This window comes from Saimiri boliviensis, chromosome 9 (genome assembly GCF_048565385.1).
Source record: "Saimiri boliviensis isolate mSaiBol1 chromosome 9, mSaiBol1.pri, whole genome shotgun sequence".
NCBI classification, from domain to species: Eukaryota; Metazoa; Chordata; class Mammalia; order Primates; family Cebidae; genus Saimiri; species Saimiri boliviensis.
In genome coordinates this window covers 91,544,053-91,832,410 of record NC_133457.1, presented here as the reverse complement: position 1 = coordinate 91,832,410, position 288,358 = coordinate 91,544,053, and the positions used below count along the sequence as shown (strand labels likewise).

At 41.4% G+C, this 288,358-nt stretch overlaps 1 protein-coding gene, 1 long non-coding RNA gene and 2 pseudogenes across 4 annotated transcripts; 2 read left to right on the top strand and 2 right to left on the bottom strand.

The window, feature by feature from the left end:
• The first annotated feature begins 61,442 nt into the window (after positions 1-61,442).
• LOC141585685 (uncharacterized) lies at positions 61,443-246,555 on the top strand. The gene is made up of 4 exons (XR_012519318.1): positions 61,443-61,693; positions 104,244-104,370; positions 244,405-244,504; positions 244,822-246,555. It is a non-coding gene; the product is annotated as an uncharacterized LOC141585685 (long non-coding RNA).
• Positions 189,192-189,259, bottom strand: LOC120367975 (small nucleolar RNA SNORD36; annotated as a pseudogene).
• Positions 225,017-266,570, bottom strand: LOC101039129 (small ribosomal subunit protein eS4-like; annotated as a pseudogene).
• On the top strand, positions 265,796-282,697 carry PRNP (prion protein (Kanno blood group)). Of its 3 annotated transcripts, none has more exons than XM_039479609.2 (2): positions 265,796-265,880; positions 280,317-282,697. In XM_039479609.2, exon 2 carries the CDS (start codon positions 280,327-280,329, stop codon positions 281,107-281,109), a length of 783 nt encoding a protein of 260 aa, XP_039335543.1. In that variant the 5' UTR covers positions 265,796-265,880; positions 280,317-280,326; the 3' UTR covers positions 281,110-282,697. The 3 variants fall into 3 exon arrangements, with proteins under 3 accessions (XP_039335543.1, XP_074262390.1, XP_074262391.1); XM_074406289.1 differs by lacking the exon at positions 265,796-265,880 and adding an exon at positions 265,937-266,000; XM_074406290.1 differs by lacking the exon at positions 265,796-265,880 and adding an exon at positions 276,030-276,053.
• The last annotated feature ends 5,661 nt before the right edge of the window (positions 282,698-288,358 follow it).

Genomic DNA, 288,358 nt, shown 5'->3' with positions numbered 1-288,358 from the left:
GCGCTGTTGTGAGATGCTCCAGCCATTTTGGGGTTACCACGTTTCACGTGATACCATATGGATGTTAACAACTCCTCTCCTCTACATTGTCAGTGGGTATCATGCAGAAAGCCACCTATACCTGTCAATAGCAAAGCATCTCTGTCCCTCCCCACTGATATAGTATAAGAGGACACCTTGTAGGAATTCAGGACTTTTACCATTACTTAGCAGTAATGATACTGCCCACTCCTACACTGTCAGTGGAGACCATGTGGAGAGCCTAATACCACCTCAGTGTAATGTTAATGGGGCATGCCTCTCTATCCAGGTGTCATTGGAGGCTGAGTGAAGAGCTTGGCCTTCCAAGCCAGTTTGGGAGTAGGAAGGTGGCACTGTGTTCATCTATCAGTGTGCTGTCAGCAGATCAGCTAAAACACAAGATTTAAGTAAGATCTAGTGCCTCAAAAGGAAGTACCACAAATGTCTAGGATCAATTTAAAAACATTACTCATCGCCAGGCATGGTGGCTAATGCCTATAATCCCAACACTTTGGGAGGCTGAGGCAGGTGGATCACCTGAGGTCAGGAGTTCGAGATGAGCCTGGCCAACATGGTGAAACCCTGTCTCTACTAAAAATACAAAATTTAGCTGGGCATGGTGGTGGGGACCTGTAATTCCAGCTACTTGGGAGGCTGAGGCAGAATTGCTTGAACCCTGGGGGGTGGAGGTTCCCAGCCTGGGAAACAAGAGTGAAACTCTGTTTCAAAAAACAAACAAACAAAACAAAAAATACTCATTGCGTTAAGAACCACAAATATCAGCCGGGCGCGGTGGCTCAAGCCTGTAATCCCAGCACTTTGGGAGGCCGAGGTGGGTGGATCACAAGGTCAAGAGATCAAGACCATCCTGGTCAACATGGTGAAACCCTGTCTCTACTAAAAATACAAAAAATTAGCTGGGCATGGTGGCACATGCCTGTAATCCCAGCTACTCAGGAGGCTGAGGCAGGAGAATTGCCTGAACTCAGGAGGTGGAGGTTGCGGTGAGCCGAGATCGTGCCATTGCACTCCAGCCTGGGTAACAAGAGCGAAACTCCGTCTCAAAAAAAAAAAAAAAGAACCACAAATATCTCAAACTAAATGAGAAAAGTCAATCAACATATCCCAACGCTGAAGTGACACGGATGTTAGAATTATATGGTGTTTGACATCATAAAATACTTCAATGAGAAATTGTGAACAGCCTGAAACAAGTGAAAAAAAAGAAAAGACCCCAAAGTGTCAGCAAAGAAAAAGTACATGTCAGCAAAGAAATAGAAAACATAAAGAAGAATGAAATGAAATTTTCAGCACTAAAATTTTCAAATAACTGAAGTAAAATAAAAACCTCAAGTGATGGGCTCAATAGCAGAATGAAGAGGGCAGTGCAAAGAATTGGTGAAACTCCACATGTTCTCACTCATAAGTGGGTGTTGAACAATGAGAACACAGGGACAGAGAGAGGGGAAAATCACACACCCGGGCCTCAGGGGTGGGGTCTAGAGGAAGAATAGCAGGGGGTGGGGGGATTGGGGAGGGATAGCATTAAAAGAAATACCTAATGTGGATGTGGGGGCAATGGATGCAGCAAACCACCACCATGGCACGTGTATACCTGTGTAACAAACATGCACAATCTGCACATGTACCCCAGAACTTAAATAAATAAATATTTGATGAAGCTGAAGATAGATTCAGAAATTACTCTATGTGAACAGCAGAGAGAAAACAGAAAACCAATGAACAGAGCTTTAGGAATATGCAGGGATATAAAAAAGTTTATAAATTTGTGAAGAAGAGAAATAGAGTAGGACTGGAAAAGTATTCAAAGAAGTAATAGCTGAAAATTTCTAAATTTTGCAAAAGATATAAGCCACTGCTCTTCTGCATAGTACTGAAGTTCTAGAGACTGCAGTAAGGCCAGAAAAAGAAATCAAAGGCATTCAAATGAGAAAGCAAGAAATACAACTATCTTTCTTTGCATGTGACATCAGTCTATGTAGACAATCCCAAGTAATTTACAAAACTTTCTAATAAGTAAATTCAGCAAGATCACAAGGTACAAGATCAACACACAAAAGTCAATTTTATGTTTGTATACTAGCAATTAATATATGGAAGATAAAAATACAGTAATATTTATAATTGCTCAAAAATAAAATAATTAATTGTAAATCAAACAAAACATATATAGGACTTTTATGCTAAAAACTATAAAACACTGATTTTTTTAAATGATCTACTTATTTAGCTCTTTGATTAAAAAAAAAAAATCTAGACCAAAGGTCTAAATAAGTAGCTCTAAATAAGTAGAGAGATAAGTAGAGAGATATTTTGTATTCTTGGATTAGAAGAATCAACATAGGAAAGACATAAATTCTTCTCAAATTGATATACAGGTTTAAAGCAATTTCTATCAAAATTCTAGTAAGTTTTTTGTATATATAGATAAGCTTATTCTAAAATTTATATAGAAAAGCAAAAGAAGAAAATGCCTACTTCTTAAATAGAAAGTAAGTCAGGAGGAATCACTTTACCTGATTTCAATATTTATTATAATATGTAGCCACAGCAAACAAAACTGTTTGGAATTGGCAGAGATAAGCACAAAAGCCAACAAAACTTTATGGAGAACCCAGAAATAACCCCACATAAGTATGGCCAACTGATTTTTGAAGGTGCAAAAACAATTCAATGGTGGGAAGATTGTTTTTTCAACAAATGATGCTGGAGCAACTCTATATCCATAGGTATCTATATCCTACTCTAACCCTCAAACTTTATATAAAAATGAACTCAAAACGGATCATAGATTTAAGTGTAAAGCATAAATCTATAAATTTTTAGAATAAAAATCTTCAGGACCTAGAGCTTGGTGAAGAGTTTTTAAACATTGCACCAAAAGCATAATCTGTAAAAGAAAAAAAAATCTATAAAGTGAACTTCATTAAAATTAAAAACTTTTCTGTGCAAAAAATTGTGTTCAGAGAATGTAATACAAATTATAGACTGAGAGAAAATATTTATGAACCACGTATCTGACAAAGAAGTCTTATCAAGAATAAATAAATAACTTTCAAAATGGGGAAAAAACAATCTCAAAAGGTCACAGACCATATGATTTCATTTATACAACATTGTCAAAATGACAACATTGTAGAGGTGGAGAACTGATTAGTAGTTGCTAGGGATTAGGTATAGCAAGGAGACAAAGAGTGGGTATGGCATGAGTGAGATCTTGTGGTGCTAGAATAGAGGTCTTTGTGATGATGGTTGTATGCACACAAATGTACACAAGTGATAACAACACAGAGCTGTAGCTAGTTGTACCGATGTCAGTTGTCTGGTTTTGATGGTGTACTATAATTATGTAAGATATAACCATTGGAAAAAACTAAATGAAGATTACATAGGGCCTTTCTGTACTATCTTTGTAACTTCCTGTGAATCTATAGTTATTTCAAAATAAGGATTAGAAAAACAATCCAATCTGAGATTTTTCAGTCCCTCACTGAGTTTAATCATTTATATTTATCATGATTCCTGATACATTTGTACTTGTATTTATTGTTATTTTTTTCATTTGCTGTGTCCTTTTTCTTCATCTTTCTGTGATCTTCTTTCTTGCATTCGGTAGTATTGATAGTGTTTGCTGTATGCTTTGGCCTCTCCACTGGTTTGGAAGCCCATTTTTAGTGACATTGTTTTAGTGGTTAAACTAAAAACTTTACTGCCTTTGCTTAACTTTACATGTTTCTCATACAATCTAAAGCCAAGTCAATCTGTCTTCTCCCTTTAAATAAGGCAATTATCTTAGAGTTCTCCTATCCTCTCTACATCCTGTATGTTATTTCCGGGGTATAATTTGGTTCCACTTGGTTTTTAAACATGAAAATTATTATTTATATATATATCAATTTTTTTTAAGATTTATGAACTTAAAAAGCAATATATGCACTCCCTTTTATTTAATATTTCTTGTATCTCATTTCTTCTCTCAGGACTTATGTTCATTCTTGATGAAGTATGTTTTTAGTAACTCTTTCTTTTCAACCTTTGTATATCTGAAAGTATATTTAATTTGCCCTCACTCTTGAATGGAGGGCGTAGCTGGATATACGTTCTTTCCCCTTTGCACCTTAAACACATTGTTCCTTTTTCATCTGGCATCTATAGCTGATAGTGAGAAGTCAGCTTCTTTGAATGTAATCTGTCTTTTTCATTTCTAGGAGTATAAAATTTTTTGATGTTTGAAGCTCTATAGTTACAGCATGAAATGTTCAGGTATAGCATAGGAGAGATACTTCTGGTGATAGAATAGTTCTGAATCTTTTTTTCCCTTAAGACTCTGGGTATCAGAGACAAAAAATAGTTCTGAATCTTGAATGTAGTCGTGCTTTCAGAAATCTACACATGTGATAAAACGGCATAGACCTTCCCCCACACACATAGTACACATCTTGGTGAGTTTTACCTAAATTTCTCAGCTCTCATAGTAGTTATCCATATCTAAAGTTATCTCATGTATTTGTTTATGGATTTATTTTCTTTCTTTTCCAACTACAACATAAACTTCATAGGGGCAAGGACTCTATTTTATTTCCTGGAGTTCCCAAGACAGTGATTGGCAAATAGCAGATCACCAAGCAATAGATTTCATTGCCAATAAACTCCTGAGGACATAAATAAATGAACAAAATGATCTATAAAGCATCCCTAAAATTAACAAATATAATTGACAAGATATGGCATCCATAAGGTAAATATAGCTTGTTATAAGATGGAACAGAGAACAAGAAAGAATTTATTGAAAATTAAATATGTAATTGACAAAATAAAAAATTCACCAGATGACCTAGAAGTTTATGTCAAATACATTTCCCAAAATGGAAGAGGAGAAAGACATATTTTTTTACCCTTTGATAAAGAGAACAGATAATTACAACAGAGAATCAATCTAGGAATTCCAACATCTACTAGATGCATTTCCCTTCAAGCATGTTTTCTGTATACCACAAGTTTTGCTTTCTTTCCTTGTCATTCACTCTTACATATTTTATAATTTTTCATGCTGAAGATTTCACTAAGCAGTGAGTCATTTAGAACTGTGTATTTGAATGAGTAAACATAAAGAATTTGTTTTGCTTTTCTTCCTCTTCTTTTTTTCTGAATTGCTAAGGACATGGGAATCCCAGGCTTATGCCCAAGCTTGGCACAAATTCATGTTCCAATCACTCATAAGTGACGCTATTTCTATTTTCTCATATGGCTTGGAAGGGATGAACAAATAGAGATTTTTAAACCAACATTCATGGACAGAACATTATTTTCTGGTTCCCTGTGATGCACAAGACCTGAGGCCTTATGTCCCAGACCTGTGTGATCACAAGTCCCCATTCCCTAGTACCTGCATTTGGTCTACATTTCTCCCTCTCCATCCTCAATTCACCCAGGGACTGCATGGATCAAACACACTCATTGCTTCAAACATAGGTTTCCTCTTCATTTTTGACACCTGGAATGTTTTTCCATTTTTATCTTTGAGCTCCACAATGTATGTTTAAACATCACATCTTACCTGTGTATGTCTGCTTATTTACAGTTGATTGATTTTTAACAAAGTTGCCAACAACATGCAATTTATCAACAAATGTTGTTGGGAAATATCCACATGCAGAAGAATGAAATTGGACCCTTATCTCACACCATATAAAAAAATAAACTCAAAAGAGATAAAATAGTTAAATGTAGGATGTGAAATTTTAAAATGACTAGAAGAAAACATAGGGGAAAACTCTACAACATTGGTCTGGGCAATCATTTTTTGGATAGAACTCCATAAACATAGGCAACAGAATCAAAAATAGACAAATAGGATAACATCAAACTAAAGAGCTTCTGCACAGCAAAGACAACAGTGAGGAGACAACTCAAAAATTAGGAGAAAGTATTTGTAAACCATACATCTGATAAGGGGCTAATATCCAAAATCTATAAGGAACTCAACAGCAAAAAAAAAAAAAAAAAATAACCTGATTAAAAATTCAGCAAAAGATATGAACAAACATTTCTCAAAAGAAGACATACAAATTTCATCACCTTTTTTATTTTCAAGATTCCTAATTGGCTCTTTTGTCAAAGAGAATGTTCTTATTTGATAGATATTTATGTTTCTCCTTGTCCCAGGTATTGGTTTTTCTTCTTTGTTGAATTGGGGTTCTGTTTGTGAATGGTGTTAAGTTTCCCTCAAGAGTTTGATTAGCCCTATTTGTGTGTGTGTGTGTGTGTGTGTGTGTGTGTGTGTGTGTGTGTGTGTGTGTATTTCTCTATTTGAAGGCTGCATTTGTTACCTGCAACCTGTCTCCTGTGGGGTCAGGGATGGATATGATCCCAATTGTGTAGGAGATTATCTGGGCTTGGTGGCTGCCTGCCCCTTTTGGGAATCACTAGACTTTATGATAAAGTACTGGTGCCCAGTGCTACCATAGGGAGAGAAACAGGGAGGAGACAGAGTTTATTCCTAATTTTTCTGTTGGTGTGTGTCAGATACCACTCATTTCATGTATTCATTGACTTTGAGCTTGGAGCATGTCTAGAGTCTCTCCTATCTTTTGCAGAAAGTTTCTCTGAACATCTTTTGGGCTGTGGTTTCCTCCTTCAATTCCATCTACTTTTCATATTCAGGTATGTCTCATAATTTGTGTTTCACCTAGAACCACCAGTGCACTCCTTGTTTGCTGATATTTCCATGGATTTCTTCTCTTTTTTTTTTTGAGACATGTCTCACTCTTGTCCAGGCTGGATTGCAGTGGCATGTGATCATGGCTTACTGCAACTTCAACCCCTCAGGCTCACGCAGTTCTCCCACCTCAGCCTCCTGAGTAGCTGAGACTACAGGCATGCACCACCATGCTTGGCTAATTGTTTTATTTTTGCAGAGACAGGGTCTCCTTACATTGCCCAGGCTGGACTCAAGTGAACCTCTCACCTTGGCCTCCCAAAGTGCTGAGATTATAGGCATGAGCCACTATGCCCAACCAGATTTGTTTCTTTCAAAATATCTTTTCTGTCATTTCTAAGGATCTTGCAAAGGAAAATGAGGTTAACACAGCTTCTCAATCTGCCATCCCCTGAATATCTCTGCTATTATTTGAACTTTTAAAAACATGTACCACTTTTTCTAGAAAAATGCAAAACACTAGTGAAATGTTATTCTGAAAGAATGTAATTATGGCTACTATATGAGACTATCCAATTTTAAAAAGAAAAGTAATATAAAGAGACTTTTACCACTAGATATTAAAAAGATATTTTAAAGCCAAGTTAATGATAAGAATGTGATGTTGGCATGGAACAAAATGGACAGATCAATGGAATAGATTAGGAAATCCAGATACAGAATGCAGTATATAATAAAGTTGGCGTTTTGAATCAATAGACAAAATATTGTGTTTGTACAAATGGCTGGCCACTTAATAATCTTGGGGTAGAAAAAAATCTTTTCTAAGCAGACACCAAGTCCGGAAACCACAAACTGATAAGACTTTATGAGTTAAAAATAACATTTTCAGTACAGCAACAGCGATCGTAAGCTTAAGAGATAATTAGCAACTAGAAATATTCTTGCAATATGGGTGGTAAACAAAGGGTTAAGATCATTAATATATAACAATTCAGATTCCAAAAAAGAAAAATAACTAGTATACACACCAATATACCACCTTTTATATGGAAAATAATATCTATATACCACTTTTATACACTTGGATTAGCAAGTATTAACCAGAACAACAATACTCAGAGGTGACTTGGGTGTGGTGCCTACTACATACCTGTAGATGGGAATGTCAGGATAACCTATAGGGAGGGAAATTTGACGTGATGTATCAAAATCCTTAAAAATGTGTCCAGCGTATTTGATCCAGATGTTCTATTGCTAAGAATGTATTCTAAGAAAATAATCAGCCAAATGGACAAAGATGTATATATGTACACACACACACACACACACACATATTCGAGGTAGTTTATATCATAGCATTGTTCAGGATAGGGAGAATGTATAACTTATATATCCATCTGTAGGGAAATGATCAAGCAGTGGTTGTCAGATGTGAATGTGTGTGTGATTTTTCCCACCAGGAGGCATTTGGCAGTGTCTGGAGACATTTTTGATTGCCACAACTGGGGGGAAGGGAGTGCTACAGGCATCTTGTGGGTAAAGGTTAGGGATGCTATAAAACATCCTACAATACACAGGACAGCCTCCTACAACACAAAACTATCCAGTCCTAAATGTCAACAGTTCCGAGGTTGAAAAATCCTTGAAATAACTGTTGGTACCTTCATAGAATGGGAAGCTTTTTGTGTATTCAAGATAAGGTATATTTCTATTGATTTAAATATAAATATGGCCATGAAATATCATGAAGAAAGTGATGCTGGTTATACATCAGAAGTAGCAAAGCAAAGCTAGACTAAGCCACGGCTGAAACAGCTAAGGTATCTGATTGTATTCAAATATTAACTGTCTCCAAAATTGCTCTAAATGGTGTATCATTTTTCAAAGTAATTAGTAACTACTAAATATTTATATGTAGTTGTTTTAGTAAGGAGACTTTTAAAAATAGCTTCTATTTCTGAAGTTCTTAGTATATGCCAGATATTGTACTAGATGGTTTATTTCACCTCTCTTTAGAAAAAAAGAAAGCTTTTTATTAGTACCAAAGCAGAACATGTAAATTGTACAAAATTATGAATATGTATAATCAAGCATTTAAGTTATTAAGACATTCCCACTTCCTGGGGGACCCCATTTCACAGTACATTGGTGCATATCCTTCCAGATCTTTGTATATGTATTTTTGTACATTTATGTAGTAAATGAGATCGTGTTGTTTTGTAATGTGGTTTTTTTCAATTCACAATCTGCATCTGTCTGCGACAGTACACTTTTATAACATCCAGCAAACATTCAGACCATATGCAGGCTTTCCCAAATAATCCAACAATGTCACTTGGTTTTTCTTCCAAAAAGAGAGAGACAGAACAAGAGAGAAAAGAGAAAAGAAAAGAGAGAGAGAACAGGAAAAAAATGAACCTAATTTATTACCATTTGAAACAGCTATTTTGAAAGTGGTAATTAAAGGGGAAGAATCAAGCAGCTATGTCTGTCCTTTAGGAACTGAATTTTAGGGTGACTGGAAAGCTCCAGTTGATTACAGATGAATGCTGACCACTTGGCAGCAAGTGGCCAGGAGTAACTCACTTCCTGAGTGATAGACCTAGGAGGCCAGGCCAGCCTGCGGAGAACCAAACTCCCCATGTCCTATTGGCCTACACTTAAGAAACGGTTCATGTTTTAAGCATTAGGTTTGCTTCATTTTCAGACTATTTGAGAGAGTGTATGAGTCAGAACTGTTGGCTGGAAGCAACAAAAACTGCTTCTGACTAACTTAAGTCTGAGTGGGATTTATTAGAAGGGTTTTGAGCAGTTTACAGAAGACACGGCGGACCCAGAGACTGAAAGACTCAGCCACAGGCACAGTCTGACCATGAGGACCCCTCGCCTGACACTGTTTCTTCCACAGCAGGCACCCCACCACAGCCTGCCTGGCATCCTCTATTCCACTCCAGTCACACTGAGAAAACTTCATCAGATCATGGTCCTTTGTGTCATTCCTTTTACATTCAAAATCCTGGATGTGAATGTCCGAGTGGCCATGTTTATGTTACAAACCCATATTTAGTTGCCAGGAGGCATGGAAAAAGAAATATCTCCCCAATTTCTATAGCCAAAGTTGGGCTACCTACCACTCTTCCTTGGATGACCCCATAGGGGAAAAGAAGTTTGGATGAACTCTGTGCAGTGGATATGACAGCTGCCCACTCTAGAGACCAGTGCTCAGAAGTAGTAGATATATGATTAAATGTCCTCAATATTACAATAAGCCCACATTTTCTCCTCTACTCCTGGCCCTGGTTCCATTGTCTTGATTGTACAGATAGGAAGCTGAGCCTCGAAGAGGGTGAGCAAAGATTCCCAGATCCCTCAGCAACTGGTAGTAGAGGTGGGATTTGAACCCAGATGGTTAGAACTTTTTCCATTCCACTGCAAAATGGCAATGGTTGTAGCCAGGAAATCAAAGAGGGAGGAGAATTTGCCAGTGGTCCATTCTAGGGTTCTCTGCAAAACCTGAGAGACAGAAAACCTGTGATCACCATTAGCATCCCTTGACTTGGAAGCTGTCAAGCTTTGAAGCAGATGTTTCTTTTTCAGAAGAGGGGAAAATGTTAGAGAATGTTTATTAACTGCTTCATGTAGACAAGACTTGGCAAGATCTCCTTGAAGCAACCCTAAACAGCCCCCTCCACAGTCCACCCAATCCTCCTACAGCTCTCTCCCCTGTTACTTCACGGAGGCGGGGAAACTCTGCTAGCCCCTTCATGCCAGGACGTCCTACTTCTTCTGACTTAGCTGTAAGCTCAGTGGGTTTGAATGCAAGTCCTTCTCCATCTCCTCTCGTCTCCTCGGTGCAGACAGCAGAGCTTGGCACGTTGAGGGGACCGTTCCCTTGGTTGACTTGAAACTGGATTTTAAAATCAAGGTAAAGGGCAAAGAATAGCAGTAAACCCATTTTTTTCAAGTAATATTTCTAGCTTTTCTTGAACCATTTTGGGCAGAGGGCTTTATCTGTAACGTGCACGAGGTCAGAGTGTTACAGTTTTGAAAGAGAAGAGCTGGTGGTCCTACAGACCTGGGTTTCCATACCTGTGTGACCCTGAGAACTGTGCAGGAGATCCTGGGCAAACTGCTTTCCTACCCGAGCCTTAGTTTTCTCATCAGTAAAATGTGGATAAACATAGACCATCCCCATGGGTTTGTGGTGGGGCACAGTGCTCGGCATTTGTATATGAGTGCTTCATGAAACGTCTGTATTTAATAGAGAGAAAGAAAAAGTTATTTAAAACTAAAACTGGCTTTAGCAACTTCTGCCTTTTAAGGGAAGAGGCAAGGGAAGGCAGAAATACCTGCATTGGTGGACACAGAAATCTCTACACTGCTCTCTTGTACTCATGCAGGGTCCAGGGCTGCGGGTAGAGGAGGAACAGCTGAAATTTTGAGTCTCTGTCTGATCTTCTGAGCTGCTCAGGACCTGCAGTGGATGGTTCTTTGTTTAGAGGACACTTTGAGTATCTGTATGTGAAAACAGATGCTTGGAGCCAAGAAGAAGGTGGGGAGTTGTTACTGAATAATGAAGAATGAGTAAAAGCTGGCAAGAGAGGGAAGAGCCAGTGATGGGGGGATTTCACCTGCAGAGAAAAGCACAGAGAGGAATTTTCAGTGGCAGGGTGACCCAAACACTCAGGAGAACAAGAATGTCTGATACTCCTTTTTCAGTTGTTTGTGTTGCCATAACATAAATAGCCCTGTCCAAACCTTCAGCAAAGTATGCTCTTGACACTGATGTTTTGTGTGGGTAAATTAGGGAAAATAAAGAAAAAGAGGCTGGGTTTCATGCCAGAATGGAGCAGGGAGAAGAAAAAGCCATTGCCAGTGACACACAAATGAGGTCAGGACTTACCGGAGGTTGATCCTGGAAGCAAACCCAGGAACTTGCAGAATGCTCATAGAAGGGCATTGGACTTTCTGCAGGAAGAGAGATGCTGATTCAAGCTAGTTTTACTGAAATCTCAAAGACAGAATGACCTCAGTCAATATCTGAGTTTCATACATGTGGTTGAGAAATCACATCATAGAAGAAATAGATAAAGGTGATTGCAGCTGGAAAGAGGAAACATTTCATTTTCTAATATTAAAAAATATCTAGATGTATAGGGGAGTGTAGTATTCATTGGGGCTGTTTGCAAATGTTTCATGTCTTTCTCTTTCCAAGCACAGGGCACAATTGCATTTCCCTGTGTGTCTGAAGTTCGATGTGGTCATTGATAAGCCTTGGCCTGTGAAAGTGAGTAGAGGGTTCCTTCCAGGCCGGAGTTGAGTCAGTGCATGCCTTGAGCCTCTCTCTTTCCCCTCTGCCTTGGTGACTGCCAATGGCTTAGAAAGTGACTGCTTTGTCACCCTGAGTCCTCATTGATGACAACATCAATAAGCCTTAAATAAAAGCTTTTTGGTTTGGTTTTAAGGCAACTGAAATTTGAGGATGGAGGATTGTTACTGCCGTATAACCTAAGCCCATCTTGAATGAGACAGGAATTTGTGCAAAGCCTTCCTTTATTAGTGAGGAAATTGAGACTTAAAAGCAGTGACTAGCCTTGGCTCATTGAGAGACTTTGCAGAAAATCATCAACTAGGACCCAGCTCTCCTGTTTCCCAGCAAGCAGCCACCTCAACCTTGAATGTTCCACTTGCTGTGAGTGTGATGCAGTGATGCTGAGACATCTACATGCAGGCACCAATAAGAACAAGCTCTGGACAGACAGCTAAAGCCACTCATGGGAACATTCCTTAGAGTTCTCCCTCTGCCTCACCTGCCTCCTACTTGGAGGGTACTCCACTAACTTGTGCTTGATCTCTTGACCCCCAGTCCATTTGTCTTGAGTTGCATGTTGCTTCTCTGATGATGGTATTCGTCAATCCTATTTGACACCATTCTGCCTTTGTCCCCTTTGTGTTTCTGATTAATCTGGGCAATGGCCATCAAATGAGCCGTATAGAGCCACAAAAATATTGCATAACAAAAACCTTAAAACCTCACTGGTATTCCCCAATAACTGCTTAATGTTCAAGCATCTCTTTTATCATCTTCCTGGGACAGTGGCCCAACCCAGGAATCTCATTCTCTTGGTGGTGGCAAATGTACCAGAGAACAAACAGAAACAAGTCTGATATGTCCCCTGGCATGCAAGCTTGTTGGTAGGACCCTTAGAGTCCCAGGTGGAATTATCTAGTGCATATATACAGCCAAAGACAAGCCAGGTAATTATGCTGGATGGCGAAGCCTTTGTAAAAGATTGATTGGCCTCTGCAGAAACAGCCTTTAAATCACCTAAGACCTGTTATTGCATTGGGTGTACAAGTAAATGCATCTGTTCTAGCACCTGTGAGTCCAAGTTCACCCTTTGCCACTTTTTGCTGGCAGAGTATCCATTCCCTTATTTACTGAGTACCTAATAGGGATTACACACTGTACCAGACCCTGGAGACACAAGGAAAATACAAACAACATTCTCTTCTTAACGATCTATGAAGTATACAGGTGGGTAGAAATGCATGATGTGGTTAGTAGTAAGGACACAGAAAGAAGAGAATTTCTAGTACCACAGAGGGCCATAAAGGGGGGGTTGGATAACAAACTAAGCTTTGAAGAGTGCATAGAAATGGATGTGGTAGAGAAAGAGTGAGCATTCAGACAAAGAGAATTTCATGGTGGCTTAGTTTGTGCTGCTATAACAAAAATATCATAGACTGGTGGCTAAACACCGAGTTATTTCTCATAGTTCTGGAGGCTGGGAAGTCCAAGACCAAGACACTGGCAAATCTGGTGTTTGGTGAGTGCCCACTTTCTGATTTGTAGAAGGCTGCCTTCTTCTTGTATCCTCAGATGGTGTGAAAACACAGACAGACACACACAGAATGAGAGAAAGAAAGGGAGAAAGTAAGCTCTCTCCTGTCTCTTTTTTTATAATAGCACTAATCTCATCACAAGGGCGCTACCTTTATGACCTGATTACCTGTCAAAAGTTCCACCTCCAAACACTGTCACACTGGGGATTAGGGTTTCAACATATGAATTTTGGGGAAGGACACAAACATTCAGTCCATTGTACTCAGGAAAAGGCAGGAAGAAAGGAGCATGGGTGTGATGTGTGTTTGGGCATAGGTGGATGAGGAGTGAGTGGGCAGCATGCAATTCTAGCATGGTAGGTTTGGGTCTGGTATTCTAGGACCTGAAATCCCAATGTAAGAACTTAGGACTTTACCTGGTAAACATTTGTCATCACCGAAGAATTTTAATTGGAGGAGAAAGAGCATTCAATGTTTGTTTTTAAAGACACTCTTAGTGTAATACGGAGGATGCATTAAAAGAAAAGGGTATTGGTTTGGAGACAGCTGTAAAGTGTCTAAGGCAGAGGCAGTGAGACTCTGAGGGGTGAGCAATAGTAGAGCATAGAGAGGACACAGCCAGAGGAGACTTAGTTTTCTAAGTTGGGTGCCTTAATGGGAAGCCGTGTCATTAACCAGGGAAGAGAATGTGGAAAGAAAAGGGGCAAGGTTAATATGGGTTTGAGATGCCTGAGGGTCATGTGGGTGACAAGGCTTAAGAGGTTTGGAGCCGTGACTCATGAGTGTGGAAAGAGGTGTTAGAGATTGGGAGCTGATTAATTTTCTCAAGGAGAGTGTGCAAGTTGAGAGAACATGAGAAAGAGTAGTCAACATGATAGCAAGGGAAAAGGGAGAGAGTGGTGTTGAGAAAGCTGAAAAGGAGCTTTGCAAACAGATTAAGGCTGGATGTATCAGCCAACCATGTACAGTTTTGAAAGCTGTATACAGCACGAATTTAGAACATACTATTTCCAATATAGATTATATGAATTAAGCCTTCTGGAATTGTGCAGTATGTGGCCAGTATGGCTGTAAATGTCAGACCTGGACACAAGGCTGGTTGGAAGACACTACTGGATTTGATGCCCAGACTTTACCCTGTGCTAATTAGATCAAGAATTCTAGGAATGGGAACATAAAATGTAGATATCAGGTTTTTTTGTTTTTGTTTTTGTTTTTGTTTTAAAGGAGTCACTTGGTGGGTACTTAACAGCTTCCCAGGTGATTCCATGTTAAGACGGGGTGGAGAACCACAGTGACCTGCTCCCTCTTCACCATCTCTGTCCTGCACCCTAGCAGCCAAGCATTGCTTAACAGGCCAGCTTCAAGTCAATTTCATGTTTACCTACTGCAAGTGAACATTCAGCACTGCTCAGGAGTCCAACCATGTTACTCCAAGAGCTACCTTCCCATGACACAAGATGACCACTTTCTAGCTCCTTCTCAGTCCTCAAAATATACCCCCTAGTTCCCATTCAACTTATGATCTCATCTCAAATATCACCGAGAAAACCCGCATCATTAGAATGAAACTGCCTAATCTTCACACCACCAAATCTACGATCTTACCAGAATCTCTAACCATCTTCTCAGTGTCTACACCATCTCAGTGTCTGCCCCTTCATGTACTCTGGACCCCACACCCTCTCTATTCTGCGTCTTCAACCCTGTTTGTTTTTTTTACTGTGATATTCTCATCAGTACCCAGGTAACCCTAATATCTCATTGTTGAGGGTACAGGCTGTTGTAGCTCTCCATACCTGGGTGGCACACCACTCCAAAATTTAATAACTTAAACAACAACCATTTTATTGATCAAGAATGTTGACAGCTCAGTAGAGGTGGCTTGTGTCTGCTACTCATGATCTTGGCTGGCATTATTCAACTAGGGCTGGAGAGTCCAAGATGATCTCATTCACATGTCTGCCACCTCAGCTGAGGAGGCTCCATCATCTGGGGCTTGGCTGGGGTTGTTGGGCTTCTTTTCTTTTCGTGGGCTCTCTCCTATAACTGGGGCCTTAGTTCTCCTCCACATGTCCTCTGTTCCCATGTGTTGTCTCATCTATCAAGACCTCTCTCCACTTGACCTCTCTTTCTGGCAGTACATTGTAGACTCTGCACATGGTGAATTTTCCTCTGAGCAAAATCAGGAGTTACAAGGCACCTTCAGCATTGGACTTAGAAATCTCAAATGCTCATTTGTGCCAAACGTGTCTTCTGGTCCAAGCAAGTCACAAGAGCAGTCCAGATTCAAAGGGAAAGGTCTACCTCTGGGTAGGAGGAGTAGCATTCGTGTCCATGGGAAAATGGGTGGTGGTCATGCATGCACATTAATACTACCTTGTCCTCTGTATCAGATTTCTGTGTAAGGGGAAAGTACTGCAGGAGTCAGACAAATGAAGATCGAGGTACAGAACAAGTTTGTTGAAAGTAAAGCTAAATTGGTTTAGGCAACAATGGGCTAAACATAAGCTTGTTTTAGGCAACAATGAGCTTCCTTCTGCTTTGACCCCGACTTGGATTCACCCAGTTGTTTAGATGCTCAAACTCAGAACTTCCTACCCTTAGGGGCAGAGCCTTCCTGGGAGAGTTCACTCAACAGAGGAGGAAGGAGTTTGGCAGAAACTAGAGGCAGAGAGTAGGTGCAAGCCACCTGAGTTCACTCAGCCTTCTAGACTCACAACTCACTCAGTCCTTCCTGCTCTCATGGAAGAAATGAGTAGGGATGAAGAGGATGGCAGAAGACTGATTCCCAAGAAGGTGCTGGTCTTTCCACAGTCTTAAGGACCTGACTTGAGGTGAAGGTAGGATAGCAGGGGAAGATGGTGTTCTCGAATACACTGGAGTTTGTCACTTTATGTACCAGGTCTAAACTATGGTCAGCCAAGGGTGTAATTACCTCCTAAGGGGAAGAGATCAGTAATTTCTTAGGGGGCACTCAATGGCATAGTCATGTGGCCTCACCCCAAGAACAATCAACTATTTCATCATTCTGAGATCAAGGGTATAATTCTTTTTATAAAGCTATCTTGGCCCAGTCAGGGCCAGGTACCAGAAAACTAAGGATGGCCTGTATGCCCAGAGCCCACAAAATTGTTCAAATGAGCCAACCCACAGAGAGCCTGCAAACTCTAGCTAACCTCACCCTTACTTATATGCAGGCAGCCCCTACAACTTTAGACTGCTGTTACCTTGCACCCTGGGCACAACCCCCTGTGTGTCGCTCTGCCTGGCACCATTCTCTTATTGGAGCTATGTATTACCAGAGTTTTGCTGTTCATCTATGCAAGTGTTACTGTGTTGTTTCTCGCCAGCAGAAGAATCCTAAAATCTTCTAAAACACAGGGTGGGCCATCTAGCTCTTTCCCTGAAAGCTCTGAAATAGATCAACATTGTACATTAACTAAGTCAACCCTAAGACTTCCATCCTGTGTTGACAATTCACCCTGTTCTGTTCCCATCTCCGATGATGGCCTGTTGCAGAAAACAGCCCAGCTGAGGGCAAGTAATGAGCTCCAATGATAGATTTTAATAACTCTATTATCATAATGGTGGTGACATAAAACTATCTCAAACTTGAAAAATAGCATTTAACCTCCTACTGTCAAATATTCAAATACCTGCTTGTAAATCTAGTCCAAGACAAAGAAAATGAAAATTAAGAACTCTATGAAAATTAAAATCTCCAAATCACCCTTGTCAATGTTAACTCTACTGTCTCAACAAAGAGATGTCATTCACATGCCTAAGAATATAAGGAGAGAGTATACAGCCCTTCAGAACATCCAAGCTGAATTCATCTAACCCAAAGTCTAGTGCCTCATGTTTTATAGAGAAGAGAGTTATTAAGAGTTTCATAAGACTTTCACAGCACTGATGCACACCCATGGGATTCAGAAATACAAGAAAAAGAAAAAGGCTGCAATGCAAGTATTCCAGGAAAAAGTTGTTATTTGCATTAAACCAAAATGTACATGACGATTGCTGAGATGTAGCTTGGTCTGAGAGGAGGTAAATTATTCATAATGGTTTCAGCTTCATTGTGATGCCAGCCTCAAGCTATGCTAGCTGTCCAGTGTCATGATAACTAAACTCAAGTAGGAGAAATTTCCCATCAAGAGGCTAACTAGAGCACTTGTTTTCCAAATGTGCTTGATGCTGTTGGCACCCTCTCTGCATGCTCTCAGCACTTACCCTGCCTGTGACATTAGTGGCTCCCTCCTACAAACATTTCCGACTCTCCAGGTGAAGGCTTTATCTGAGTGTGGAAGAGGTGTAGGACTGGCCAGGAGTGCTCATGAGTTAAGGACCCAGGAGCAGCCCCTTCTATGAAAGGATGGACAGGAGGAGTGCTGGATAAGCTTCCTTGCTGCTTGAATGGCACAAACCCAAGGTACATTGCACCACAGTCTCTCAGAAGGTCTCCAACAGGACTGGGTCTCAGTTGCCCACATAACACCCTTTGTTGACTTTCCTGCCCACTTCCTCACTCTACTGTTAGTGCTTCTTTGGACCATCTCCCAAATAAACTACCTCCACCAAAATCTTTGTTTCAGGTTCAGCTTCTGGAGGATTCTGACTTGAGACCCCGTATCTGTGGGAAAAAAAAAATCCATGCTACATCCTCTTTCCTCTCTCCCATAGAGTGGCTTTTTAGATACTTTGATTTTTTAGCCAGAGTTTTAAATATATAGTATTGACATAGCCAGTCATCAAATGTTGACTCTTTAATACCTTGTGGGTATAAAACTTCATTTCCCAATCCCCTCTCAATTTTATGCTCTTTTTTTTGAGACCTAGTCTCACTCTGTCTGTTGCCCAGTCTGCAGTGCAGTGGCAGGATCTCGGCTCAGTGCAACCTCTGGCACCTGGGTTCAAGCGATTCTTGTGCCTCAGCTTCCCGAGTAGCTGGAACTACGGGCATATGCTGCAACATCTGGCTAATTTTTATAATTTTCGTAGACACAGAGTTTCACCATGTTGGTCAGGCTGGTCTTAAACCCAAACCTCAAGTGATCCACCCACTTGAGGGTGGATCTCACAGTGCTGGGATTGCAGGTGTGAACCACCACGCCTGGTCTGAATTTTATGCTCCCTGAACCCAGGGATAAACTGAATTTAAGCAGAGCCTCCAACACCTCTGGAGATTATTCATGTTGATTATCTCAAGCTCATGAAGCTCATTAAATCCTGAGGTGCCAGGGACCTGGTGAGAACCAACACTCTATCATCTGCTTTTTCCCAGAGCCTGGAATGTATGCCACTTAGATGGCAGCTACAAATCTTTCTGCTGCCACTTGGCTCTCTGTAGCACTCTCTGTGTCATGTGAACCTCCAGTGTTCATTTCCCTCTTTTATCAGACAGTTAGGGATATGTTTTCAGCATTTTGACCTGTTTCTTAAGTGGATCCCTGTCCTATTACTCTACATATAGGGCCTCCAGTGTTTGATGGGCATAAGTACCTTTTTCCTCATATTTTCCTCCCAGCCTGTTTCTTTCAGACCCAGATTTACCTATCTACACCTATGGATTCTGTCTGGCAGAGTCTCCCATCATGAGAGAGGGGAGCAGAGTCATTAATGGGTGTTATGGTTAGGGAATATAGTTGTGTGTCTGTATGTGTAATAATAATTCAATCTTAAATAATGAAGGGAATGAAAGATCCAAAAGGAATTTGAGGAATCAGAGGAGTCCCCAGCCAGCCAATTTGAGAAGCCAAGCACGTCTAGCTTCTGAAGCAGAGCTGTGAAGAGGAAGCTCGTGGGAGGTCTCTGGGAAGCCCCCACCTCTGTGGTACACAAGCATCTGGGGTGGGGTTGAGGGGTCTGTTAGTCAGTAGAACCAGTAATCAGGCCAAATAGCTGGAAGCTGAGTGGGGAGGGTGGGCGCCATCTGGAACCTCTGGCACTTCTATGTCTAGTTGTCACCATGTGACCAGGACCTTCGGAGACCAGTGGTCATTGCTAACTGCCGCCATCTAATTGCATGCACAGTTTTTTTGTTTTTGTTTTTCTGGTATACTCTAAACTAGAACCATAAAGGGAGGGTATTATGGGTGACAAAGCTCCCTCATTAACCAAGTTGACCCAGTACAAACTACCACAGACACAGAAAGTCAATTGTTCAAGTAAGTCTTGTCTGTATTCTCCCCCGTGAATTAGATAAGCCTCCCACTATGTGACCAACGTTTTACTCTTATTGTTCTGCCTGGCTCCCCTGGGCATTTCTTGCCTCTCCTTTGCCTTCCTTTGAGTCCTGATTCCCTAAATTTTCCAGGCATATTTCCAAGGGCAAATGCCCTGAGGCTCACCTAGTGATGTGTTCCACGCATTCTTGCTAGGGACCTTCCATATCTGTCCATGCCATCTCTAAGCCCTTGGGAAACGGCTGCTACCCACCTAGTTTAGTAAAGATTCTCTATCTGCTACTTAAAAACCCCGAGGCTCTTCAATTGTCTGTTGAATCTAGGCCCTCTTTGGGAAAGTTATACCACTCATCTCTCTGAAACTGTGTTTCTTTTCCTTTGTTAGATTTCTTGGGGTCTCAATGTTCCTGATACAGGAAGGAAAAAAAAAAAGATAGTTTCCTCTTCAAGAGACCACAGTGAGCTACGAGCAGGTGTACAACTGGAGCAGGCAGCCACAATGTAGGCTGCTCCTGCGTCTGCCAAAGTCTAAAGGATTGTTAGACTTGGTCTTGGGCTAAGCTCAAAGCCTGTCTATTTGGCCCCCAAAACTTGTCCTTGCACCCATTTCTCAAGGTTTCAGTCCTTTGCATCATTATGTTGGGGATTTAAGGTTAACAATAAATCATGTCTTTTCCCCCCATTTCTTTCCGAGTTTGAAATCAATTGAGAGAAAACCACAGGATTCAGACAAAGAGAACTCAAAATATCAGCTTATTACAGTTATGCTTGAGGTTGATGACTTGATCAATTAGGCTTTTTAATACTTCATCCTCGTGATAGGCAGGGCTGTACGGCTTCCCCTGCTTGGGGCAGAGCTGGCTCTTTAGGCAGACCAGGTGGAAGAGGGAAGGCCTAGAGTAGGGATCCTCATGGGAGAATAACCAGGAGATGCTGGGTCTTACTTGCCCTGCACATGCTCACAAACATATCAACCCCATAAGCCATTTTCCTCTTGGGAATGAAAGGCAGAGAGAGAAGAAACATTCTTCAGGTACATTTCTCTCTTAGGGAGAAGAGTATAAATTGTCTTCCTCTATGGAAATCTGAGGTGTGGAGGCAGAAATGACTCCATCTCCTCCTAAAAGCCAGCTCCTTTCTTAGTGCCCCTGCACTGCTGATGGTAGTGCATAGTCATCAGGGAAGGCGGTTGGTAGTTATGACAGGCTGAGGACACTATGACCCAGCAGTTTCACTCTTGAGGCCACATCGCAAGTAAATTGTCTCAAGGTCCATGAGAGGACACACATGGAGACATCCCCCACAGCAGCTGGAGGCAACTTCAAGTCCCAGAGGAATGGAGAGGAAGTGGAGTGGACCCTCACTACTGAATACTACACAGCTCTCAGAGCAACGAGCCCACGGCATGCATAATCACGAGAACAGAGCTTGTCAAAACAGTATTGAGTGAAGGAAGAGAGAAATAGGACAAGGTCAATTGCACAATGCCGTTTATGTAAACTAAAAGTACAAATACACAAAGAGTAAGCATTTCATTTTTACAAAAGGGCACACATGCACACTCAAGGACACGAGTCAAAACATTAGCATGAGAGCCTGTGGGGTCAGAGATGAAAAGGAAACCACAAGAGACAGGCCTTGCACAAAATGATAATGAAAGTGTGTCGTGAACTGAGGACGTGGACCAGCTCAACCCTTGGCTCCTAAGGCTAAAAAATACCCTTTCCTCGACCCCATCAGCTCCGGCTTTCCTCCTCTTCCCTTGAACATCCTAGGGGTCTTCAGGGTGTGGCACCCCTTTCTTGCCCCTCTCTCACTCATGTGCCTCTTTGGCTGTTTGCATGCCAGTGGTCCCCCAAATTGCTTTTCTAGAAGTTACCAATGACTTTGACATGGCCAGATTCATAGGGCATTTTTAATTTATATTCTTCTTCATTCTAAAAATTAAGGTTAACACTCCTTAATTGTACAGTTCTGTTTTGACAAACACTACCAACACTATAATCAAGACATAAAATGGTTCCACATCCCCCCAAATTGTTCATGGTACCCATTTTCATTATCTCTCCCCACGCACCCCTGGCAATAGTGATCTTACTCCCTGTAGTTTTGACTTTGGAGAATGTCACATAATGGGATCACACAATTTCAAGTGTATGATTTTGATCCAGGTTGTGTATCAGTAGCTTGTTCTCTTTATTACTAAGTAGTATTTTCTTGTATGGATGGACTGCAGTTTGTTTATCCACTCACCTGTTGGAGGGCATTTGTGTTGTCTCCAGGTTTGGGTGATTACAAATACACCTGTTATAAACATTTGCATGCAGGTGATCATAGGTTTTCATTTCTCCCTGTAGAGACCAAGGAATGGGATTGGGGATCATAAGGCAGGTGTGTTCATCTTGTAAGAAACTGTAATGGACACTTTAGAGTTCTCATTTTGCTGGAATTCTCAGCATCTTGAACCATGGCTGACCTCCCCTTTCTGTTACTTTTCCCAATTTCTTTATTGGTTCCCCTTCCCCGTCTCCCAGCTCCCAGCCAGATTGGGATGCTTCCTGGGCTCAGTCCTGTGACAGTGAAAAGGAGGCCCAGTATGGCTACCTCCGTTTTGCTCCTAACCCCCTGCCCCTGGACGTGATATCTTCTAGGTCAACTGCCTTCACTCATCTCTGCACAGAGACCAAGCTAACTATAGGAGGAATTTAGTTTATAGTTTAAAGCAAGGATGAAAGGAGTCCTTTCTGAAAACTAACCCCCAAGGAGATGAGGAGAGTGTACACACAAAAAAATCATGTTCTATTCAAGATTTGTGGGAGCGTGTAGTCTGACCAAGGACAGAGAGGTTTCACAGCCTCCTCAGTCACTGGTGCCCAGATGTCTGTGGTTGTTGGTCACCTCTTGATCCCAACCTCTTTCTCTTCCCCCTGCCCCTAACATAAAAAGAGCCTGAAATTTTTGCTAACTTAAGATAGTTCTTTAGGACATTAGTCCGCCATCTGCTTGGTTTGCTGGCTCTCCAAAATAAATCTGCTTTCCGTGCTCCAGCTGCTTGCCTCTCAACTTACTTGCTGTGCTGCAGCTAGCAGAACAAGTTTGTGACCTTATTGGAAATTGAGTCTTTGCAGATGTAATCAAGTTAAGACAAAGTCAGATGAGGAATAGGTGGGCCCTGAATCCAATCCGACTGGTGTCCTATTAAGAAGAGGAAAAGAGGCTGGGCGCAGTGGCTCACACCTGTAATCCCAGCACTTTGGGAGGCCAAGCCAGGCAGATCACGAGATCAAGAGATCGAGACCATCCTGGCCAACGTGGTGAAACCCCGTCTCTACTAAAAATGCAAAAAAAAATTAGCTGGGTATGGTGGCTGGCACGGGTAGTCCCAGCTATTCAGGAGCTGAGGCAGGAGAATTGCTTGAACCCAAGAAGTGGAGGTTGCAGTGAGCCGAGATCACACCACTGCACTCCAGCCTGGCGCCTGGTGACAGAGCGAGACTCTGTCTCAAAAAAAAAAAAAAAAAGAGGAAAAGAGACAGAAAAACACATAGAGATGCTGTCCTATGAAGACAGATGCACAGGCAGATGGCCACATGATGACAGGGTTAGAGACGCAGGCTATGCAGCTGTAAGTCAAAGAATGCCAAGGACTCCCAGTAACAACCCAGAGCTAGGAGAGAGGACACGGCCCTGCTGACACCTTGATTTCAGATTTTTGGCCTCCAGACCTGTAAGAGAAAACATTTCTGTCTTAGGCCTCTCAGTTTGTGGCACTTTGTTACAGCAGCCCCAGGATACAAACACAAATCCCAATTACATCTGCAAAGTCACATTTGCCATGTAAGGTCACATATGGGTATGGTCACATATAATGCCCATATATAAGGTCACATATGGGCATCAGTCCCAGAGATTATAGTGTAGACTCTTCTTGGGGCCATAATTCTGCCTACCTCCTTTCTCCCTTCCATATAGCTAATCCATTACCAACTCAATTCTTTCTTAAAACATTTTTAAAGTTTTTCAACTATTATCTATATCTCTACTGTAGCCAAGACATCTGCATTTCCTACCTGGATTATTACAATAGTTCACTAAATTGTCCTTGTTTCTCCTCTTGCCTATCTCACAAAATTCTTTCTTACAAAACAATCAGATCATTTTAGAAGATAAATTGCATTACATTATTTGTATCAGTGTAGAATTTCTTCAGGAACAAGTAAGAGAAAATCCAACTTATGACAACTTTAAAAAAAAAGGGAGGCCTATTTTTCTCACATGAAAATGCCCATCACAGGTAGTCCAGAGCTGATGTAGAAGCTGAACAATGTGATTAAGGACCCAGTCACTTTCTACGTTTCTGCTTTGCCATTCTTAAATGTATTTACCTTCTGTCCTCATGGTCGCAATATGACTGCTGTGCATCCAGGCATCACATTTGTACTCACGATGGAAGTTAGGAAATGACAAACCTGCCAAAGTTTACTTCCCTTTTTATTAGGTAGTCCAAAGATTTGTCAGAAACTGTTCTTACTGAAGATAAGCTTATATCTCACTGTCTAAAACTGTATCACGTGACCATCCCCAGCTGTGAGGGAGCCTTAGAAACTGAATATTTCTTAAGAGAAAGGTATGAGAAAGTGATGTTGAGAATGGGTATTCCATGAGCCTACCTGCATCATCTCCCTTACCACTGTCTTGTTTAGAAGCTCTCTGTTTGGCATTATTATTATTATTATTATTATTATACTTTAAGTTCTGGGTTACATGTGCAGAAGATGCAGGTTTGTTACATAGGTATACAAGTGCCATGGTGATTTCTGCACCCCATTAACATTAGGTATTTCTCCTAATGCTATTTCTTTCCTAGACCCCCACCCCCTGACAGCCCCAGTGTGTGATGTTCCCTTCCCTGTGTCCATATGTTCTCATTGTTCAACTCCCACTTATGAGTAAGAACATGTGGTGTTAGGTTTTCTGTTCCTTTGCTAGTTTACTGAGAATGATGGCTTCCTGCTTCATCCATGTCCCTGCAAAGGACATGAATACTATGGCTGCATAGTATTCTATGGTGTATATGTACCACATTTCTTTACTCAGTCTATCATTGATGGGCATTTGGGTTGGTTCCAAGTCTTTGCTATTGTGAATAGTGCTGCAATAAACATACATGTGCATGTGTCTTTATAGCCGAATGATTTATAATCCTTTGGGTACTTTGGGTGTATTCTCAGTAATGGGATTGCTGGGTCAAATGGTATTTCTAGTTCTAGATCCTTGAGGAATCGCCACACTGTCTTACACAATGGTTGAACTTACACTCTTACCAACAGTGTAAAAGCGTTCCTATTTCTCCACATCCTCTCCAGCATCTTTTGTTTTCTTTTTAATGATCGCCATTCTAACTGGCATGAGATGGTATCTTATTGTGGTTTTGATTTGCATTTCTGTAATGACCAGTGATGATGAGCTGTTTTTCATGTTTGTTAGCCACATAAATGTCTTCTTCTTAAACATCTGTTCATATCCTTTGCCTACTTTTTGATGGGTTTATTTTTTTATTTTTAAAATTTTTATTTACTTAATTTTTATTGTGCTTTACGTTCTGGGGTGCATGTGCAGATCATGCAAGATTGCTGCAAAGGTACATACATGGCAAGGTGGTTTGCTGCCTCCATCCCTCCGTCGCCTATGTCTGGCACTTCTCCCCATGTTATCCCTCCCCACCCTCCTTGTCCTCCGCTGTCCCTCCCCTAGGCCCCTCAACAGACCCTGGTGTGTGATGTTCCCCTCCCTGTGTCCACGTGTTCTCATTGTTCAACACCCGCCTATAAGTGAGAAAATGCAGTGTTTGATGGGATAGTTTTTTTTCTGGAAAATTGGTTTAAGTTCCTTACAGATTCTGAATATTAGCCCTTTGTCAGATGAATAGATTGCAAAAATTTTCTCCCATTCTGTAGGTTGCCTGTTCCTTCTGATGATAGCTTCTTTTGCTGTGCAGAAGTTCTTTAGTTTAATTAGATCTCATTTGTCAATTTTGTCGGCTTTGTTGTCATTGCTTTTGGTATTTTAGTCATGAAGTCCTTGCCTATGCCTATATCCTGAATGGTATTGCCTAGGTTTTCTTCTAGGGTTTTTATGGTTTTAGGCAGGCGTCCCCAAACTACGGCCCGCGGGCTGCGGCCCCCTGAGGCCATTTATCCAGCCTCCCGGCCACACTTCAGGAAGGGGCACTTCTTTCATTGGTGGTCAGTGAGAGGAGCACAGTATGTGACGGCCCTCCAACGGTCTGAGGGACAGTGAACTGGCCCCCTGTGTAAAAAGTTTGGGGACGCCTGGTTTTAGGTCTTATGTTTAAGTCTTTAATCCGTCTTGAGTTAATTTTTATAAAAGGTGTAAAGAAGGGGTCCAGTTTCAGTTTTCTGCGTATGGCTAGCCACTTTTCCCAACACCATTTATTAAGTAGGGAATCCTTTCCCCATTGCTTGTTTTTTTTCAGGTTTGCCAAAGATCAGATGGTTGTAGATGTCTGTTGTTATTTCTGAGGCCTCTGTGCTGTTCCATTGGTCTGTATCTCTGTTTTAGTACCAGTACCAGGCTGTCTTGGTTACTGTAGCCTTGTAGCGTAGTTTGAAGTCAGGTAGCATGATACCTCTAGCTTTGTTCTTTTTGCTTAGGATTGTCTTGGCTATCCAGGCTCTTTTTTTTGCTTCCATATGAAATTTAAAGTGTTTTTTTTCTTGTAATTCTGTGAAGAAAGTCAATGGTAGCTTGATGGGATAGCATTGAATCTATAACTTACTTTGGGCAGTGTGGCCAGTTTCACAATATTGATTCTTCCTTATCCATGGGCATGGAATGTTTTTCCATTTGTTTGCGTCCTTTCTTATTTCCTTGATTAGTGGTTTGTAGTTCTCCTTGAAGAGGTTCTTCACATCCCTTGTAAGTTGTATTCCTAGGTACATTGTATTTTCTTTGCAGCAATTGTGAATGGGAGTTCACTCATGATTTGGCTCTCTGTCTATTATTGGTATGTAGGAATGCTTGTGATTTTTGCACATTGATTTTGTATCCTGAGACTTTGCTGAAGTTGCTTATCGGCTTAAGGAGATTTTGGGCTGAGATGATGGGTGGCACATACCTGTAGTTTTTCTAAATACACAACCATGTCATCTGCAAACAGAGACAATTTGGCTTCTCTTCCTATTTGAATATCCTTTATTTCTTTCTCTTGCCTGATTGCCCTGGCCAGAACTTCAAATACTATGTTGAATAGGAGTGGTGAGAGAGGACATCCTTGCCTTGTGCTGGTTTGCAAAGGGAATGCATCTAGCTTTTGCCCATTAGTATATTGGCTGTGGATTTGTCAAAAATAGCTCTTATTATTTTGAGTTTAAGATATGTTCCATCAACACCTAGTTTATTGGCTTTCTTTTTTAGATGGAGTCTTACTCTGTTGCCCAGGCTAGAATGCGGTGGCATGATCTTGGTTCACTGCAACCTCCACTCCCTAGGTTCAAGTGATTCTCCTGCCTCAAGCTCCTTTGTAGCTGGGATTACAGGCATGTGCCACCATCCTGGCTAATTTTTTTTTTTTTTTTTTTTTTGAGACGGAGTTTCGTTCTTGTTACCCAGGCTGGAGTGCAATGGCGCGATCTCGGCTCACCGCAACCTCTGCCTCCTGGGTTCAGGCAATTCTCCTGCCTCAGCCTCCTGAGTAGCTGGGATTACAGGCATGTGCCACCATGCCCAGCTAATTTTTTGTATTTTTAGTAGAGACGGGGTTTCACCATGTTGACCAGGATGGTCTTGATCTCTTGACCTCGTGATCCACCCACCTCGGCTTCCCAAAGTTAATTTTTGTATTTTTAGTAGAGATGGGGTTTTGCCATGTTGGCCAGGCTGGTCTTGAACTCCTGACCTCAGGTGATTCCCCCCAACCTCGGTCTCCCAAAGTGCTGAGATTATAGGAGTGAGCCACCATCCCTGGCCTCTGTTGGCATTTCAATGCAGTATAAATAAAATTTGAATTTCTTTTTTTTTTTTTTTGAGACGGAATTTCCCTCTTGTTACCCAGGCTGGAGTGCAATGGCGTGACCTTGGCTCACCGCAACCTCTACCTCCTGGGTTCAGGCAATTCTCCTGCCTCAGCCTCCTGAGTAGCTGGGATTACAGGCATATGCCACCATGCCCAGCTAATTTTTTGTATTTTTAGTAGAGACAGGGTTTCACCATGTTGACCAAGATGGTCTCGATCTCTTGACCTCGTGATCCACCCACCTCAGCCTCCCAAAGTGCTGGGATTACAGGCTTGAAAAATTTGAATTTCTTTACTGCCTCTCTAATATTATAATATTATCTAATATTATAATTTATGATTCTTCTCCTTCTCTGAGTGTTTTAGTCACTGCCACCTTTTATTTTTTGAGATGGACTTTTCTCTGTCAACCAGGCTGGAGTGCAGTGGCACAATCTCGGCTCACTGCAAACGCTGCCTCTGGGTTCAAGAATTCAAGAGATACTCTTGCCTCAGACTCCCAAGTAGCTGGGACTACAGGTGTGTGCCACCACGCCTGGCTAATTTTTTTTTTTTGTTTTTAGTAGAGAAAGGGTTTCACCATGTTAGCCAGGATGGTCTTGATCTCTTGACCTCATGATCGGCCCACTTTGGCCTCCCAAAGTGCTGGGGTTACAGGCATGAGCCACCATGCCTGGCCTCACTGCAGCCTTTTTCCTAGTTCTTTCCTGACGTGGAGTCTTTGCTCATGCCTTTTTTTTGTTTGTTTGTCAAGGAGGTAGATTGCTTTATTATTCCCGATTCTTCACTCTGTCCCTGTGATACAGTATCTACTCATGCACTTTGCAGAGCTTCTTTGTGGAGGAGGTAAGACATGCTTTCTTGTTCCAGTACCTGAACTGATGCATGTTAATAGATGTGATGCTGACAGAGGCTTTAGTTGTGCTTGGGATGCTTGTCTTGGCCCCTTCCACTTCTACCATCCACTATGAGAGATCATGTTTCTGTAGCTTTTTGGCTGTGAGTGAGACACTGGAGCTAACTCGAAACCAACCTGCAGCCTGGTGCTGAGCCCAACTGAGTCCAGCTGAGATCACCCGGACTCCAGCCAAATCCAAGACTGTGGGTGAGAACAGTAAGTGGTGTTGCAAGCCACTGAAACTTTGCTCATGATTGTGAAGCCACGTTAATGCAGCAAAATCTAACAGTATGAATTATTCTCCCCTCCCCCATGCTTTAGCTTTTACTTATCTTTTGGGTCCCAGATGAAATATGACTTCCTCAGAGAGCCTTTTTCTGTATCCCCAAAGTTAATTATGCTAAGCTTTCTCATAGAATACTATTCTTTCCCATGATTAAATCTAGTATAATTTGTAATGTAGCTTTGTTCTCATGTTCATTTGTTAAAAATACACATCCGACTATAGACTGTGAGCTCCCTGAGTGTAAACTCCAGTTTGTTAATCACTGCATAAATCAAGACCAAACACAAGGCCTGCACATAGTAAGTGCTTAATAAATGTGAGTTATTGTTTATTGAACAAGAACACCCCTAAACTAAATATAATTTAGTTATTCAAAAGTTTGTTCTTGAAGAATTTTTCAATGGCATATAACCTATAGTTATAGAATTATGATCCAACTTGTATGAACAAATGTGAATATATTCATATAAAAATACTCAAAGGGAATATACCAAAGACCTAATAATGCCTATCTCTGTGTGAAGGCCTTATACTTTATCTTTTTTATTTTTTATAATTTTCTCTTTTAGATACATTTCTTCTAATATTGTGGCAATATGTTACCTTTGTAATCAGAAAATATAATAAAAGTTATTAAAGATATACATGTATCTTTTATGTGTGTGTGTGTGTGTGTGTGTGTGTGTACTTAATTGTGCATTTCTTAGTGATGTAATGAGAAGATTCTAAAGAACATTGGAAATCAGAACAAAGCCTGGGTGGGTGAACAGAACATTCTGAATTGGAAATAGCTTGGGTTTCTCTGTTCTCAGGACTCCCCAGGATCTGTTCTCTGCCTTCTAGGCGGGTGTCTGACAAATGCAAGGGACATTAGGGTCAAAAGGAAGTCATGTCCCTTGGGACTAGGCTGACTGGGAGGACGAGTAGCTGAGTGAGACTAGATAGTTAGGTGGGAAATTTGGGCCAACGCCATCTTGAAGGGTGGACCAGGTGAGCAGCCCAGCAGAGACCAGATGGAACCGTGCATGGCAATTTTCCTCTCCAGAGACTGTGATCCTGAAGCAAATGAGTACCTTGAGTGGCTGTTTCGATTTCACAGGCCAGAGGTTTCCAGGTAGGATTTCTCAGATCCCAGGGTTCCTAGGGGACATCTCTTAGGGGACAAGAAAGGGCAAGGCGGAAGCTGGAAGGGCCTCCCATCCCCTGACTTCCACCCAAGCAGGTCCTTTATTACCAGTAAGAGCCCACAAAAAGCAAGGGAACAAAGGGTTCTATTGCTAAAAAAGGAGTTGGGGGTGGGTGCTTAAAATCAGTGACAGTGATAGGAAGCCACTTATTCAACACAAGGCTGCCATGTTCACAGCACCCAGCAGGCCAGCTGCAAGGCCGGGAGTCTTGAAGAAAGACTGGAAGGCAAGAGACTGTTGCAATCAGTGAATAATGTGATGGTGACTGAGTGAGGCATTGTTCTAATTCCTTTACCTGTATTAACTCATTCTTCCCCATAACAACCCTATGAGGAAAGTACTATCATTATCTTCACTTTATCACTGAGAAAACTGAGGCACAAAGATGGGAAATAACTCACGGTAAATCACGCAGCCAGAAAGAAGAGAAGCTGGGATGTGAGCCCAGACAGGCTGAGTCTTGCCTAGAGGGAGGTTGAGGACAAAAGTCCATCTGGCCAAATAGATTGGCCTGACCTTCCTTCGTCATACACGCTATTGCACTATCTCTTGACCTTTTAATTGTGTCTAGTGGATTTAGGTTATTAGCCAGACAAACAAGCTGCCATGGCATGAGGACAGATGGGATGGGGGTGGGAACAGCAGAGGATCAAAGCCATACTGAAATGTCGAGTCTAAAATCCTGGGAGGTGCCAACATTGAAGGAATCACATAAACCAGGAGAAGGTGATGCTGAGTGGAATGTGTCCAGTTTGGGATGGTAAAGGCACCCAAGGGACATGCAGGTGGAATCAGTGACTGTTACAGCAGGAACCATTATACACTTGCATGTTTAGCAGGTGCCAAAATCACCTGGAGGGTGTTAAACCAAAGATTCCTAAGCTTCATCCCTAGAGTGTCTGACTCAGTAGAGTTTTTCTTCCTAACAAGCTCCCAGGTAGTGCTGATGTTGCTGGGTCCATGAACTATACTCAGCAGTACTGTTTGCATCTCCCAGCCTGCAAAGCCATTATGCATGTACAATGTGATGAATTCTTCTGAAATGCTTCCCCAATTATATTTTGGTGACATTAGGGTTTTGAGAAATAAACACGTAAATTCATTTCCTCTTGTTTCTGACACCCTTTTCTTTAGTTATCAAAACCCTTGGGTAGCTGTCGTACATCTGTGCCTTTACATAAATTGTTTCTATGGTCAGTTATGCCCTCCCTACCCTGCCCCCAAATTTAGCTAATTTATTTTATTGCTTAAAAGTTTATCTTCCCTAGGAAGTCTCCTCTGACCTCCTAATCTTGGTTGGTTGCCCCTGCTGTCTACTCCCACGGCACTTTATATCTACTTCCGCCATGCACTCAGCACATGGCACTATATCTTTAAGTGTTCGTCTTTCTCCTCCACTGACATCATAGACTTTGTATCTCACAGTGCTTAGGGCAGTGCTTGTCATATGGTAAATGCTCAATAAATATGTGATGAATTGAATTAGGTGAATGAATAAACACTTTCGTCCTTATCAGCCCTATCATCCCCTAAATCTCTTTAAAGGTGCATTTTTTTTTAAAATTAAGGAAAAAGTTTTATTGAGATGAATGAAACTATGAATTCATAACATAAAATTAATCATTTTAAAGTGAACAACTCAGTAGCATTTAGTACATTCACAATGTTGTGCAACCTTCATCTATATCTAGCTCTGAAACAGTTTAATTCCCAAAAGGAAAGCCATACTCATTAAGCAGTTATTCCCTATTCCTTCAACCTCTGGCAACCACCAATTTGCTTTCTGCCTCTATGGAATTAACTATTCTGGATATTTCATATAAATAGAATCATACAATGTATAACCCTTTGTGTCTGGCTTCTTTCACTTAGATACTTTTTGAGGCTCATTCACAGTGTAGCATGCATTAGTACTTTCTTTTTTATGATTGAGTAATAGTTCATGGTGCATTCTTAACAGCACATTCTGATCTCTGGAACAGGTATGGAAAATGTGCTTTTTCTTAGATTCCATTTCCTATCAATTAATGTACAGGCGATTTTTAGGCCATACCTGGGCACAGCAGAAAATAACAAGTGATTGATCACTGTTATGGGCAAGACTGGAGGGAGTAAGGATCATAATGCCATATATATGTCACTCCTACTCTAGAATCTGAATTGATTCTCCTCTCCTCCTGTCTGTGCTAGGGATGGGGAGTTTGGATAACAGTTGGGGCCTACAACTGGACCCAGTGCATTTTTCAGGAGTATTGAGAAGGCAACATTGTGAGTCTGGGTAGTCAAGGAGGGCTCACTGGATGCGGTGACCTCAGTAAATGGAATTCTCAGCCTCTGGGCTGGCTGCTCAGACAGACACAACTGATTCTCCTCAGATGGAGACAGGTTGGCTGAGGGAACTTAGGGTGTATGACCCTAATGCAAAGTGACCACCATCTAACACAAGTTTCTTTCTTGTTGCTTGAATTTCCCAGGGTAGAAAGCCCCAGATTGGATATTCTGGCCCTAGGGAGAGTTCACAGATGTTGGCACATTTTTGGACCAGGGCAGTTTCCAAATAAAGACCTGCATATCCCGACTGGTTGTCACATGGAATTAGTGACTTTGAGTTCAGCCTGTTTTTCAATAGAGTTACCACATATAGGGAATGTTCTGGCAGCAGAGGGAATACTGAAGGGCCAGGGCAGGACCAAGGGAGTGGAGTGGTGGGTAACACAGATGCTTCTCAACTCATGAGGGGACCACGTCCTGACAAACCCATCCAATGTTGAAGATATGCCAAGTTGAAAATGTATTTAATCCACCTAACCCGCTGGACATCATAGTTTGGCCTATCCTGCCTCATGCTCAGAACACTCACATTAGCCTGTGGTTAGGAAAAATCATCCGGCAACATAGTAGACTATAGGGTGTCAGTGGTTCACCCTCCTGGCTGTGTGGCTGACCGGGAGCTGTAGCTTACTGCCACTGCCCAGGATCTCAGAGCAGCAGACCTCACATTGTTAGCCCAAGAAAATAACAGAATTCAAAATTTGAAGTACAGTTTCTACTAAATATGCGTTTCTGTAGCACCATTGGAAAGGTGAAGAATTGTAAGTCAAGCCACTACACATCAGGGACCGTCTGTACAAGCAAGGCTGCTAGGGTGAAGAGATGGTGCCTCCAGGGAGCTTAATTACCTCTGAGGGTGTTCCTAATTAAATGGCTTTGCTTTTTCTTATTTTAGGCCCCAATTAAAATTCTAAGTGGATCAGTTATTCTTGCTAGGTAAAAGATTTTCCACCTCTTCTCTGCCTGGAGTCTCAGTTGCACTCTCTTTAAAATCCAGTGGTGGAGACATTCAAGGCTCCAGAACAAATTTGGGAAAGCCATTCTCCTTACAGCCTCTAGACCATGTGGTATAGGAAATGCCTTCTTCAGCTCAGCCTTGAGGTTTCTCCAACCTAGATTTCCCTCAAAAGATGTTCTACCCAGTCCCCCAAACATTGCCACTATGAGTCCTTTGGCAAGGGATTTTCCCGTTTTTCCTGGTCTACTTTGTGCACCAGCCTAGATTATTCTGTCTAGTATGTAAGGCATATGTCTCAGCACTTAAGGCATCTGAGATATGTCTTTGTTTTATGTCTTTACATCAGTGTTTAATGTTAAAGGACATAGACCAGTAGGATACTATCATCCAAATCCACACCATCTAAGTAAGAGTCATTGTCAGCATTTGCGGTAGTACTGCAAGGAGGTTCTATTGTAATCATTCCTAGGGGAAGTATTAATAAGAATAGTTCATGAATATAAACAGATGTTCAGCCTATGGAATTTATAAAAGAGGATAGCCATTTTTCACTCAGGGATGTGGAGGGAGGATCCTGAAACATAGTGATGCAAGTAATAGCATTCTATCAGATTAGTTCTATGGTCAAGTAACTTTTGGAAATTCCACATGCCATGACCCCCTTTGAGAGTCACAAGACAGGTCTGTCAAAGGCTGTAAGATTTCCTGTAGTAAGGGGCATATTGTCATTTGGCAATTTGGCTTGCTTTGTTTTTATCCTAATTAAGTAGACCAAAAGGGTCTTGAAGGCAAGAATTACGACTTTGAACCAATACATAACAGCACCCAGCCCACATTCAGAAATGTATGAAGTTAGGGCTGGGCACAGTGGCTTACGCCTGCAATCCCAGCAGTTTGGGAGGCCAAGGCAGGCAGATCACTTGAGGCCAGGAGTTCCAGACCAGCCTGGCCAACATGGTGAAACCCCATCTCTATTAAAAATATAAAATTAGCCAGATGTGATGGTGCATGCCTGTAATCCCCGCCCCTCTGGAGGCTGAGGCAGGAAAATCCCTTGAACCTGGGAGGTAGAGCCAAGATCGTACCACTGCACTGCCTGAGTGACAGAGTAAGATTCTAAAAAAAAAGAGAGAGAGAAAATTATGAAGTTATGCCCTGCTGTCTACAGCCCCTTTAGAGTATCCAGACAGGTCCCCTGTGGGTGAAGTCCTATGACAAGGGGTGACCCTTGTCCTGTTGTGCCCTGCTCTCCTCCTGTGGACATCAGAATGAGCAGCCAGGCCCTGATTTTCAGGCCTGGGAAATTTAAAAGAAAAGCTATTTCAAGAAAGAGGCCAGTCGGGATGCCTGAAGAAGATGAGTTACCATGGTGACAGGATAAGACTTTGTCACTTTGAAAATGAATGACTTTTTTTTTTCCTATAGGAAAGCCATTCAGTGGGGCAAGGAAGGTGGCTCTGACTGAGGCTTTTGTCAGCTACGGTTCTTTTTTTTTTTTTTTAGCTACGGTTCTTTATCACCATGGGTGTTGGTGCGCTGTCAGAGAATGCTGAGTGTTTCTTGTGTAAGGTGCTACCCTGGACCCAGGAAACAGGGCTGGAAGTTGGACTCCTGGAGCCCCTTCTGCCCCGACATAACTCGTGGGCTTAGGCAAGTCACATCATTTCCTCTAGGTCCAGTTTCACTATTTACTCAATGCATAGCTGAAAATTTGGAGCAGGAGTTTTAGTGAGCTCCAAATGCTGCATCATTCAGTTAAAATCCAAGCAGAGTCTATTTTTCTTTTATTTCCCCAGAGATTCCAGAAATTGTTAAGCTGATTCTAAAATGTATAGAAATGCAGAGGGTCTAGAATAGCCAAAGTAATCTTAGAATAATGAAGGGCCGGGCAATGTGGCTCATGCTTGTAATCCCAGCACATTTGGGAGGCTGAAGCAGGTGAATGGCTTGAACCCAGGAGTTTAAGACCAGCCTGAACAACAAAGTGAGACCTAGTCTCTATAAAAAATACAAAATTAGTTGGGTGTGGTGGTGCACACCCATAGCCCCAGCTACTTGGGAGGCTGAGGAGGGAGGATTGGCTGAGCCTGGGGAGGTTGAGAATAAACCTTGATCCTTGATCACACTATTGTACTCCAGCCTGGGCAAGAGTGAGACTCTGTCCCAAAAAATAAAAATAAAAATGACAAAGTGGAAAACTTACAAACTTACATTTCATAATTTCAAGACTAACTATGAAGCTATGATAGTTAAGACCATGCAATACTAGAACAAGAAGAGACAAATCTATAAAACACATGAAAGAGCCTAGAAATAGACCCTCACTTAAATTGTCACTTAATTTTCAACAAAGGCAATCCAGTGGAGAATAAACAGTTTTTTCACTAAATAGTCCTGAGACAAATGGATATGTATATGGAAAAGAAAAATACCTCAACTTGTACCTCATACCGTATACAAAAGTTAATTCAATTATATAAAAAAGATACCTGCACCCCTATGTTTATTGCAGAACCATTAACAATTGCAAAGTCACGGAACCAACCTAAGTATCCATCAATAGTAGACTGAACAAAGAAAATGCGGTACATATACTCCATACAATACCACACAGCCATAAAAGGAATGGAATCATGCCCTCTGCAACATGGATGGAGCTGGAGGCCGTGGTCTTACATGAACTAACTCAGAAACAGAAAATCAAACATCACATGTTCTCATTTATAAGTGGTACCTAAACAATAGGTACACATGGACAGAAAGTTGGAAATACTAGACACTGGGGTCTCCAAAAAAAGGAGAGTGAGAGGGAGAGAAGGGGTGAAGAATGACCCAATGGATATAATGTTCAATATTCAGGTGACATGTATATTAGAAGTCCAATCTCTACTGTTGAACAATATATCCATGTAACAAACATGCATGTGTACCCCCTGAATCTAGAATAAAAATTAAATAATTTGAGATGAATGGTAGACCTAAAGTGTAAAAGCTAAAGCTTCTTAAAGAAAATGTTCTGTCAAAATGTGAAACTGTCCTGTGCGTCTTCACCACGTGTTCTCCACAGACTTCCCTGGTCTTGTCCCGTGGCTCCTCCTGTCCTTAATGTGTTACAGAAGTTCATTCAAGCATCTGTGGTGGTTGGTATTATTTGGCAAATTGTCTTAAGATGAGAGTTTAATAGTTCCTCTTAAAAGTGCACCAAAATGCAGTGGCCTTATCCAGTGTTGAAAGTGGCCTTATCCAAATGTCCATTACTCATAGAATGAGGGAGCTGGTCCACAATGTGAACTTTTAGGATCGTTCTGGTTGTAAATGATGGAGGAAGTGATGAATCCTGGGCAAAATGCTCAAGATCCACAAGGAAATGGCTCAAACTCTAGTCAGAGATCATGGGTTTTAAGGATAACAGGTCTAATCCAGATTTCCTGGCCAACCTGGGCTGGGCTGGGCACAGTGGGGTGGAGGAGAAGAGAAACAAAAGGAGAAGGCACAACTCAGCCTCTGATGAGTCCTGGGGTGGAGAGTTGGAGTCACCCAGTGTACACTCCAAAAACAGCCAGAAAAATAACCCCTGCTCCTCCCCAGGGTTTTAGGGGAGTGCTAGATGGCAGCTAACAGACTCCAGTTCCTTTTTTTTTTCTTTCTTTTTCCTGGGCTGCAGTACAGTGGCACAATCTCGGTTCACTGCAACCTGTCCCTTCCAGGTTCAAGTGATTCTCCTGCCTCAGCCTTCCAAGTAGCTGGGCTTATAGGTGCGCACAATCAGGCTCAGCTAATTTTTGTACTTTTAGTAAAGATGGGGTTTCACCATGTTGGCCAGGCTGGTCTCGAACTCCTGGCCTCCAGTGATCTGCCCACCTCAGCCTCCCAGAGTGTTGGGATTACAGGTGTGAACCACTGCGCCTGGCTCAGACCCCAGTTCTTACCCAGGATGTCACTGTTGACTTCGGGAACCTGCTGGGCCTTAGCTTTGCTTCCTCATTTGTAAAATGAGGGGCTTAGGCTTAAGAATTAGGTTTTTCTTTTGTCTTTAACCGGACATCTTGTTTCATTAATTAAATACTTTTTAATAACTCTCCCTTATCGCTTTGTGACTGTGTGGTATTGTACGGTGTGTGTGTACCACATTTTCTTTACTCAGTAACTCCCCCTTTTGTGTCTCCCCCTCAGCCCCTTCTCCTCTTCACCACAGGCATCCTTTCTGCTGTGTTGGGCGTGTATTTTTTGTTTAGATTTCTTCTTGCAGAATGTGTATTTCTGTGCTGTGGCCACTGTAGTTCAGGTAAATGTTAACTATCTTATATTATCTCAGTCTGCCCTATTTCACTTAGTACTATGTTTTTGAGATCTATGCTAGTTGCTATAGGTACACCCAGCCTGATGAGTCTAGCTCCAATCAGGGGTTTACAAACTGTGCCTTGTGAAACCCTAAAGGTTCCCCTTGTCACCTTAAAGAGCACTGGAGGGAAGAGGGGGAGATGTCAATTTCAGAGTTGCCCACCACCCCTGCTTTAATTCTCCCACCTCCACTTTTATCTGTTTTCTGCACTGAGCCTACGTTCGCCTGGGATTTTGTTATGTTGCTAAAGTCCCTGGCCTAGGAAACAACTGGAGTTCTTCCCAGCTTGGCAGCTGGAGCTATGCACCTAGAAGGAGTTGAGCAGGTATAGAAACCACAGACTTGGCTCAACAGTAGCAGGTCCAGTGAAGGAGGCTCAGTGGAGGCCACAGAGTCACAACGGGGCTTGTATGGTAATAACTATGACATGTAAGGAGCCAGAACTACCCTTCTCTGCACTCTGGTCTGGCTGGCTCCCAGGTTTGTGATGATAGAAGAATTTTACATAGACCTTTCTATCCCGTGGATACAGAAAGGTTTTCCAGGTGTCAAAGTGTTGGGCAGGCTTCCGAGCCTGCAAGAGGCTATGAAGTACACATTAGGTCAACATTCCTTTGGTCAGAGGTAGACACCGATGGTGTACCTATTTGACTTAACTCAGACCCAGCCCCAGTTTATTCTAGGCTGATTGTCCACAGGGTAAGTCAAGGTGTCCTAGGTAAACACAGCTGTATACATCACAGAAGATCTTGGCTTCCCAGATGGAGTCAGGCTTCATCCTACATTGTCACCCAGAAAAGGTTTAGGTGCAGGTTTGGGACATGAAGGATGACTCCAGATGGTTGCCTCAGACAGATTGGCAGCGTTGTGACATTCTAACCACAGGTGGGGGTTCTGCTCCTCAGCTCTTCATGTTAGAAGTATGTCCTTATTGTTGCCTTGGGAGCAATTAGATCCAGGTTCTTCTTTCCTTCTCCTCCTCCTCCTCCTCCCCCTCCTCCTCCTCTTCCTCCTCTTCTTCCTCTTCCATCTCCTCCTCCTCCTCCTCCTCTTCTTCTTCTTTCCCTTCCCTGCTTCCTCTGAGACATGTCTGCTCTGTGGCCAGGCTACAGTGTGTGGCATGATCTTGGCTCCTCCAGCCTCAGGCTCCTGAGTAGCTGGGATTGCAGGTGTGTACCACCCACACCTTGCTAATTTTTATATTTTTAGTAGAGATGTGATTTCATCGTGTTGACCAGGCTGGTCTCAAACTCCTGGCCTCAGGTGATCTGCCCACCTCAGCCTCCCTAAATACTAGGATTACAGGCATGAACCACTGCATTTGGCCTAAATCCATCTTCTTGTACACAAAATGCTAGAATGTCAACTTGCCATTAACCGTGCCAGAGACAGGAAGTATTTTTCAGTCATTTAGGACATTGTCTACTCACAAGAAAGTACACAGGAACTGAGAGTATTAGCAGAGAGTGACCGCATGGGCATGGGACCAGGAGAAGTAGGTAGTCTTAGGGGAGAATAAGTTCATCTGTAAGATACATACCCAAGGACGGCAAGGACAGGGTCTGGGGCATTTGGAGAACAGTGTTAGTGCAGCTAGAAAAAAAATTTCTAGAGCCAAGGTTTATGGACTAAGAGAATGGGAACAGAGAGCAAGTTGCCTTGTAAATCCCACCTTTACCCCTTAATCTCCCTCCCGTGTTTCCTGTGACATGGATCATTTAAAACTTCCATATTAGCCCTTGTCACATGCTGCATTATATTCATTTTATAATATAACAGCACATCCTTTCATTAGAAAAGTTAAAGTTGGCCAGGCACAATGGCTCACACTTGTAATCCCAGCACTTTAGGAGGCCGAGGTGGATCTGATGGCAGATCACCTGAGGTCAGGAGTTCATGACAGCCCAGCCAACATGGTGAAACCCTGTCTTTACTAAAAATACAAAAATTAGCCGGACGTGGTGGTGCACTCCTGTAATCCCAGCTACTTGGGAGGCTGAGGCAGGAGAATCGCTTGAACCCAGGAGGTAGAGGTTGCAGTGAGCTGAGATTGCACCATTGCACGCCAGCCTGGGTGACAAAAGAGAAACTCCATCTCAAAAAAAAAAAAAAAAAAGAAAAGGAGTTACGGTTAGATTTTTACAAAGAAAATAAATTGTTGTTGATATCATATGATTTAAAATCCAGAATTCTGAGAGTCACCCCATTTCTACCACCAAATAGCTCTGCAGCTTGGGCCAAGCCACACAAAGACATAGAGCCGCCAAGTGGTAGGAGCCTGCTGGTCTGTGCCTCCAGCCCCCAAATCATGAGTGGTGCATACATATCCAGGTCCACTCTGCTCCACAGAGCCTAACTCTAAGCAGAGCTGGCCTCCTCCTGCCCAAGGCAAACTCTTTTATCCATGCTCAAGGTCCCTCCTCACCGACATCCGTACTGCCTACTGCCCATCAGTCACTATCCATGTTTCCTTTTTTACTCCTCAGCCCGTGAGTCTTCCTAGTTCCTAAGACCCGTCATGCCTTCTTGCTCCCTCCCTTCACAGCAAACTCTGTGTAGTGGTGGACATTGCTTTCTGACCTCAGTCTCTCTCATGATTAAAGAAATTGAAATTTAAAAATGAAACACTGTTTTTCACATATCAGACTGGGGGGAAATTAACATTGATAATACTTCGTGTCAATGAAGGAATAAGAAACAGATATTGTTTCCCTACTGTTTTTGTGGAAACATAAACCACTGCATCCTTTTTTGGAGGACATTGGATAATATATGTCAAAATTCAAATTAGTTGACTCAACAAACTTACTGCTAAGAATTTATCGAGAGTGCAGCTATATAATGTTATTAGGCAGGTTTTAAAAAAATAGATTTATATATAATAAGACAAAATATTCAAGGTACAGAACAGTGTGTATGGTATAATCTCTTTTGTGTCAAAAAGAAGAAGAAAGATAAGTGAGTCGACACATATTTTTGTTGCGTATGCGTATTTTTTCCCTGGAGGGAACCATAAGCAATTGCTAATGTTGATTAATTACCAATAGGAAAGGGAATATGGGGTAGAAAGCTTTCACCTTTCATTTTGCAACTTCATATATGGTTTGAGATTTCTTAATTTACACATAATTTTTTTATTTATTATTTTTGCATATCAGGAGTTACCTGAACAGAGACATTAGAGGTCTACTTTTATTTTCTCCTTTGTATTTCTGTCTGCTAAGAAATACTAAAGAAAACAATAAGGGAGAATGATAAGAAATAGTTATAGAGAATATAAACTATGTTAAAAGAGTTTTGCTTTTCAAGTACAGCAAATTCTGGTCCTGCCTATTCTAGCCTCTAGCCCCATGAGGTTGGTCTAACTATAAAGGTATCAAGCCCAACTTCTTCCTTTGCCACATTCCAAGCCTGTCTCAGTCTTGCAATTCCCAATCCTCAAGGGGGAAGACCCCAGCAAAGCAAAGTCCTGGGGTGCCAATGGTATCTCCTTGCAGCAAAAGGATCTGAGTGTGTCCTTGCAGTCGGCCTCGCTGGCTCAGGCATTGGTTAATCTGCTGCAGACACAGAGCTCACCCCCTGTCTCGGAAGCCCTCGCTGTTGTAGTAATCAGATTTAGCTCACAGGCAGGATAGGAGCATCATTCTCTCAACTATAATCACAATGAGCCTGGGGATACACAATTTCTGTGCTGAATACAAAGGGAGAGAAAGGGCAAAGGGGAGATGAACAGGAAAACAAAAAGTGATAAATATCTCTAGGAGCTGAAGACGGGACCAAGAGAAGATGGAGTGGGAAGAGGGAAAATCCCAGAAAAAAAGATAATGAGAAAGAGAGAGAAAAATCATGAAGAGAAGAGAAGGAGGTGAAAAAAAGAGACACATAAGAAAGGAAGGGTGAGAGAAAGAAAGAGAAAGGGGGAAAGGAGAGAGTTTTACCTAAGATGCTATAAAACTTTCATAGACAGTAAGTCTCTCCCATAAACAAGATGAGGATGAGTTAAATTAATAGGAATTCAAACATGCGGATTATATTTCCCTTCAAAGCCACATGCGTTTCTGAAAGAAACAGGCTAGGGGTTGAGGGCAAAATGCAAGCAATGTTTTTCCAATCTCATCATTTGACCAAAAAAAAAAAAAAAAAAAAAAAAGATTTGCAGTTAGAGGAGCTTGACATGCTTTTGAGTTCGGTGAATTCTGTGTAATCACTTCTCTCTAACTCCCACTTTTGATTATGGGAAGAGATGCAGCTTCTGAGAAAATGAAATCTGTCATTTTGGAAACAAAAAGGAAATGAACACACAATCATTGCTTCATCCGAGGGAGACCTTGCAAATCATCTGGGTATGTGTAGTGATATTGGTCCTGCAGGGATGGTAAGGAGGGTGTGGGTTTTATTTGTGGGGACCAGGCCATCTCTCATGCATAGAATAGCCTTGCATAGAAGCTGAAGGGACACTTCTGCCTTCAGCCCTCAGATGCCCTGTTTCCCATGATCTAACGAGAATCTTCTCCCTGAATCAGAAGTCCCAGTGCCCGAAAGAGAAGCATGGGCTGATAGGTGCTCACTTCCTATCCCCGCTGACGTTTCCAGCCCAGCTATTTCAGGCTACCTTCTAACTGGCTCTGAGCTGGCTGAAATCATGCCCACAGCTTGCATAGGTGCCTGGCTGATAGAGCAAGAGTGACTTCACATGTCACCTACCAGTGGCATAGATCAGAGCTTACAGTAACTGATAGAAGAGCACAGAGAACTTGCCATTTACTGTTATAAACTAGAAGGTGATTTCACCTGACTGGTACCTTCTCTTACTGATATTCAACACTCTGTGGCCTCAGGACGCAGATATTGTCTACAAAATGCCAAACCATCAGAGAAAGCTAAGAGTATATTAACCACCTGGGAACTTCCCAAAGAAGTCAGTCAGTGATGTAGCATGGGGCAGATGCACGTATGTAACATATCCTGCAGTGACAGATGCTGTCCTTGTCCTAATCAAACCCCCTCAGTGGCTCTCTTTACAGTTTCTACACTGCCTCCAGCTCACGTGTGCTTTGCTCCTAGTGGTGAACCTATGACTTTCTTCAAAGAACGGAACCAGCCCCTGGAGCCGCTCTGCATAGGCTCAGAGACCTTGAAGTGCCTGGCAGTTTATATCTCCCAATAGCCACAGACTGCCGGGGCAGGAGTCTGAAGGCTTCTTGACTTAAGGACTCACTTGCAGACTGGGTCAGGCCGAGGCTGGGACTCTCCCTGAGATCACATCCTTGCTTGGCTTCTTCCTTTCCCTTTTCTGTTTAACCTACTCTCTTACTGGTCTCCCCTGGAAGCACTTCCTTCATAAATCATTTGCTCTTGTACTGCTGCCTCAGAGAAACAGTTTGGAGAACCTGACCCAGGACATCTACTCCATCCTAGGCACAATGAGGAGAAAAATAAAACTCTTGCTTTCAATGTGACTGTGCCACAACAAAGCAGTTAAGAAAAATATATATGTTTTTGAGACGAGGTCTTACTCTGCCACCCAGGCTGCAAGGAGTGGCACGATCTTGGCTCACTGCAACCTCCGCCTCCTGAGTTCAAACGATTCTGTGCCTCAGCGTCCAAGTAGCTGGGATTATAGGCACATGCCATCACACCTGGCTACTTTTTGTATTTTTAGCAAAGACAGGGTTTCATCATGCTGGCCAGGCTGGTCTTGAACCCCTGGCCTCAAGTGATCCACCCACCTCTACCCCCCTAAGTGCTGGGATTACGGGTGTGAGCCACTGCACCTGATCAAGAAAAAGATTTCTTAAACAGTAACAAGGGGTCAAAGATGTTGGGGTCCAACTACACTCCATCTCTATCATTGAATGCTTGTCATGGTGCCAGCACAGAGTAACGTTCATGTTAATTGACAGGGACAGTGACTAGAGCCAGAGGAGAGATAGGGGCCACCACCTTCCAAAGAGGTGGACTTTGAGACAGGGATAGAGCTCACAGCACTTGGTATGATGTTGGCACTAACATTGCTTATGAACTCCATGCCTCCCTCTTTTGATGTAGAACTCTGCTTAGAAGCAGGTTCAGGAGCTGAGAGAGAGAAACTTCCCCCGGGGATCTGCCTGCCCTTTTCACCGCTGCCTTATTCAGGAGCAGAGTTGGCTGCCAGAGTTGTTCCTTGTGAATTATTTGTGTCCAGACCAGAGTCCACACGCTTTGATGGTCAGCTTTTCCCCAAAGTCTTGTGATTTGAATTCTCTTTAGGGGATAAGGGCATGACTAGATGTGTTACCCGGGGAGGTGTGAAAAATGCCCAGGTTCAATTTCTGAAGAAATAGACCCCATCTTGCTTTCAGTTTTGTTTTCTACTTTACTTCCTTGTCGATTCACTCAGCTTCATTACTGAGCACCTACTGTGTGCCAGGCATTGAACTAACCTCCACTCACTCACTGTCTAATACGGGAGCAGACACATAATAACTTAGTTCAGCGTGATGAGGGCAATGGTAGAGATCTGTGTGGGGCTCACAGGAGTGGAGAAGGGACTGAGCAAGCCCACCACTGCCTACCATGCTTAATCAAGGCCAACTGCTCTTGAGTAAAGCCATGTGCAAGTTAGTAGTCAAGGTCATTCTTTGGGTGACTACGACCTTTTTTTTTTTTTTAACCACATACTTGTCTACATCACAGTTCTCAAAGTCATCATTTTTCATATGAAAAATCTCTTTGCTCCTAGCCTGGGTTTCCAAGGGTAAAGAAAATGAAACATTATTTAAGCCATTTATCTCATATAAATATGAGGAGCTTTCAAGTGTTCGATTTATATCTGTGTGTACATGGTTAGATCCCAACAGAAAAACAAAATGTCAGCTAATACATACGCAGGTAGGAGAAATTCATATTTTACCTGATATCCCAAAGTGATGCCCATAGTGACACCTGGTAAACCGTCATTCTACTTCCTTTCTGAGTATCATCTCTGTGACTATCTTTGCAACTGGTTTTATGAGCTTGTTGGCAATCATGTGACCTTTCAGTGTCAAGAACACAACTTTAAATATTGCGTCTGTAGGTTTGATCGCTTCTCTATAGTTAGACAGAAACCCCAGTAATTCCCTCCCGAAAAATATTACTTTACACTCTTTCTGATTGGGAGTGTGGGGCTCATTTAGTTTACTAAGGAAGTGATTGCATTGTATTTGAAAATCCTGTAAATGCTTAAATGGCTTTATGCTGCTGTTTAGCTCTGGCTTTGAGGGAGTCGAAGGGATCGGCTGAGTTCAGTGAGTAGATGTAGAGAGTAAGGAAGACTAAGGGTTCGGGGGTGACCCTCGAGTTTCTAATTTGTTGGCTGGTGTGTGGTGAAGCCCCCAGTTGAGAGACAGAATCCAAAATGAGGAGGGATTTGGAGGTGGGAAAGGTAACGAATGCCATTTTAGATGTGTTGAGTTCAAGGTACCCATGGTGCATCCAAGAATGGTCAGTGTCTGTGAGTCTTCCGTAAGTGCGTGAGATCCAGGATAGAGGGGTGGATCTGGACGTTATCCACGTATGGTGGCAATTAAAACTGAAAGCTAATAAGGTCACTGTAGAAGTTAGAGAGCAGTGGGGATAGACTGATTTTCCAGGGGCAGGCAGAGGAAGAGGGGCTCCAAAAAGGAGAGAAGGCAGGGCTACAGAGACTCCAGGAGAGTGCAGTCATGTGGAAGGGAAGGGAATAGAATGTTTTAAAGAGGAGGGGATGTGCTGTGGACAGAAGGTGTCCTCCCGGAGTTCATATGTTGAAGCCCTAGCCCCTAAAGTGTTAGTATTTGGCAATGGGATTTAAATTTATTTAGGTGAGGCTTTTGGCCTTTAGATTCAGATGAGGTCATGAGGGTAAGGTTCTTGTGGTGAAATTAGCGCCCCTATAAGAAGAGAGCAGAGAGGTTTCTCCCTCTCTCTATTCCACCATGTGAAAACATGGCCATCAGCAAGCCAGGAAGAGAGCTCCCATCAGGAACCATATAGACCTCTTAGCCTCCAGAACCATGAAAAATAAATTTTTGTTGTTTAAGCCACCAAGTTAATGGCTGTTTTTTTGAAATACAGTCTCACCCTGTCACCCAGGCTGGAGTGCAATGATGCAATCTCGGTTCACTACAACCTCTGCCTCCCGGGTTCAAGCAATTCTCCTGCCTCAGCCTCCCAAGTAGCTGGGATTACAGACACACACCACCACGCCTGGCTAATTTTTTGTATCTTTATTAGAGATGGGGTTTCCACCATGTAGGCCAGGCTGGTCTCAAACTCCTGACCACCCGCCTCAGCCTCGCAAAGTGCTGGGATTACAGGTGTCAGCCACTGTGCCTGGCGTTTTTTTTTTTTTTTTTTTTTGAGATGGCCTCTTGCTCTGTCATCAGGCTGGAGTACACTGGCGCTATCTTGGCTCACTGCAATCTCCGCCTCCCAAGTTCAAGTGAGTCTCCTGCCTCAGCCTCCCCAGTGGCTGGGATTACAGGCACGTGCCACCACACCCAGCTAATTTTTGTAATTTTAGTAGAGATGGGGTTTCACCATGTTGGCCAAGATGGTCTTGATCTCTTGACCTTGTGATCTGCCTTGGCCTCCCAAAGTGCTGGGATTACAGGCTTGAGCCACTGCACCCAGCCATTGATGGCATTTTAAAAAATAGCAGCTTTAATAGACTGACACAGAATGCCAAAGATAAAAAGAAATCCAGCAAGATTAGGACTGAACATGATACAGAAGTAATGTGTGACTATGGTGGGAGAGTAGTTGGAGTAATTGGCAGAGGCAAGGTCTGATTTCATAAGTAAAACAGTGCCAAGTCTTCTGAAGGGAAGGTGTGGACAAATAGGAAAGGGGAGCGATTTCAGAGCAGACAGAGGGCAACAAATAAACATGATTGTTTCAGATCCAGGCTTGTTTTCGAGTCTGAGAGGAAGCTTCCAGTAGAGAAGGACAAATGGGAAGTTCTAAGGAAAGAGGAAGACTGGATTGAGGGGCTTGCCTTGTACAGGGGAAGGTGGGGGATGGCTGTGAGTGTAGACAGGCATATGAGGGTGTAGGGGTAGGAAGTTGGCGTTCATGTCTGATGACCTGGTTTTTCTCCATGAAGCAGAAGGCAGAGTCATCACTGAGAGCGAGAAGCAGGGAAGGCTTGAGTAGAGGCTCTATGAGGGCAAAGAAGTTTAGAATAATTGAGACGGTGGAGGGAGGTGAACACTCCTCCCCCTCCCTCTGGTATATTCCTTGCTGGGTATATACCAAAAGGAAAATAAATAGTTCTACCAAAAAGACACTTGCAGCTGTATGTTCATCGCAGCACTATTCATAATAGCAAAGATGTGAAATCAACCTAAGTGCCTATCAATGGTGAATTAGATAAAGAAAATGTGGTACACATACATGATGGAATCTCGATGGAATATTATGCAACCATAAAAAAGAATAAAATCATATCCTTTGCAGCAACATGGATGCAGCTGGAGGTCATTATCCTAAGTGAATTAATTCAGGAAGAGAAAATGAAATGTCACATGCTCTCACTTATAAGTGGGAGCTAAATCTTGGGTACATACAGACATAAAGATGGAACCATAGACACTGGGGACTCCAAAAGGAGAGGGAAGGAGAGAGCAAGGGCTGGAAAACTTCCTATTGGGTACTATGTTTACTATCTGGCTCATAGAATCAATGGAAGCCTAAATCTCAGCATCACACAACATATCTTTTTTTTTTTTTTTTTTTTTTTTTTTTTTTTTTTTTTTGGAGAAGAAGTCTTGCCTTGTCACCCAGGCTGGAGTGCAATGGTGTGATCTCTGTCTCCCAGGTTCAAATAATTCTCCTGACTCAGCTTCCCAAGTAGCTGGGATAACAGGTTCCTGCCACCATGCCCAGCTAATTTTTGTATTTTTAGTAGAGACAGGGTTTTACCATGTTGGCCAGGCTGGTCTCGAACTCCTAACCTCATAATCCACCCACCTCAGCCTCCCAAAGTGCTAGGATTACAGGCATAAGCCACCATGCCCGGCCGCAATATACCCTTGTGACAAACCTGCACAAATACCTCCTGAATCTAAAATAAAAATGGAAATTGGCCAGGCATGATGGCTCGTGCCTGTAATCTCAGCATTTTGGAAGGCCTAAGTGGGTGGATCACCTGAGGTGGGGAGTTCGAGACCAGCCTGGCCAACATGGCAAAACTCCATCTCTACTAAAAATACAAAAATAGCCAGGTGTGGTGGCTGGTGCCTGTAGTCCCAGCTACTTGGGAGGCTGAGGTGAGAGAATTGCTTGAACCTGGGAGGCAGAGGTTGTAGTGATCCGAGATCATGCCACTGAACTCTAGCCTGGGTGATAGAGCAAGACTTCATCTCAAAAAAAAAAAAAAAAAAAAAAGGAAATTAAAGAAAAATTTCTTTTCCTTTGCTATCCAGGTACAACTTATCTATAAGGCCCTGAGCAGCTGCCTAAATTTTACACTGGATTATTCACAAAAGGTCTCAGTTCCATCTCTGCCTACCTATAAGGTAGCTTAGGAGGAAGTATCTGCAGCTAATGCCTTCTAAACAAACATTCTCTGCCTTTTGTGTTTCCTGCTCATTGGCCTCACCCAAGGCATGGGGAGATCTATGTGGGGTTTAATGAATGATTACACTTTATAGGATTTAGCTCACACTATAAATAGGACCTACATTTTAGTGGTGGGATTTATAAAATACAGGTGGTAGGCTGCAGGAGAATTGGCCTGACTACAGGATTTGACTAAAACCCCAAGTGAGTGAGTGAGTAAAAATAGCCACTAAGGAACCTATCTGGTCCAGGACACATTAATCAGTTTGCTGGAGCCTTGTCCGGCATTGGCCCAGGAGCTGGGCAGTAACGGATTTGAGTGGAGCCTTTTAGGATCTGGAAGTGACCTGGTGCAGCAATCAGCTGTCCTGGTCCTGGGTAGGCAAGGAAGTAAGGTGTTTTTCTCCCTGTAGGCTATTGGCCCAATACCATCTCCAAAGCTGAAAGCTCAACATGATCAAATGTGGCTGGATGTGGAGTGAAGTTCTAAACAAACAAACAAAATCTTATGAGAAGAAAATAAAGCTCATTAATTACATCCCAGAGGTTAGAAACAGGCTCTTGGAGGTAGGTGGGGGCTCTGGGAGGCCAAACCCCAGATCTTATTCTTTCCCCAGTGTGGAGGGACTTTGGGGAGTTGTCATGCCCCCAGGGAAGTCCCAGTTTGGACATGGAAACAGGAGGTGTCTTAGTCCTTTCCTGCGGCTATAACAAAATACTTTAGATGGGATAATTTGTAAAGAATAGAAATATGTTTTTCATAGTTCTGGAGGCTGGGAAGTCCAAGATCAAGGTGCCATCAGGCTTAGTGTCTGGTAAGGGAGGGCCGCTCTCTTTGCTTCCAAGATATGCCTTGTCACTGTGTCGTCACATGGCAGAAGGTGGAAACTGGAGGCAACTCTCTCAAGCCTCTTTTGTAAGGGCATTAATCCCATTCATGAGGCTGGAGTCCTTATAATCTAGTCACCTGCCAGAAGCTCCTCCTAACACCATCACCTTGGTGATTAGGTTTTAACCTATGAATTTTGGAGGGACGCATACATTCAAATCATTACAGGAGGTTTGGAGAAAGGCAATATGGGGCCCATCCCTGCCCATACAATGTTAACAGCCACTCCAACCACACTTAGGGCTGTTTATCGAGCCAAAGTTGAAAGGAGATGATGGTTTAGACCCTGAGAGCCCAACTTCTGCTTTGTCCACAGCAGGCAGGAAAAGAGAGACTATTACCAAATCATGGAAAACAGGATCTTGGACAAGAATCCCCAGAGGGATGGGCTGAAACGGGCCACTCAGCTCTTCCTTGCTAAGACTTACAGATAGCCATGTACAGGTGGCTGTTCCAGATACTTTCTCTCTTACTCAGCCCATTCAGGGCTCTACCACCTTGAGAAAGTCATTCCTTTGGAGCCAGGCAGAGTGAGGCCAAAAGGAGTGGTAACCCTACCAGGACAACTTTGCATGCATAAGGTGACTAGTAGTCTCCTTGCACAGGAAGTGGAACCCAGAATGTCATGGTTTTGAATGGTGTGGTGTGATGAGGGATATTAGGAGATGCAGAAATATCTGGAACACAATGCCTGACTCATCATTGGCACTCCACAAATGTTGGTTGAATATGCATTGCAATTTGTGTAATGAAGGGTTTTCTATCTTTCTTTATTTCTCATTTTCTATTCTTGGTCTGTTCACATGAAATATTTAAGCTGGATCTCTAGTCTAAAATTAAAAGTTCAGGTTAGAACAAGTTTGCAGAAATGAATCACATGCACTCAAGCAGTTCTTGCTTAGAACAGTTGACCGCAGGAAGAAATCACCACTCATAAACGTGATTCAAGGTCACAATAAATTGTTTCTCTTTATTTCTGTCCCATTGATGATGGCCCTTGTTTCTAGTGAAAAGACTACCCTGGGATTTCCCAACTGTGGCTTTTTATTCCTCCCTAGTCACTCATATTTATGAACCTCAAATTCCAGGCATCACCAAAGAATTGTTTGTCACTTCATATTGCACGCTGTGGTTCGACTATTTGTCTCTTCCAGAATTCATGTTGAAACACAATTGCCATTATAACAATATTAAGAGGTATTAATAAACCTTAGAGAGGTGATCAGTCTGCGTTCATGGGTGGAATTCATGCCATTATAAAAGGGGGAGTTTGGTCCTCTTTTTTCTCTTCCCCCTTCTGCCTTCCCCCACGTGATGATGCAGCAAGAAGGCCCTTGCCAGATGCCTGTGCCTCCAGAACCATGAGATAACAGATTTCTGTTCCCTACAAATTACCTAGTCTTCAGTGTTCTGTCACAGCAGCACAACAGGGACTGAGATGCAGCACATGGCTTTATAACCTAATAATTTTTTCTGAAATCAAGTGTTTCCAAGAAGTCTTGAAGAGGGAGAAATGGATTGTGGGGAGGAGAGAATGAGGCAGTGGCTCACAGACCCATGTCATACTCAATAGATCATCTCTATTTTTCTTGGTTGTAGGAGCGGGGTCACTGTGAGGGTCTGTTGCAAACTGCACTGGACAGCTGGGATGGGTTATTTTTAATGGTGAGAGCAGAACTTCCAAAGATAGAGTTCACGCCCACATTCTGCTGTGCAAGTTTAGACTTGGGGGTGGCTGGCAAAGTGGGCTGGCGGTACCAAGCCAGAACAAACAAGTCTCCAGGGCCAACCCAGGTGGGGGCTTCGGGTGGCAGCAGGTCCCATAATGCACATGGAACAAGCTCTATAGGGTTCTGCGTTCAGTCCCTTCATTTTCAATGGGATTTATAGCAGGAAGGATCCATTCCTTTCTTATTTTGTACTTTTTCTCCCCAACTCCTGACCTTTCCCTCCCTCCAGTGACTCTGATAACTTTTCTCATCCCTTCACTGCTAATGGCAACCGCTGGCTCCACAGTGCAGGGTGGGCTGGATGAGTGGAATTCATGTTTGGAACCAGTTACACATAAACAGAGTAGGCAGCCCTTATGGAGTGTGGTTTTAAAATCTAAAAAGGCTGTGCATTCCTCAAACTTGGCCCCCCGCACAGGCTGGCATACTGCCTGCAATTCCCCCATAAGACTGAAGCATTTCCATGGAAAGCCCGTGTGAACATGCAGACCTGAGACCCGAAAAGGCAGTGCCTTCTCTGGGAGCAGTGGTGAGCTGAGACCTGGGATCAGCCTTGGTTAGTCAAAGGTTTCCTGTGCTGGGTGCTGTGTGCTCTGGGTCTGAAGCCTCCTCTTCAGGTGTTTTTGTCCCTCTTCAGCCTGCTTCCCTCCTTCAGGAGAGGCTCCAACAAACTTATTCACACAGAGACGAAATGACTCTGAGACCCCCTCCTAGGGCCCTTTGCCTCTCAGCAGATGTTCAGGGTACAGGAGATGCTCTCATGTGGGATTTGCAGGACCATCAAAGAGGTGGAAGAAGAATTTTTGGTGCTATTGTTTTGGGAGATCCAGCTAGAGGGACTCTGACTTCTTTGCTTAGGTTTAAAGGCTATCTCTTTTGTTGTCTCAGGCACGATGCAACCCTGGAAGGCAAAGCTTAGCATAATTCAATCTTGAGTGAGTGAGTGAGTATGTTTAATAGTCAGAATTTAATTTTTGGAGCAGATTTAGTCTCACAGAAGAATTAAGAGGAAGAAGCAGAGATTGCCTGTATATTCCCCACTCCAACATAGTCACAGTCTCCTCCACTATCAAAGTCCCACACGAGAATGGTGTATTTGTTAGAATTGATGAACCTACATTGACATAGCACTATCACTCAAAGTCCTTAGTTTACGTTAGTGTTCACTTTTGGTGTTGTACATTTTATGGGTTTGGACAAATGTGTAATGATACATACCCATCATTACAGTATCATACACAGTGGTTTTACTGCTACCTTGAAAACCTTTTGCGTTTAACCTATTCATTTCTCCTCTCATTCCATCCCAGGCAGCCACTGATCCTTTTTACTATCTCCATAGTTTTGCCTTTCCCAGACTGTCATATAGTTCAGTTTGGCCTTTTTCACTTAGTAATGTGTGTTTAAGGTTCCTCCATGTCTTATTTATTTATTTTTGAGACAGAGTTTCACTCTGTCACTTGGCCAGGCTGGAGTGCAGTGCCATGATCTCAGCTCACTGCAACATCTGCTTCCCAGGTTCGAGCGATTCTCCTGTCTCAGCCTCTCGAGTAGCTAGGACTATAGGTGCATGCTACCATGCCTGGCTAATTTTTGTATTTTTAGTAGAGATGAGGTTTTGCCATGTTGTCCTGGCTGGTCTCAAACTCCTGACCTCAGGTGATCCACCTACCTTGGCCTTCCAAAGTGCTAGGATTACAGGCATGAGCCGCCACACCCGGCCTCCTCCACATCTTTTCATGGTTTGATAGCTCATTGCTTTTTAGCAAATAATCTAAATATGCCAATTAAAAGACAGAGATGGTCAAAATGAATTAAAAAAAATACCCAATAATATGTTATATGTAAGAAACCTATTTTAAGTATAAAGATTTATGTAGTTTGAAAGTAAAGGGGTAGAGAAATATATACCATGCTGACACTAATGAAAAGATAGTAGGAGTAGCTATGTTAATTTCAGACAGAGAAAACTTCAGAGCAAGGAAATTTAAAAGGGAAAAGAGGAATTTTACATAATGATAGCGGGGTCAATTCTCTGAGAAGACATAATAATCCTAAATGTGTATGAACCTAACAGCAGAGCATCAAGATACATGAGGCATTGATGTTAAAGTGATTATTGATGTAATTGGGTTAGTATCTACTACATTTGTTACTGTTTTCTATTACTTGCTCTTGTTCTATTTTTGTCTTCCACTCTTTTTATTTGTTTTATGGTTCTAATTGAATATTTTGCATTATTCAATTTTCTCTCCTTTCTTAGGGTATCAGTTACACATTTATTTAAAGCTTTTTTAAGTGATTGCCCTAGAGTTTCAGTATACATTTATGACTAATCCAAGTTCACTTCCAAATAACAATATACCACTTCATGGGTAGCATAAGTACTTTATAATAACAAAATAATGCTTTTTCTCAGTCCCTTTTATCATTACTGCCATCCATTTCATTTATACATAAGCATACATATGTAAGCATACACAATCGAGTACAATGTTACTATTATTTTGAACTATTATCTGTTAGATCAATTAAGAAAAATAAACCCTTTTATTTCACCTTTACCTATTCCTTCTCTGATGCTTTTCATTTCTTTATACAGACCCATGTTTCTGAGCTATATCATTTTTCTCCTCTGTAAAGCACTTCTTTTAACATTTCCTATAAGGCAGTTATTAATACTTACAGGAAATTCCTCAATTTTTGTTTGTCTGAGAAAATCTTTATGTTTCCTTCACTTTTAAAGGGTAATTTTATAGGGCACAAAATTCTAGGTTGATGTTTTTTTTTTTCTCGACATTCAAATATTTCATTCTACTCTTTTTCCCTGCATGGTTGATGAGAAGTCAGATGTAATTCTTATCTTTGCTCCCCTGTAAGTCAGGCAGCTTTTTCCCTCTGTTTTTTTTTTTTTTTTTTTTTTCCTAAGATTTTTTCTATCTTGGATTTTCTGCAGTTTGAATATGATGTACCTAGGTATAGTTTTGGGGATGTTTATTCTGCTTGGTGTCCTCTGAGTTTCCTGGATCTGCAGTGACTGACCTTAATTTGGGGGAAATTCTCAGTAATTATCATTTCAAATATTTCTTCTGTTTCTTTCTCTCTTTCTACTTCTTCTGATAATCCTATTACATGTATGTTACACCTTTTGTAGTTGTCTCAGTCCTCATATATTTTATTTTTTTTAATCTTTTTTTTTTTTTTTCAGTTTACTTTTTCCATTTTGGAAGTTTCTGTTGACATACCTTCAAGCTCAGGTTTTCTTTCCTCAGCTCTGTCCAGTCTGCTAGTAAGTCCATCAAAGTCATTCTTCCTTTCTGTTACAGTGCTTTTGATCTCAAACATCTCTTTTTGATTCTTAGAATAATCATTTCTTTGCTTACATTGCCCATCTGTTCTTGCCTGTTGTCTACTTTATCTGTTAGAAACTTAAATATATTAATCAAAATTGTTTTAAATTCCTAGTCTGATAATTTAAAAATCCCTGCCATGTGTAAATCTGGTTCTGATGCTTGCTCTCTCTCTCTTCAGACTGTTTTTTTTTTTTTTTTTTTTTTTTTTTTGCCTTTTAGTATGCCTTGTACTTTTTTTTCTTGAAAGCTGGGAATGACATACTGGGTAAAAAGAACTCTAATAAATAGGCCTGTAGTAATGTGGTGGTAAGGGACCAGGGAGAGGAAGTGTTCTTTATTCTAGAATTAGGTCTCAGTCATTTAGTGAGCTTGTGCCCCTAAATGCTTCTCAGTCTTCCCCAATCCCACTGTTAGGTGGAACAAAATGGCTAGAGTAGAATGGAGTTGGATATTTCCCTTCCTCCATGTGGAAGGCTACATGATGCTGAATTGAGCATTTCCCTTCCCTCAGTTCAGCCAGGCTCTGATAAAATCCCAGTACTTCAAGCTCTAATAAAATAGTTTGTCTTAAGGACAGGCCTTGTTAATAACAGAATTCTGGACAAAAAGTAAGTGGTTACTTCTTGTCCCCTCTGGATTTTCTCTGATACTTACTTTGAAAACCTGGTAGAGCTCCTGGAGCCAAAACGCACAGGGGCTCCCCTATGACTGGGTGCTCCCTGGGGTTTTTAGCTCTCAAACTTGTTCACACGGAATGCCCAGCAATTTTTGAATTACAGATTTTTCTACCCCAGGGCTGCTTTCTGCAGAGGTTTCTGGTCATGGGTTTTTGCACTGGTTATTTGTGATTCTGTGTATCCTCCTGTGTGACTGCAAATTTGAGGCAACAGTTTGCCCTCTGACCTCACTTATCTTGTAGATTAAAGAACAAACTGATCCTTGAGTTTGTTTAGCTTTTTACTTGTTGTTAGAATGGAGTGATGACTTCCAAATTCCTTGTAAGCCAGACTGCAAACTAGAAGTGCAGTGAAATTTTTATTTAGGGGAAGAGGAGAGAGCAGAAAGAACCTGAAACCTTAGCCATGGGCTTTTTATTATAAAGCAATCATTGCTGAAAGGAAAAATTGGCAGCTTCATGGTGATTTGCTTCAGAGCCCACCTTGAACTTCTGCACATTTGTGATACCAACTTTCCACTTTGGAGAGGAGTGTCTGCATCTTCCATTAATTCTGTAGAACAAAGGTTCTGATGGATGTTGTTGTGTGCAGGCATTTGGAAGTTTTTCCTAGCAGTGTAGGAGTAGCAACTAAAAGAGTCTTGGCTTTGCAAGAAATCTCTTGTGTTTTTGCTTTAACTAGACAGAGGATAGAGATGGTTCTTTTTACAGAAAGGATTGAGCAATTAGGCCACAGTCCAATCAGACTATAAATTTCCTGTGGGTAAAGAATGTCAATGCTGTACATGAAGCTCGGGGTGTGGTGTGAGGTGGGAACACAGTCTGATGTGTTCCCATACATGGTGACTGTTTAAAATAATAAATGGTACCCACAGGGCCTGCACCTCTTTAGCTTCACCCCCAAATTTTAAGTGATGTTTTTTGTTTGTTGCCATAGTTCAGTTTGTCTTCCAATTCCTGTTATGATTTCTTCTTTGACATATGAATTATTTCAAAGCATACTTTCTAAAATATGCAAACACAAGAGAATCAAAAGAGGAAGCATACTCAAAACCCCCAGCTGTGAAGCCCATTCCTTTTGTCAGACCAATAGACACAGGGCATGATGTTCAATAAATGTTTACAGAATGAATACACTCATGAAAGAATGGCATAGCCCTCCACGTGAAAATTATTAAGAGGATGGAAAATGGATATTTATCAAGTGCCTGATTAGGGCAAGCTCTGGACCAGGCATATAACACAGATCTTCATTTAATATTTGCATTATCCCCATGAGCGAACATTAAAACGCAGAAGTTAAGAGCATGTTCCTCAAAATCAGATGGAATCCCAATTTCACTGCTTTTAGCCTAAATCATTGGGAAAGTTGGCCAAAAATATGACTAGAGAGAACACAGTCCACAAGACCCCCCTCACTTGTGACACCAACTGCAAGGTCAGGATGTTACCAAGACAGAGCTCAGTTTTTATGTAATTTGTTAGAAGGACTCACATAACTCGTGGAAAGCTGTTATACTCACAGTCACAGTTTGTCACAGCTAAAGGATCGAGATTAAAATCAGGCAAAAGAAAAAGAGCATAGAGCACACTCTGGGTAAATACCACAAGTGGATCTTCCACTGTCCTCTCTCTGTGAAGGCAGGAGCATTATTTTCTCAGCATCTATGTGTGAAAATATGCACAGATTATTGCCAACCAGGAAGCTCGCTTGAGCTTTGATGTGTAGAGTCTTTATTGGAGTTCCATGACTTAGGCCTGATGGATTGTCTACATGGCTGATGTCAGTTTCCAGTCCCTCAGGAAGTCAGTCTTATACTGGGTGACCTAAAACTCCACCCTAAATCACATTGTTTGTTATCTGGCTGGCCTAAGTCTCCCTACTCCCACCCCAGCAAACAAAGACACTCCTATCACATATGACATTCTAAGGGGTTGGAGATTACCTCTCAGAGCCTAGGGCAGTGGTCACACCTCCCTTTAGGCAAGATTAAATTCTTTACTACACAATAATAGTCATATAATGTCTTTAAGCTACAGTTTTTATTTACCTGAAAAAAGAGAAAACATTCTCAGTCTTCAGAGACATCATTGTAATTAAAGAATACATATATATACTTAGCAGCTGATATTATAAAACTTATAAAACTTAGCAGCTGATATTGTTTTCCCTTATAAATAAGGGAATGAGTCTCAGCTATTAATTGGCAGAATTGGCACCAAACTTAATCATCATATTTTAAACCTCAATCTCTGTTTCCATCCCTCCTCCCTCTCAGTGTCACTGTGTCTCTATCTTGCTGGCACTTGCTGGCAGCTGCATGCCCTGTGTCTGTTGTTTTGACAAAGGAAACAGGTTTCACTGTTTGGGACTCAATATGTGCCTCCCCTGTGTTTGCATATTTAAAATTACTCTTCTAAATGAGTTATTTAAACAACTCATTTAGCAAAAAAAAAAAACAAAAAACAACAAAACAAAACAAAACAAAAACATAATAACTCAAGAGAGTTTTTTTTAAAACTTGAACTATGACCAAAAAAATCAAATATCAACACTTGTAGATGCAGCTAAAGAAGTAAAGAGTTAATATTTTAAATGCTTATATTAAGAAAGAAGAAAGGCTAGAACTTAAGAAACTTAGGATCCAACTTAAGAAGTTATTTAAAAAAGAAAAAAAAAACTGGAGATAGAGAAAATGTTCTTTATTTTCCTATGATCTGAAATAGTTTGCATATGATTGAAATTATCCATTACCTAATGCTTGATAGAACTTGACTTTAAGGCCATCATTTTTGAAGAAAATTTTTAATGAATTTTCCAATGTTAAACTTTCTTGTATTCCTGAGATCAAACCAACTTGGGCATGATGATATTTCCTTGAGTTGAATATTTTCCAATTAATTTTATGACATGGGTGTGACTTTGATACCCGTACTAGGCAAGACATAATGAAAGAAAAAATATTGACTAAGGGATATAAAAGAAAAGTTTAATAAATGAGGGGATATAAAATATTCTAGTATGGGAGAATAATATTGTAACCATTCAAATTCTACCCGAATTAATCTCTTAAAAAAATTTTTTTTTAAGAAAGTGATTTATTTAGAGAAAGAGAGAGAAACAGGAGAAGGAGAGAGAAACAGCTAACTCTCACACTGAGTGAGAGAACCCAGAAAGACGGAATCCAGAAGAGGAAAGCAGCTTCCACACTGAGTGGAAGGGAATAAAGAGAGATGGAGTTTAGGAGGGGAAGACAGGCTTCCACGAGAGAGTGTGGAAGGGGACTCCAGAGGGGAAATCCAGGGGAGAGAAAGATGGCTTCCACAAAGGGAGTGTTCATGGAAGGGGACCCACACATGGAGTCCCTAACAATTTTTTAAATCATTTTTTTCTTTAGACTTCCATAGAATTACCTAAAGATCTTTTAGAAGAATATCAAGAAAAAATAGCCAAGAAAAAAAAAATTAAGAATTCTGAAGATTTCATTTATCCTGCAAATTAAGAAAAATTATGAAAACCTTGTCATTTAAATACTTTGCTGCTGGAATAATAGACAGAGATAGCAAGGTAGCCAAGTAAATGATCAAATGAGCTAGTGAAATGCATAAAAGAAGATATTCACAGTTGTGAAGGAGAACACATAATCTGAGGACCTGGGCTTATTTGGAAATGATACTAAAGTTTTACCTCATTAAATATGTTAAGTGAAAAGAGTTATAAAATAATTTGTAGAGTATAATCTTGTTTTTATAAAAATAGTTAAAATTAAATTTGTGCACAAACACACAGTCTCTAAGAATAAAAGCAAATAGGGTGGAGCATGGTGGCTCACACCTGTAATACCAGCAATTTGAGAGGCCTAGGTAGGTGGATCATTTGAGGCCAGGAGTTTGAGATCAACCTGGCCAACACGGTGAAACCTTGTTTCTACGAAAAATACAAAAATTAGACAGCCATGGTGGCAGGCACCTATAGTCCTAGCTCTTCTGAAGGCTGAGACAGGAGAATTGCTTGCACCCGGGAAGTGGAGGTTGCAGTGAGCCGAGATTGCACCCCTGCACTCCAGCCTGGGCAGCAGAGCGAGACTCCATCTCCAAAAAAACAAAGCAAAGAGTTAATGCTGTTCTCTCTGAATAGTGACCCTAGAGGCCATAGGTGATTTTTATTTTCTACTAGAGCAAGACTCTGTCTCCAAAAACAAAACAAAACAAAACAAAACAAAAAAGCAAATAGTTAAAGCTATTATCTCCTGAATAGTGGCCATAGGTGATTTTTATTTTCTACTATTTGTTTACCAGTATTTTCTAATTTTTTAAGAAAAACTTGATTTTTAAAAAATTTACCAAAAATATTGTTTTGAGGTCTGGCCTTGTCTCTCTCATATTTTAGGCATGGTTGACACAGAGTTGCCTTGTCTGATTATTGGCTGATTTAAAAACTTGCCTTCCCGGTTAGTTATTTCAAGAAGTAGAAAGCAAATGTAAGTACTTCTAGCATATGCATTGAGAGATTTTTAAAAACATTCCAAATCTCTGAAATGCACTTTTCCATTTGTATGATAAAGACATTAAATATGAAATTGTGGTCCCCAAATTTATTTAAATACTCTTCTAAAAATACTTGCACTATATTACTTTAAACAGTTATCAACAAAATCAGTGAATTTCCATGGAAAACAGTAATCAGTTATGCTTCAGTTATATAGAAAAGAATCTATTCATAATAGCCTATTTCCCAACCATGTCAGACCAACCAGTATTACCACCTGTGGTTACACACACGCCTTCTTTCCACCACTCTTTCGAAATTGCTGCACGGCTTTATGAAGTTATTCTTTCCAGCTGAAATTTTCCATTTCTTGGTCCTCTACCAAAGGTGATTTCACTTGGGAAAGATTGAAAAAAATGTATAGCCCAAAGTGTTCAGTCATTTTTGCAGTTATGTAAGGATGAAGAAAAACACTCTCTCTATTTGAAAACCAATTTAAAAGGCTTTTCTTCTCACCCAAAAGTAACTCTAAGTGGCTTGTTTGGGGAGGTTTGATAGTTGCATCTCACCAGTCCCCAAACAGCAGTTTTATCTTTAGAAATAGCCTGTTGTTGATCTCAATGCTCTGCTTTCTTTATTCCTTCCTTTTTGCAGTTTTTATAAAAGAGAGTATAGTGTAGTATGCAGTGCTAGAAGCTGGAGTTAGAAGCTGGTTCTGAGTTGGAGTGTTAAAATGCACTATCTGACCTTGCACATACCATGCAAAGTCTGGTGTGTGTTTTGCAGAAGGAAAATGGTTCTCACCCCTGCTGGTCATGGCGAGCATAATAGGAGATACATATAAAAAAGCTTGCTGGAGCTGGCCAAGTTCTGTGAAATGCAAGATAGCCACACTGTGAGGCCAACCATCTGAAAGGTCTTCCAGTATCCATATGATAGCTGGTTTATGCTGAAAACCCTGTGTGAGCAGTATTTGCCTTGATTATGAAAAACAATAAAGATAAACCGGTAAAATAAACTCCTCAGGAACAGAGTACAGTCAACATTCCATTAGAGGTTGGTCTTAATGGGTGGTTCGACTTTGTTTGATCGAACCTCACTTAGACAGCATGACAGTCCCTAGGCTGTTGTATACAGTCACACAGGTTGTGCACTGCAAAATCCTAGGAGGTCTGCACTTCCTGATCCTGCTTGCCAGTGGAGAAGAGAACTGACTGAGAATTGGAGAGGGAAGGAAATGAAGTTGCAATATGAATGTATACAAAATTTTACATTATGAAATGATGCTCTAGACACTTATAAATAACCCAATAATTTTATTAGACATATCTTGGGATGTAGTTGCAAGTTATTCTAATAAGACGAGTTCAAGGGATGCATAGCTAACAAAGCGATACTAAGAAAGTAAATTCAGAGGGAGTTACATAGGCATCTGCTTTAGCAATAAGAAAATGCATATCTTATGACTCCAAATGCATATGTATCTTAAGTCCTGATAGTTGACAACAGTGGGCCCAAACCACTTGTGATGAAAATATGTATGTGTCACTACCTACTATAAGTTAAACAAGCAACCCATAAAGACAGACAATCAAATAAAACCAAGAAAAATGTGAAACTATAAGGCAAGAAGTGCCTTAATTTGAAACTAAAACCAACTCAAGACAATAATAATAAGCAAACATTAATATATTGCCTACTGGGTGCTGGGCACTCATCTCTACACTTTACAAATATCAGCATATTAGGCCCTACAAAACTCTATGAGGTAGGCATTATTTTCTCTTGTTTGCAGGTGAAGACACTAAGACACAGAGAGGTTAAATAGCATTGCTGGGTTTCTTCAGTGGCATCCGGTGGTATTAATATCATGCCCTTTGCCCTGTAACTTTGTAGTCCCTACCCATTCTGAATATTGGGCTGGTCTCATGACTTGATTTGTTTACTAGAATACAGCAGAAGTGAGAACAAGCCTGGGCGAGTCTCCTGAAAGACAAGGGAAGGGAAGGAGAGCCAAGAGGCAGCCGAGCCCACTGAAGCAGAGCCACTCAGTTCTTCATCACCCCCAGCACTGGGGATGCACAGAGAACAAAGAGTGTCCTTGATGCCTGGGTGGGAAGAACTCTGCAGCTACAAAGTGTGAGCCATATTTCAGAGAACACCAAATTCAAATTCTCAGAACAACCTCGTCACACATCAGAGTACCAGGAGGCCAAGTACTGGTAATTATCCCTTATTCATACATGAAACTGTTTGGAATTGTGCGTCAGTTGCTTGTAAGAACTGAAGAAGTGTCTTGTTTCATGATGTTGAAGCCCAACAGCCAAGACCACCAGGAAATGCAGTTGTGTTCAAAGTTAGGCCTATTTAGCTTGTTGCTGTTAGGGAGCACACGCACAACGGAACCTATGGGACGTTTTGTTGGGAGGCCTTTGTTATAGGTCTTAGGCTTGTGCTTGTGTTGAGTGATTCTTAGGAAGGTTGAAGGAAGCTGGGAGTTAGGTTTGGATTGGGCGTGTCGGGAAATGGAGACCAGCTTTGGGGCCAGTTCTGCAGAAAGTGCTGGAAACTTGGTGATTGGGTGTCTTGGTAACTTTTATCCAGTAGGTAAAAGGATTGAAGCAGTTTCAGAGAGTAGTCATTGGTAAAGAAGCAACGGTTACTTTTATCAGTGAGAAAAGCAAAAAGAAAAGCAAAAGGAAGCCTTTATTTTTGTGGTTGACGTGCACAAAACTCTGTCGTGTTTTAGCCATGGTCACAGAGTAGCCTTGTCTGATTATTACTTTTGATTCTGGGAAAGTTGTTTATGTTCGATTGTGAACATTTTGCGTCAGCCTAGTTGTTAGCTGTTGGCTGCCAGCTGTTGTAACCATTTTTACTTTCTCAGAATCACTTTGTGACCCATAGGGAGGTCTCTGGTAAAACCAGGAAGTGCTCTGAGAGCAGTGCATTCTGGGGCATGTGCGTTGATTGCATGTAGATATTGCCTCAGTGGTCCAGAGAACCAGGTAGGAAGATGAGCAAGTGTGAGAAGAAAAATGGACAGGTTCCTGGGAATGGGGAATTTGATCAGAAGCCTACACAGCAAACTTAGCCTTGGCTCTGGTTCTGAGAGGTGGCCTTAAATGCCGAAGAAGTGAGTGGTACCAAGTGAGTGCAAAGAACATGCAGACTACCTGTGGAGAGAAAGGGAGTCAAGCTAGCCAGGGAAGAGGGAAACGGGACCCATGGGAAACGTGGAGTAAAACTCCAAGAGGAAGTGTTAGGTCCACAAGATGCAGAGGACAGGCCTGCTCTGAATGTGGTCACCCGCAGTATCCTGAGGCGAGTTTTCAGAAATGCTGTGGCATTCCCAGTAACATGCGTAAAGGCAGGGCTTGCACTACCTCAGTGCAAAAGTAACTGCGGTTTTTGCTATTATGTACCAACCTAATACACATTGGGAACAAAAATCACGAGATTATAGGTAATTATTCAAAGACACCTGGATAAGAAAAGTAGACATGTATAAGATTGGAAAGGACGTAAAGAAAAGAAATAACTCCACAAATGCTGAACTTGAAATCACATTTGAAGATAGTAAAGCACTCACTTGTTGATGTGGGAACATGTCTAAATGACACACTTGCAAATCTGAGGATGCAGGGAAAAGATAGTGAGGTGAAAATGAGAGAGAACGTGATAGAAACGGAGGATGGAGACTAGAAAACCCAAACACCAGAAATTCTCAAGGGAAGATCAAAACAAACGCAGGTGAAGTCAATGCCTCACATTTTCTGTTGCATTATTCCCCCTTTTTGATCTTTCTGAAATGAAGATGCATCTTATGTTTTAAAATTTGCCTATCATTTCCTCCTGTCCCAAAGTAGTCAGTGGTGTACTTTTTCAATTAATTTTATGTTAGAACCAAGAAAATATGTTAACAGAAAAAAATCCCCTGAGAGAAAGATTCAAGTTACAGAGACTGAAAGGCTCACTTAGGTTCTAAGGCATGTTAATGGAAAATACCCAAAACTAAGGACTTCTTGGCAAAAACTTTTAACTCTTGGAGAAAAAAAATTCTGCAAGTTGCCAGACCTAAATATCAGATTGCACAAAAAAGAATAAATGCTGGGCTGCCTTTTGACTGCTCTCCAACACCAAGGGTTGAAAGTTCGCAGAGGTTAAAAGTTGTGGCCCAGGAATTTTTCACTCAGCCAAATTGTTCATATTTAACAGCTATAAAAAGACATTGCCAGAACATGCAAGGTGTATCAGTCAGGGTTCTCCAGAGAAACAGAACCAGTAGAATATATATAAACAGGAATAATAGACTATATACATGTCTATTATATAACTATAGTCTATTAGAAACAATAGAATATATATACACTATTATATGTAATAGAAACTATGATATATATATATTATATATAATAAAAATTTCTCTATATCTCTCAGAATAGATATATTCTATTGTATATAATAGAAACTAGTATATAAAAGATGTAATATATATTTTATATATAATAGAAATCTCTATATATTTATATTTACATATTTATGTTACAAAATATATTTCTATATATAATAGAAATATCTCTCTATCTCTCTCTATATTATAATTTATAAAAGTTTCTTTGTGGCCAAATATATATGCCTATGTATATGTGTGTGTGTGTGTGTGTGTGTGTGTGTGTGTATGTATATATGTGTGTGTGTGTGTATATATATATATATACATATATATATATATATATAGAGAGAGAGAGAGAGAGAGAGAGAGAGAGATTTATTTTAAGGAATTAACAATTTAGAATGAAAAACAGACAAGTTAACAACATAAAATGGAATGAAACTAGGGCTACATGAAAGAACATGTAGCCTCCTAAATTCCTCCTAGATTGTTTTAAGGAATGGGCTCACGTGATCATGAGGCTGGCAAGTCTGAAATCAGCCTGCAAGCTAGAAACTCAGACAGGATTCCTGTTGCCAATGGAGGCAGGCTTCTTTTTTCTCAGGGAAACCTCACTTTTTGCTCTTAATGGCTTCAACTGATTGGATGAGGCCCACCCACATTATGGAAGGCAATCTGCTTTACTTAACATCAATCGATTATAAATACATCTACAAGATGCCTTCACAGCTAGACTAATGTTTGATGAAACAATGGGGCACCGTAGCCTAGCCAAATTGACACGTAAATGTGGCCATCACAGAGGGATTCACAAAATATGCTGGCATTTTAAAAAGCAAATTTTTTGACTGAGCACAGTGGCTCATGCCTGTAATCCCAGCACTTTGGGAGGCCGAGGCAGGCAGATCACCTGAGGTCAGGAAATTGAGACCAGCTTGGCCAACATAGTGAAACCTCATCTCTACGAAAAATACAAAAAAAGTAGCCAGGCCTGATGGCCCATGCCTGTAATCCCAGCTACTTGGGAGGCTGAGGCAGGAGAACTGCTTGAACCTGGGCGGCAGAGGTTGCAGTGAGCTGAGACCGTGTCACTGCACTCCAGCCTGGGTGACAAGAGTGAAATTCCGTCACAAACAAACAAACAAACACTTCTTGAAGACATTTCCTGAATACAAAATATAAAGCTAGGAAAACTATGGTTTAAAAAAATGACTAGTGGTGATACAGAAACCAATTAAAGTAAAAATATGGAGACTGTACATGTGTTTTTAAAATTAAATGAAAAAGCCAAAAATATTCTTGAAATGTTAGTGCTCTGTTAAAAATAGTATAGTAACTATAATTTATATATAGAACCCCAGATTATATTAACAAAGAAAATAGAGGAAAAAGAAACGAAGGTTTTATCTAAAGATGTAGGAATAAAAAAGTACTAATTTATATGCTTGACTCTGAGAGTTGTTGGGAAAACCCAATTTAAATAATCATTTCCAAATAGAAAATTAACAGCTAGTAGAATTTTAAAAATTATAGATGATCTTCCAAAACACAGAAGAAAGTAGAATCTTGCTCTAGTAGCTTGTGGATATGCAGCCAGGTAACTATCATTTGAGTCCTTTGTCCTTGCATCAGTAATTGATATCTGGTAATAGGTAGCACTTGGTTCTCAGCCCCTGGCTGTGCATTAGAATTACCTAGGGTGCTTGTGAACATCCTGATTCCCAGGTGATGTCTCAGACCAGTTGCATCAGAATCTCTTGGGATGTGGCCCAGTCACCAGTTGTTTCTAGAGCTCCTCTGATGATTCCAAATTTGTGCAGCCAAGTTTGAGAACCACTGGCCTGAGGTTTTTGCCCTTCCTCATGTATCTTTGGGAAGGGCTTGCTACTTTAAGCATAAAATGTACATAGCTACCTGCCCCCCCCCCACCTTTTGTCTGAGTCACCTTTCCAGTGATCCTCAGTTATCTTGGTTACAATCTACAGCTCCCTACTCACAGCATTGCCCAAGGACTCAGCAGCCTCAGAATCTCTTGCCAGCTTCTTGGGAATGCACCTGTTCCATAGTTATCCTCCTCAGTGACCTTCTTGCCTCCTAATCTTCCCTCTCCAAACTTCTAATAGAATGCTCTTTGCAGAACACAAACCCAATCATGACGTAACTCTCTCAATGAATAATCAGAAACTCCATGTGAAACCACTTTTGCAAACATTATAACTGATGAAATTATGACAGTGAAAGAGATCAGACCTAACCGACTCCATCTTGCTTCTAACCTTTAAGCTGTCCTTATTCATTCCTGGGCATAGGCCGAACTAACTTTGGGAAGGAATTTAGTTTATGGTTTGACTGAAACAGAGCTGATAATAACCCTTTACCAAAAAGACCCCCTTCTTGCCTGGGGACCAATCTGCTTTTGTAGGAATAACAAAATAGCTACAAGATTAGAAATTACAGTTTAGGGGTCATGAAGCCTCTGGCTGCAAGAGTCTGAATCTCCCCAAATAGCTCCTGGGATAACATTACTATTGTAAAACATAAGATAAGTGATTGAGAATTTTGCAGACCCTGCACTTGATGGATTAGCTGACACCACCAAGACCAGCAATCTGGTTCAACCAGTTCTGCGATCCCACCCAGGAACAGAAGGCAGCAAGAAAACCTCACAGTGACCCCCTATGATTCCATCTCCACCCACTTCCCAAGCCCCTATCTGTCAAATTATCTTTAAAAACTCTGATTCCCAAATGCTCAGGGAGACTGATTTGAGTAATAATAAAACTCCAGTCTCCCACACAGCTGGCTCTGTGTAAATTACTCTTTCTCCATTGCAATTCCCCTGTCTTGATGAATCAGCTCTGTCTAGGCAGCAGACAAGGCGAACCCATTGGGCTGTTACACATGTGTCCTCTATTATAAAACTCTAAGGTCCCGAAAATTAAATTCAGGATTCTCTAAGGATTTAGCTTCTTTATCTTGTCCCAAATTTTCTTCTCAGCTGTATTTCCCACTCTCCTAACTCTAGCTACATCAGGCCATTAGCCACTCACCCAATGGGATAGGCCTTTTTACGCTTTAATTCTTGGGCTGTTTTCTTCAGCTGGGAATGCCTCTTCCTCCATTTCCCAATATCTCAATCTTTTCTTGGAGTTCAACGCAAATGCCACCTCTGTGGGGAAGCCTTCCCCAATATCCCAGACAAAAGCAATTTCACATGCAAATCAAAACCACAATGTGATACCGTCGCACACCAGTCAGAATGGCTATTATTAAAAGTAAAAAAATAACAGATGCTGGAGATGATGTGGCGAAAGGAAATGCTTATACACTGTTGCTGGGAGTGTAAATTAGTTCAATCATTGTGTAAGACAGTATGATGGTGATTCCTCAAAGCTCTGAAGACAGCAGTCCTATTATAATCCCATTACTGGGCATATACCCCTAAGAATAGAAATCGTTCTGTTACAAAGACACATGCATGGGTATATTCATTGCAGCACTATTTAAGATAGCAAAGGCATTCAATCAACCCAAATGCCCAATGGTAGACTGGATAAAGAAAATGTGGTACATACCAGCTATGGATACTATGCAGCCATAAAAAAGAATAAGATCATGTTCTTTGCAGGACACGGATGGAGCTGGAGGCCATTATCCTTAGCAAACTAACAGAGGAAGAAAACCAAATACTGCATGTTCTCACTTGTAAGTGGAAGCTAAATGATGAGAACACATGGACACATGGAGGGGAACAACATACACTAGGGCCTATCAGAAGGTGGAGGGTGAGAGGAGGGCGAGGATCAGGAAAAATAATGAGTATCCAGCTTAATACCTGGTGATGCAATAATCTGTACAACAAATTCTCACAACACAAATTAACCTATGTAACAAACCCTGCACATGTACACTTGAACTTAAAAGTTAAAAAAAAAAATTAAAAAGGGATTTCACTTTGTTTTTTCATGTAGCCCTGTTTTCATTCAGTTTTATGTTGTTAACTTGTCTGTTTTTCCTCCTCAGTTGTTAATTCTTTGAGGAGAGGAACTATGCTCTTTCGTTCCCCAATCAGCCAGTGAATGCTTGTAGTACAAATGCCATGGGTCATACTCCCAATGTCTGTAGGTAAATTCTTTTAGCAGGATCAACTCTCCCCACATTCCATGGGTACTGCAGCAGAAAGGCCCAGCCCACACTTTTTAGCATAAGTGAGTGTTTATTGCAAAGACTCTCTAACCTTGACCTATTAAGCAACTCCTTGATACTTTAGGGAATTTCTGTCTTCTCCCATCATCTTCATCTTTCATTTTGCACTGGTGGAGTGCCTGCCCTCTCCTAACACTTTCTTCATTTCACCTTCATTGACACTTCCTTTTTGGGGCACTGGTTTGTTCCAGTTGAACTCAAAGAATGAATCAAGTTTACTAGTGACTCACCTTCTTTTAAATCTAGGGACAATATTGGAAGCTCAAATGAAATGTCTAAACAATTTCCTAGGAGCATTTGCTTGGGGAAGGGGGGTGTGGAATTTCAGCATCAACTGAAGAAAACATCCAAGCCTTTTGGCAGCTTCTAAAGAGAATAAGCCCAGGTCCCTGACAGGCCAGCACATAACCCAAGCAGTCCAATTGTGACTGCCAGGTGCCAAGTACCTGTACTAAACACACTGAAAAATAATAAACAGAGGTGACACTGGAGATGGCAGAGCCCTGGATGAAAGCAATCTATGAGGACAATATATTTTCCCAAATGTTTTTGCCTTTCTGCAGAATCCAATCCAAATATTCTACTCCTGTCATGTTCTTGCCTCCCTGAAGGTATGTTGTTTACTGTTGTGGTTTAGTAATGCTGTTTTATTTGTCTAGAGACCCCCAGGCCAATTTCCCAAGCACTAGAAGCCAGATTCTACATTTACCTTCTTGATTAAGTCCCTTCTCTGTGCTCTACTGTGGGAATAGACCAAGAGGGAATAAGAGATGAGATACCAGAATAAAGAATACAACCCAGAAGAAAGGCAAAGGAAATTTGAATATAATAATAAAAAGAAATCTTAGGGTTACAGCTGTTCATCAGGCCTAATATGCCACCAACTCAGAGGAGAGTAGAATGGAGGTTCCCAGAAAGCATGTCTGCAAGAAAAAAGCAGAAACTACAGATTATGTGATGTGATTGGCCTTCTAGAAAATCACACTGAGAGGAAGCTGTGGGGAGAGTCAGCAAGAGTAAAAAGAAGTCTAAACAAATCAAAAGCAAGGCAATTATTAACTTTAGGAAAAACAAAAAGTAAGAGTAGAAACATTATTGTAGTTTGTTACAATACTCAGCTGTGAATTATATTTGTATAAGTACAACACTGTAAACACAGAATAAAATTTAACCCAAATAGTGATTTGGATGGGAAGCAGAATGAGGATGGGAAGCAGAGGAAATAGCATTGAAATTATTGCAGTGTAATTTTAATTTGGATTTCTTGTATTACAAGTAAAGTGATTCCAAAGTAAACCTCCTAGTTCAGACCATGATGGGAAGAGGAGGTTGGACATGCCTCGTTACACTCACCTCCCTTTGGAATTCAGGCACAACTGACCAGCATTAACATTAAAAATAGAGATCCTAAGACTGATAAAAACACACTCTCTGTGGCAATGAGATACCAAATGCCAACTAGCATAACATCACATGACAGATAGCAGCCCTTAAAAGAAATCGAAGTATTTTACCCCAAAATATATTTCAAAATGGCCCCGTAAAGCTATCTCTTATGGGGAAAGTCTACATTTTGTAGAGAATCCTTTTCCCTTTCCAGGTATTTTTCTGATTTAGGAGAGACTTAAGAGTCTGGCACTTTTTAAGGTCTCATAAGAGACATGTACCATCTATTCTTTCTGACACCTGCTACTTGGAGGCTTATCTATATAACAAAAATCCTTGGCTTCCCCAACCCCTGCTAGTTAACCCCAAGCATTTCTTCCTACTGATTTCAACTCTTCAGACAAAACTTGACTCTCTCAACCAGTTGCCAATCAGAAAATCTTTGAATTCACCTATGACTTAGGAACCCCCCAAAGCTTTGATATGTTTCATCTTTCCAGGCTGAACCAATGTAAATCTTACATGTATTGATTTATAGTTTTGCCTGTAACTTCTGTCTCTCTAAAATGCATAAAATCAGGTTGCAACCAAACTGCCACAGCCAAATGTTCTCGGGATGTCCTGAGATGAGGTCACAGATTGTGGCCCTCACAATTGGCTTGGAATAAACCTTTTTAAATGTTTTACAGCATTTGATTCTTTTTGTAGACATTGAGCATCTTTTCATGTTTTAATGAGCCACCTTTTATTTCTTAATCTGTGAATTGTCTTCATTCTTTCATAAAATTTTTATTGGCTGGTTGCATTATTCTTTCTTAATTTCCAATAGTTTTTTTTTTTTTTCACATTAAGACGAAGCATGTATCTATGAGTTGCAATATGAGGAGCATTTTTTCATTTGTCTTTTGACTTTTTATGTGGTATTTGGGTCATGTAATAGCTTTATATTATTAATTTAACACAATTTATCAAAGCTTCATTTTATAACTTTGAACTTAGGCATATTTTTAGATGGTCTTTCCTACTCTAATGTAAAATAACTCATCTTTTTGTCTTAATTATTTTATTTTTAATGTTTATATTATTTTGGGGCATGTAGTAGAGCTATGGATCCAGTTTTATCTTTCATCATATGGTTCCTCCATTGTTCCAATACATTTTTGGAAAAAAAAATTTGTATGTTTGAGATGCTGCCTTTATCATAAACTAAATTCCCACGTGTATCTGGATGTATTTCAAGGCTTATATTTCTATTCCACTAATCCATCTTTCCATCCATGAACTAGTAGCCTATCACTTTAGTGATTGAAGCTTGACCATACTTTTAATTACTGGTAAATTTTCAGAATTTTCTTGGCTCCTTTTGCTTATATTTCCAAATCAACTTTAGAATAGTTTGTCTAGTTCTAGGAAAAAATTATCCAGTAAGCTGTTAGCATTTTTATGGGAATATATTCATTTAATATTAAATTAATTAAATATTAAATCAATACTAAATTGAATAAATCATTAAATTAACATGATTAATATAAATTTAATATGATTGCAATAAGTTAATGAGGGGAAATGACTCATTAGATGTTAAATATTCCTATGCAAAGACATAGTATGTCATTCCAAAGAGCTGACAATAATCAAAAAGACATAATGCTTTGAATTTCTATGTACCTAAGTACCAAATGATACAGTTTGATAAAGCAAAAGTACAGGAGCTACAAAGTGAGAGAAACAGGAACACACTAACAATAGGAGATTTTAATTTAACATTCTTCATCCAAGACAGATCAAGTGGACAAAAATTAACTAAGGAAAATAACCAGCAAGGTAGGTATAGATGGAACTCTGCATCCTAATCACAGTAAGTGCATCATCTTGACAAAAGCACATGGTCATTGATGATAAACGACCCCATGTTAGCCACCAGAAAAGGCTCAATAAATTCAAAGAAGCAGATATAATATAGACAACGATCTCCAATCACATTATCACATTGCAATGAAACTAGAAATTAATAACGTCAGAAAAAACTGGGAATTAAAATAAAACCCTTATTTTTGCCATTCAAATTGCAGTCTGTAAACAGCAGCATCTGCATCTCTTGTCTGCTTGTTAGTAATGCAGAATCTTGAGTGCCTCAGATCTTAGTTGGCATCTGCATTTTATAAGATACCCAGGTAATTTGCAAGTACATTTATGTTTACTCATTGTTTCTGGAAACAATGATAATTAAAATACACATCGGAACTGTGAGACATAAACAGAGCAAAGCTCAGAAAAATTTTAGTATTAAATACTTATATCAACAAAATTAAAACTAAGTAAATCGATGCATTAAGTATCCAACTTCAAAAAATAGGGAGAAAACACAAAATAAAATATAAGAGGAAGAAGGAAGAATTTTATAGTGTAGAAGCAAAAATTAATACATTAGAAAAATTATAGAATCAACAAATTAGGATCTATTCTCTTAAAAATGAATAAAATAGATTGACAAACAGTAAATTCAATCAAGCAAAAGTAAGAAAGCACAGACAATAAGAAAAAGTGAAAGAAAATAACCTCAACATAATAATTTTTTTAAAAAGACTATTTGTATAATTCTACACAAATAGGTTTTCAATATGCAAACGTGAATGAAATTCTAAAATCTGAATATAGTAAATAATTTTCTTGGAAGATATAATCCACTAAAACTAATCCCAGAGGAAGCACAGTGATCATATGAACCAAAACTATATGGACCAATTTTCATTAGAGAAATAAAGTAATTAAAGAAATAAGTCTCCATCAACTCTTAGAACATACTTGTCAGCCCAGATAATTTCACATAAGAATTATTACTAAGCTTCCATAGGATAGGTTATTATAATGCTATTTGAACTTTTCCAGGACATATAAAAAGTTTCAATTTTTAAAAATATAATGTGGATAACATTGACACCAAAATGTAACAAAAATTATACAAAACCCCTACATATTAATCTAACTTGCAAATATACACGTTTAAGTTGTAAATATAGCAACAGCAATTAGATTCAAACAGCTCATTAAAAGACTAGTTGCAGAACCATGAAGTTTCCATTTCAGAAATGCCAGGATGGTTTAATATTAGGAAAGGTAGTAATACAAGTCAGCATATCATATGTTTGGCTTTGTGTTGACACCCAAATCTCATCTTAAATTGTAATCCTCAGAGGTTGAGGGAGGGACCTGGTCGGAGGTGATTGAATCATGGTAGTGGTTCCCGCCATGCTGTTTTCTTGGATAGTGAGGAAGTTCTCTTGAGAGCTGATGTTTTAAGCATGTTTGGAAGTTCTCCCCTTGCCCTTGTCTCTCTTGCTGCCTTATACAATGTGTCTTGCTTCTCCTTCTGTTATGATTGTAAGTTTTCTAAGGACTCTTTAGCCATGCAGAACTGTGAGTCAATTAAGCCTTTTTCCTTTATAAACTACCCAGTCTTGGGATATGTTTAATGGCAGTGTGAAAACAGACTATGCTATAACATACCAATAGATTTTAGGAGAAAAATTTTAAAATATTGATGCTGAAAAAGCATATGACCCATTCTTAAAACACTTTTTAAAGAGGAATTAGTAAAAGTAAGATTAGGAACACAATAAAAATGCTTATTATTGCCTTTTTCATTTAGCCTTGTGCTGGAGGTATTAGTTATTCCTATTGGACAAAAGCATTATACTTCAGGTATGAACACTGGGAAAAAAAAGAAGGTTAAATTCTCCCTATTTGTGGATAATATGACCTGGAAAATCTGAAAGAATAAACTGAACATCTTTACAGACAAAAAGAGACTTTAGCAAATAAATGGGCTATAAAAATTAATATGTAGCAATCTATAGCTTTTATATATAACGAGTTAGAAAATGTAGTTGCAGAAATGCTTTTGTTTATACTAGCAACAGAAAATATAAATATCTAAATATAAATTTAACAAGAAGAATGTAAACTTATATGAGGAAAAGTTTAAAACACTCCTGAAACACGCCAAGAGTAGACATGGAGTCTTCATTTTAACAATCTGTGTATTGGTTTGAATAATTGAATATCTAGTGTCTATAATTATCTAACTATGGTTAAGGCACTCGATTGCCAGTGATTTTAGGGATAGATGTGTGACATATTCTGGCCATTGAGATGTGAGACAATATCTGTTGGTATCTGCTGGTATGGGGCAAAAGTTTCTCACCCTTAAATGGGGCCCCAAGGAAGATGCAGTCTCTTCCTGCAGATCTTATCATGTCTGGATAGGATGCCCGAAACTGCTGCAGTTACTTTGCAACCATGCCTATGGTCAGGCTATGTGCAAAGCCAACACAGTCAGGATGCTAAGTGGAGACCTGGTAGGAACTGGGCCTCTTGGTGACATCCTTGAGGCATTGATTATGTGCTGCTTGGAGCTACCCACCTGTGGACTTTCTAGTAACATAGGTAATACATTTCCTTAATGTTTCAATTAATTTCAAGCATATTTTTCTGTTTCTTGCTGCCAAAGCATTCTAGCTGGTCTGTTCTATCCCCAGAAACAGTATTAATTGCCATTGCTTTGTAATGTTTCAGTATGCAATCATTTTCTCTGGGGTGAGGAAATAATACTTTAATTTTCTTAATTTCTTCCTTAAGTGATTTAAGCAGGTGATTTCAATTGAGTCAATTCTAGTCATCTAAATTTCTTAGTAGAATTTCCGTTTTAAATTGTTTTCAAAATATAAGCACTTTATTATAATTTTAAAAAACTTCTATATAAGTTCTAGCCATTTTTTTCCTTTTTCTTTTCATTTTGATTAAGGCATTTTAAAATTAGATTTTGCAGCAGCTGGACCATTTTACTGATTCTTTTCAAAGACACTCTTTGAGATTCATTATCTATTCATGCCACTGTTCATTTTTCTGCTGCTGATTTTATTTTTATGTTTTTTATTTTAATATATTTCTATCTGCTTTCTTTGTTCCTTTTTCCTTCACTTTTTAGTTGAAATTATTTTCTCTTGCTTTCACTTTTTAAATGTAGTATGTATTTAGCACTACAAGTTATTGAGAACAACTTTATGCATATTCCATCATCTTGAATATGAATTATCCTGATTCTCATTATTTTTCAATTAGCTGTTTTCAAATCCCTTTATTTCCTCATTAATCAAAAATTTATTCAAAATAGTATACATAAAATTTGTTTAATCTTTTGTTGTTGTTTCCAGTTACGTTATACTCTCCTTTGAGAACATGCATTGCATATATTCATCTTTCTGACTTACGATTTTTGTTATTAATTTTCTCATAGCTGACTACATTTTTCAATATTTTTTAATATCCTGTGGTTAATTAGCAAGAAGATGCATTTTGCAATGAAAATATAATATGCTTTATAAGATAAATCACACTTTTATAAGACAAAGTTTGAAAAAGTTATTAATTATACTTTACTAATTATACTGTTTCAATCATTCATGTCACCATTTTTATGTATTTTCTGATGGCAAATATGAAAGTTTGAGGAATTGGTGTTGGGAAATTCCAAGGGTAAAACACATAGTTAGGCTTAGGTATAAGAGTAGTGGAGTGGCTGTGCATGACCACAGATTTGTTGTGATGGGAATTTGCAGGAGGGAGGAAGCTGCTTGTGAATGGCAAAAAAACACAAAGTACTATAACTACTGTGTTTAACGACCCTATTGGGAAAACAGAGGAGCTGCTCAATAACTGTTTGCTCCATGAAATAATGAATTTTTTCCCTCTCAATCTGTTTGGTTGAAAAATGGGCTATGCCAAAGGCAGTGAAGTTAATTATCTCCTGGGGAGGCAAGCTAGGTAAGAAAAATGGTCCTGGGGACCATGTTGGATTGCGCCGAGTTGCTGGGTGTTCCAGGAGGAGGGAAGAGATTATTTAGTTTGAGCTCTTCAAACATGTTTTGTTTGTTTGCTTATTTTACTTCAAGGACCCAAAAAGTAGGATTTTTCTTTTAATCCCAGAAGTTATTTTATGAGGATTGGTGTGCATTGGACAAACAACATGAAGAACCAGGAGCAGACACTGACCCTGTCCATAGCACTTGGGCCTAAGTACTTCAGAGAGCCCCTACCCATTCCTGACTGCCAGTATCTCTATTCTGTGTGGGGATTATCTCTAAATTCCTTGAAAGCCACTCTACCACACTCATCATAGGCCAGCTGCAAGGGCTGCTATCAACTCATCTGGGAGGAGCCCTCAACCATGATCTGCCCAGAACTACTGTACAGCTATCCTAAATCTTCTCCCTTTTGGGTGAGATAACTCTAAGGCTCTACACTTGCTGTCAGAGGTCTCCACTGGAGATGAAGCTCCGGTTGCCCTTTGTAGTTGCTGTCCTGAGAATGCACCCTTTACTGGCTCTCTTTCCGTCCCTGTCTCACTGCCTCACTTCAATGCTGGTGTTCTCTGCACCTTCCAAATTCACAACTTGTGCTTGAAACCTTGTCTCAAGGTCTTCTGGGAAAAACCGAATTAAGACAAATAACAATTTTTATTATTTGTTTCAGCCTCATCAATCTTTGTAAACAAGCATTGCTGGCGAAGGAAGGTGAAAAATGTGCAAGCTAAGATGTCATGTTTATCTGCCTCCAAGAGTATTTGAAAATGTCATACAAGTCATTTATCACGCTGTGCTCGAAGAGGCCATAGAATTTCCCAACTTTGGAATTTCTCAGCACCAATTCCTCAAAAGCCCTAAGTCTCTGGTCAATGGCTGTACTGAGACCAGTGAGCAATCTTCCAGGTGTTAATGACCATGAATAATATTAAATTACAATTCCTCCTGCAGGTGTAACTTTCTCCCAGACTTACTGGTGGAGAAGATAAATAGGCTTTCTCAGGCCAACTAGGAGGAAGTCCCAGCCATGGTCACAAAGATATGTTTATTACAATTATGATTATGGCTGTTTTCAGAGAGGCAGAGGCTAGATTTAAAGTCATAATAATACTGTCCAGAAATTATGGCAGTGTAGAAGGTCCTAGATGTTCTTCAGGAGGCCTTACCTGAGATTCTCATCTGGACTTTGTGTTCTTCTGTGATCCCATGCTGCCCTATCTTTCCCATATTATGGTCCTTAACCTATTAAATTTTAATGAGTATTTTATTTATTGAACCCCCAAGTATACACGAAAGCAGTGATTATATCTTTCATTGTTATATCCTTGGCACAGAGCTTAGCTTGGTACTCAAAGGCATAAACAAACAAATAAATAGAGTACTGTAACAGGTAAAACCAATGAGAAGAGACCCTCTAGACAAAAACTGGAAAATATTTGAATTCCAGTTTAAAAAATACTCCTTTAAGTCTCATTATTTAAAACAAAATGATATTCTCAGTAAGGGTTAAAGTTTGTGAATGCTATGTTTTATATTCAGAAAAGTTGTCATTGATGTGGGAATGCAAGAGAAGGCCAATTTTAGACATTTAGAGGCTTGAGAAATCCTTGGAAAAATTACTTTAAATTGTATGATAAATAACAGAAAGATAAAGCAAAATGTAAGCCCCCATGAAAGGATGTGTTGTCATAACAGATGAATAATAACAATAAAGAAACAGAGAAGTGTAAATAATTTTAAAGGCCTATTTTATAAAATAAAATACAGAGGGTATAAATAAAGTGTTCTAAAGATCTTGAATTATATAAACAGTGGTGAAATATTAATGTATATTTATTCTAAATCAAGAATAAATGCTGTGATTTTGAGAGTAACATTTAAAAATAGTAAAAAATCATATAACTAACAAATCAATAGAGGGAGAAAACAGATTAATAAAATTACTTGATTGGTCAAATAAAAGGCAAGAAAGGGATAAAACGGAACATATAGAGGTGGGCTAATAATAGAAAATAAATTGTAGAATAACAGATTTAAACTCAAATATATCATTAAATATGAATATGTAGACTTATTCCATTTAAAAGGCAAAGATTGTGAAATTAGGCTTAAAAACTATTGCTTATAGGAAACACACTTTAAGTATAAAGGTACAGAAAGACTAAAAGTAAGGGAATTGTAAAATATAATTCAACATGTATACTTGAAATAAAAGACCAAGGAGGTAGGTATATGGTTATTCCATAAAGTAGATGAGATAAAGAGAAATATTTTATAATAATAAAAGAGTCAATCCAACAGGACCATAAAACAAATTCTAAATTTCTATGTACCCAATAACATAGCTCAAAATATCTAAAGCAAATACTGACAGAACTGAAAGGAGAAATGTACAAATCCACAGGTAGAGTGAGGGATTTTTAGCACAGCACGGCATTCAGCAGCTGCAGAATGCACATTCTTTTTAAGTGCACATGGAACATTTATCAAAATTGATTATACGCTGCTGGGATGTAAAGCAATTTTCAACAAAATTCAAAACATCTTTAAAAGTATGATCTCTAAGCACAGGAGAACAAAGCTGGAAAACAAGAGTATTTGGCCAGTTGCTGGCATTTGGAGTAAATGACGGAGAAGGGTGGTGGGAGCAACTGGCTGGAGTGAATCATAGAAGAGGCCCATCAGAGTAAAGAGCAACTTTTGACAGGTATCCAAGGACAGTGCCCTGCAGACTGCAATGCAGAGCTTCGGGAAGTAAGGAATGGAGCAGAGGATGGGTCTGCAGGTCCCAAGGGCAAACTTAATCAGTGTATAAGTTTGTAGAGAGCCAGTCTCTATGAAGAAATACCAGATATGCCTCCCCATTGCTGAAATTGCTTATCAGATAAATTTTCCTTCCACCATATAGCAAATCTTTCTTCTATTCAGTGTCTGATTGCCTAACAGAAAGCATCACACTATTACATTCCTCCACTCTCTAAGGTGGTCTCTACTGAATATTTCTGAAGGTCACCAGTATGCAGCCTAACGGGCCACTTGATTTTAGACTACTGAAAAAGTATTAAATGCATCTTCCAAATGTGGTGACAGTTCATAAGAAGCTTAGGTACCAAGAAAAGCTAGGTTGGAGTGTAATTTGTTCCATCTGGGCAGCTGCATGTTAGAAAGTGAGGACTCCAGAGAATGCCATGGCAGGTTTCAACATGTTTTCATTTTTTTAACTGTCAAATTCCAGCTTCTCCTTGATTTGTCAGGCTTAAAAGGAAACACCAGAAATGGAAAACTATCAGCCCTATATTCAGGCTCTCTCTGCCTTTCATCCCCCACTACAGAATTTTCCTGAAATTCTTTTCACAGACTGCCATGCTCTGTACAAAGTAGAGAGTTAAGAAATATTTCCTGGGTTGACTTAAAGAATGCTGAATATACTTGCTCATTTCATTAATGCGTTAGTAGCATAATATACTCAAAGAGGCATCAGTTTAGCCACTGTAGGTTGTATCCTGGTTTGATATATTGCTTGCTATTTGAGTCCATGAGAAATTTCAAACTAGGTCTTCTAGTGTGATAAAGAAATAAGCCAACTCATACTTGCATAGACAGATTTCCTCCCATCCCAAAGGCTCCTGAAAGCTCACCCCCCAAAAAGAAATCTTGTGAGTTTTCCTACTTAAATCAGAAAGGCTTTGGATAGTCAGATCACAATTAATGACTCCATTGGTCTGCCCAGAGGTAATGGGGCTTGTTAATCAGAACACAGAGATCCTGGAGGGTGGCCCTATTACCACATGGCTGCTAGAAATATTGTGAATGGCAATAACCAGGCTATTTTAGCCTGGCTTCATTCTGATGTGATTCCTATGGCAAATTCCAGGAAAAAGGATGTGTCCCCCTGGCACAGAGCTGCCTTGCTTCTCCCCAGGCTCCAGGCCCAGGATCCCATAGCCAGGGTTCTAGCCTGTGCTACTCCCTTCTTGCACAGGGCTGGTGCCTTCTCAGGTGAGCCCTTTTCTTTACAGTATCACTCCCCAGGCCACACCCAAAATGGAGATCTTTCAAATAAGAAACACTTCTGGGGGTAACCAGGTCTCCATATTCTTCACCCCACAACTAACTTCCCTGCACCATATGTGGCACCCTTCAGCACATATGAAAACACTTGTTTGCCAACTGGGCTAACTCTGGCTGGTCCACAAGGTTATTTGGCACTAATCATCCATAGAATGAATACACCACCCCAACGACCTACCTCACTTTCATCTCTTACTTGACTTTATACCAGGGAGACTTGGCACCTGTAGAAGGTGACGAAACAGGCAAAGGCTGTTTGCCAATAATTGCAAAGAGGAAGAGACTTTGTTATGTCCATCCATCCAGAGGCTCCATGGTGCTGTGTACATTTCAGAGTTGGACTTGTCAACATTAGGAATTATTTCTCTTCCTCCTTCTGGGCCAGTGCTGGGCTATGCACACAGCTCTTAATACACATTCCAGACCATCCAAAGCTTTGGCTGGTGTCCTAGGTTTGGTTCTGCTGTGCCTAGAGTAGAAAAGAGAAGAGTATGCAGAGGTGCAAAGATCCTGCTCCTGAATACTAAATAAAGGAAATGCAGCATTTTTTGCCTAATAAGATCAGTGCAAAAATCCAAGTTTCCACTCCATGAAATATTAACCCTCCAGCAGAACAGATAAACAAAAGGAAAAGAAAAGAATATTAACAGTGTTGGGAACAGGAGATGATTAGTAACTACAACGTGCAGGGGTAAAAGCTCACTCTATCTGCCTAATAAAATAGAATCATTTGTTTGAAACTCACATGTGGTTATGCTTGATTTATCTTTGGCCAATCCAATTAAAAGCCCAGTTCCAGCGCTTTCCTCCAGAGTGACTTAAGTGGTCAAACCTTAACACATTCAGTTTGTAAGTGGCATAATTAAAACAAGATGCCAGTTAAGGGCCTTGGAGTGGCTTAAAATAAAATCTGACTCCTCGTCAAAAAATGTACACAAGGTATAGTGTGGCAGGAAGCAAGAAGGGAAATTCAGACCTTCGTTCTATTTCTGGCTGTGTCTTTAACTTACTCCAGACCGCATGCCAGTCACTTAACTCCTTAGGCTCTACTCTGTTGTCTTATCTCTGAAAATAATGAGGAGTGCCTTTCCTGCCTTCCTCCAGCAATAGTGCAAGGCCCAAAGGAAACACATCTAGAAATACATAGAAACAAAACAGCCCATTTAACAAACATAGGGTATGAAAGTTTTAATTACAAATGTTGGTTATTCATGGTAATGGGGATGGTGATGTTTGTAAAAACGTTTCTGGGATATCACCACAGGGAGTGCAGAAGAAAGCCAGGTCTAGTGTCTATTAAATGTCAGGATAGCATAAAATACAAATATTTTATGGATAGAACAAATAATTGAAGTGACATATAAATGGGAATAGTCTAAAGTGCTAGAAAAGGTTGGTTTGGTCCTTACGAGTGTAGCTTTGTAACCGTGGCCATGCTGGTGAACCAAGGGGGAAACCAGGTCTGGGAGCTTTTGAGAGAGACTAAAGAGGGAGGGAGAAAATGAGGAAAGGGTGTGATAGGCAATCCTTAGCCAGCTCAGGGGATCAGATCTGGATCCCTTTACGGAGGGCATGGATGAAGCAACTGAGTGGCTCATTTTTATATGGGTCAAGCAGTGACATAACCAAAGACTGAACTATTTATGTCCAGGTTCTGTACCAAACCAGTGCTCCTTAACTGTCTAAGATCACGGACCCTCTGAAGGATCTTATGAAAGCCAGAGAACCCTCATCTTGGGAGGCTGGGGCAGGAGAAATGTGGACATGCACAAGTCCATACAATTCTGCTCCTGGAAGACTGGATGTGGAATGTCAGTTTGGAAATCCCAGACTAGGCCTTCAGCTCCAAGAATGTAACATCCATTTTTATTTGTCTTTCTAGCATTGCTTAAGCAGGGTTCCTGGGCTGCTCATGGAGTTGACAGAGTTTTGATGACAGAAGTGATCTAAAGTGTTACCTACTTTGGCTGACAGCTCTAATTGCATTCACCAAAGTAAGGCTAGCCTTATTGATCCTTCATAAAGAGGGCAAGGATGTTTATGTGCTAGAAAGTTTATGGGCTACAAGGTTGCAGGTTGCCCAGCACGCCCTTACCTAGCCCCAGGTTTGGCTCAAATGGAAACCTCACCTTTTCTAGAGCATTCCTACTTTAATGGAACCATCTTCTAACTCAGACCGTATGGAAGTCTTCATGGCCCTGCTGGGCTGCTCCACAATCCTGGTCTCAATCAAAGGTCCAAGGGGAACCAAGTCCCTCAGGAGTTCCCTTGTCCTGACAGGCTCATTTCCACCTCCAGGCCTTTTGCACGGGCTGTCCCTCCCACCCAAAATGCTGTCTCCCCTTCTCCATGTAAGCAAAAGTGGGAATGAATGGGTACAAACCCAAACATTAAGTGCGCTGAGCATGTAATATAATGGCCCAAGAGGTAATTCAATACAAATATCACTAAATCAAAAAATCTTAAAATCTTAGGGTTGGTCTACTCCTTGGAGGTCTTTCACTCCATCTAACCCTAATTCTAATATTTATGGCAATAAATAGTGATAATAACATTAATACTAATATCACCAGTAATATTATTACACAAGCAATCCATCTCCTTGAGTACTGATCTGGCCCATCAGTTATTTTTCTTTTGCCAGGACAATTAATTCTTACACACACACACACACACACACACACACACACACACTCACTGCATATATTTAGACAAAGAAACATAGCATAAGATTAAAGTTGCATGACCTTAAAAAAATAAGGAATTGAAAATAGTCACTATTTTTGTGTACCCCTGGATGACCCTGAGAAAAAAACAGACAAGAATCTGATAATTTAGAATCATGACTGCACACATACACCCCTCATTTTGTTCTGGGAAGGTAGCCCAAACCTTTCCGTTTTTGTGCTAATATGGCCCAAGAAGAAGGGGGCAGGGGTCTTGATGAAAGCTTTGTTTTGTAAACAAAAGAATGAAGTAAGATCCATCATTTACAATGACTTTGCTTGTCACAAAAGTCTCTTCCTATCCTTCAAATCCAGAGACTTGATCAAATACTCAGTCAAATGCTCATCCACCTGCCATTTAAAGAGTCAGATTTTCTCCCCAGAAATTCCTCTCCACCACCACTAGATCTTGTTAACTCAGGTGTTTCCTAAGACAAGGGTTGCCTCCTTTTCTCATCCCAGAAAACTGGCAAAAGACATCCCTCCATCTCTGCACCCCCTGGGTCCTTCCAGAGATCAAAGAGCACGGAGATGCAAAACTTCCCATCATTCACCCTGAAAGCACCTCCCTACAGGATTGGATTCCACCACCAACCCTTTAGTAAGAGACATGGCCTAAGTTGGCATAGATGTGAGGCATGTGTCACAGCCATGCAGAAAAAGCAGCAGCTCATTTTTCTAGCTCACATTTTTTACTCTAGACAGAGTATCTGGAAATGGCTCAGGCATCACATTATTGTGAAAACTCTCACACTAAAGGCTATAAGCTCTCAATGTCAATTCATGAAAGACAGCAAAAAAATTATTTGCTAGGTGCGAGATGTGCATGGATGTGTATAAACATGTCTGGAGGTTATTTCTCATGATGGAGAGGTATGTTTTTCCATAAAGGAATAATCTAAATTAAGGGAAAAAGTGACTAACGTAGCCCATGTGGAGACAGTTTCTCCACTCAATTACATTTGACCTGATGTTTTGCTATGCTCCCCACAACGTGCTTCACCCGTGCTAAGCATTTCAGGGTGCTGTCCCACAGCACTGTCCCACCTTCTCCTTCTCGTAGACTTGTGAGGTCCGCTCCCCTTCACATGTTGGAGGCACCAGCAGAGTCAGTGTCTGTGAGAGCCCACTGTCTGGTTTATAGACAGTGCCTTCTCACTGTGTCCTCACAAGGTGGAAGGGGTGGGGTGACTCTGTGGGGTTGCTTTTTATTAGGGCACTAATCCCATTCAGGAAGACTCCACCCTCATGACCTAATCACTTACCAAAGGCTCCACCTCCTAATACCGTCATATTGGGGATTCGGTTTCATATGAATTTGTGGAGGGATCGAGAACAGTCTGTAACAGTATTCTAATTCCCAGTTTACCAGTGAAGAAACTGGACCCAGAGAGGTTATAAACGTGATTGTAGTTTTGGCCACATCATACCCAATTATCTAGTCAGTTCAATTATAGGGGACTAAAAATTGTCATTTCAACTAGCAACATTGGCATTCTACACCAAAAGATTCTCTCAATTCAGGCAGTAATCCAGTAAAACCCTCAACAATGATGCCAAAACATCCAGATGGCTGGCTCGCTGGATTTTGGACAAAATTTACCGCATTAATTTGGATAGTCTTGGAATCATAGTTGAAGACGCAGGTTCTATCCAGAACCCCCAAGCCAATGACCAATTTGCTCAGTTCATTTCCCAAATCAATCAATCTGGTGGGAGTAAACGTTACTGAAATTAAATTTCACCTCCAACTCTGGCTTGTGCCCCGGGGAAATTATGGCTCTCTTCCCTTCTCATCCTCCCCGAGCGGCCGCTTCAAATGCATGAGGCTGGGCAGTTCTAGTCTGAGGGAGAGTGTGGAGTTGGTGAGACATACGCCCTGTGCTTTTCCACGTGTCCTTTTGCATGTAAGGAGAGATACTGCTCCTGTCTTTGCATCCCTATGGCAGCCTTATTAAGAGAGTCAAGTAAATAATATGACTTTGGGGGACTGATTTCATTCTCATAATTACCTTTTGGAATTATGAGAATGAAACATATTTTTTTTTTAGCTGAGAAACTGGTCCAAACAATAATTAAAGATGACATCAAGCACTTGATTAGAAATAGGGCCTAATAAAAGAGCCAAAAATCCTTCAGAGAAGCTTAATGGAAGGCTGAATTCAGTGGGCTTACGTATGAAGTGGCAGTGATGTGTTAGATTGAGGAGGGTGGCAGAGTGCAGTGGCTCACGCCTGTAATCCTAGCATTTTAGGAGGTCTAGGCAGGTGGATCACTTGAGGTCAGGAGTTCAAGACTGGCCTGGCCAATATGGTGAAACCTCATCTCTACTAAAAATACAAAAATTAGCGAGGCATGGTAACACTTCATACCATACCTGTAATCCACGCTACTTGGGAGGCTAAGGCAGGAGAATCACTTGAAACCAGTAAGCAGAGTTTGCAGTGAACCCAGATTGCACCACTGCACTCCAGCCTGGGCAACAGATCAAGACTCTGTCTCAAAAAAAAAAAAAAAAAAGATTGAGGAGAACGACACATAACTGCACTATGAGACACATGACTGGGCTAGAGGACATGCATGTCCTTCTTAGAGTCTGGACCATACACCATAGTAAATAGTGAGTTTAATAAAGGTGCATTTGTCTGAATAATCTTTGGGAGAGCCTCTTAGATGACGCTCCATTGTAACATTGAAAGGTCATACAGTCATTCTTTTGCCTGATTTCCCAAGTTTCGTATAATTTTTCATAACTTTTAACCAAATCCTTATCTCTTATTTATAAGAAATATCATTATTGTAAGATGAAATCTGTAGTTATAATATGGATTATACTAAGTGACAATTATTTTCTAAGCCCAGATTCTAAAGGACTGGGCTTTTGTTCAATCTGAAAAACCACATCCTGGTGGGGCCAGGCTTTCCGGGAATGTGTGCATGCCACAAACATTCAGTGTTAGCCTCCCCAGGGGTAGGGACGTGAGGCCTCCGCTTGGCAGAGCCAAGAGGGGTCTCTCTCATGATCCCTGAACCTTGAGCTGCTTGGGGCTGCCTGGAGCAGAGCCCAATTGATGCTCTGTGGGAGGTCTTCTGACTTCTGTCTCAGAAGACGAGCAAGGCCTCCATGGTCTCCCTCCACCCAGAATCCCAGTCTGGAGTTAGCTCTGGGGGTACAGTTGTGCCCTATAAGGCTGTCCTTGCAGGCTGCAGCTCTCTCAACGCTAAACCTCCCAACCTCCTTCCATGTCACAGAAGGCTTGTGATGACAACACCCAATGCTTCATACTTCTCAGTCTTTTTTCTCATTTCCTTTCCTATCATAGGCCTCTCTCTCCTTTTTCTCCCTCCCATTTTCCTTATCTCCCTTATCTTCGTCTTTCTCGCTCTTTTCCCCCAAAACTGTTACATTTGATCATGTCCCTCTCTTGGTTAGGATAAAACACAAACCCCTCCCCATGGTTTCGGTACTTCCTGTTCCCTCTGCTTGAGACACCATTCCTTTTAATCTTTCCTGGGCTAGTTCCTACTCTCTGCCAGGTTTCTGCATAAACCTCATTTTTCTCAGAAAGAATCTCCCCTAACACCATCACACCCCACATTAAGTCCTTTCCTTTTATTCTTTTTCATATTGCCCCGTTCCTATAGCTATAGCAATTATCTCCATTTTAAATTAAATACGTATTTGTATGTTTATGTGTTTAATGTCTGCAGAGGCATTTGGCAGAAACTCCACCTGTGTTTTCTGCCCCCTCTGTGGTATGTACCCACCACTGTGCCCAATTCACAGTAGATGCTCAGTCATTAGTAAACCTGCTGCCTCACCCATTCCTTCTTCACTGTCACCTTCTCTAAGCTTACATCTTACTTCTAGAATGTGATAGGATCTCTGGCAGTAAGGAATACCCAACTTAAAGAAGGCAACTGTGAAGGAGATTTTAAACACTCAGACCTCCAGTGCCTGACACCATCCCCGTTTCCCTGTTAGCATTACCACTTCCTGGTATTTGTTGAATGAATGAATTATTAATATTATTCTACCTAATTTCAAAGCACTATTTAACCATAAAATACTAGGAACAAAACCATTTGACACAGAGAGGAAGATGATGCCTCTACAGAAAAGACTGCTCTGGGCATCGCTAGACCCAGGGTTTGCGGTAGGATGAACAGTCAGTCATTCAGGCATTCGTGGTAACACGAATGGAGCACACTCTGGAGCCACAGCAAGGCCAACAAGGGCAGGTGGCTTGTAGGAAGAGCATGGCCGGGAGGCAGTTCCAGCTCCTCCATCCCTCCTAATGACCTTGGGCAGCTCACTTCACCTCCTGTATCACTGTCTTTCCAGCTGGACTCCTCAAAAGACCATTCTGAAGAACAAGCTAAATCTGTGTTTAGGGTATAACAAAGCCGCCATCACTCAGTAGATGGTGAGATTGAGAGCAGGTTGACTTCAGACCTGTGGATCAAGAAGAAACATGAGATGACCACAGGTGAACCATAAGTCACACCTAAGTAGCTACTGATGAAAAGAGTCAAACTCTGTAAAATATTTGAAGAGATTTATTCTGAGCCAAATATGAGTGACCATCGCCCATGACACAGCCCTTAGGAGGTCCTGAGAACGTGTGCCCAAGGTGGTCAGGGTACAGCTTGGTTTTACATATTTTAAGAAGGCATGAGACATCAATCAAATACATTTAAGAGATACGTTGGTTTGATTCAGAAAGGTGGGACATCTCAAAGCGGAGGCTTCCGGGCTACAAGTAAATTTAAACAGTTTCTGATTGACAATTGGTTGAGTTTGCCTAAAGACCTTGATAGAAAGGAATGCTCAGGTTAAAGAAAGGATTGTGGAGACCAAGTTTTACTGTGTAGAGAAAGCTCTCAGCAGACTTCAGAGAGAGAGGGTTGTAAATTGTTTCTTATCGGACTTAAAAAGGGGTGCCTGGCTCTTAATTGATTATCTCCTGGATCTGGAAAGAAAGGAAGGAAAACTCAGGGGGAAGAGGATTCTCTATAGAATGTGGATTTTTCCCCATAAGAGACTTCGCAGGGCAATTTCAAGGTATGGCAAGGAAATATACTTTGGGACTAAATATTTTTTCCTTGGTCCATAATGTTAAGCTAGTCAGACTGAAAGTAGGTCACAATATATAGGGTCAAATAAAACCCATCTGGTGAGAATTTACGGTTTATAGGGCATGACTCCATAGACCCCTTAGGTAGGAATCTGGTAAGATAAAAAAATCAGAGCTTAGTCCTCATAGCCAAGGGAAGAGGTAAAAGTTCACTTACACCAAGAGGTTCCTGTGAAGACCTGGCAAGATGGCTCCTCACAGCTGTTGTTTTTTGTTGAGACGGGGTCTCTCTGTGTCACCCAGGCTGCAGAGCAGTGGTACAATCATAGCTCACTGCAGCCTCCAATTCCTGGGCTCAAGCGATTCTCCTACCTCAGCCTCCTGAGTAGCTACGACTAGAGGCATGAGCCATCACATCTGGCTAACTTTATTATTTTGGGACAAATGGAATCTTACTACGTGTCAGGCTGGTCTCTAACTCCTGGCTTCAGGCAGTCCTCTGACCTTGGCCTCCCAAAGCCCTGTGATTACAGGCATGAGCCACTGCACCTGGCCTCCTTTGAGTTTTCAACCAAATTGACTGCTTGCTTAGCATGAGTCCCCGTCAAGCCAGCCCTAGACGCCCATAAATAATACCAAGAGCTTTTTCCTTCTTGGTGTCTGTGGTCTGCCAAGTTTCTCCTTTGCCAGTGAGCCCTGTGAATTGGCCACCACTTGCCAATACCTCAGCTGTGATGTTCCATTCCATCACCCTTTGCCTCAGAAGAAGCAGGGGGAGCCAAGTCCCCAAGCTGGCTCTGAGGGAGCTCATAACCAATGTGTCTGGATTGGTTAGAATCAGCTCAAATTAAGAGTCTGTGTGTTTGCCTTTGGGTTCAATTTTGTTTTTTGTTTTTTGTTTTTTTTTTAAAGAAGAATCTGGGAAAGTAACCAAGAATTCTGTAAAAAAAACAAAAACTTTTCCTAAAGGGGCACCTCAAACCTGGTTCTCCCAGCACAGAAAAATGAAACAGAAGGTAGCATTTGTTTCCCCAGTGATTTCATCCTCCAATGAGCAAGGTATGAAAATGCCATCTTCTCATCCGTTTTTATGTTTGTGGAGTTCCATGGAGAGGAATTTGCCCCGCCTTTCTTTGCTTCTCTGAATGTAATGATAACAGCAGTTGCTTTTCTCTCCTGTCTTTGAATCATCATCTACGTTGATGCAATGCAGATGTGTTGGTTTTGCAAATAAAAAAAGGGTGTGTGGATGTCAGAGCGTAGACCCACGGAGATATAACCTGAAATTCTGAGTCTGTCTCCTCCTGAGGAAGGAGAGGCCGGCAGGACCCTCTGAGTAAAAGTTCTCAGAGCCACAGGACACCTGACCAGGAGATGGCCAGGGCCAGGGCCCTGATGCCAAACCTCAAGCCCAGAAAGCAATGTGGAGGCAAAAAAAAAAAAAAGAAAGAAAGAAAAAAGAAAAAACAAAACAAAACATTGGAGCAGGGTCAGAAACACAGCCTCCAAGGCTGGAAGAGGGAAAGAATGGCAAATACCCTACAAGGCCAAAGTGGGCCTGATTTTAACTCAGGAGTAAAAGACAGGAGCCTGAGGTGGGAGCTCCAAGTCAGGAGGACCTCAAAGCCAGACCAGAAAGAGAAGTCTAGTGCCTGAGAAATTCCACAGTTCTCTGCCAACATGGTGGGGGACTGGGACAAGCCGTTATTCAAGTTCAGTCTCTGCCAAGTGACTGCTTTTAGACCGCAGGGCAGAGTGCCACCTTGTGCCCCAGAGGGAAGTAGGTGATGCTCTGAGGCTGGGCCTCTGAAGAGCCTCAGTAGTCCCTTCAGAGTCAGCTGAAGTAGGCTAGCCTGTCACTTTAAAGTATGCCAGAAGCATCCAACTGAAGCCTTCACCCACCCCCACTCAGTGCTGTGGCCAGGGGGATGCAGACCTGAAAGCAGCTTCCCTGTAGCCATGCCAGCACGGTCATCTTCATGTCCCTACTCCCCAATGCCTGTTTTTCCTGGAGTTGGCAGGATTAGGGCAAACAAAAGATCCCATCTTCTTGGATGGGAAGAATTAATATTGTTAAAATGTTCACACTACTCAAAGCGATATATAGATTCAATGGAATACCTACTGAAATTCCAATGGCAGTTTTCACAGACATAAAAAAAAAAAGCCCTTAAATTCATATGGAAGCAGAAAAGACTCCAAATATCCAGAGAAATCTTGAGAAAGAATAAAGCTGGAGGAATCACAATTTCTGATTTCAAACTATGTTATAAAGTATACTAATCAAAACAGTATGATACTAGATTAAAAACAGACACAGACTGATGGAACAGAATAGGGACCTCAGAAGTAGACCCACACATATACAGCTAACTAATATTTGACAAAGGTGCCAAGAATACACAATAGGGAAAAGATAGTCTGTTCAATAAATGTTGTTGGGAAAACTAGATAGCCACAAGCAAAAACGTAAAATTGAAACCCTATCTTACACCACTCACAAAAATTAACTCAAAAGAGATTAAAGACGAATATAAGACCTGAAGCTATAAAGGTCTTAGAAGAAAATATGGAAAAGCCTCCTTGACATTAGTCTTACCAATGATATTTTTGGATATTGACTCTAAAGGACAGGCAACAAAAGCAAAAAAATAAAAGTGGAACTACATGAAACTAAAAAGCTTCTGCACAGAAAAGGAAACAATCAATTAAATGGAAAGGCAACCTATGGATTTGGAGAAAATGTTTACAGCCCATATATTGGCTATTATCCCAAACTATATAAGAACCCAAACAACCTAATATCAAAAAATTAATAATAATAAGTAATCTGATTTAAAAATGGACAAAGGACCTGAATAGATATTTCTCCAAAGATAAACAAATGGCCAACACGTACACAAAAAAGTGCTCAACATCACTAATCATCAAGGAAATGCAAAATTAAAACCACAGTGAGATATCAGCTCACACCTATTAGGATGACTATTATAAAAAAGACAAAAGCTGAGTGTGAGTGAGGGTATGGAGAAAGGGAACCTTCACAGACTCTCCGGGGGAATGTAAATTGGTACAACTACTCTGGAAAACAGTATAGCGACACCTCAAAAAATTAAAAGTAGGGATATCACATGATCCAGGAATCCTACTCTGGGTATATATCCAAAAGAATGGAAATCAGTGTCTTGAAAAGATACTTGCACTCTCATGTGCATTGCAGCACCATTTGCCATAGCCCAGACATGGAAACAACCCAAGTGCTTGTCAACTGCTTCATAGATAAAGATGATATCATGATATGTATTCTGGAATATTATTTAGCAAAAGAAAAACATCCTGCCACAAAAGAAATCCTTGCAATAACGTAATGAACCTTGAGGGCATTGTGCTAAGTAAAATAAGTCAGACAAAGAAAGACAAATACTGTATGATCTCACTTTTATGTGGGATCTAAAGAAGTCAAGCTCACAGAAACAAGGAGTAGAATCAGAATGATGTTTGCAAGGGCTCGGGGAGAGGGTAATAAGGAGATGTTGATGAAATGATACAAACTTTCACGCATAAGACGAATGAACTCTGGGATTCAATGTACAGCATGATAACTCTAGTTAGCAATAATGTATTGTATACTTAAAATCTGTTAAGAGAATAGATCTTAAATATTCTCACAACACACACACAAAGATATTTAAGGTGACAGGTTAATTACCTGGCTTATGGTAATCATTTCACAATGTATACATATATCAAAACAATATGTTGTACATGGTAAATATATTGAGCTTTTGTTTATTATACCTCAAAAAAGGTGAGAAAAAGATGGTTATAAATTCTAGTTAAATGAAGGTAAATGGACTTTTTTTAGCTGTATAAATTTACCTTGCTCTAGCGAATTTTATAGAAGAAATAATGATATTTCAGCATCAAGATTTTAATAAAAAGTCTTTAAATATATTTAATATATTTATATCATATTTTATAATTATATATTAAAAATTATTAAAATATATATTATTTAAAAATTATATATTATAAAAATATATATTATGTAGTAGATACAATGATATATTATAAAAAGTCTTTAAATATATTTAAAGACTTTAAAATATTTTTTAGTGAGAGTTAAGAAACTGTTCTACGATAATAAAGATTAATATTAATATGAGTTACCTGTGATTGCTTCTCCTAGAAGGGGCCATTTCAACCATCCCTGGGTCTTAGAAGCACGGTACACTGCCTTCTACAAGCCTGGCATTGGAGAAGCCATTTCATGTGACATATGAATTGTGTGCATGTGAGGGGTGTGTGTCTGTGTGTGCATGGAGGCACGTGTTCGTAATAGCAATATATGGTCGCTAGTTTTGTCTCTCAGGTTTGAAGTGATTTTCATGTTAGTTAAATGAAAATCATTGTTTCTTCACAGTCTTAATTTCTTTGCAATGTGTTATTTTCAAAATCATAAAAAAAGCTATTTTCATTTTGAAAAAATAATAGATGGTAACTTCTTGGCCAACAAAATTATTTTTGGAGAGCCAAAATTTAAATGTAATTGGGCAGAGTGACAACAGAAATGCCCAAGATAAGCAGCTACAGTCAGTTTCCTGAACGCCTCCCTGTTCCAGGGTCTGCCCTCAGTTTTCTGGCCAGGGTCAGGTACTCTGTGTCCCCTCTGCCCCCATCCCTACAACTCTTCTGCCCCCATTTCATAAGATATCACGGGCATTTAAAAATGTTTAATAACATGCCTCTCCTTGGGTTTGGGATGTCACAAAGGAAAAAAGCCACCCTGAAGCCGTGGAGCCCAGCTTCTAAACAAAGGAATGGTGGGGACTATTATTCAGCTCATTCCAATTTTGTGTCTACCAGATGTGACAACTCTCAAAGGTCTCCAGTTTTCTTTATTCTGTTTCAAATGAACAGATCCTGCTCATAATTTTATCAGGAAAAAATTATTTCTCTGTGCTCAACTTTAAATTGCCTTTGTTTTTCCTTTGAGGAAAAAAATTAAAAAAAAAACACTTTTTTTTTTTTGCTTTATTTTTTATTTTTTTCCTGTGTATAGTTAGCTGGTTCTTTTGCTATTTTGCATCCTGTCTTTTCTTCTGGTTTGTATCCCCAAGCTCAGTGCTTCTCAGATTTTAATGTGCACAAGAATTATCTATGGAATTTGTTAAAGTGCTGTTTCTGATTCAGTAGGCCTGAGGTGGGGCCCAAAACTCTGTATTTTTTTTTTTTTTTTTTTTTTTTTTTTTTTTGAGACGGAGTTTCACTCTTGTTACCCAGGCTGGAGTGCAATGGCGCGATCTCGGCTCTCCGCAACCTCCGCCTCCTGGGCTCAGGCAATTCTCCTGCCTCAGCCTCCTGAGTAGCTGGGATTACAGGCACACGCCACCATGCCCAGCTAATTTTTTGTATTTTTAGTAGAGACGGAGTTTCACCATGTTGACCAGGATGGTCTCGATCTCTTGACCTCGTGATCCACCCGCCTCGGCCTCCCAAAGTGCTGGGATTACAGGCTTGAGCCACCGAGCCCGGCCAAAACTCTGTATTTTTAAAGCATACCCAGGTGAGGCCAAAGCTGCTGGCCCAGATACCACACTGAGTAGTGAGGCTATAATAGTTCACCCAGAGGCATAGGTAGGTAAAAGTAGGTACCGTATTCTACTCAGATGGCCGATTTCTTTCATAGCCTAGAATTAAACCAGCTGTAAGTGGAGCACTTAACTAATGCATACTGTTCTTTTAATAATATTAAGTAAATAAAAATGCAAAACATAAGCGGCGGGGTGATTAACATCTCATCACTCCCAGTTGTCCAATCTCCAGGCGTTCTATGAATACTCATACTTGTGTTTAACTCTCCCGATATCTACTCCGAGGCCTCATGCCTGCCACCTCTAAGCGGTCTAGTGTTTCTGTTTAGAGCTTTCATCGGAGCCTGTCATCACTGAGTCAAATTCAAGTGCTACCACTTACATACTGCGTGTGCTGCACGACCCTAAGCATGCTGCTCCGCTGTCTGAGCCTCAGTTTGCACATGAGTCAAGGAAAACTAAAATCTACCCTGTACAGTGGCTGTGATATTTCAGGAGATCCTGGCCTCTAGCGGGTTGATGCATGAATGACACTTAGGAGTACTAATAATTTGTCTTGTGTTCCTGCCTTCTCTCTGAAGTGTTAGGACATAGTTTCTGACCCCACAACCTCTTCTAGGCCAACCCCAGGGCCCGAAACTCCTTCTGTCTCATGTTCTTGTTGTATGATCTACACCAGTCTTGACTTTGATATTAAACGTGTGTCCGTGGGACAGCCGCGGATCCAAGCTTGTTGTCCCACTTAGAGCAGGTGGGAAGAACACTCAGACTCTCTTGAATCTCGGTTAATTTTTACCTAATTAGCCATCACAACTGCTTAATGACTTAAAAAGAAAACTATAGCTGTTCCTAAGAATTGCATATTGATGTGAATATTCAGTAACTTGGGACACTGTTGTGCCAGATTCCTTATTTGCTTACAAAGATCATTATTTATTCATGGACAATTTAGTTATTACCATTTTAATTGGATGATCTGAATACCTCGAGACAAGGGATTTCAGTTAGCTTTTGCCTGGCATACCAACTCTGCTCAACAAATTGGTAATTGGTAATGTGCCTCTGGAGTATGGGGCTAAGAAAGATTCTGAGGCTGCCTCCATCTGGACATGAAGAAACACCTGATCATTTAGCAACAGCCCTGGTGGGAAGGCCAGTCCTTCTTTAAACCACAGGAATTTTTCTGCGGGGGAAGGAAGGGTTAGGGGAGGGTTATTCCCTTCTTGCCTTATCTTCCCAATTTAATCGTATTATAAAATATTAGTAGAAATTTCTACTTCTTGGGTCAATTTTGTAAACTTTGTGTCCCTGATTTAGTTTGATTCTAAATTCAGTGGGAAATCCCAGGAGATCTGCAAGACAGGAGATTTGCAATCCCAGGAGAACAAGAACTAATTTTCACATTCACATTCAGAATCAATGATTACTTATTCTTTGAGCACCTACTCAGTGCCACACAGCCCCTGTGCTAGGCACCCTCTAGAGTCATCCTGAGAGCATGGACTCCACCAGCTGTTATTTCTTTCACATCTTCAAAGCACATGTAAAGATAGACAGGTCTTGTTATTCTCCCTAGTTGGAGATTCTCTGATTTCAAACCTCAAAACAAATATATTTTTTCTAAGTATATTTAATAAATCTGATCTCTTTTAAATTAAAAAATAGTTTCCCAGTGTTTAAAGTTGTCTAATGAGTTTCCAGAATTTTCTGTGGCAGTGAAGAAAATGCAATTGCCTTTCTGAAAGCAATTGTTGTAATTTCAACATCTCACCACGACAAGCACGTTCGTTTCTCAAGACTGAAGCAGGACAAGGGGAACTAACTTCCCACAAGAAGACCTACTTAGGGTAGCTGCTGTCAGACGCATGGGGGTTGAAATTGCCACCGAGGGGAGGAAAGGGCTTTGAGAATAGCTGCACATGCAATCCAACAGGTTCATTGTTTTATCTACTTTTCTTTTTTTTTTTTTTTTGAGACAGAGTTTCACTCTTGTTACCCAGGCTATAGTGCAATGGCGCGATCTCGGCTCACTGCAACCTCCGCCTCCTGGGTTCAAGCAATTCTCCTGCCTCAGCCTCCTGAGTAGCTGGGATTACAGGCACGTGCCACCATGCCCAGCTAATTTTTTGTATTTTTAGTAGAGACGGGGTTTCACCATGTTGACCAGGATGGTCTCGATCTCTTGACCTCGTGATCCACCTGCCTCAGCCTCCCAAAGTGCTGGGATTACAGGCTTGAGCCACTGCACCCAGCTACTTTTCTTTTTTTTAAAAACATACGCACTCTTTATCTTCCAAAGAACCAACTGGAAGAAGTACTAAAGACAGGATAATCTCTAACCACCTTGGCAGTCTTAACTCAGGGTTTCTTCTTTCCTGTCAGCACTGTCGTCTTTGGGGTCTATAGACATCAACTGCTCCATTCCCTTCTTCCCTAGCTCTCTGGTCCTTATCATTTCCTGAAATCTCCCTGAATACACCCTAGGTGTATTCAGGTCTGTGGGGCTCTTAGGCCAAGACTTCTACCTCTGAGTAGCTCGTCCATTGCCTCATGATCTAGTGGTCTAGGAAACCCTCCCTAACAGCTGCCTACTTTACTTTCTTCATTCCTTAAAATAGCCAGAAACCTTTCCCATCAACGCTTTAAATCACTCCCAGTAGGATGCCCCATGCACCACACTCCTCGTCTGCTGGTTGCATTCCTCCCTCCCTGAGATATTTCTCTCACTCAGGACATTGCAAGGATTTTTGAAACTGTGCCAGGAACTAGGGATAAGAACCAGATATATCAGCAGGGTGCAGTGGCTCACACCTGTAATCCCAGCACTTTGGGAGGCCGAGGTGGGTGGATCGCAAGGTCAGGAGTTCAAGACAAGCCTGACCAACATGGTGAAAGCCTGTCTCCACTAAAAACACAAAAATTAGCTGGGCATGGTGGTGGGTGCCTGTAATCCCAGCTACTCAGGAGGCTGAGGCAGGAGAATTGCATGAACCAGGGAGGCGGAAGTTGCAGTGAGCTGAGATCACGCCACTGCACTTCCAGCCTGGGTGACAGAGTGAGACTCTATCTCAAAAAAAAAAAAGCAAGCCAACCGGATATATCATTTATTATTCCCCAATCCATAAAATTTCAGCAAAACAATGCTGTTTTGTTTCATTAAAACTGGGGGAATTTGGGACACTTCAGTGATGGTGGGTGTGGGGAGAGGGAAGCCCTCTAGCACTGCTGGTGGGATGTAAGTTGATCAAAGCCTCTATTATGGAAGCAACCTGGAAATATGTACTGAGTCTTAACATGTTTATACCCTTCCCCAGTAAGCCGTAATTTGGAGTCTATGATAGAGAAGCATCTAGAAATATATAGGGAGATTTATCTGCAAGTTTGTTTGTCACAGTGTTATTTTATTCTATGAAAAAAAATGAAAATATCAAATTCCAGTGATAATAAAATGTTAAAGTTCCAAGTGTTAGGAAAAAATGCTAGAATGAATAAATTATGGCAGATTCACATGATGAAATAATATTTGTCTATTAAAAACATCCCATAGATGACTAGTGACAGAGGAACATGTTTCAGCATATTATTAAGTAAAAAAAAAAACCAAGATTTTAAAATCTGTATAATATATACTATAATAGTAATAGTGGCTAATTCTTGGAGATAACATTGTGGGTGATTATTATTTTTTAATATATTTCTGTCATTTCTATAATGATTGTACTATTTTTATAAACAGAAAAAAATGTCATTGTAAAGAAAGCCCTCTTTAAACCACTCAGGGCCTAATTGAATACAACTATGAATTATAATCACAAATTATTCTTTCTCATTCATTAAAGTACATCTGGCGAGACCTTTACTTGGCACCAGTTTCTCTGACATTAATTTAAAAGACCAGTTTATAGCTGAGAACAATAAAGCTTCCAACATTTCCAAATTTCATGTGAGTTTTCACAAGCTGTTCCTCTCCATAATTTGTTCAGAATTATGAAATTTTTGCCTGCTCTCATCTCTGGCAAGCTCACAGGAATACTTGACAGTCAGTGCTTGGCAGAACATGTCTTCTGCACCTGGGGCCCCTCAACCCACTTAGCTCTGGAAGGCAATTAAAGGGTGGTTATGATAAACCTCTATCTTTTATCGCCTGCCTGTGGTCCCTAAGGAGGGAGCCCTTAGAGCTGCATCCTGGAATCACTTTCAGGGAGCTCCTGTCTACCTACTCTAAAAGGCACATTCCTATTGATGGCACTATTCCTTTCTTGTGGCTCTGTTTCAGAGCGGGTGCTCTTCCAAACCAGACTCAGGTTTTCAAGAACAATCTTGTTCTTCCGACCTCAGCCCTCTCGTAGAGGAGAGCCATGTCTCCCTGACATGACTGAGAACTCCCTGCAAAGAACCATTTTTTAATTAAAGTATGAATTTCCTAAAGCATCTCAATAGTGTAGACATTCCCTAAGGGAAGCAAGTGGCCCCCAAACCAGATTGGAGTCCCTCCAAAGCAGTGGGATACTAAGAATGGGTGGTGGGCGGTGGGAGTGATCTACCCAGATAAAGGCAGTAAAGGGGTGCATTGTCTGTAGAGAACACTAAGTCAGTGCTAAAAAGGTACTTTTTATTGTCATGTGTACCAGCAATTCTAAACAACGCCTGTGATAAACTTCTTCTCCTCCAAAAAATTATTTGTTATAACGCTTTCTAGACAATGGCAATGGCTGTTATTGAGTTTTAATGATGCATATTAAGCCTCTTAGTACATTTTTATTATCCTTCATAAGCATTGTATTCTACACAGGAGTTAATTGGAAACATTCCCAGTTATAGAGTCAGCCTCGACACATACGTGGGCTCAGCCTCACCCATTCATTTCCAAAGTCGGGTCTTAATGGTTCCAGACAGTTTGAACTCACTTCCAGTGTTGTTCTCGTCTCTAGCACCAGTGGCTCTCCATGGTCCTATATTTCAGCAGTAGATTCAAAGTAACCACAACAGCACAGTGACTCTAAAGGGGACAAAACCAAGTGAATTATTTCAGTTGTCATTTTATGAAACCACTAGGAGTTGTATTTGTGTTTGAATTTTAAAATAGTAAATCAATATACAAACATCAAGATATGTTTTTGTTTGATAAATGCAAATTCTAGTTTACACATGAAATATTTTACCATATTTGAATAATATTTTAAAGTGGAAATGTAGTATTCTTTTTATTGTTTTTTAAAACTAAAGAATAAATCAAGAAAATAGTGATTATTACTGGTTAGTACATGACTGCTACTGAAAAAAAAATTGTTGCTAGAGGAGGAGTTTTTAAAATGATCTGTTTGAGGTGTCCAATATACATGTATGCCACTGTCACAAGACCTAGAGTCATGTCCTCTTGTTACTTTCTATTAGACTAGAAGCCACGACCATTTCCCAAATTCAAAGAATCAAGGAAAAGACAGGTTCTGATTCCTTATATTTCCAAAATTTGGAAATGCTGACTGAATATTCAATGATAGGTTGTCCTAGGCATGTTCATTTATTTGGCGTGTTCAGGTTAATACTAGCATGGAGCTTGGAGAAAGATAGACCTGGTGTTAAACCTATTTACTGGTTTTCTGATTTTAGACAAGTCATGTATCCTACCTAAACCTCAGTTTTCTCATCTGTAAAATGGGAACTTAATAATGCTTAGCATGGTGTTCATGAATATTAGCAAAACAATACAGCACATTTACAAATAAGAAGAAGAAAGAGGAAGAGCACACAAAAGTTTTTTAAATAACCAATGTATATGAAATTAGTCTTGCCTTTCTTCCACTTGAAGAAATTTTCTGTTTTCTAATCCTAGACAGATGCCACATCTCTACCCCAGTTTATTTTAAAACTGTCATCATATGATCATGCTTTACAGAAAGTAATCATTCTATGGAAAAAATTTACAAATTGTAATACCTCTTAGTTCCTAATACTACATGGTAGAAAAATAGGAGGTATTTTAACAAAACTAAAACATCGTAGAGCGCAAAGCAAACTCTTACGCCTCCTGGGCATCCCTAGTCCTTTTTGGCAAAGAGCCGTTAGCATATTGAACTACAGAAGCCAGAACCTACCTGCCTTACGAAGAGCAGGACATTTTATCAGCCTCAGAATAGGCTATGCTACAACTTGAGCCTAATTCAAAGACATAAGCTTTCTCCAAAATTTACAGAAGCAGAACTCTTTCTCTGCATTTTAACATTATCTCCAATGTTCTCCCAAGTCGACCTTTCCTTAACTGTAACAATCTACCTTCCCTTAATAACCTGTACTTATCCACTTTTTTTTTTTTTTTTTTTTTTTTTTTAGGATTTCTGTCCCTCTGTGCCATTAATCCATCTATTCTCCCTGGCCCCTCATTACTACAGCCTCATCAAAGTCTGACATCTGTTATTAAAACTCTCATGTCCCACAGATCTGTATATACCTATGGACAAGGTGACTGCACATTGCAGTTTGCTGGGCCAGTCCTGGCTCCAGTGTGTTGTTTCAGACAGTTATTCACAGTGCCCCCTTTTTCTCAAAAGCATTTCAGTATGAGTTGTAAGTTACATGTTGCCCTATCTATAGAGGAGAATAAGTCTATGTCCTCAATTTTCATATAGAACTGTAAATATCCCCTAAGTATCCACTAAGCTTGTTTAAAAAAGAAAAAAGAATTAGAGGCTGGGTATGGTGACTCACACCTGTAATCCCAGCACTTTCAGAAAACGAGGAGTTTGAGACCGGCCTGGCCAAGATCAGAAGTTTGAGACTAGCCTGGCCAACATGGTGAAACTCCATCTCTGCAAAAATTAGCTAGGCATAATGGCAGATGCCTGTAATCCCAGCTACTCAGGAGGCTGTGGTAGGAGAATCGCTTGAAACTGGGAGGCAGAGGTTGCAGTGAGCCAAGGTTGCACCACTGCACTCCAGGCTGGGTGACAGAGTGAGACTCCATCTCAAAAAAAAAAAAAAAAAAGAGAGAGAGAGAGAGACACTTCTTCATCATAAAAGTTTTTTTTTTTGTTTTTTGTTTTTTGTTTTTTTGTTTTTTTGTTTTTGAGACGGAGTTTCGCTCTTGTTACCCAGGCTGGAGTGCAATGGCGCGATCTCGGCTCACCGCAACCTCCGCCTCCTGGGCTCAGGCAATTCTCCTGCCTCAGCCTCCTGAGTAGCTGGGATTACAGGCACGAGCCACCATGCCCAGCTAGTTTTTTGTATTTTTAGTAGAGACGGGGTTTCACCATGTTGACCAGGATGGTCTCGATCTCTTGACCTCGTGATCCACCTGCCTCAGCCTCCCAAAGTGCTGGGATTACAGGCTTGAGCCACCGCGCCCGGCCTTTTTTTTTTTTTTTTTTAAATTAAAATAGATCTAAGAATGCATAAAGACTAGTGGATATGATTGACAATCAGATGCAAAATGAGCAAATAAGCATATAAATCAGAGAAACAGAGTGGACATCAATGGACTGATTCAAAGATATTTATGGCAGAGGCTAAGTGATGGTGGTTTTAGAAATGAAATAGATGAACATTTTATTTATGGTCCTGCCTTAGGTATACAGAACAAAATGTATACTCTGGAGGACAGAGACACAATTCAGTCTGATTCTCCACCTCTTACACAATTCCAAGACCTAAATTATGTCACAGACTCAGTCACTCAATGGAAGGTTGGGATTTGCCCTCTGAAGAGAAATCTCTAATATAGTCACAGATACCTTATGTATCTTTCTGAAGGCTTCCTCAGACATATCTGAGGCTATTTACCAGAATGACTGTTTACTGGTGAAAGAAAGATATTGAGACCTTTTAGGAGTTACTGAATACTGCTTCTCAAAGTATACTTAGGTTTGAAATGCCACTGATCCACTAGTACAAATCCAAGATTATTGAGGTCAGTTCAGATGAGACCACAAATACATCTTCTCTTTTTTTCTCACCTACTGTCTTGAATATACAGTGTAGTTGTATTTATTAACAGACACAATTTTGAAGCAACTTTTTTTTTTTAATAAGAAAAAGAATGAAGAGGAAGAAAGAGAAAGAGGAAGAGGGAGAGAGGATGGGGGTTTGCTTTATTGCCCGGGCTAGAATGCAATCTAAATATGGGTATGCCTATAATTGTCCTTTAATGGAGATATAAAAGAAAATGAGGGAAGAGAATAACAAACAAGGAGCCAACCAACATTTCGTTTAAACTTCTAAGTTGATATGATGTGGTACTGATAAGACTGTATATTTTGTATATTTAAAGTGGAGAGTTCTATAAATGTTAATTACATTTACTTGTTCCAGATCTGAGTTCAAGTCCTGGATATCGTTGTTAATTTTCTGTCTCATTGATCTGTCTAATATTAATGTTGAAGTCTCCCACTATTATTATGTGGGAGTCTAACTCTCTTTATAAGTCTTGTATGTCTGCGTATTCCTGTATTGGGTGCGTACATATTTAGGATCTTTAGCTCTTCTTGTTGTTGCATTGATCCTTTTAATATATATAATGTCCTTCTTTGCTTCTTTTGATCTTTGTTGCTTAATTGTAACTTCTGCTTTTTATTTATTTATTTTAGGTCTCTGTTTGGTTGGTAAATCCTTATCCATCCCTTGTTTTGAGTCTTTGTGTATCCTTGAATGTGAGATGGGTCTGCATGCAGCATACTGATGGGTTTTAGTTTTTTATTCAAATTGCCTGTCTGTCTTTGGATTGGGGAATTTAGTCAATTTAAATTTAGAATTAATAATAATATATGTGAGTTTAATACTGCCATTTAATATTAGCTGGCTATTTTGCCCATTAGTTGATGTAAATTCTTCATTATATTTATGCTCTTTTTGGTATTTTTTTAGAAAGGCTGATACTGTTTGTTCCTTTCTATGTGTAGTGGTTCTTTCAGAAGCTCTTGTAAAGCAGGCCTGGTGGTGATGAAATCTCTGAGTGCTTGTTTATTCACAAAAAAACTTTATTTTTCCTTCACTTGTGAAGCTTAGTTTGGCTGGATGTGAAATTCTGGGTTGAAAGTTCTTTTCTTTAAGGATGTTGAATATTGGTCCCCACTCTCTTCTGGCTTGTAGGGTTTCCACTGAGAGATCTGATAGGCTTCCCTTTGTGGGTAACCTGACCTTTCTCTCTGGCTGCCCTTAGTATTTTCTCCTTCATTTCAACCCTGGTGAATCTGACGATTATGTGCCTTGGAGTTGCTCTTCTTGAGGAATATCTCTGTGGTGTTCTCTGTATTACCTGGAGTTGAATATTACCCTGCCTTACTAGGTTGGGAAAATTTTCCTGAATAATTTCCTGAAGCGTATTTTCCAGCTTGGATTCATTCTCTTCGTCACATTCAGGTACACCTATCAAGCATAGATTAGGTCTTTTCACATAGTCCCATATTTCTTGGAGACTTTGCTCATTCCTTTTTATCCTTTTTTCTCTAATCTTGTCTTCTTGTTTTATTTCATTGAGTTGGTCTTCGACCTCTGATATCCTTTCTTCTGCTTGATCAATTCGGCTGTTAAAACTTGTGCATACTTCACATAGTTCTCGTATTGTGTTTTTCAGCTCCATCAATTCACTTATATTCCTCTCTAAATTGTGTATTCTTGTTAACATTTCGTCAAATCTTTTTTCAAAGTTCTTAGTTTCTTTGGACTGGGTTAAAACAAGTTCTTTTAATTCACAGAAGTTTCTCATTATCCACATTTTGAAGCCTGCTTCTGATAATGGAACACACTCGTTCTCCATCAAGCCTTGTTCCGTTGCTGATGAAGAACTGTTATCCCCCGCTGAGGGAGAGGCATTCTGATCTTGGGTATTCTCAGCCGTTTTTGGCTGTTTTCTTCCCTTCGTTATAAATTTATCTATCTGTGGCCTTTGTATTTACCGTCTTTGTAATTGGGTTTCTGAGTGGACGTCCAACTTATTGATTCTCAGCGCCGAAATCTGAGCAACCCACTGCGCTGACTAAATCAGCGGCGTTAAGATTGATGGTGCTTTTCTGACTCTGCACCAAGAACCGACGCTCCGAGGCGCCGGCAAAACCGCCTCGCTGGTCACAAGAATCGCGCTGGCCACCCGTGGAGCTCCTCCGCTGGGAATCTCCTGGTGCGTGAGCAACAAGAATTCATGTGAAGGTGTGGCGTCCTCTCTGTTCTTTGTGCTTTCACTGGGAGCTACGATCCCGAGCTGTTAGTGATCAGCCATCTTGGATCTCTCTCCTCCATCATAAAAGTTCTAAGCCGAGAAGACAAAAAGATCAAAGGAAGACATTTAAGACTTGGTGGAGGCTGTAACTCCCAAGCACTTGTAGGATACAGATTTCTGATTCTGTCTTTTAGCAGATAACAACAACCAGCTTGGTTTTTGAGGCTTTCTGGAAGTGGTAGGAGGTGGTGAGTTACAGCCTGTTTTGTCGTTCAGCCTTTCTGGGATGTCTCCTGATGCTATGCAGATGCTCCCTCTTTTGGTTCAAGAGAGATTAGAGTTGAATCCACTCCCCAGGCAAGTGAAAGCCTCAGCCTTTCTAGAACCATTGTCTGGTTTTGACTAGATCTCCAGGGCACAAAGATGCTGCCAGTCCTGGCTATAGGAAGATGTCCTGCCTCTCCCAAGTGTCCCAGGCTGTGCTGCATGCTGGCTCTGCTCCATCCAATCCCTGGCACCTCCAGAGCCTGAGTTCCTTCCTGGGGTCCAGGCTGCTCTGTGCAGACCCTTTGGGCCCTTGCTGGGATGTCGGGTCTCAAACCTCTTCTCTACATCAGTGTGCCACAGCGTCCTTTGAGAGGCTCTGTGATAAAGTCCCTGGAAAAAATGCACTTTCAAAACCTGCCTTTTGGAGACTGACAATGCATAATCACTTCTAAAATGTTCCAGGAAGAACTACAACAAAGAAGCATGTTTGACTGTTTAGCCCAGTGTTCCCTGTAGTTTTGACTATAGAATCCCTCACTTTCTCTGCACACATAATATCCCCCAATATTATGCTTGGGGAAATTCTACTCTCATTTTTCTCTCCTGTTAAGTTTGGTTAAATTAGAATCACTCTCCAGCTGCAAAGGTGGTTTCTAGGCTCTGATGAGATCAGAGGTCTCTCAACCTTTTATTCTAAGCCAGTATTTATTGCAAAAGGCCACTGGCCTGATGCTGGACACCATCTTTCCCTAGCATTTACCAGTGCCACAGCAGCTGTCCCCAACAGCCAGATTCCCTGTATCTTCCTTTTTCTGGCACATCTGAGTTGGTGGTAGGCTAAGACCTAAGACAGAAAAATCACTCCTCCGGAGTAGAGCGAGCACAGGGGGCATAGTGATGAAAGAAGTCAGTTGTGAAAGTAGAAAGGGACTCATACAGTGACAAGTAGAGACTTTTGATTGTTTTTTGCTTGTTTGTTTTGGGGTTTGTTTTTATTACTTACACCCTAGTCATGTAGCTGTATGGTGCTTTTATTCCAGACTTAAAGCAAAGGGCTCCAGTAACCTAAAGGAGCGGAGAGAATGTGTACCTTGAGAATGGAAATGGCCACAGCTGATTAAGCACAGCAAAGCAAGACTCAGTCACTAGAGGCACGACGAGAATCAGGTAAGAGAATAGAACAGACCTTGCGGCCAAGTAGCCTTGATGCTGACCTCTGAATCACTGAACTAGTGCTGTAGAGCTTCCTGAATCCTACGAAAATGGGCTAAGGACTGACCCAGTTCTGAGGCAAGGATGGGCCTAAAGTCACTAGCCTCATCTTTGAGAATTAAAAACTTGCAATGGCATAGACTGTGATGTTAAAGCCTGTACTTCTTTCTAGAAAAGCTAACAAAATCTTATTTATCCTCTGAGATACAGACTCTCAGTTCATCCTCAATACTAAGAAGGGGTCACCCTTCATTCTATAAGGGGATATCAGTTATCTGTTGCCACAGTAATGCTGCGTAATAGACAGCCACTGAACCTCAGTAACATTCTGCAACAAGCATCTATTTTGCTCATGTGTGTGGGGTCAGCTGGGGTCAGCTAGGCAGCTCTGCTGATCTTGGCAGGGCTCGCTGTGGGGCTGGGGCTGGCTGGCTGTCAGCTGGTAAAGGCTGGCCTTGACTGGGACACCTGGGACAATGAGATCTGTTTTGTTCAGAGCTCCTTGGGGTCTAGGCTCAAAACTGCCACACTATCTCTTCTGCAACAGTCTGTTGACTAATGCAAGTCACACAGTGGAAGCCAGATCACCAATTAAACAGGTGAAAAAGACTCTACCTATTTAACAAAACAAACTGAAAATTTATGTGGTGAAAAGTGTAGCTATGGAGAGAGGTGAAGAATCAGGGCTGTTAGTGAATCGCATGATCACAGGGATAACATGCCCAGTACCCTTTTGCTAATTCTGACTCCTATTTTTACCAGCTTAATCAGAACCTTCGTTCACAGCTACAGGTAAAGTGAATGAGTGACCACTTGGGCAACTGCCTTTACTTATGTATCCATAAAGATTGCAGAGCTAGGTTTAACCAGGGTGACTGTGAAATAGTTTGAGAGAAACATTCTGCCAGGTGGGTGTTCTTGCTAGTCTTTCAGACCCATCTGGGGGAATCAGAGGGAAAAGGCTGGTGCTTCTCCAGCACATACCCAATAAATGTCATCTACAATCTGAGAAGCATAATTTTGTACTTCATTTTAGCATCACAATTCTGTGAGGTTGCCGGAGCTCTGAGAGAGATCTCCATTTCCTCCTGAGGCTGTGACAGCTAAGGCATCTCCCAGGTTCACTCTGTAGAAAAGGCGGTGCCCAGACAGGACCTGCTCCCCTGCCCTTCACCCCGGCTCCATATGCCCTCCCAGCTGCCTCTGGCAGCCTGCAGATACTGGTCCCTGAAGCATCCTTGGCCACCCCATTCTAAGGGCGGCATGTGGACACTGGCGAACCCAGCCAAGCCATTTTCAGGAGGTGATGCCTCCTTTTTTCTCTGGCAGTTTGGACAGCAGATTCCAGCAAGGCCACAGCTGGAATGCCACTGGCTGAGGTAACAGCTGTAGGAGTTGGGCAAGTGTGCGATGGAAGACCCTGCTTGTCTTCAGGAGGCACTTACTTTGTTCATACTTGTTTTTCTGCCAACTCCTTGGGCAATTGCTATGACTACTTTGGTGCATTTCCAAGAGATGCTAGTAACACTCCAAAGGCAAGAAGCCAAGAAGGAAGTGAAATGCAATAATGCAGCAGTTGCTGTGATAGAGGACACAGGAAGATGCCATCTAGCACCCCTGCTCCAGAGGCAGAAACTGTGACACATCACCACTTACACCCCAGGAAAAGAAAGCCTAAGAATGAGAAAATCTGGGAACCTCTGGGCAGCAAATAAAAATGTCACTGCACTGTCTCAATGGCCTAGAAGGAGGGGCAGACTGAGGAAGTCAAGCTGAGAGAATCACTGGGGAAGGCTCACAATAGTGACAGCCTGTTCTTGCCACCCACAGATGTTTCTCTCCAAACTGTTTGAGGCATAACGACATACACAGGGCCCCTTGCTAATAAACAGATTGAGCACTAGAACATTGATTTCCTAAACCTCCTCTCTAACTTACTAACTAGGAAAACAAACATGTTCCTTGAAGAATATCTGGACTTTTCCATCACACGTTTATATATGTCTTCATTTAAATCTACTGGGTTTTCGATGCTTGTGATGGATAGCATTCCTTCTCATTTCAGCAGGTCTATTGAGAATCCAATGTAAATTCCCAGTGGGAATTTGAAAATAAAGTCATCTGTCAAAATATGTGGCTTGTGATACATCAATGAAAGCAATACTCACAGCCACAGAGAAGACAAAAAAGCCATAGTTATAGTAATAGTTATAAAGAGAGCCAGTGCTACCCCCAGACAACACAGTAGAGCTGGAATCCAGGTCTCCAAACAAACTGGGAAAGGCTTCTTGTAGGAGTGCTGTTCCATAGAACTTTCTGTGATCACGGAAAAGTTCAATATCTGTGCTGCCCAGTATGGTAGCCACTAGCCACATGTGGCCATTGAGTACCTGAAATGCAGCCAGGACAGCTGAGGACCTGAATTGTTAACTTTTTGAAATGTTCAATTAATTAAAATTTTAATAGCTGCATGCAGCTAGTGGCTGCCACATTGGACTGAACCACTCTTGTGTCTTGCTTTTTCCACTAAATTGCATTTTGTTCTGTTGTGTTCACCAGTATTTCTGGTATCAACTTCAGCAGCTTGGAGTGTTTGGCGGTGTTCCCATCCCCTGTGGCAGGGGCTCAGGAATGCAAGGTTGATGGCATGGTCCTCACTTTGCAGGCAGCCAGCCTGTGGGGACAAACCTCAACATGGGAAAATGTGGGACCAAGTATGTGGGTGCCTGAAGGTCAAGGTATTTGGATTCCTGGTACAGAAGGAAGAGAAAAGCTGAAAGGGAAGACTTTTAGATTTTGGGAGTCTGCCCTGTTTGGAATGTGTCCTTTACAGACAGAAAAATAAGCTGGCCTTTTGAGGAAAGAGGAAGGAGGCGTTTATAAATGTGTTATCCTTACAGCCAGATGAGAGGAAAGAGAAATGAAGAGTGACTAGCAATTAGAGATGCTAGGCAAGGCATTTCAGAACTGAAGCAGGAGGGTCAGAAAAGCTGTTCTCTCCCATGACTTTCTCCTCGGAGAGAAGTGACCCCCTAGCTTCAAGATGATTCTTGTACAAATATGCACAGTGTGTTTTTGATTAAGTATCAAAACAAAACAGAATCGCGGGAAAAACTTGGCCACTGCCTGAGGGGAATTCTAGGGTTCGTGGGTCTATGTATTCAAGGGGGCCAGAAGCACCACGTGAAGACCCTGTTGGATGGGAGGTCTGCAAAGACAATTCCTATCACTCAATAAATACTTGATGAAGGAGGCATATGTAGGAATGGTAGAGTGCGGAAAGAAAGCTGATGCATGACAGAAAAACAAGGACTCTAAGATGCATCACCCACGTTGTGATGTCATCCAGAGGACTCAAATCAGTATCCCGTTTGAGAATGCATTTGTGTGACAGCTGGTGGCCTGGGGTGGGGGGCATAAACCCTATGATGATGACTAGGGAACAGGGCTTGAGGGAGAAACGGGGGTAAAACCAGTGTCTCTCGGATCCTTATTCTTTCTTTCAGAGCATTGTTAATTTCAACATGACCCCAAGAAACACCCCTAAACATGCCCTGTCCATCTCAACCCGGTCACAAACTTCATTAAGCAGTTTAGTTTTGTGTCTAGACAGACCAGTATTTTAATTCTCAACAACTCCCTGAGTTTAGCCTATGACTGAGCTCTCCTTCCAAGTCAGCAAAGAAAGGAGTTGACAATACTGGCTCTCCATCTGGGAAAAGAGACGATGCGCCGCGCTTCTACCTTTTCTCACTGTGAGAGTTCAGCCAACTGCAAAGTTAGAGGAACAGTCCACACTAGACCACCCTCACTTCTGACGGCAACTGTAAGTGTGGGTGGGTTCAATAATTATTCTGTTTCAATAATTCGCTAGAAGGATGCGTAAAACTCTGTTATACTCATGATTATGGTTTGTTATAGGGGGAGGAAAGAGATTAAAATTAGCCAAGGGCAGAAGCTCACTGGGTGGAATCCAGGGAAGTACTGTATGTGGAGCGTCCATTGTCCTCTCCCTGTGGAGCCAGGGCACATTACTGTTCCAGTACTGGTGGGTGACAGTATGCACAGTGTATCATCAGCCAGGGATGGTTGCTCAAGCCTTGAGTTCAGAGTTTTTACTGGGGCTCCATTACATAGTCATGGTTGACTGATTGCTTGCCCCTGTGTTTGAGTTCAGTCTCCAGGTCAATTGATACCTCACGATCCTAGGCTGCTATCCTAAATCACATGGCTGGTCTTTCTGGCACAGCCAGTCCCTACTTTAAGATATGGCCAGCTTGACCATAAATCACACTATTAGACTACTCGTTGTGACCCAAGGCTTCCAGGTAAACCAAGACACTTCTTTCAGGAATATCATGTCAAGGCCTGAGGGAGTAACCCCCAGAGGCTAACCTCAAAGGCCAGATGTCTTTTGGGACAAGGTTAAATTCTTTACTACATACGCATAACAATAAACTCAAGATGGCTGGAAGACCTAACCATGAAAAAAACGTAAAGACCCAGAATAAAATATGATGAAAGTTTTACAGTTCTGGGTGTAGAAGTTGTCTAAACATATAATTAAGCCTATAAACCATATAGGAGAAGATTAAATTAAAAAATATAAAACTTTTAAACTAAAAAGACACCATAAAAAAAAGATAATCAAAATTAGAGAATATACTCACATCATACTGATGTCAACAAATGGATATGAAAAGACAAATAGTGCATTAGAAAAATGAACATAATCTATAAGGAACAGAAAAATTAACAAAATAAATAGACACTGTTGATGAACATGCAGGTCAGTATAACCTTCTGGGTCATTAATTTGGGTCATTTAGAGTCATGAAAATGTAAAATTAAAAATGATGTTCTATCTCTCGGAATATGGCTTATAGAAATTGTGTACAAGCTCAGAAACGCACGATGTGTGTCTGTCCAGCATTGTTTGCAATAGAGGCTGGAAACACTCTAAACCCCCAGCCCGTATTAAAAATGCTATGCTATACACAAATCATGAGGGAGAGCTCTACTAACTGATGTGGGAAGAAATCCATAAGCATTCACTGAATACATGAGTTGCAAAAGAATATTTATGGACTGATTTTGGTTTTGTATATAAAAAGTATGTAAATGTATATAATCTGTTCATGTGTAATGACGAACACACACACATGTGCTACATCTACACTCAGGAAAAATAAAGACTTTTAAGGTGCTATGCCAAGATAGAAATGGAAGGATTACCTTTCCTGTTTTATGCTCTATGATTTCATTTGAATTTGTTTCAGCAAGTACATGTGCATGTGTGAATTTTGCAATCGCTCACACACACATGTGGATGAACACTGGTTATGCAGTGTGTTGCCTTGGCTCTACTGGAGCTGCTTCTTACAATCCCCTTCTCTTTAGGATTCTGAGGTAGAGTTGCTGAGAAAGAAGTTTGCAGGAGACATGGAGGGCAGAAGTAAATCAATGACCTTTGTTCTCTGAAAGCCCCTGTGGCCAGATACAGTGACAAAGACAGACAAAAAGGTGCTGCTGGCCAGATACGGTGACAAAGACAGACAAAAAGAAACTACCTCATCCTAGTTTCTCCCCTACTCAGCAGTCAGGTCTTTTCAATTCTGGCCCTGCTGACCAACCGTTGCCTTCCCCCTAACGCGGGGATGCGATCTCACAGCAGCGGTGGCTCTGAGCAGCCCTCCACGGCCTCCCCTTTCCCCTTTGCAACCTCATGCTGGCAGCTGGCGCATCTGGCTGCCTCCCCACCTCCCTCACAGACTCCAACGTGTCCTCTCACACCAGTGCTTCAGGAGGGCTGGAGAGAGAATCTCCTCTGACCTCCCAACTCCCCTCTTTGGACCTTTATTTTCCAAGCTCCTGCCACATTTGTGTAGGTTTAATGTCCATGTGAGTCTCTTATTTTATCATAGTCATAGCAGTTCTGCTTTCCGAATGGATCTTGACGGATTCCACATGTCCATATACTATATATATATATGTATATACATATGTATATATGTATATACATATATATATACGTGTATATATATATGTATATACATATATATATATGAAATGCATGACATATACACGTACATATATGTGTGTGTGTGTGTGTGTGTGTGTGTGTGTGTGTGTATTTATGTCATGTATGATGTGAGGAAAGTTTGATGGGAAAGCTGAGTTTCAGTTTTTTCCTTTGAGACTCTCATGCCATCAGCCCTGGGGCCTAGGATGCACCCCTGTCACACTCTGGCCCGCTTGGGAGCAAAACTCCCCTTCATCTTCGTCGTCTCAGCATAGCTTAGACAGCCAGAGACATGAAAAAATGCTAAACCCTAAGGGAAATCAGCAGAGTCCTCACAGTATCAAAACAGGACAATTTCCAGAGCAGGCTGCAATTCCTCCAGGGCTAACTTGATTTGGGAGATTCTTAGATTCCATCACACATCTTAGATTTGGTGGATGTCACCTTTAAACTCCTTCCCTAAAAATCCCTTCTTTAGACTTTTAGATGCAGTGAATTCCAATGGCAATGGGAATAAAAGTGAGGAAGAAGGAACAAGTATTTCAGCTTTGGCTGTCATGTATTTGGTACTTAACCTGTAAACATCTCACTTAATCCTCACAACATCCTGCGAGGTAGAGCTTATCCCTGTTCTAAGAAGAGAAAATGGAAGCTGAGAGGTGTTATGCAAATCTCCCAAAGTCCCACACAGCTGACCAGTGAGTGGCAAAACCAGGAGTCGAAGTAGTTCAGTTTGAGTATGAGATACATGCTTTGACACATGATCTGCTCTTTGAGCTGGATCCACTTCAGCTGCCTCCTGAATTAGTCAGCCACGCTTGCACAAAGCAACAACCTCAAGAGTTTCATGGCTCACAGCAACAAGCACTTATTTCTTGCTCATAGGGGTGTTGGTTGGCTGTAGATTGGCTGTGGGTTGCTGGGGCCCAATTGCCTAGGTGGTGTCAGGCTGGAGGTCTGGTCAAGGTCTATTGTATGTCTTTATTCTGGGACCGGGACTGAAGGAGCAGTGACGACTCAGCCATGTTCTTCTCACGGTGGATGGTACGTGCTTAAGAGAGCGAGTGGGAGCATGCCATGTTCTTAAAGCCCACTCTCAGAACTGGCACACTGCCCCTTCTACTTGTGTCTCTTTGGCCCATAGCCAGCTTGCCCATAGTCAAGGAAAGGCAGAGAAGTACCCTCTTTCCACAGTGGGAAAGAAAGGGAATGAATATTTGTTCAACATTCTTCCCGTAAGTCCTGACAGCAAATTTCAATTTATCTTCTGAGACCACATCCTTGCATCCGAGGAATGAGGGCTTCCCTTCTAGCAGATTCCTGTTCAACCAGCCACAGTGTAGCTTGGTCTTAGACAACCAAATATCAGTATAACAAAATGGCTATTGTCTTCATTATCTGTTGTTAGGTAACAAACTGTCCCAAAACTCGGTGTCTTCAAATGTCAACAAGCATTTGTTTTTCTCATGAATCTGTAATTTGGACAGGGCGCAGTGGGCATAGCATACTGGGAGAGACTAGTATCAGTTGGAGAGGCAAGGGTGACTCACCCTCTGGGGCTGTAATCTCCTAAAGACTCACTGCGCTCACTCACATGTTTGGTAGTCGATTCTGGCTGTCAGCTGAAACCTCACCTGTCAATAAGAACACAACATGCATTCTCTCCATGGGGCCTCCCGGGCTTCCTCAGTCTGGTGGCTAGGTTTCAAGTATAAGAGTCCTTACAGAACAATGCAGAAGTGCGTGTAATTTTTGTTATCTATCTTTGAGAGTCACACAACTTCACTTCTGCCATTCTGTGCTGCACAGATGGTCACAAAAGTCCACCCAGTTTCAAGGGAAGGGTATATGGACTCCCACTGCTTCATGGACGGAGTATCAGTGTCACATTGTAAGAAGTGGGTGTGGGATGGGATGTGTTACGGTAGCCATCTTTAGAAAATATATATGCTATACCTATATAATGGCAACTCATGCCATCTGATGGGGGAGGGCATTCTTCTTCAAAGGACAAAAGTTACTGTAATTATGTCAATCTTTCACCTCCTTTAATGGGAACTGAAAATCCCTCCTTCACATTTTGTAGCCGTACTCTCACTGTGTAGCACTACTCATCACAACTGACTTGGATCAAGCCAGTCCTAGGTAAGCGGGGGTTAAGTTAGAGCAGAAGGGCAAGGTTTGCATCCATGGACTGAGGGATTTGTGTGGCATTGAACACTGGCAAGACCTAGCAAGTCACAGGCATTTCTTTTGGGAATTTTTGGAGAATTCTATTCAAAACTCCCAATAATTGTCTTGACAATTATTCTTTCTTGAAGAAAGAAAATTAATATTTGTGATGCCCATGTGCCAGGCACTCTGCAACATGCTTTCCATTCAACCCTTTGTTTAACCCTTTCTGGTGGATATGACTCCAGGTAGATCTCATTATTCCCATTTGTGGATGAGAGAATCAAAGACAGAGGGGTTCAGTCACCTTCTCAAGACCACACATCTAATAAGTGACAGAGCTAGGACTTATCTCAAAGAAGGTATAATTGGCACAAACTCTTTAATAGTCTCTAATTTTAAAAAGCCACTGTCACAACACAGAGGAGAAAAACATGTCAATCTCACACGTAAGCAGATGGTGGGGATGCAAGTTAATGACAGAGAGCGGGGAACTTGTCACCTGCAGATGGAGCTTTTGAAGCAGTCTGCTCCAATCTAACAGCTTGTCAAGGGACTAGTGACCTAGGACAGTTGGTCACCACAAAACCAGGTGTCATAGCAGGGCTACATCAAGCTGCCTGCAAAGCCTTCTAAGACTCCGCTCATATTTGGAGGTGAGAAGAGGGAAACCCCAAGAGAACTCCCCACATCGATGATGAGCTAAATCCACCTCCTCATCTCAATTACAAGATCTTTCAGAAGATGACAGAGGAAGGTTTTAAGAAATGCTCATACCCAAGTGACACCCCAACTCAATTAAACCAGAATCCCTGGGGTGAGACTGAGGAATCAGTGATTGTAGGTGATTCTAATTGCAGCCAAGTTTAAGTACTATTGCTCTACTTAGAGTTAATGCTTATGGAGCCCAGAGAAGCCTGTGTGTAGCATACAATGCAAGAAAACAACATCATTTCCTAATTCTTAGTCCTGCATGCTTTCCCCCTTCTCTGGGTTTTTAGCACGCCCAATAAACAGGAAGACCCTCCCTCTACCTTCCTTTCCCTGCTGTCTTTTTTTCATAGCAGGTACAGCCCTTGCTAGGATACTCTATACTTATCTGTCTACCTGTTTATTACCTGTCATCTCCACTAGAATGTTAGCTCCATGGGCCAGCAGACCACATTGCACAGCTCTGGGAGGTGCCATTTTTATATGATACAAGATAAATGGTGCCTCCTGGCATTGTGTGATGTATTAGCTCTTCCTAGGGGTGGACATTTTGTCTTGTTCACTGTTGTTTCCCAAAGGCCTAGAACAGTACCTAAAAGATGAGAAATGTTCAACAATTTTTTTTAATGAATGAACAAAAGATTGAATATAGAAAAGTAATAAGGATTCTCCTATAGAAAGACCTGGTCTTCCTCCAGCCTAAATCTTGGCTCTGATGCTCATCATCTTCATCCTCATCCCCATCATTGTTATCATCATCAACCTTATCATCTGTTATTAAGTCAGCACATAAAATTTCCTTTGAAGACAGGTTTCCATGACTAAAAATGAAAGCTTAAAAACTAATGCCCCATCAAGATGAACTGATGTTCACCAGGCTTCAGACTCTGCCCATCCCCCACCCCAAATAGCTTTCGAGCCGGATGGACTTGAGTTTAGAATCTGCCTTCATCACTTACTAGCAATAGGCCCCAGGGCAAATATTTATCCTTAAATGGTTATAACAACTGATTTAGTAGACTATCATAGATTAAGAGGTCATATTTAAAGTGCCAGTGACAAATTAATATATGAAAACAGGCCCAAGTTCACTAGCATCCAGGGAAATGCAAATTAAAATAATTTTTACTCATTAGATTGGCAAAAGTGAAATAATATGTTAGTAAGAGAATGCCAGCTGCTATTAACAGATAAACCTAAAAAATTCCAGCAACTTAATAAAATAGACTTAATTTTCTCTTCAGCTAAAGACCAATCAGCAGTGACAGGGAAACCTGCTCAGTTCCATGATGACATTCATAGGCTGAGGCTGACTCCCTCCAGTGTTTCTGTTTCCCCCATGGGCCCTGGAACTTTCCACTTGATCCTCTGCCCCCCTACAAGAAAGGAATTGCACCAGAGGTTTTTACAGGCCAGCTCATTCTTTCAGCCTCATTTTCTCTGGGCAGACCAGTGACCTGACCTTCCCTAAAGGCAAGAGAGGCTGGGAAATGCAGTCCACTGGGTGGCTACCTCTTAGCAACAACTCTAGACTACAGAACAAAAGCAGGCCTCTTTAGTGGACAGCTGGCTATGTCTGCCACATATAACACCAGTGTCATGAGGATGGGGGTAAGTGGGTTCTCTTTCATGCCACTGACAGGAAAGTGAACTGGTTACAAGCTCTGTGGAGGACCCGCGGCTCTGTGGAGAACACAACACGGTGGTTGTGTGTTCCAGCAACTCAGCTTCTTGGTAGCAATCCAAGAAGCCCTAGCAAATGGGCTGAAAAAGGCATACTAGAATGTTTATTACAACACTGTTGCAATCATGAATACAAACTAAATGTCTCTCAACAGGGGAAAGTCCAAATGAACCATGTCTATCCCTACTATGGAATCCTCTGCACCGGTTTGTATAAGGTAGATCTACACCTATAGGCATAGAAAGTATCCAAAGTCACTTTGTTGAGTGATACAACAATTTTCAAAATAATACCTACAGTATGATAGTGTTTATATAAAAATAGCTATACAATACTATATATGTTCGATATGGTTTTTAATTTAGTAATGAATAGAAAAAAATGTCTGGAGATTAATGAACCAAAAAGAAATAACAATTCTAGAGAAAGATAGGGAGGAGGAGAGGGATGGAGAGAGGAAGAAGAGCTTGGCAGTCACAGAAGGTCTTATGGCTGAGCAAGTGCAGACCCACACTCTTATAAAAATATGATGCATTAATTCCACTTCTAGGTATATACCCGAAGGACTTGAAAATAGATAAACAAGCATTCGTATGTGCAAGTTTGAGGCAGCATCGTTCACAATAGCCAAAAAGTGGAAACAACCCAAGTGTCTTCAACAGATAAGTGTATAAACAAAATGTGGTACACACATACAATGGAATACTATTCAACCATAAAAAGGAGTGAAGTTCTTAGAACTACTACAAAATGAGTGGAGGAACCTTGAAAACATTTATGCTAAATAAAATAAGCCAGACAGACACAAAAGAAAATATTGTATTATTCTACTTATTTGCAGTATCTAGAATGGATTTATAAAGTTAGAAATTTATAAAGAAGTTACCAGAGTCTGGGAGCAGGAGAATAGGAAATTACTGCTTTATGGGTACAGAGTTTCTGTTTAGGGTGATGAAAAATTTTGGAAATAGTGGTGGTCATATCTATATATAACGTTGTAGGTAATGATTAAAGCCACTAAATTGCATGCTTAAAAATGATTAAAATGGCAAATTTTATGTTATAAATATCTTACCAAAATAATAAAATGAAGAAAAATAGTCAACTCATCTACAATTGAACTTCAAAAAATATATATGATTCAATATGCTCTCAACTTGCTTTCAGAGGGAATCAAATAGGCTCTTCCTGAGTCAAGAGGAGAATGAGGAGTCCTTGCTAGAAACCAGATTTTCCTTTCTTCTGCCCCAGGACATGGCTTCCAACATTTAGGTGTCTGATGTTGCTGTAGACTATTTTAAAATGACAGACTGGTGTAAGAAAATCAAAGAATGCAATTAAATTGGTTGAGGAGTGTGCTATTTAAATCTCCTTAATAGGAAACCTGCTGAATTTAGTCATGTACTATGAGAACCTGATAATAGAAATAGAAAATGCAAGGTACACTGTAGGAAGTTTGCCTTTGAATCAGATGGAGGGAGACCAGCTCTTCCTCCTTGGACTAATTACTGTATTGATGCAGTTCTCCATAGTGCCCTGTGTGTTTTGAGGGGGTGGAGGGTGGGCACTTGAATGATTTATGTGTTTAATTTCCCTCAATGCTTGCAAGGCTGCTGCCCTGCACTCTGAACAGGGAAATTGATTAAAATAACAATTGTAGAGAGCACAACCCCTAGCAATCAGTAACAGGGAGCTGTTTTTCTCTCCTGGAATTAGAATCCTGATCTCTCCCAGATGCCTGGGGTCATCTCCTTGGCCCTTGGGGACCAATGTGGAATTTTCAGAGCTAACAGGATTTCACCTTAACTAACAAGTTCAGTGGAAATAGTAACAAATTTGACAGGGTCCAAAAAGCAGGGCAGAGTTCGTCTCTTAATGGTCTCTGCTTTGCTCCTGCTCTTGAGGGACTCTAGTTCTCAGATAAATCCATTTGTGATCAAATAAAAATTAACACATATTTGAAATTGTGTTGGGGTGAGAGGATATGGTTTCTGTGTGGAGTTAAGGGGGCAAAAGTCATAAGGACTGACAGAAGAGAAAGAGAATTTTGGGTTTGGAGGTGAAGTTGAGCAGTGGAAGGCCACAGGTGTGGAACCAGCAGGCTTTGTCGCTTACCAACTTCTGTGACTTGAGCAGCAACTTTTCCTCTCTGGGCCACAGCTTCTTTGTCTGCACAATAGGGATGATAATAATGTCTACTGCATGGTATTGCTTGCATAGAAGGGAGAGAGGGGTAAAGGCCTGGTGCAGAGTGAAAGCTTAGTGATTGGCATTACTGGTGTTGCTGGTTCTGGATCACTAAAGTGGAGACCTGAGGCCTGAACTCTCAGGGCACTTAGGATGAGATGAGTGAAGGTGGCATTGGGATGGGCACCAAGTCAACTGACAAGCCAGAAATTGGATGGGAAAAGGGATTTGTTTCATTTCTACCCCAACTGAACTGACCCCACCTGGATGCTCCCCAATTCAACTCAAACATTAAGTACCCAGAGTCATCACAGACCCCACAGGTGGAGAGCAAAGTCCTCCACAAGCCTGTCCTCACTTTAGAAGCCAGCTGCATTTCAAGGGCCCCAGGCCACTTCCAACCAACTGACTGTAAATTTGCGAGTTCTTGTGACCGTCTCAGTTTCCATAATTCACTAGAATGGCTCACAGAGCTCACAGAAACACTGTACTTTCATTATTAAGGATACTTATAGGGGAAGATCCGGAGGTGGCTTGGATGCAGAGTTTCCGTGCTCCTTCTCCGTGGAGTCAGGATGTATGACTTTCCCTGCACATCCATGTGGTCATCAACCAGGAAGCTCCAACATGCCTCGATGACCAGAGTTTTCACTGGGGTTTCATTACAGAGACATAATTGATTAAATCATTGGCCATGGGATTAAAGTCAATCTCCAGTTCTCCTCTCCTCTCCTCTCCTCTCCTCTCTAGGAGGACTGAAAATCCCAACCCTCTAATCACATTTAGTGTTTCTAGTGACCTGTCCCCATCCCCATACTAGCAAGGGACCTACCATGAGTCACCTCATTAACATAACAAAGATACTCCAATCACTCAGGAAATTCCAAAGGTTTCTGAAGCTCTGTGCCAGGAACCAGGGATAATTCTTTATTATATATAATTACATACCAAAATATAAATTTTTACATACCAGATATGTTCTTTATAGTACCACAAGGTTGGAGCTTGAAGAACTAGCCTTGAGTCAGTCCCATCTGCTCTGTACAGGACCAACCTTGATTTATTTGTCCACCTGGGTTTCAGTGTCTTCCTCTGTAAATGAAAGCTTTGCACTATTACTTTTAAAAGTCTGATTCAGCAAAGAAAAGAATGTCTGTATAGAATGCCCTGAACGGGCATAAATTAAAATAGCTAATGGAAGATTTTTTGTTCTTTATAATTTCTGTAATATAATGTCCGTATTTTTTATACTTTTTAAACATGTAAAATGTCTTTTGTTTCTGTAATTCTAAGAAACCCCACAACTTCTTAGATTAAAGCATATAATTTACATATTTATAATATACAGATTTTAAATATACACCAAGTTGGATGAGCTTTAAATATACAGAGCTGGATGAGTTTTGACAAATGTATACTCCCATGCAACCAAACGCCTAAATCAAGAGGTAGAACACTGCACTTTTCCAGATGATCTATCCCACCTCACTGCAGCACCAGTTCTACTCTGATTTTTAATACCCAACGTTAGTTTTGTCTATTCTTGAATTTCACATAAATGGAATCATATAGTATATACTCTGTCTCACTTTCTCTCTCTCAGCATATTGTTTTAAGATACATTCATGTTGAATCAGAAGTTCATTATTTTTTATGACTGTATAATATTCCATTATGTGACTATGCCACTATTTTGTTATCATCTCCTGTTGTTAGACTTTTGGGTTGTTTCCAGTATGAAGCTATTACAAAAAAATCTACTATAAACATTCTTGTACAATTATTTTTTTGTGTGGAAGTAGGCCTTTATTTCTATGGTATATATACCTAAGAGTTGGATTGGTAGGTCATAAGTTTATGTTTAATTTGTTTTTTTTGACTACCAGTTTCCGGAGTGCCTGTGTCAGCTAATGTTCTCACCAGCAATGTATGAGATTTCTAGTTGCTCTGTCTTTTCATCAACACTTGGTATTACCAACCTTTAATTTTAGTCACTCTAGTGAGTGTGAAGGGATATTTGTGGCATTAATTTGCATTTTCTTGATAACTTATATATTGAGTATCTTTCCATTTGCTCTCTGGACACTCATGTATTTTCTTTTGTAAAAGTTTTGTTCAAGTCATCTGTTGTTTTTACTTTTAATTGGGAAAATGCTTAACTTTTCACAGGCATTTTTATATCCGCTTCCTCATTTTATCCTCCTAAAGAGCCTGAGATGTGGGTGGCTCAGCAGTGACCCATTATTATAGATGAGGGCACCGAGGTTCAAAGAATGTTCAGCAAGTGCTTCGCAGCAGGGCGATGGAATGATGGAAACCGGAATTGGGGCCTTCCCATCCTATTCTCTCTTAGATACTGTTTTTCTTCTCTAAGGAAGGTTGTGATGCTGGGGAGACAATAAGCAAATGGGCCCAAGTGATATGCTTGAAGTTCCGACTTGTGAGCAAGCATGGGATGGACACCCTGGCTCTTCCTATCAGACTTTGGTGCCTGCCTCATGCAACCAACTTGACAAATGTCCTGAGACCAAGTGGAGAGTGGTCTTTAGCAGCTGCTTGGCTGCCCCTCTCATGAAATGGTGGTTAGCATCTGCTTCTAAGTTCCTCAAACATTGGTTTCAGCATAACCCTGGGACCACATGGCCCCAGTGTGTGAGACTGGGACATCTGGGCCAAAGTAGGGAGAGGCAGTCTGGCATTCTCCAGAACAGGTACTCTGTCATACTCCTCACATGGAAGGGGAACACATCTCACACCTCTCTGTGCAGTGCTCACACCTTCAGTCTCAGGAAAATGTTCAGTTCATTCAAACAAGAGAGCAAGTCCCTAGATGACCCATCATTTCCCCAGCCTCTCACTTTTCCCTGCCCATCCCACCACTTCACCCTCTGCCTGCCTTGACATTCATTGCTGCCTGGACTCTGAAGGTGGGTCATTTACTTTAATTAACTTTTATTGAACACCTACTATAAGCTCAGAATAGTCATGGTTTCTTCCACTTGCATTATTTCATCATCTTGTTCTTTAAAAAATTCATCTGCCTACCATTTCATGCCTTTAGAGCAGGCGTCCCCAGACTTTTTACACAGGGGGCCAGTTCACTGTCCCTCAGACCGTTGGAGGGCCGCCACATACTGTGCTCCTCTCACTGACCACCAATGAAAGAGGTGTCCCTTCCTGAAGTGCGGCGGGGGGCCGGATAAATGGCCTCAGGGGGCCGCATGCGGCCAACGGGCCGTAGTTTGGGGACGCCTGCTTTAGAGAATCTCTATCTTAAAAGTCCGTAGCTTTTTAAACCTGTGTGGCCCATCACCCAGATCAAGATGTAGAACATTTGCAGCACCTCAACAGGCCTTCCGGCCAATATTCTGTGAAGATAATCACTATTCTACCATTATCAATTAGTTTTGCCTGTACTGGAACTTCATATACATGGTGCTATGCAGCGTGTATTGTTTTGTGTGTGGCTTCTTTTGCTAAACATTCATCCAGGTGGCATGAAGCAGGAGTGTGTTATTCTTCATTTCTGAGAAGTAGTATGTAGTAATATGAATAGATCCCAATCTGTTAATCTAGTCTACTATTGATGGAATTTGGTTTGTTTCCAGTTTGAGATACTATGTAGATACCTTTTGGTGAAAATAGGCACTCATTTCTGTTGGCCATATAGCCAAGAATCATAATGTAGTATGTTTAGCTTCATAAGAAACTGTAATATAATTTTTTGAAGTGTTTGTACCAAGTCTTAATCTCAACAGAAATATATGATAATTCTAATTTTTCCACATTCTTGCCAAACTTTGGTATTTTCAAGCTTTTTTTTTCTCTTGGAAGTACATTGTATTATAGTTTTAATTTGTATATCCTTTTATGGTTTTAAAAAATGTTTGCTAAATTATTCAGAATTCATATTAAAAATGGAATGACTGAATTAATTTTGTTGTTTTTAAAATTTCACTCTCCTGGATTTGTAAAGCAGTGCTTGATGGATTGAATGAGATCATCTATTACTCAGGTTTGCAAAAACATAGCAATTAAAGTAATGAACTCCAGTAGTCATTAGCATTTCCATTACTAAAGGGCCATTTCAAAACTTCAGTCTCTTCTTGGTAGGCCTTTGGAAACCTCATGGGGTTTGTTTTCCCACCATCTATACAATGGACAAAGGACTTCTCTGGAAGTCCACTTTAAAAAAATAGATTCTTAAAAGGCTCAATAAGGCAAAAAGATTGTAAGTAAATGGCCCAGTTAATTCCTGCTAAAGATTTCTTATAGAAAATCTTTGTTCAATTTTGAAAAATCATTTATTGGACTTTGGAGTAATCATTTAATATATATATATTTCCTGTGTTGAAGGCAAAGAATAATCTTTAATAATTTTGAACGGTTACTTGTTTCATGAGTTTGTGCCTTATTATTTAAATGATTTGAATTCTTCCTGAGAAGAGACTGTGTCTGCTTATACCCTTGTATACCGACCAATATTAACAACTGGGTCAGTGTCTGGCACATAGTACGAGCTCAATAAAACTGTTAAATGAACCAGTTAAAACTGTTAACTTATCATGTGTATACAGCACCTAACACAAAGCTCTGCAAATGACTGCTGACCTGGAAATGTTTGTGAAAGGAAAGTAGAAAAGCTGAAAAGACAGACTGGATGAATAAAAGGGAAGAAGGGAGAATTAATCATGGCAAAGTTCTCTTTATTATCAGCAAGGTCTTTTTTATTTTCATAATACACACTCTTCACAACAAACATCCAGGTGTCTACTTGAATGTCCTGCAAACCCCTCAACTCAACGTGTTCATAACTGAACGTACCGTAACACTGATTTTTTTTTTGGCTCTTTTTTTAAATTGCATTTTAGGTTTTAGGGTACATGTGAAGAACATGCAAGATTGTTGCATAGGTACACATGTGGCAGTGTGATTTGCTGCCTTCTTCCCCATCAACTCTATCTGGCATTTCTCCCCATGCTATCTCTCCCCAACTCCCCACTCCACACTGTCCCTCCCCTATTTCCCTCCAACAGACCCCAGTGTGTAGTGCTCCCCTCCCTGTGTCCATGTGTTCTCATTGTTCAACACCCGCCTATGAGTGAGAACATTTAGTGTTTGGTTTTCTGCTCTTGTGTCAGTTTGCTGAGAATGATGGTTTCCAGGTTCATCCATGTCCCTACAAAGGACACAAACTCATCGTTTTCGATGGCTGCATACTATTCCATGGTGCATATGTGCCACATTTTCCCTGTCTAGTCTATCATCGATGGGCATTGCGGTTGGTTCCAGGTCTTTGCTATTATAAACAGTGCTGCAATGAACATTCGTGTGCACGTGTCCTTATAGTAGAACGATTTATAATCCTTTGGATATATACCCAGTAATGGGATTGCTGGGTCAAATGGAATTTCTATTTCTAGGTCCTTGAGGAATTGCCACACTGTCTTCCACAATGGTTGAACTAATTTACACTCCCACCAACAGTGTAAAAGTGTTCCTATTTCTCCACATCCTCTCCAGTATCTGTTGTCTCCAGATTTTTAAATGATCGCCATTCTAACTGGCGTGAGATAGTATCTCAATGTAGTTTTGATTTGCATTTCTCTGATTACCAGTGATGCTGAGCATTTTTTCATAGGTTTGTTGGCCTCATGTATGTCTTCTTTTGTAAAGTATCTGTTCATATCCTTTGCCCACTTTTGAATGGGCTTGTTTGTTTTTTTCTTGTAAACCTGTTTTAGTTCTTTGTAAATTCTGGATATCAGCCCTTTACTGTAACACTGATTTTTAACCCAACCTTCAAGACCTCCTTTTACTGTATATCCTCTTAGTTAATATTACCATAAGCCAACACTGCTCCCCAAGTCAGAAACTCAGAGTAACCCTCAGCTCTTCTCACTTCCTCACCATTCATCAATAAATTATTTCACTCAATAAATATTTATTAAGAGCCTTTTATACATCTGACTTTGTTCTTCAAGTTGAGGACATGCATTTTGGACAATCTCATCCTGAGAAGAACTTTTCTTATTTAAGAACTCAACTATTATAATCTTGATTCCCTAGGTAACATCCTATCATGTGAGGCATGTTCCAGACTTGAGAACAAAGGCTGAAAACTTCATCGCATGGCTTAATTTTCCATTCATAAAGGATGAGTCAAGGATGACTCATCTGATAACTATTTCTATTAAGTTGCCATATCTAGCTAAGAGAAATATCTCCATTCACAAAATCTTCCCTCTTCTTACCACTGCAGTAGAGAGATAACAGGTATTTAATCAGGTTTCTCAATAGTGTGAGAACTCAAAAACTCCAAACTCAAGTAGAGATGGAGTTTGGCATGCATCAAGAAGATCTGTGATGCCTGGGGACAGGTCATTTGCATATATGCATGAAGTCATAGAACACACTGACCCAGCTGAAGGATGGGAGAATGTACCTTAGACCCAGAAATTTTACTTTCTGGCAATGTCAATGTCAAATTCTAGACAATGGAAATGGTAACAGAATGAGATATCACAAAGCACTTAATTTTATAATCATTTTATGAGAGGTTGTTATTGTCAAGTCAAATACAGACACTCCTTAGGTTAGAAATGTCTAACTCTCCAAAGACTTATTCATGTAAAATTTAATTTTGATTCGTTCCCCTACTTCCTCTGACCACTCTGAAATCCGCCTCCCCCGCCCCCCACCCCACCCACTGACACAAACACACTCTCATGCCTCTCCAGCTTCAGGCAGCAACCAAGAAGGAGGCTGATACAAATACCTGTCCAACCTGATATTTGTTTCTAAATATTCCCTTTTCCATTGTCTTTCCCCATTCATGATAAGTAAATTTCACATCAAGCCATTTCTCAATTTGTAAATCCATCTTTAGACATATGCTCTTCCTCCTTTTTCTCCTATTTTTTCTTCTTCCCTTTCCCTCTCTTACTCTCTCTCCCAGTTTCTGTGGTCTGAATGTGAGCCAAAGCTTAATCAAGGTTAAGATGAGTAATGCTTGGGCTACACTTCAAGAAAAATATAAGTGTTTAATTCTACTAATGTCCAGAGACTGTAAAATTCTTTATCAACTTCCTTTTCCTTCTCTAATACGTTTTCTTGTTATCAACCGTGAATATTCAAGATCCCCAAGAAAGCCTTGATCATATTCAATACTAGCATTTGATGTACTATTTATGAATATTGAAACTTTATATTTTTATTGCGAATATACATTTCAGCCACATTGAGTAATATAGGCTTTTGTGGGGACACAAACACCATTAAGAATATTATTACTAAGAAAAATGTAAATGACAGTGTCCAACCATCAAACCTGAAACATCCTTTGGAAACCCAGTCTGCAAATTGGGACTTCCAGATTTGGAAGTATAACTGTTTCCTAGGTCTACGGGTTTCTGTAGTTTTCCTATACAAGTCATTAACCAGGTGTTGGGAGAACAAGCACTGATACCTTCATAGATGGCAAGTCTCTATAGGTATTGTGCCTGTGAGTGTGTGCGCATGTAGGAAGGGGTGATGGTGCTGGAGAGGTGGTTACGTTCTGTCCCCCAAACCCATCTCCTTGGCCACATAGGAATGGGTATGTTGGAGATATTCTTAAAGCTGGTCCAACAGATCCCCAAAGGCAGAAGGAGACCAGTTGTTGGGAAAGGAAGCCCTCCTGTCCAGAGCCTCCCAACAGCCTGGAATGCCAATATGACAGCCAAGGAGGGGTGCCTTCAGGGGAAAGCTGGGTAACAGATTGGGCTCCACCAGATTTTCAGTTCCCCAGATTCCCACAACCAGGGTTATGCATTTCCGGTCCCTGGGCTGAGGCATGTTGGAAATCAAAGCCTGTGTGCGTCTCATAACCTTCTGGTCCAAAGGTTCTTCTGATTGTACCAACTCTTTTGTAATTGCTCATTTACCTTAACCTCTTCTTAGTTTACAACCAAATCACACCATTTACTTGTAAGAAACATCTTTCTGTAATCATATATAGCTCTCCCTATTTTTTTCTTCCTTTTCTACTTCCAGCAGGAACGTTAGGCACCAGGTAGACACCATATTGGCACTATATCCCTATTTATAGATGAAGCAATTGAAGAGTATAGAATTTAAATAACTGGTTTCCCAGTTTTGAATGAGTGAGATTTCAATGTAAGTCCTCTGACTCCAGAACTGAGCTCTTAACTTTCATGTTATATAACCTCTCCCACAGGAAAGAGAATAGTGCTATAAGTCTAACATGTACCTTACAGTGTCATTGAGGGGATTAATTAAATAATTTAGGCTCAGTGTCTGGGACATAGCAAAATGTAAGAAATGTTGGAGATAGTGTGATAATGAACACAATAATGACAATGATGAAAAAGGAGAATGAGGAGGAAGAGGAGGACAAGGATAATGAGGAAGAGAAACATAAGTTTCACCTGTCTGCCGCCATTCATAATGATCTCAATGTGCTTTTTATGGAAGGTAGGTAGTTTTCATGGGTGGAACAAGCAGAGTTAGGAGGTGACTGGAGAATGTATTATCACTTGGAGAAAAGCTTGGCCTATATAGAATTTGAAGAAGGGTTTACTTTTTTAGCTTGTGGCTGTCACACTGCTCACCTCCTTGCTTCTAATAGGCATGTTAATGGTTTATTTGTTCCCCTAAGACTGCAGGTGGACTGGTGTTGGGTTCATTTCCTTACCCTGGGAGGCAGGCAAGTGATTACACATGAAATGTGAACGTGAAGGAGGCTGGGAAGAGCTGGGGACAGGGTTCTGGATGAGGGTCTTCTCATCCAGAGCTTAATCTTAGACAGTCCTGAGGCTAATTGGCCATATTCTAAATTCCATTCTGTTGATCCCAAACATTAGGGTGTACAAGGAGTCTGTCCCCACTGTTGGAGGCCTCTTCATGGGAAGGATAGGGCTGGAGTTTAGGGGAAGCCAATGTAGCCATCAGAAGACAACTAATCAAATGTGCTGAGCTCTGTGCTGGAGAGGAGTTATTGGACATTTATTACTAGAGGCCTCTTAACGCTGTGTTGGAGAATGGAAATCTAAGCCAAAAGCAAATGTCAGCATGTTCACAGGTGTCTGTGATGGCTGGAGAGAGAGGTCCACCATGTGAACGGAAGAGAGGCCTAGAGAAGGAGACCCATGCAGGGGCAAGATCTTTAATACAGGGATTCTGGCCCACGAGTAGATATGGCCTTATCATATCTACAAGCTGAGCAGTCAGGTTAAGCAACTCTATCTTTATTTATTTATTTATTGAGACAGGGTGTTGCTCTGTCCCACAGGCTAGAACGGAGGGCAGTAGCGTGATCACAGCTCACTACAGCCTCTGCTTCCTGGGTTCAGGCGATCTTCCCGAGTCAGTCTCCTGAATAACTGGGACCACAGGGGCATGCCACCATGCCTGGCTAATTTTTGTATTTTTTGTAGAGATGGGGTTTCACCATGTTGCCCAGGCTTGTCTCAAACTCATAGACTCAAGTTGTTGTACTACCTCAGCCTCCCAAAGTGCTGGGATTATAGGCGTGAGCCACCGGACCTGGCCATCTCTGCCTTTGATAATGGACAGACACTAGTAAGGAGTGGGCAAAACCCAGCCAGAATAAAGATAGAGCAAAAGGAGTATTTCCCTCCTCACAGGACACATTTCTTGGTACCTCTAATTCTTCATCTATATAATGAAGGTTTTATTTTATAAACACATATATAATACTAGGCACTGTTCTGCACAGTTTAGTCCTCATTCGCCCTATGAGGTAGGGGCTATTTTCTCAATTTTGCTGATGAGGAGTCTAATGAGGGAAGATAAAGTAGCTTGTCCAAGGCCCCAGTCACCAATTTTTAAATATACATATATATATAATATAACAAATATATATTATGATATTTATATATCATATATAATGAAGGAAGATTCTTGAACCTTTAAAATATGCTTATGCCAAGCTTGGCACGGTGGCTCATGCTTGTAATCCCAGCACTTTGGGAGGCCAAGATGGGCAGATCATGAGGTCAAGAGTTCAAGACCAGCCTGACCAACATGGTGAAACCCCATCCCCACTAAAAATACAAAAATTAGCCAGGCATGGTGCACATCTATAATCCCAGCTACTAGGGAGGCTGGGGCAGGAGAATCACTTGAATCCAGAAGGCGGAGGTTGCAGTGAGCCAAGATCGTACCATTGTACTCCAGCTTGGGCAACAAAGCAAGACTCCATCTCAAAAAAACCAAAAACAAACAAACAAAAAAGATGCTTATGCCAAACACACACATAACCACGGAACTTTCCTGGTACAATGTTTTCACTTTTACTAACACTACTTCCTTCTACCTTTTCAGCAACCCACATGCCCAACACACACGTGACTTACTGCAATGCTACATGAACACAACACACATTAATCAAATGACCATTTTATTCTGGGCACTGTGTGAATCTTTATGTGCCTGGACAAATAAAGATTTATTATCTTTATATAATTATTATCTTTATTTAATTTATAAATTTATATATTTATTATCTTTATATAAATCAAATAAAGATTTATCTTAACACTTAGCACAGTTTGACATTGCTTAGCAATGTGTTCCCCCCACTATCCTGGCTGTCATAGTTCTGACCCCAGCTAGAAGGGGTAGACATTCCACCACCTGCCCCCACCTCCTGTCCAGTCGTCTGCTTATGCCACCAGGCCCTGGCCAGATGGCAGCTCAGGAAAAGAAGAGATTTGTGTGGGATGGACAGGTCTTCTTGATCTCCTTTGAGGAGGCTGGGCTTTGGCTGGATTTTGAAATATGGGTAGGATTAAGGCAAGTACAAATTCTATGAGAGGTTATTCCTAATTTTGGAAATAGTAAGAGAGGACATACTGGAAACAAGTCTAGGGAGACCAAGGATTCTTCTACAGATCTAGGGGGGAAGGTGTGGCTGGACCAGAAATCAAGGGGCCAAGGTGAGGATGGGAGGGAAGCTAAAACCTTGAACGTACTCGTCCCTAATCACAGCAGGAGACGGGGGAGAAGAGCATTCACCCATGTCCCAGGGCTGAAATGAGAGATAAGCTTGCTCCACTGTGAGACAAAGAGCAGGACCAAGGGGCCCCAGATCCCCTACACAGGCATTCCTAACTTCTTTTTATGCTGTGGACTCCTCTGGAAGTCTGGTGAAATGAACTGACTCTATTTCAGAAAGATATTTTCAATAAGACAGTACAGAAATAGAAAGGAAAACAATTAGGTTGAAATACAGGTATCAAAACATTTTTAAAAATATGTTTGCTTCCTTTTTAACCCATTAAATCATTGTTTTTCAAACAGTCAAAAGGGACTAATTTATTTTTCCAATCCATTTTGGACTGACAACTTTTATAAAATGAAAACATGAAGTTAAAAATAATATGAAATACAAATCCCATTTTTAATTCTCAGATCTGAAGTATATTATACATTATTCCATTAAATCGTTGTAAAAGTTTCTAAATGCTTCCTCTCAATGCCTCTTCTTACCTTGTCATGAATCTAAGAGTTCAGGGGCGGGCACCAGTTCGTGAACCATTCTCTGAGCAGCTCTGTATTAAATATAAGACCTAGCGGTAGGTCTAATAATGACTCTAATTTTCAAGTCATGATTAACCTAAATAATCACTGGCACGATATAAAAATAACTGTGAATTCTATTGATGACGAAGTCACAGTTACTGCTAATTACATTAGACTGTGTTAGCACTTGCACAATAGAAAGAAATACTAAATTTCAACCGTAAATCCTTAGAAACAAAGATGTAATTCTTTCCTGTCCAAGCCACAGGGCCCCTAAAATTTCATTTCTAGACCCACCTGGAGCTTTAGATTAGGGGCCCCTGCCTTAGACAATGGCTGGGGCAGTGAAGACTAGAAAAGGAGGAACATGACCCATACCATGGTGGGGGGAGGGCTCTCCCCAAAACTGCAGCCTTCTTGCATCTGGGGTCACAAGCTTATAGGATTAGCACAATGGTTCTGACCAGGGGAGGAAAAGCCCTGCATATGAAGTAGCTTAGGCCCTGGCTTGAGGTAAGGGGGAGCTCTGGACATTTGAGTTTGATTCTATTGTAAACAGTAGCCCAGGCAGGAAAGGTAAGATAAATGGCAGCCACCGGGACAGGCGGGGAAGCCAACGGCCTGAACAACAAGGCTTGTCAGCTGCCTTGGCCCCTGCAGCTCAGAGAGACATGGTGGCCTGAGCTGCCTGTGGGGGGTGTAATGTAGACCCCTTTTATTTTCAGAATTGTTTCTTTCACCATTGTACTCAACCAGGCTCAAAGCCATCTCTCCTCATTCATGGACCCTATCACTGAAGGATACCTTGTACCAAACTTGGAGGTAAACATGCCTCTTCTAAGTTCCATCGTAAAGCCACCATGTAGAATATGTGTTCTCATTATCCCCACTCGTAAAGTGGGGAAGCAGGTTGAAGAAAACCCCACTAAGTGGACGGTAAGCAGCATTGCTGGGACTTCCGCTGGGACCCTCTGAAGGCAGAGAGCATGAGAGGACTGAGTGCCCCTTATGTGCCACATCCTCTGTTCACTCGGGGAACTGCAGGCAAATTCTGCTAAGCACATTCAGCGGCATTAGTTCTCCTGGTTGGGAAGTGCAAGAAAAAAAATCCTTTCCTTGTGACATTTCTTCTATAGTCTGCATTTTACAATAGCGCACGTTTTACTTTATTTAAGTAAGAAATATCTACATGAGGGCGACAACATGAGACGGCTGGCTGCAGGGTAGCTGGTGTTGGCATCCTGGTCCCCACTAGGCACTGGAATGTTTCCAAGGGCACCTAAGGACTTGGCGTAGTTCACGATTCTGCAATTGGGGCCAACAGCGCCCCCTAGAGGGCTCGGGGCTGCACTGCTTTTCCCAGGGTCAGGCTTTGGTGGCAGATGGGGTAGGCAGGGTTTTGTTTCGCAGGAAATGGGGCAGCATCTGGAAGCAGCCATCAAACCAGAGAATACCAGAGGCAACCAAGACTTAATTCATCCAGCAGGTTGGCAGGTAGCTCATGGGCTACCTTGACTAGCCACCATAAATAAAGGGAAGAAACAAATGCCCCATGGCTGTCCCAGAGCCATATTGGAAAGTGCTTTAGGAACTTGTCCCTCAAGCTTTTCTTGGCCTAAGGACCAAGGGACAAGGTTAAGGCTAAATTTCCTCAGTCATCAAAACTGAGACAGTCATTGCCTGTGTGATGCTCACACTGTGTGATGCTCCAGATTTGCAGATGGGGACTGTTGAGAGGATCAAAGTGAAAGCATTTTGTCTTCATGGTTAGGTCTGATTATTATTGTCAATATATCAAGCACAGCCTGTTTTCTAGGCTCTGTCCCTTTCTTTTCTCACTGACTATCGGGAATAGGAATAGGCATGGTTGGTCCCTAAAAAGGCTTACAGGTTCCTTATTTTAAGATACAGCAGTGGGAGTCCACATGGCTACAGAGGCTCAATTTCAAAGGAAGCTGCTGTCCTCTCTCTGGGAAACCAGGGATTCTGTGGCAAAAGATTCTTAAAATAAAAGCTGAGAGGTGACATTATGGACAAAGAACAAGAACAAGATAAGGAAGCCTGTTTTCATCACTGCTATTTAATGTTGTACCGAAAGTCCTAGCCAGAGCAAGTATTGAAGAAAAAGAAAAAAAAAATGAAGCGTAGGCATATTGGAAGAGGATAAATAAAACTATTTTTATTCACAGATGACATGATCTTATTATGGAAAACTCCAAATATTCTACAAAAAAACAAGCTACTGGAGGTAATAAGCAAATTCTGAAAAGTTGCAGGGTACAACTTGTAACATCCCAAAATAATTTATGTTTCAATACATCAACAATGAACAATCTGGGAAGGAAATTAAGAAAGTAATAGTACCCCAAAGAATAAAACACCTAAGAATAAATGTAATCAGGAAGGTGAATGACTGTACAATGAAAACAATAAAATATTGCTGAAAGAAATCAAAGAAGACCTACATATATGAAAAGATATCTTGTGTTCATGTATTAGAAAAGTTAATATTGTTAAGGTGTCAATACTACCCAAAGATATGTACAGATTCAATGCAATTCCAACCAAAATCTCCATGGCCACTTTTTAAGAAATGAAAAAGTTACCCATCAAATTCACATAGAATTGCAATAGGCTCTAAATAGCCAAAACAATCTTGAAATGGAAGAACAAAGTTGGAGGACTTACACTTCTCAATTTTGAAACCTACTAAAAAATCTACAGTGATTAAAAAAATAAAAAATGTGGTACTGATAGCAGTGGTAGCCTATCTGTAGCAGCTGCTGGGAAGATGCTGGTTGCAGCAGGAGAGGCATGGCCAGGACTGCAGGCTCTGCAGATATGGTGGGGCAGGCCAGAGCCCTGCCCACTTCCAAGTTGGTGGGGTAGGAGCCCTGCCCTTCTGGGTGCAGCTGCAGCTGCCCAGCCATGGCTGTGGACCTGGGCATCCCTGCACCCTTGGGGACCCAGGAAGTCCCCTTCTGCCCCTACAGGCTCAGGAGTGCCTCCTCCTGCTGCTTGGCCTCTCCCTACTGCTGGCACCCACTCTGATTTTAAAGCAAAGTTGAAGCTGAGCCCGGGCACTGTCATGACCTGGCCAGGTGTGCATGCACTTGGGGAAGCACTGACATGCCAGCTCCTTGCTGCCCCAGCCCCCTCTGAACTTTGGGTGCCCACAGCACAAGAGGGAAGCCAAAGAGGGGGAGCAAGAGTGGCTTGATGCAGGCCTGCAGGTACTCTTCAGAATGAATACCTTGGGCACCGTGGATGGCATGATCAATGGTGGCAGGAGGCAGACAGACTCCTGGGTGGAAAGGGGCGGGTCCCCGTGAAGCCCCCTCTCAAGCCAGGGATGGCCTGAAGTTTGAGGGCTGGGCTGTCAGTTCTGGGTGGAGTCCCAGCCTGGAGTGAGAACTTACGGTGCTTCTTCTGGGCCCACCCATGGCTGCCCATGGACCAATCAGCACACAGTTCCCCCCTTCAGAAACCCATAAACACAGCAGGATTCAGCCAGATTCACAGAAATGTCAGGGATAACCAGCTGTAGGAAGGAGCTACCCAGTTCAGGTCTCCTAAGAGCTGTTCTGTTGCTCAGTGAAGCTCCTCTCTGCCTTGCTCACCTCTAGTTGTCCTACTTCATTCTTCCCGGACATTGGACAATAACTCTGTACCTGCCAAATGGTGGGACTGGAGAGCTGTAACACAAACAGGGCAGAAACACATCCCCCACTCACCACATTGTGGACATTGAGAGGGAGAGAAGAGCTATAGCCCTTCTCAAAGCCCAGACCTAGGGGCTCTCTGAGCCAGGGCTGTGATAACCTCTTTGGGGCTCTGCAGTTTCTGGCATCTCCAAGCTTCTGGGAGCCACCACGCTCCCCTCATCTAGATGAGGGTGCCCACAGTGGAAGCCATGTGCAGTACATCTGGCCCAGCTGCAGCCTTGTACATAGCTCATACCTGTAACTGCCTGCCCCACTGCAGCAGCCGGCATGACTGGCTGTGTGCAGTGGTCAGACCTGCACTTGCTCCCTCACACATCCCTCACCACTCCATGCCTAGCTTCCCTTGGCAGGTGTGGGATCTGGGCTGGTTGAGCAAGCCAAGCACAACCTGCTGGGCCAAGTGGGCAGAACAAACCCAGTGGGCATGAGCAGTACTCAGGCAGAAGGTGCCATTGGCCCAAGCAAGACAGAGTAAGTGTACTCCAATGTGTCTCTATCACTAAGTTCAACTGTGCAAAACCTAGACAGAATTCATGGAGCAACTATTTGAGGACTCTGAAAAGCAAATAGCACCCAGTTTCATCACGGACCCTAGCACCAGGCCCATTCCAGTGAATCACAGCACTAGGCTTTTCTCTGCAAGACAAGATTCCAGGCCTACCCCAATACCAAGCCACCTCCTGAAACTCCGGGTTCCAGACCTGCCCTTGCAAATTCAGGCACCAAGCCAGCTACTGTGGACCCAAGCACCAGGCCAACCCACCAGAGGATTCCAGCAGCAAGCTTACCAAAACGTCACCAGACAGGCTTCCTAGAATCTCTGGACAGGCTTACTGGTGAAGGAATTTCCCTGCCAAATCCAGTCTGTAAGAATGGAAGGGATACCCACTTCTTCAAATACGTAGACACCAATGTCAGGCCACAAGGATGAAGAATAATTGGAGAAACATGGTACTATTAAGGAACTAAATAAGGTACCAGTAATAGACCCTAAAGAAATGCAGATCCACAACTGTCTGACAAATAATTTAAAATAACTATCTTAAAGAAGGTCAGTGAACTATAAGAAAACACAGATAGACAACTAGATAAAAAGAAATCAGGAAAACAGTATATGAACAAAATTGGAAATTTTACAAAGTATAAAAACCACAAAAAAGAGCAAAACAGAAATATTGGAATCGAACAGCACAGTGATTAATCTAAAAAATTCAATAAAGGAGTTCAATAGAAGATTCGATCAAGTGGAAAAAAAAATCAGTGAATCTGAAGACAGGCAATTTGAACTTCTCTAGTTAGAGAAATGAAAAAAAAGGTGAAGAAAATCTACAGGTCTTATGGGACACCAGGAAGCAAACCAATATGAAAACTCACATGATGAGAGTATCACAAGGAGCAGAGAAAGAGAAAAGGGCAGAAAGTTTATTTGAAGAAACAGCAGAAGGAAACAACTAATAATCAAATTGGAAATAAATGAAACATAGACTAGAAAAACAATAGAAAAAAATCAATAAAACCAAAATAGCTTTTTAAAAAATAAAATTGACAAATTTTAGCTAGATTAACTTAGAGAGAAGACTTAAATAAAATCAGAAATGAAAGCATAAATATTACAACTGATATTACAGAAATATGAAAGATCATAAGAGACTGCAAAGAACAATTATACCCCAACAAATTGGATAACCAAGAAGAAATAAAGAAATTTCTAGTAACATACAAGCTACCAAGACTAAATCATAAAAAAAATAGAAAATATGAACAGACCAATAATGAGTAAAGAAATTGAAATAAAAAACCTCCCACAACAACAAATCCAGAAATATGTGGTTTCACTGGTAAATTCTACCAGATCTTTAAAGAAGAATTAACTCCAGTTCTTCGCAAAATATTTTCAAGAATTGAAGAGGAGGAAACACTTCTGAACTTACTTTATGAGGCCAGTATTACTCTAATATTAAAGTCAGACAAAAACACTGTGAGGAAAGAAAACTGCAAGTTAATACCCTTGAGGAGCAGTAATGCAAAAATCCTCAACAAATACTAGCAAACTAAATTCAATAGTACAGTAAAAAGGTCATACACTATGATGAAATGATACCCCTAAGATTCAAGGATGGTTCAATATACACAAATCAATGTGTTATACCATATTAACAGAAAGAAAGATAAAAATCACATGATTATTTCCACAGATGCGGAAAAAGCATTGGATAAAATGCAATAAGCTTTCAGTATAAACATGCTCGACAAACTAGGTATAGGAAGAATGTACTTCAACATAGTAAAGGCCATTTATGACAAACCAACAGCTGACATCAATCTCAGTGGTGAATAGTTGAAAGCATGTCCTCTAACCTCAGAAACAAGACAAGGATATCCACTCACCTCACTTCTATTCACTACAGTACTGGAAGTCCTAGACAGAGCAATTAGGCAAGAAAAAGAAATAAAAGGCAGCCAAATTGGAAAGAAAGAAGTAATATGATCTCTGAAAATAATATGATCTTGTATATGGAAAACCCTGAAGACTCCACAGAGAAACTGTTAAAACTAATTTTAAAAATTCAGTAATGTTGTATGATACAAATCAACATACAAAAATCAGTGGCATTTCTATACATTAACAACAAACTTAAAAAAAAAACGAAGAAAACAATTTATTTCTAAGTATTGTTAATTCTGTTATTAACAATACTTAGAAATAAATTTAACTGAGATAAAAGATGATTACACTGAAAACAATAAAACATTGAAGAAATAACAGAAAGATAGCCCATATTCATAAATTGGAAGACTTAATAGTGTTAAAATGTGCATATTACCCAAAGCATTCTGAAGATTTATTGCAATCTCTATCAAAGTTTCAATGGTATTTTTAATGAAAATAGAAAAAACAATTCTACAATTTTATGGAACCATAAAAACACTTGAATAGCTGAAACAATCTTGAGCAAGAACAAAGCTGGAGGCATCACACAAAATACGCTACAAAGATATGGTAACCAAAACAGTGTAGTACTGTCATAAAAGCAGACATACAGATCTGGAACAGAATAGAGAGCCCAGAAATATAGCAATCCATTTACAATCAATTAATCTTTGACAAAAGTGCCAGGAATATACAGTGGGGGGAAAGAAAATCTCTTTAACAAATGGTATTGGGGAAACTGGATATCATAATCATAAAAATAAATTTGGACCCTGTCTTACACCCTATACAAAAATCACTCAATATAAATTAAATACCTTGAACTCTAACATTCCTAGAAGAAAACAAAAGAAAATCTTCTTGACACTGGTCTGGATGGTGGCTTTTTGAGCACAGGCAACAAAAGTAAAAATAAACAAATGAAATGACATCAAACTGAAAAGCTTTTGTGCAGCAAAGAAAACAATCCATAAAGAGACAACCTGTGGAATGGAAGAAAATATTTGTAAATCATGTATCTGATAAGGGGGTAATAGTAAAAATGCATAAGGAACTCAACTTAATAGCAAGAAAACAAATAAACAGACATTTCTCTAAAGAAGACATTCAAATAACCAACAGGTATATAAAAAATGCTAAATTATTAATCACAAGGGAAAAACAAATCAAGACCACAAAGATAAGACTTCACACCTGTTAAAAGAGCTATTGTAAAAAAGACAAAAGATAAATGTTGGTGAGGATGTGGAGAAAAAGGAACCCTCATGTGCTTTTGGAGAAAATGTACACTGGTACAGCCACTATGGAGAACTCTGTGGTGGCTCCTCAATAAATTGAAAACAGAACTACTGTAGGACCCACTAATCCCACTTCTGTGTGTATATCCAAAGGAAATGAAATCAGTAGCTCAAAGAGACATCTGCAATGTTCCTTGCAACATTATTTATAACAGCCAAGACCTAAGTATCCATTGATGGAAAAATGAATTTTAAAAGCTGTGGGGTATATAAATATAGATATATCTCTATACCTCTCTTTCTCTCTCTCTTCTTTCTCTCTCACACACTTTCTCTCTCTCTCTCACACACACACACACGCGCACACACACACACTCAGACACACACACACTCAGACACACATACACACACACACACACACACACACACACAGACACATACTGGAATATTATCCAACCTTTAAGCAGAGAAAAAACCTACTATTTGTGACAACAAATGTTAAATTGGAGAGCATTATGCTAAGTACAGTCAGACACAGAAAGACAAGTTTTGGATGATGTCACTTAGATGTAGAATCTTATAAAGTTAAAGTTATAAAAGCAGAGAATAGAAAATTGGTTACCAGGAGCTGGAGAGTTGGGGGATGAGGAGATGTTGCTCAAAGGATTCAAAGTTCAGTTAGGTAGGATGAACGAGGAATAGAGATCTGTTGCATGGTATGCAAACTATAGTTAATATATTAAAGGCTTGAAATGTATTAAGATAACAGATCTAAATGTTCTTACCATAAGAAATAAAATTGGTAACTCTGGGAGATGATGGACTGTGGTAATCACTTCACGATGTATATGTATATCAACACATCACATTGTACATCATAAATACATACAATTTTTATTTGTCAATTTTACCTCAGTAAAATATGGGAAGAACAAAGTTTTTAAATTTACCTTTCAAAATTCACAAAATAAGTACAACAGAAGTTTAAATAGTTTAAATTTCTATTTTTAAGTTGATAGCATTTATACTTCTCAAGTTTATTAAAGATTAAAACATTTTTAATGGCTGGATGTGGTGGCTCACGCCTTTAATCCCAACACTTTGGGAGACCAAGGCAGGTAGATCACCTGAGGTTGGGAATTCGAGACCAGCCTGGCCAACATGGTGAAACCTCATCTCTACTAAAAATACAAAAAATAGCTGGATATGGTGGTGTATGCCTGTAATCCCAGCTACTCAAGAGGCCGAGGCAGGAGAATCTCTTGAACCCAGGAGGCAGAGATTGCAGTGAGCCAAGATTGCACCATTGCACTCCAGCCTGGGCAACAGAGTGAGACTGCACTCAAAACAAACAACTCCACGAAAACTTTTGGGGCACCCTGTATATACCTGACCTGCCTTTCCATCCATAATGCTCTTCTGTGCTCCCCAGCCCCACTTCAACTGCATTCTGGACAAAGTCATGACTGCCAAGTAGAGAACCCCAGGATCGCCAGGATCTGGCATCTAACTGCATCTCCAACCCCACCTCACAGCACCCCTTGCCTCTACTCTCCCTCCTGCTATTGGTGCTCCACAGATTCTGAGTTGCTTATTGAAACTGCGTTTTTGTCAGTGCTATGCTTTTCAACTAAAATGCATGCTTCCTCTTCATTCCATCCTGTTCTTTGCTTTTTAACTAAAATGCACACTCCTCGTTCATTCCATCCTCTTCTTTGCAAGTTTTAACTCAGATATCTCTTTCTTCAAATGAGCCTTCCCTAAAAACCAATGCTCCCTACCCTTCTAGCTATGCTCCCTCAGAACCCTGTGCACGTGTCTGTCCTGGGCTTAAATCACAATGTCACTGCCCTGTGATTCTCTCTTTATGAGAAAGTTTCTCCTCCACAGTGAGATTTCAAGAAAAGGGCTCAGAAATGAGAAAATAAGTGAACAAGGCAGTAAAAAAGGCTCATGAATTCAAGAAGCAAACATCAAGGGTCTTAGTAATTGCTATTGATTATTTGTGTTTTATAATTGGTTTGACCAACTGAGTAGCTGGTCACTGTTCTTCCATTTACTAGCTGTGACCTTGGGAAAATCCTTTCGCTTCTCAGTGTGTTTCATGTCTCTCAAATAACAAAATATTCAGCTCCTGATGGCATGGTAAATTTGGAGCTGCAATCAAATGAAATTAAGGATATGAATATGCTTTCATATCTAAGATCAACACTTGCAAGATGTTTTTATTGTAAGCTTCTGAATCACAGTATAAAAACATTAAAGTTGGAAACAGAAAAGGCTAGGAGATAACAAAGTTGAAATCCTTCGTTTTCAATAGCATGTACATGGGATCATTCCAAGTGCCCATCAGTGTTAGACTGGATAAAGAAAATGTGGTGCACATACACCATGCAATACTATGCAGCCATAAAACAAGAACGAGATCATGTCCTTTGCAGGAACATAGATGGAGCTGGAGGTCACTTTCCTTAGCAAATTCACGCAGGAACAGAAAACCAAATACCACATTCTTACTTATAAGTGGGAGGTAAATGATGAGAACACGTGGACACATAGAAGGGAACAACACACACTCGGGCCTACCTGAGGGTGGAGGGTTGGGGGAGGGAGAGGATCAGGAAAAACAAGTAATGGGTACTAAGCTTAACACCTGGGTGACAAAATAATCTGTGCAACAAACTCCCATGACACAACTTTACCTATGTAACAAACCTGCACATGTAGCCCTGAACTTAAAATTAAAAACAAAAAGAAATCTTTCATTTTATTAATAAGGAAATGAGATCTGAGTGAAAAGAGACTTATCCAAGATGATGCAATGAGGCAGATTGAGAGCTTTCTCAAACCTGGGGCTCCTGGCTCTTTCCAAAACCTCATTCTTATTTCCTTTCTTAGTTTTCTTTCTTCTTTTTCTTCTTTATTATTCTTCCTTTAGCAGAGCCCTTCAGGTCCTTCTTTCCCCCAAATAGAAGAATAGCTCTTTCCCCCGCCAAACAGAATAGTCATCGTTAAGTGCCGTTGATCTTTGTTGATGAAAATCGTACTTTGTGCATGCCTGCACCACATCCCAGACTGCCGTGTACTTGTTAGCATGGATACTTAACGGGCCAAGAGGCACACAGGAAGCCCCTTAAAGTATTTGGGTTGTCTTTTAGGGATATTGTCTTCCAGGGACTAAGTTACCACGGCAAGCAGAGATCTACTGCTGTGGCTTACACACTGTTCCCCTGTGAGGTCTTCCACAGGCCAATTGCTCCATAAAACTGTGGTGTTTAATTTTGAGTAAAGGGGTAGAAAGATTCCTTAGAACAAAATGCCAGGGAAAGAAAAACCCAAAACTGAGTGTTCCAAAAGACTAGATTTAAATCTCCTTAGAACGTTATGTTACTTCTTCGTTGCTCAAAGAGTGTCTTTATAAGTCAGGTCAGTGGCGGCTGTCGCACGCTGTGGGGGAAGGTGTGTGGCATCTCATCAGAGGGGCAACTCAAATGGCAGACTTGGATCAGGAAATTAGAAATGTTTCCCTCCCTGCCCAAAAAAGGCTAGATTCATAGTTTTGGTTCCGATGTATCCCAGAATTTTAGCCAACCATGGAAGTCCTTGGAGCTGAAAATCAAGCTGTCAAAATGTCTTCTCTAAGCATCTGCTATGCCTAGTCCTGTGTCAGATGATGACAGCAATGGTTTCATCTCCACTCACACACTTTCCTATGCCAGTCATCCCACTGGGCACTTTGCATATATTTGCTAATATTATAATGACCCTTTGAGATAAGTATTATTATTCTCATTTTTCAGATAAAGTTAGCATCCTCAAACCAAAAACTTGCAATCATTCAATATATGGTCTTTTGTAACTGGCTTCTTTCAGTTAGAATGTTTTCAGTGTTGTAGTGTGTATCAGTAGTTCATTCCTTATTATTGCCAAATAATATTCACTTGTATACCCTAATTTTTAAAATCCATTCATCAGTTGGGGAACGCTTGAGTCGTTTCTCCTTTTTGGCTTTCAAGGATAATTCTGCTATGAGTATTCATTTACAGTTTTCGTATGGACATATGTTTTTAAGCATATGACTAGGAGTAGAATCACTGGGCCACATGGAAACTCTATGTTTGACATTTGCAGAAACTTTCAAACGTTTTTCCAAAGTGGTTGCACCATTTTACAATCTCACCAGCAATATATTAGCATTTCGAATTTTTCACATCTTTGCTAATATTAGTTATTGTCTGATTCTTTGATAATAGCCGTCCTAGAGGATACAAAGTGATATCTCATTGTAATTGTGTTTGTTTAGAGACAGTGTCTCACTCTGTTTTCCAGGCTGGAGTATAGTGGAGCAATCATAGCTCACTGTAACCTCAAACTCCTAGGCCCAAGCAATCCTCTCACCTCAGCCTCTCAAGTAGCTAGGACTACAGGCATATGCCACCAAGCCTAGCTGATTTTTTAATTTTTTGTAGAGATGGGGTCTCACTATGTGCCCCAGGTAGTCTCAAACTCTATCCACCTCAACCTCCCAATGTGCTAGGATTACAGGTGTAAGTCACCGTGCCTGGACAATATTGAACATTTTAAAATGTTATTGATCAGTTAAATTTCTTCTTTGGGGAATGTCTATTCAAATCCTTTGCCCATTTTAAAATTGGGTATTTTAATTTTCATTAAGATAACTTTTAAATTTTATTTGTTTTTTGAGATGAAGTCTCACTCTGTTGCTCAGGCTGGAGTGCAGTGACACAATCTCAGCTCACTGCAACCTCCGCCTCCTAGGTTCAAGCAATTCTCCTGCCTCAGCCTACCAAGTAGCTGGGATTACAGGTGTGTGCTACACCACCTGGCCAATTTTTGTATTTTTAGTAGAGACAGAGTTTCACCATGTGTTGGCCAGGCTGGTCTCAAACTCCTGACCTCAAGTGATTGGCCCTCCTCAGCCTCCTAAAGTGCTGGGATTACAGGCATGAGCCACCATACCCCACCTGTTAAGATAACTCTTAAGAAGTCTTACATATTTTGAATACAGATCCTTTATTATATGTATAATTTGCAAAAATTCTTTTCTCCATTCTGTAGGTAAATCCACAGAGACAGGAAGTAGTGGTGAGTTTCAGGAGGTAGGAGGGAGTATCTGCTAATGAGTATAGGGCTTCTTGTAGTACTGATAAAAAAATTTCTAAAATTAGTTGTGAAGTTTGCACAACTGTAAATATAATTTAAAAACATTGAATTGTGCACTTTAAGATGGTAAATTTTGTGGTATGTGAGTTATATCTGCATAAAGTTGTTACTTTTTTTAATAGAACAGCTTGGAAGTGGTAGGACTTGGATTGGAATTCAAGTCTACCAAACTCTACAGTATATGTTACACAGCCATGGGGAGAGGGAACAATGTTGGACAGAAAAAGTACAGACAAGAAGAGGTGGAATCAAGCTGCTCGCAAAACTTATTGTGGAGATGGATCAATATGGCACACTACACTTACATAAATACCCACCTTCCTGAATGACAGGAAGACATTATTTTTAATAAAAATAAATTTAAAGTTATTTAAGTAATGTCAGAAAGGTAGGAAGCATTCAGCAAAGTAAAGCCCAGGACCAGAAACCTTCATGGATGAATTTCGCCATACACTTAAAGAAGAATTAACATCAGCATTTATTAAATGCTTCATAAAAATAGAAGAAGAAGAAACACACCTAACTTCATTTTATAAGGCCAGCATCACCCAGATACTAAAGCCAGAAAAAGGCAACACAAGAAAAGAGACTACAAGTCAATATCCTTGATGAACATAACTGCAAAAATCTTCAATAAAATACTAGAAAACTGAATTCAACAGCACATTAAAAGGATCATACACCAATATGGGGTGGAGTTTATCCTTGAGATTCAAGCATGATTTGACATAAAAAATCAATCATGTGATACAACAGATATTACATTAACAGAATGAAAGACAAAACCCACATTATTTCAACAGATCCTGGAAAAGTATTTTGACAAATTCAATATCCTTTCATGATAAAGGAAACTCTAAACAGAGTAGGTATAGAAATAACTTATATCATCACAATGAAGGCATATATGAAAAACCTACCTCTAGCATTATAATCAGTGAAGAAAACTAAAAGCTTTTCCACTAAGATCCAGAACAAGGCAAGGATGTCCAGTCTTGCCACTGCTATTCAGTATAGTGCTGGAAATCCTAGACAGAGCAATCAGACAAGAAAAGAAATTAAAAGTATCCAAATTGGAAAGGAAGAAGTAAACTTATCTCTGTTTCCAGATGATATGATCATATATGTAGAAAATCCTAAAGATTCACCATAAGTTGTTAGAACTAATAAACGAATTCAATAAAGGATTTGCAGGATACAAAATCAGTGGTATTTTTATACACCAACAACAACTATACAAAAGGAAATTAAGTAATCCCAGCACTTTGGGAAGCTGAGGTGGGCGGATCACAAAGTCAGGAGTTTAAGATCAGTCTGGTCAACATGGTGAAACTCTGTCTCTACTAAAAATGCAAAAATTAGCTGGTTGTGGTAGCAGGTGCCTGTAATCTCAGCTGCTCAGGAGGCAGAGACAGGAGAATCACTTGAAACTGGGAGGCAGAGGTTGCGGTGAGCCGAGATTGTGCCACTACACTCCAGCCTGGGCAACAAGAGCAAAACTCCATCTCAAAAAAAAAAAAAAAAAGTAAAAGAAAATGATTCCATTTATTAATACATTAGCAATGGCATCAGCAACAAATAAAATATTTAGGAATTAACCTAAGCAAAGAGATGAAAGAGCTAAACACTAAAAATTATAAAATGTTGAAGGAAATCTAAAAAGACACAAATAAAGGAATAGATATCTCATGTTCATGGATTGGAAGAATTAATATTGTCAAAATGTTCTTACTACCCAAAGTGATATGCAGATTTAAGAAAATCCCTATCAGAATCCCAAGGGTATGTTTTACAGAAATAAAAAAAAAATCCTAAAATTAATATGACACCACAAAATTCTTAGTCAAAACAATCTTAAACAAGATTAATAAAATTGAAGGCATCACACCACCTAATTTCAAAATATATTACAGAACCGTAGTAATCAAAATAGTTTAGTACTTGCATAAAAACACATAGAACAATGGAACAGAATAGAGAAATCAGAAATAAACCCACATATATGTAGTTAACTGGTCTTTCTCAGGAGTGTCAATAAAAGAATACAGAAAAGAATAGTCTCTTCAACAAATGGTGATTTTTAAAAATCTAGATATCCACATGCAAAAAAATTTAATTAGACCCCTATTCCACAACATATATAAAAATTAACTCAAAATGGATTAAAGACTTAAAGGTAGAACTTGAAACTGTAAACGCCCTAGAAGAAAACATAGGAAAAACACTTCTTGACATTGGTCTTGGCAATAATTTTTGGATATGACCCCAAAAGTTCAGGTAACAAAAGCAAAAGTAGACAAGTGGATTAACATCAAACCAAAAAACTTCTGCATAGACTATCAACAAAATGAAAAGGCAACCTATGAAATAAGAAAATTATCTGCAGGCTGAGCGTGGTGGCTCAAGCCTGTAATCCCAGCACTTTGGGAGGCCGAGGTGGGTGGATCACGAGGTCAAGAGATCGAGACCATCCTGGTCAACATGGTGAAACCCCGTCTCTACTAAAAATACAAAAAATTAGCTGGGCGTGGTGGCGCGTGCCTGTAATCCCAGCTACTCAGGAGGCTGAGGCAGGAGAATTGCCTGAACCCAGGAGGCAGAGGTTGCGGTGAGCCAAGATGGCGCCATTGCACTCCAGCCTGGGTAACAAGAGCAAAACTCCATCTCAAAAAAAAAAAAAGAAAAGAAAAGTATCTGCAAACCTATAACCAATAAGGGGTTAATATTCAAAATATAGGAGGAACCACTATAGCTCAATAGCAAAAATAAGCAAAAAGCATAAGGGCAAAGATTCTCAATAGACACTCCTTGAAGGAACAAATTTAAATGGCCAGGAGGCATATGAAAATGTGCTCAACATCAATTATCAGAGAAATGGAAATCAAAATCAAAGTGAAATCCTGCCTCACAGCTGTTAAGATGGTTATGATCAAAGAGGCAAAAGATAGTTGGTCAGGATGTGGAGAAAAAGGAAACCTTATGCATTGTTAGTGGGGATGTAAATTAATATAGCCATTATGAAAAACAGTATGGATTTTCCTCAAAAAAATTAAAAATGGAACTAGTGTATGGCCCATCAATCCCAGTTCTGGGTATATATCCAAAGGAAATGAAAACAGATTCTCAGGCCAGGTGCTGTGGTTCACGACTGTGATGTTAGCACTTTGGGAGGCAGAAGTAGGCAGATCACTTGAGGTCAAGAGTTTGAGACTAGCCTGGCCAACATGATGAAACCCTGTCTCTACTAAAAATACAAAAAGTAGTCAGGCATGGTGGTGTGCTCCTGTAATCCCAGCTACTAGGGAGGCTGAGGCAGGAGAACCGCTTGAACCCAGGAGGTGGAGGTGGCAATACACCAAGATTGTGCCACTGCACTCCAGCCTGGGTGGCAGATCCAGACTCCATCTCAAAAAACAAACAAAAACCAAAAACAAAAAAAACCCATGTTTGCAAAGAGATATCTGAACTCCTGTGTTCATTACCGCATTATCCCTAATAGCCAAGATACGGGAACAACTTAAATGTCCTTTGATGGATGAATGCATAAAGAAAATGTGGTCTATCTGTGCAATAGAATATTATTCAGCCTTTAAAAAGAAGGAAACTCTGCAATTGTAACAGTAAGAATGAAGCTGGAAGGTATTATGCTAAGCGAAATAAGCAAGATACAGAAACAGAAATACTACATGATCTCTCTTATAGATGGAATCTGAAACAAACTTACAGAAGAGGAGAGTAGAATGGTGGTTGCCAAGGAATGTGGGGGAAGGGGAATGAAGTGATGTTGGTCAAAGGGTACAAAGTGACTTTTGCACAAAATGAATAAGTTCTAGAGATCTTAGGCTCGGCTTCTGGGGGAACCCCAACTAGGACAGGTATAAATACAAATTTAAAAGCTTTATCTTTAAAATCTTGCAATTGAATTGGAAGATATTTACAATTTTATACAATATTAGGAACTCTTAAATCAGCCCTATCTTAAAACGTTTAATCAAGTTTTACCCTCTCATTAGCCATTGCCATAAATCAGTGTAGACTGGTACATCATGGGCCATTTAACATTCCTTGGCATTTATTTGCAACAGCTCATTATTATCCAAAAGTCAGCTGCTGCCAAATTTCCTCTCCAATAAGCAAAGAAATTCCCAGTTGTGAGGCGTGCTGACTACCAGCTCAGCCTGCCTGCTTATCGGGTTTCATGCGTCTTTCTCCTCCCGCCCTTTCTCAACTGGGCAACCTACAGGTCCTTCAAAGTGCCTTCTCCTTAAGGAAGGATTTGTATTTCTCTTAAGGGTGGTTCAGAAAGATTAATGCTAAAGAAACTTGCCCAGTTTCTCCCTCTTTATCAATTTCCATCTTCTAAAGAATTCAGCACTTTGAAGCTTAATCAATTTGTATCACAGTTCCATGCCTACATTTTGGTCTTTTCGTTCTTTAATGAATTCCTCTCCTTTTGAACATGAAAGAGGCAAGTACTTAGCTTTAAGTTTCTGTCTGCCTTCCAATCCCATTTTATTCAGAGAAAGTAATATGATCTGGGGAAAATAAACCTAGAATTATTTGGAAATAGGGTCCATGTAATTTCTTATACAGGCAATTTTTGCTTTGACACCCACGGAACTTTGAATGTTTGCATGAGTTCAGCTCATTTGAAGGGAAGGTATCTAAACTGACCCTAATTTAAGAAAAAAGAGATGTTTATTGAAAAGATGCTTGGTAGTGTATAAACTAAAGAGTTTAATAAACCAGTCTCTGGAAGTATGCAGTCAGGAAAGATCCAGGGATCTCATAGACAGAAATTCCCAGACTTAATCATTGCAGCATTACCTTCATACAACTCAGAGCCAATCATCTTGCCTCCCTGTATATTTCCACTCAGATGCTCCCAAGAGAGGGAATTTGGCCTAGCTCGGGCATGTGCTCAGTGCCTGTGGTCAGTAGTGCAGCAGTGTGGGTTATCCTCTGATGAGTTTCTCTACCACAAGAGAATGTTGGTGGCAGGGCATGAGGGCAAGGGAGGGGAGCCTGCAGTTCTCCCAAAGAGGTACTGAGCAGATGGAAGCCATAGATATCCACTACATTAATTCCTCAGGCTATCCATTTGTCCATATCCTCATTCACAGAATTTTACAAATGCTGTCATCTAACATTATAAAATCATACCACGTAAACCTTCAACTGCACCCCTTCCTGAAAGTCCCAGCCAGCTCCTGTTCTCCCAGGATAGAATCTCTAAGTGTGTCTCTTATCTCTTCACCATGTGCTATTTCAGTACATGCTGGCCCTGACTTCCAACTGCCAGCACCTATAATGTTTTGCCTGTAAGCTCTCTCTGGCCACTGGAGACTTGTTCGATCATTTTAGGGGTAGGAAAGAAAATGCCAAAAAGTTATCACCACTTTGGGAGCAGACTTCGATCAATGACTAAAGGAACTAATAGACAAATATACACTTTGTCTTACCCTTCCTGGAGCTATTGGAAGAACTCCTAGGTGTTTATTTTACAGTCTTGCAGTGTGCTTAATCCTTTGGGATTAAGCTCCAGTTGCTCACGCTGGTAATATGCATAGTAGTGTGTCCTTTATTGCCTATACTTTCTCTTCCTCAATCTCACATTCCCACTGTCCTACTGGTACTTCCTAGAATCATCTCCCAAATAAGTGGCATGAACCCAAACTCTTAGTTTGCTTCTATGTTATTGGGTATTTTTTATTCATCCTCTAGGTCTGCCACAATACCATCTCACAGTTTTGTAACCTATGGACTAAAAGATAGATTTCACCATGACTAACTGGTCTTTGTGCAGCTGGTCACTATGCCATAGCTATTATGCATGAGTCCTGCCCATTTGATGTTTATTTGTTCTTATATAGTCCTTCAGTCAGCAGGATTCCTTCCAAGTGGAGTAACCAATGTTTCACTCCTGAAAGCCTCTAATTCCTTATATGTCCTTTTGCTTTTTCTGCATCTTTAACAGGAGACTTCACCATTTTATGAGGTTGGCTGCTTCTGGGTTATAGGGAACATAATGTGATAAGACTGGTGTCTCTCATCAGCTCATTGTCTCTCATTTTGCACACTGAAGTGAGTCCCTACTTAGGAGACATGTAGTATGGAATAGATGCCATAATGATGAACAAGATACCACAATGGTCAACATGTCCATGTATAAGAACAGAAACCCCAGCTCCCAGAAATGTTTATTAATAGTTTGATAAGAAAAATAATGACAGGATGTTCTGTGATGAAAGGGGTCCACTGGAATTACTAGCTACCAGGTATTCAATATGGCTGTATATGAGGGTCTTGAGGATGATTGTTTTGCTGCCATGCTAGGGTAGGTAGGGAAATGCCAAATTCATATTGAAAGTGAGACTATATCTTACTTATTGATGAGTAAACATGATCAGCAGTGGTGGCGAGGGAAAGTTTATTTCACTATAGCTTCCCTGGTCATGTGCAATTCAGTCAACACTACAGGTGACTGGGGCAGGTGGGTGACTGACATCCAGAAGACATAAGCCCTTCCTTGTCTGATTATTAAAGAACTCTTCTGAGGTGAGGGACTTCTGGTGCTATGCATATGGGATAGAAATATGCTCATATTTCAAACCCACATAAATTTCCTGAACTTTCTTATAATTCATGTTTGAATCTTTCTCTGGGTTCCTAACCTTCACCCAAAAAATTAGCTGTTGCATGACTGTCTGTGTAATCCTTACAATTGTCTGTCTCTCTGTCCAGACAAGTGGGAAATAACATACACTCTAATTATCAAAGTTCTGCCCACAGAAAAAATTCCCATTTTTTATTATGCTTCAAACCTACATCTGAGTAGGGCTCTAATATCACTGTAATCCATGACATATTATGCATAGTCACCTGTAAACAAAGCTCTATTTTTTTCTTCATTAGTTAACCAATCAAAAGGAGCTCCTCATATGTCCAGGTGCAGATTAATGGAGGGCAGCAGAGAGGCGGGAATAGGGGTTCTGAGAGGGTTTACAAGCCACAACTTCTGAAACTAACCTGCACATTCAGGACCTATTGAGGTTTGATCTTGCACGTATCCCTTCCTCTTGATGACAGAACATGCTGAAGATGCCTCCCTTTATGATGGATTGAATAAAATGGCACCCAGATATAATGGACTGCTCAGAACTCATGGCTACATGATCTCTCAGATGTTTAATCTCAAACACAGCCCAATATCAGGCCCAAAGCTGTTACTTAAAGGAAAATTGTCACTTTCTGGAAGTCTAATTGCCTTCATCCAAAATCCTATGGGTATACTGTAGTTTTCATATTGGAACTTACCAAAGTCTCTATATGACCTCTGTAACTGTTACAAACATTTTGAAGACTGTAGGATCCACCAAATAATATAGGTCAGGTGAATCCAGCCTACATTACCTGGAGCCACTGAAGGTACATCCTCATGGGTGTATCACCAGAACTGGCATCTATGTTCACAGGAGAGATTGTTTTCTTTTCTTTCTCTCCATAATGTCTTTGTCTTCTTTGGTATCAAAACCATTTTTTTCATCATATTTTCTTATTCATATTGAAATTGAGGCTATGTTTTACTTATTGAAGAGTAAACAATTTATCTAAATCTGTGAAAAAATCTTATCCACTTACTTGAATTATGTATCTAAATATACACTTATTTGAATTTATGTATATAAATATACCCATCACCTTCTGAAGTTCCTTGTGTGTGTGTGTGTGTGTGTGTGTGTGTATGTGTGTGATCATGTATCATGAGATCTACCCTCCTCAATATTTAAGTGAAAACACTGTATTATTAGCCACAGGTTCAATGTTGTACAGCAGATCTCTAGAATTTATTCATCTTGTGTAATGGTAACTTTATACCCACTGAGAAACAGCTCTCCATTTCCCCCTTCTCTCATTCCCTGGCAATCGCCATTCCATTTTCTGCTTGTAAAAGTTTGACTATTTTAGATTCCTCATATAAATAAAATTATGCAATATTTGTTCTTTTTTGACTAATTTATTTTATTTTGCATAATGTCTTCCAGGTCCACCCATGTTGTTACAGATTTCCTTCATGTTTAAGGCTGAATAATATTCCATTATATACACAATGCTACATTTTCTTCATCCATTTATCTGTCAGTAGACAACTGGGTAGTTTCCCAACCCAAATACCTTGGCATTGTAAATAATGCTACAATGAACATGAGAATGCAGATATGCCTTTGAGATTCTGACTCCAATGCTTTTGGATGTATACCCGAGTATGGGATCGCTGGATAACATGGTAGTTCTGTTTTTAACTTTCTGTGGAGGCTCCATACTGTTTTCCATAGTTACTGCATTTCACATTTCTAACCACAGTATACAAGAGTTCCAGTTTCTCCATATCCTTGCCAACATGTGCTTTTTTAAAAATTTAAATAAGAGCCATTCGAACATTGATTAAGATGTTACTTGTGGGATTATCATAAGTGACCTTTATTATATGTTGAAATACATTTCTGCTAAACCTAGTTTGTTGAGAGTTTTTTATCATGAAGGATGTGGAATTTTATTAAATACTTTCTCTGCATCTATTGAGATGATCATGTGACTTTTATCTTTCATTCTGTTAATATGGTGTATCACATGTATTGATCTGCATATGTTAAAACACTCCTGCATCTCAGGGACAAATCCCACTTGATCATGGCATATGATCTTTTCACTATGGCGTTGCATTTAATTTGCTAATATTTTGTTGAGAATTTTTGTATCTATGCTCATTGGAAATATTGACCTGTAGTTTTCTTTTCTTGTAGTGTCTTTTTCTGGCCTTGGTATCTGGGTAATACTGGTCTCATAAAATGAAGTTGGAAGTGTTTGCTCCTCTTCAATTGTTTGGAAGAGTTTGAGAAAAGTTGACATTACTTCTTAAGTGTTTGATAGAATGCACCAGTGACATTATCTAGTTTTGGGCTTTTCTTTGTTGGGAAGTTTTTGATTGCTGATTCAATCTCCTTACTCATTATTGGTCTGTTTATATTTTCTATTTCTTCATGATTCAGTCTTGGTAGGTTGTATGCTTATAGGAATTTCTCCACTTCTTCTAGGTTATGCAATTTGTTGATGTATGATTGTCCACAGTCATCACTTACAATCCTTTTTATTCCTGTGGTGTCAGCTGTAGTCTTTCCATTTTCATTCCTAATTTTATTCATCTGAGTCTTCTTTCCTTTTTTGTTAAGTCAGCCCAAGGTTTGCCAATTCTATTTACCAGTTCAGAAAACTAATTCTTAGTTTTGTTGATTTTTTCTATGGTTTTTCTAATTTCCATTTTATTTATATCTGCTCTAATCTTTACTAACTTTTGCTAACTTTGGATTTAGTTTGTTTTTGTTTTCTCTAATTCCCTGAGGTGTAAAGTTGGGTTGTTTATTTGAGATGTTTCTTCTTTTTTAATGCAGGCATTTATCACTATGAACTTCCCTGTCATTACTGATTTTGTAATTACAAAATTACATTACAACTTGTACTCCGCAAGTTGTAGTATGTTGTATTTTCATTTTGTTTCTCTCAAGATATGTCTTGATTTCTCTTCCAACTCATTGAATGTTCAGGAGTGTGTTGTTAAATTTCTACATTTTTGTGAATTTTATAATTTGTCTTCTGTTGTTAATTTCTGATTTCTTACTATTGTGGTCAGAGAAGATGTTTGATATGATTTAAATATTAAATATCTGAAGACTTGCTTTGTGGTCTCATATGTGATCTATCCTGAAGAATGTTCTGTGTGTGCTTGAGAAGAATGTGATTCCTCTGCTGTTTGGTAGAATGGCTCTACATCAGGGGTGTCCGATCTTTTGGCTTCCCTGTGCCACATTCAAGAAGAATTGTCTTGGGCCACACATAAAATACACTAGCAAAACAATAGCTGATGAGCTAAGAAAAAAAAATCACAACAAATCTCATAATGTTTTAGGAGAGTTTACAAATTTGTGTTGGGCTGCATTCAATCCTGGGCTGCATGTGGCCCATGGGCCATAGATTGGACAAGCTTGCTTTACGTATATCCATTAGGTCCATTTGGTGTATAGTGTGGTCAAGTCTGCTGTTTCTTCATTGATTTTCTGTCTGGATGTTCTATCCATTGTTGATTTGATATGTCAGAAAATGTCCATAGGATTTGTTTTAATCATGTGTGATAAAATACACAGGCACAGAAATGACTATCATGAGGAAGACTTTTGTATTAATATTTACAGTTCTGTAGAAGTGAAGGCACAGCATGCCACAGAGAAATACACAGGGAAGGAGCAGGGCCAGTCAGGAGCAGAGGGAGTGAGGGAGAAACACGGGCAAAAGTATCTATTGTGTTGGTTTTGTGCGCACACACACGTGTGTGTGTGTGTGTGTGTGTGTGTGTGTGTAAAGTAGGTTTATGATTGTCTAATTGGAATAATTTCAGCAGGCTCCAGGGTGCAGGGTCTGCCCTTGGTTGTCGGAAACCCGGACCTGGGGTGATTAGAGCATGGAATTAACAGCTAGGCACGTGAGAGCTCAACAAAGGGGGTTGCTGGGGGTATGGGCTTTGAACTGGTTTATTTGCATATGAAAGGAACCTTGCAGGCAAGTTCTTCACTATCACTAGGAATTGAGTAGCCCTAAGAAGAAAAGTATCTCCAGGATTAGCAGTAAGAGAGGGAAGTCTCTGAGATGGGAAGGCTCTCTAGGATCAGCAAGGCCCCAGAAGCCAAAATGTCAGAAAATAAAAAGGCATGATTAATACATGTCTGAAAGCATCAGATTTTTTTAACTCCTAATATTGGTATTTGTGCCATCTCTCTTGTTTTCTTGCTTATGATTGCTAAGGGTTTATCAATTTTATTACTCTTTTAAAAGAACAAACATTTTTCTGTGTACTAATACATTCCCAACTTTTTATGGCATAAATTAATGGGTACTTGAATTCCATCTGGTAGGGTATGAACTCTAACACCGGTGAGTAATAATGAGTCACTTTTATTGGATACCACTGAATGCAGGACTTTACCGTGATCACTGTGTGGGCAGTGATGATACAACTCAGAAGTAACATGCAGAGATAAAAACCTCATCCTCCTTTCTTCTCATAGACACACAGAACCATAGAAATTCATCACTGGGGCAATGTCTTCATAGAGTGGTCCTTGGAGAACCTGCTTAAGAATCACCTGACGACCTTGTTTAAAACTCAGATTCTATATCTTCACTTCAGACCTACCAAATCAAACATACAGCCAGTAATATGCATTTCTGGAAAAATACCCTAGTGAAGCTTTTATAAGTAAATGTTTTAGAATCATAAAAAGTTTCAGAATAAGAAGTCTGAGGGAAAAGACATAGACCCCACAGTCTGAGTTTGCCTCATTTAAACAAGAAGGATACAACATGGCCACATAGGAAAATGCACACATGTGTTTGCAGAAATTCCATTGCTAGAAACTACATCGTGGTTCTGAATCTCTTGCCAATCCTCTGACCTTGGCCACCTTGCTGGCCTCCGCATCCCGGGGGTGCTTGGTACAAATCTTATCTGTCGAGTTCAAATGACTGAATCTTTCAAAACTATAATCAGAAAGTTGAGGTTGCTGGATCTGCTTCAAGTTCCCCAATCAGGAGTCTCAATTTTAATCCTGGAAGCAACTGATTACAAAGAAGCCTAACGAGATCTGAGTTTTAGTGGCCGTCCATTAATTACCTAAATGGAGGGTGAGACTTCACTTGGACAAGGGCTGGCACCAAATACTGATTCAGCCTTTTAGTTGCCTCATAAATCAGAGAATAAGGCCAAAAAGAATTTTTAAAATTGGACAGAATCTTGATCCCGTCCAAGAGCCATTTTTATGTAATCCCATCCCTGCTTGGTAATTACTAGGCTGTGACAATTACTTGCTTTGGATTAAACCCATTCAGTGCTAAATGGATCATATTTTAGTCTGATAAGATAAATTGTACTTCATTTTACCTGTGCAGAGGTATCAGCAGATGGAGAATGATAAGCTGAACAAAAACAGTTTATTAAAAGTAGTCCAAGGACAATTAGTACCTAAACAGCCTGCAGATTCTTTTTTTAAAGGGTTTTTTTAATTGACTCAGAGAGAGCTGGAGTTCCTAAAAGCTTTACAAAAGAACAGCTTCATTCAGCTTCTATATTGAGAACACAGAAATAGTAGTTAGTGCAGGCAAGTCCAGTTTTCAGAAAACTTGAAATATAGAAACCTAGATTTGCAAATCTTATAAATAAGGGGATAGTTACTCATTACAAAACTGAGCTGGCTTCCTACCCAGACCCTGCTCCCTGTAAACACATTCACTAGGCCACTTTCCTGCTGAATCTTGGAATAATGCATTTGGGGGGATTTCAAGAGCCCTCTTGTGTCTACAAACCATATCCTGTAACCACCCTCATGCATCAATCTAGTAATAATAATAACAACATTTATTAAGCCCTTAGTAGTTACCAAATAATACTTTCAATAATTTCAGGCTTTACTTCATTACTTTCTCACAATAACTCAATAACTCTATGAAGTAGGCACTATTACCATCTACATTTCATCCAGGAGAAACTGAGACTCAAAATAGCTAGTTAACCTTCCCAGGATCACTGTTTCAGTTATCTATTGCTATGTAGCAAACTACCCCAAACCTAGTAGATTAAAACAATAATCATGTATCTGGCTTATAATTCGGTGGATCAGCAATTTTGGCTGGGCTCAGCTGGGTGGTTGTACTCTTGTACGAGCTCTCTGTAGCATGTAGTCAGATGCACATCAGATGTGCTCATCTTGACTGGGCTCTTTCACAAGTCCAGAGCCTTAGGTGGAACAGCTAGGCTGACTTGTCTCTGTTCCTGTAGGCTAGTGCAAGCAAGTTCACATGGCAGCTAGACAGGATTCCAAGAGAGGAAGCTGAGCAAAGCCTCCTGGGCTGTAGATTAGAACTGGTACTGCATCACAATTCTGCCCCTTTATTTTACCCAATGTCACAGGCTAGCCCAGATTCAAAAGGTAGAAAAATAGATTCTTCCTCTTGATAGAGCTGCAAAGTTACATTGCAGAGGATAAGAATATAGGGAAGATAGATAGATAGATATAGCTATATAGAGAGAATATATAGAGATATAGATATATATAGAGAATATATATATAAATATATAACTATAGATAAATAGGTAGATAGATAGTTATATATTGATACCTCTGCACAGGTAAAATGAAGTACCATATATTACAAAGAAACAAAAAATTGTTTCTCTGTTCAATACCTCAGTTTCCATATATATATATATATATATATATATATATATAATATAATATATATTATATATATTATATACATATATAATTTCAGGGTCTTACTCTGTCACCCAGGCAACTCCAGTGCACACCACTGGAGTGCAGCAGTGTGAATTCACTGCAGCCTCTGCCTTCCCAGTTCAAGCCATCCTCCCACCTCACCCTAACCAGTAACTGGGACTACAGGCATGCACCACCACACCCAGCTAATTTCGGTTTGTTTGTTTGGTAGAGACAGAGTTTCACCACGCTGTCCAGGCTGGTCTTGAACTCCTGGGCTCAAGTGATCCACCTGCTTCCGCCTCCCAAAGTGCTGAGATTACAGGAGTGAGCCACCATGCCCAGCAGTTTTTAACATTTTCTGATTTGAAGTATTTGTTCAGTACCCACTATATACATGGACAGATCAGAGTCAGCAGCAGAGGAGCTATTTGAGTACAACACAGGATATCAGGTCACCCTAGCAGGATCAGTAGAATGTTCATAAAGCCATTAGCCTGCAGCATGTCTGAGGCCATGCTATGTGCCCCCTCCTTGCTCATATCCTAATTAATCATCCACATCCTGTGATAATGCCCCAGGTAATGTTTCTGAATACTTCCCATTGCAAATTTCAGTTGCAAATAACAGAATCCCCTCTGTCTCAGCACTTTTAAGCCAGGGTATGTCTACCACTCTTTCCAAGATGTAGTAGTTTTCAGGGAATCAATTGCTATATTCTCATTTTCCATATGTACTTTCATAAAACTGTTCTACTTGAAGTTGGGGTGTTTTGTTGGTTTTCTATTTCTACCTTCTCAATCAAAACTAACTGTTAATTACTTTTCAAAAAAATCATAGCGATTTATTAATTTTATTTGAGCATAAAATACATAACATTAATTAATTAGTTAAATGTTATTCACCAAGCCTATGGTGCATTGACTTGGGATTTAGAACTTTCTAAGATATCAATCAAAGTTACACTTTCTAATATTTGTGTCAAGGAGTCTTCTTGATCCAAGGCATATCAAGACTGATATGTCTTATTAAGGATTGACTATGGCATTAGAAACAAGCTTTTGGCCTGTGTTGAGGTGGCCTCCTATATGGTAGGCTGGGGAGAAATTTTACAATGACCTTACCAATTGTAACTCTTGACTCTTGGTAAATAATGTATCAATCGTTATGGAAAGCGCATATATTGTAGAGTAGGGAGACTACTTTGTTTTAGGGTCTCACTATGTTGCCCAGTCTGGAGTGCAGTGGTGTGATCACAGTACACTGCAGCTTTGACCTCCCAGGCTCATATGATCCTCCCACCTCAGCCTCTTGAGTAGCCGGACTACAGGCATGCACCACCACACCAGCTAATGTTTTATTTGTTGTAGAGATGGGATCTCACTATGTTGCCCAGGCTGGTCTTGAACTCCTGGGCTCAAGGGATCCTCCCACCTCTGCTTACGGAGTAACTGGGACCACAGGTGTCTTATAATGGCCTGATCACTTGTATTTCTTGACTCTTAGTAAAGGATGTATTCATTTTTATGGAAAGCAATATAAGGATAAAATAAAAAGCCTATACATAAGAGTTGTAGAAGCTGGAGGCATCTGATTTCACCCATGTGGCAAGGATGCATGCTTCATCCTATCTGTCCTTCTATCTTGGACATAGAATTCAGAAGTTAAATGGCTGTCATAGGAATGCATAATAACATGCTTATTTGGATTGAAAAATGGAGTCAGAGTATTTCTGACAGAAATTAAGTCTGACTTGGCTCATTAATTTGACCGTGAACACTGGCTTTGTCGATTAGGATATATGGCAGGCATTTTTCATAAATTGAATGAGCTTAATATGCAGCTCTAAATTTTTAAATAAAAATGTTATTTAAATTACATCATAAGATAAAAGCATTTTACCACAAAAAATGTATTGGTAAAAGAGTATTGAAATTAAGAATTTTTAAATTCCTCCAAACCTTTCTGAATTACAGGTTAAATACAGTTTCTTTAAGTGCAAGAGAAACAGCTATAATTAACAGTCATTTGTAAGTCTGGAAATGATTTCCCAGCAATTGAGAAAGTGGACGAATCTGATGACTCAGCAACAATTTTCTTTTTTATTCCTCTTTATAGATCAGGAGGTTTTTACTTTTTTGTTTTAAAAAAACTGAAGGAGAACCATTAGAATTTTTCCATAGTCATTAAAATAATTTTAAGAGCCACTTTATTTTGGGAAGGCATTCAAAAATTTGAATGACACTGCTATGACAAAATTCCTTCCATTCCCATCTACTCATTTATGTAAATAAAGCTTTTAATGATTACATATATGATTGATGTTGAAACTGTCTCATTCTAGCAGAAGTATCATTCATTCATGTGAACATATCTAAATGGAAAAAACTAGCTTCATCCATCTCATTGAGAGAAATGTTTCCAATAGCATCTAACTTTCACATTTAATAATTATTTAATGTGTAATGTATTTATACTATTTTGATTAATTATATATACTACTACTAATAATAATATACAATAAATTCTAGAACTTGAAGATTTTATGATCACAGAAAATATCAAACAAAATTTCATTTTGTAAACTTTTTTGGCAATGAAGTATATTAGGGTTAACAATAAAGGATATTTGAGCCCCAAAATACATGTATACTATGAGGATGTAATTTATGGTAGATGTAAAGTGGAAATACACATTCAAAGAGGAAATATAAACATGATAAAATTTCTAACTATTGAGGAGGACTTTGTGTACTTTTAAAAGTGAATAAACGGCCGGGTGCGGTGGCTCAAGCCTGTAATCCCAGCACTTTGGGAGGCCGAGGCGGGTGGATCACGATGTCAAGAGATCGAGATCATCCTGATCAACATGGTGAAACCCCGTCTCTACTAAAAATACAAAAAATTAGCTGGGCATGGTGGTGCGTGCCTGTAATCCCAGCTACTCAGGAGGCTGAGGCAGGGGAATTGCCTGAACCCAGGAGGCGGAGATTGCGGTGAGCCGAGATCGTGCCATTGCACTCCAGCCTGGGCAACAAGAGAGAAACTCCATCTCAAAAAGAAAAAAAAAAAAGTGAATAAATGAGGGTAACAAATCACCATGGTAGCTGGATTCCATGGGATACATTTGTAAAGAATGATGTGCCTATCATATTTTGAAATCTCAATACAGTATTTACAATATGCTAGAAATCATATCCTTTATATTTTATTTATCCTATTAAAATTTATAATTAAAAATGTAGTTGTCCACTTAAAAATGTGCAACTGGGTCCATGTTGTCTTCAAATCCAACCAGGTCAGATCGCCAAATCCAGATTCCCATTGCCTTGAAAATCTGTTGTCTGCAGCCATTTTTGGTGCCCAAACCAGAACCCATCCAGGTTTGGGTGCATATAAGAGATACACTTTAGGTAGTGTCACCAGTAAGGGACTTGAAACAGGGGATTTGGTGCTCCCAAAACTTGTTCGACAGGTCAAGGGAAAAGACTCTAGACTTAGCATCCAGTTGTTCCTGCAGAGCCACTGTAGCCTGCTGCAGTAACTGATGGATCAGAAAACTAACACTGTCACTTACTGAATGAGCATCTAACCTGACATGACCAGGGAAGCTATTACCACTGCTGCAAGAGCTACTTTAAAATGATGTTACCTCTACCACAATCCCTACCAGCAAAAGAGACTTCCTACACCCTTCCTTTTCTTTCCATGCCACTCGGTTGCACAAATTCATCTAATTGGTGGAACCTAAACATAGCTGGAACTCTAACTCTAAGGTGGTACAGAAATTATTTTCTGGCTTTTCAGCATTTATGTAATGGGGTTGGTGGGGGGGAAGTTGTAAAGGAGGCCAAGCAAGCCACCATACATTCTTCCATAAGTAAGGTCTTTCTTATGCATAAAAGAAAAGGGGACTCCCTATATGTTATTCAGGGGATTCCAGATGGGATCAGGGAATTCCCAAATCTGTCTGCTGCCTCTCGGCCCATATTAGAGTACTATTACTGATGCTTTCCATGAGCCTCTTATTAACGTGTAAACATTGCTCTAAGATTGAACAGATAGAGCTGTAATCCACTGGTAATACCTACACAAATGCCAGTTAACAGTTGACTGAGAGAGAGGTATGTAGTGGGCAGCAGGAAAGAGCCCTAGAAGACGGTAGGATGTCTAAGTAGGAGGCAAAAGACTATTCAAGGCAAATTGCTCACCTATGCAAATGAACTCCAAGACATTTCTGTCTGCTTTTCAAACGGAAAGGCCAGTTGTGCTGTGACAAGGATGTGTCTAACAAAGAGACAAGGTAGCAAGCACAACGAAAGTTTCTCCTGTCTCCCAGCAAGCCCTGGCTCTCGAGCTCTCCCAGCAACAAATGCAAGGCAGAATTCAGAATACAAATGTCTTCCGATGTATCCTTCTCCAAGGGCAGGAAGACTGTAGAGATTCACATATTGATTGGGAGAATAATAATGCAATAAAAAAATTCAAAGACAAGCCAATTTCTCAGTGTTTGCAAGGACTGGCAAGTCTATCAAGGTTATTGATGAAGAAATTAAGCAGAATGCAATGCAGCCTGCTCCAGCCTCAGCTCTCATAAAAAAGTCTAGATCAGAAGCACTTCTCACATTATATCAGCATGCTCCAGTAAAGGTGTGCACTTCTGGTAGTTTTTGCTAGATGGATCCTAATTGCATTCCAAGGGATGCTGTAGTGACAAGGAATCAGGAAATCTAGATTCTAGTCTAAAATCTGACACTACATTGCTGTGTTACCTGAAACAAGTCACTTGACAACCCTGGATTTCCATTTCTTCACTGGTAAGGCAGAAATAGTAATATTCATCTTGCCTACCTCCTGAAGAAAATGGCCTTAACTCGAGGTCCATTGATAAGTTTCAGGCATTCTTAGAGGCCCCTGAAATTATAGACAAACTGTTACATTTAGGTGGATATAATAAAGATAATTTCTTACATAATTCTCAATTGGATAATCATATACAGAGGAAAAGGAGCCCTTGGCTTTTTTAAAAAGTTAACAGCTAATGGCCAAGAGAATCCATGGAGATAAGTTCATCAGTGAGAACTGCTCTACAAACTCATGATGGAAAATAAGAATATTTCATTCAAGTTTACAAATAATAGCTAAGACCCATTTGCCTTATTAGTACAATATCTACCATCTCCCTTTTGGGTTTTCTGTCCTATTTGTGTCCCAAATTTGCAGTTTTTACTTGTGTTGGTTTTTCAGTTCATCTATACAACCACCTCTGAGATCACCAAATGATTTTAAGAATCCAGACTGGGTTACCCCACTTCATGAGCTTCTCACAGTTCCAAGGATCCACACGATTGGTCAGGCAAATTTCATTCTAGGCCTTGTAGTCTATTTTCACTTCCTTTTCTTGGTCATTCCAACTAATCACCCGCAATGCTAAGGGAGGCTACTCTTGTGACACTAGAGAACTCTAAGCTGGTCTTTGGAGGAAGCTTACTCTTGATGATCCAATGGTAATTTCTCTTTGCTGTTAGAGCTGACATAATTAAAGCTGCCTCTCCATTCTAAAGCAGACCTATTATGATTCCTTTATTTGCAGTGAGATGGCAATTTAGGTCATCAAGAAAGGGAATTATCTAAGAATCTCATTTTCACTTTACCCTCAGTTAGATGCAATGTTCATGCAGCCTCTACATGCAGCTCATGATTCTTTTGGCCCTGTCTTAGTGTGGATGGCTTCACTCGATCACTGAGCTCGCCTTTCTTCTCTGGTGATTATAAATAGGAAATGATAGCAGAATTACTCACAAGCTTTAGCCAAAGCTCTGTTGGGCTTCAACTGTTGTCTCATCAAATTCAACATATGTCTTGACCCTTTTGTAGAACTATTTCTGGGATAAAACTTTTTGGCTCATGGCAAAATTTGCTCAACATCTACTCCTTGACCAAGTCAATATATGCCTCTATCCAGGATCATTCCCATTAAAATAGATACTTCATTTATTTGGAACACAGAGACAAGTCTCTACCTAAATGAATTTTGGATATACACCTCTCAACAAGAGACCTAGGAGGGCTCTTGAGCAAAGGCTATGTTCTTAAGTATATTGAAATTTATACAGCTGTGTAAACATGCTGATGTCAGCAAACTTGGCTATCTTCTAAAGAGCCAAAACCACAATTAGCCAATAACAGTAGAGAAAATAAATACATGTCAACTTCCAGGAAGTTTAGGATCCATGTGAAGGTTCTTCCAGTGACCCCTCTTTTAATCCCCATCTTGGTATCTGTCTTTCTGGTTTGGAGCCTGCTTTACTGATTTTTAAGGTGAGTTCATGTCACATCTCTGATTTTACGTGTATATACACACACATATTATATATACATGTAAAATATATAAAGACTTTATGTGTGTATATGTTTGTGTGTGTATCCTTGAAAATAAATATTCATCGACCCATAGAATATTTGTAAAATGACTCTATATTAGACCAATTGATTCAAATCAAGCACAATTAGAGCTGTAATCAAATACTATTCTCTGATACTCATTTAGTTTATCTAAAATGATTCTCATTTTAGATGAAATACATCTAAAATGTGTAACAAAAAAAACAATTTTTGTAATTTAAATAATTCTTAACGAAAGAAAATTTCAGAACTGGCAAGTGTCTAGAATATGAAGACATATGATAACATATGAGACATAGCTAAAGCAGTGTTCAGAGGAAACTTTTAGCCTTTAATGTATTAATAATTGAGATCAAATGAAAGTAAATGAATTAAGGACCCAAGTCATGAGTATTGAAAAATATCAAAATAAACCTAAAGATTACATATTGAAAGAAAAAATTAATATAAAATGGAAACATAAATTAACAATAGAAAAACAACAAATAATAAAATTAATAAATTATTTTATTAACTAATTGTTTGAAAAAATATGAAATTAAATAAACTGTCAACTATCTTAGTCCAAAAAAGTGGGGGTAAGCACAAACATGGAAGCCAAACAGTATGAAATTGTCACTGCAAAGAGGCCACTCGATGTGCTATATTTCCTAGCAGTACCATCTTTGTATCTCGGGGTAACCACATGACCAATTCTAGCCAGTGACAAATGAACTGATGCAATGTGTGTGTGCAAGAGGATTTGCACCAACAATTCACAAAAAGGAAGTGCAAATGGTTTTAAAACAATTGAGACAATGCCTAACCTCACTTAAAATAAGTTGAATGTTAATTAAAATTACTACAACAAACTGTGCTACTTTTTACCAACCACATTGTCAGATATCAAAACATTTGACAATTGTAAGTATAATTACTAGTAATTATACAACATGTACTATGTGCCTGGCACTGTTGCATCTTAACTTTAGTCCTCACAGTAACTCCATGAGGTGAATCTCATGATTATCCCCATTTTACAGACGAAGGAACTGAAGCACAGATAATTTAGTATGCCTATGGGCTCATATCACGTTGGCAAGTGTGTGGAAAATAGTCATTTTTATGCATGGCAGTGGAAATGCACATTGCAAAGGGCAATTTGGCTATAGCTACTGAAATTACAAATGTGTACTTTTGACCCAGCAATTTCATTATGGGGACCATATCTTAAAGCTCTAGTTACTGACTGAGAAATGATCAGTGTACAAGATATTAACTGCAATGTGGTTTTTAGAAGAAAAGTCTTCAAATAAGAAGGTTGAGAAAAGTTGGAATGGCTGCTCAGGGCTGCAACTGGTATAAAACTGTCTCTACTCTATGGCTGGAGGACACAGAGGAGAGCACAAAGCAACACCTGCATTGCAGGACCTCCTCCTTACGTCATACTTCATAATGAGAAACCACATGCTTTCTCCTTAAGATGGGAAACAAGGAAAACTAACATGTGGTGTTAGTTTAAAGTTGGCGAAATCAGCAAGAAGTCACATTAAGTCAAAAGGACACAGGAGCCAACCGAAGAGCTCCCAATGGCTGGAATATTTTTAGTGTTTTTTTTTTTGTCTTTTAATTAAACTTTTTGTTTTGAGATAATGGTGGGTTCAGATGCAGTTCTTTGAAATAAGGGAGAGTGATCCCATGGGCCCTTTGTCTTTTCCCCCAGTGGTAACATCTTACAAAACTATAGTACAGTAGCACAATCAGCATATTGACATTGACACAGTCAAGATACAGAACATTTTTTATCACAAATATCTTTCATGTTGCCCTTTATAGCCACATCTGTTTCCTTCCTAATTCTATTCTGTACTTAATTCCATCCCTTTTCATCACTGAGTAGTATTCCATGGTATGGATACACTGCAGCTTGTTTAATCCTCACCCATTGAAGGACATCTGAGTTGTTTTCGGTTTGGAGTTGCTATAAGCATTTATGTACAGATTTTCATGTAAACCGAAGTCTTCATTTCTCCAGGATAAATATCTAGAAGTGCAATTGCTGGGTTATAGGACAGCTGCATGTTTAGTTTTTAAATAAATTGCCAAGTTATTTTCCACAGCAGCTATATTATTTTATATTCCCACCAGCAATATATGAGTCATCCAGTCTGCATCCTCAAGCGAGAACAATTTGAGCAACAAATCCACCCCAAACTGCAACCACTGCAACCAGAGAGTCAAAGAGCTGATTGTGGTAGTCGATACTGGTGGGCCTCCCAGGGCAAAGAGCGAGGTGGTTCAAGTAGCAAACAAAAAATATCCAGTAGAGAGGTTGTGAAAATCACCTGAGGTGTTCACCAACAATCCACTGCATCGCTGAACATCAGATATGGCTTCTAACCTCAGGAAGTTTACGGTTTCAGAATAGGGACAAGATACATGCATGAATATAACCATCACCAAGGCAGGAGGTAATCAGAACCACAAGAGAACCCCATGAATCCAAATGTAGGAGATCAGAGGAGACATAATGAGGAACATATCAGATGAATCAAACCTTGAAGAATCCCCAGACTCTACCTTACCCATCAGGAAGGGAACTCATCCACATACTTATGGTTAGCTTACAAGAATAATTCCCTAAATCTGCTTTGCATTTATGATTTATATACGCTTTCCATATTCATATTTTATTTGATCACCATTTTATGTAGACAGTTTGTATCAGTCAGGTATTGATGTATAACAAATCACCACCTAAATGCAGTTCTTATGCTAATGACCCAGAGTTCCATCAAATTTCACAGATTAAGAGCATAGTCTTCCAAAAGACTACTTCACTTCAGACACCATCAGCAAACTCCAGAGTACCCATACCAGTCACACTTCTGACCAATTGGCTACAAATTCAGGTATTCCCCCTACCCTCTCAAGTTCAAGGATTTGCTAGAATAACTCATAAAACTCAGGAAAGCACTATACTTATAGCTATAGTTTTATGATAAACAACACAATTTTGGGACCAGCCAAAGGAAGACACTGATAGGGTAAGGTCTGGAAGGGCTTCAACCATGTAACTTCTGTGTCCTCAGGATGTTACTGTCCTGTCACATTGATGTGTATCACCGGCCAGGGAAGCTCACAGGCCTTTGGTGTCCAGAGTTTTCCTTGGAATTTCATTATGTAGGCATAATTAATTGAATCATTGGCCACATGATTCAACTTGACTTCCAGATGCTCTCTTTTATCAGAAGGTCAGGCAGATATCGCCAAAGCTCCAACCCTTTAATTACATGGTTGATCTTTCTGGTATGACAAGAGCTCATCCCAAGTCATCTCATTAACATAAACTTACCTGTGATCCAAGAGACCCACCATGAATAACAAAGACACTCCTACCACTCAGGAAATTCCAAAAATTTAGAGGTGCTCTCCAGAAATGGGAAACAAAAACTAGCCAAATTTTCAACTATAAAACGTCACTTCAAAACTCAGTGTTTTAAAACAGAAGTTATATATTCTCACACACCTATAAGTTAGCTGATCTAGGATGAGCCTGACTGGGCCCAGCTTCAAGCTATGGTAGGGTCTAGGTCAACTCTATGTGTCTCTCATCTTTGAACCAGGAGATGAGATAGGGCATATTTGTAGAAGATGCTCAAGAGGACAGGCCCAAGGCTTCAAGCACAGTACAAACCTCGTCTTGCATCATGTTCGCTAACATCCCATTGGTCCATCAAGTTAACTAGCTTAACTCAACATCAAAGAAGGTAGGAAAGTATGTTCCATCCATAATTGCAGGTGCAAAGGGACAAGTATTTCCTGAAAAATAATCTGAACTATCATATAAGAAAAATATATTATGTACTCCTGTATGATCTTCTAGCCCCGTTGTGGCAGAAGCTGCCTACTAAAGATGATTTCTAAATATTCAGGATCACAATATTATGCCTCTAACCACTGGCTGTTTATATCTTAACTGTCCTCCATAGACTATTATCCCGTGGGCTTGAGGTTCTGATCAAACCAAAATGGATCATATGTTAGTCTGTTACCAAGCCTTCACAAGTAAATGTTTACCAAACTAATCAAACTCTCAGCTTACCAGCAAATAAAAAACCAGCCATCATTGGAAAAAAGGACCCCACTGATCTTCAACTCATGTTCTCTGACTTTCTCCCTTCCTTTTCTCACTCTCCTTTTCATAGTTTGCCCTTAAAAGCCTTCTGCTGTCTTGATCTCCAGACATGAATCATGCTATGTAATTTGAATAATAATGAGTAATGGTAATAATTGAAAAGATGAAATATCTGGATTTGTTCCTTATCTAGAAAGATACTAAAACAGCTGCCAGAGAGTGTTCAGAGACTTTACAGCCCATTCCATAATTTATGCATGTGTGAATGCTTCCCATGAATAGCCTGGATGAGTCAGATGTTTTAATTGGGCTGCCTTAAATTTAGAACCAAAGGAGCTTGATTCCTACTCCACTGGGTAGTCTCATGAAGGGTGTTCCAGCCAGAGAGGAGCCAGAGTTGACACTTATATACACAAGTGGGTAGAATAAAGTACAAATGTTGTTAATGTTTGTAAGACACTACATTCTGGTTTTGTTCTTTGATTTTAAGGTTGAAGAATTTTGAGAGAAGCCTTATTAGGGAAGACTTCTATTTTATGTGAAATTTACCTCATCATTGTGTCCTCTCCTAGGCAACAATAACTTGAGTGTGAAAATCAGCTGGGGTCCCACATTGCTAAGCATTTCTGAAAAGCGATTTTTAATGTGGCACTTCATAAAAGAATTAAATGATTTATTTTAAAATGACCACATCCATGCTCTGTGAAAAATAAATATAGACAATTTATGCATTTATATTAGTGACATAATGTATAACAGGTTTATTCACATTGATTCATTAAATAAGCGTGGAGTGAGGCATGTGTCTGGAACTGTCCTTGGTGCTGATGCTAGTGACATGAGCAAGAAGAGGGAACTACAGTCTAGTGGAGGAGACAGACATTACTCAAGTGTAACTGAATATTAAAATTGAAGTTTAAAACAAGGTACCATAATACATTCCAAAATGATTTGCCAGATCAACATTTGAGTTTTAAAAGTTTCTGACAAGCCCCTTCCCTGAAGGAGACAAATAAATGGGCATTGAATAGTTGGAGAAAAGGAGAGAATTCGAAAGGAGTATTTCTTACAAATGAACATTGTTATAAGCTTCCCCACAAAGAGGAAAGATAAGGGTGCTTCTTTCTTTGTCCAAGTCCAATAATGGGATCTTCAATGTGACCACTTGGAGATCTGGTGTGTATTCCTGCAATTACAGGGAACAGTCATGTATTTCACAAGTCTGAAGACTCTAAAGATAGCCTAAGCTGGAAGAGGGAAGGAAAAGAGAGAATTGTGCTATTTTTAAAACTAATTGCTCTCCTTTCAAAAATATGTCAAAGGTGCAAGAATTTAAGTGATACAAATTTCATGTGTATCAGCTATCTATTGCACAATAATAATGCATAACAAAAAGCCACAAAACAAAACCTCAGTGGTGTAGAAAAAAAGTATTTATTTTGATCAAAAGTTTATTGGCCACTTAGGATGTCCTTCTGATCTTTACTGGGATTGACTGCTCTTGGCTGGGTTTGCTCCTGCATCTACAGTCAGCTGGTGGGTTTACTGTGGGCTGGAGAGTCTAGAATGGCCCCAGTTAAACAACTCATTTCTCTGCCATATGGTCTCATTCTTTAGCAGATTAGCATGGGCTTTTTCATGGGAGTTAGATCCAGTTTCCAAGAGAAACTGTGAAGAAAATGCAAGCATCATGAACAAACTACTGGTAGAAATCTTGGCTTTAAGAATGCTGATGGTAAGTGCTGAAAAGAAAGTGAGAAACATGTTACTGAAAATGGGAGAAAGGGAGACCCCTATTATGTATTGGCAAATGCTTATCAAAGTTGTATTCTGCAGTCATGTAGAAAATATAACACATAAGTTATAAATTTGGATGTGTAGCTAAGGAAATTCTGAAGCAAGGTGTTGAAGGTGCCACCTGGCTTCTTTGTGTTGCTTACAGCAAAATACAAGATCAGATAGATAAATAGAGGGAAGAACTATTAAACAAAAATGAATTGGGAAGATTTTGGGAATTCTCAGCCTCTCTAGATGTCAAAAGATGCTAAAAGTCTAAAATGGTTGCCGAAAGTATGAAGTAGAGAAAAGTCTGAGTTTGTGACTGTACAACCCTTTCCTGAAACCTCAGATCTCATCTAAATTTTTCTAGTTGAGAAGGATAATATCAAAAGGTCAAAATACTCAACCACACAATAACCTTCCAAGAGATAAAGAGTGTTTCTCATAGATATTCTCAATCAAACCAAAGGGCCTCAAGGAAATTTAAAATTCTGTCCTTCATCCATCTCAGCAGAAGCCAAAATTAGATTATCTTGAAAATATTTGTGAATATGGCTCAAGTGTAATGGAATAAACCCTTATGACATACACAAGAGATTCACAAAGTTCCTGAGAACATTGTATCAGCAGAAACACTACCAACATGATTGAAGTGGACAGAGACAATATGAAACAAAGGGAGGCTTACAAACATCCAAAATTCCATTGGTAAGAAGCAGGGTGATAAAACTCCTGTGCTTCAAACACTTACTACCTTTTATGAAAAATGAGTGATAACTTACAGGGCAGAACCAAGAACCAGAATGCAGAGCCAAGAGCCATGAAGGATTATTCTCAGGGCTTGAAACCTAAACAAGGAACTTTGGCTAAAGTTTTCCTGGCTAAATTTCAAAGCTGATTTGTACCAGTGACTTCACTTTTACCTTCCATTCCCCACTCTACCAATCCTTTGAACTAGAATGTCCATTACTATTACTCTGTGCATGGTCTTGCCATCATATATTGAAATGATTAGGAGCAGATAACTTGTCCCTTTAGTTTCACAGGTTCACAAATGGAGAATTGTGACCCATTAATTTGCATACTCCATGAAATGTCACAAGTCATCACCATTTGATTTAAATTATGAGAATTTAGACTTTGATAGTTCTGTCTCACTGGCATTCCAGGTGCCACTGGGATATGAAAAAAATTTCCTGCAATTAGCTCTGTATCTGCCCAAGCAGCTGCCCAGTTTTGTACTTGAAACCCAAGGCCCTGGTGACATAAGCACCCAAGGGAATCTCCTGGTCTGTGGGTCGCAAAGACCTTGGGAAAAGTGTATCTGGGCCAGAGTGCATGTATCTGGGTCAGAGTGCACTGTTCCCCATGGCACAGTCCCTCAAGGCTTCCCTTGGCTAGGGGAGAGAGTTCCTTGACCCTTTGTGCTTCCCAGGTGAGGTGACACCCCAACATGCTTTGGCTCACCCTCCATGGGCTGCATACACTGTCTAACCAGTGCCAATGAGATGAGCTGGGTACCTCAGCTGGAAATGCAGAAATCACTTGCCTTCTGTGTTAATCTCACTGGAAGCTGCAGACCGGAGCTGCTCCTATTTGGCCATCTTGCCTGCAATATTGGGGTATATCTTTTTAAACAACCAGATCTCACAAAAACTCCCTCACTCCCTCACCAAGCCATAAGGGATCTGCTCCCATGACCTAAATACTTACCACCAAGCCCCATCTTCAACAATGGGGATTGCATCAACATAGGATTTGGGAGGGACATCCAAACTATATCACTGCCACATGCTGCTCCTCCATCCAGTGCTACTTCTCAGCTATAGAAGCAACTGCAGCCATCAGTGATAAGCTCAGCAACAGGTGCACTTTACTGAGACTTCCAAGTGACTGCTACCATTTTCCATCCCTCACAGACACCCAGAGAGCATTCTCCAGAACTTTGCCATCTCAGAGGTGATGGCTATACTAGAGTGCATTAGACATTTGTCTATCAAAGAATCTACTTCCAAGTCTTGATTTCAGCCCCACGCACATACACTTGTAGGTTAGGCTATTTTATTTTCTAACTCTCCAGATTCAAAGGTTAATTCCCCTTCTCAGTCAACTCAGTAAGATTCCTTGCCGTGATAAGCCAAGAACAGGGTCTTAAACTTGAATATAAAAATGTTTGAACCTCTTTTAAAAGAAAAAAAAATTCTCCCAGATTTCCAGGATTCAATTATGGAATCTATACAAAAGACATGCTATAAACTTTCAGCTATTTGGCTGACATGGTACTATTGCTCCTACTACGTTTGTAATGAAGACTGCCACAGGATCTTTTTAAATTCAGCATAACCTTGCTTTGCAATCAGATTCTTCTACCACCTTGCTCTATAATTGAACAGTGCAACAGAATACTCACCAGGTTACCCTACTGTGAAGGATCACTTGTAAATTAAGTCTACCTCATTCTTTAGTTGGCCTGATACCAGCAGGATCATAAACACAAACATGAATAAGGACATTAAAAAATTACAAGGCAGGACTCAGTCATCTTAATAATTCATAAAATGCTTGCATTAATATATTTAGCTATTGTCTAAATGCAAACCTCCAAATTTTTAATTTCCATATAATTTTATGTGTCACAGAAATTATCATAGTTAAAACTTTAGCCAGTACCTCCATTCTATATTTTATCATTTTCTAATAATATCAAGGAAGGGGAGTACACTATATTTTATGATGTATTAGTTCTTACTGTGCAACAACCACCCAACTTCAGTGACATACAATGATAAGCATTTATTTTACTCACACATCTGCAGGGTGGCTGAGTTTTACCTGATCTAGGTCGGACTCAGCTGGGTGTCTCTAAGCAGCAGGTTGGATCCAGTTCTTCCCCACGTCTATTTTATTCTCTTTGGACCAGTGGACAAGCCATGGCCTCATGAAAATGGCAGAAGCAAAAAGGAACAAGAAGAGACATATTAGGCTTCTTAAAGCCTAAGCTGGGAACCAGTATCCTGCCGCTTCCACTGGCCAAAAGCAAGCCACATAGTCAAATCCAGAGTTAATGGGCCAGGATGTACATTTCCCTTAAAGGGAAGAACTGTGAAGTCACATGGTGTGTTAGTCCATTTGCATTGCTATAAAGGAGTACCTAAGACTGGGTAATTTACAATAGAAAGAGGTTTATTGGGCTCATGGTTCTGTAGGCTGTACAGGAAGTGTGGCACGTGCATCTGCTCAGCTTCTGGGGAGGGTCTCAGAAAGTTTACCATCATGATGGAAGGCAAAAGGAGAGCTTGTGTATCACATGGCCAGAGACAGCAAGAGAGAGAGGAGGAGAAGCCAAGATCCTTTAAACAACCAGCTCTTGCATGAACTCACAGAGAAAGAATTCACTCATTACCATGAGGAGGGCATCAAGCTATTCATGAAAGTTCCATCTCCATAACCCAAACACCTCCCACCAGGCCCCACCTCCAATACTGGGAATCACATTTCAGTGTAAGATGTGGAGGGGACCAACATCCAAACCACATCACATGGCAAAGGGTCAGGATACAGGGAGGGGTGAAGAACTGAGATAGACAATTCCATCTGCCACCTATGACCAGGGAACTTCATCTATTCTGGGGTGGCAGGAAAGCCTTTCCTGAGTAAGCAATATTTTGGCTGAAAAGTGGAAAGGAGGCAGGAAGCAAGAATTACCATGTAAAGTGGAAGGAATAGCATTCTTCCATAGAGGAACAGCATCTGCCACAGTCTTGAGGCAAGAGGATCATGGCACATTTAGAAAAGGTGGCAAGGATGATAAGAAACTAGGCACCGGAGAGGAAGTGGGAGAGCAGTCCCCAGGAGCCCGAGGGAGTGGGGCCTCACAGGTCATGCTAATGGATTTTGATCTTTATGAGCACAGAGAAATCATTGAGAAGTTGTAACCAGAGGGGTGAAATTTTGCATTTGAAAACTATTTTCAGTTTTATATTGCAGAAACATCAACTCAGAATGGCTTGTACTATGTGACTAACACAAAAGCAGAGCCCCTCCAAGTTGGTAATTCAGTAACTCTGAAACAATGCAAAGGACGAAGCATTCCCCAGTTGCATATCACCATCTACAATAGATCAATTCTGTCTTCTCCTTGATTCTTTTGAGTCCCAGGATACAGAGGTTCTTGGATACAGAGGTTCCAGATGTCACATGCAGAAATTATGGTGTTCAGGGGAAGAAATGACCCTCTTGTCTCCTTCCTTTTTAGGATTGACAAAAAACTTTCCCAGAAACCCCCAGGGGAAGTGACATCTCATTGGTCAAAACCACATCACAAACCCACCCTTGAACCCATCCCAGGCAAGAAGAATGAGATTGCCATGATTGACTTGGACCCATCAGGACATATCAGCTAGAGTCATTATGTAACAAAGATAAAACCAGGAGGAGGAACAACTTCTCTCAGCAAAACTGTGATGTCCACTAGGAAGGATGAAAATGAATGCCAGAGGTTAAGCAAGGCACATGGCCAAGTCCAGAATTAAGGGTAGAAAAATACACCCCACCTTCAGTGGGAGGGAATGCAGAGTGACATTGCAAAGAGTGTGAATACAGGGAGGGATAAACATTTGGAACCATTAATTCAATATGCCATCACACTTCTAACATTCCCATTGACAGGACATTCGTGCACATGCACGCACACACACACACACACACACACACACACACACGGCAAAATTATCCCATTCTGTGGCATCGAACACATAGCAAATTGTGTACATTTCTCACTTGAAACATGATTGCATACCACCTTGTCTTAGTGCATTAGTTTTCTATTGCTACTATAAAAAATTATCACAAACCAAGATTCTTAAAAAACATGTATTTATTATCTGACACTTCTGCAGGTCAGAAGTCTGACATGGGTCTCACTAAGCTAAAATCAAATCGCCAGCAGGACTGTGTTCCTTTGTGGGGTCTCTAGAGCAGAATCCATTTCCTTGCTTATTCTGGTTGTTGGCATAACTGAGCTCCCTGCTGTTGTAGCCTGAGTCCCCAATTATCTTGCTGCCTATTGGCTGTGGACCATTCTGAGCATCTGAAGTTTCCCACATGCCTTGGCTTGTAGCCTCCTTCCTCCACCTTCAAAGCCTGGTTGAGCTCCTATCACACTTTGCATCTCTCCTTCCTCTTCTCTGGTCCTCATATCTCTCCAATCTTGTGTGCCTTCCTCTTCCACCTTTTTTTCCCTTTTTTTCCTTTTTTTTTTTTTTTTTTTTTTTTTTTTGAGATGGAGTCTCTCTCTGTTGCCCAGGCTGGAGTGCATGGTGTGATCTCGGCTCACTGCAACCTCCACCTCCTGGGTTCAAGCAATTCTCCCTGCCTCAGCCCCCTGAGTAGCTGGGATTACAAGTGTGTGCCACCATACCCAGCTAATTTTTGTTTCTGTTTTAGTAGAGACAGGGGTTTGCCATGTTGGCCAGGCTGGTTTTGAACTCCTGACCTTAGGTGATCTACCTACCTCAGCCTCCCAAAGTACTGGGATTACAGCCACCTCTTCCACTTTTAAGAACCTGTATGATGACATCAGGCCCACCTAAGTAATCCAGGATAATCTCCCCATTTCAGAGTCTCTTTCCTTAATTCCTTTTGTTTTGTAACCCAACATTTCAAAGGTTTCAGGGATTAGGGTGTGCACATCTTTGGGGGCCATTATTGTACTGACCTCAAATTTAGTAAGCAACTATTAAATGACTTTTCAGCTTTGAGTGTGTCTCTCTGAGTCTTTTGAGAGCACTGCGAGTTTAGAGAATGAATGTAAATATTCCTGTGCTCTCCACCTAAGCACTCAATAACAGCACAGAAAAAAAAAAACAAACTTGGTATAGAGGAGAGCTTTAATATCATTTAAAAGAGAGAGTTACACCTAAGTGGTCTATCCCCAACACAAGAGATAAATCCTGCTGTCTAACATGTGACTTGGTTCTGTTCCTTGCCTGGATAACTATATCAGCAATAGCCCAAAAGGCATCTGTGGTAGAAGACGCTACACCAAGGAGGAACACAAAAACGTGAGCATTTTATTTGCTGTCCCCGGTAAGTCCTTACAAAACATGGCAGAGACCAAGGGGAACTATAACATCTTAATGAAAAAGACTCAGTGGGAACCCCAGAAATCTATTAATGCTACCTAGGGGGATTTGTAACAGGACGAAAAAGGCTCTAGACCAGTTTCCGGGATGCTAGCACATAGTTGCTTCGTAGTGAATGAGCTAATGCATTTCAAGGGTTCCAAACAGATGACACATACACTCTGAGCTTACTTTGCATGTCCTCAGGGGACTTTGTCCAAGAATTTTCCAAGTCTCCTTCACCTAGACGTCTAAATCTGCCGGGAAAGAGGGGAGAACCAAGTGGCAGATGGAGAGAAACTCCAGGATAGCACAAAGCGAAAGATGCAGAGTCAGAAATACACCCACAAAGAGAGGGAGCAGAGGACAAAAACGTCAAGGAGATGCTGAGACCTTGAGAGGTGGGAGGGGAAGGGAAAACCTCTTCAACACAGGAAACAGAAATAAGTGACCCCTAATCCGCTCAGTCACGGTTGCTGATAAAACCCCTTTAAATGTTGAGAATCATTTTAAAGAAAGGTGAAAGCTGCTACGGTTCAGGAAGTACTTAGTCATCCCACTTGATATACCACGACTTCTACCATATGCTATTGGCCACATGTACCAGCCCAGGTATAACACGAGAGGGGACTATACAAGGGTGGTGATATGGTTTGGCTGCGTCCCCATGCAGATCTCATCTTGAATTCTCATGTGTTGTGGGAGGGACCCAGTGACAGGTTATTGAATCATGGGGGCAGGTCTCTCCCAGGCTGTTCTAGTGATAGTGAATAAGTCTCATGAGATCTGATGGTATTATAAGAGGGAGTTTCCCTTCTCAATCTCTCTCTTTGCCTGCTGCTATCCACGTAAGACGTGACTTGCTCCTCCTTACCTTCCTCCATGACTGGGAGGCCTCCCCAGCTTTGTGTAACTGTAAGTCATTAAACCTCTTTCTTTGGTAAATTGCCCAGTCTTGGGTATGTCTTTATCAGCAGCATGAAAACAAGACTAATATGGGTGTGAAAATGAGGACGTGAGGATCACTGGAAGCCATCTTGGAGGCCGATTGCCACAAATCCTTTCCTTGCACCTACATTCTTCTCCACATTTCTCTGCTCCCTTTAGAGCAAACTCCTTAAAAAGTTGTCTATGTCACTGTCTGTAAGTTTCCTTCCTCCATTCTCACTTGAATCCCTTCCATTCAGACATTTGTCTCTCATGTTCTACTCTTGTCTAGGCCACTCAGGACTTCCACGTGGGCAAATCCATTGGTCAGTTCTCAGTTCTCCTTTCATTTGACCCATTACTAGCATGTAACACAACTGATCACTCCCTCTTCCTTGAAATACCTTCAGCATTTGACCTCTAGGACATGACATTCTTTGGGTTTTACTCCTGCCTCACCATTGCTTACTAGACATTTCACAGATATGTTAAAGCATGGAGGGGAAAATACTTATCAGTCACATCAAAAACTAAGCAAACTTTAAAATCAGCCCAACAATTATCAATTTCAGAAAAAATTGAAATTTGCAAAAGAGAGAAAACATTAAAGTGTATTATTTGGTCAAACAATGAACAATGTCTGAACAGGTGGAATACTCTCTAAACACTTCAATCAATTTTTTGCATAACTATATTGAGAAGATTGAATAAGGAAAATTGGAGGGAAAAGTTGTGCAAGAAAGACAGGATATAATTTTTTAAAATGTTAAACGTGATATACACGTATTCAGAAACAGAAGTTCTTGCCAGAAGAAACAGCTAAAAAGTTGAAAGTGGTTACCTCAGCTGTATGCTAGGTAAATTGGACAAACTATCACACTGAAAGTTACTAGAAAATCTGGAAAAGAATTAACTGATGGAAGGCATCAGCAAGCTAACAAACTAGCAAAGAATTGTGGAGTCAAAATACAAGAGAAGAAAAAACTCAGAGGTTTTCTCTGGAGAGGAGTGCCAATTCTGGAAAAGGTGACTGAGAGACGTCTAAACAGTGTTTTCAACTCCAACATGTTGAAAAGAACAATTAAAGTTCAAATCCCAATAAGGGATAAAACCCTAACTTTTGGTTAGAACCGTGAAAGGCTATACCTTAGGAGAAAAAGCCAACTGGAAGTAAACCCACCTTCCCTCTTACAGACTAAGCTTAGCTGTAAATAATCTCAATCCCTAAAATTAAACTAAGGTGATCTCAGATTGCTGGGGTCCTCATTCTTCTGACAGAAAATAATATAAATCCCTAAGAATGAAGGTAACATTATCCTAGTCCTCAAATTATTTCTATAATTTTTCATAAACAAGGACAGGCTGTCAATCAAAAAAATAACCATCTAAATGAGAGAACATAACTATGTAAATGAAAAACCACAGACAGTAGAAAGAGACCCAAAGAAGTTCTAGATAACAAAGATTTCAGGTATACATTTTTAAATAACTACATTTGGAATATGCAAGGAGAGAAAAATGGCATAAATTTTGGCAGAGAGGCAAAAACTGAAGAAATGGAAATTTTAGAATTGAGAAGCAAAGTAACTGGTATTCGGAGTTCAATGCATAGGTTTAACTGCAGATTAGACTCAAACAAATAAATAATGAGGGAACTATACAAACACCATAATGAAAAAAATTCAGAATAAATCATAGAGAGACAAAAAGATGAAACAGAGGAGTGAGTGTAGACTGGGTGCGGTGGCTCACGCCTGTAATCTCAACACTTTGGGAGGCCAAGACCAGCAGATCACGAGGTCAGGAGTTTGAGACCAGCCTGACCAACACGGTGAAACCCTGTCTCTACTAAAAATAAAAAAGTTAGCTGGGCGTGGTGGCAAACACCTGTAATCCCAGCTCCTTGAGATGCTAAGGCAGGAGAATCACGTGAACCCAGGAGGCGGAGGTTGCAATAAGCCAAGATCATACCATTGCACTACAGTCTGTGTGAAAGAGTGAGACTCCATCTCAAAAAAAAAAAAAAAAAAACAACAAGAGGAGCAAGTGTAAAAGATGCAAGATCCACAACGAGAAGGGTTAACAACATGTATTGGGAGAGAAGGGAGAGGACACAGAAATAGCTGAAGAGATGATAGCTGACAATTTTCAAAACTGATAAAAGACATTAAGTCTCAGATTCAAGAATATCTACAAAACCCAAGCCTAATAAACAAAAATGAGCCCACACATATTAAAGCACATTGTAGTAAAATTGATACAAACCAAAGAAAATAACAGATTATCTTGAAAGGAGCAACAATTAGACTGATATCTGACTGTTGAACAGGAACAATGGAAAGAAAAACAAAGTTGCATCTTTAAGTACCAAAGGAAAATAACTTCCAATATAGAATACTGTATCTACAGAAAATATTCAAAGATGAAGATGAAGTGAAGATGTTTACAGACACAAAAAAATTGATAAATTTGTCATCCACTAAAATGATGAAAGAAAATGCTTCAAATTACTATATCCTAACACAGAAGGAAATTATCTCAGATGAAAGGAAGTAACAAATGGGCAAAAATTAATTTTAAACTCATCTCTTTTCACTTAATACCCATGCTACTAGTTCTTATTTTTTCATGTTAATGTTACTTCTGCCTTCTTTTGTTGTAATTTGTTTGGCATATTTTTCTCATTCTCATGTTTAAATGTGGGAAGTTTTTGTGGATTTCTTCTGATAAGCATTATTATTGGATTTCTAATGCATTCTGCATTCTGAGAGTTTTTATGTTTAAGTATGGGATTTTATCTTAATTTATTTAACACAGATATTTATGATTTGTCTCCTTTCATTTTTTTTCTATACCTTTTCATTAAAACCACACACTAGGCAGTCTCCTCATCTCTATGAGCCATGAAATTTGATACCTTCAGTGGTCTGACACTTGCCACAGCCTTAACTCAATCTGCAATAGATTGAACTACCCAACTCCCAATTGAGTCTCCAACCTGAGGTGACACTGAAGGAATAAGATGGTAAAACAGAGTTACTCTGCTAACAGATTATCCAAAATGTGTGCAAATTAGTGTATGGTTTAGGTTAAGTGTATGAAAATGCTCTGTGACCCACATCATCAAGATGCCAAATGTTTACTCTCCTTTATCTCTTAAAGTTGCCAATTTTATGTGTATTTTGAATTCTGTTTTATGGTGCAATCATAGTCTCCTTTTTTGGTGCAAATATTTATGATCAATTTTACCCTTCATGATTTTGTCTCTCAGTATTTTTATTCCCCTATTAGTCATCTAAACAATTTCAAAAGCACTCTTTAATGTCTATGCCTCTAATTGTCAAAGTCAAAAAGGAAATTTATGATTTGAGTGTTACTTTTTGAAACCACCAATTTAGTCACACTTTTACTTATCTTCCTCCCATCTTTATTAGTATAATCTGAGTTTTAAAAGCAAATGACTGTTATGACATGGTTATTTTTATGTTATATACCTTACTTTTAGAAAATGGTTTTTTATATTTGCATTTAGCATTATAATCAAACATACCACAATTGTTTGACATCTCTATTGTAACTACTTTTACCACTTTCAGTCTTTTTCTTTGCTATGATTACCTCAACTTTTAGCTCTTTATTTTGTGCTTTTCTGCCAATAGAAACACATTTTTTGATAGACATACTGATTGTGTGTCTTTGAATCTCTAAGATTTAGGAATTATTTTGTGTTATTTTAATGCACAAAATACATATGACCTTCCTGCCTGCCTGCCTGCCTGCCTGCCTTCCTTCCTTCCTTCCTTCCTTCCTTCCTTCCTTCCTTCCTTCCTTCCTTCCTTCCTCTCTTTTCTTTACTTTTTGAGACAGAGTCTGGCCCTTTTTCCCAGGCTGGAGTGTAGTGGCACAATCTCAGCTCACTGTAATCTTTACCTTTTGGTTTCTTTCCTGAGTAGTAGCTGGCATTACAAGTGTATGCCCCATGCACAGCTAATTTTTGTATTTTTAGTAGATATGAGGTTTCACCATGTTGGTCAGGCTGGTCTTGAACTCCTGGCCTCAAGAGTTCTGCCTTCTTTGGCTTCCGAAAGTACTGGGATTGCAGGCATGAGCCACCACACCAGGCCCAAATTGTATCATTTTTCTGACATTTGGAGTTGACAGTGAAAATTTAGATCAGCTTGATGTTTTTCTTCCTTTAAAGACTACTTTTTAAATTTGGGAGTGAGTGGCCTATTTGGGTATTTATTTTTCCTTTATCCTAAAAATTCAAAATTGTTTACAGTCTCCATTTAGTTGTAGGCCCCTTATTGAACTCTTCCAATCTGCGTGAAATATGTCTTTCTTCAAATCAGGAAAAATGAATCATCTCCTTAACATAACAAATCTGAATGCATAGCAATGCTCTTCCCATTGCCACGTCTCCATTTCTGCATTTATCTTGCTCTTTCATCATTGCCCCTTTGCTTGTCATTCTCCACATTCTCAAGCTCGTCGTCCATACCACTAACTTGACTTTAAGCTGCATTATTTAGGCTTCATGCTGCCTCTAAAGCAGTTGTGTTATCAGTTTCCTAATAATTCTTCCTAATCTCACTTTGAACTTTATCTTTTTATCTGTTAATCACAGTCTATTTCTTCGATGTGGTTCTCATTGCATAGAACCAGGTACTCGCCCTGAAGAGTTCACGGTCCTTGTTTCTCCATGGAACTCTAAGACATTTGTACTAACTGCTTAGCAAGGCCACCAGCTGCTGTAACAATCCCTGACACCCTAGACACAGACTCTACCTAAAAACAGGAGCCTGAGTTAAGTGGCACTTGGAAGGCTTTAGCACTACTTATTTCATAGTTTGCTGTGAATGTACCAGGACCTAATCAATACATCATTCATTAACAAATGTTTCTGGAACACCTACTGTGCACTTGGTATTGAAGATGGTGATTAAAAAAAAAAAGCCTAGTCCCTCCCTCAAGAAGCTTTCCTCTTTATACATTATTCAATACTCACAAAAATAAATACACCTCTGAAAACCTGCTCTGTCACATCCTCTCTGCCAATTCATTTCATCAGCTATTGCTGCAGCAACTAAATGCACACAGGTGAGATGACATCACCTTGCCTCAGCTATTAATATATCAAACATCACTTGTCTTCCTCTTTAGGATTTCTCTGATAGTACAATGAAAGAGCAGGAGTCCATTCAGCCATTCTGTTGCATATGTCAACCTCAAGAGTGTGGAGGTTAGTATCCTATAGGACAAGTCTTCACTGATGGGTAAGGGAGCCATTGCGAATGCTCCTTTCTTTCGACCTGCAGGTGAGCATTTCTGAGGTTCATTCTACGTGGCTCTTTGGAGAGTCCTTAGCAGGACAAGCCTGCTGCAGTGACCAGCTCATTAACACACTTTGGATCGACTTTCCCTCCTGCCATGTCTCAGCCTTTGCAGTCTCCAGCTCCTGTTCCCTGCGATCACTCCCGCAAACTATCTAAGCTCTGCTTTCTAGGGGACCACAGTCTCAAATTTAGTTACAAATAACAGGTGCTTTTAAGGGAAAAATATGAGGTGTTAATATAGCTTTTGCAATGGATTTGATCTTGTCTGGGGTATCAGTGAAGGATTCTCCAAGAAAATAACATTGAGGCTGGGTGCAGTGGCTCATGCCTGTAATCTCAGCACTTTGGGAGGCTGAGGCCGGCAGATCACCTGAGGTCAGGAGTTCAAGATGAGCCTGGCCAACATGGTGAAACCCCATCTCTACTAAAAAAGCAAAAATTAGCCAGGTGTGGTGGTGGGTGCCACACCTGTAATCCCAGCTACTCAGGAGGCTGAGACATGAGAATTGCTTGAACTCAGGAGGTGGAGGTTGCAGTGAGCCAAGATCATGCCACTGGACTCCAGCCTGGGGGAGACTCTGTCTCCAAACAAAAAGAAGAAAAAAAAATAAAATAACATTGAAACAGAGATTTGGATAATAAGTAAGATGAAATGCACTGCAGGTGGAGGGATGAGGACATTCCAGACAGGGAAAACAGCATTTTTGAAACCTTTGGGTTAGAAAGAATGCTGGAACATTTGAGAGACTGTAAGAAAGTCAATGTCACATGCATCCACTCATAAAAGGGAAGGTAGGTGGGAAGGGAGGTGGGAAAAGGTCAATCCATGTAGACACTGGCACAGGAACATGACTATAGCTTTGTTCTAAGAGCAATGAAAAACCTCTGAGGCATTTAGACAAGTGAATTGATGTGATTAGGGCTGGTTTTCTTTTCTTTTCTTTTCTTTTCCTTCCTCCCTCCCTCCCTCCCCCGCTTCCTCTCTCTTTCTCTCTCTCTCTCTCCCTCTTTCTTTCTTTCTCTCTTTTGAAATGGAGTTTTGCTCTTGTTGCCCAGGTTGGAGTGCAACGGCACAATCTCAACTCACTACAACCTCCACCTCCCCAGTCCAAGCGATTCTCCTGCCTCAGCCTCCCAAGTAACTGAGATGATAGGCATGCACCACCATGCCCAGCTAACTTTGTATTTTTAGTAGAGATGGCATTTCTCTATGTTGGTCAGGCTGGTCTCAAACTGTCAATCTCAGGTGATCCGCCCACCTCAGCCTCCAACTTTGTATTTTTAGTAGAGATGGCATTTCTCTATGTTGGTCAGGCTGCTCTCAAACTGTCAATCTCAGGTGATCTGCCCACCTCAGCCTCCAAAAGTGCTGGGATTACAGGCATGAGCCACTGCGCCTGGCCAGGATTGATTTTCAAGGGTCACTTCTGCTGCTTTGTGGAGAACCTATTGGGAAGAAGTGATGCTGGACACAGGGATGATGATTATGGAGCTGGCAAGAGATGACGGAGCTGAGCTGGGTGGATGCTTAGAGATGGGGAAAAGTAGACAGATTTGAGAGATGGAAGAGATTGATGGAACTTGGCAATGGCTTGGCTGTGAATCGTGTGGGAAGGGATGGTAATTAATTGAACACCTCAACCAAAAATTATGAATTTCCCTTAAAGCTCCAATCCTTGGCTTGGCAGGGTGGAAAAACAAGAAGTAAAAGACACAATTTCAACATTCAGAGAGGTAATGATTCAGCTGTAAAGGTAGGATGCATGAAATATCTGAAAACCTGTTGCTGGCTTCAGGGAAGATTGTTCTGGATAGATAGAACATGAAATAGGAGATCCTCCAAGTCAGACATATGAGTGTTCCAGCTAATGCCCTATGATGATGACATGATGGTGATGACAATGATGACATTAACAATGACGACAATAATACAAAAGCTAATATTCACCAAATAGTTTCAATATGACAGGTGTGGTGCTACAGAATTTGGACTTTATCCTTAGGGAAACAGGGAACTTCTGTCGTGTGTTAAGAAATTAGTGGCCATTATCCTTAGCAAACTAATACAGGAACAGAAAATCAAATATCGCATGTTCTCCCTTATAAGTTTCGGAAGTAAATGACGAGAACACATGGAGACAGAGAGGGGAGCAACACACCCTGGAGTCTATTGGAGGGTGGAGGGTGGGAGGAGGAAGAGGATCAAGAACAATAACTAATGGGCACTAGGCTTAATACCTGGGAAATGAAATAACCTGTACAAAAAAACCCATGACACAACTTTACCTTAAGGTAAAGCCCAAGAGATCATGTGTGTGAGGCCCTCCATGGCAAGAATGGAATCTTCCTAATTCAGAAGAAAATGAGCGTAATGGAAAGTTGCAGGGAAGTTAACAAAATCAAAGAGAAAGATTCTTCTCTTTTTCTCTCTTCTTATCTGTTTTTTCAATAGTGAATTTATATTCCTGTTACAAGAAAAAACAATAAAAGCGTTTTTAAAGAAGGACTCTGAAATTGTTAGGTTAAAATAGAACCTCTAATTATATGGTGCTTTCAAGAGACAAACCTAAAACAAAACTAAGTTTTAACTTTGAAAAGTTTAAAATAAATATTTAAAAAAAGAAAAGTCAAGATTTATCAGACAAACGCAAAACGGGCAAGGATAACAACATTAGTTTTAGACTACACAGAAATCAAGGCATTAAAGTAGAACAAAGAGAGTCATTTTATATTGAAGCAAAGTAGAAGTGAAGATAGAAGAGATACAGCAGTTGGCCCCATGGTCATTAAACATGTTTTGTCTTTACTCTAGTGAGAGGTATCAGAGAATCCCTGGGGCTCCTTTAAAAGTATTATTCCTATTGAGTTATAAAAAGTGAAGGGGTAAAATAAAATTATAAGTTGACTTTATAGTCTTTTAGTAAAATGCAGACTTGAGTTAAAAAGGTACATAAGAAAAACGGGCCTCTGAAAAGTGGGGACAAAACAGGACAGCGAAGAAAAAGCATGGGATCGGCAGTTGGCTGTCTGCAAAGGGCACCGCCCACTCCCATGTCACAATGGCCTGGGAATGAAAGGAACCAGAAGTGCCATCCCAGCAGTCCTAGAGTGGCAAGAGATGACGGAGCTGAGCTGGGTGGTTGCTTAGAGATGGGGAAAAGTAGACAGATTTGAGAGATGGAAGAGGTTGATGGAACTTGGCAATGGCTTGGCTGTGAATCATGTGGGAAGGGATGGTAATTAATTGAACACCTCAACCAAAAATTATGAATTTCCCTTAAAAAAGAAATTATGAATTTCCCTAGGCCTGCTGCTCGGAGGGAGCTTCTGACTGTGTACTAAATACACAATAATAGGGTAATAAGGAATTGAGGTTTTGGACAAATGTGTCAATCCAGGTCTGTGTCTGAGAACTTCCTGTGTTCCACAGCATCCTGTAGGATTCCTGTCAGCCCAGGGAAGGCCAAGGAAGTCATGAACCACAGCATAGCAATTCCACATTATGTGGCTGTTTTTTTTCTCCAGGCGTCCGGGACACAACTTGCTGTGTGACTTCCTAAAGCGGAGAAAGGCTCAGTCTCCTAGAGCCCTGGAGAAGCTAGAATAGGACACTGGAATTCTGGGGTCACAACAGTTAGATATGTTTAATCTGGGACCCCGGGGTAGAAGGATAAACTTGGATGGAAAAACTGTTTTCACTTTTCTTTAACTGAAATGGGGCATTTCCTCCATTTAATGATGCAAACAGCAAGCCACAAGAGTGATAGCAGAATTCGTGACTGTAACTAAAATAAGTCCCAGAGTTTCCAGTCACATGATAGCTGGTGCACATACCTCAAAATGCCACCTACATTCAGGTGGTACTTAAAAATCACAGTCACCTGACTGCTATATCTAGTTATTTATTTGTTTATTTAGAGACAGAGTCTCGTTCTGTTGCCAGGCTGGAGTATAGTGGCGTGATCTCAGCTCACTGTAACCTCCGCCTCCTGAGTTCAAGGAATTCTTGTGCCTCAGCCTCCTGAGTAGCTGGGATTACTGGCATGTGTCACCACACACAGCTAATTTTTGTATTTTCAGTAGAGACGGGTTTCACCATGTTGGCCAGAGTGGTCTCAATCTCCTGACCTCATGATCCACCCACCTCGACCTCCCAAAGTGCTGGGTTTACAGGCGTGAGCCACTGCGCTGGCCTAGATCTGGTTATTTAGTACTTTAATAAAGATGAATATTTATTATTATGTCATCAATTTTTTTTTCTGTTCTTTCTTTATTTTTCTTTCTTTCTTTTTTTTTTTTTTTTTTTTTTTTTTTTTGAGACAGGGTCTTCCTCTGTCACCCAGGCTGGAGTGCAATGGTGCAAGCTTGGCTCACTGCAGCCTCCACCTCCCAGGTTCAGGTGATCCTCCCACCCACTTCAGCCTCCTGAGTAACTGGGATTACAGGTGTGAGCCACCAGTGCTGGCTCATTTTTGTATTTTTAGCAGAGGCAGCATTTTACCATGTTGGCCAGGTTGGTCCTGAACTCCTGGCCTCAAGTGATCTGCCCACCTTGGCCTCCAAAAGTGCTGGGATTACAGGAGTGAGCCACCATGACCTGCCCGTCAATTTGGTTTTTGTAAAAGTATTTTTATAACTGTTTTTTCAGTGTAATTGATTTCCTTTGCAGTTCTAAGTGTTTTATTTTTTATAGGTAAAATTCTGAAAAGGTTCCATAAGCTTCGCCAGATTCTCAAAGGGGTCTGTGGTCCAAAGGAGGCTGAGACCACCGATGCTTAGATGCCTTGCCCTCTCCCCGCTGTCCCTCAAGCCCCTTAAAGAGAGAGTAGGGCCAGAGAGCACCGGAACATCTCACCCCACCCCTCCCCACCCCCAGGAGGAGTGACGGAACTGTGGAGTATGTAGTTTTGTGGAATTTGCTAATTCGGTCTTTCTTCCACGTTTTCTCCCTCTCCTTTCCTATTACGGCTCCCCTCATATCACAGCCCCTCCAAAGTGACCCATGGTGAGACAACCTAATATGTAATCATCCACATTTGGATTTGTGCTTTTAATTTAATATGCAAATGTGAATTTATATGTGTATATACTTATGTCTTTACATATATCTATATGTACATAGGTATTTTCCAGCCTTTTCCCATGCATAAAAGAAGCATCATAAATAAATGAAGAAGAAATGGGTTTTCTGAGATAATATATATTCAATAATTTTATATGTAATATATTGCTGAAAACTGGGATCACAAGACATATGTCATTCAAAATGCTGTTTTCTTCTCATTAATATCATATTGTATCTTTTCTATAGTATTGAATTCTATTTAAAAACTGTTTCTAATGACTATATATGTGTCACATAAAAATGCAACAAAACATATTTAATCAACTTCCCATTGAACATTAATATTTTCCAATTTTTTTCTTCAAAATGCTATGATGGGCCAGGTTCAGTAGCTCACACCTGTAATCCCGGCACTTTGGAAGGCTGAGGTGGGCGGGTCACTTGAGGTCGGGAGTTCGAGACTAGCCTGGCCAACATGGTGAAACCTCATCTCTACTAAAAATACAAAGATTAGCCGGCTATGGCGATGCGTGTCTGTAATTCCAGCTACTCAGGGGAATGAGACAAGAGAATCACCTGAACCCAGGAGGCAGAAGTTGCAGTGACTGAGATCACACCACTGCACTCGAGCCTGGGCAGCAGAGTGAGACACCATCTCAAAAAAAAAAAAAGTACCTATTATGAACTACATGAGATAACCCTTGCATTGTATATTAGATTGAACTCTATAAAGCTGACGTTTTTATAAGTCAAAACTAATTGAATATTATCAATTTCACATGAGTCAATTAATATTAACATTATTCCTGGAGTTACGTTTTCTCTCTACCACTTTTCCATCAGCTCCTAGTCCAGATTCATATTGTTCTATTTAGTATAGCGTTGTAATATGTTTTAATCTGGTTTGATAAGTTTGTTCTCATTTTAAATAAAATGTTCTTACTTATATTTTTCTTCCAGGGTAACACAAAAGAAATTTAGAATTATTTGATTAATTTCCCAGAAAAGTCCCATTAAGACTTTTCATTAAAACTATTTTAAAATTACAAATGATATATAAAAGAATTTATATTGTTTTTTTTTTGAAGTTTCCTAACCGGGACCATGATTTGATGTTTTACTTATTAATGTTGCTTTTTTTAAAAAAAGCTAGTTTCTCAGTGAAACTTTTTCTTTTTCTTTTTTACATTTTTTCTTTTTTTATATATATTTTATTTTGTTTTAGGTTTTGGGGTACATGTGAAGAACATGCAGGATTGTTGCATAGGTACATACATGGCAATGTGGTTTGCTGCCTTCCTCCGCATCACCTATATCTGGCATTTCTCCCCATGTTATCCCTCTCCAACTCCACACCCCCCATTGTCCCTCCCCTAGTTCCCCCTCATAGACCTCAGTGTGTGATGCTCCCCTCCCTGTGTCCATGCCTTCTCATTGTTCAACATCCTCCTGTGAGTGAAAACATGTGGTGTTTGATTTTCTGTTCTTGTGTCAGTTTGCTGAAAATGATGGTTTCCAGGTTCATCCATGTCCCTACAAAGGACACAAACTCATCTTTTTTTATGGTTGCATAGTATTCCATGGTGTATATGTGCCACATTTTCCCTGTCCAGTCTATCATCGATGGACATTTGGGTTGGTTCCAAGTCTTTCCTATTGTAAACAATGCTGCAGTGAACATTCATGTGCATGTGTCCTTATAATAGAATGATTTATAATCCTTTAGATATATACCCACTAATGGGATTGCTGGGTCAAATAGAATTTCTATGTCTAGGTCCTTGAGGAATCGCCACACTGTCTTCCACAATGGTTGAACTAATTTACATTCCCACCAACATGTAAAAGTGTTCCTATTTCTCCACATCTTCCCCAGCATCTGTTGTCTCCAGATTTTTTAATGATTGCCATTCTAACTGGCATGAGATGGTATCTCAATGTGGTTTTGATTTGCATTTCTCTAATAACCAGTGAAGATGAGCATTTTTTCATATGTTTTTTGGCCTCATATATGTCTTCTTTTGAAAAGTGTCTGTTCATATACTTCACCCACTTTTGAATGGGCTTGTTTGTTTTTTTCTTGTAAATCTGTTTTAGTTCTTTGTAGGTTCTGGATATTGCCCTTTGTCAGATGGGTAGATTGCAAAATTTTTTCCTATTCTGTTGGTTGCTGATTCACTCTAATGAGTGTTTCTTTTGCTGTGCAGAAGCTCTGGAATTTAATTAGATCCCATTTGTCTATTTTGGCTTTTGTTGCCAGTGCTATTGGTGTTTTAGTCATGAAGTCCTTGCCTATGCCTATGTCCTGAATGGTTTTGCCTAGATTTTCTTCTAGGGTTTTTATGGTGTTAGGACTTATGTTTAAGTCTTTAATCCATCTGGAGTTAATTTTAGTGTAAGGTGTCAGGAAGGGGTCCAGTTTCTGCTTTCTGCACATGGCTAGCCAGTTTTCCCAACGCCATTTATTAAACAGGGAATCCTTTCCCCATTGCTTGTTTTTGTGAAGTTTGTCAAAGATCAGATGGTTGTAGATGTGTAGCATTGCCTCCGAGGCCTCTGTTCTGTTCCATTCGTCTATATCTCTGTTTTGGTACCAGTACCATGCTGTTTTGATTACTGTAGCCTTGTAGTATAGTTTGAAGTCAGGTAGTTCGATGCCTCCAGCTTTGTTCTTTTTGCTTAGAATTGACTTGGCTATGCAGGCTCTTTTTTGGTTCATATGAAGTTTAAGGTGGTTTTTTCCAGATCTGTGAAGAAGGTCATTGGTAGCTTGATGGGGATAGCATTGAATCTATAAGTTAGTTTGGGCAATATGGCCATTTTCACGATATTGATTCTTCCTAACCATGAGCATGGAATGTTTCTCCATCTGTTTGTGTCCTCTCTTATTTCGTTGAGCAGTGGTTTGTAGTTCTCCTTGAAGAAGTCCTTCACATTCTTTGTTAGTTCTATTCCTAGATGTTTTATTCTCTTTGTAGCAGTTGTGAATGGCAGTCCGTTCTTGATCTGGCTCTCTTTAAGTTTGTTATTGGTGCATTGGAATGTTTGTGATTTTTGCACATTGATTTTGTATCCTGAGACTTTGCTGAAGTTGCTTATCAGTTTCAGGAGATTTGGGGCTGAGATGATGGGGTCTTCTAAATATACAATCCTGTTGTCTGCAAATAGAGACAATTTGACTCCCTCCTTTCTTAATTGCATACCCTTTCTTTATTTTTCTTGCCTGATTGCTCTGGCTGGAACTTCCAATAGCATACTGAATAGGAGTGGTGAGAGAGGGCATCCTTACCTAGTGCCAGATTTCAAAGGTAATGCTTTCAGTTTTTGTCCATTCAGTATGGTATTGGCTGTGGGTTTGTCATAAACAGCTTTTATTATTTTGAGATGCTTTCTGTCAATACCTAGTTTATTGAGAGTTTTTAGCATACAGGGCTCTCTGTGAAACTTTTCATTAAAAAAGAATTGGAGTTCCCAGTCATTCTTTATGACATTTTTGCTTAGGCATTTCATATTTTGTTATTGTTACAAATGAAGATTTTCCTTTCTACTTTCCAGCTTGTAATTGTTGGCACATAGAAAAACATTTTTCTAAGATACTACTTTTGTATCCAACCATCTAATTTACAATCTTATTTTTAACACAGAATTTGCTATTGATTTTTTTAGTTTCTTAAATTATAACATCTTCAAATAATGACAGCGTTTTTTTTTTTTTTAAAAAATCCTTCTTCTTTTCCAAGTGTTAAAAAATCTTATGCTTAATTTATTTCTTATTAAAATGATGAGAACTTCCAAATTTTCAAATTAAAAAAGTATTCTGCATTATGTTTTTTCTGTGTTTTAGTGAGAATTCCTGCTGTGATCTAAATGTTGAAATCCTAACCCCCAAGGTGATAGTATTAGGAGATGGGGACTTTGGGAGATACTTAGGTCATGAGGAGCCCTCATGATTGGGATAAATGTACTTATAAAAGAGATCGCAGAGAGCTGGCTAGCCCCTTCCACATGTGAGGACACAGCAAGAAGATGCCATCATGAAGAAAGAGGAGGATCCTTCCTTGCCAGACACTGAATCTGCCAGTACCTTGATCTTGGACTTTGCAGCCTCCAGAACTGAAAGAACTCAATTTCTCTTGTTTACAAGGTAGTTTCTGTATAGCAGTCTGAAGGGACTAAAGCAATGCTTTGATTGTTTAAATGTCAAGAATGGCATTCACTATTATTAGAGTAGAATGCTGTTTTAATACTCAGTATATTGACAGTCCTGGACAGTGGTTCTCTGCTCCTGGTTTTCCACAAGCTTCCTCTCAATAATGATGACTGAGTTGTAATTGATTATCCTCAGAATTTATTGGGATGACCATATATTTTCTCTTTTTTTTAAGGAAGATTTGTATTTTTAAAATTGTTTTTATGTACAGAAAACTCAACAATGTACATTTAATCCAGTTTAGTGGCAAGTTCATTAGCCTTTGCCTTTTTGAGCTTTGCAATGAGAGCCACAGACTTGGGACCTGGGACATTGCCTCCCCACTGACAGCAGATCTGATTGTATCTGTCATTGTGTTGGTCCTGATGGCTTTCACCAGCTTAGCCAAAGCTCCTTTGTCTTCCAGGTCACCCTGTGTGAAGGCGAGAGTGGTGAGGTCTTCCTGTGGGCTAGACGTCCCAGTCTTGCCTTCCTCTTGATAATGCAGTAAGGGACCCTGTTTTACGACACAGGTCAGGCAGGAAGAAGAAAGAACTAGCTGAAGAACATATTTTGACCCACAGCAGTAAATTTCAAAGCTAGCTTGGTAGCAACTGCTCAGGGTTAAAAAGCTCGTGTATTTGCACTTCAAGGTTGATGACCATATATTTTCCAATGCCTCCTATGGGTTCGATGTGTGATGTTTCTATTTCTCCATAGCAAGCAGTTCTCCCATTCTTGGGATAAATGCTGTCTGGGGAAGGGAATGGTTTGGGCCCCTTCCTTAGGGGGACTTGCTGGGCCCGAGTGTTCTGCTGGCAGAGGCAGGTGTGCACACCTGGGTTGTTGCTTTTTGCACACACACCCCTGCCCCATTTTACGCTGCATACCACATCACCTCACCATTTCACACATCCAGAAATGAAGGCCTCTGTGGTGTAAACAAGTTGCCCATCGTGACACAGCCTTCCAGGACTGAAACCTTTGGACTGTTGGTCCAATGGATTCGACCGTATCTGAATTACCTTTGATTGCTTATGTGATCCTGGCAGCCTGGAGTGGCCGAGGAATATTCTTCTTTCTGGACTTCCGTTTCCCCATACGACCTTATACTCTTCTGTAGACATTCATTCTGCAGCCCAGGAGAGTGCCTGGAAGGGACATTCATTTCTCTCTCCCTTTTCTCCGTGGCCTATGCATTCTCGTTTCAAGCCCACCTACCCTATGGCCGGTCTACTCGCAACCAACTGTCCTCAAGGCCTGGCCAAAGGGGCGCTAGGAATTTCAGGTCAGTGATTGGCCTTCTTCTCTTACTCCATGTAGACTCCAGCCTACCTTTCTTCGTAGGGAAAGAATAACCATCTCTAATCTGCAAGGGCACAGGGTCTGGGGTACAGATGGGAACTGGCCCCTGCCATGGGCATTCCCAAGGCATTGGTCCTGGGACGGACAGAGGGACCACTGGGCAAGCCAGTAATGCCAACATTCAGAGGGTCCTTCTGCCAGGGGGGCTTCCTGGAGGAGGTGGCCCTCAAGAGGGGTTTGTTTTGGATGGTGGGGGTGATGTTGTATTCCGTGCTGAGGGACCTTCCCAGGGTGTGGTTGAACTGCACAGTGCCTTTAATGCGGTGTGTCTGCAATCACTTCATCTTGACACCAAGCCCCACCCCAGAGGTTCTCAAGCCAAAGCGAACAGAAGCAAGGCCCAGGTTTAAACTCCAGAGGCTGCCTTCAGTCTGTTCACTTGTCCAGATCTGCGTCCTTTCAGGACCCACCGATGTCAGGTTCTTTTTCGGACTTTGCAGTGGGATATGAGGGCAGGGGGTGGCGGGGAGGGCAACGTCCCATACCAACCAAATCTCGCCCCTACGCTGCCCCCCTGGGAAAGGGGGACAGAAAGGGGTGGGGTGCTCTAAAGTGAGGCGGAGCTGGAGGGCTGTGAAACGCCCCGGTGCGCCCCCTCCCCAGGCAGCCCGGAACGGGTGCGCGGCTGCCCGACTTCCCGCGGAGGACGCGACCCCGGCGGTGCCCAAGGCTGGCGCGCCCTCTCGCGGCCACGCCGCCCGCTGAGCCCCTCGCATCCTTGGGGAGCCTGCGGTTCGCTCCAGCCTAGGCCGGGTGGGCAGCAGCCCACGCTGCGTGTTTGAGGGCAGTGAGGAAGATGACCTGTCCGCAGAGATCGTCTCTACTGCAATCCTTCTGCAGTCCACGCCGGGGAATGCCCGGGTCAGCGCTGCCGACTCCTCTGCACTCCCCCGCATGCCCTCTCCAAGCGTTTCTCCTCTGTCCCTTGCTCTCAGCCACCCCTTCCCCTGCCTCTTTTGCTCGACTCCTGCCCACCCTTGAATTAACTCAGCCTCGTAGGGATGTCGGTGACTGATCATTCCTCCCTGTTCTAGCCTGGCCGGGTATTTCACAACTTCCCTCCAAAGCAGTGGCCAGGGCCTGAGTTAGCTCCGCGGCTTGCTTACTCCTCATGCCTCGAGTTCCTCGTCTGTCAAGTGGGGATAACAGTAGTATCCGTGTCCTATCTGGTGTAAGGTTCATGAGTTACCACGTGTGTAGCAGACCCGTGCCTCCACACGTTCCCTCGGTGCCCCTCCTTCTTCCTGTGCCCCTGTCCTCCACGCGCCTTCCCTGCGGGGACACAGCCAGCCTCTGCTTCTGTGTTCAGGGCTGGCCCAGGCTACTGGCACCTCCTGGGATGACATACAGCAGCCTGGAAGTGCCAGCGATCAGGGGATGTATTTACCCCTATATTAGAGTTCCCCAGAGAAACAGAACTTATGAGATTACATATACATATACGCATGTGTACATATATGTGTGTGTATGCGTATGTGTGTATAGATATATATACACATATCATATACATATATATACATATTATAAGTAATCGCCTCATGATCATGAAGGCTGACAAGTCCCAAGACCAAATCAGGACGCAGATACGACAGTTATCCCCATTTCACAGATGAGGAACTCGAGGCAAGAGGAAAGTAAGCAATATACATATATATGTGTACCTATAAATATATATGTATCCACACACACATATATGTGTATATATATATATACACACACACATACACACACATGTGTGAGAGAGACAGAGAGATCAATTTATTATAAGGAATTGGCTCATGATCATGAAGGCTGACAAGTCCCAAAATCTGCATTGGCAAGCCAGTGACCCAGGGGAACCCATGGTCAGTTCCAGTCCCAAAGCTGCCAGGCTCAAGGGCTAATGTTTCAGTCCAAATCCAAACACAAGGAAAACACCAATGTCCCAACTTGAACGTAGTAGAGAAGGAAAAATTCCCTCTTAACTGGAGGAGGTTCCACGTTATTGTTTTATTCAGGGCTTCAACTGATTGGACAAGGCCCACCCACATTGCAAAGGTCAATCAGCCTTACTAATTTAAATGTTAATCTCATCCAAAAACACCCTATCACAGAAACACTCAGAATAATGTTTGACTAAACATCCAGGCACCCTGTGACCCAGTCAAGTTGGCACATAAAAGTAACCAGCACAGCCCCAGAGGGCAGATCTTCATTGTGACAGGCGGTTGGGGGAGCAGGGGCCATACCATAGCCCCACTCTGCACTCTCACCTGGCCTCCCTCCCTTCCCAGTCCGTTTGTCACTCCCTGGGTTTTTCTGAGGCTTGCCCCTTCATAAATTACTTTCAAGTGAATCTTCCTTTGAGGGTAGGAGTCTGCTCCATGATTTTCCTATTTCACCATCCTTCTGCCTGGGCTGGACCCGCTCCTGGTGCTGGAACAGTCTGTTCCTTCCCCAGGATGCTCAGAATGTAAACCATCATTGCAAAGACTGAGGCTTCACAGGGAAAATTCCTTCAAACTCATGGTAATACAAACTGAAAACATGAGAAATTGTATATTTTTCTGCTCATCTCCTGGGCACACAGAAAGACACAAAGAGCTTAGTTCCTTACATGGCCCTCATGGGCACTTTATTGTGGATAACATTAGAACAAGTCTGGCTGATAAGAGGATTGCGTGATTGTAATTAGATGGATAATTATTTGCACGTGGAAGTGTTTGATGACTGGGTCTTAGAGAATAGGAGCTATAAATACACATATTAGAAAAGGATTCCATTAAAAATGAACCTAAAGCAATTGAAAAGCTTCTGATGGATCATTAGCCATTTAAAGAGATTTTTGTTGCTAATGTGTCGCTCTTTCCACCTTTTACTAAAAGGCTTAGAAAAGGAAATCAAAGCATCTGAAATTATAATGTAAATTAATGGGGAGAAGGCATTAAATTTACAAAAGTTCTGTTTTTATGCAGCTTCTCCTAAACTCAGCTGTGATACAACTTGAGGTCTATTTTGTGTACACTGACATACAATCAAGTCTATTATAAATCCATATTTTAGTAAATTCAATGTGATGTAGATGCAGGTTGAATACAGCAGCCAGTTACTTTACTGTTGAGAAATTCAATGAGTTGAATTTCTCAGAAGAAAATCTGAAATGAACGTGAAATGCTGTTACTCTGCTTCAACTAACCAGATACTCTTTAGATGAAAGTGTGCCAGGTGGAATATCATTTCATATCGTGTTTTCAGATATGTGACTGATCTTCCACATTTGCCCAGCCCTGCCCTGGTAAGCAATATACAGAAATGAAACATCCACTGTTTGCTTATTAATTTATGCCATGGACAGCTATCAGTTGCATTAAATAGGCTTCCAGTCCAGGAATCAGCCAAGAACAAGACTCTTGAGCATGAAAGGATACATTTAAAACATAGACTTTTTTTTCAGAAGGCAGATTTGTGATGGCGCACACATATATATGTGATGTCTGTGTATTTTACACCATAAAGACATACCTCAAATGTAGTAGTGATATCTGTGGTATAGTTGTTAAAATTACAGACTAGCATAAATAATCATTTTATGTACACTCACACATCCACCATCAAGCTTAAGAATGTAACACCTTAAACCAATGCAGTTGAAACCCCCTGTGAATGCCTCCAGGACCATGTCTGCCTGCCCATGTTCCCTAGAGCTGATCATTATCTTGAATCTGCTATTCACCATCCTCATGCATTCATTTAAACATTCACCACAAATGTATGCATCCTCAAACACTGTCTAGTACGTTTAAACTTTAATAAATGAACCCCTCATAACATATGAAATCCTCTGCAAGTTGGCTTTCTGCTTATGTTATGTTTGTGATATTCTCTGTTTTTGGTTTTGGTTTTGTTTTCTTCTTCGAGACCGAGTCTCCCTTCCTTCCCTCCCTTCCTCCCTTCATTCTTTCCTCCCTTCCTCCCTTTCTCCCTTTCTCTCTTTCTTTCTTTGACAGAGTCTCACTCTGTTGCCCAGGCCAGAGTGCAGTGGTGCAACCTGAGCTCACAACCTCCGCCTCCCAGGTTCGAGCAATTCTCTGCCTCAGCCTCCCGAGTATCTGGGATTACAGGCATGCACCACCTCACCCAGCTCATTTTTGTATTTTTAGTAGAGACAGGTTTCACCATGTTGGCCAGGCTGGTCTCCAGCTCCTGACCTCAGGTGATGTACCAGCCCCTGCCTCCTGAAGTGCTGGGATTACAGACATGAGCCACCACACCTGGCCATATCTGTTTTTCAATGTTTTAATCTATTCTGAGAGACATGGCCCCAAACCTCTAATTCTGATTCCATGTCTCTCTTTTCATGACTGTAATTTATTTATTGTCCCGAGACCATCCTTCTAGGAGCATAAAAGTTCCTGTGTTGTATCTTCTTGGTGGGCTGTTCAGTATGACACAACCCTCTTTGTCTTTTTTACTACTTTTCTCCCTAAAAATTTATTTTGTCTGATAACAGCATTGCTACACTATCTTTTTCATTATTGTTAGCATTTGCCTGGTGGTTACCCCTTTCATTTTAACTTTGTGGTGCCTTCTGATTTGCGTTTCTCAGAAGCAGCAGAGAACTAGACTTCACATAACTGTGGCTTTTGCTCTAATCCGAAAATATCTGGATATCTAGATTAGGTGACTATGAAGTGACTATCACCCGTTTATTTTTTACTGTGATTACCATTACATTGGACTTATTTCTGCCACTTTGTGCTGTGTTTACTACTTAACCTGCTTCTCCTTTGCTTTTTTCTCCTTCTCTGACTTCTGGTAGATTGCACATGCTTTCTTTTTTTATTTTACTTTAAGTTCTGAAATATATGTGCAGAATGTGCAGGTTTGTTACATAGGTATACATGTGCCATGGGGTTTGCTGCACCTATCAACCTGTCATCTAGGTTTCAAGCCCCGCATGCATTAGCTATTTGTCCTAATGTTCTCCTACCCCTTGCCCCTCACCCTTCACCCCTCGGCAGGCCATGGTATGTGATGTTCCCTTCCCAGTGTCCATGTGTTCTCATTGTTCGGCTCCCATTCATGAGTGAGAACATGCGGCATTTGGTTCTCTGTTCCTGTGTCAGTTTGCTGAGAATTATGGCTTCCAGTTTTATCCATTTCCCTACAAAGGACATGAACTTATTCTTTTTTATGGCTGCATAGTATTCCATGGTGTATATGTGCCACATTTTCTTTATCTAGTCTATCATTGATGGGCATTTGGGTTGGCTCCATGTCTTTGCTATTGTGAATACTGCTGCAATAAACATAGGTGTGCATGTGTCTTTATAGCAGAATTATTTCTAATCCTTTGGGTATATACCCAGTAATGGAGTTGCTGGATCAAATTTCTGGTTCTAGATCCTTGAGGAATCACCACACTGTCTTCCACAATGGTTGAACTAATTCACACTCCCACCAACAGTGCCAAGAGCTTCTGTTTCTCTGCAGCCTCGCCAGCATCAGTTGTTTCCTGACTTTTGAATGAATGATCACCGTTCCGACTGGCATTGCACCTGCTTTCTTTATTCCCTTTGCTCTCCCTGCCTGCTTGGAATTTAAATATTTTTGTCTTCTTCATCTAGTAGTTATTTTTATATTTGTCATAGGCATCTTAATTTCATATATTCCTCACAAATAAAGTGTATCCTTTTTTTTCTTTTTCTTTTTTTGAGAAAGAGTTTCGCTTTTTGTTGCCCACGCTGGAGCGCAGTGGCACTATCTCGACTCACTGCAACCTCTGCCTCCCGGGTTCAAGCAATTCTCCTGTCTCAGGCTCCTGAGTAGCTAGAATTACAGGCACCCACCACCATGCCCAGCTAATTTTTTTGTTTGTTTGTTTGTTTCAGTAGAAACAGGGTTTCACCATGTTGGCCAGGCTGGTCTCAAACTCCTGACTTCAGGTGATCCACCCACCTCGACCTCCCAAAGTGCTGGGATTACAGGCATAAGCCACTGCGCCTGGCCAGTGTATCCTCTTTTAAACAAGATTTTGATTTTTCAATTCTTTCACTTTCCTCATAACTTAGCTCCCACCAGCAATGCCATTCTTGTTCACAGCTTTAGTTCTGACTTTTTTAAAAACGTAAATTGTTCTTTTGTTTATATAAATTATTATCATTATGGCTATGTCTTTTATGATACCATATTACATCATAAAAGACATAGCCATAATGATAATAATTTATAGTTATTATTTAGAGTAAATACTTACCATATTTATCAATTCTATAGGAGATACAGATTTTTTCACTATTTAACTTCCTTATGATTGTAAGGTTAAATTCTGTCTTCAATTCTGTGTTTAATTATAATTGGTGATTTTTCTTTCTTAGAAGTTCATAAAGTAGCAATATGTCATGTAACAGTGTATCTTATAATTGGTAACATCTTAGATGGGATGAAATCAAGTTTATAGCATCACCAATGTATTTTCTTATCAGTTTCTTTGCTCACTGTGGCTTCTCTCATCCCACTCCTTCCAGAGTTCATTTTTCTTCTTGCTGACATATATCCTCTAAATCTCACGGTGATGATCCATGAGTTCCTTATTTTCTGACTACTTGAATGTCTGAAAATGTCTTTATTTTACATTCATGATTGAATGATGCTTTGGCTAGGAATAGAACTCTGTGATCACAATTTTCCCTTACCATTTTACAGATAGTTCTTCACTTCCTCTGACATCTGCGGCTGCTGATTAGAAGCCTGCTGTCACCTGTCTATGATTTATTTGTCCATTATCTGTCTCTCCTCTCTGTCTTTTTCATGTTTTCCCTTCATGTTTTGCAGCTGCGCTGTAAGTCTAGGCGTGCAATTGTCAAGGTTCCCAGCTTGAAATTCAGTGAGCCATGCCTTGATTTCTGGAAAACTCTCTTTAGACATTACCTCTCCGCTGAACTCTTGTCTCCTTTCCTTAAAACTTTGCTTCTCCATATCATTACTAAATCCTGGGATGTTCCCCCTCTCCTGTCTTTTACTTACCCAGATATGTTTTCAACTGAAAGCAATCTATACTCTACTAAGGGTTTTTTTAATGACTGCATTTCATACCCCAGATTTGTTTTATTTTTGATTTTTTGAGATTGAGTCTCTGTCTGTCAGGCTGGAGTGCAGTGATGCAATCTCAGCTCACTGCAGCCTTCACCTCCCAGGTTCAAGCGACTCTCCTACCTCAACCTCTCAAGTAGCTGGGATTATAGGTGTGTGCCACCATGCCTGGCTAATTTTTGCATTTTTAGAAGAGACAGAGTTTCGCCATGCTGGCCCGGCTGGTCTCAAACTCCTGACCACAGGTGATCCACCCACCTAGGCCTCCCACAGTTCTGGGATTACAGGTGTGAGCCACTGCACCCAGCCCATACCCCAGATTTCTAACCAAGATTTTTTTCTCCCGTAGCTACCTCTTCTGTTTCAAAATGGCCTGCTCTTATCCCATAACGTCATATTATTTCATGGATACTATGCTGTCCTTTATTTATGTGAGAGTTTTGAACTTTCAAAATTTATTATTTTACTTAATTTTATTTTTGTTTTTATCTATTTTAATTTTTTATTCTTTCTTCATGTATTTATCTAAATCTAAAAGTCTTAATGTCATTTTCAGATGGCTTTATTATGTCTATTTTTCTCTTTTCCTTCAAACTTTGCTTCTCCATATTACTAAATCCTGGGGTTTTCCCCCTCTCCTGTCTTTTACTTACCCAGATATGTCTGGGTAAATCCTGGGATATTCCCCCTCTCCTGTCTTTTACTCACCCAGGCATAAGTTCCTCTATTTTTGTGGATCTGTCATTCTTGGTGCTAGATTTTCTCATGTGTTTAGAATCACGTGTTTAAAAATTCACGTTTGAGAGCCCCATTTCCACTGAAGGGCTTTCCCATAGGTACACCTCTCATCAGGGCAGTTTTAAGGCTTTTTTCTTTTCTTTTCTTTTTTTTTTTTTTTTTTTTTTTTTTTTTTTTTTTTTAGGATCTACAGGATGCCTAGCTCCCAAGCAGGTCTTAGGGTAGTGGCTTAGCTTAGGCTCCACATTCCAGTGGGTGGAGCGGTTTTAGGACCTGGCACAGGCCTGAGCACTTGTCTCATCTGTGGCCTCTGCCTAGCTCCTAGCAAGCAGCCTAGAATCTGGCTACACCCCCTGGTGTGTGGGCAGCATTCTCTCAGCCCCTTCCATGAACAGGCAGCTGGTCCTGGCCCTGAGCCGGTGCAGGGTGGCCGGCAGTTCCTGCCGTGCAGCCTTGCTGTCCCAGCCCCTCTCAGGCCCACTTGTCTTCTTAGCTTTCCGCAAGTGTGAGCTCCTGCTTTCAGCTGTGACCTTCTCCCATTTCTTATCTGGAGGCGTGGGTTTCTTGTTTTGAATCACAGTGACATTCTATTTCTCATTTTTATCTACCCACCTGGTAGCCCGTGTGGTTGGAGCAGTCTCTCCTATGGACCTGGCACCGTGGTTGAAGTTCATGTTATAAGGCATCATGAGATCGGCAGAGGCACTGCCAGCTGAGGGTGGGGACAGTGACGTGTGATATGACAGTGGGGATAGTGGGGCACTCTGTACACACCTCCAGCTGCTACCAGGGAGGTCTACTTGCAGGGGGTTGTATAGAAGTTTATATATATAAAATTTCTATTGCTAATAAACCAAATATTTGAAACCCATTAATCTAGCCCAAGCATCTCATTTTCCAGATGGAGATGAGGTTGTTAGTGCCAGAGCCAGGCTGGAAATCAGATCTGCTCAGGTCCTGCCTGACACTCTCAGAACTGCACCAGATGCAGATCTGCTACATGCCCTGTGATGCCCATTTCATCCCACATGATGGAGTCACCTCCCTCATCTCATCCCCAAGATGAAACATTTGGGAACTCAGCCCAAGAGGAAAATTACTTCCAAACTCATCTGGAACACCGGTTCACGTAAGAAAAGCCACCTGGCTGCTAGCCTGGAGAAGGTTCTGGATTGTGGCTGTGGGCCTCTATTTATACACATTCCAAGGAGAGTGGACCCTTCTCAGGGCTGCTGCAGCAGCGTCTCAGGGACCAGTGTCCAGGGGTTCCGCCAGATCCCCTGGCAGTGAGATTTAGCTCTGGCCAGATGCAGTGACTCATGCTCCCACCTTGGCCTTCCAAAGTGCTGGGATTACAAGCATGAGACCAGGAGCCCAAGAACTTAAGCAATATAGCAAGACCCCATCTCTACAACAACATCAACAACAAATTGTTTTTAATTAGCCAGTTGTATTGGTGTGTGCCTGTTATCCCAGCTTACTTGGAAGGCTGAGGCCAGAGGATTGCTGAGCTCAGTTCAAGGTGCAGTGAGCTCTGATCTCTCCACTGCACTCCAGCCTGGGTTAATGAGCAAGACTCCATCTCTAAGAAAAAAAAAAAATGTAGCTGTAACATTGACTCACTTGTAAGGTAGGCAACTCAAAGTGTACTCCCAGCTCCTTCTCTGGCACAGCCATGAGCATCCAACCGATTACTCGAAAGATTCTTGACGTCCAAAATATGTGTGGTTTTGGTAACGTCTGGAGAGGATGAGGATGTTTTCATTTGAGCAACTATTTCCACTCCACAAAGGGAAATCTCCAGATCCTGTTCCTTCGGGTGCATGGGTTTTCTAAAGATGGATGCTGCCAGATTCTGGGGTCCCTGGCAGGTGCCTCTGGAGCCATCTCAGCAACACACATGTCTCCTTCCTTAGAAGCAACCACCTGTGCTGTGCCATGGTGAAAAGGCACTGAATTGAGACAGAAATGTGTCTTCCTGGGTGACCTCAAGCCTCTAGCCTACATCAAACATGATATAGTAACACATGATGTGTTCCACATGGTGGCCAAGTTACTAATTAGGATTTTTCAGCCTCAAAGGACAGATAATCAGTTAGAAGATACTTAGGTGGAGAAAGAATTGTCTGCTGGTGTAACAAATTTCAAGAAGCGCAGGAGTCCAAACACCACCATGTTTGCTCTCTCCATCCCCACGACTATCCATGTCACCGCCCTCATCATTTTTCAAGCTGCTTTTCTCAAAACACAGGACCCATAACCATGGCCTAGATCCCACCTCTCCAGATCAGCCCCAGCAAGTCAAGGCCTTGTTGTCTCCCTCCAGTTTAGAAAGGCCCAGACACAGAGTGTAATGAAAGCCCAGCTCTGGGGTTCGCGCTGGTTTCTGACATTCTCCTGGTTGTTTACGTTTACAGTTTATGTTACTAATAACTCAGAGAGTTCTCTGTACTCTCATCTGCTTTATTGCCATTCTTAATGCGAGGGTGTTGATGTAAGCGCTCTGCCAGATCTTTCTGTTCTTTGTAATCACCCGTCTGTATAAAATCCCTGCCCTTCATACACATTGTGTGCTCTGGACAACGGCTCTTCTTCATATCAGGTTTTCAGTAACAATTTAGTTCATTTCTCTCTGTTGGCTGTTTTCTTTTATTGTAAGACAGAGAATGCAAGACATTCCTTATTAAACACCTACTGACATTTTCCAATTAGAAGGATGCTCTTGTTGGTCCCAAGCCTATCTCCCCAAACCAAAACTACTTATGTATTTATTTTTAGAGAAGGGGTCTCTCTCTGTGACCCAGGCTGGAGTGCAGTGGCATGATTATAACTCACAGGAGCCTTGAACTCCTGGGTTCAAGCAACCCTCCTTCCTCAGCCCCTTGATTAGCTAGGATTGCAGGTACACACCCCCATGCCCAGCTAATTTTCTATTATTTTTTTAGAGATTGGGCGGTAGTGGGTGTCACTATGTTTTCCGACTGGTCTCAAACACCTGGCCGGAAGTGATTCTCCTGCCTCAGCATTCTGAGTAGCTAAGATTACAGACAAGCCACTGAGGCTGGCAAGCCGAAAATATTTAGATAAACCCTATGTCAATTTCCTTCTACGAATTTCTACCCATATTTCAGGGTGTCCTCACATGCTCCCAGCCAGGCGTGACATGAGATTGACTTTGTTACTGAAAATCACGTTAACGGGGTCATCTTCTTCTTTTGCACATATTTTTATTTGTCCTTTTTGCTTCTCACTTATCTCTGGTGCTTGGAACTGATCCATCATTTTTGATGACTTCTGGGTTTTGTATTATACTTTGAAAGGCCTTTGTCCCTCTGAGGTTATGAAAGAATTCTCTCTTGCTTCTATGACTCCTTATTCGGTTAAGTCTGAACCCATCCAGGATTAATTTTAGTGTAACATAAAAGGTATAGCTCTAATTTCACATTTTTTCCAAATGGCCTCTCAATTCTCCAAATCCTCTTATTTCAATTATCCTTATTTTTCCCCTACTGATTTGAAACTCCACCTCCATAATGTAATAAATTTCCATGTGTATTGGGCCTGATTCCTTAACTTTCTTTTGCAAATACCTTTCATCGATCTGTCCTATCTGTTTAAATCATTATAATTTTGTAACATATTCCAATGTTTGGTGGTGCTGTTCTCTCCTTCATTATTCTCCCTAGAGATTTCCTAATTATTCTGTTTTTAATGACAAATAATAATTGTACATATTCATGAGGTACAATGTGATGCTTTGATATATGTATACCCTGTGAAATGATTACATTAAACTAATCAACATACTCATTGCTTCACATATTTCTCATCTTTGTGGTGATAACATTTGAAGCTTACTCTTAGCAATTTTTAAATATACAAGACATTAATTCTAGTCACCACGAAGCTATTCCTGAATGTTTATTTTTTCCACATGAACTTTATATGCAAGGAATCTAGCTCCTCAAAATCAAATTTCGTTTGTTTGTTTGTTTGTTTGCTAGTCACTCTAAGTTTTTTAATTAACTTGGGGAGATTTTGGTGGTGTTGAGTTTTCCCATCTAAGAACAGGGTCTACCTTTTCCTTCATCCAAGTCTCTGACCTCTCAGAAGCATTTTGAAGTCTTAGGCAAATCACTTTTCACATTAAATTCAGCCTATATCTTCCATCTTTTTTACTGGTATGGTAGATGGGGCCTCTTCTTCCGCTATATCTTCTAACTAGTTGCTATTTGGAAGCTATTTGTTCCATATGTTAATTTTGTACCTGCCACTTTACTGATTACCTTGGTATCTGTAATATTTTTTCATTTTATTTTCTTGGATTTTCTGGGTACATAGTGGTAAGACCATCTCAAATGTTGATGATTTTCCTCCTCCTCTTTTCTAATTTTTAAACTCCTAAAGTCATTCTTTTTTTGGTTAATTGTGTTGACTTTCAGAATATTAAATAATATAGTGCTAGTGGATGGCTTGTCTCATCCCAAACTTACATGAAGACCCTTCCAGTGTTTTCCCATTGAACACGATGCTCATGCCTGGGTGAAGATGAGTTTATTTTATGCCACTAAAGATGTGTCCAGCTCTCCCTTTCTGCTCCACGTTGGGTAGCAGGTTGATTTATTGGTTTAAAATGCATACTTTCTATCTGGTTAGGACAGAATCCATCAGACCTATTTGTTTTTCTTGTTCTTTTTTGAGAGACCGTCTTGTTCTGTTGCACAGGCTGGAGTGCAGTGGTGCGTGGCCTCGAGTGATCCTCCCCATTCAGTCTCTCAAAGAGCTGGGACAACAGGGACACGCTACCTTGCCAGGCTAGTGTTTCTAAATTTTTGTAAATATGGGGTCTTGCTATGTTGCACAGGCTCATCACAACTGTTTTACCAAAACTTTAGGTTAGGGACTAGATAACAGTTAATTACAGCTTCGGTACCCATCTATCGACCATAGGATCTTCATAATCTCTTTTTTTTTTTTTTTTTTTTTTTTTTTTTTTTTTTGAGACAGAGGCTTACTCTGTCACCAGGCTAGAGTGCAGTGGCATGATCTCAGCTCACTGCAACCTCTGCCTTGTGGGTTCAAGCAATTCTCCTCTACCTCAGCCTCCTGAGAAGCTGGGACTACTGGTGTGTGCAACCATGCCCAGCTATTTTTTTCTGTTTTTAGTAGAGACGGAGTTTCACTGTGTTGGCCAGGGTGGTCTGGATCTCCTGACCTCATGATCTGCCCTCCTCAGCTTCCCAAAGTGCTGGGATTACAAGCGTGAGCCACTATGCCCGGCCTTCATAGTCTCTTTGAGCTTCAGATAAAATGTGATAATGCATCCCTCATAGAACACTGTAAAGTTTAATTGAGAAGGAAGGAATGGAAGGCACCAACACAGTACCTGACACACAGCAAATGCACAGTAAGTGATAATTCCTCCAATTCTCATTAATACGGAAGTTCTTTTTTTTTTTTTAGACAAAATTTTCTTTTTGTCTCCCAGGCTGGAGTGCAAGGCAATGGCGCGATCTCAGCTCACTGCAACCTCCACCTCCTGGGTTCAAGCAATGCTCCCGTCTCAGTGTCCTGAGTAGCTGGGATTACAGGCACGCGCCACCACATCCAATTAATTCTTGTATTTTTAGTAGAGACGGGGTTTCACCATGTTGGCCAGACTGGTCTCAAACTTCTGGCCTCAAGTGATCTGCCCACCTTGGCCTCCCAAAGTGCTGGGACTACAGGGATAAGCTACTGCACCTAGCCTATGGTGCAGTTCTTTTGGTTTTCTTTCTTTTTGCTTTTTTACGTGAAAACAAGTTTATTGGAAAATAAAAGAATAAAAGAATGACTACTCCATCGGCAGAGCAGCCCTTTCTGGGTTTTCTTAATATGACCATGATGATAATTTTCCCTTGCATCCAAAGTATAAACTCTATTTGGTTAAAATGTATTACATAAACATCACTAACCCACATAAAAATTATTAGTATAGGCCGGGCGCGGTGTCTCACGCCTGTAATCCCAGCACTTTGGGAGGCCGAGGCGAGTGGATCACGAGGTCAAGAGATCGAGACCATCCTGGTCAACATGGTGAAACCCTGTCTCTACTAAAAATACAAAAAATAATTAGCTGGGCATGGTGGCGCATGCCTGTAGTCCCAGCTACTAGGGAGGCGGCTGAGGCAGGAGAATTGCTTGAACCCAGGAGGCGGAGGTTGCGGTGAGCCGAGATCGTGCCATGGCACTCCAGCCTGGGTAACAAGAGCGAAACTCCGTCTCAAAAAAAAAAAATTATTAGTATAATTAATAAAATATACTTTTATATTTTTGCCAATTGCGAGATTCTTGGATTGGTCCCGTACCTTTTACTTTTGGCCTTGGCTGGTTTTTTAGCTTAAAACATGTTTGTGTCATGATATATTTTTCTATATTTTGGAACATTTACTGTGCTATTTTCTGGGAGTGGGTGGGTAATTCTCACCCATGGTGGGATCTTGAATTCCTGATCACTTTGGAATGTGTTAACCCTGCACTGTTTTTACTCAACACGAGGGGGCAGCATTGTAAAAGAAACCTGGTGACGCTTCTCCGTAGCACCATGAAATGTTAAACTGATTAGAGCCCGAGTTATAACGCTATTGAGGGAGTTTAGTCTTTGCCATTTCAGTTTTTTTCCAGAGGCCGCTTCATAAAACTGGGTGTATAGCCGGGTGCGGTGGCTTGTGCGTGTAATCCCAGCACTTTGGCAGGCAGAGGTGGGCAGATCATTTGATATCAGGAGTTCAAGGCCAGCCTGGCCAACATGGTCTGCTGGGATGTGCAGATTGGGGTTTCTGGTGTCTGGTGCCCTTCAGAGATTGGATGAAGGAAGGAGACAGCTGGGGGCTTCTCCCCAGGCTGCTGTGTCCTAGTGTGGAATTCTGAGAGTCCAGCAGCTCTGCAGGGCTTCATGAGGGTGTATTTGTTAGTGGTGGAGGATGGACATGTTTTATTTAACAGTCAGATAGCTGAGTTTATCACTGTAAATATCTAGATGTGTGGTAGCCACTCACTGATCTGCACAAAACCCCATCTCTACTAAAAGTACAAAAATTAGCTGGACATAATGCAGGCTTGTAATCCCAGCTACTCGGGAGGCTGAGGCACAAAAATCGCTTGAACCCGGGAGGTAGAGTTTGCAGCCTGGGTAACTGAGTGAAAAAAAAAAAAAAAAAACAAGTGTGTGAACAGCACTCAGTAAATGATATGAATTAGCACCACCAAATTTCTCACTTCCTTTACGTTTTGATTCAAATGTCCCTGATCAACCTGTGTGAAACTGTAGCCTGCCCGCTGGCCTCACCCTCCCCATCCTTCTTAGTGTTCTCTACTTCTTTCCATAGCATTTATCAAGTTCTAACATTTTAATTTCCTTATTTATTATGGCTGATTGGGTCTCTCCACTTTCCCCCTAAAATGTAAGCTGTATAGGGGAACTGTCTGTTTTATTCAATGATGTACCCTAAGTGCCTAGAACAGTGTCTGGCACAAAGTAGATGCCCAAATAGGTCTTTGTTAATGGGCAATTTGTAATGACGGTGGCGAGGGTGGTGGCAATGTCTGAGGTGGGGCAGTGGAGGTGGGGAGGCTGGTGATGGGGTAGAGATGATGCTTACGGTACTGTCATGTTGCTCACAGTACTGTGGTTGGTCAGGGTCCTCTGGGAAGTTGGAATCTAAGCCTGAGGCTGGATAGGCCAGAGGGTTTATCAACATGTGAGCACATGCAATGGGTTCCTAGGAGGACGTGGGGGGAACTGTTCACACTCACACATGCATGCACACACACAAATGCATGCGCACACACACACTACACACACACACGCAGACACAAGTCTGTATTCCTGTCTGTACAGTAAAGGTGCTGTACAAGGGAGGGATGGAGAAGGAGTAGGAAGGTCGACCAAGCTGTCACTTACTGAGTTCATCATGCAGGTTTGTTGCTTCTAAGAAAGGATTCCCTGCCACCATACTGCAGGCTCTAAAGTGAAGAAATGCATTCAAAGTCACTCCTGGACCCAGCACAGTCCAGCCTGGTGAGAAGGCTGCAGGCAGGGCTCCTCCTGACATGGGCAGAGCACAGGGCAAGAGGATCAGTGAGTGGCTACCACACATCTAGATATTTACAATGATAAACTCAGCTATCAGACTGTTAAATAAAACATGTCCATCACCCTCATGAAGCCCTACAGGACGGCTGGACTCTCAGAATTCCACACCAGGACATGGCAGCCTGTGGAGAAGCCCCCAGCTGCCCGCTTCCTTCATCCAACCTCTGAAGGGCACCAGACACCAGAAACTCCAATCTGCACATCCCAGCTCTATCCACACCCTCCCAAAAACACTGACCCTTGGGCCCCCCTCAGGCGAGGGCTGTGCACAAGAACAATGCTGTCCCCTGGGAGGACAGGCTCTGGGAGGCAGCCATGGCAGTCCTGGAAAGCATGCTTGGGGCTTTGAGGCTGGGAATGCTAGCACCCCTGGCACCCAGAGCAGGGTCAGAAGGAAGAGGGCAGGCTCTGGCCAGATGTGCCCCGGGCCAATGGGCCCCTCGCTACCTGGGGGGGGAATGCCAGCAAGGAGCCTCAAAGTCTGAGGCCCGGGGCAGGTGCAGGTCTCATCGGACTGCAGGAACAACCGGGCCCACTGTTGTTCTGCGGGGCTCACAAAGTGCATCTCTGTTCAAAGGAAGTTTGAAGAATGAAGTCAGTGGTGGGGTCCTCTATAGCTAAGGAAATGAAGAAGAAAGGACTCTGGTAGGAAGTAGCTGAGCCAGCCCTAGCAGCTGAGAAAGTCCCTCCACGCGTCGGCGCCCTCCTCCCCCAACGCTTCTCAGACCAGCACAGAGGGAAGGAAGGCTGGTCTCACAGCAGACCTGCTTGGGCCTGTGCAGAAGGCTGGCAGCCTCTGGCCCCCGCCTGTTTCCTCCTCCCATCGATGTAAGGGGCTCTTGGCTTTCGTGGGGGGCCTTCTACTTGCCTTGGTTGCTCTCTCTCTCAGCAACCTCTCCGCACTCAAGGCTGTGACTCTGACCTCCCCCGACATCTGCATTCCTCTCCCCAGCCACATCTACCACATCCTCCGAGGCCTGCCTCTCACTCCCCATGCAGACAACCTCAGTCCCTTCCCTCAGCACCTGCTCTGGCCATGCTAGGGAGCCTTGAAACCTTTACAGATGGAGGTGGTGATTGCACAACCTTGTGGATGTACTAAATGCCATGGGATTGTACACTTTAAAATGGTTGGTTTTATGTTATGTGAATTTCACCTCAATCAAAAAATGAAATTAGGCTGGGTATGGTGGCTCACACCTGTAATCCAGCACTTTGGGAGGCAGAGGTGGGTGGATCACCTGAGCTCAGGAGTTTGAGACCAGCCTGACCAATATGGTGAAATCCATCTCTACTAAAAATATACAAAAATTAGGCATGGTGGAGTGTGCTTGTAGTCCCAGCTACTTGGGAGGCTGAGGCAGGAGAATTGTTTGAACCCGGGAGACGGAGGTTGCAGTGAGCCAAGATCACACCACTGCACTCCAGCCTGGATGATAGAGCAATACTCAGTCTCGAGAGAAGAGAAGAGGAGGGAAGGGAAGGGGAGGGGAGGGGAGGGGAGGGGGAGGGGAGAGGAGGGGGGAGGGAGGGGGAGGGGAGAGAAGGGGAGAGGAGGGGAAGGGAAGGAAAGGGAGGGGAGGGGAGAGGAGGGGGGAGGGAGGGGGAGGGGAGAGAAGGGGAGAGGAGGGGAAGGGAAGGAAAGGGAGGGGAGGGGAGAGGAGAGAAATGTGAAATGTCTTCTGAGGCCTCCCATGACCACCCTCAGCCAATGATGCCTCAGGAATCCCTGCACCCACTCTACTCCCCCAGCCAGTCTTTCTCATTTGCCACAGGCCCTCCCCGAGGAGGTGAATGCTTTGACCCTGTCACGGGGCTTGAGGGGCAGGGGCCATGGCTGGGAATGGACTCTGCTTGTGGATACGCAATGACAGCAAGCTCTTCTGACCACAGGCATTTATGCTAGAGAAGGTGGGTCCTTTGCAAAATGCACCCTGAGATCTCCCCCAGAAATCTCACCAGCACTACGAGTCCTAGCTGGGCACTCATCCTTCTGCCAGGGACTGTAGATCTGCCCCTGAACCTCTATGCAGGGACTCTGCACCACTCACTCTAAATGAACAGGGCTTGTGTAGTCTATAGCCTTCTCTCTTATCCTGGGTATGCTCCCTCCAACTTTCTCAACATCTCAGCCCCCAGAGACGCAGCAGCTGAGATACAGTCAGTCTGGAGGCCTGGAGGCGTGCACCCAATGTCTTTGTTATTGGGCCCTCTCGTTCTTCCAGGTAAACATCTCTGAGCAAGGAAGGTCTGAGGACCAGGTGCTCCTTGGGCACCCCTTTAAAAAGCAACATACATTCTGGTTACTTCACCCTGCAAGGCCAAATTCCCCAGGGCCACCGCCAGTGTTCATTGTTGCCATGTTGCTCTTTCTTCCACGCCAATGATACAAGGAGACCATATCTCAACTCTCACTCCCTGAGATCAATGTGAAATGGACACCTTATCTCAGTCTCCCTCCCTCCCTTACCACCCCTTCTGGGAACAGGTCCCCCACTGGGGACAATCAATTCACTTGATTGCTTGGCAAATTGCAAGAACCCCTCTGCCTATGCCACTGACGCACGATGTCTAGGACCAGCACAATGCAAACTCCTCCAAGTGACAGTTCTCTCCCTGTGATGGACAGATCACATAGACGCTATCCATCACAGAGCTGGCGGCCTGGAGAATTGTGATAAAACTAGGTTTTACCTTGGGGGCTGAAAAGTTTGCTGTTTGCCAAGTTCTGATCTCTAAAATTTAGTCTCATTTACAAGCTATTGCTAAGCCTGGACTCTTAATTTTTCTTTAGTCCTGAGTAATGGTTGCCATAACATCTGTGCTACCAGCTTAAGGCTTCTCAGACTTTGACTAGGACGAGAGAATCACCTGGTGGATTTGTGAAAACACGGACTCCTGGGCCCCACCCTTAGAGATTCTGATGCAGTTGGTCTGGGCCAGGACTACAAATCCCCACTTCCAACAAGCTCCCAGTGGACGTCCAGGCAGCTGGTCCCCCAGCCACACTTTGAGCAACATGGCACCAGGATATGCTGGGATGGCAAGAGCTACCACTTACTAAAGCCCTTACTGGGTGCCAGGCATTAAACAAAGCCCTGATTGTGATGAGGACGCCTAGCACAGGAAGGTGCAGAAAGGTTAAATGACTCACCCAAGGTTCCAATGTAGAAAGTGGTGGAATTGGATTCAAGCCCCTACTTCTCTCCCCCACCATCTATAACCACTGTCCCTGGTCAGCAGGCATGGCCTGGTCCCTCCATAACCACCTTGAGATGTTTGCAGTGACCACCCCACCAAGGTGGCCTCTCTTCCCCTGGACTCCCCGACTTCAGTACAACTTGCTGCCAAGATAACATTCTGTCTCTTTTTCTTATTGTGGTAAAAATACATATAATGTAAAAGTCAACCATTTCTTTTTAAGAGATGGGGTCTCGTTATGTTGCCCAAGCTGGTCTTGGACTCCTGGGCTCAAGCAATTCTTTTCCCAAGTAGTTGAGATTACAGGCATGCAGTAGCTGAGATTACAGGCATGCAGTTTTTTTTTTTTTTTTTTTGAGATGGAGTCTTACTCTGTCACCCAGTCTGGAGTGCAGTGGCACGATACTGGCTTACCACAACCCCTACCTCCTGGGTTCAAGCAATTCTTCTGCCTCAGCCTTCAGAGTAGCTGGGATTACAGGTGCCTGCTACCATGCCTGGCTAATTTTTGTATTTTTAGTAGAGATGTGGTTTCACCGTGTTAGCCAGGATAGTCTTGATCTCCTGACCTCGTGATACATTCGCCTCGCCCTCCCAGAGTGCTGGGATTACAGGCGTGAGCCATCACACCCAACCCCGGCTACCATTTTTAAGTACACTGTTCAGTGGCCTTAAGTCAATTCACACGGTTATGTGACCATCACCACCATTCACCTCAGAACGTTTTCATCTTCCCAAATGAAAACTCTGTACCTGTTAAATACTAACTTCCTATTCTGGCCTCCCCTAACTAACTAGCTGTATGACCTTGGATAGATTGCTGAATCTTTCTGAGACTTAATTCCTTAGTCTGTAAATTGGGCATAGTGATAGAAACTCCTATACAGAGCAATGATGAGAATTAAATAAGATTGTGTTTGTTAAGCCCTGATTTCAATGCCTGGCACCAGGGCAGAGCCCAAGGAATGGTAGCTGGGATCACTAGGATTCTTATGAAATCTGAGTTAAGTGAACAGGATAAGGAAGAGGGGCTAGAGAAAAGGCAGATGGAGTGGAGAGCATAGTGGAGTGGAAGGAGAGCAGGGGGCTGTTTAGGAAAGCAGGAGTGGTCAGCAGCTGCCTGGCGCCAATCAATACAGAGGCTAGAACTTGGGCCGTGCTTTGGGATCTGGCAACTAACATGTCTCTAGTAACTTTTGAAAAAGGAGTGTGGTTTTTAAAATAAAAAGTAAGTGGGGCTGGGTACAGTAGTTCATGCCTATAATCCCAGCACTTTGGGAGGCTGAGGCAGGTGGATCACTTGAGGTCAGAAATTCAGGAGTTTGAAACTAGCCTGACCAACATGGAGAAAGCTTGTCTCTCTAAAAGTACAAAATGTAGCTGGGCATGGTGGTGGGCACCTGCAGTCCCAGCTACTGAGAGGCTGAGGTAGGTGAATCACTTGAACCCAGGAGGTAGAGGTTGCAGTGAACCAAGATCACGCCACTGTACTCCAGCCTGGTGACAGAGCAAGACTCCAGCTCTAAATGAATGAATGAATGAATAAATGAATGAATAAATGGGAAAGACCATTGGAAGCTACGTTAGGGTCTTTTCTGGGGAAGGGCTGGGAGTAAGCAAGTTTGAATGCCAGGCTAGAGAGTCTGGATTTTCTATTTAGACAATTATGCCACTTCAGAGGTATTTGAGTGGGTGACAGCCTGGTGCTGGTTTGGGATGATGTATCTGGGTGGGGCAGAAGGAGAGGAGGACCCATACGTCACATCTGCCCAGGTCAAAATTAGAATGTGATTGTGGGGCGTGGTGGCTCACTCCTGTAATCCCAGCACTTTGGGAGGCTGAGGCGGGTGGATCACGAGGTCAAGAGATCGAGATCATCCTGGTCAACATGGTGAAAACCCCGTCTCTACTAAAAATACAGAAAATTAGCTGGGCATGTGGCGCGTGCCTGTAATCCCAGTTACTCAGGAGGCTGAGGCAGGAGAATTGCCTGAACCCAGGAGGCGGAGGTTGCGGTGAGCCGAGATCGCACCATTGCTCTCCAGCCTGGGTAACAAGAGCGAAACTCCATCTAAAAAAAAAAAAAAAATTAGAATGTAATTGCCAAGGGCCTTAAACTCCCATGTTGAGATTTTAACCATTCAGTTGCTCCAGAAATTCCTCAACTCTGGCCCAGAGAGAGATAGGGGGCAGACAAAGGAGAGAGGAGAGGGGGATATTGCAGGAAGGAGCCAGGCCCAGGCAAGGTGCAAGTTGCAGCTGCTCAGATTTTTTGCGATTGCTCATACCGTTCACCCGCAGCTCCCAAATCTGGAAGACTCTTCAGGGACATATAAATAGTAACTGTTATTTGAGAACCCGCAGAGCCTCACCTGCTCTAGCAACTGCCGGAGGCTTATTTCACTTAGCATGATGTCCTCTAGCCACAGTGCAACCTGTAAATATACACAGCTATTATTTGTCCATTAAAAACCACCACCACCTCGCACACTGGTTAAGTGGAAAAAAAAGAAACAAAAAATCACCCCCCCCACCACCACTAGAGGGTACTTGCTGGGTGTTTTATCTCAGAAGATGACCTCGCTCTCCCCAGGGCTTGTCATGATACTTTAATCACACAGTGGCAATGAGAACCAACTAGTCACAGAGCGACAATGAGAGCCAAAAAAGGATGACACGCAGGACACACACATGACCAGTCCAGTTCCTTGAAAGTGATCTGGTCACCTGGACAGAGAACACAACGGTCAGGGGCTTGTTAAGAAATGATTGTGGTTTTGCTTAATGATGACTGAGGAACTAAAGTCAGTCCCCATTTATGATTGGCAAGGTAGTCTTAATGCATCTGTCCTGCTTAAGAAAGTAACCCCCGCTTCCAAATCTTTCCAACTTCTTCAAATTCAAAAGTCTGACAGAGGCTCAGACTGTGTGGCGGGTGGGTGTTGTTCAAGACACAGCTTGTGGGATTAATTTTTGGCAGGAAGATCGCAGTGTTGAATACAATGAAACTCTGTCCTGAGAACAAGCCTCCCAGGGAGCCGTTGCTGCTCTCTGACTGGAAGGGCCTGAGGAATTCATTACAGGGGATGAAAGATCTACCGAGAGCCAGGATTTATTCCTGCTTGGGAGTCTCCTGGGGTCACTGCATTTCCCAAAAAAAGGTGGGGGAGGCTCATTTCATAAGACTCCAACAAAGTAGACTTGGGGCTTCTAAGAGAAGGAACTATCATGTTCTTTTAAAATTTTTGTTTGTGTCACTGAAGCCTAACTAGATGTTTTCTATTTGAAATGACCCCTTTTGTATATGTGGCCACAGGACCACAGTGTAACAGATGTGATTTCCGTGAAACGCACCTACCATGGGTCCTAGAACACAGTAGGTGCTCATTAAATGCTTTCTTCCATCTGCCCCGGGTAGTTCTAAATTTTTCCGAGTCAGATCCAAGCAAGTTCTGTGTAAATGCTTACATCAAAGTAGGTCTGTGGTCTTGAATTCCTCCCTCCAAGTTAGAACCCAAAAAGTGCCCTGATTCTGTAGCAACTTTAAGAATCTCTGTGATTTATTTGAGTGAATCTTTTAACTGAGAAAGTAATAAATTGTAACAGATCTTCACCTGTTAGCAGAAAGTGCCCCTGAAAGGTCACCTAGCTTTCAGGAGAATTGGTTTCTAAAGTGAGGGTTCAAAGCAAAAATACTTGTGGAAAAAAATGTAAAGGGTGAAATAAATGCGCATGCTCCTGTTTTTGATGGTGGTTAGGGGACGTATTTTTCCTGCCCTACTTCTTCATTTGAAGTTACTTTCCAAGTAACTTTCGTATCTTATTTCCATCTTCCATGACCCTGTTTCCAAATAAGGTCACATTTGAAGGTACTACAGCTAGGACTTCACTATTTCTTTCTGGAGGCCAAACTCAGTCCACGTAACTCAGCTTTAATAAATAAGATAGCCGCCTTATGCTACAGCCCCACACTGAGCAACGTCATTTGGGTAAATATTTCATCCTAACCATTTGTAATCTAAGGGGATTACAGTTTGCCCAGCCAACAAAGGGGTGTGTGGCCTCAGTCCATCACTGTTATTGGCAGATGCTTGTTGCCATGTGGCCCACTCAAGGACAGGCAGTTGAAACCAGGCATCCAGGTGCTTCCAGTCCAGCCTCCACACCTGCTAGACTTTGCTCTCAGTTCTCTGTCCCATTATGGGAATATGTGCCTAGAAAATGGATCGCCTTCACTTTGAGTTTGTGATGCGTGGTGTCCCCATGTTTGTCTCTCTGATGTTTAATTATACCAGATCACTAGTTCCCAATTCCACCTATTTCCTAATGCTACTGTAACAAAGTACCACAAACTATGTTGTTGCTTCAAACCACACAGAGTTATTCCCTTACAGCTCTGGAGGCTAGAAGTCGGAAACCAAGGTGCTGGTTTGCAGAACCAAGGATTGGTCCACAAACTCCAAGGATTGCTGATTGTTACCGGAAGTGTGGAGAATTGCTCCACAGAAGCAGCAATCCTTGGAGTTCCTTGGCTCGCAGAGGCCTTGGGAGAACATCCCCTTCACCTTCTGAAGGTTCAGTGGAAATCAAAAGGGTGATTCATTAGGAGAAAAGGCATCCAAACTTATTTGGTCATAGTATTGTATCACCCAGGAGCCTTCAAAATGAAGACCCAAAGATATAGGGGACACTGCCCATTTAACAAACTGTAGGCAGCTACATAGAAATCTAAGTGGGCAAAGAGGATAAGATCAAATGTTAATAGGCTGAGTGGGGAAACTCAGCAAGGCCTGTCTGTTTAGATTCCTCTTGAACTCTCTGCAGAGCATTCCTTCTGTATTAGTCTGCTCTCACAGTAATAAAGACATAGCCAAGGCTGGGTAAATTTATAAAGCAAACAGGCTTCATGGACTCACAGTTCAACAGGGCTGGGAAGACCTCAGGAAACTTACAATCATGGTGAAAGAGGAAGCAAACTCGTCCTTCTTCACATGGCAGAAGCAAAGAGAAGTGCAGAGTGGAAGAAGGCAAAGTCCCTTATAAAACTATCAGATCTCGTGATAACTCACTCACTATCACCAGAACAGCATGGAGGTCACTGCCCCCATGATTAAATTACCTCCCACCAGGTCCCTCCCATGATATATGGGAAATATGGAAAGTACAATTCAAGATGAGATTTGGGTGGGGGGTAATTTACACAGCCAAGCCATATCACCTTCCTCTGGGTGTGGGGCAGGACTGTCTCTGGAATGGGGACCTTGTAAGCTCTTATCAGATGAGATAGGTCAAAAAATGTCCTTATGGCCAGTTTTTATACCAAAAGCCAGAGGGGGAGATGGAAAGTTAGACTATTTTTAGGTTTTATGGCTGGCTTAGAGGAAAAGGGACTCTGGTTTCTACAGCCCATGCTGAAGAAGAGGCTGTTTCTAAGACTTTCATTTTGGGGTGTCCAGTTTTCATTTCTACCAGCAATCTTGCGACATGGCCATCTTCCCTCTGTGTCTGTGTCCAAATGTCCTCTTTTTACAAGAACACTGATCACATTGAATTAGGGGCCCACCTATCCTACTTCCCTGTGAACTCATCATAACTTAATTACATCTCCAGTGACCCTATTTACAAACACCACCACCTTCTGAGGTACTAGATTTAGGACTTCAACACATCTTATGCGGAGGATGCAATTCAAGCGATAAAACCAACCAGAAATTTTCTTACTGTTTTCCTCTATTGGGTTCTACATTTTGAAACATTTTGCTTAACAAATGAAATACATTAGTGAATATTTGTTCTTCTGGTTTATTTTTTTAAATAATCAGTCATCCAAATGGGCTTTCCATTCCAGAAGAAGGTGGCATAGAATCATTTTTCCCTGTTGCTCCCCTCTAAACAACTAAAACTTTGCTAATTAGTCAGTGGACCATGATACAAGGACTTTGAAAGCCGCAAGAAGGAGGGCAGACTGGCTGGGAGCTTCAAGACTTGAGAGGTCTGGTGAGTCCCCTAGATTTCCTTTTTATCTCCCATGTACTTTCAGACTGGGTGCCCCAGGGGCCTGCAACCTGGAACCACCAACAGGAATAGACAAAATAATCCAGGAGAAGCCTGCCCTCTCTGTCCAAAAGAAAAGGAGAGCCCAGCAGAGCATGAGTTAGGAACCTGAATCCTCCTTCCACAACCTGAGTCCCTGCAGCCCATCTGATCCACCAGCTGGGTTGGCATCGGCTGAGCTCTGGGTCTCCCTGTTCTCCGTTGAGATTCTACGGTGTGTTTCCACCCCCAGACAGCACCAGCAAAGGCTGAGTGTGAATCCCAGCAACACCAGAAGAACAAAGCAGGAAAAAACAACAAAACAACAAAACAGAACAGATTTGGAGGCCTCAGAAAAACTAAACTGTCATTGATACAAATGCCCACAAAAGTCAACCAGATCCTATGCATCAAACCTAAACAAGACGAAACCTCACTGAAACAGAAGAGTTAGCATGAAGGTGATGGATGCAGCAAACCACCACGGCACATGTGTACGTATGTAACAAAACTGCACATGTATCCCAGAACTTAAAGTATAATAAATTTAAAAAGAAAAGAAAAGAAAAAAAGAGTCTCTCAGCCAGGCACAGTGGCCCACACCTATAATCCCTGCACTTTGTGCAGCCGAGGTTGGGTGGATCATCTGAGGTCAGGAGTTCGAGACCAGCCTGGGTAACATAGTGAAACCTCATCTCTACTAAAAATACAAAATAACCCAGGCATGGTGGCACCTGCCTGTAGTCCCAGCTATTTGGGAGGTTGAGGCAGAAGAATTACTTGAACATGGGAGGCAGAGGTTGCAGTGAGCTGTCAGTTCTGACACTCTTTACCTGGAGATAGCATTAGACTCTACAGGTTGGTAATTGTACCAGGTTAATTGCTAGAGAAAGAGGTTTAATCATAAGGCAGCCAAATGAGGAGATGGAAGGAAAACTCAAATCCACCTTCAAGACGAGTTTGGGGCCAGAGGTTTTTAGGGATCTGGAGTGGGCTGAGGTCTGGGGAATCATTGATTGGTTGAAGGGTGCAGGGTAAAGCCATGGGACAGGGAGAGGAAGAAACTGTTTTCTCAAGCAGATCTGGTTCTTTGTTGCGGGAGTCTTCAAACTGGTGGGTGTCAGCCATGCCTGCTGGAATTCAGGATGTGAAGAACATCTTAAGCAATTCTTAAACAAAAGCCTCATGATTCTAACATCAGAAGTCCCATCTATAGAAACAATGGGGATGCAAACGGTCTAGTGCGTGACTTTCAGTTAGCAAGCAGCCCCAGAGAAGTGGGCCAGAGTGCAGCCTGACCAATGCCTACTTAGAATGACATTTCTTATTTTAATTTTTAAATTATACTTTAAGTTCTGGGATACATGTGCAGGACTTGCAGGTTTGTTATATAGGTATACACATGCCATGGTGGTTTGTTGCACCCATCAACCCATCATCCATGTTAGGTATTTCTCCTAATGCTATTTTTCCCCTGGCTCCCCACCCCCTGACAGGCTCCAGTGTGTGATGTTCCCCTCTCTGTCTCCATGTGTTCTCACTGTTCAACTCCCACTTATGAGTGAGAACATGTGGTGTTTAGTTTTCTGTTCCTGTATTAGTTTGCTGAGAATGATGGTTTCCAGCTTCATTCATGTCCCTGCAAAGGACATGAACTCATCTTTTTATGGCTGCATAGTATTCTGTGGTGTGTATGTGCCACAATTTCTTTATCCAGTCTAACATTTATGGGCATTTGGGTTGGTACCAAGTCTTTGCAATTGTAAACAGTACTGCAATAAAATATATGTGCATGTGTCCTTATAGTATAATGATTTATAATCCTTTGGGTATATACGCAGTAATGAGATTGCTGGGTCAAATGGTATTTCTGGTTCTAGATCCTTGAGAAATCTCCACGCTGTCTTCCATAATGGTTGAACTAATTTACACTCCCACCAACAGTGTAAAAGCGTTCCAATTTCTCCACATCCTCTGCAGTGTCAGTTGTTTCTTGACATTTAACGATTGCCATTCTAACTGACGTGAGGTGGTATCTCATTGTGGTCTTGATTTGCATTTCTCTAATGTCCAATGATGATGAGCTTTTTTCATATTTGTTGACTGCATAAATGTCTTCTTTTGAGAAGTGTCTGTTCATATCCTTCACCCACATTTTGATGGGGTCGTTTTTTTCTAGTAAATTAGTTTAAGTTCTTTGTAAATTCTGGATATTAACCCTTTGTCAGATGGATAGATTGCAAAATTTTTCTCCCATTCTGTAAGTTGCCTGTTCACTCTGATGATAGGTTTTTTGGTTTGTTTTTCCTGTGTGGAAGCTCTTTAGTTTAATTAGATCCCATATGTCAATTTTGGCTTTTGTTGCCATTGCTTTTGGTGTTTTAATCATGAAGTCTTTGCCCATGCCTGTGTTCTGAGTGATATTGCCTAGGTTTTCTTCTAGGGTTTTTATGGTTTTAGGTCTTACATTTACATCTTTAATCCATCTTGAATTAATTTTTGTATAAGGTGTAAGGAAGGGGTCTAGTTTCAGTTTTCTGCATATGGCTAGCCAGTTGTCCCAACACAATTGATTAAGTAGGGAATCCTTTCCACATTGCTTGTTTTTGTCAGGTTTGTCAAAGATCAGATGGTTGTAGATGTGTGGTGTTATTTCTGAGGCTTCTGTTCTGTTCCATTGGTCTATATATCTGTTTTGGTATCAGTACCATGCTGTTTTTGTTACTGTAGCCTTGTAGTATAGTTTGAAGTCAGGTAGCATGATGCCTCTAGCTTTGTTCTTTTTGCTTAGGATTGTCTTGGCTATATGGGCTCTTTTTTGGTTCCATATGAAATTTAAAGTAGTTTTTTCTAATTCTGTGAAGAAAGTCAATGGTAGCTTGATGGAGATCACATTGAATCTATAAATCACTTTGGGCAGTATGGTCCTTTTCATGATATTGATTCTTCCTACCCATGAGCATGGAATGTTTTTCCATTTGTTTGTGTCCTCTCTCATTTCCTTGAGCAGCGGTTTGTAGTTCTCTTTGAAGAGGTCCTTCACATCCCTTGTAAGTTGTATTCCTGGGTACTTTAATCTCTTTGTACCAATTGTGAATGGGAGTACACTCATGATTTGGCTCTTTGTTGGTCTGTTATTGCTGTATATGAATGTTTGTGATTTCTGCACATTGATTTTGTATCCTGAGACTTTGCTGAAGTTGCTGATCACCTTAAGGAGATTTTGGGCTGAGATGATGGGATTTTCTAAATATACAATCATATTATCTGCAAACAGAGACAATTTGAGTTCCTCTCTTCCTATTTGAATATGCTTTATTTCTTTCTGTTGCCTGATTGCCCTGGCCAGAACTTCCAATACTATCTTGAATAGGAGTGGTGAGACAGGGCATCCTTGTCTAGTACTGGTTTTCAAAGGGAATGCTTCCAGCTTTTGTCCATTCAGTATGATATTGGCTGTGGGTTTGACATAAATAGCTATTATTATTTTGAGATATGTTTCATCAATACCAAGTTTATTGAGAGTTTGTAGCATGAAGGGGTGTTAAATTTTATCAAAGGCCAATTTTCATTGGTTTTGTTTATGTGATGGATTATGTTTATTCATCTGCATATGAGGATTTTCACATTTATTTCATCAAGGATATTGGCCTGAAATTTTTTGTTGTTGTGTCTCTGCCAGGTTTTGGTATCAGGATGATGCTGGCCTCATAAAATGAGTTAGGGAGGAGTCCCTCTTATTCTATTATTTGGAATAGTTTCAGAAGGAATAGTACCAGCTCCTCTTTGTACCTCTGGTAGACTTTGGCTGTGAATCCATCTAGTCTTGGGCTTTTTTTGGTTGGTAGGCTATTAATTACTGCCTCAATTTCAGAACTTGTTATTGGTCTGTTCAGGGATTCGACTTCTTCTTGGTTTCATCTTGGGGGGTATGTATGTCCAGGAATTTATCCATTTTTTCTAGATTTTCTAGTTTATTTGCATAGAGTTGTTTATAGTATTCTCTGATGGTAGTTTGTATTTCTGTGGGATCAGTGGTGATATCCCCTTTATCATTTTTTTTTATTGTGTCTCTTTGATTCTTCTCTCTTCTTTTTCATTATTCTGGCGAGCAGTCTCTATTTTGTTAATCTTTTCAAAAATCAGCTCCTGGATTCATTGATTTTTTTTAAAAGAGGTTTTTGTGTCTCTATCTCCTTCAGTTATGCTCTGATATTGGTTATTTCTTGTCTTCTGCTAGCTTTGGAATTTGTTTTCTCTGGCTTCCTTAGTTCTTTTCACTCTGATTTTAGATCTTTCCTGCTTTTTCCTGTGGGCATTTAGTGCTATAAATTTTTCTCTAAACACTGCTTTCTTTGTGTTTCAGAGATTCTGGTACATTGTGTCTCTGTTCTCATTGGTTTCAAAGAACTTATTTCTACCTTAATTTCATTATTCAAAAATTTTCAGGAGAATAGTAGTCTTTGAGGAGAAAGTTGTTCAGTTTCCATGTAGATGTGCAGTTTTGAGTGAGTTTATTAATCCTGAGTTCTAATTTGATTGCACTGTGGTCTGAGAGACTGTTATGATTTCTATTCTTTTGCATTTGCTGAAGAGTGTTTTAAATCCAATTATGTGGTCAATTTTAGAATAAGTGCAATGCGGTGCTGAGAAGAATGTATATTCTGTTGTTTTGAGGTGAAGAGCTCTGTAGATGTCCATTAGGTCCTCTTGGTCCAGAGCTGAATTCAAGTCCTGAATATCCTTGTTAATTTTCTATCTCACTGATCTGTCTAAAATTGACAGTGGGGTGTTAATGTCTCCCACTATTATTGTATGGGAGTCTAAGTTTCTTTGTAGGTCTCTAAGAACTTGCTTTATGAATCTGGGTGCTCCTGTGTTGGGTGCATATACATTTAGGATAGTTAGCTCTTCTTCTTGTATTGATCTCTTTACCATTATGTAACGCCCTTCTTTATCTTTTTTGAACTTTGCTGGCTTAAAATCTGTTTTATCAGAGGCTAGGATTGAAATCCCTGCTATTTTTGCTTTCCATTTGCTTGGTAAATATTCCTCCATCCCTTTATTTTGAGTGTCTGTGTCTTTGCATATGAGATGGGTCTCCTGAATGCAGCACACTGGTGCGTCTTGACTCTTTATCTGATTTACCAGTCCATGTCTTTTAATTGGGGCATCTAGCCCATTTACATTTAAGGTTAATATTGTTATATGTGAATTTGGTCCTGTCGTTATGATGCTAGCTGGTTATTTTGCCTGTTAGTTGATGCAGTTTCTTCATAGTGTCGATGATCTTTACAATTTGGTATGTTTTTGCAGTGGCTTGTACTGGTGGATTTTTTTTTTTTTTTTTGGTTGGTTGGTTTTGATTTTTTTCCTCATATTTAGTGCTTCCTTCAGGAGCTCTTGTAAGGTATGCCTGGTGGTGACAAAAATCTCTTAGCATTTGCTTGTCTGTAAAGGATTTATTTCTCCTTCACTTCTGAATATTAGTTTGGCCAGATATGAAATTCTGGGTTGAAAATTCTTTTCTTTAAGTATGTTGAATATTGCTCCCCACTCTCTTTTGGCTTGTAGGGTTTCTGCTGAGAGATCCTCTGTTAGTCTCATGAGCTTCCCTTTGTGGGCAACCCAACCTTTTTCTCTGGCTGTCCTTAACATTTTTTTCTTCATTTCAACCTTGGTAACTCTGACAATTATGTGTCTTGGGGTTGCTCTTCTCAATGAGTATCTTTGTGATGTTCTCTGTATTTCCTGAATTTGAATGTTGACCTGTCTTGCTAGGTTGGGGAAATTCTCCTGGATTATATCCTGAAAAGTGTTTTCCAACTTGGTTCCTTTCTCCCCATCACTTTCAGATACACCAATCAAATGTACATTTGGTCTTTTCACATAGCCCCATATTTCTTGGAGGCTTTGTTTGTTCCTTTTCATTCTTTTTACTCTAATCTTGTCTTCATACTTTATTTCATTAAGTTGATCTTAAATCTCTGATATCCTTTCTTTTGTTTGATCAATTCAGCCATTAATACTTGTGTATGCTTCACAAAGTTCTCGTGCTGTGTTTTTCAGCTTCATCAGGTCATTTATGTTCCTCTCTAAACTGGTTGTTCTAATTAGCAATTCCTCTAGCCTTTTTTCAAGGTTCTTAGCTTCCTTGCATTGGGTTAGAACATGGTCCTTTAGCTCGGAAGAGTTTGTTATTACTCACCTTCTGCAATCTACTTCTGTCAAATCATAGAATTCATTCTCTGTCCAGTTTTGTTCCCTTGCTGGCAAGGAGTTGTGATCCTTTGGAGGAGAAGAGGCATTCTGGTTTTTGGAATTTTTAGCCTTTTGCAGTGGTTTTTCCTCTTCTTTGTGGATTTATCTACCTTTAGTCTTTGATGTTGGTGACCTTCAAATGGGGCTTCTGTGTGGATGTCCTTTGGTTGATGTTGATGGTATTCCTTTCTGTTTATTAGTTTTCATTCTAGCAGTCAGGTCCCTCTGCTGAGGTCTGCTGGAGTTTGCTGGAGGTCCACTCCAGACTTGTTTGCCTGTATCACCAGTGGAGGCTGTAGAAAAATAAAGATTGCTCCCTGTTCCTTCCTCTGGAAGCTTCGTCCCAGAAGGGCACCTGCCAGATGCCAGCCATAACTCTCCTGTATGAGGTGTCTGTTGACCCATGCTGAGAGGTCTCTCCCAGTCAGGAGGCACAGAGGTCAGGGAACCACTTGAGGAGGCAGTCTGTCCCTTAGCAGAGCTCAAGTGCTGCACTGGGAGATCCACTGCTCCACTGCTCTCTTCAGAGTTGGCAGGCAGGAACATTTAAGTCTGATGAAGCTATGCCCACAACTGCCCCTTCCCTCAGGTGCTCTGTCCCAGGGAGATGGGAGTTTTATCTATAAACCCCTGACTGGGGCTGCTGCCTTTTTTTCAGAGATGCCCTATCTAGAGAGGAGGAATCTAGAGAGGCAGTCTGGCTACAGCAGCTTTGCCAAGCTGTGGTGAGCTCCACCTGGTTCAAACTTCCTGGTGGCTTTGTTTACACCGTGAGGGGTAAACTGCCTACTCAAGCCTCAGTTAGGGTGGATGTGTCCACCAAACTGGAGTGTCCCAGGTTGACTTCAGATTGCTGTGCTGGCAGCAAGAATTTCTAGCCAGTGGATCTTAGCTTGCTGGGCTCCATGGGGGTGAGATCCGCTGAGCTAGACCACTTGGCTCCCTGGCTTCAGTTCCCTTTCCAGAGGAGCAAATGGTTCTGTCTTGCTGGCATTCCAGGTGCCACTGGGGTATGAAAAAAATCTCCTGCTCAGTGACTGCCCAAATGGCTGCCCAGTTTTGTGCTTGAAACCTAGGGCCCTGGTGGCATAGGCACTCGAGGGAATCTCCTGATATGCAAGTTGTGAAGACCATGGGAAAAGTGTAGTATCTGGGCCAGAATGTACTGTTCTTCATGGCACAGTCCCTCACAGCTTCCCTTGGCTAGGGTACGGAGTTCCCCAACCCCTTTCACTTCCTGGGTTAGGCAACACCCCACCCTGTTTCAGCTTGCCCTTCGTAGGCTGCAACCACTGTCTAAACAGTTTCAATGAGATAAGCCAGGTACCTCAGTTGGAAATGCAGAAATCAACCACCTTCTGCATTGATCTTGCTGGGAGCTGCAGACCGGAGATGTTCCTATTTGGTCATCTTGCCCATGACCCCAGAAACATTTTAATTATAACTATATTTCTATCTAGAACCAAGCATGTAATTCTTGTTAACCCTGTAGGGATGGTTTCAGACTGAGGGCTCAATCCACAGGACCGCCCCCCACATTTCACATGCCAGTCACAAGTATTAATAGTATTCATTGTACCTTACACTTCTGACCAATTGGCTCTAAGTCACAGATTCCCATGATCTCCATCTGGAGTTTGATTAATTTGCTAGAGTGGCTCACAGAACTCGGGTAAATACTTATATTTCCCCACTTAATATAGAGGATTTTACAAAGGATCCAGATGGACAGCCAGTTGGAAGGGGTGTATAGCTTCCATGTCCTCTCCTGGTATGCCACTCTCCAGGAACTTCCGTGTCCAGCTTCTGCAAGCTCTCCAAACCCTGTCCTTCTGAGTTTTATGGAGGTTTCATAATGTAGGCATGATTAAATCATTGGCCACTGGGATCAATTCAAACTTCAGGCCCTCTCCTGTCCCCCAAGGTGGAGGATAGGGCTGTGAGTTCCTACTCATTAATCACATGGTTGGGTCTCCTGGCAACCAGCCACCCATCTGGGGGTTATCTAGGGACTCTCCAAAAACCACCTCATTAACAAAGTCAAGTGTGGTCAAAACGGGATTGCTATAAATAACAAAAGACACGTTCACCTTACAACTTCGGAGGTATTCTAAAACTGTTTCAGATCCAAGGATAAAAGGTCAAATGTTTTAACAAAAAATTCTTCTATTGCTCTAGCCACTTAGGAAATTACAAGAGTTATGAGCCAGAAATTGTGGACAAAAATCAAAATATATATTCCATAATATTACACCTTGAAACAAATGAAAACATAGAAAATCTCAGCAAAAAATAAAATCAAATAGCAATTCTAGAACTTAGAAATACTAGAATCAAAATTAAAAACTCACTGAATGGGTTCAATAGTAGAGTGGAGATGACAGGAATAGAATCTGTGAACTTGAGGATAAGTCAGTAGTATATACGCAATCTGAACCATGAAGACAAAATAGGCTAAAAAGAAAACAACGGAGCCTCAGATATCCCTGAGACAATCACAAAAGATCCAATGTTCATATCATTAAAGTCCAGAAAAAAAGGGAGAAAGAGCATGGATAGAAAAAGTATGCAAAGAAATAATGCTGAAAATTTCCCATAGGCCAAGCACAATGACTCACGCCTATAATCCCAGCATGATGGGAGGTCAAGGCTGTCCAATCACTTGAGGCCAGGAGTTCAAGACCAGACTGGGCAATATGGCAAAACCCCATCTCTACAGAAAAATTCACCTGGCATTGAGGTGTGCACATGTAATCCCAGCTACTTGGGGGGCTGAGACAGGAGGATTGCTTGAAACTAGTAGGTCAAGGCTGCAGTGAGCCAAGATCACACCACTGCACTCCAGCCTGGGTGGCAAAGTGAGACCCTGTCTCGGAAAACAAAACAAAAGAAAAAGATAATTTTCGGTCAGCCACAGTGGCTCACACCTGTAATCCCAGCACTTTGGGAGGTTGAGGCAGGTGGATCACCTGAGTTCAGCAGTCCAAGACCAGCCTGGACAACATAGTGAACCCCCACCTCTACTAAAAATACGAATATTAGCCAGGCACGGTCCCAGCTGGGTCCCCTGGCAACCAGCCACCCATCCAGTGCACCTGCAGTCCCAGCTACCTGGGACTGAGGCAGGGCAATCACTTGAACCAGGGAGGCAGAGGTTGAAGTGAGCCAAGATCACACCACTGAGCCACTGCACTCCAGCCTGGGCAACAGAGTAAGACTCCATCTTAATGGGGAAAAAAATGTAATTTGGCAAAAGATATAAAATTGCAGATCCAAGGAGTTCAGCAGACTCCAAATAAAATAATCTATCCAGCATAACCTACACCAAGACATATCATAATTAAATTTCTGAAAACTGAAGACAAAGGTCACAGCTAGACAGAAACAACAGATGGCCTGTAAAGGAACATCAATGTGAAGAACAGCTTTCTCATCAGAAACCACGGAGTCCAGAAGGAAGTGGCACATCTTCCAAGTGCTGAGAGAAAGGCCTGCCAATCACAAATCTTACATAGATGGTGAAACTATTCTTCAGGAATGTAAGGGGAAAAGAGTCTCAGGTATAGAGAAACCAAGAATGTATTGATAGCAGATCTACCCTTAAAGAATGACTAAATTAATCCCTCAAAACAGAAAGACAATGATAATAAAATGCTGGGATTTTCAGCCTTTTATTATTCCATTTCAGTAAAAATAGAAGTAAACATAACATCCTATCCTTCATTTCATTCATTTCTTTGATCATATTTATGGTTAAAGCAAAAATTATACATTTTCTGATAGGTATGTAGAGGTTATACTTAGGACAATTATATTTTTGTAGGTGTAGAGGATAAAGGAATTAAAAGGAAGTAAGCTTTCTGCCCTTCAATAGAAATGGTAACACACTGATAGCAATAGGCTGTGATAACTTACATATGAATAGAATCGTAGCTAAAACAACCCCTACAAAAACTATACAAAGTGGTATACTAAAAAAAATTATAAATAAATTAAAGTGGAACTCTAAAAAGTATTTAAGTAACCCACAAGAAGGCAGAAGAAACATAACCAGGTAACAAGAAACAGGGAACCAACAGTAACCAAATTAAACTCTAACATATCAATAATTCCTTTAAGTGTAAATGGACTAAATACATTAATTAAAAGACAGAATTGCAATGGGTACAAAGTTACAATTAGAAAGGAAGAATAAGTTCTGGTGTCCTACTACACAGTAGAGTGTCTCAAAATAGCTAGAAAAGAGGATTTTGTATGTGCCTGTGACAAAAAAAAATTAATGTTTTGAGGTGATTAGATATGCTAATTACCCTGATTTGATCATTACACAATGTATTTGTGTATCAGAACATCACATTTTACTCCATAAATACATATAATTATTATGTGTAGAAAATTTTATTAAAAATAAGATAATACTGGCTGAGTAGATTTAAAAACATTACCCAATGATAGACTGTCTATAAAAAACTCAATTTAAACATAATGATATAGCTAAGTAAAAAGTAAAAGCATTGAAAAAGATATATCATGTAAGTATTATATTTCAAAAAGGAAGAATGGCTATATGAATATCAAAGTAGACTTCAGAGCAAGGAAATTATCAGTCACAGAGAGGAACTTTACATGATAATAGATCAAGATCAATCTACCAATAAGAGAGAGCAAACCTAAGTGTGTATGCACCAAAAACAGATCTTCCAAAACCGTGAGGCAAAAACTAATAAAGCCAAAGGAAGAAACTGACAAATCTATTATTATAGTTGGAGACTTTAACACTCTTCTCTCATTAATTGATAGAACTACTAGACAGAAAATCCACAAGGAGCCAGCTCATGCCTATAATCCCAGCACTGTGGGAGGCCAATGCAGGAGAGCCACTTGAGTTTGAGAACAGCCTGGGAAACTTAGTAAGACACTGTCTCTACCAAAAAAAATTGTTTTATTTTCTTTTTGGCTATCAATCATGCCACGTTATTTTTAATTATGTACAAAGATCTAACATGTCACCCAGGGACCATTTCACCCACTGCTCTGTTTGGCTGCCAATCTCTTGTCTCTCTCTTTAGCAATGGTAAGGCAGATACCCTTTCCTCGAGGAATAGAAAACCATGGTTTATTGTCCTTGCAAATAACAAAAATGTTGGAAAGTCGAGTGGCAAAGCTGTTACCATTGGCATCTTTGACGTGAATCACGTCAAAAGATCCAGGGTGCCTCTCTCTGTTGGTAATCACACCAATTCTTCCCAGGTTAGCACCCCCAGTCACCATACACAGGTTACCAGTGTCGAATTTGATGAAATCAGTAATCTTGCCAGTCTCCAAATTGATCTGAATGGTGTCATTCACCCTGATGAGAGGATCAGGGTAGCAGATGGTGTAAGCATCATGAGTCACCAGATGAGGGATTCCTTTTGTGTCCACAAAGATTTTTCTCACTTTGCACAACTCGTACTTGGTCTCCTCAAGTGTAATATGATGTACAGCAAAGCGACCCTTGTTGTTATAGATCAGACAGAAATTCTCTCCCATCTCATCAATGCTGATGACATCCATGAATCCAGCAGGGTAGGTTATATCAATTCAGACCTTGCCATTGATCTTAATGAAATGCCGCATGCAAATCTTCTTGACTTCCTCTCCTGTCAAGGCGTACTTAAGTCTGTTCCTTAGGAAAATGATGAGAGGGACATAGTCTCTCAACTTGTGGGGACTGGTGGATGGATGAGGAACAGTCAGTTTATCCAGCATCCAATGCTTTGGACCTGCTACCTGCTTCAGATGCCTCTTGGGACCACAAGACATGGCTGCATTAGGCACAGAAAGAGAAAAAAGTAATAATATTAAAAATTAGCCAGGCATGGTAGCACAAGCCTGTACTCCTAGCTACTCAGGAGGTTAAGGCAGGAGGATTACTTGAGCCCAGGAGTTTGAGGTTGCAGTAAGCTATGACTGCACCAGTGCACTCCAGTCTGGACAACTGAGATAGACCCTGTCTCTAGAATTAAAAAAAAGAAAGAAAATCATAAGGATATAGAAGAATTGAACAACACCTTCAACCAACAGGATTTAGTAGAAAAAATAACCCAAGAATACCTGTGCTTTTCAAGTGCCTATGGAGCATTTACTAAGATTAACCATGTCCTGGATTGTAAACCAACCTCAACAAACGTTAAAAATAATAATAATAAAATTAGAAATCCCTAATCACTGCCTTCTTTTCCAAGCTGTGACTCTTACCCAGATGTTCTCCATACATAAGCTTTCAACAGGGGAGAATGATAGAAATTACTCGAGAACCACCATTCCAGGTCACTGAGGCACATGAGCTTCTACTAAAGAAATAATTTCCAGTAAAAGGATACAATAAATAGAATACATGTTCCCACTAGGCCGGGCTTAATGAGTACTCTAACTTGGAGAAAAGTTATTATTTCTAGAGCTTCCTCCAGCCTTCTTCCTCCACCCAGAAGTGATGCTGTGAGAAGTGAAATTACTTATAAATCAGCAGTGCCTCAAGCACTTTACAAAAGAGGCCCCACAGGTAAGCTCCACTAAGTGTAAATAATAACACTAATAACACCTCTCTCATCTTGTCTTTATCTCTGGGCCTGGAAGGATCAAAGCCATCTGAGAGGTACAGCTTCAAAGGCAACTGCATGCCAGATCCAGGAATGGGCGCACTCCAACAGGCTCCTACATCCTCAGCTTCCATATTTCATAACTGTTTAAGGCACCAAAGCATTTACAGTGATTGACAGAGTCTTTCTGAATATGATACCTCTTTTACAAAATTAATGGCACTATTTCCAATAGCAGCATCAGCAAAGAAACCCATTTTCCAGGGCAGGGTATCCAACCCATTGTTTGATTCTCTGCCATCCCTATAAATGCCTTAAAGGAATGCTTGTATGAATTAAGTTGACTGCCAACAGATTTGCTTTGAATATCTTTTATGTTTCAAGGCAGCCCTGGAAATAATCGAAGACTATGGGAGATGTGGAATTAGGGACCAGTGGGAAAGTAGGGTTGACAGTGCCATCTCAGGATTTGGTGGGCTTCATTATTCAGTGGCCAGGAGTAGGGGGGAGTCTGGGGCCTGAGGGGAGGGTTGCCCTGATGGGCTGAACTAGCTCTGGCATTGCTGACTGAGCCAGGAACCAGATACCTGCAGAAGCGTGGTTCAGGGTTAGACCTGAAGGAAGACGGATCCCCCAAGAGAGGGTCTAAAACCATCCTCATAGGGTTAACAAGAATTTATATGCCATGTTTGGGGCAGAAATTTAGTTATAATTAAGCATTAATTAGGCTGTACTCTGGCCCACTTCCTTATAACTGAGTCATGCAACACTAGATACTGACTGTTTAAATCCCCATTTTCCCATAGATAGGACTTCTGATGTTAGAATCATAACTTTTGTTTAAGAATTGCTCAAGATATTCTTCATATCCTGAATTCCATCAGGAAAGGCTGATGCCAACCAGTTTAAAGACCCCATGAGAAACCAAATCAGCATGAGAATGCAGTTTATCCATCTCTCTGTCCAATGACTTCCCCCTGCACTCTTCCACCAACCTACAATCCCCATACATCAGCCCATTCCAAAGCCCTTAAAATCCCTAGTCCCAAATTCCTTAAGTTAGTGGATTGGAGGTTTCCTCCCACCTCCTCATTTAGCTGTCCTGTGATTATTAGATATTTTCTCTGCAGCAATCCCCGTTGCCTTGGTATATTGACTTGCCAGGCATTGGGCAAACGATCCTGTTACATATCCACTGAGCCACATGTGGAAGCCTCGGCCAGTGCCAGTCAGTATCAAGGAATTTGTTTGATTAGTTGTGGTAAGGGGGAGGAAATCGTCAGGATGTGAAAACTGCATTCTTTGGTGAGTCAGCTCCTGTGGGGTCCTTAAGACCAGCTGGCATCAGTAGTTTCATTGGTATGTAGAACCTGAAAGAGTATCTCAAATGGAAAACTTAATGTTTTATAATGTTCAGGTTGTTATCTACAGAACAGCTAAGGGGAAGGATCACCTCATAACAGGGTCTATATAATTCTGAGTCAATAGGCCCCAAACAGCTCTGAGGAAGCAGAGCAGAGAGCAAGGAGACCTCGTGGTTACTGTTGAGTGTGCTGCAAGCTTGGTTCATCTTCGTTTCTCCCCCTTCCTTCTTCCCTGATTAATTGTATAAAGTCTATAGGGATGGTTTCACCACACAGATGTTCCCATCCCTCCTCTGCTGTCATCTCTCTAGGCTGGGACCCCAGTGTGCATGGGCTCAGCATTGGCCAGATAATGGGAATAGTGGTCTGCTTCCACCTGCTCCCACCTCTGTAGAGACTTCTCCATAGCAATTAACCCCTCTCTCTCCTGTACCCTTGACTCTCCCCATAATCCAACTCTTACCCAGCATTCAACCATCTCCCCCATCTTAAAAAAACAAATGTTTGGCCTGGCGCAATGGCTCACACCTGTAATCCCAGCACTTTGAGAGGCTAAGGTGGGAGGATCACCTGAGGTCAGGGGTTCAAGACAGGCCTGACCAACATGGAGAAATCCCGTCTCTACTAAAAATACAAAAATTAGCTGAGTGTGGTGGCGCATGCCTGTAATCCCAGCTACTTGGGAGGCTGAGGTAGGAGAATCATTTGAACCTGGGAGGCAGAGGTTTAGTGAGCCAAGATCGCACCATTGCATTCCAGTCTGGGCAACAAGAGCGAAACTCTGTCTCAAACAAACAAACAAACAAAAAAAAAACAAATGTGTTCTTGATTCCCAGTCCAGAGGCAGCCCCTTCTCCTCCACAAATAACTAAACTTATTTAAGAGTGTCCTGCATCCGGCCTGCCTTCCCTCATCTCCCAGCACAGCTGCACCTGTGGAAAGCCACCTGCAGCCTTCATGTTCCACCGCACCCTTCTGCGGCCCTGTCCAAAGACCATCTGATTGGAACCCCACAGTGGGCATACCCCAGGACTGATCACCCTCCTTCCTGAAACTTCCTCTGCTGGGTTCACTGCTGCCATGTTTTGTGTTCCTCTTGCCTCTCTGGTTTCTGCTTCGGACACTTGGGTGGTTTCCCCCTCTTCGCATGGACTTCAGTCCTGCTCTCTTTCCTTTTGCTTCTTAGCAATACTTTCTCTCTGGGTTCCAAGTGTTACCTATGTGCTGACAACTACTGGGCTTAAATTTCCAGTCCTGAGCTGTGAACACATCCTCCCAACTTCCTGCCCTGCATCTCCTGCTGGAAAATGGCACTTCTGTCCACATGAGTGTGAACCTGCACACCTGCCTTCCCTCACTCCTGCACCCAAACCCTCAGCAATCCCTGCGCCTTCTCCCTCTGAAATCTCCTCTCCCAACTGCTTCTCCTCATGTCCACTGCCACTACTCAAGTCCAGAGTGCTGGCATCTCTCCCTCGACCTCCACCAGCCTCCCAGCTTCCATTCCTGCCTTCTCCAAACCTCGCACAGCCCTTGAGCCACCATGGTCATCATGTCTCTTTCTTGACAAAGGCGTCAGTGTATTTCCATTGGCTTTCATTGAGAGCTCCGTCCCAAACATGACCTCCGAGGCCTGGCATCTGCTGCCATGGGCCCCCTTTCTTGTTGTTCTCATGTCCTTCACCCCTTGGTCACTGTGTCCAGCCACACAGACCTCCTTTCAATTCCCTGAAACCATGGAGGTCTTTCTCCAGGTCAGGACAGTGCTCTCTCTGTTACCTCTGCTTGGAGCAGCCTCCCTCCCATTCTCTTTCCAGCTCACACCGACTCCTTTCTAGGTCACTGCCATAAACACCCATCCCCAGGGAGGCCTTCCCTCCACCCAGCATGCATCTCGCCTTCCACTGTGATCTCTTGTCACACCTCAGCTTCTCCTTCTCAGCATGTATTACATTTTGCATTCTGGAATGTTCATTTGTGTGAATTGTTGTCTACTATCTATTTCTTCCGCTTAATAACAACCAAAGGGCAGGGATGATCCTATCTGTTTTCATCATGACTACAACCTCCCAGCTTTTAGAATAGAAATAGGCACAGAGTAGGGATTCAATACATTTTTTTGAATGAGCACTAAACATTCTGCTGTAACAGATAAACACACAGACATACAGATGCTTATTAAACATGAATGTGATTCCCTGTTGTAGCGGTTGGTGTCCCACCTAATCTCTTTCACTGTTCTGGAGTCCCAATCCTCCCAGCTGCTGTGTGAATTGGCTGCAAATGTCTCATAGCTGCCCTGCTTCTTTGGGGAGCTGCCCTCAGCAGAGGAGAGCTGGCTGGCTGGCAACCCTCAGCCCCATGGATGGCAGGCCTACCCCTTGCCTCCAGGTAAGGTCAGCAGGACAGGGAAGGGGAAGGCAACCCTGCAGTGCTGTTCATGCTCCAGAGCTCACCATCAGTCGGCTGAGGCTAGATGTGCCTGAGCCCTCTTCTTCCTGTAGTACTTTCCCTCTTCCGCTCACCTAACCAGTATTTCTTGAGATTTTTCCCTCTGTAAGCCACCTGAACAAGAAACTCTGAAGCTGGGCACTGTGGCTCATGCCGGTAATTCCAGCACTTTGGGAAGCTGAGGCGGGTGGATTGTTTAAGCCCAAGAGTTGGAGACCAGTCTGGGCAACATAGTGAGACCCTTGTTTCTACAAAAAAAAATTTAAAAATTAACCGGGCATAGTGACATGTGCCTGTAGTCCCAGCTACTCTACGGAGGTTGAGATGGAGGGATCACTTAAGTCCAGAAAGTCAAGGCTGCAGTGAGCCCTGATCGTGCCACTGTACTTCACCCTGCAACAGATTGAGACTCTCTTTTTTAAAAGAGAGAGGAGAGACAGAGAGAAAGAAAAGAAAGAAAAAGAAAGAAAGGAAGAAGAGAAAGAAAGAGAGAGAAAAAGAAAATCCAATAAAAACCACTTATAACAGGGAAGAAAACATCTGTGGCATCAGAGATGAGAAGGAGGAATTAAATGAAACAAAATGAGAGAAAAGTCTTATACCAGTGCATGCCCCTAAAAATTGAGGTGAATGAATTAAATCTCTGCATATTCTATCCTTCCCTAAAATTATTGAATTAATGAATGGGAGAAGAGAAAGAAGGCATGGAAGAGAGGAGAGCAGAGTGGAGGACAGCAGAGGATTTCTCTTTTAGTGCCCCTGGGAAGTCATGACCAGAAGGGGTCTGCTGTTCCCCAATCCCTTAATGAAATCTCAGCCACTTCTAAAGGAGGAAAAATGAACATTAGTTCCCTAAGCCTCCTTTGCCTTGGAACCAACCAGCATGCGCTGTGTTCTACAACATAATCCTTTGCTAATCGCTAGCTAGGGCACTAGGTAAAGCAGTTTGTCAAATCCTGGCCCCTTGAGCTCATGGCATTTGAGATAAACAAATATGTTGCCATGGTGACACAGTGACAGATTAATTACTAAATCCTCCAGGAGTAAAGCTGTTTTAATGGTGTAACCTTAGTGGATAGGAGCTTGTGTGGGGTGGGGAGCCGCAGTGATCCACAGCCCTCTCAGCACAAAGTCGGGGCCAGCAGATCGGTGGAGCAGCCACAACCCTTACCTCACACCAACATTTCCTGGCGCCCTGGGCTTCCTGAGTCTGTCCTGCCTCTAGAAACGGAATCTCTAAGGCCAAAGCTTGTCCCTGAAAAATATCTGCATCACCCTTTTATCCATGCTTTTGCCAGTCATTATGCAGCCTGCATCTCTGCATAATTAATGAGCTAATCCTCACAGCCACTCCCCCACCACTAAGCTCTTCTTAGCTAGAAAATCCTCTGAGACTATTGGCTAGTAGGGCTCTGCCCAACAACAGTAATAGTGTCAGGCATGTGATTCCTCAAAGGGAGAGAGGAGGAAAATATTCTGGGACAAATATAATGGATGCAGATCTCATCAGGGAACCCAAGGTAGAATCTAGCCCACATTTTTAAGTTAACAAGATTATAAAGTTACGTAATTCTCACAGATAAGCTTGTTCCTTATAATCCACAACAGACTTTTACAAATTCAGTTGGGTTCTTTTGTCCAGGCTGGAATAAAGTGGCATGATCTCACTGCAACCTCCACCCCCCGGGTTCAAGTGATTCTCCTGCCTCAGCCCCCCACATAGCTGGGATTACAGGTGTGCGCAACCATGCCTGGATGATTTTTGTATTTTTAGTAGAGACGGGGTTTCACCATGTTGGCCAGGCTGGTCTTGAACTCCTGACCTCAGGTGATCCACTTGCCTCGGCCTCCCAAAGTGCTAGGATTACAGGCATGAGCCATCGTGCCTGGCTTCAGGTGGGTTCCTGTATGGGCCTTGGTGGCTCCCAGTTCTCCCAAATGATGAGCTGAGATGAAGACAAATATGTCTTTGAGTGGTTATGGAGCTGAAATATTCACAGTAAGTTTGCAATAATAACTGAAGTGACTGTAACTGAAGTGAGTGGAAATAGAGTTTTCCAAAAAGCCACAATTTCAGATAAACCCGACTCTAAGCGAGGAAAGAAATAAGACATTAAAGAGATATTATGAAGAGATATTATGAAGCTTTGGAAAGGCATTCCAAAAGTTTTTGAGCCCATCTAACAACCATCTCTGTGTTTTTTGTCTCCTTTCTCATATTTAAATGTAATTTTGATGTCTGCCAGATTAAATTATCCATTGACCAATTTATGCCATTAAGCTTAAATGCTATAATTATCCTTAATAAGTATAACTACCAACCTGTTTTTGCTTAATGGTTATAAAGTTTTATGCCTTTTAATAATCCTCCTACAGGTTTGAAGTTCGTTTTTTTCAGATAGCTAAAATTCTGCTCTGCATAAAGTGTCAAACCAGATCAAAGAGTCTTGCTTTGTTCACCAGAACAATACGAGCTTGAAAATGCAGGGTTGGAAGAAAAAACACACCAGAAAATGATGTCTTTCAAGAAAACTGGCAACCAAAAACATCCTACACACATTTTGCAAAAAGAAGGCTAATCTCCTAGAATATGTTTTTCTCTACAAATGCAGTTCAAGTCCAATCAATAAAAAAAGAACTTTTTACAGCTTTATGTTTATATAAAATGGGCCCTCTTTTTATTCCATGTGCTTCATAATCTTCTTTCCCAGGGATATTTAGAGTTGGATTTTTGCAGATGATACCCTGTTCTCTGTATGTCACAGCATGCGTTTTTTGGTTTTTTGGTTTGTTTGTTTTAGGAGCCAGGGTCTGGCCAGGCGTAGTGACTCATGCCTGTAATCCTAGCACTTTGGGACTCCAAGGTGGATGGATTGCTTAAGCTCAGGAGTTCCAGACAAGCCTGGACAACATGGCAAAACCCCTATCTCTACTAAAAATACAAAAATTAGCCAGGCGTGGTGGTACATGCCTCCTAGCTACTCCAGTGGCTGAGACAGAAGAATTGCTTGAACCCAGGAGGCGGAGGCTGCAGTGAGCTGAGATGACACCACTGCAATCCAGCCTGGGCAACAAAGTGAGACTCGGTCTCAAAAAAAAAGATTGGAGTCTGGCTCTGTCACCCAGGCCAGAATGCAGTAATGCAGTCATAGCTCACAGCAGCCTCAAACTCCTGGGCTCAAGCAATCGTCCTGCCTCAGCCTCTCATGTAGCTTGGATTACAGGCATGAGTCATCTCACCCAGCACACAACATGTACTTTTCATTGCACATTTCACATCTCTCCACCCTGGGTTATTTATTTATTTATTTATTTATTTGCTTTGGTTCTATCTATTGAGATATCTCATTTTCAAATAAGTGTTGTATTCAGGAACTTCTTTTTGTGAATAGATGTTTATCCTAACTCCCATTCTTAACCCACAGTGAAATTCAGATTTTTTTCTTCTTTTTTTCCCCCTTACCCATATGGCATCAAAATCAAAAGCAAAAATAAATCTGGGATTATTACAGAGAAACCTATTTCCAAAAGGTCATCATACTAGCCTAGATAACACTGCAAAGCTCTGCTGTGAACTGTGCATGCGAGGGATCTAAGTTGCACGCTTCTTATGAGAATCTAATGCCTGAGGACCTGAGGTGGAGCTGTTTCATCTCGAAACCATCCTCCTCCCATCTGTGGAAAAATTTTCTTCCATGAAACTGGTCCCTGGTGTCAAAAAGGTTGGGAACTGTTGAACTAAGGGGCATCCATGACTCTTATCTACATTATATGAGGAAGGGGTGGGGAATATCTTTGCAGTACGTGCCTTTTGTTTCCCAGAACACGAAAGTAGGGGGATTTCGTAACCTTCACTGTTTTCCAAAAGTTACAGAGTACTCTTAGGTAAAATTTAGTGTTGTCAATGACCACATTCAAGGCCAGACTTCGAGATACTTTGCTGGTCTAGAAGCAAAAGAGAACATCTATGTTGGCAGGAAGAGTGAACAGGGTTGTCTCATCTAGGTCATCAGTCTTTACTCATGCCCTCTTCTGCCTTTTCCATAGTTCTGCAGAAGAGCAATGAGCTGCTACCTGTGAACTGGAGAAAACTGTGACAATCTAGATTCTTTTCATTCTGCAGCCTACTTTCTATAACATTATTAGTTCGTAACACAATAACCTCATTTTAGAATTTCATCTATCTCCCATCTATCTAGTCACTGTTTTCATAAAATAGCAATTTATCTGGCTATAAAAAATGTATGTTTATCACTGAATATGTACATATCACGGGATGGATAACATCAGCAAGATGTCCAAGCAGGAAGCCCTGGTCTCTCCTTTTCCCAGTGGAGATACCAACTCAACAACAATGCATGGACAAATTCCCTTTTTGAGGAATTTAGAAACAAGCTGAGAAGCTCCTGTACCCTGCATGAACATGAAACCAGCCACATTGAAGCTGGTAGGAAAATTCAAAACACACTCTCATCCCTACCCCAACACGGCACCATACCCAACAGAGGGAAACCCCCTGCTCCTAGCTTCTCCCTAGGAAGAAGAGTTGAAGCAGGTACCCAGCCCTCCAACTTTTCCAGGGCCTTCTCAAGGGACTGACTTCTCTTTCCTCTGTCTTTGAGCACTAATGAGACCTAGCATGATCAAGATGCCTTAGGGGCCTCTGAGAATAAAGCATGAAGGTTTGAGAGGCCCCTAAAATCTCTGGGCAAACTGACCGGTGAGGATTTCTTCCTGCACACGTTCAGTCATGAAGATAGAGAAAGGTGGCTGCATTTTCTAATGCATAGATACTGACACAAAAACTCAAGGAAATGAAGAAACAGGGAAATACATTCCAAATAAAGAAACAGGATAAATCTCTGGAAACAGTCTCAATACAATGGAGATTCAAGTATACCTCATTTTACTGTACTTTATTGCATTTTGCAGACACTGTGTTTTTTTTAACAATTTTTTTTTAAAAAAAGACTCTGCATTAGGCAAGTCTATCAGTGCCATTTTCCCAACAGCATGTATTCATATAGGGTCTCTGTCACATTTTGGTAATTCTTGCAATATTTCAAACAATTTCATTATTCTTATATTTTCATGGTGATCTGTGAGTGGTAATCTTTGATGTTACTGTTGTAATTGTTTTTGGGGTACCACAAACCACACCCACATAAAATGGCAAGCTTAATTGACAAATATTGTGTGTGCCCTGACTGCTCCACTGACCAGCCATTCTCCCATCTACCTCCCTCTCCTGGGGCTTCCCTACTCCCTGAGACACCACAATATTGAAATTAGGCCAATTAATAACCCAACAATGGCCTCTAAATGTCCAAGTGAAAGGAAGAGTCCCACAATTCTCACTTTAAATCAAAAGCTAGAAATGATCAAGCTTAGTGAGGAAGGCATGACAAAAACTAAGATAGGCTAAAAACTGGGCCTCTTGTGCAAGTCAGCCAAGTTGTGAATGCACAGGGAAAGTTCTTAAAGCATATTAAAGGTGCTAATCCAGTAAATACATGAATGATAATAAAGCAAAGCAGCCTTATTGCTAATATGGAGAATGTTTGAGTTTATTGTTTGAGCGGTCCAGATAGAAGATCAAAGCAGCCACAACATTTCCTTAACCCAAAGCCTAATCTAGAGCAAAGTCCGAACTCTCTTGAATTCTTTGCAGGTTCAGAGAGGTATAGTTTTCTAACAATTGTTACTTATGAATAACCTTAACAAAAGAGGCAAAAGACTTGTACATTGACTATTGCAATACAGTGATGAAATAAATTAATGAAGACACAAATAGATGAAAAGACATTCCATGTTCATAAAATGAAAGAGTTAATATTGTTGAAATTCCCACAGTATCCAAATGATCTACAGATTCAATGCATTTCCTTTCAAAATCCCAATGGAATTTTTTACGGTTGAAGAAAAAACAATCCTGAAATTTATATGGAACCACAGAGGACCTCCAAATACCCAATACAATCTTGAGAAAAAAGAACAAAGGTAGAGGCATCACAACCTCCTGGTTTCAAAATATGTTACAAAGCTACAGTAATTAAAACAGTAGGGTACTGGCATAAAGACAGACATTAGATCAATAGAACAGAATAGAGAGCCCAGAAATAAATGCAGCCATATATGGCCAACTGATCTTTGACAGGGTGCCAAGAATACATAGTGGAGAAAGGATAGTCTGTTCAACAAATGGTATTGGGAAAACAAGATACCCACATGCAAAATTTAAAAAAGGGAACTGGACCCTTATCTTACACCACACACAAAATCAGCTAAAAAGGAATTAAATACTTGAAATTGTAAAATTTCTAGAAGACAACAGAGAGAAAAAGCTTTATGACATAGTTCTGGCAATGATTTCTTTGTTATGACATCAAAGGTGCAGGCAACAAAAGCAAAAATAGACAATTGGGACTGCATCAAACTAAAAAGCTTTTGCAAAGCAAAGGAAATAACTGAGTGAAAAGACAACCTATGGGGAGGGAGGATCCAAGATGCCTAAATAGGAACAACTCCGGAATGCAGTTCCCGGCAAGAACAATGCAGAAGGTGAGTGCCCACTGCATTTCCAAACAATTCTTCACTGCCCACAGACCAGGAGATTCCTGGGCCGAAAAGCACCATAAGTTTTCAGCATGGCGGTTTCAGCTGGCTTGGCACACAGAAACTCACACAAATCTGGGGGACCATTTCAACTGGCACCTGGAACACCTGGGAGAGAGAGTGGCCCCTTCGACTGAAAGGGAGGGGGCAGAGACAGGGAGCCAGACAATCTGGCTCAATGGGTACCACCCCCACAAAACAAGAAAATTGAAATGCTCTGGACTGAGAGTTTCACAGCAAGCACAGCTGGACTCAGGGTGGTCCAGCTCAGTGGAGGGAAGGGTGACCACCACTACCAAGGCAGTTCACACAGCAGCTGGGCAGAGCCTGTGGCAGCTCAGCAATGTCTCTGCTGGCAGACTGTGACTAGACTACTCTGTGTGGGGCAGGGCATCTATGAAAAAAAGCAGCAGCATGACAGGAACTTATAAATAAAGCTGACCTTCCTAGGACACAGCACCTGGGAAAAGAGGCGGTTATGAGTTCTGCTGTAGCAGACTTAAAAGTACCTGCCAGGTACCTCTGCATGGAACAACAGAGCTCCCAGCATAGCACTTGAACTCCTATAAGGGACAGACTGTCTCCTCAAGCAGCTTCCCAACTCCTGTATACCCTAAGAGACACCTCATAAAGAAGAGCTCAGGCCAACATCTGGCAGGTACCCTTCTGGGATGCAGATAACAGAAGAAGAAACCAGCAGCAACCCTTACTGTTCTTCAGCCCTTGTGGGTGATCCCCAGGCAAGAAGGGTCTGGAGTGGACCTCCAGAAGTCCTGCAGCAGAGGGGCCTGTTAGAAGGAAAACTAAGAAACAGAAAGAAATAACTTCATCATCAACAAAAATGACGTCTACTCAGAGACCCCATCCGAAAGTCACTAACTACAAAGACCACAGGAAGATAAAGCCACTAAGATGGGAAGAAACCAGCACAAAAAGGATGAAAACACCAAAAACCAGAATGCCTCTCCTCCTCCAAAGGATCACAACTCCTTACCAGCTAGGGACCAAAGATGGATGGAGAATGAATCTGATGAATTGACAGAAACAGGCTTCAGAAGGTGGGTAATAACAAACTTCTCAGAGCTAAAAGAACATGTGCTAACCCAATGCAAAGAAGCTAAGAACCTAGAGAAAAGGTTAGATAAGATGCTAATTAGAATAAACAGCCTAGAGAAGAATGTAAATGACTTGATGTAGCTGAAAAACACAGCACAAGAACTTTGCGGAGCATACATAAGTTTCAATAGCTGAATCAACCAAGGAGAAGAAAGGATATCAGAGATTGAAGATCAACTCAATGAAATAAAATGAGAAGGCAAGAATAGAGAAAAAAGAGTGAAAAGAAATGAACAAAGCCTCCAAGAAATATGGGATTATGTGAAAAGGCCTAATCTATGTTTGATAGGTATACCTGAATGTGACAGAGAGAATGAATCCAAGCTGGAAAACACTCTTCAGGATATTATTCAGGAGAACTTCCCAACCTAGCAAGCCAGGCCACCATTCAAGTCCAGGAAGTACAGAGAACACCACAAAGACATTCCTCAAGAAGAGCAACCCCAAGGCACATAATCGTCAGATTCACTTTCACCAATTATCTGATGTTGGGCCTCCTTCCTCTCTTCTCAATGTCTACTATTTTTTCCCGTTTTGCATTTCATCCTGCACCTTTTTCTCTCTATTCTGGGAAACTTTCTCAAGTTTTCTCTCCATATCACTAATTTAATTTTAAATAGGTTTTATTCAGCTTTACTATTTTTTGAAGATTCAAATTCTGTAACTATTTTTTAACCCTCATTTAAGATAGCTCATCAGCCACCTATCTTGTCACTTCTGCTGTATTATCATTCACCATTCATCTCATTTCAAGATCATATCTTAAGGATATTGAGAACACATCACAGGCATGTTCTGAAACTTCTTTGTTTTAAAAAAATTTTTGTATCAATAGCTTTAGGGGTATGAGTGGTTTTGGTTACATGGATGAACTGTGTAATGGTGAAGTCTAGAATTTTAGTGCACTTGTCATCCAAGTAGTGTACATTGTACCCAATAGGTAGTTTTCCATCCCTCATCCCCCTGACCCTCCCCACTCCTGAGTCTCCAATGTCCACTATGTCATTCTGCATGCCTTTACATACTCATAGCTTAAGTGAGTATGTATAAGTGAGAACGTGCAGTATTTGGTTTTCGATTCTTAAGTTACTTCATTTAGAATAATGGTTTCCGGTTCCATCCAAGTTGCTGCAAAAGACATTATTTTGTTACTTTTTAAGGCTTGATTGTATTCGATGGTGCATATAAATATAATATATATGCATATATATATATATATATATACACACACACATACATGCACAGACACATGTATATAACATTTTCTCTTATCTACTCAGTTGATGGGCACTTAGACTGATTCCATATCTTTGCAATTGTGAATTGTGCTACCATAAACCCACGTGTAGATGTCTTTTTGATAGAAGGACTTACTTTCCTCGGGTAGATATCCAGTGGTAGATGGCTGGATCAAATGGTAGATCTACTTTTAGTTATTTGAGAAACCCCCATACTGTTTTCCCCAGAGGTTGTATTCATTTACATTCCCACCAGCTGCATATAAGTTTTCTTTTTTCCCCACATCCACACCAACATCTACTGGGTTTTTTGGTTTGTTTGTTTTTTTTTTACTTTTTAATAATCACCATTATGGCTGGGATAAGGTAGTATCTCTTTGCGGTTTTAATATGCACTTCCAAGATTATTAGTGATGTTGAGCATTTTTTCTTGTATTTTTTGGCCATTTTTATATTTTCTTTTGAGAAATATCTATTCATGTCCTTTGCCTACCTTTTAATGGGATTATCTGGTGGGGTTTTTTTTTTTGCTGATTTGTTTGATTCCTTGTAGATTTTGGATACTAGTCCTTTGTCAGATGCATAATTTGCAAATATTTTCTCCCATTCTATAGGTTGTTTGTTTACTCTGATAATTATTTCTTTTGTTGTGCAGAAGCTTTTTAGTTTAATTAGGTCCCATTTATTTATTTTTGTTTTTGTTGCATTTGCTTTTGGGGTCTTAGTCATACATTCTTTACCTAGGCTAATCTCCTTCTTGAATTTTTTTTTTCCAAACAATGCTCCCCTTCTGTATCTCAATTCTCCTTCTCTTAACTGTAAACTATTTTCTTAGATGCCATATTAGTATTTTCTTTTTACTAATTTTTGAATAAAGAAAAGTCAGTCTAATCCAGGTGTTTAGGATGTGGATAAGGAAAACGTGTTTCCTCACTGTGAACCTCTTTGTTATTAGTATCTTTCTCTCACTTCTTAGGCTGGAGGGCCAGTTGATATAAGTTTGCAATTCTAGTTGTACAACCCAACAACCTAGCAAGGGAAAAGAGGAAAGAAGATTCATGCATTCCCCTGCAAGGGAGCTTTATTTTTCCTCTTCTCTGTTGAGCAAAGCCACTGTCCCATGAATTAACTGTTTCTAAGTTCATTCATGGGATAGCGGCTATGTAGAGAAGAGTTTGGTCTTTCCCCAACTGACATCTGGCCTTTGCCTTAGGCTTCTAGAAGGTAAGCTATCCATATCTGATAGGAGTGCCTTTGTTTAAGGATGGGGCTAGTCAAACTGGGTTAAAGGCTTAGGATAGAAACTGGCCATGACAGAAAGCCCAGTTATGTGACTTAGGATGGGGGCTTTGGAGCATGAAGTATCAATTGACCTGAAAACTAAGTTCAACAACAAGGCAATCAACTGATCAATCATGAGTACATAACAAAGGCCCAAATAAAAACTCTAGACACTGAAACTTTGGTGAGCTTCTCTGATTAGCAATACTTTGTGAGTATTGTCACATATCAATACCAGAGCGTGAAATACCCTGATTCCATGGGGAAGGAACAGATGCCTCGGGTTTGGAGCACTCCCAGACTCTGCCCTATGTATCTTTTCCTTTGACTGATTTTTATTATTTAGTTAGTTTAGCTAATTAGTTGAACAGTCTCCCTCTGTCACCCAGGCTGGCACAATCATAGCTCATGGTAGCCTCAAGTTCCTGGGCTCAAGTGATCCTCCCACCTTAGCCTCCCATAGGTATGCATCACTACACTTAGCTAATTCTTATTTTTTGTAGAGATGGTGTCTTGCTTTGTTGCCCAGGCTGGCCTCAAAATCCGGGGCTCAAGTAATCCTCCTACCTCAGCCTCCCAAAGCAATGGGATTACAGGTGACAGCCACTGTACCTAGCCTTTTGGCTGATTTTAATGTGTCCTTTCCCTTAATAAACCATAACTGTGAGTATAATAGCTTTCAGTGAGTCCTATGAGGCTTTCTAGTGAATTATCAAACTTAAAGGTGTTTTGGGGAGCCCTCAAACTTATAGTTGGCATCAGAACAGAGAGTAGTCTTGTGTGGAAACTGTCCTCAAAGTTTGCAGTTTGGCTACTGCCAGGTACTGAACTATGCCAAGGTATAGCCAAGACCATACACTACCTCTTTCCTAAGGCTGCTGTTTTATGTTGGCCAAAGCCAATCCTGTAAATGCTGGGCAAAAGGCAGTCCAAGTATATAAAGTCTCCCATGCTTCCCTAGCCCCCTTACCTCCATACCTTATCACTTCAGTTAAAGGGTCCCATCTGGGTCCATCTACTTACTAAGAGAGAAACCAGAAAGCCTAATGTCAATGTCGTCTTCAGTGTTGTCCTGTATATGCCACATCCAGTACACACACTCCTTGAAATCATATTCAGTTGGCTGTTTTTTTTTTTTTTTTTTTTTTTTTTTTTTTGAGACGGAGTTTCACTCTTGTTACCCAGGCTGGAGTGCAATGGCACAATCTCGGCTCACTGCAACCTCTGCCTCCTGGGTTCAGGCAATTCTCTTGCCTCAGCCTCCTGAGTAGCTGGGATTACAGGCATGCGCCACGATGCCCAGCTAATTTTTGTATTTTTAGTAGAGACGGAGTTTCACCATGTTGACCAGTATGGTCTCGATCTCTTGACCTCGTGATCCACCCGCCTCAGCCTCCCAAAGTGCTGGGATTACAGGCTTGAGCCACCGCGCCCGGCTTGTTTTTTGTTTTTGTTTTTTTGAGATGGAGTCTCATCCTTTTGCCCAGGCTGGAGTGCAATGGCACAATCTTGGCTCACTGCAACCACCGTCTCCTGGTTCAAGCAATTTTTCTGCCTCAGCCTCCCAAGTAGCTGGGATTACAGGCACCTGTCACCACACCTGGCTAATTTTTGTGTTTTTAGTAAAGATGATGAGGTTTTGCCATGTTGGCCAGGCTGGTCTTGAACTCCTGACCACAGGTGATCCACCAGCCTCAGCCTCCCAAAATGCTGGGATTACAGGCATGAGCCATCACGCTCAGCCCTGAGTTGGTCATTTTAAGAGATACCATGTACTGTGAGGTGGTGAGAAGGGAGTCAGTTGGTAGAGAGAGTTATAATGCAGTCTTTTTTTTTTATTGCATTTTAGGTTTTGGGGTACATGTGATGAACATGCAAGATTGTTGCATAGGTACACACATGGCAGTGTGGTTTGCTGCCTTCCGTCCCCTCACCTGTATCTGTCATTTCTCCCCATGCTATCTCTTCCCACCTCCCCACCCCTCCGCCTCTCCCCCATTTCCCCCCAATGGACCCCAGTGTGAGGAATAGATGAAATAGATCTAAAACAAGAGTTGAGCTAACTTAACATGTAATATTTTGTAGGGAGGGAAACCATTGGAAAAGCATGTATTTATTTTTGTCTTTTACCCCATCTCTCTCTCCTCCCCATGCCTGCCTGATATGGTTTGAGCACATCCCTCAAAAAGTTCATGTGTTGGGACCTTAATTCCTAAATGTGGCAGTGTTGGGAGGGGAGTCCTAATGGGAAGTGTTTGAGTCATGGGGCTCCAACCTCATGAAGGTATTAATGCAGTTCTTGAGAAACTGGGTTAGCTCTCAGGAGAGCAGGTTGTTATAAAGTGGGTCAGCCACTTCATTTCTCTTCTTTTCACAGGCACTAGCTTCACCTTTCACTTTTCCACCATGCTGTGAAATAGCATAAGGCTCTCACCAGATGTGGCCACCTGATCTTGGACTTCCCAGCCTCCAGAACTGTAAGCTAAATAAATCTCTTTTATTTGTAAATTACACAGTCTTGAGTATTCTGTTGTAGAAGCAGAAAACCAGCTAAGACACTGCCCACCACCTTCACTGAAATATTAAATGAGCCACTCCCAATCGTTTCTTGCTTTTATAAAGTTCTAGCTTTAATTCTGAGCTCACCATAGAGACCAGAGTTAAGGAACAATAGAAAATATCATATCCATGGCAACCAGGAAGCCCAAGGCAGTGGCTGATTTCAGCCATCTGGTTCTAACCTTGTTCTTTATGTTTTTTCTTTTTCTCGTGGGCTTCCCTTACTTATATAAAGGCAGACACTGCTACACAGACAGGCAGGAAAATGTCCATGCTGTCTGCTGGAAGAGGTGATCAAAGTATCTGCATATGGTAGATACCATGTGAACAACTGAGAAGAGAGGAAACAACTACTGCTCAAGATACTAGAAAGGCTTCCCGGATTCCTTATTTGGGCTCAGCCTTCAGAATGGTAAGTGAGTTTTGTTGGAGGAGGTCATACAAGTAAACTTTCTAGGAAGAACATCCTCGGTGTTCAAAAGGTGCAGAGAGGGGAGAAAGGAAAACTATGCTTATGAAATGATGGATTCACAATGGATTTGTTTGGAGGAGTGGGGGAGATAAGAACAAAAAATGGCTTAGCATCACATTGTGGAAACTTTTGAGTGGTCAAGTGAAGAGTCTAGACACTCAGAATCTTTTACTTTTTAGTATAGTACTTGGAATACTCTGTCTCTTTGAATTACATGATGACCTCTCTCGAATGGCACAGATGGTCTTTTTTGTGCCACATCATCATTTAACACAGTGCCTTGCCTAGTGATTGTCCCCCAAATAGCTGAAAGTACTGTCTAGGGCCAGGCGCATTGGCTCACACCTGCAATCCCAGTACTTTGGAAGGCTGAGGTGGGTGGATCACCTGAGGTCAGGAGTTCAAGACCAGGCTGGCCAACATGGTGAAAGCCCATCTCTACTTTTTAAAAAAAAAAAAAAAAGCCAGGTGTAGTGGTGAATGCCCGTAATCCCAGCTACTCAGGAAGCTGAGACAGAAGAACCACTTGAACTGGGAAGTGGTTGCAGTGAGCTGAGATTGTGCCATTGCACGCCAGCCTTGTCAACAAGCACAAAACTCCATCTCGAAAAAAAAAGAGAAAGAAAAGAAAAGTGCTGGCTAGGTAATGAGAAGTTATTACTACCAAACTATGTAAGAGAAACTGGGACCTACAACAGGTCCTATTGCCTCTTTACCATCCTTCCTTTCTCTACTTTTCAGGCTTAAATTTTGTGTTTCATGTGTATAATCACTCACTCATATACACCCACAACTCTTGGGTCCTCACTCACCTGACTAAACTCCAACCCTGGTTTAACCCAACTCTTACCTGCTGATTAACATTTTAGTGCTTATATGAGAGCAGGCAGAAGACAGAGCTCTTGCCTAAACAGGTTAGGGCTTGGGCACTAACTTACTCACCACCCATCTCTAGTCACTGCACCTCATAGCTTGTAGTCGCAGCTCACTGCACCTCTACCACCTTAGGAACTGGGACTACAGGTGCTCGCCACCATGGCTGGCTATTTTTTAAATTTCTTGTAGAGACAAGGTTTCATTTGCCCACACTGGTCTCAAACTCTTGAGCTCAAGCAATCCTCCAGCCTCATCCTCCCAAAGCGCTGGGATGACAGGTGTGAGCCACCGCATCTGGCCACCTGGACTTCTATTGAGTGCAGAAGTCCATGGTAATGATTTGAACTTAGCACTTCATTAGACTTGGGGATGAAGCCAGGAGACAGGGACAGCACTAAGCCAGGAGACAGGGACAGCACTGGGCCCTGAGAGACAGCTCCCCATGGTGAGGGCAGCGCAGGAACTGACTCAACAGAAGGATGTATGCTGCAGAGAGTAGTGGCTCCTGTCACTGTGAGGCTGTGCTGGAAAAGCCTCTGCAATCAGTCCCATGGGGCACCACACACCCTGGGGGAGAGATCAGTGTTGTAAAACCAAGGGTTGTATCCCCAAGGCCCAAACCTCATAGTGCTCCAGGAAGGCTGGCTAATACAATCAAAATAATGGAATCATTAGAGGCCCAGGTGACTCTGATGGGAGCCCAACTTTGGTGACAAAAAGAAAATAACATTTTTAAAAATAGTCATAGATGTAGTGCATTTTTGTTACATGGATATGTTGTGTAGCAGTGAAGCCTAGACTTTTAGTGTAACTATCACCCAAATAATCTAAATGGTACCCAATAGGTAATTTGTCATCCCTTATCCCTCTTCCACCCTCCCACCTTGTGAAGTCTCCAATGTCTATTATTCTGCTCTGTATGCCCATATATACACATTGTTTAGCTTCCACTTATAAGTGAGAATGTGATATTTAACTCTGTTTCTGAGTTATTTTAGGTAGGATCATGGCCTCCAGTTCCATCCATGTTGGTGCAAAAGATATGATTTCATTCTTTTTTATGTCTAGGTAGTATTCCACAGTGTATGTATAAAAGCATTTTCTTTGCCCAATCGTCTGTTGATGGACACAGGTTGATTCCATGACTTAGTTATTGTAAATAAAGCTGCCATAAACATACAAGTGCAGGATCTTTTTAATATAATGATTTATTTTCCTTTGGGTAGATACCCAGTAGTGGGAGTGGTAGGTCAAATGGTAGCTGTAGCTTTAGTTCTTTGGGAAATCTCCACACTGTTTTCCATGAAGGTTGTACAAATTTCCATTCCCACCAACAGTGTATGTGTTCCCTTTTCTCTGCATCCTCACCAACATCTGTTGCTTTCTGACTTTTTAATAATAATTTGACCTAGGGAAAGAATTTATGATAAAGACCTCAAAAGCAATGCAACAGGCAGGGTTCAGTGCTTCATGCCTATAATCCCAGCACTTTGGGAAGCAGAGGTGGGCAGATTGCTTGAGGCCAGGAGTTGGAGACCAGCCTGGCCAAGATGGCGAAACCCCATCTCTACTAAAAATACAAAAATTAACCAGGCATGGTGGCACGCATCTGTAGTCCCAGCTACTTGGGAGGCTAAGGCACTTAGATAAAATTTTTCCCTTGACCTTCTTCATAGGCAGGAATTGGAGTGGCTCATCTAGTCTCATGCCCTTTTTGACACCCAAGTTCTTGTTTGGTGTCCAAGAAGAATGAGGTCACATGAACTATTTGAAGGGTAGCATGTGGAGAATTTTACTGGGCAATAAAAGTGGCTCTCAGAGAGATGGGGAATTAGAAAGGGGATGGTCTGGGAAGGTGATCTTTCTGTGAAGCCACACCATCTGAAGTTAGCTGTGTCCATCCATAGTCACTGATGCTCAGCTGCATGTATCCCTGATATTCAGCAGCTTGCATCCCCAACCACTTGCATCAGCCACTTACGTTGTTCTTTCAGCTGAAGTCTTTCTATGGGCACAGGATAGAGGCATGGTGGGCCAAAAAGGCAATCATTTGGGCAGAAAAATGGGGTCAGCTGTTTTCACTTAGGGCTGAGGTTCCAGGCTTGAAGGTGGAGTTTAACCAGGAACCAAGACCTGCAGGGTCAGTTGCTTTCACTAGGGCCAAGGTTCCAGGCTTGAGAGTGGGGTTTAACCAGGAACCCAGGCATTCTGTATCAGCAGGAGAATCGCTTGAACCCAGGACGTGGAGGTTGCCAGTGAGCCGAGATGACGCCTCTGCACTCCAGCCTGGGCAACCGAACAAGACTCATCCTCAAAAAAAAAAAAAAAAAAGCAATGCAACAAAAACAAAAATAGACAAATGGAACTAATTAAACTAAAAAGCTTCTGCACAGCAAGAGAATAACATTTTTAACAGTGAATCTCTCTTCCCACTCTGGCCTCCCCTCCCTAGGAGCCAGATGGGGTTCGCAGCAGGTTCCTAGGCCCTTGTGTTGGCCTGTCCCGCCACGCTATCCTAACTGGTCAGGCCCATGGTTTGAGCTCAAGCAGCAATTCCAGACACCTACATGTAACATGCTCCCAGGGTTCTTGGATATCACTAAAACCCCTTACTTCTTTTACATCATAATTGGGCTGCATTCACAGATTGTTTCTTAATTTCTCCTCTAAATGGGTATGAGTTTCTTATACTCCCATTTCCAGGATAAAAGAGGCTCTCCTTTGGGCACTGAGATGGAGGATAAACTTGCAAAACTCTCCCAGAATAAAGAGAAAAATGATAAAGAGATGAAAAAATGAGAGAGAAGATAATAGTTATAAAAGTATAGAGACCACAGATCAAAACCCAAATATAGAGGGTGTTCCTGAGTAAAAAGCAAGAACCATTAGACTAGAACAAATAATCAAAGGTGTAATTAAGAAAAACTGAAACTGCCATTGCAAAATTATAACTCAAACAGTGAGAGAGATCTGAGCTAACCCACTCCATCTTGCTTCTAACTTCCACACTCTCCTTGTTCATTCCTGGGTGTAGAACTAACTTTGGGAGGGATTTAGTTTATAGTTTATAGCTTGAAACAAAGATGATAACAGCCCTTCCAAAACAAACCCCCTTCTTGCCTGGGGACTAGACTGCCTTTGAATTATAGGACTAACAAACTAGTCAAAAACTTAGAAATTATGGTTTAAGAATCATGCAGCTGGAGACTACAAGATTCTGACCCTCCCCAAATTGCTCCTGGGGATAATATCACTATTATAAAACCTAACATCAGTGCTTAAGATATTTTGCAGACCCTGCACTTAGTGAATCAGCTGGCACAACCCAGACTGATAACTGGCTCATCACCCAGGAACTGACTCAGCACAAAAGTACATCTTCAACTTCCTATGATTTCATCTCCAACCCAACAAATGAACCCTCCCTACTCATTTCCCCCACCACTACCACCACCAAATTATCCTTAAAAACTCTGACCCTGGAATACTTGAGGAGACTGATTTGAGGAATAATAAAACTCCAGTCTCCCGCACAGCCAGCTCTGTATGAATTAACTCTTTCTCTATTGCAATTCTCCTTACTTGATAAATCATCTCTGTCTATGCAGTGGGCAAGGTGAACCCTGTCAGGCAGTTACAAAACTGTCCCAAGAAGGAAAAACTTAAATCTGAATATTTAAATTCAAGAAACTCTCTATATTGCAGGAAACATCTATGAAAAAAAGAGCTCTGTACCCAGGACATCCTGGCAGAATTCTATTTTCTTTATTGAAAAGAAAATTAACTTTTCCATTATGAAAAATATAAAGAATATACAAATATATTCTAATAAAATGCAGATTAGCAAAAGGAAGAAAAGTCACCCATTGCACTACCACCCAGAAAAATCCTATTAATGTATTGGCACATTTCTTTTAATCCTTTTAATATACATATTTTTTACATAGTTGCAATTTACACAATATACAAAAATGTAAATTTCCTATCCTTTAAAACACTTTAAAAGTGTAAAATTAATACATGCTAATGAGAAGAAAGGTTTCAAATTGGAGGGAAAATATAAAGAAAAAAGTTACCCAGAATTCACTTCCCCAGAATTAACAACAGCTAATATTGGGGTGTATTTCTTCATAGCCTTTTTCTCTGCACTTTTGTATATAATCTAATTTTTTTTTTTTTTTTGAGTTTCACTCTTGTTGCCTAGGCTGAAGTACCGTGGCGCAATCTTGGCTCAATGCAATTTCTGCCTCCCTGGTTCAAGCAATTCTCCTGTTTGGCCTCCCCAGTAGCTGGGATTACAGGCATGTACCAACATGCCTGGCTAATTTTTATATTTTTAGTAGAGATGGGGTTTCACCATGTTGGCCAGGCTGGTCTCGAACTCCTGACCTCAGGTGATCCACCTCTGCCTCCCAAAGTGCCAGGATTGCAGGTGTGAGCCACTGTGCCCTGCCAATCGAATCTAATTCTTAAACATCATTAACATAGAACATTTCAAAGACTCCAGACAGTAAATGATATAAAGGTTTATGGAGGGGATAAAAGGTTCACCACAAGGTGATTTAATAGTCCTTCATATTAAATAAAGCCCAAATACTCAGATAATTCAAAATGAGTTTCAAACATGCAACAACCCATACAAAACATGTGGTAACTCTTCTCTTAATTCCTGAGGTTTAAATGGCTTAGCCACGATAAGCAGCACACACTTGTTTAAGTTCCATGAAGTAGTGAAGCTTTCATGGCAAGGCTGTTTTCTGGTTCTAGGAGAGCCACACAAGTAGGAAAGGGAGGAAGCGGAAGTAGGAAAGGAGAAGCCTCATTACTGCCACAGACCCCACATCATCCCATTAGAATTTGGACTTTGGGGTCCAAGCTGAGTAAGTTATTTCGTACTGCAACAGTTTCATGGGGGAAGAGAGGCAGGGAGAGCTGTGCTCGAAAGGAAATGCATCACCTTAAATGCTCTCATTGTTACATGAGAAGAAATGGAAAAATTAACCCAACACTAAACACGATAACAAAGAAGACTGAAAGAAGAATTTAATAAAAATAGCAACTAATGATGGAGAAAATGAAAAATCTGATCAATCCACCCAAGAGCCAGTTTCTGGGCTGCAGATCAATTCGCCAGAAAACAATTTGCTGACAGTCAAATGCTCCCTCTGCCTTTGCAGCTGACAGCCTTGTCTCCACTTCAGGGAGAAAACAGAAACAAATCAGAGTCGTTCCAGGGCTTCCGCCCCACTCGCAGGCAGTCTGCTCTCACCTGGTCCTGTGCTCCGTCCCCTTCTCGGCTACTTAGAATTGATTGTCCGTGTTCCTAGCAAAGACTGGACTCCCCACCTGCACACTCTGTCCCATCTCCTCTCAGTTACTCAAGGACTTCCATCATCATTCCCATCAACGTACAGACCAAGCCTCCTTAGGCCCCTCATCCCTTCCCCAGCCATCGCCCCACTCCTCTGCATTCCTTTACAAGAAAGGCCACATCAGATCCCACAGTGCCATCTCCAGCTCATCCTCCCATCTGCTCTTGAACCCACTGCAGTCAGAGTGAGCCCTGTAGCTCCTCCTACGCAGAAGATTCCTCTCCCCCACCCCTTTTCAATTCGAGAGCAAAATTTCTACAAGGGAAGGAACTTGGTTTATTCACTGCTGTATCCCTAGAACCAAAAATAGTGATTGATAAATATTTGTTGAGTCAACATGATCTAATAAATATAGATGAAAGTAGGATATATTCCTACTCACCAAATGTAATCCTAGCACTTTGGGAAACTGAGGTGGGCAAATGGCTTGAGCCCAGGAGTTCAAGAGCAGCATGGCCAACATGGTGAAACCCCATCTCTACAATAAAATACAAAAAAATTCAAAAAATTAGCCAAGCATGGTTGTGTGCACCCTTGTTTCCAGCTACTCCGGAGGCTGAGCTGGGAGGATCACTTGAGCTCGGGAGGCAGAGGCTGCAGTGAGCTGTGATTGCACCACTCCACTCCAGCCTGGGTGAAAGAGTAAGACTCTGTCTCAAAAAGAACAAGGTGTTCATTAAAACAAGGTCTTAGTTTCCATCATTGCTGTACAAAAAGCAAACAAAAACAATATTTTAGTAAATAGGTACTATCTTAGCCAGTTTGGTTCACTGTAACAAAATACCATAGGCTGGATGGCTGAAACACCAGACATTTATTTTCCCACAGTTCTGGAGGCTGGAAGTCCAAGACCAGGGTACTAGCATGGTCAGGTTCTGATGGAGACCCTCTTCCTGGTTGCATAGGGCATCTTCTCACTGTGTCCTCACATGGTCTTTCTCTTTCCTGGGTGCACACATGTGGAAACAGAGTCCTCTGTCTTTCTTTTCTTTTTTTTTTTTTTTTTTTTGAAATGGAGTTTCCCTCTTATCTCCCAGGCTGGCGTGCAGTGGCACCATCTCAGCTCGCTGAAACCTCCGCCTCCTGGGTTCAAACGATTCTTCAGCCTCAACCTCCTGAGTAGCTGGGTTTACAGGCGCCTGCCACCATGCCCAGATAATTTTTGTATTTTTAGAGATAGGGTTCTGCCATGTTGGCCAGGCTGGTCTTAAACTCCTGATCTCGTGATCCACCTGCCTCTGCCTCCCTACGTGCTGGGATTATAGGTGTGAGCCACCATGCCCGGCCCATCTTCCTCTTCTTATAAGGGCATTAATCCCATCAGGGATTACAGGTGCCCACCACCATGCCCGGCTAATTTTGGTATTTTTAGTAGAGATGGGCTTTTAAAATGTTGGCCAGGCTGGTCTCGAATTCCTGACCTCAGGTGATCCACTCGCCTTGGCCTCCCAAAGTGCTAGGATTACAGGTGGGAGCCACTGCGCCTGGCCCCCTTGTTTCTTTTATGAGACAAGCATATATATCTACAAAAGGAAATACAGGGGAGGCTCAGGAAAAAACAATGTCTCTTGTACTCACGGGTCCTAGAAACAGAAGGCATGGCAAGCCATGAAGGGCCACTTGGGAGAGACACCAGAGTGGTCAGGCAGCAAAAGACATGAGGAGAAAGCCGAACTAGAGCCTTCACTGGGGCTTCAGTGGGAAAGTCAGGACAGTGCAAGGTAAACAGTTTAAGATTGGCTCATCTGCATAATTTTGTTGGTCTTTGTTCTACAGGAGTGATCTCTAGTTGCCCAGTACCTGGCTCTGGGATGATTAAGGCAGAGGAATATTGCTTCCTGGGCTGCATGGGCCAGATAGGGGAGGTCTGGTTTAGGATTGGTTTGTTTTCATATCAAAGGCACGTTCCTAGCTGAGTCCCTTACTATCACTCAGAATTGGCTGGCCCAGGGAGGAGCAGTTTCTCTCTTGCTAAAAAGGTTTTTCAAGATCAAAATACACAGACAACTTAAAAATACACACAGTATGTCCCTTAAAAACAAGAATAAACGTTATTCAACCAACATCAGTCATGTGTGGCTACTGAGCACTTAAAACATGACAGGTGTGATTGAGGAATTAAATTTTAGTTTTATTTAAATTTTGTTAATGTAAATTTAAAGAGCACATGTGGCTTATAGCTATGAAACATGCAGCTATGAGCACTATAGTCAAAACTGACATTTTGTTCTGTGGATTCCTTTTATTTAATCAGTTCTGAAACTAGTTTTCTATATTTATATATTTGTTCTATTGTAAATTTTAGGATTTATTTTAATAATGTACTTTTTCCTTGTGAAGTTTAGAAACGGCCAAGGGGGTCATGTGAGCCAAATTAAATCAATTCCTGGACAAAAACTACTTCCCTGACCACCTCAAGCTTCTTGCCAGTGTGTGCCCCTGGGACAAGAAGAGCTAGGAGAAGCTGTGGACAAATTAAGATAAATCTGGCAACATCATTAGAAAAGTAACCCAAAGGGAATCCCTCCTGATGGTCAACATCAGATGGCCACACAGAAATGTTATTATCCTATAAGCAATCTTGCATTATTGTTATGTATAATTTGCACTTACAAATTCCACAAATATTAAGCAAGTACCTTTCTACTGGGAAGGAATATAACAATTCCAACAAATAAACATAAAAGCAGTGTATACATTAGAATGCTTCTATACAATTTTTTGAGCACCAAAATCTTAGAAAGTTGAAAAATACCAATGAAATATAGCATTCTTATTCTAATTTCTTTTGTCTGTTCTTAAGAGAAGAAAAAGATGGAGCAGAAAGCAAGAAAATTGTTCAACAGAATTATTGCAACTGACAGTTTCTTATAAACAAAGAATGTATTGAAAGAGAAAACTTTGCCTTGGCAAAGTATATTACACAATAAAAAAGAAGAATTTCAAAGATAATAAAGATAATTTCTCAAGATATCTAACTGGAAAAAAAATTATCAACTTTCTAAACTTTTCCATCATAATTTCACATATTTCTCTGGTTCATTTACAAAGGGAAAATAACTTCAGAATATTCTAAGCTGACTACATCAGCATTCACATAGGTAACCAGAAACATGTATTAAGTCAGTTACAGGCATCGCTGGGTTCCTTATCCAGGTAAGACAAGTTAAAAAAGATGATGACTTTAAAAATTGTTAGAATATGCTTCCTCCCCACTTTGTCTCTTGAGGTTCTTTGTAAAAGCCAGGGTTTCACAATTAACTTTACAGCAATGAAAAAGCTTTATTCATTCACTAAAACAAATGCCATTTTCACTTATTAAGTTGGTAAATGATTAGGAAAAAACTGATAATATGCTGGGAGATTCAAAGCACGCTTTTGTGGGAGTATAAATTGGTGCAACCACTTTGACTACATGCCTCAAAAACTTAAAAACATGCCCATCTGGCCTGGCACAGTGGCTCACGCCTGTAATCCCAGCACTTTGGGAGGCGGAGGTGGGTGGATCACAAGGTCAGGAATTCAAAACCAGCCTGGCCAACATGATGAAATCCGTCTCTACTAAAAATACAAAAATTAGCCTAGTGTCTGTGGTCTCAGCTACTCGGGAAGCTGAGGCAGCAGAATCACTTGAACCAGGGAGGTAGAGGTTGCAGTGAGCCAAGATCCTGCCACTGCACTCTAGCCTGGGTGACAGAGCAAGACTTCAACTCAAAAACCAAACCAAACCAAACCAAACCATGCACACCTGACAACTTATTTAGCTATAGGGATATTCTTCCCAGCTATGTGATGGAATACTATGCAGCCATAATATTATTGCAGAATATAGGGTGGAGGTGGAGCTTAGCTCAAAAGTTATGATTGCATTTAGGTAAGGAAAAATTACATATACATAAAAAAGTAATGTGAATGGGGTAGAATTATGAATATTTTATTTTCTTATCTATATTTTAGATATTTTCTTCATTTTCTTTTATTCTTATTTTCTTTAGTCTTATCTACATATTCCAGTATGTCTGTTGAATATGTGTTGCTTTTACAAGAAAAAATAACTTCAATGATCATAAAAAAGGAGGAGGAGGGAAGCAAGTATTTTAAATACTGCGACTTGAGGCTGTGAAAGCTCTCAGAATCAAATAAAGTCACCTATGTTAAAAATCCGAACAGCCAGAAGAGGCCTTGAAGAGAGGCTTGTCATGCACAACAACTATCACAAAAGACTACAAAAATCACAGCCTTACACAAAGTCCATCTCCACATTACACAAAAAAGTACCTCTACAAGGACATCTGCCCAGCAACTGCCTGTCCAACCTCAAACTGGTACTACCCTTGTTACTGATCCTTGTAGTCAAGGATAATTATCCCAAAAACAATTATGTAACCCTCCTTGTTTTTCCTCTAAAAAACCCTTGTCTTCCTGTACCTCCCTGAATAGGTACATAGTGTATTATAGTACATGCATTTCCATTGCAATGCCTATTCCCAAATAAATGTCATTTTCCTTTCAAAATGTTTGTTATTTAGGTTGACAGGACCCAGCTGCCAGCTCCGTGATGGTTGCCATCTGTTGCTTTATTATAATAAACTGCATTTTACTCAGGCCAGGCTGAGTAGCTTTCTTTATTTTGCCATCACTAACCCAACACTCTAACCCAAACTTTGTATCATCTGGCATCTGGAGATATTTTTTAGCCAAAGAAGATATCCAAGTGTTGATTTGTGATATTTCAGCACCACTACCTGCATCACCAAAGACTTTAAGACTTGTGGAAATAAATTCAAATCTTCAACATCTGGAATGGTTGAGACATATTGTATAAAGAACAGAAATTTATTTCTCACAGTCCTGGAGTCTGGGAAGTCCAAAATCAAGATGCTAACATGTTTGGTGTCTGGTGAGGGCTGCTCTGTCCTTCCAAGATGGCACCTTGATGCCGCATCCTCTAGAGGGGAGAAACACCGTGTCCTCACATGGCAGGAGGCAGAAGGGCAAGAGGGCCAAATGCGGCTGTGCAAAGCCTCTTTTAAAAGGGCCTGAATCTCAATCACAAAGAAAGAATCCTAGTGACTGAATCACCTCTTAAAGCCTCCACTTCCTAATACTATCCCATTGGCCACCGAGTTTCAATGCCTGGGCCTGGTGCGGTGGCTCATGCCTGTAATCTCAACACTTTGGGAGGCCGAGGTAGGTGGATCACCTGAGATCAGGAGTTCAAGACCAGCCTGGCCAACATGGTGAAATCCTGACTCTACTAAAAATATAAAAATAAGCCAGACGTGGTGGCATGCACCTATAATCTCAGCTACTTGGGAGGCCCAGGTAGGAGAATAGCTTGAACCTGAGAGGCAGAGGTTGCAGTGAGCCAAGATTGTGCCACTGCACTCCAGCCTGGGGAACAGAGCAAAACTCCATCTGGAAAAAAAAAAAAAACATATATATATATTTTTTCAATGCCTGGATTTTGGAGGTGACACATTCAAGCCATAGCACCATTTTATATTATTTGAATATTAGGGTTAAATAGGGCCACCTTATCATCTCAGACAAACCATTTCTAAGAAGGTAGAGGCTTGCATGTGGTTTGAGCCATGGGTATGACACTCCACTGTCATTCGCAAATTGTTACTTCCTTAAGATATGATCCAACAGGCCTGAAGATCTGCATGCATTTGGCACACATGAAAGTTTCTGCCTCCTCCCTCAGCCCATTTGAGCTTCCAGTGCTCATTCTACCCTTTGTAGTCTCAAGATGCTTCTCCTGGGCAGAAAAATCAAAGGCAAAATATGAACAAGTATAAGCCAGGATTTTCAGAGTAACTTTCCAGATTGCTTTAAATGGCAGCATTTCCAATCCTAGTTTGTCTCATTTTCTATATTCAATAAAAGAACAAGAACACACAAAAAAGAACACTACTGTGTATGAGCTTTGATGCCACCTCTGACCATTTTTACTTTCATATTGTTAATTTTGCCATTTGATTTTGCTTCCACCATATGCTATTAACTTCTTTTCAGATGTCACTCATTTTAAAACGTGGAGGGATTTTCCATTGCTGTCCCAGTCAGGCAATTATCACTTACCCAAAGCCAGCCCTGCTCTCAGTTCAGCCTTGGCATGAAGTCCTATTCAAAGAAATAAAAGTCCATTAGAAGATGAAAACCATTAAACTCTTTGCCTGTCTTTTAAGAAAATACCACAGGATGAGTAAATAAAGCTGAAAACAAGACAGAGAATAGAAGTTGGTACGGAGTTAGAATTTTAGCATGTGACACACCAATAGCAAGTGTCTTGAACACCAAGGGTTTGGAGGGAAAGACCAGTGTGGTCAGGACAGCAGGCCTGGAAGCTGACCTGGCTGGCAACAGTCAAAGTAACAAGATGAAGTTATAGCTGAGGGAGAAGGCTCAGGGGGCCTCAGGATGTGGCCATCCTAATGAAGAACAATCATATGTAGGGTGAAGGCAGTGCTCTAAGAGAGTGTACTGCCTTCTTCCTAGAACACTGTGTGAGGGATCCCAGCTACACAAGGTCAGGAGTTACATGAACACTGCTCGAAGATGTGCCTTGCAAACCCAGGATCTGAGAATATGGACCTACAAAATACCTTGATAAAGGAGTGGCCCATTTTACATAATGTACATTTACACAGTTAATGCACTTGACATATTTTCACACTTTTATTTCAAAAACGTCTTGAATTACATGCAAACTTTCAGGAACTCATCACAAACAAGGTCTATTCATGATGTAGCTGGAAATAACCACCGTGTAATGATAGCATAAGCAAATCGAGTTTTCATTACAGGAAACGGGAAGAAAACTGAAGAGAAAACATGCTTCCTTTATAAATGCTTCTTTATTTTATTGTCCCTAGCCCCAACCAATTCCCAGGGCCAAGTAAAGAGCTGGGAGTAAAAAGTTAGAGCACTGAAGATAGATTTGAGAGATATCTGGGTTCCTCAGCTGCTAATACAGGACCCAGTTTCCTACAAAGCAGCATCTGCCTGCCCAAGGATTTTGGAAATACAGGTATATGTTCATGCATGTGCATCCATGATGAACAAGTCTCTTTCTCAGGCTCAAGGCCCCTGGAGCCAGCCCCTTCTCCATGGGCCACCACAGTCACCACCTGTGGAGGTTCTGGAAGCTTCAGGATGCCCCGGGGACTTTCCACCCAACCCCCTCAGCCAGGTAGTGCCCCAAGTAGAAGTGAGAACACCCTTTCTTCCCTCCTTTGTTTCCTAGAATTTCAGCAGCTTCTAAGGTTCATGTACTACAACTCTCCACTTTTAATATCCACACACGTGCAGTGTGGTAATGCATCAATTACCATGAGCAACTGGGGCTTCACCCCACCCAGAACATTCTAGGAGCTAGTACCAGGTCATCCAGCCACAAGAGTGGGGAGTTGGAGCATTTTTCCACAGACTGACTCTCATCTCCCATTGGGGAGAACTGCCCTGGGACCCCTGAGTCTACACATTTTGGGGGTGCTCCTGGGAAGAAGGGTTCAGCAAGCTCAGATGATGCCAGAAAAAGTCCTCAAGCAAAGAAGAGAGAGGCTGGCATCAGGGTGGGAAGATGTCAGCATTCTAGAAGCCTTGGTTACAGGCGAACTCAGATGGGCCAAGGGTCACAGGGCAAGGTATCAAAAGCATCTGCCACAACTCTCTTGGGAGGTGCACAAAACCACCTGAGTAAACATTCGAATTATTTCCTGGATATGGGAACAAGGCAAAACATTTTATATAAAGATGATGATTCTTCAAAAATGTATTCTTAAATGCAATGTCATTTCAATAAAAAAAATTCCAACCATAGGTATCATGGAATTTGACATGATTACAAAGTTAATCTGGAAGGAGAAATAATCAAGGATATCGGGCTGGGCGCAGTGGCTCATGCCTGCAATCCCAGCACTTTGGGAGGCCGAGGCAAGTGGATCACTTGTGGTCAGGAGTTCGGGACCAGCCTGAGCAACATGATGAAACTCAGTCTCTACTAAAAATGCAAAAATTAGCTGGGCATAGTGGTACATGCCTGGAATATATTTCATATATATATAATATACATCTGACATATATATCAGAAAATATTCTGAAGCTAAGAGAAAGTAACGGGCAAAATGAGTCCTACCAGGCATTGAAGTGCATTATTAAGCATTAACCCACCTCATGGGTCTATTAAAGCATGAGAGGAAAAGCCTCTCCCCACGTGGCACCCCCACCCCCTACCCTTGGTTGTATCAGTTGGAATCACACACATATGCCTTATGCATAAACTATATAAAAAGAAAACCTTTTTGGCACACTCCAAGGAAGGGGCTGAATGAGGGTAGCTGCTGATCATTCACTGGTGTTGGGGACCAGAAAATTACCATTGCCTCAGGAACTGCCAGTAAAGACACAGGAAGGTTCCAGTTTCCAGAAAAATAAAGTCAGAAGCCAAGTCCAGGGTGGGAACAAAGAAGATCAGAGAAAATCAGACAGTCCATAAAAGCTGCGATGCAGAGGACAGCCAGTGGAGGAGGGCCCACATGCTGCACAGGCTCCAGGTGACACTGACATTGTCTTGGGTGGCTGAGACACCTCACACTCGGCTAGACAGACATGGCTAGAAAGAGAAAAGGAAATTTTTTGTAGATACCAAGGGGAAAAGAGGAAGAAGAGCAATATGAGTGGATGGGAGAGAAAGCCACATTCAAGACATCATTTAATTGATTTTCCTGGGCACAGTACTCAGGCTCTCCTCCCAAGGAACTTATAGCCTAGTTAAAGAGCAACAGGGCTTTAAATAATTTTTTTTTTTTTGAGATGGAATTTCGCTCTGTTGCTCAGGCTGGAGTGCAGTGGTACAATCTTGGATCACTGCAACCTCTGCCTCATGGGTTCAAGCAATTCTCCTGCCTCAGCCTCCCAAGTAACTGGGATTACAGTGCTCTCCACGACACGCAGCTAATTTTTGTATTTTTAGTAGAGACAGGGTTTCACCATGTTGGCCAGGCTGGTCTTGAACTCCTGACCTCAGGTGATTCACCTGCCTTGGCCTCCCAAAGTGCTGGGATTACAGGTGTGCACCACTGCGCCTGGCCAATAATAAATTTTTAAATAATAAGGCAATTTAAAATGGAACTGGATAGTACAAGCCAGTTGCTGCTGGAGCTAGAAGGAAGGCCGCTGACTTCTGATGGGAAGATATGGAAGGATTTCAGAGAAAAGGACTCCACAGAAGATAAGTAGGGTCAAGAAATTCAGGGCTGAGAGAACTACTTAAGTGGACCTTCAGTAAGGCAGTTAAAGGAGGATAAGTGGTTCTGCAGGGTTTCCACCCAGGGAAATGCAAAGAGAAAGAGAGAGAGAGAAAGAGACATCATGAGAAATGTTTCACAGAGACCTTGACCGCAAACTTTAACTACAGATATTGAAGTCTGGCCATTAAGGAAGCACTGAATGCTTTTAAAGGGTGGGGAGATATGAACCATTCTGTGCAGCAACAGTACAATAGTTTCTCCTTAAATTCATGATTCACATCTTTAGGGAAAACGTTCCTCACACCTAAGAGAAGACCACACAAACAGGCTAGCTGTTGTCTTTCTCTGTCTGAATTGCTATGCCATGTGATGTCTCAAACTGCTACAGCCATTGATGCCAGCTTGGGTAGGGAATAGTAGAAAGAGAGAAGAAACAAGATCTATGAGGACATGAATAATACCATTGAATGTACCCCGACCCGAAGAGGACCCTCCAGTATTAGAGTTCAAAACAACCTCTCTAACGCCCACCCTCTCCTCCAGCTCCTGCCTACTCCTCTACTCTCTGCAGGGTAAAATTCAGGAAGTGTTGCCTCTACTCCCTCACCTTCTATTCCTGCTTCAATTTGCTTCTGCCCTTACCAGTCCATTGAAATGTCTCTCAAGTCCGCAGAAACCTCCATGTTACAAAATCCAGTGAGCACTCCCCTGTCTTCACACAACTTGGCCTCTCAATAGCTGGCTCTGCCTTCTCAAAACACCCTCCTCTTAGCTTACAGGACCCTCGGTGGTTTCCCTCCTACTTCACTGGCTGTCCCTTCTCAGTCTCTTCCTCTGGTTCAAAATGTGGTCCTGGCCCAGCAGCATCAGCATCACCTAGGAACTTGTTAGCAATGCAGGTGCTTGGACCCCATCCCAGACCTGCTGAATCAAATCCCGGGGTGGGAGGGGTGAGGCAGCAATCTGTGTTTTATCTGGTCTTCCAGGTGATGCACACCAGAGATTGAGAACAACCAGTCCGAAACTGTCGGCATTCCTCATGATGAAGTCCTGATTCCTTTCTTTTCTCTGGCTACATTTCCTCCCATGATGACTTCATCTAAGCCCGTGACTGGAAATCGTCTATATGCTGACAACTTCTAAATGTGTATCTTCAGCACCCATCTGGGGATTACACAGCCATCTCAAATTCAACATGTCCAAATGGAAGGAAGGAACTCCAGATGTTCCCTCTAAAATCTGGTCACCATCCATTTTTCACCATTTAAGAAGATAGCTCCACCATCCCCCTAGTTGTTCATTAAGAAACTTAAGTTGCCGGGCACAGTGGCTCAAGCCTGTAATCCCAGCACTTTGGGAGGCCGAGGCGGGTGGATCACGAGGTCAAGAGATCGAGACCATCCTGGTCAACATGGTGAAACCCCATCTCTACTAAAAATACAAAAAACTAGCTAAGCGTGATGGCGTGTGCCTGTAACCCCAGCTACTTAGGAGGCTGAGGCAGGAGAATTGCCTGAACCCAGGAGGCGGAGGTTGCAGTGAGCCAAGATCACATCATTGCACTCCAGCCTGGGTAACAAGAGCGAAACTCCGTCTCAAAAAAAAAAAAGAAAGAAAGAAATTTAAGTCATCCATGATTCCTCCTTTTACCCAACTCCTTACCTCACTGGCGATAGTATATCTAGTGAGTCTATCTCTAAAGTGTCATCAATTTGTCCTCTACTACCACCATAGGCCAGGCCACTGCAAAAGCCTCCACCCAGGTACTGCTAATGCCCACAAAACAACCAGAGTGGGCTTTTAAGGAGGTAACTCAGGCTAAGCATGGTGGCTCATGCTTGTGATCTCAGCACTTTGAGAGGCCAAGGTAAGCGGATTGCTTGAGCTCATGAGTTCAATACCAACCTGGACAACATCTCTAGAAAATATACAAAGTTAGCCAGGCGTGGTGGCTCACACCTGTGGTCCCAGCTACTCAGGAAGCTGAGGTAAGAGGATAGCTTAAGCCCCGGAGACAGAGGTTGTAGTGACCAAGATCACCCCACAGCACGCCAGTTTCGGCAACAGAGGGAGACTCTGTCTCAAAAGAAAAAAAAAAAAAAAAAAGGAAGAAGAAGGAGGAGAAGGAGGAAGAAAATTGTGTGGCATCATTTCCCTTCAAGGGCTTTGACCTCCAAGGACAAACCCTACACCCCTCTTCTCACTCAGTCTGGAAAATGACCTTCACTATTTATAGTGGGATATGAGTAGTTGTGGTCATGGGAGAGGCAATGGGAGTGAGTTTAGAATGAGGAATCATGCAGGGCCATTTGCAATAGCCACTTCCTGTAGGTTGCCCACCCTTGGAATGGTTCATGAGGTCAATGAAAACTCCAAGAATCCACAGGTAAGACCATCAACCCATTGTGGCAGCTTTTTAAAATGGCAACAACGTCTTTGATACTCCTCCCGTTGAGAAGTGGGCTGCGAGTCCTCTACCCTTGAATCTGGGGGCTATATGACTTTTTTTTATTTTGAGATAGAGTCTCATGCCTGGAATTACAGGTGTGAGTCACTGCACCTGGCTGTCAACATTCTTAAACCTCTTTCCTTACATGCTTCCCAAACCTTCTTAAATGGTACCATCTCAGCTCACTCCAACCTCCACCTCCTGGGTTCAAGTGATTCTCCTGTCTCAGCCTTCTTTGTAGCTGGGATTACAGGGGTGCACCACCATGCCTGGTTAATTTTTGTATTTTTAGTAGAGACAGAGTTTCACCATGTTGCCCAGGCTGGTCTTGAACTCCTGACCTCAGGTGATCCACCCACCTCAGCCTCCCAAAGTGCTGGGATTACAGGCACGAGCCACTGCACTCAGCCAGTGAACTACATAACTATCAGGTCAAGAGCATACAGTGGAAGTGATGCTACATGACTTCTGAGCCCAGGTGGGAAGTGGCACTGCAGCTTGTTTGCTGAAACTCTCACACTTGGAGTCCTCAGCCACCATGGAAGAAGTCCCTCCAAGCTGAGACCACCATGCCATGAGGAAACCAGGCTACACAGAGAAGCCAGAGGTAGGCACCCCAGTCAGTACATCTGATCTTCAAGTCCTCCCAGCCCAGGTGCCACTCATGCAAATGCATAGGCTTCGGATGACTGCAACCCCCAGCTATCAAAGCACCTATAGACTTAGAGTCTTCTCAACTGACACCCCAAACATCATGGGGCAGAATCAAGTCCCCATTGTGCCTGTCCAGCTCCCTGGCTTAAACAATCCATTAGCATAATAAAATGGTAGTTGTTTTAAACCACCTAAGTTGTGGGGTATTTCCAGTACATCAGTAGTAACTAGAATAGGGCATAAGGCAATTCCCTTTGGTTTCCTAATTCCTCCCCTCCAAGAAATCCCAGGGTATTTGAGCCCTTTCCTGATGGAGGAAAGCAGTCAACCAGAACATATGATTATTTTGAGGAAAAGAGGGGTTTTAGGATCTTGGAACCAAGCTTTACAGGGCCCCTTCTGCCAGTGGGAAGCCAGCCCCTTGCCTGGGCTGATCTAGTCACCCACTTCCAGCCCCACCCTGGCCCAGTCCTCCTTGCAGCCCCTGAGCCTCTAGGAGACTCAAAGAGACACTGTGCTGCCTGCTGAGTTCATCACCCAGTGAGCCATCTGAGAAAAAAAGGTAAGGTTCAGAACGTGATGTCAACCTAAGCATTACATAAGACTGATAGGATGTAAAACAGCTTCACTGCCTAGTGCTCATTCTAATTGGCCACAATCCAGTCAGTCCTCCCTGTTGCACTGAGTCAGCTCCCTCCAAAGACGGCGCTTTCCAGACCTCTCATTGCCCTTTCCCAGCAGATCTTTCAAGTGCTCACCCACACTCACATAAACATGGCCCAGGCACTGTTTTACAGCAGCTCTCCTCTGTGCATTCTCCTGGCTTCTCCAGTCACTTGTCCTCCTCACCCCAACTTGAGTGATAATGATTGGTCCTGAGATGCAAATATTTAATGCAAATATGTTTACAATCAATGGAGCATCAGCTTTTTTTTTTTTTTTTTTTAAAGAGAAAGAGAGTGAGACAGGGTCTTGCTCTGTAGCCCTGTGGCCCAGGCTGGAGTGCAGTGGCCGATTACAGCTCACTGTAGCCTCTACCTCCTGGGATCAAGCAATCCTCCCACCTCAGCCTCCCCAGCAGCTGGGACTACAGGCCTATGCCACCACTCTCAGCTACTTTTTTTTTTTTTTTTTGTAGAGATAGGGTCTCACTATGTTGCCCACTCTGGTCTCAAACTCCTGAGCTCAAGCAATCTTCCTGCCTTGGTCTCTCAAAGTGCTGGGATTACAGGTGTGAGCTACTGCATCTGGTTGTCAACATTCTTAAATCTCTTTCCTTACATGCTTCCTAAACCTCTCACCTGAAACGAGGATACTAGATATCCTATCTTGCTCAGGGCAGGCCTGGTTTATGCTCATTTCAATCCTAAAAGTGCCCAATTTGGGTAATAATTTATAAGATTCCCCCTCCAATTCCTGTCCTATCACTTCACCCCTTGCCCTCCTTTGAAATGAGACAAACCTCTGCCAAAGTTGTCAGCAGGAATCCTGGGCAAGAACACACCACCTTGTTTCATAGAAGGTATCTCAGGTAATGTGATGAGAGTTTTTTAAACGGAGTTCATTTTTCTCATTTTTATTAATATAACCACCTAAATCATCTTTTTTGCCTTAAAAAAAGGACAAAGTGAATGAACAGGTGATAGCCAGTGTCCTTTCTAGGCCTCAAAATTTAAGAGTTTATGTGAAAATTTATAAATATTGATCTCAATCCAGGGTAAGCAACATTTTTGTTTTCCTCTTTAGAAATTTCTGGTTGCCAAAGTTCCAGAAATTGCTTCCTCATTCCCCTTCATTTTCTCGAGTTCTACATTATGTAACGGGGAGCTGGAGCTTTGGGCCGAATTTCCAATTAAAGATGATTTTTACAGTCAATGAGCCACGTCAGGGAGCGATGGCACCCGGAGGCGGTATCAACTGATGCAAGTGTTCAAGCGAATCTCAACTCGTTTTTTCTGGTGACTCATTCCCTGCCCTGCTTCGGAGCGCCGCACCCTTTAACACAAACCTCGGCCGGCTGCCCGCCGCGGGCACGGAGTGTGCGCCAGTCCGCGCGGCAATTGGTCCCCGCGCCGACCTCCGCCCGCGAGCGCCGCCGCCTCCCTTCCCCGCCCAGCGTCCGTCCCCCATTGGCCCCGCGCGTCGCCTGCCCTCCGCACCAGTCGCTGACAGCCGCGGCGCCGCGAGCTTCTCCTCGCCTCACGACCGAGACAGGTAAACACCGGGGGTGGCGGGGACACGGGCAGGGGCAGACGAGCCGCTGAGGCCGAGTGATGACCCCGGGCCTCGGGCCCCAGGTGCGAGGGCGCCCGACCGGACAGCGTCGGGACCGCGGTAAGGAGGGGCGGGGGACTGCCCCGAGGGCACGTGACGGGTCTCGGGCCTGCCCCAGTGCCCTGGTCTCGGCTCAGGTGGGGCGGCTTGGCTCCGCTTTTCGGGTTAGGAACCCTCCCTTCACTCCGCGAGGGGGGTGGGGGAGCTGGCGGAGCCCCTGGAGGGAGGTCGGTGGCGCGCCGGGTGTCGCAGCGCCCCCTGCACCCAGCCGTGGGTCCGGCCCAGCGACCAGGGAACTCCCGGAGGGCCGCCAGCGGGCTCTGCGGGGCGCGGGGCGAGTAGGGGGGCCTGGGGGCAGCGGGGCCCGGTCCTTGCGCCGTCGGTCGCCCCTCGGAGGCCGGGGTCGGGACCCAGGACGCCGCTCGGCAAGGCCCGGCGCTTCCCGGATACCCAGAGGGTGCTTGTGGAGATGGGGAGGCGGGCGCCCGCCGGGGGAGTTACGGAGCGCCGCAGGGCCTACCGCCGCAGCCGCCTCACTGCTCCCGGGAGGCGGCCCCGCCCTTCATCCTCTCGGCCGGAGTTTCTCCGAGGGAGGCCGCAGCCGAGCAGCTGTCGCCACCGCGTGAGGAAGGGGCCCACGCGGGCGGGCGGGGGCGGGGCCTCGGGCCTCTGTGGGGGCGGGGTCCCGGCAGGCCCCGCCTTCTGTTCGAGACCTGCAGGGAGGGAGGAGCTGCGGTTCTGCCTCCGGGCCCCAGGTGCGACGGCGACCCCCGCTTGGCCTGTCACACTCCTCCCCGTCCCCTAGAGGAAGAACGCTGGCCATGGGGGGCTCCAATGGACAACCAGTCTCGGATGACGACCCTTGGGTCACCGGGCTTCCCACCTGTGAGGCAGGCGCCTTCACGTTTCATTATTAAAACAATGGGGAGAAATCCATGTTTATGATCCTTTTTAAGGAATTTTTTGTCCTTCTCTTTGTAGTGGCTGTAGGAAATCAATTTTTTTTTTTTACCTCGTAATTCCACCACTGTCACATCCATCCTCGCCATCGCAAAACCACAGCTCCCTGTTTTTGTTTCCTAGCCTCCAGATTCTCACACAACACAGTGCAATTTCACTGCTGTAATGTTGAGGATCTTCATGACCACGTTATTTTCTTGTTATTAGAGCATCACGGTTTAATTAGCAGTTCCCCATATGTAGAACATTTGAGATGTTTCCCCGTTTCCTTAGGAAAAACTCCTGGTAGAATAGGATTGAGGATTTTTACAAATATAATTATCAGAAACATAGGAACAGGAAATTGGAAAAATATGTTAAACCTCTGGAAAAATCAACAACACTCTTAGATTTGTAGGAGAAAGGAAAAATCACCAAAGGAAAGAAGCAATTTTACTTACACAAACACTGAGAAAGTCTTACAGTGAAAAAGAGCTAACCAGAAAGGGGAAAGGCAGGCAGAGAGGTAGGATGTCATTTGTATGTTATTTGTATCTAACAGAAGTTTTCCATACTGAAAAAAAAATATTAAGATTATAATAGATAAATAATGAAATGATGAGTCATTTACACAATAAAATGCAAATTAGAGCATGTTGGGGTTATCATTTTACGTTTATTAAACTAACCAAAATGAGTAATAGTAACTTGCTGGAAGGTTGCCCAAAACTTGGCATTTTCAAGTGTCCGGGAAGCGGCAGCTCTTTGGGATCAGAAAGATGGTTCTGCAGTCAATTTTGCGACTTTGGACAGGCTACTTAATTTCCTGATCCTTCTTTTGTCCATTCATAGAATGGAGGAAATGATGCCTGCTTCCTGCGTCTGTTGCAAAGATTGACCAACTATGTAAAACTCACTCTTGCTATGTATGCATTATTGGGGGCATTTTGAGCCAGTACAACCCTTTTGTAAAACAATCTGGTGATGCATTAAGAAATTGTAAGCTGTGACCCAGAAACCCCACTCCTGAGAATTCACCTGCAATGGAAGAACCAAACAAAAAAGCAGGCACATATTCCTAGCAGAATGATCTAAAATTAGAATCAACTGGCCAACAGCCTAAATGTATAACAGCAGGGCAGTAGCTAAGAAAATTATGACACGTTAACTGAAATGAACATTATATAACCATCAAAACTTATTATTTTGGAGTCTGTGATATGTGGGGGGAAACTGGTAAGTAAAAAAAGTGGGTTACTAAACTGCACCTGCTTACTCTAACATGAATGCATATGTGAAAAATCTGAAAGGAAAGGCACAGAAAATGGACATTTTAATTGAAATTGTAGGTGATCTTAATTTTCTTCTAGTGGATACATTATATATTGTTCTCACTAAATAAGGACATTTAAAAAATAGCTCACAGGTTTTAATTTTTTTTTTTTTTTTTTTTTTTTGAGACAAAGTCTCACTCTGTCCCCAGGCTGGAGTGCAGTGGCGAGATCTCAGCTCACCGTAACCTCCGTCTCTCGGGTTTAAGGAATTCCCCTGCCTCAGCCTCCCAAGTAGCTGGGACTACAGGCACGTGCCACCACGCACAGCTAATTTTTGTATTTTTAGTAGGGACGGTGTTTCACAATGTTGGCCAGGATGGTTTTAATCTCCTGACCTCATAATCCACCCGCCTCAACCTCCCGAAGTGCTGGGATTACAGGTGTGACCCACCATGGCTGGCCCACAGGTTTTAATTTTTTTAATGAAATGGACCACAGTTTTCTGTGTGTGAAAGAAAGGAGAGCTTGTTATATTTGCTATTTAGAATAAAAGATTTTTAACCAACCTTGTTTCCTTTTTCTAATTTTTTTTAGTTACTTAGTAATTTAGTAATTTGTATATTGGGATTTTTTTGCTGTTGTTTTGTTGTTGTTGTTGTTGTTTGTTTGTTTGTTTTGAGACAGAGTTTCGCTCTTGTTGCTCAGTCTGGAGTGCAATGGCGTGATCTCGGCTCACCGCAACCTCCACCTCACAGGTTCAAGCGATTCTCCTGCCTCAACCTCCTGAGTAGATGGGATTATAGGCATGCACCACCATGCCCAGCAAATTTTGTATTTTTAGTAGAGATGGGATTTCTTCATGTTGGTCAGGTGTATATTGGGTTTTTTTTTAAGAATCAGTTCTTAGATTCGTTTATCAATTCTAGTTTGTTGTTGTTAAGGACTCCTGAAACTTTTTCAAAACTGAACAATTTCAGCCATGTCTAAGCTTTCTGTCTTCTTGGAGGCACAAATCCAGTTTAGCTGAGCCACAACAGATTGTACATATCCTGCAGAACCTCTGTGGCCTTATGACAGTTGAAAGTCACCAACTGTCACAGAAAATGAGGGTCAGGAAAGGCTGTGATCACGGGCCTCTGATCCAGAGGCCACTTGGGTTCATCTGTGTAACTCACACCTCATTTCTTGTAAAATCACCTTGATTTTGCAGGGAAATGGCCACAGATTTTTAGAATTATGCTGAATTATATAAGGGAGTGGCCATTTTAAAAATAATGTAATTAAACAACAACAGTAACATAACAGATATTTCTGCACCACATTGACACTGAACATGGCTCTCAACCAACTGGCCAAACCACGGTGAAAGATTCTCTAAACTTTAGTTTTAACTTACCTTGTCCATTCTCCCTTTTCAGATCTTATTTCTTCTTCCAAGGCAACTATATCCTCTGTGAACTGCTGCATGTTAAACATTCAAAACATGTCTATATCTAACCCAGTGATGGCTACAGCATTATAAAATAACTCCTAAGTGAATAGTGTGTGCAGCAATTCTCACAGCGGGGAGAATTTTTTTTTTTCTCTCAATGTGTTAACCAGTCCTTTTTCTCCAAGTATATTCTACTTAAACTGTTACAGTATTGTGTGATCACTTTAAGGGAGGTAACCCTTTAATGAAAAGCATTATAAATGTTAAAGATTAGACCCCTGAGGGCCTAGCACTGAATGAAGCCTAATCATGGGTGCCAGTTCCCTGAGAAGCTTTTATAGATCACAAATCCCATTGCTAAGCACTCTGCGGCTGGCTTGGTTTGGGTTCCGGCAATGTTGTTTTTCAGAATCTCTTTCGGGTAATTTTGATGATGGATCATGTTGGGGACCCTTTGCTCTATTCAGTTTGTGGCTTCTGGGTGCCGTGAAAAACCCCTACCACCAATTTTTGTGCAACATTTTATATAGCTCAGATCAAGTTCTTTATGGACCTCAAAAGATTAAAATATAACAAGAGAGTTTACTTAGCTCAGAAAGACAAGGGACATTATGGGGTGAAGGTTGGGGGGCTGTTTGACATTTGCCACTTCCCAATGTAACTAATTAAGCTTCAAGTTGTAATATGTTATATGGGCTGGAAGGCTTTGGTGTCTGTATTTGGATCTCAGCTCCAACACCTTGGGCTGCTAAAACCTTGGGATAAGTTCTTACCAGCTCTGACTCTCATTTTCCATCCATAAATGGGAATAAGATGAATAACTTATTGGAGTTATTCATGGAGTAACTTATGGATCTTTTTGTACCCTCTCTCTGGTTCCATTGTTTTGCCTTTCTGCTCATGCACCAATGCCATGCGATCTTACTGTTAACTCTTAACACCTAGCAGGTCAAATACACTCTGGATTATCTTCTCATTAAAAATTTTCTCCAGTCATTTGAGTTTTGAGTATCATTTCATTATGTCTTTTCAAATCCCTTTTGAATTCTTTTTCAAATTTATTTGTTTTTTAATTTGACAGATAAGATTATATGTATTGTGTACAAAATTAGAAAGAGAGCTTTTCCTCTAAGATCTGAAACAAGAAAAGTATGCTCACATTCACCAGTTCTGTTCAACCTATAATACTGAAAGTCCTAGCCAGGACAGTGAGACAAAAGAAATAAAGAGCATCCAAATTTGAAAGGAAAAAGTTAAATTGTTCCTATTTGGAGACGATTTTATACTTAAAAAACCCTGAAGACTCCACTGGAAAACCATCAGAACTAATAAATTCAGTAAAGTTGCAGCGTACAAAATTAACATATAAAAATCAGTAGTGTTTCTATATGCCAACAGTGAATTCTCTGGAAAGAAACAAAAAGAAAGTCCCATTTACAATAGCTACAAAATAAAATATTTCAGAATAAATTTAGCCAAGATAGTGAAAGATCTCTATGCTGAAAACTATAAAACACTGATGAAAAAAATTGAAGAAGACACAAATAGAAAGCCTGTACTCATGGAGGAATAATTAATATTGTTAAAATGTCCGTACTATCTAAAGTGATCTACAGCTTCAGTAGAATTCCTATCAGAATACCAATGACATTCTCAGAGAAATAGAAAAACAATCCTAAAATTTGGTGAAGGTGGCATCCTTGTCTCATTTCAGATCTAAGAGGAAAAGCTCTGTTTTTCATCATTAAGTATGATGTTAGCTGCAACTTTGTTATATGTGGCCTTTATTGTGTCAAGGTACAATCCTTCTATACCTAATTCATTGAGAGTTTTTATTATGCAAGAATGTTGAATTTTGTCAAATGCTTTTTCTGCATCTGTTGAAATGATTTTATGTTTATTGTCTCATTCTGTTAATGTGATATATCACACTTACTGATTTGTGTATGTTGAACCATCCTTGCATCCCTGGATAGATCCCGTTTTATCATGGTAAATTATCTTTTTAATGAGCTGTTGAATTTGCTTTGCTAGAATTTTGTTAAGAATGTTTTCACCTAGGTTCGTCAGGGATATTGGCCTATACTGTCATTTTCTTGTGTGTGTGTGTGTTTTGTGGGTGTGTTTTGTTTGTTTGTTTGTTTATTTTTGAGATGGAGTCTTGCTCGTCACCAGGCTGGAATACAGTGGTGCAATCTCAACTCACTGCAACCTCTGATTCCCAGGTTCAACCAATTACTCTACCTCAGCCTCCTGAGTAGCTGGGATTATAGGCACGCACCACCACACCTGACTAATTTTTGTATTTTTAGTAGAGACGAGATTTCACCATGTTTACCAGGATGGTTTCTTGCGGTTTTTTGTGGGACTTTGAGATCTGGGTAATGTTGGTTTCTCCTATTAATTTCTGGTTGTATACCATTGTGCTCAGAAAAGAAACTTAATATGATTTCAGTCTAATTAAGTTGGTTAAAACTTGTTTTATGGCCTAACATATGATCTATCCTGGAGAATGCTCCATGTGCTGTTTAGAAGAATGTGTATTCTGCAGTTGTTGGATGGAATGTCCTGTATTTGTCTGTTTACGTCCATTTGGTCTGAGTGAAATGTAAGTCTGATGCTTCCTTATTTATTTTCTTTTTAATTCACCTGTCCAAAAAATCTGAGAGATCCAAAGCAAACAGGGGGTTGTAAAATTACCTTTCAATTCTGACTGAAATTGTGTTTACTTTGGGGATTATTTACTGATAACTTGGTATTTTTCAATATTGGCTCCCTGAGCAAAAAGTGTTGTATGTCTTTCTCTTTTTCCAGTCTTCTTTTATGTCTCAGTAAAATTTTGTAGCTTTCCTACTACTTATTTTCAGATTAAATCCTAGATATTTTCAATTTTTACTGCCATTATGATGTTTTTCCCCATGAAATCTTTAATTATAGCTGATTTAGGGACTCACTGAGTTTTGATTTGTTGATTTAAAAAACTACCACCCTATTAAACTCACTTATTTGTTCTAAGACATTTTTTGAGATTTTCCTGAATTTTCCAGATAAAAGAATTATACCTAGATGAATTTATAGAATAACCTAATCAAATAAAAGTAATAGATTATTGTTTACCACATTAATGAGAATGCTTTTCCTCTTAAAATTATGATACTGTGTGCTTTTGTGTTCGTGACAACAATTCTTTATGATGGAAAGAGACTATCATTCCAGTTCTATAGAAACATTTTAAAAATAGCTTTAATTTTTAAAAATTTAGGAATGAATATTGATTTTCATTGAAAACTTTTCAATATCTGAAGAAAATCTTTTTTCTTCCTAACCTATTAATAGATTCCTGATTTTCAGCCATTCTTGTATTCCTAAAATAATCCATATGGGTCACAGTGTATTCTTCTTTAACTAAACTGTTAAAATAAGCTGGGTACCATTTTTTTGGATTTTGGCACCTGTGTGAGAGGAGGCTCCCATGGCAGGAGCTAGTGTGCCCATCTGCATACTAGCATTTGAATCTTGGCCCTTTATCCCATTGGCTCTAAACACATGTCAGGCGAAGATGCCCAAATATTTATCTCTCCTGAGTTCCAGATTTCCATAACAATTGCCTAAATTGATACTGCCACTTGAATGTCTCATAGATGTGGCAAAGTTTACATGTCCAAATGGAAACTCTTGGTTTTCTTTCCCAAGCATGGCCCTCCACCAATTTGTCCTATTTCAGTAGGTAGCATCACCACCATCTCCCTGGTTATGGAGGCCCCAGACCTGGGCAACTCTCACTCCTCCATCCACTCAACCAGCAAGTCTCATTGGCTCTTTCTGTAAAATATGTCTCATTTATTCACAGCCTGCCAACTGCATGGACTCCATCCCAGGCCACACCACCATCTTCTTGCAGTAATTTCTTAACTGGTCTCTCCATTTCCTTTCTTGCCCCACTAAATTTTCTTCTATTGAAGAAAAAATATTTTCTAGACATAAGGTTTCACCATGTTGCTCAGGCTGGTCTCAAACTCCTGGGCTCAAGCAATCCTCCTGCTTAAACCTCCCAAAGTGCTGGGATTACAGGCTTGAGCTGAGCTTTTTAAAAAAAAACAATTCTATGACATTACTGTCCTACTAAGACCCTTTACTGGCTCCGCACTGCTTTCAGAAGAAGATAGAAATTTCTCTCTGTGGCCCATGAGGCCCTCCTGATATGACCCTCACCACCTTCCTAGTCTCAGCAGTCCCCCTGCCGCTATATCATGGGTCTCCTCAGATTTGATCTTTTTGGTCCTTAAGCCCACCAAGCTAAGTATCTTACTCACAACTGTCCTCATCCCCTAGCACAATTCTTGACCCTTAAAATTCTGACACTTAAAATATATGTTAAGCTAATCAATAAATTATTGTGCCAGGCATATATTGGGGGTCACCTATATATTGTGGGTCACCTATGTATAGGTGTATAGGTGTGGCTCACACCTATAAACCCAGCACTTTGGGGGATGGGGCATGCAGATTGGTTGAACCCAGGAGTTCAAGACCAGCCTGGACAATATGGAAAGACCCCCATCATTACTAAAAATACAAAAAAATAGCCAGCCATTGTAGTTCATACCTATGGTCCCAGCTACTCGGAAGGATCACTTGAGCCCGTTGCTGGGAAGTTACAGAGAGCTGAGATCATGCCACCACACTCTGGCCTGGGTGGCAGAGTGAGACACTATCTCAAAAAAAAGTTACAGTACTATAAATATATTACAATGTGTAATTTTTGACAGCTTTTTTCTCCATTTCTTCTATGGTTTTTGGTCAATTCTAGTCTTCTATTTTTTTTTAAGATGACACATACTGCCTGAGCATGGTGGCTCACACCTGTAATCTCAGCACTTTGGGAAGCCAAGGCAGCAAGATCGCTTGAGCCCAAAAGTTTGAGATGAGCCTGGGCAACATAGCAAGACCTCTTCTCTACCAGAAAAGAAACAACAACAACAACAAAAAGAAACTGGCACATACTAGTTATTCCATAAATATTTGTTAAATACATTAACTCTCAAATTGATTTTTATAATTTACATTTTAACAGAAAGACAATCCATCTCAGAGATATTTTTATTCATTAAGGATAGTTGTATATAGTAATTTATTATTATTTTAAAGCATTCTCTAAGGCTATTTCCTCTTATAGAGATATGTTTTCTCAATATAGAGATATGTTTTCTAGTGATGTGTGTGTTACATTTTCAAATAACTCTTAATTTTATTTAGAAATTCCATATTTTTCTGGGTTTTATTTGTTAAATTCTTTCATCTCTACTATTAATTTATAACTATGGCAATTTTGCAGTTTTCTGTTTTCTTCTCTTTCTGAGTTGAATAATCATTTACTTTATTTCACCTTTTCTATTCAGTCATATTATCCATGTTCCTCTGATAGCCATGTAGGTTCCAAATCCTCACATTTTTCAGCTTTCTTAAAAAATATATTTTTTTTTTTTTTGCTATTCTGATACACATAAGTGTTATATCATTTTTGTTTCATTTTTGTCATATTCTTAATGATTTTGATTATATTTTTCTATCCTTTTGGGTTTTTCTCTTAGATAAATTATCAGTTTCTTTTGACCATTTATTTGTGTTGGAATTACTGTCTCTTAATGCTCTGTAAGAATTCCTTGCAAGTTCTAGAATCCTCTGTTGGTTTTAACTACTACAAGTCCCTTTTACCATTGTGTACTCTTTCTATTAACTTTGTCCAGAGTCAGCTTTATCATGTTGAACAAGAATCTTTAAATTTTTTTTTAACTTTTAAATTCAAGGGTATAAATGCAGGTTTGTTACATGGGTAAACTTGTGTTATGGGGGTTTGTTATGCAGATTACTTCATCACCCAGGTACTAAGCGTAGTACGCATTAGTTGTTTTTCCTGATCCTCTCCCTCCACCACCCTCTGATAGGCCCTAATGTGTGTTGTTCTTCTCCACATGTCCATGTGTTCTCATCATTAACTCCCACTTACAAATGAGAACATGCAGTATTTGGTTTTCTCTTCCTGTGTTAGTTTGCTAAGGATAATGGCTTCCAGTTCCATCCACATCCCTGCGAAGAACATGATCTCACTCTTTTCAGGGGTTGCATAGTATTCAATGGTGTATATATACCACATTTTCATTATTCAGTCTATCATTGATGGACATTTAGGTCTTTGCTGTTGTGAATAGTGTTGCAATGAAAATACATGTGCATGTGTCTTTGTAATAGAATGACTTATATTCCTTTGGTTATATACCTAGTAATGAGATTACTGGGTCAAATGGTATTTTTGTCTTTAGGTCTTTGAGGATGTAATCAAATGCATCAGTTATTTGCCTTATGGTTTGTGCTTTTTGTTTGAAAAGGTCTTCCCCCATTCCTCCTCCAGGTCACAAAGACGTTTGCCAATATTTTCCTCTTCTAGAACCATACTTGTGCCTTTCACATGTAAGTCTTGGATCCATCTAGAGTTAAGTTGTGCATGTAGTTAGGGATCCAGTTTTCTTTTTCTTGTTTCCCAGAAGCATGAAACCTTCCTCCTTTATTTATTTGTGATGCCCGCATCAGCACACATCAAGTCCGCGCTAAAGTGTATCTACATGAGCTTCTCTCTCACCTTGCTCCTCTGTGTCCTTTGGTCTCCCCATCTTTACCGTCCAGTCTTCCTCACTGTGGTTTTTTAGTGATTTCATGTCTGCTTTGGCAGATTCCCTCCTCTTTGCACTTTTTTTTAAGGTTGACCTTGTTATTCATGGGCATTTTCTTCCCCATATGAGTTTATTGAACTTGTCAAAAAATCCACCTGGAATTTTAACTGGTATTTTATTGAGATGACCAGTTCATTTGAGGATAATGGACATCTTTATAAATCTGAGTTATCACAATCAAGACCATGAAATGCCTCTCCATTTTTTTTCAGATTATCTGCTATGTTCTTTGTATTCGAGTTATAATTTTTCACCCATTGGAAGTCTTTTCTTAATTATTTCCTAGCCACTTTACAGTTTGGTTGTTACTGTGAATATCTATATTTTCTTCTGGTCAGTTATTGCTAGTGTAGAGAAATGCTGTTGATTTTTGTAAGCTGACCTTCTGTCCCACAGTCTTGCATGCTAGTGTTGGTTCTCATGTTACCCCTGTTGATTCTGTTGGATTTTCTATGTGCATGATCATACTATTTGCAAATACTGTCAGCTAGAGCTCTTTTCTTGCCATTCTTACACCTGTTACTTCTTTGCATATGGCCTTGGACAGCATCTTGAGTCCCATGACAGTGGACATCCCTGTCATGTTTCTTAGCGTATTCTTAGTATTCTTCTTAGTAATAAACAAGTGTTGACCACTACCATATACTTAATAGAATATCTTGAAATATGCCAGAGGACTAGACTGCTACCTGACTGCTGACAGAGAGTATCCTAGATGAATAGGTCCCCAGACATGCAGTGTCCTCTCACCATCCATCTCCACTTCAAAATTGTCTGGCCCCACCCACCTTCTGTGCTTGGTTCTCCTCTGTGCTTCCCTCACTATGCCATGTTCTTGCCTGTTCAGGTATCTCTAAGAGCTCATAGATCATTAACTCTTACAGTTTTAAATGAGGAACGTTCAAAGCCCGACTCAGTGTCATTCCCTGCAGTCTCCTCGTCCTCCCAGCTTGCCCATTTCAGGGATTTGCTGATAGATCCAGCCAGCCAGAGTCTACTGCAGTAGCTGGCACATGAAATGCATATTTATTTAACTGAATTGAAAATGTTAGCTGGCCATTGTAGAAAATAGTATTTATTTTTATTTGTTTTGTTTTGTTATTCTTTTTTTATATTTTTGTTTTTCTTATTTTTATTGAAAATAGTATTTTGTAAATTTATAAATATGATTCTCTTTGTACATCCATTATAAATATTTAGTGTTTAGTTTGATTATTCCTTATGCTTTATAAGGAAATGTGTTTTCCCACTCATTCATTTGTCCAGCATTTATTTTGCATGTCTGTGGGTCAAGTGCTATGTCTAGGGACACTGCTGTGAGCAAAACCAACCCCCCCACCAAAGGAGCCTGCACACCAGTGGAGAACATGAACAAGAAGCACACAATAAATGACATAATACCTAAAGTAGTTGTAACTGCTCCAGAGAATAATGAAGCCAGGAAAGGGAATGGGCTCGGGGGTGCTATTTTAGATAGAGTGATAGGAAGAGCCCCCCTGAGCAGACTTTAGCCACATGAGTAGCTGGAGGAAGAGCCTTCTAGGACCAGGGAGCAGCAAGTGCAACAGCCCTGAGACAGGACGTGCTTGTCGGGTGTGAGGAGTGGTGGGAGGCCTGAACCAGGTCACATGGGGCCCAGCCAGCATGGCCACGACTTTGTGTTTTATCCAGAGTACAAAGGAGCTTCACTGAGGGACAAGGGAAGTAGACAATGTGACCCGCAACACTCAGTGGGGGCCAGGAGAGGAGCAGGGAGGCTGTTTGGGAGGCCGTTGAAGGAATCCGGTGAGAAGTGATAGAAGCACCAACTAAGATGGTCCTGTTGGAAAATGTGAGAAGCCAAAGTGCTTCAGATTGATTTTCAGGGTAGAGCTGCTGGGATTTGCTGATATCCAAAGTATGCTGTGAGAGAGAAAATTCAGTCACTCTAGAGCATTGGCTGGATTTGTCTCGTGGGAGTGAATGGAGAAGGTGCTGACATAAAAGCCCTTTAGATTGAAAGTTACTGATTGAGGGGATGGTCCCCTAGTTTGAGTTCCTGGGGTGTGTGAGTAGCAGGGAGGCCAAGAGCTGGGCCCCACGAGATCATGGGGACTCATCAAGGAAGCAGGCCTGCAAAGAACCTGCTCTTCAGACCCGCACCTAAAAGGGCCTCCAAAAACCTTAACTGTCATGACCTGAGTGCACGTACTTTAACTCCACTTGTAACTTTCAAATATGTTTTGATTTACTTAATGACCACCAAGACAAAACTTTCCATTTCAATGTTAGTAGAAACATAAACAGGATGTTTATTTATTTCATATTTTTTCTAATATTATCTAATTTAGTCATTATTTATGAAGGAGATGAAAATAATTTTCTAATTTTTAAAAAATGTGCAACTAATTGGATGATAGTTAAAGGTATGGGCTTTCTGAGTTCACAAACATGTTCCAAAACTGACAACAGTGATGGTTGCACATTTCATTAAATGAATGTACTAAAAACTATTGAACTGTACATGTTATGTGGTGAATTATATGGTATGTGAATTATATTTCAAAAAGCTAGGCATTGTTTTAAAAAAAATTTTAAAAAAGAAAGAGAGGGAAAAAAATTTGCAGATAATCCCAGCACTGGCACAAGACTAATCTCATTTGTTACAGTTTATGCCATTTTAGGTTTTATGGCACACAGTGATGATTTGGAGCCTAGGATTTGACCTAGGGTACAGCAGGTACTGTTTAGCAATCATTTTACTATTGTCATAGGTCTCTGCTCTTCTAGCTAAATACCCAGGGTAAATGAGCTCTTTAATCTGAAAAAAGATTTTTAATGTCATGAATGTACATTCTCCAAAGGGTCATAAATTGTCATTCTGGATGTTTGATTTATTTTTTGTTTCGGTACAAAAATTAGAAGAAAATAAATCACTCACAAAATATTAAATGAACTAAAACTCATTCATCGAGTCAGTGACTGCCTGTCTTGTGAACACAGCCCACTACCCCTATCTGAGCAGCCCCATCCACCTGTCTAGAGAGAGAGATGAATTTTCAAGTAGACTCCCAAAAGCCTGGATGTTTCATTTCTAGTAGACTTGTACTGAGAATTCCTTTGAAGAAATTCTTCTTGGCATTCTATGCTGAGGGGATATTAATTCTTTCACATCACAAATATCTATTGTGTCTTGCTCTGTCCAGGCACTGCTCTAGCCCCTGAGGATACAGTAGTGAACAAGAGATGCTTGTTCCCTGCTTACATTCCTACAGAGGAGAGAAGACATTGAACCGATTATTTAGAAAGATATGTAATTACTGTGTTGCCACACCCCCTTGGAGTCTTCCTAACTAGACATTACACTCACAAGACTTCCACAGGCTACACTATAGGCTTTGCTAGCCTCAGGTTCCTTAGAAGGGGACGCACCAGGGTCCTTGTGGTGTTCCACACATCAGCCAAGGACTTGTCTTCACTCCCAACCCCCTCAAGTGACTGCTTAGGTACAAGGAATGAGATCCATATTGGTGGGTAAAGGATTACTCTTGGCATACGAGCCCCATCCCCAACAGGAGCTGATATGCCCTATAACAGCCTGGTGGACACAGCTTCAAGGGTTCTCACCAGGACGTGCCTACTTCCTGCTTTAGAGCAGGAAGAATCACGGCCCTAAGGAACTCCCCCAAAAGTTTATGGTTCCTCGCAGTCCATGTGCAGCTTACTCATCAGAAGCAATTTTTCTTATAAATAACATTGCTGGCATTCCACCTTTATCAAGTTTCCAGGAACAGAGCCAGCAATTAACTTAGGGCAAGATTTGTTCTTGGAGCAGGAGAAAGGGTTGTGTTCAGCCTTTTCTGACCATTGTTTTTGTCCTAAGTGCTTCAGAAAAGTACAGGGTGGGAAGAGTGTTTATACTGAGCAGCTGATGCCATTGCTGTGCACTCATTCATTATGTAGCAAGTATTTAGTAGTTTCAGCATAAATATGGGACTCTGATGTTCTCCTCTTCATTTTGCAGAACAGTCATCATGGCGAACCTTGGCTACTGGATGCTGGTTCTCTTTGTGGCCACATGGAGTGACCTGGGCCTCTGTAAGAAGCGCCCGAAACCTGGAGGATGGAATACTGGGGGGAGCCGATACCCAGGCCAGGGCAGCCCTGGAGGCAACCGCTACCCACCCCAGGGTGGTGGCTGGGGGCAGCCTCATGGTGGTGGCTGGGGGCAACCCCATGGTGGCGGCTGGGGACAGCCCCATGGTGGCGGCTGGGGACAGCCCCATGGTGGTGGCTGGGGACAGCCTCATGGTGGCGGCTGGGGTCAAGGAGGTGGCACCCACAATCAATGGAACAAGCCCAGTAAGCCAAAAACCAACATGAAGCACATGGCTGGTGCTGCAGCGGCTGGGGCAGTGGTGGGGGGCCTTGGTGGCTACATGCTGGGAAGTGCCATGAGCAGGCCCCTCATACATTTTGGCAATGACTATGAGGACCGTTACTATCGTGAAAACATGTACCGTTACCCCAGCCAAGTATACTACAAGCCCGTGGATCAGTACAGCAACCAGAACAACTTTGTGCACGACTGCGTCAACGTCACGATTAAGCAGCACACAGTCACCACCACCACCAAAGGGGAGAACTTCACTGAGACCGACGTGAAGATGATGGAGCGCGTGGTTGAGCAGATGTGTATCACTCAGTACGAGAAGGAATCCCAGGCCTATTACCAGAGAGGATCGAGCATGGTCCTCTTCTCCTCCCCACCTGTGATCCTCCTGATCTCTTTCCTCATCTTCCTGATAGTGGGATGAGGAAGGTCTTCCTGTTTCCACCATCTTTCTAATCTTTTTCCAGGTCAAGGGGGTATCCACCTGCAGCCCTTTTAGTGGTGGTGTCTCATTCTTGCTTCTTTGTCCCTGATAGCCTAATCAATACCCCTGGCACTGATGGGCACTGGAAAATCTAGAGCAGACCTGAGATGCTGTTTAGTCAAACCCCCTTTGATTGAGCTCATCATGGGCCTTTGCTAATACTGGGCCAATAAAGATATAACAGCAAATAATCATTGGTTAATCTGGATGTATTTTTGGACTTAGTGCAACAGGTTGGGGCTAAAACAAATCTCAGAACAGTCTCAGATACCTTTGCCTGGATACCTCTGGCTCCTTCAGCGGCTAGAGCTCAGTATACTAATGCCCTGTCTTAGCAGAGATTTCATAGCTATTTAGATATATTTTCCATTTTAAGAAAACTTGACAACATTTCTGCCAAGTTTGTTAGGAGGCTGCATGACACTCTTTCAAAAAAATCCTAGAAATTCTTAGCTCTTGGGATGCAGGCTCAGCCCACTGGAGCATGAGCTCTGTGTCTGCAGAGAAATGGGGTGATGTTTTGCCTTTCACAGTACAGGCTACACAGCAACTGTTCATCAAGAGTAAATATCGCCACAACACTAAACCTCTGGCTAGAGGACATATTCACAGTGAACATAACTGTAGCATATATGAAAGGCTTCTGGGACTGAAAAATCTAATGTTTGGGAATGGTGCCCTTGTAGCAACCTCCCATTTTAGATGTTTAAAGAACCTATATGTGGCATTCCTTTCTTTAAACTATAGATAATTAAGGCAGCAGAAAAGTCAGTTACCTTCTAGACACTGAAGGCAAATCTTTGTCCATTTACCTGGAAACCAGAATGATTTGGACATAGAGGAGAGCTGCAGTTGTGAAAGCAGCAGCATCATAGAGGATGATGTCATGAAGAAAATGGTCCATGTGCAAAGAAAATAACTGCTTGCATTTCTTTATCTCTGTCTCATAATTGTCAAAAACCAGAATTAGGTCAAGTTTATAGTTTCTGTAATTGGCTTTTGAATCAAAGAATAGGGAGACAATCTAAAAAATATCTTAGGTTGGAGATGACAGAAATATGATTGATTTGAAGTGAAAAAAGAAATTCTGTTAACGTTAATTAAGGTAAAATTATTCCGAGTTGTTTGATATTGTCACCTAGCAGATATGTATTACTCTTCTGCAATGTTATTGGCTTGCACTTTGTGAGTATTTGATGTAAAAATATATATGTATATAAAATATAGCATAGGACAGACTTAGGAATTTTGTTTAGAGCAGTTAACATCTGAAGTGTCTAATGCATTAACTTTTTGTAAGGTACTAAATACTTAATATGTGGGAAACCCTTTTGCGTTGTCCTTAGGCTTACAATGTGCACTGAATCGTTTTATATAAGAATTCAAAGTGGACACCATTAACAGATCTTTGAAACATGCATGTACATTTTCTATATTTGTAACTTTGCATGTTCTTGTTTTGTTGTATAAAAAATTTATAAATGTTTAATATCTGACTGAAATTAAACAGGAGCCAAGATGAGCGCCACCTCCAGTGTCTGCTGTTGTATTTCCTGGTGCTTGCCCTGTGCTGGGGACAGTTTTGGGGGTTAATCTGAGCCAGGTGGTGCTTTCAGTCCTCCCTCTTCAAGTGATGGCCAATGGTTCATGCATCTGCCCCTATTCCTGCCCTCGTCCTCACTTCCCAGTTACCCACCAGTTCATCTCTGCTGCCTTTGCATTTTCTCCACAAGTATCGAAGTGGACTGAGCACTAGGAAAACAGCAAAGGCACTATTGCAGCAGGAGGAACAGTCGGGGAGCTTTTATCAGTCCTGGTTTAGATATAGATTTTCTTGGCAGGGTGCAGTGGCTCACCCCTGTAATCCCAGCACTTTGAAAGACCAAGGCGGGCGAATCACAAGGTCAGGAGATTGAGACCATCCTGGCCAACATGGTGAAACCCCGTCTCTACTAAAATACAAAAAAAAATTAGGCAGGTGTGGTAGCATAGGCCTGTGGTCTCAGCTACTCAAGAGGCTGAGGCAAGGGAATCACTTGGACCCTGGAGGTGGAGGTTGCAGTGAGCCGAGATTGCGCCATTGCACTCCAGCCTGGGTAATAGAGCAAGACTCTGTCTCAAAAAAAAAAAAGAAAGAAAGAAATAGATTTTCTTGATTAAAATGAAAATTAAGCTCTAAAATACTGTTGACCTTGAACAACACAGGCATTAGAGGCACTGACTCCCTGCACAGACAAAAATCTGCACAGAATTTTTTTTTTTTGAGATGGAATCTTGCTCTGTCGCCCAAGTTGGAGTACAGTGGCGCAATCTCGGCTCACTACAACCTCCACCTCCTGGATTCAAGTGATTCTCCTACCTCAGCCTCACAAGTAGTTGGGATTACAAGCACTTGCCACCATGCCCGGCTAATTTTTGTATTTTTAGTAGAGACAGGGTTTCACCATGTTGCCAGGCTGATCTTGAACTCAGCCTGAGGTGATCCACTCACCTCAGCCTCCCAAAGTGCTAGGATTACAGGTGTGAACCACCGCGCCCGGCCTGCATAGAACTTTTAACTCTCCTAAAACTTCATTGCTAATAGATTAATTGACTGCTGTTGGCCGGAAGCCTTACCAATAACATAAACAGTTAACACGTGTTTTGTATGTCATATATATTATATACTGTATTCTTACAATAAAGTAAGCTAGAGAAAATGTTATTAAATTCATGAGGAAGGAAAAGTGCATTTACTATTCACTGACTGGAAGTGGACCATCATAAAGGTCTTCATCATCATCTTCACATTGAAGAAGGCTGAGGAGGAAGTGAGGGAGACAGTCTTGCTGTCTGGTAGGTGGCAGAGGCAGAAGAAAATGTGTGTCTCGTGGACTCAATTCCCACCCGTGGTGTTCAAGGGTCACATGTACCGGCTTTATACCCCCCAATTCAGGCCCTAAAATAGTCTCAGGGCCTATAAGCCCTAGTGACACACTCTCCTCAGATTCAACACCTTTGGTCTGAAAGGCGACTTTGATTTCTCATAATATTTCAACTCATTGTCTCCATGTTCAGTGCACCAGCACTGTGCTACTCTTAGTTATCCTTGGCAGAAGTTTTCTTCTGCAACTAATTTGCGAAAGGTAGGGGATAATCAGAAGTGACAGTAGTTGAAATCACATTGTCAATATCTTAGCAAACGTCTGTGTTGTAAATGGGGAGTGCTCCTGGTAGTATAGGGTCTTTAAGGCTCACTCCAACCTGGCTAGGGAAACTCTACAGGGAGAGGCACTTGAAATTACAGAATTTATTGTACTCACAGGTCCTAGAGAGGGAGGCATGCCTTGCCAAACAGGGAGCCAGATTGGTGGAGCTCCCAGGAAGTGGGTGCAACTCAGCATATGCAAGAGAGAGACAGAACCCCTGGGCAAGTGCCTTTACTGGGAGCCAGGGTGGAAGACACAAGCCCAAGGTGTAGGATGCCTTTGAATGTCACGAGGCCACAGGGGAGGACAAGAAGTGGAACTTGTGGCAGGGACCAGCCTTATTACACTGGCACCTGGCTACCTAGGCAGGGTGCCCACTGCCTGTTTGTAGGATGTCAAGGCATCAGGAAAATACGAAGTTTTTAAAAGTTCACAACACAATGCCAATCTCCTGCAGTGATCAGAGGATCAGCTTTGTATTGAAGATGGAAAGATACCAATCAACTCCTTGAAACCTCATCACCCACAAAACTACTAAAGCAGAATGACAAATACAAAAATTCTTGGCCAGGCACAGTTGCTCATGCCTGTAATCCTAGCACTTTGGGAGGCCAAGGAAGGCAGATCATTTGAGGTCAGGAGTTCAGGACCAGCCTGGCCAACATGGTGGCCATCTCTACTAAAAACATAAAAAATTAGCTGGACGTGGTGGTACACAGTAGTAGTCCCACCTACTTAGGAAGCTGAGGCATGAGAATTGGTTGATTAACTATCATGGGCAACATAGTGAGGCCTCATCACTATTTAAAAAAAAAAAAAAAAGTATTGGCCGGGCACGGTGGCTCATGCCTGTAATCCCAGCACTTTGGGAGGCCAAGGAGGATAAATCACCTGAGGTCAGGAGTTCAAGATCAGCCTGGCCAACATAATGAAATCCCTGTCTCTACTAAAAATACAAAAACTTAGCTTGGCATGATGGCAGGTGCCTGTAATCCCAGCTACTTGGGAGGGTGAGGCAGGAGAATCGCCTGAACCCGGGAGGCAGAGGTTGCAGTGAGCCAAGATTGTGCCATTGCGCTCCAGCCTGGGCAACAAGAGCAAAACTCCATCTCAAAAATAAACTTTTTTATTATCTGCCTAAAATAATTTCTCAAAAATAGTCCACTGAGGAGACTTAAAATGTTTGGACCAGAGTGAATAACATCCACCTGTATCTTTCCCAGGCCTCATGTTTTCTTTTTGTTATTTTAAACTCATGTGAGTTACGCCAAAGCAATTTTCACTAAAAAAGAAAAGAAAAGAAATTTTAAATGACCAGCATAAGTGTAACTGAGTTCAATCCCCCAGAAAGAGTTCTTTGGAGAACAGCCAGGCACTGCCTTTGTTTTTCTTCCTCCCCATCTGGGCTAAGACCAGAGAAGTCAGTCTGTACACCTTCCCACTCTAAGGGGAGCCTTAATCCCGGTCAGAACTGAGCTTTTCCAGGCTCAAGGCCTGACCTTGCCAACTGATCTAAGCATTCTGTGCTTCATTTTCACCCAAGAAAAGTGACTTTTTCCCGGCTAGGGACCTCCTCCCCTAGGACTGAGCTCATCCTGAACTAATAGCCACGTATGTCCATCCTTTGTTCCATCCTTTGAGTCCCACCCATGTTGTTCAGGAAAGCTGCAGCTGGTCCACAGGCCTCACCTGTGCTTCTGCAGAGCTGCCCCTCCCTTCTCTGCCACAGCAGGGCTCCTGGAACCTGAGTGTGCACTTGCATCTGCAAATCCTGACTGTAGGTCTGTTTCTAACACGCTGTGCCAGGCCCGTGGTCCTCATTGTAACAAGGCTCTGGAGGTTCCCACACTGGAGTCTGCATCAGAAACCTCTGGAGGGCTTGTTAACACACAGATGGCTAAGCCCTATCTCCAGAGTTTCTGATTCCCCAGTACCAGGGTGGGGCCAGAGAATTTGCTTTTCTAACAAATTCCCAGGTGCTGCTGCTGGTGTGGAGGAAGATGCAAAAGAAGCAGAAGCCGCCCCGACCCAGAAATACTCACAAAGCTGCTATGGAGACCAGACACCTGCTGGGCGAGTGAGTGTGGGGATCCTGCCTGGGAGGAGGAGAGAGCTGGGAGCTCTAGTGGTGAATGCCAGAGGAGGTGTGAGGAGGTGATTAACTCCTGCTGTCTGAAAATACTGAAGCACAGCTGAGGCCTGAAGTCCACCCTTAGTGAGAGATTTAGCTAAACTTGGAAATGGTGCCCAGTCACTTGAGAACAGCACTTCTCAGACTCAGATGTACACACGAATCACCTGAGGAGCTTATTAAAATGTGGGTTCTAAGACCAGAGCTCTGAGGTGGGCTAGGAGATTCTGCAGTTCTAGAAGCTTCCAGGTGATGCAATACTGCTGGTCCAAGGACTGCTGTCTGAGAAACAAGGACCTAGAGGTCCAGGTCATCTTGAAGAGCTCTTCTAACCCTGGCCAAGAGCTTCGGGAAGCACTGGGGCCCAGGTATCGGGCAAGAGAGTCCTCACTTTCCTTGTTTGAACCCCAAGTGCTGCCTCTCACACATGATTTCCTTGTCTGGGCCCAGACAACAGAATCCGGGCAGAGGCTGGTAGCTTATCTCAGAACTAAAGAGAGTTGATTGCCCCTGGGGAGGGAGGGTTCGCTGAGGAATCTCAAAAGCCCTGCTGCAGATTTTTCACCCTCAGGATCCCCAATTCTTCTGAACCTTAACAGGCTTGCTTGTTCTGTAGAAATTGCCTACAACTGCCGGGCGCAGTGGCTCAAGCTGTAATCCCAGCACGATGGGAGGCCGAGGCGGGTGGATCACGAGGTCGAGAGATCAAGACCATCCGGGTCAACATGGTGAAACCCCGTCTCTACTAAAAATACAAAAAACTAGCTGGGCATGGTGGCACGTGCCTGTAATCCCAGCTACTCAGGAGGCTGAGGCAGGAGAATTGCCTGAACCCAGGAGGCGGAGGTTGCGGTGAGCCGAGATCGTGCCATTGCACTCCAACCTGCGTAACAAGAGCGAAACTCCGTCTCAAAAAAAAAAAAAAAAAAAAAAAAGAAATTGCCTACAATTTCCAAGGTAAGAGGACTAGAAGGGTGGCCTTTTCACCTATGTGGCTTCTCTTTTCTTTTTCTTTTTCGTTTCTTTTCTTTTTTTTTTTTTTGAGATATAATCTCACTTTATTGCCCAGGCTGGTCTCAAACTCCTGGGCTCAAGTGATCCTCCCCCATCAGCCTCCCCAGCGGCTGAGATGACAGGCACGTGCCACCATGTCTGGCCCTATGCAGCTTCTCCAAGATGAATATGGGCCTTGCAGGGCTCCAGGTGGCACATGTAAGGTGTGTATAGTAGTTTCGTGTTCAGTCTTAAATGAGGCTCAAAATTATGCTGGGGGATTCTCAGGGGCAGCCCCTCCAAAATCAAAGACCCGTGGGGTGAAGGCCCTGAGTCCTGCCCCGGTGAGCTGTGGCTGACGCCTACAGCTGCTGCTGCTACTGCTGGGTCTAGCATCTCCTGATGCTTTGACAGGCCAGCTGGGGAAAGGGGTTGGCCTCTGAGGCCTGTCACTGTCCTATGCAGCCCCCGCAGTGCTGCTCCCTATGCCTGAGACACTGGCTTCTCCACTCAGGCCTCAGATCCAGGAATGGGGTCACTGTCCTCACTGTGTGCTTTAAAGGCTCCTCCTCCAGGCCTTCACTCAGAACTCACCATCCCCTCTTCCTAAACCACATTCCAGGTGCCCAAGGTGTTGGAATTCTCTGCCTCAGGGCCCCTGTTGTCCTCACGTCTCTCTGTCCGCCCGCAAGTGGACCACACCACCAGTATACACAGCTCAATATCCAAGAGGCAGCCAAGGCATCACTGTTTGGGGCTGGCGGCTAAGAAGAAAGCTTGGGCATGTAGGCTGGGAGTCCACATCCATGAACTCAAGGCGCCCAGGAGGCACAGGATGAATTTGGGTGGGAAGAGAAAGGGGTGGGCCAGGGGACAG

Coding starts and splice junctions, on each gene's coding strand:
- PRNP (XM_039479609.2), top strand. CDS start 280,327: ATGGCGAACCTTGGCTACTGGATGCTGGTTCTCTTTGTGGCCACATGG.